This window comes from Haemaphysalis longicornis, unplaced genomic scaffold, assembly GCF_048455015.1.
Source record: "Haemaphysalis longicornis isolate Haplotype H1 unplaced genomic scaffold, Haemaphysalis longicornis Haplotype H1 scaffold_6, whole genome shotgun sequence".
NCBI lineage: Eukaryota > Metazoa > Arthropoda > Arachnida > Ixodida > Ixodidae > Haemaphysalis > Haemaphysalis longicornis.
Window position 1 is genome coordinate 26,063,092 of NW_027526407.1, and position 288,358 is coordinate 26,351,449.

At 48.3% G+C, this 288,358-nt stretch overlaps 1 protein-coding gene and 2 long non-coding RNA genes across 3 annotated transcripts; all 3 read left to right on the forward strand.

The window, feature by feature from the left end:
- The first annotated feature begins 248 nt into the window (after positions 1 to 248).
- On the forward strand, positions 249 to 74,650 carry LOC144141441 (uncharacterized). The gene is made up of 5 exons (XR_013316602.1): positions 249 to 352; positions 17,622 to 17,758; positions 53,282 to 53,343; positions 59,390 to 59,473; positions 74,301 to 74,650. It is a non-coding gene; the product is annotated as an uncharacterized LOC144141441 (long non-coding RNA).
- Positions 74,651 to 87,372: 12,722 nt separating this feature from the next.
- LOC144141443 (uncharacterized) lies at positions 87,373 to 90,961 on the forward strand. The gene is given in 1 exon segment (XM_077673000.1): positions 87,373 to 90,961. A coding segment is annotated over 1 exon segment (3,453 nt). The 5' UTR covers positions 87,373 to 87,409; the 3' UTR covers positions 90,863 to 90,961.
- Positions 90,962 to 126,735: 35,774 nt separating this feature from the next.
- Positions 126,736 to 214,049, forward strand: LOC144141444 (uncharacterized). The gene is made up of 5 exons (XR_013316603.1): positions 126,736 to 126,850; positions 153,097 to 153,230; positions 166,355 to 166,413; positions 173,378 to 173,464; positions 213,692 to 214,049. It is a non-coding gene; the product is annotated as an uncharacterized LOC144141444 (long non-coding RNA).
- The last annotated feature ends 74,309 nt before the right edge of the window (positions 214,050 to 288,358 follow it).

The window sequence follows — 288,358 nt, forward strand, 5'->3', positions numbered from 1 at the left end:
AGGTTTTATAATACCAGTGGGCATTCGCCTCGCATGAGCAGTAAAAAAGATTTCACAAAAGCATGGGACAAAAAAAAGCGTCCCTTACGTCTCCGTCATGCGGACATCTACTAAGACAAGTGACCTGACCTTTCGGGCCATAATCAATCCCAGTTTTTTTTTTTTTTGTTTTGCGCGGCAGAAAGGACAAAAACGATTCCCATATAAAAGACGGAGCACAAGCGGATATTTCATATCTGGTCTTTATAGCGTAAAGAAGATGTGTTACCTTTTCCTCGTTCCTTTTCTCGCTGCTATTGCAAATAGTGCGGTAAACGCTATTCCGACAAGCGGTACATTCAGCATCGCACAGGTACTTCACTTTTTCTTACTCCGGGTTTCTTGCTTTTTCCAGCTAAATGGAAGGAAGGGTGAATGTATAGAATTTATTCTTTTTTATTCTTCTATTCTAAGCATTTCGCACTAAAATATAAAATACAACTTTTTTCAGCTGGTGCAAATGACGTGGAAAACTTGCAGTTTTCACAATATGTATAAAATTTAGGCAGATACGTAGCGTGAGGGGCGAGTAGCCGTGGCAGTGAACTCTTACCACCTTTCAAAAAACATAGGCTCACTCTGCATACAAAATTAGTCAACGCTAGTATTGAAGCAATATGTGAAACTCTGGCTTTTTCGCTCAAGAAGGTACAATTCAGTTACGAAAACATTGAATTCTGGTGTACGGCTTATCAATTTTACATGATTATATACATGCCCCCCCTCTCTAAGTTGTTCAAGCATACTGCTGCCACCCATTCATTTCTTGTAAAACCTTCAATAGTCAATCGTCCATTCGGTCATCCCGCACGTCCACTCACGCTGGACCCGAATTAGTCATGGTCATGCGAAGACGCAATGGAATTTGATGATGGTGTAATCCATTGAATATTTTGTTTGTATACATTTAAAGGCCTGGGTACGCGAACTGCGTATACGACTCCATCCTGCGGTTGGGATTGAGAAAGTGGGGTAATAAAGGTAACGATGCAGTTAAGACACCCAATTCAGGTCGTCATTTTACATCTTGGAAGATTGGTGTCCCTCATCCTTGTAAAAGATTGACCACTGCCACAGAGTTGCAAAGGCACAACGTAAAACTGGATGTTCGGAATGAAAGACATCTTTCTATGATAAGCGCTTATGATCAGCAAAAACGCTATCTATCCGCCATTCCTTCAAGCTTTAGAGATGGAAAGGAGACAATAAGCAACCAAAGGAGGACGATGTTACCAGGAAGCATACAGGTACATTTATTTTTATATTTTTTTCTTCACAGAAAAAAACAGTTTAGAGAAAGAGAGCTAATCTCACGGTAACTTTTTAAGCACGTGAGAATTTTCCGGGCAACCAGTCTATAAATGGGTGGTCATCTCACCTTGCGGTGCTCCTACTGAGACGTGACAGACATTTCTTGCGTGCCTGGTGTCCTCCATTGAGACGCTTTTCTTTGCCTATTATTATTTTTGTATTCTGATCAGGCATTATTGCGATAAATCCTTTTAGGCACCTTGGTCTCCAAGTTGTGGTGATGACCGCAGGGAAGTTGCGCGTCTGCGTTAGTTTTACGCCGTTTCACACAGCGCACCAACACGGGACCTAATATTTCCGTAGCCACGCACTACGGCTCGCATGCCACCGACATTACTGGTTTGCCATGGAAGCGGTTCCGTTCCCAGAATTTCAGGCTTTATAACAGCGTGTCGATGCAGACGTCATCCCCCGCCGCCCGCTGTGAGCACCTCATGTGCGCCTTTCTGGTGGCTTAAATTATGCCCGACGGATATTACGGGTCTAAGCGTCCGATTGCTTTGGAAATATTAATTAGCTTGTTATTTGTGTAGACGGTGGTGCGCACGACGATCCTCTGAGAATTTTAGGGTTTTGCAAAAATGAAAAAAAATGTTCACTTTTGTGAGGTTATAACCATAAAGGTCTTTATCTTCCACCAAGTATGCTATCCACTGTGCTAGGAAAAAATTCGGTACGCAGAGCATAACTTGTGAGTGAGCGCGTGCGAGCTAGACGTTTTCACTTTAGGTAGCGTCTCCCTGCTAAGATCATTTATAAGCGAAACATATCTCAATATACGTAACTACACGTGGGACGGCTCGAACCCACTCCGAAATAGCTGACAATTACTGGCCGTACAACGCCGCGACAACTTTTTACTGCAGTGTGTTTATGACGTATACCCATGGCACATTACAGTTGCTGATAAACGTTTGTTGGAGCAAATCATGGTGTTTTGGGTAGGCTTCCAAGTCCGTAAAGGCGCGGAAAGGCACACGCACTCTTGCGCGAGGCACTAGTTTTACCTGGTTTGAAATGAGCAACGCATATAAATATCACCTCGGTCTCCGCCACATCTCCGTCTCTACCACCCAACTGCCCCAATGCGACGAGCCTAACCCTACTGCTCATCATGTCTAGACGTGTGCCCCGCCAATCCTGTATGACACTGATAGCCTACCCCTGAGCAGTGGGAGAGAGCGTTGCAGAGCTGCCAGCTCGAAGAACAGGAGGGCCTGAACACTGGGGCGAGGATAACAGCCGCAGCACGCTGCCAACCAAAATGGGATGGGCAACTGCAACCCATAGTTTCCCGATATATTTCCTATAGTTTCAGTAAACACCTTTCTCTCTCTCTCTCTCTCTCTCTTGAAAGAACATATATCAATATCGTACAAGCAATAAATCTGTGGAAGCAGGCGCCTCACCGCAATGCTATGAACAAATACTCCGGTGCGATCCTCAATGCCTTGCAAAACTGTGGTGGTGGTGGTGGTGGCAAAACGTTTACTGAGCTTAAAGGGAAGAGGTATAAGGGCGTGGTTAGCCTCCTAAGTCCAGGAGGCCTCTTGTCCGGGCTGCCTCCAGTGCGCGCCGCACCAGGGCGACCTGGCGCTCCGGTGCGGAGCTGGTCAGCTCGGACTCCCACTGCTCAGGGGAAGGGGATGGGTGGGGATGTGGGTGTTGGGGGCAGGAGAAGACGAGGTGGTAGGTGTTGAGAGGGATGTGACAATGTGGGCAGTCTGGTGGAAAGAGAGAAGGGGAAATGTGGTATAGAATGATGTGGTTAAAGTAGGTTTCGGTCTGTAGTCGGCGGAGGATGTAGGCCTGTTGGGCGGTGAGGGAAGGGTGGGGGGGCGGGTATCGCCGTCGGGAGTTAGTGTGGTGGGAGAGGATGGAGTTGTACGTGGGGTCGAGAGGTGTCAGGGCTGCTGGGTCGGGGGGTGGGGGAGTTATTTGGTCGAGGCTAGGCGAGGGAAGTGCCCGGGTAATGAGTGCGCGGGCTGCGGCGTGGGCCGCTTCATTCCCTGCCAGGCCGGAGTGGCCGGGGGTCCAGACAATGGAGAGGTCAATGTCTTCAGGGAGGCGTTGAAGGAGGTGAATGGCTGCTGGCGGGGCGAGGCCGGCTTGGTAGAGGCGGCAGGCTTGCTGCGAGTTGGTTATTATGGTCAGGTAGGGTTGGTGGCAGTGGGTCAGGGCAGCGTGGGTGATGGCGAGGGACTCGGCGGTGAGCGTGGGGATGTGGCGGTAGGAGGCCGCGGTGGGGAGGCGGCCCTCGTTGTTGAGGACTGCGATGGTGGTGCTGTGGCGGGTTGAGGACTGCGCTATGTCGGTATAGCGGGTGTTGGGATCCGAGCCGTAGCGTTTTTCGAGGAATCGGACGCGGGCGTTGCGGCGGCCTTGGTTGTAGATGGGGTGCATATGCTTGGGGACGGGAGGGACGTGGATGCGTTGACGAATGGAGAGGGGAATACGTTGGGGTGCGTGTGGGGTGGCAGGGGCCGTGCGTCCGATGACCTGAAGTACCCGTCGACCAGCCGGTGTGAGGGAGAGTCGGTGCAGGTGGGAAGTGCGTTGGGCTTCCAAGATTTCTGTGAGGGTATTGTGGAGGCCAAGCTGGAGAAGGCGTGTGTTGGAAGTGTAGGTAGGGAGGCCTAAGGCTGATTTGTAGGTCTTGCGGATCAGAGCGTCCAGTTTGTTAGCTTCCTGTGTCTTGAGGTTGACGAAAGGGCAGCAGTATGTAAGGCGACTGATGAGGAGGGCTTGAACGAGTTTACAGGTGTCGGATTCTTTGAGGCCGTAGGCGGAGCCGCGGATGCGCCGAATGAGGTGCGTAAGTTGGGTGATTGTTTTGTGGAGCTGTGGGAGAAGAATTGCGCCGGAGCCGTCGTAGTGGAAAGGAACGCCGAGTACCCGAAGGGTGGTGACTTGGGGAATGGGTGAGCCGTGGATGGTCACTTGTGGGTCCGGGGTGGGCTGTGGGGGGCGGCCGCGGGTGCGGGCTCGGAGAGCGAGGAGGGCAGACTTGCTTGGTTCGACCGTTAGGCCTCTGGGGTGGAGGTAGGCGACAGTGGTGTCGATGGCTTGCTGGAGGGCGTCTTGTTGCGCGCCGCTGGAGCCACTGCTAGTCCATATAGTGAGGTCATCAGCATAAAGCGCATGGTGGATACCGGGGATGGCATTCAGGAGACTGGGGAGGTGGAGGAGGGCTATGTTAAAGAGTAAAGGGGAAATAACGGAGCCTTGCGGTGTACCTTTGGAAGGGGTGTTGAAGGTAGGGGATTGGATAGGGCCGAGCCGGAGGGTGGCAGTGCGGTCCGGCAGGAACGCAAAGACGAATTGATAGGCGCGGTGGCCGCAACCGGTGTGATTGAGGTTGTCGAGGATGGCTAGGTGCGTAACGTTGTAAAAAATATTTTTATGCTTACTTTTGTTTTGATTGTCTGTGCCAATTAGTACCTTGCGGTGTTTGTACGGTTTTCACTAATAAATTGCTGGATCCAGTTAGTCCTGTTACCTCCGCTTATGTGCTTTCACAGTCAGCTGTAAAAATGTGTACCATTTTGCGTTATGTTACGACATGCGCTGCTTGTTTGCTTTCATTTGCGTTGCCCTAATGTAACACCCTTTTTAAGCGCTCTTAAGGGTCAACGAATGAATGGATGAACAGATTGATCTTTTCAGGATGGCGCTACGGCCGAACCATGAAATGGTGATAAAAGGAAGAAAACGTCGTAGCATTTCCATTTTTAGGTCTTTCGCCGGGAGGTGGGCCTTCATTTGTTGAGGCTTCGGACTCGCGAAAGATTGTGTTTGTCTCCGATATGAGAACATTGCAGGCAAGACCAGAGTAGAGTGGTAATATTCAGTGGTCCCCTGTGCTGTTTATGCAGAGGAGCTTGTGAGGCATAATTAGCTTCCTTTCACTTTGCCTGTACTGCGTCGAATGTACTGAAATATTCTCAGCGTAACCAGTGCGTCCTTTGGAAAGAAGCCCGTGAGCCGCCCTCGAAGTCTTGCGCGGAACGAAATTCAGCGGTTGGGAAATCATGGTGTTTAGCTCCTCCTTGCCGCTTTGTTTCCGTGTCACTCATTTTTTCTGGTTATGGCCCGTGTTAAAGAAAAGCTGGCTCAAATGGGTTTAGAAAAGTGTCAAAGCTGTCTGTATAAATTGCTGCCTTTGACGTTCCTGGAGATGTCGACTTCATCTTTGTCTTCTAATCTCAGTTCGATTGTTCAGATCACCTCGGTCTTGCTGAACCATTGAATGCACAGTGTCTTGTAAGTTCCAGCGACGGCAATTCCGGATAATGATCGGTCTTTCCTTGTCGCGCCATCTACGAAGATAGTTCACTCTTAGTGTGCAGCGGCGTACCTATTTGCGCTTCAGTGGCCTTCTCATGAAAGTGCGTACCGCGGTTACATTTGTCGCAGGGAGCCTGTTGGCTCTTACGATCGTGTCTTCCCACAGAGGTCTCCTAAAAGTATTACTGTCACCTCAAATGGCCACTGGTCTCAATGTTCTGCCGCCGTACTCGTGCAAGAGGCGTCTTGCGATGTCGTTTTGAGCTGTCTGTGCTACAATATTGTGAAAGGGAGGAGTGCGGCTGTGTCTGTTACGTTCTTCTGACTTGTTGTGCTATGGGAGTCGTGCAATGACACCAAGGATTAACAGATCTAGGGTTTCGATCTTCTGGGATCGAACGTGTGTTCGGGGAAATTTATACACGCGTAGCATGCTCTAGAAACAGTGCTTTGCACCAAGATTCGCGCGCTAGCTCTTGTATCACCCCTCCAAATTCTTCAAAAATTCTTTTTCTGGGTTGGAGAGTTTTCTTCCAATCGGCGTCAGTTGCTGAAGCCACACATCCGCGACGCTTTCGGAGCTGATCGGAATCCCGAGCACCGAGTATCCTTATCCAACCGGGAAGTGGTTGTATAAGAAGGCGCCCCTGTAACGTCAGGTCTACTTTAGATTGGTCCATTGTGGACCCACGTACTTTTACAAATTGCGTTTTCAATTTCGGATGATACTTGCATGCCCGTATTAACAATAGTTTGCTGAATGATTAGTGGTGCAACTTGCAGCTCCCTGCAATCTTTGTATGTAGCTTTGCGATAATCCGCTTCAGTACAGATTGTGATGTCACCTGCGAAATAGATATGGATATCTCTGGTTGTTCCTCTGTGGCTGCGGATGCTGAATTTATAATATTAAATAGAACGCGTGAAATGAGCGAGCCTTCGCGTACTCCTGCACCGTTAGGGTATATTTATCGTTAATTGTACATCTGATTCTCTGTTCCACGCGTTGTTGTCACACTTGCAATGTTTGGCATTTATTTTTTTCTCTTCGTCGGTGACATTACTTGTGCATTTGACGCACTATTGTGCTGAGTTGTGTCACCCACCCTCGGGTGCTTTTTTTTTCTATGTGTTGAATTGTATTCATGTATTCGCTTATACTCCCTGCTGCAATACCTTCTCAGCGCTGCAGGTAATATGAATACACAAATAAATAAATAAATAAATAAATAAATAAATAAATAAATAAATAAATAAATAAATAAATAAATAAATAAATAAATAAATAAATAAATAAATAAATAAATAAATAAATAAATAAAATGCGATGGTGACGGAAGCTCTTCATGAGGTTGACCATTCTTTTTCCAGGTAGCACTCTTTCATGTTGATGATGATAGCCTCGTGTGATTGCGTGTTAGAATCTTACGACCACCATGAGGTGAAGTGGCGACTTCCTGTCCTCCAAGAATATCTTTCTAACCATGGAGAGGCTGTCCTGCGTGCTCTGTTTCGGCAGCATTCAGTTCGCGATGTATAGAAGAGTGGTGTGCACTTCACAATGTACGTGGCTAGTTGCCCTGACGCACGTGTGTTCCATTATTTGCTGACTGTGGGCGTCAAAGGGACCGGCTGTACGTTGGACACGCCGGTGGCTAGGTTACCTGGCTCAATATGGGGCTACTAGGGAATATTTGAGATGGAGGAATTACGCTCTTTGTCCAAATGCGTTGATAGTCCTAAGAACGTCCTTTAGACTTTGAAAGAGGTTTCGAGGGGCCGATCATGTAATGCCGACTTTACCATGTGCGCCTCTTCATTCGAACTAGGCCAAGGCCCATGATTAGTTATTTTCAATTCATGCTTTAGCCAACGACTCGCTTCGAAACGTTTAAACATTCGTGCGTCAGTGCCCTGGTACTTGGAAATAACAGTGTGTGGCAGATTTCTTGTGTGACCCATTGATATATTTTGTTTAGGGACAGCTTGTTGGAATATGAGAGGTATGTCGACCTTGTCGCTGAGAGCCTTAAGGGTGCGCCACAGCGTGTTCAAACCCCCACCGGCCGATGGGTGGCAGCGTACCGACATATTGCTGTGTGAGGACGGCGCGCTCCTTCAGGTGGTGGTAATTATAATCCCCAAGTTATTCCGCTTCACTTCGCTTGCAGTGGGGTGTGCGACGAACCGCCGTGGCGGCTTAGAGGTACAGCACTCTTGTTATATGCGGGAGGTCCCGAGTTCGAATGCGCGTACCGCGGGGCACCCACCGGCTTATTTGATAGCTATAGGCGTCTGTAATCGGGTGCGCGATCTTGAAAGGGGAGTTCAGGCGTGAAAAGCTGCTTTTATCGTTTCGATGTCCTAGCCTTGTACACCTCGCGGGAGTCCTGCCTTCATGCAGCGTTGCCGGAATTTCGGGGTGAAACAGTTTGGTGCATGTCCTGCCACAGGCGGCTACCGAGTTGGGCGTGCACCATGGCAGTGGAAGTCACCATGTGCCTTTGTGTGCCTTGGTGGCGCCGAGAACGTACCACTAAGGGACTCCCCGGCCTAGCGCTTGGTCATTGTGTGGTATTACAACGCTTGGGAAGTTGTCCAGGCATGCGCGAGAAATCACCTCTATGTAACCAGGCGGTTACAAAAATGCAACTTTTTTTGTCGAGGCGTGGTCGGCTAAGGCATTGTCGCGGATGATTTTATTCTCCACGCCCCGAGCGCGCTACCGCAATCGATTCTCGTAATTTTAAATGAATAGCATTTTAGTAACTCCCATAGTCACGCGGCGTTGGCGTGCCTTGTCGTAGTCCGCAGGCGCGCCTTGTCGTAGTCCGCAGCCAGGCCACTACACTATAAAGGAAATAACTGTTTCCGGCGCCCGGTTTCGAGCCCATGACGCCGCGGGCGGAACGCAAGGTGCCCGGCGCACTACCGACTGAGCCACGAATTTTTTTTTCTTTATTACCAGTCATTAACACACACTTACAACACAAAAATAACCACACTGCATTTGGTACAACAAACACCGACATTAACATACCAGCCGTGCTTCCGGCTAGGCTTTGTTATTTAATCATCACTTTAGATAAATTAATGGCTCTAAAAAATCCAACCAATCTGGTACTGGCTGCTGGACTCTCAGCCCCTCAACGAACTGCGTGGCACTCCCGACTGAGCCACGAAACCGACACAGATTTCGATGCACCGAACGCGCCTTATATCCTTCACTCATTTCTGGTTTGTTTCGCAAGCGCCACAAGTTGTCCCGCGCCTCCGAAAGATGGCGACACGGGTCCCGCGATCGAGAGTTACGACTTGCCAGCGCACCCACTCGGAAATGCTGTGCATTTGATCGTGCCCCTCGCGAGGGGGATGTCTTTCTTTTTTCTAGTGAGCTTAGAGCAAAATTCCAAAAGTTGTAGTAGCGTTTTGTGAAGCCTATATTTTTCTTTGCGTACTCTCATTAAATCAAGCATGTATGTATTGCTGTAGTGGCGTCATACAGACACGGGGGACCTACTATTTGCAACAACGCGTTAGCCGAACACGCCGTCATGCATGACCGCAAGATTGAGTAGGACAACGCTAAAATCGTGGAACACAATGACAGCAGCACGGCTACATCTGGAACCGCTAATCCTACAGCCCACATCTAACCCAGTCCATCGTAACGACGGAGATATTAATCCCGTCTACGCACACTCTGCTGCGATAACTCAAACTCACTTATACGATGCACTTCTGGTTTTGAATACATTCTGAACAAGGATTCCCGCATGGCAGCCGAAACGTCAAGGATTATTTTTTTGGACTGGCCTGCGTCTCTTTTTTTCGAATCTACCCTGCCCGACCGATAGGGTTCCGCAATGCTCTCGGCTTCTAATGCAGAACGGGTCTTTGCAACATAGCGTTTAAAGTCCAAGCAGTGAAGTGCTCGCGAAAACACCATCCTCACCACAGGCAGGGAATAAACGTTTATGCAATGACCATAAGCGGTGTATTCTTGTATATGCCGTGTTACGCAGAGAGTAGCCAGGTTGGTTGTGCCCGTATCTATCGAACTGGTTGGACAGAGCAAATGTTGAAGTGGCAGCACCCTCGCAGCGGATATCCACCTCTACATGGAATTGACCCTTTCTGTAAATTCCGTGTTCCACCCGACCTAAGCAAAGCGTCTGAAGGTGTACTGCATCGTTTGCGTCTCAACGTGGCTTACACCCGAAGCTTTAAGTTCAAAATAGGGTGGGAGGATTCACCACTGTGCCCCACGTGCGCTGTGCGCGAGACTACCGAGCACCTGTTATGTATATGCCCTCGATTTTCCCCTGCGCGAGTTACAGCGGCGAGCTTCCTGTCTTGTGTTCGACGCGGAGCAAGCCTTCAGTTGTGTCACTTTCTTGGACCCTGGGACAACAATGACTCATATTTAGGGACAAAAATTCTTCTGCGTTTTTTGCGAGATTCAGGACTAGACAAAACTTTGTAATTCTTCCATTGTGCGCATGGCTACGTCTGTACGCGTTTGCGTCGTTGTATACGCTTTGACTCCTTTTTCTTGTTAGGCGCTCTGCGCTTCCTGGACTCCATTCGCTCAATTTTTCTTTTCTTTTCCTTAACTTTATTTCGAGTTTTTTCCTTGTACTACATTGCGTGCCATTTTTATTTAACTTTTTAAATCTCTGAATTGCTGCTTTCCCGATCTCTCACATTCACTTCACTGCATTGTAATCATCCCCATCTGGCGTAGCAAGCACTGCCGCTAGCAGAGCTGACCTCTCCAGCCCCCATTAAAGAGTTCTCTCTCTCTCTCTCTCTCTTGTATATGCCCTCATCAAAAGACCCAAACGAGGCTAGCGTTCGACCCACTAATGTGGGTAGGTGGTCGATCGATTTGACTTCTTTGTCAACTCGGAAAGACGCCGCCTTACGTTGGTTCTAAGGCCCTCTGTTTAGGCGGCTCCTTCAGTGGTGAGTCCCTGTAAAGACATGTAAGCTAAATATCGCGGTGAATATTTCATCCTCCCTCTAATAGGGCGCGAGTGACAATCCTTTGCAAAAGCTTTAATATGCGGTACCATCCCCTTCGCTGCACGTGTAACTTTGTTTTCGCCATACGTTTCGTCCTGGTGAGCTGCAACAAACTGTAGCCGTAATTGCCTGTGTAGTTTTATGCGCATAAGAAACGTTATGGTGCACCCCTGGCAGTGTCGCGCGCCCTCGGGGCTGGTGTGCAGTTGTGTACACTCGTGGAGGAGTGAAATTCGAACGCGAAAATACGAATCTGAACACACATAGCGGTATCAGTTTCTATTCAAGTCAAATGTCGCATTGCTGTATAGCTGTATCGAAGTTTGGAAGTGTAACTTTCCAAATCTACGCCAACTCGGTCATTCTGTCGTTAACACGAACCATACATTCAATTTTGTGTGTTTTGGTTCATATTTTTATATTCCCGTTTAATTTGTCCGTGACTGTACACACCTGCATCCGAATGACCGACGTGCCTGCGAAATGCTTTTGCAGCAGACAGCGCTTCATTAGTTGCAGTTTTACCAATTTCTCGAGCGCGACGTGGAAAAGTTACATTTTACAGAGAAAACAAAGAAATAGTATATATGTAATCACGTTGTGCTTTGCAACCAATAGCGGTAATACGGCATGCATGAGCTATCGTATTTATTTCTCCAAAATCGCACTACTTTTACATTTTATGTCACGCCTGCAGAAGGTTGTTTCCCGAATGTTTTTATTATGGGCGCAACGAAGGGGCCGAAAGTTCCAACAAGGAAATTATTCCTGTTTATTCGCCATTCACGTATTAGGATCTGACGAGAGTTGGTCCCCGCCCATCTACGGAATCATTTCATCTCATTTTCAGCGCGTTGGTGCACCACGTTCTAAAAGTGTTCTCGAACAATAAGAAACACCTAAACGTTCCCCGCAACATCATTCTTGTGGTGCCAAGTGGGATACTTACAATGCGGCTAGCCTCACTAAAGCGCAATAGCATCTGCAACAGCGTGAGCTGGGAGAGTTGGTAGGGCGTCATTTTGAATGACAAGATAACATCTCTTCAGAATGAAGCGACGTTCAGGATGACGTAGTAACATCTATTCGGGGATAATTTATATGACGTGCTTTAAAATTATCCCAAAAAGTTATTGTGCATCATTTGGCAGATTACTAGTGAGTCAATTATTTTGCTTGATCAAAACGGATCGGTTACCTCTGGCAGGTTCGTCCAGTGCTTTGAAATAGTGTTTTTGTCATTTCTAGTACGTACACAGTAGTTCTAAAAACACCAACTTCTCTACCTTTCGTTATGAATCCACAAATCAGCCGTCACAATAGAATATAAACAATAATTGAACGTATAAAGGTTTCCTCAAGCCCTGCTGAAAATTGAATTAACACCAAATTTTACGAGATACAAAGTTGTATCGTTCCTTCATTTAACACAGGTATTCTATTAATCTACTTCCATCTGCACTCTTCCTGCGAAGCGGAAGATCGGAAAGATAGTGGGAATTGAGAAGTCAGGTAGTAAAAATTCACATTTCAACATCCGTGCAATCTCTTTAGCTATTAAAATGAAATTTACCGCGCGTCTATAACAGCGAGCTCCTAAACAAGCATTTGTTTACTTTAACTGGTGTTTTTTGTAAAATTCTGGAAAAAGTTCTGTATTGAAACGTTGTAAAATTATTATATCGAACTTATTTTTCACGGTGCTCATCATAGCTCCTATTGAACCTTCTCCAGTGAAACCCAACTTATTTCCTTTACTGAAGTCTTCCTTAGCCCTTCTTCCTTAGCCATTGACAAAGATCCTGCAGTAGGGGGGGCCGATTTACGGCTACGCCTCAACGCGGTTTTTCTATACTTTTCTGAAACTTTTAAAAATGCATCACAGAAGCTATGACTTTTTAAATTAAGCAAACTAAATCTTGGTAGCAGTATTTTACCATGATAGAACACGGTTTCTGAACGGAACGCAATTTGTTAGTGCTTGCGTCTCCTTTTAGTATTGGCAGAGTCCTTCAATGCTTTACTGGTCAGTAAACTTCGCCGCTCGTTTCATATAGGGACCGCGCGCACCACTACAGGCGCCACCGCCGCACGAAGGGCATCCAGAAGCCGCGCGTGCGGCGTATTGGCCAGCTCTTGGCGTGCAAAAGCTCGCTGCTTTTGGTGTCTGCGCGCTGATTAAGTGTGTTTTTTTCGTAGTGGTTAGCGATGAATAGTCCAGTCATTGTGTATATCACCTGCCTTGAATGGGGTTTTATTTTTCGCAGTAAATTACCGTAGACTTCGTCCGCAAATGGCAACGGCTTCTGTGTGCTCTGGCACAAGCGCTGCGCCGTCGTGTTTACGGATTTTTAAATCTCTATTGCCTCTTTTCTTAAAGCAAAGTTGTAAATACCACACATACAGTAGCTGTGTACTCACTGACTGCTGCGGGCCTATCGATAATACAATAAAAGAACTGAAAGAAACCAAGTACGCGTCGTTCAGACTACGCTTAATGAATCCGTTGATTGCTCTGGAATGCACAGAACGCTAAAAGAGATAGCCCAATATTATTGTCGTTTCGATGAGTGGGTACATACTTGAGAACATCTAAAAACGCTGCAGAAATGCGAAGTATGAAAACACGAAGAGATATATGTTGCACCATGTGTCTTTCTGCTTCCACGCTTTGCAATCCTTGCAAAAACAGGAAGCGAAAAAGAACATAAAACTGATTTTATCACACGCAACAAAAATTCAATGTTACGAAGGGAGACAAAAGAGCGTGGTCCAGCGTACAAAAATTTATTTTTTCGCGCTGCGATGTGCAGCACACGGAGGAAACAGAATATTGCCACGTAGCCAAGAACGACTCAAATCTTTTCTGAACGCAGCGAGCTAGCGAGCTCCTGCACTACAAAAGACTAGAATGAAACACAAACGTCGAAGAAGCAGTCCGCAGTGTGACGTGCACAGATGAACGTCGATAAAGTTAATTGCGCGGCGTTTGCTAAGCATGCATTACTCTCGGAACGTTATCAATTTCAGATCTATGGAAATAGGATCGAGAACATTGTCGAAGAAACAAAAAATCAAGTTAGCGACAAGGTGGCACCCCTTCCATATCAAACAATATTGCCCGACGGGACGTACGACAAAAAGAGCAAACGGGCGCTCCGGTTGAAACGCTAGATAAGAAACCGGAATCGGCCACGCGCGGGTACAAAACAAACAAAATGAACCCTAAGGGATAATTCGCGGAAATATGAAAAGGAAAAGCACAAGGACGTCCCAAAGCTTTTTTACACGCGAGCCAGAGCGCAAGGTAATACAAGTTTGCTACAGGTAATGAAGCACCGCTACAACCTGACTGATATGACAAAAAAATCACGCCATATCCACGGAATGAATGATGATAAGTGGGGCGAAGCTCGAGAGGGGGAGATCATCGGTAACCGTAACTCTCCCGTGAAAGTTCGCCCATCACATCATTAAGAAAGACGCAAGACTGTGTGCGTACATTGTACAAATCAACTTTTATTTTCGGAGTCAATGCTCCCAGGCCCAGACCTGGTGAAAGACCCCGTGCCATCGAGGACTACCCCGCACCTCTACCACATTTTGTCACGTAGGATGGGACACAACGGTAAAGAAAACTTTTATTTAGGGCGAACTTGTGCCCGAACAAGACGAGAGGGAACGAGCAAAGGTCCTTGCGTCTCGTTCGATCTCCGAGAACGACTGCCTGCGTTCGTGGCGTGATCTCTTGCATGATCTCCCCCTCGCAGTGCACGTGCGCTCGCGCCTCCGTTGGCGAACACAGACAAGCTCGCGCTCCCGGTGCCGAGTTTGCGCTGCCGGTTGCAGCCGGTTCTTGTGCGTGGAACGCGGCCCACTTTGAGACATCTCCGAAAGCATGCGGCGGTCACGTACCACGAGACACAAGGGATGGACAGACCCATGACTTAAGGAGCTTCGCCCGTAAAATCCAGCTTTAAGTTAGCCTTGTACAATTTTAGGTCCACTATGCTCTCAAAAGGCTACATTGCTTTTTCCATTCTCACAAACAGTGCATTTCCAGACACTGTCACTTTGAACCGAAGCTGAAATCTCCCGTTGCTTGCCTTGGAATGGCGCGCCTCCGTTTCTCACGCAGCGGCCCGTCGCTCGGTCAACAGAACAAGAAAACATTTTCTGTGGTATCGTTGTACAAGGAACGACATCCCGAGGCGCAACTCATGTTCGGCATCGTCGTTGCACTACTTAAGTCGCATCACAAGAGTGCGATATGCACGTTACATTTTTTTCCCGCATAAAACAAATACAATTCGCCTCGGCTCCGCCGTTCGAGCCAGCACAACGCCGCCCGAGGAGTGACCTCATTGAGAGGGTGGCGCCACCGCGCGGCGGCCAAACGCAGCATATGAAGCTCTCCCCTTGAGTTATGGAGCACTTTCGTGACCAGTAAACATTGAAGAACTCTGGTATTGGATATTCCGGCGTCCCTCAGTGTTCAGTTTCTATTCCGCTTTTGTTATCATTACGGAACAAGGACTTTCTCTATTGTGCTTCGTCTAGCATTCACGCATTCGCAGACCACTCTGCCATATTTCTAGAGAAAAATGGTTCAAATGATGTTGACGTCCTGTAGGCTCACCTAGAGGCAATTTAAGATTGGATAACCACTTGGCTATTGCACCTTAAACCCCCAAAATGTATACAATACGCATGCCCCGCTCCGTATCCACGCATTAGCAGCACGGAAAGTTGAGCGAGTTGGTGTTGATTCATCTTGAAAACAGATGCGGAAAGATGTTGACCAAGAAAAGAAATACCCAGGACACAGAAAAACACATGAAAAGAAATACACCTAACTCCTGTGTATTTATTTTCTGGGTCAAAGTCTTTCCGCACCTGTTTTCAAGATGTATCTCCTCCTGCCACGTACTATAGTATTTCTTATCATCCCTACCCGCCGCGGTGGCTCAGTGGCTAAGGCGTTGCGCTGCTGAGCACAAGGTCGTGGGTTCGATTCCCGGCCGCGGTGGCCGCTTTTCTGATGGAGGCGAAAAGCAAAAACACCCGTGTGTACGAGATTTCGGCGCACGATAAAGATCCCCAGGTGGTCAAAATTAATCCGGAGCCCTCCACTACGGCGCGCCTCATCGCCTGCGTTGCGTCGGCGCGTTAAACCCTACAATCAAACAATTTCTTATCATCTCGAGTCAGTCACTTCTTACCGGTATCTTGGTGTTCACATCACTTGATTAGTGACCGGGTAACTTCATACCAATACGAATATCAGCAATGCTAACAGAACAGTATCTTCGTCGGAATCCCTCGTCCGCCCCTGTGTCATAAAACGAACAATTTTAAAAATTATCCGCCTCTAAATTAGAATATCTCTCTTGCATATGGGGTCCTAGCAGTGTTAAAATATTATTTCCTTAGAATTAGTACAAAATTACTCCGGTGGTTTTATCCTACCGAGATCCATTCGTGCCGCTTGCATAACGTGCATGAAAAACATATATTCCTTGCATCCTGCGGACGATTTTCTCCCTTATGCCAATTTCGTAAGACGGTCCATAGCAGTTCGTATTTCGCACCGAACTCATACTTCTACCAATATACAGTTCCTGATGAGGTTATCTCCTACTCAAAGTTGGAATTTCACACGGTTGAACAAGCTCTTGTCTTCAGTCCTTCATCCCACGCACTTCCAACCAACGATGCCGCCTTCTCGAACCAAGAGTCAGCATAATGGGCCACCAACGTTGCCGTTCTGCAGTAGCTAGTATTGTATACTTAGGCCCGTAACAAGACTGTAATCATCTGATAACTTTTGCATTGGCTTTGGCTTTTTTTATCCAATCCCTTCGTTCATGCAGCTGGCTTTCAGGGTAAATTGAAATAAAGACAATTATACAGGGTGTCCCAGCTATCATGCACCAAGATTAAAAAAAAGAGAAATTGCGTAACTCGAAGAAAACCTAGTGCATAATGCTTGCAGTAGTGTGAAGAAGCGGAGAGTAATTTTTTTGATAATGAGACCTAATTAATGATAATTAATTATCTAACTCGAGAAATACTGTCCTAATCACTAAAGTGTCAATGAGGCACTTGTAGGTAACCACGAGGGGCATCTAACTGCGCTATTTTCCGCGATGAACTAATTGCGTTCTCATTTATTTTGACTGATAAAGGAAACCCGCGAAATATGAAAAATACCACGTGACGACGCTTACGCGCGCATTGTAAAGCAGCGCCCCCAAACAAAGCTGATTGAAAGCAACTGCTTCGCGTGTTACCCGCCCAAAGAGACAGCGCATCACCTTGATAATAGCATGCATGGAAGGAGCAGCAGCAGCAAGATTCCCGGGACGCGTGTGCAGATAAGTAACAAACTCGGTCGAGATTTCTTCTTTCTTTCTTTTGTCTATTTCATTCTGGCTAACTCCGAGGCAGCCTGTTTGAGGGCGTTGCTTTACGGTGCGCGCGGAGGCGCCGTCACGTGGTATTTTTCATATTTCGCGGGTTTCCTTTATCAGTCAGAATAAATGTGTACGCAATTAGTTCATCGCTGTAAATACCGCAGTTAGATGCCCCTCGTGGTTACCTTCAAGTGTCTCATTGACACTTTTGTGATTAGGAGAGTATTTCTGGAGTTAGATAATTAATTACAATTAGTTAATTAGGTCTCATAAAGAAAAAAATGGTGTCCGCTTCTTCACAGTTCTGCAAACATTATGCACCTGGTTTCTTTCGAGTTACGCCTTTACTCTTTTTTTAAATATTGGCGCATGATAGCTGGGACATCCTGTATGTGCCCCTTCGCAACGCACTGTATAGAGCATTGCGGTTTGTTACAATGTCAGATAGTTTACTGCAACACAAGATAAAAAGAACTTATTCCTAATTTTACGAGTTAAAGAGCAGAAGCACTAGATAACCATACCATCTTTTTTTTTCAGTTTTTAAACAGTTCATACCTATACTGGGCACCGTTCCGGACTCAGCAAGGCAACTCGGCCGAATGTCGGTTCTACACAATTCACTCAGAGCCCCCTTCCCGCTTTGAAATTACTCGTATTGATAAAGTCTCCAAAAGGTAAGTGGTAAAGTTATAAACGCAAATGTCTTACGTTACGTGATTTGGGGAAAATCGGACTTTCTTGTGTCACACAATAACATTTACAGGAAACGACCACTGACGTAACGAGTAAAAACACATTTGAGTTAGTCGAAGAATCGAGCCACCAGCTACAGACTAGAAGCCGAGTGCGTTAGGACCATTACAAATCTGCACGTTGCCAGCGGCGGGAGAACAGTTAGCCTAGGAAATGCAGCGATGTTATAGCGCGTGATTGGCGAGCTTAAAGCACTTGAGTGGACCAGCTGCTACCCAGCCACGGAACAATCTGGTTCAGGGAAGCTAATGATGTAGAGTGGGAGAGTAGCCAGCTTCCTTGTCGAAGTAATTTGAGTGAGAGGACGAATAAACAAACCGGAGTGACAAAAATAGGATACAGCAACAAATAGGTCTTTCACAAGTATGGCTGAGCAAGCCATAATTCTTCTGGCTTGAGAGCACGTAAGCGGACGTTTGCGCTCGTAGAATTTTTCGCTGTTAAAACAACCACTTTGTTCCTTAAACAACGTGCTCTCACGTGCGCTCGATGTTCAAACACCGAGAACATGGCGCAGAATAGTGTTCAGTGTAAATTAAACTGTCTTGGTGTTTATTTTACCTTTCCGTCATCTCTAAATTGCGTGTTCTCTGTAAAAAAAGCTCATGTTGCACATGGGAAGCAGAAGTGGGCGCTGGATTATAGCTCAAAAGGACCCACGCCACCGACGACAAAGCACTGGGTGGCACAGGCTCAGCTCGAGCTGTCATGGGCGCATTGAAAATAGATTCATTAAATAGAAGTTTTGCTCCTACTACGGCTCCATTTGTAAACAGATCGCTTCACCACTAACAATCGCGCGTCCTATTAGTCCGGTCGGCACGTAAAACATTTGGTATAGGTGTTACGCGGTGGAAGTATGACTCCGCACCTTCCAGAGTAGCGCAGAGCAAATACGTGCACCGGGTGGTGGCATTGTACTTTAATGAGAAACCAAGAGTGCGGTAAAGGGGTCTAGACTAAAAGCGCTCGAGCAGCGAGTTCCAAACACCAGCGCGTGCGATCCAGAGACGATGATTCAGTGTCTTCTGCCTAGCCGTCAATCACCGTTGCGTATCCCCAACAAGAGGGTGTCTTCTTTTATAAGCACGCGACAATATGCGCTCTCTTAGCACATTACAATTACGACTGAAAGCGTGTTGTTCGCACGTGAGGCGCAAATGAAATATTCAGAAATCAATCGAATACGATTAGAGTATGGTTAAGGCTTTCAGCGCAAACTAAATTGCCTTGAACTGATGAGCTTGTTTTGAGTCGACGCCGCATCATTGCAAGTCATTTTGCTGAAGGTAAGCGGTTTAACATTGCTGATATACATCGTCGCGTGGAGGGGTTGTACAGTGCGCGCACAAGCCAACGAAAAAAAACTGACGGGTGCTGTTTACAATACGACCTTCAACTAACACTAGGCCTCACAGAGAAAATATCTCCCCCAGCAATTCGAGATGGAGATGGCGACAGAGCGCAGTGAAAGATAAAATAAAGCTCGTAAAGTGCTGTGAAAAGCTCTGAAACAATTCTTTCTTCGCCTTTTGCGTCAATAAGCCTAGCAGGAACAGCGCATCCTGTTTGAGGGCTTATATCAGGATCTGCTTAATTAGCTTAAATTACGTGACGACATACTCAGTCTTATTTTCCTAAAGAAAACTTTGGAGGGCTGCTTAACTAATATGTCTCATCTGTCGACACCATGGAGAAGAAACTTTTTCTGCTGCTGGCTGACGGCCCTACTGGTCATAAGACAGTTCCGTGGTGCCCACCCTTGTGGTTTCACATTAGTCTTGTTCTTTCAATAGCGTTTATTTGCTCACGAGCCTTTTCAGGCCTAAGCATCTACACAAAGCTGTAAATCCGCAAGTATGTAAGTGTTTTTAAAGACATAACAAGATTATGCGTGTTCAATCTGTAGTCCAAACACCTCTTCCTTATATTTCCGCTAAGCGCTGCAAAGAAAACACAGGACGTGGAAGACAAGGACCAGCGCTAGTTACAACTGAATTTTAATAGCAGTGTTGATTCTTGCGACGCAAAACGCTCCGTTGAATGGATTTGCCTCAACGCCAATTACTATCAGGCTGTGAAGATCCTCACCGACCACAGAACTTTTCGTGGAGGACCACGTAGATAGCCTACTGGCCATCGCACCGATTGAATCGCCGACACAAGTGGCACGCCTCCAAGACCTGTACGAGCAGGTACAATTAAGGACTGGCTGTCTCGAGAGCCTTGACATTCCATCTTCCGAGTACGCGGTCGTCCTGAACCGAGTCATCATACGCTCGTTACCTGAAGACCTGGCAATTCTCTACCGTCAAATCATGAAGGAGACTGCCAACGACAACGTTGAGCCAACGTCTCGAGAAGAGCAAGTCAAGGCCATCATGGCGTTCTTGAAGGTTCCGGTGGAGAGCAGAGATGAAAGTAGAGCTTTTCAGTCGAACTCTGACTCGAAGGTGTCTTAAATCCCACAGAAGCCGAGAATCTCTTCTCCTCCCCTGCCGTCCGCCTAGGCCTTCTCAGCAGGCTCTGCATAGGGTTCAACAAATTTGTCGCTGGGAGGAAAACTGACGTGCTACCTGTGCGGTAGTCAGGGGGCCACAAGGCAAGGGACTGCCGGGCCGTCTTAACAGTGGCGGAAAAGCGACGTCGCCTTTCAAGAAACCGCTGCTGTTTTAGGTGCGGGAGGCAAGGACACATGGCGCGCAACTGCTGCACTAGCGCGAAACTCAAGTGCGAGACTTGTTCGAAATGGCACGTCACCCTCCTTTGCGACCTTTGGAAGCAATTGGGGACCACCCGCCAGACTGATTCTCCCCGTGATAGAGACGCCGATCGTGAACAACTTGCAGAACGAGATCGTAACGTGACGACCGCTCCTGCCAGCAGCGTTTGCTCCTCGTCGGTGCTGCTCCGAACTGCCACATTGGGGCCATACGGAGAATTCGGTTGGCCGATGTTGGTGCGGCTACTCCTGGGCACTGGGAGCCAACGGACCTTCGTGCGCAGTGATGTATGTCGTCAGCTGGCTCTACTTGGTACTGAAATGGAAGGCGTGGCCGTATTTACGTTTGAAAGCTCGCACCGCCCGAGATCGTACCAGTGCCGGAAGGTGGCGATCACCTTACGCAGCTGCTTCGATTCATGTCCCGTCACCCTCGATGCTCTTGAAGTGCCAGAGGTCTGCACGGTAGAAGGTCCACCTTTGAAAACTGAACTCGTAAATCTGCTTCGCGACTGCACTATACTCAATGCCGATGAACCCGGAGAAGGGCACACACAAATGCCGATTATAAGCGTCTTAGTGGGTTCGGACAACTATTGGAAACTCGTGAGCGGGCGCATCGAGCGCTTCTGTGACAGCCTTTGCGCCGTTGACACAGTGTTCGGCTGGGTTCTGCAAGGACAATACTCAGGTACCGATTACACCCTGGTCAGGAGTAGCAGCACTAGGGCATTGTTTTCGGACTGCATTGAAAGACAAGGTGAACGTTGCTCAGGACTGGGACCGAGCGATCCTTCATAAATGTCGGAGTTGGACGCTAGAGGGATAACCGACACTCATGAGAAGAGTGAAGTCGAAGACAACGCTGCGTTAGGGAAGTTTCGGAGTGGACTTCACAAAGAAGACGGCCAGCACGTAGTGCCGCTTATTATTGAAGTGCCAGGCCTTACGTACAGCACTAACCGGGTTGTAGCGAAGGGAAGACTTGGACAGCAGATACAACGCTGTGAACATCACCCGAATCTTCCGGGAGAGTACGACGGTGCAATCGGCGAGAACTTACAGGACGATCATGTAGAGCGATGTTAGCACCCCACGCTCCCCGGGGACACAGTTTATTTCCTCCCTGAACACACAGTCGTCAAACGGGAGACAGAGTGCACCATGCCAACGACCGCTGCACCCGATGTGTGCCGACGTGCTGAGCACAGAGAGGAAACGGTACGTCGACTATGGAGCAGGTGGAAGAAAAAATATCTGCTGTTGCTTCGATCAGCGCATCAAGGCACCTCAACGCTCCCGCCAAAACTTCACGTAGGGGACCTGGTCGTGGCGTTTCAGGATGACAACGTGGCCCCACTGAGCTGGAAGAGCGGCCGTGTGGTCCAGTCATTTCTAGGAAGAAATGGCGTGCAGCACTACTACAAAATTCTTCTACCTGGTGGACAACGAATCCGACGTCTCCTCATTCAGCGGCTCTGTCTTAGGGAATCAACGGCGGCCGCGAGAGTGTGTTCATTCTCGATCGCGGGAAAGGGGGCGTGCGTGGTCACTTGGAAGAAGATGAGAAAGAAGTGCGCGGAAGGGGCTCGCGCTCATGCTTAATCGGAAGAAAAAGAAATTACACCATCTTCCCGTAATTACACCATGAGTAGTATGCAAAGCAGCCATGGGGTCGATTCAACTGCCCATTAGTTTTCAGTTCGTCGTTTGCGTTAGGTTGAGGTACGTAGCTACCGTATATTTACAGTTTGGCTTTTTTGGTAACTACCACACTTTTCACTTACCGGAACTGGGAAATTGGAAAATGGGAAATTGCGTTGAGCCCACGGCTGTTTCTCATAGTACTCAGCGTTCCCCTACTGGAAGATGGTGTAATTTTATTAGATGCGATGGGGCTATGTCCCCCCCTCGTTGTTGTTGCGCAGTCCACACCCCCACTGCGCATGCTCGGCTTTCTGAACACCCGGTGGTGTCTTACCCTTTAATGGCTCCTGGAGCGACAGTGTTACCGGTGTCTTCCTGCACCGGCCCGAGATGAGCCGAGCATGCGCAGTGGGGGTGTGAACGGCGCCTCAACAAGGGAGGGAAATAGCCCCGACCATGAGATGCTGGAGCGACAGTGTTGCCGGTGTCTTCCTGGGCCGACACGAGACGAGCAAGCTTCCCCTTAAGGGTCTCCTGGAGCGGCATTGTTGCCGGTGTCTTCCTGGGCCGGTGGATGGACGACGATGGACGACGAATCCGAGAGCAAGAGATGCTTTGCATCTAAAAAAAGTGGAATGCGTTGCGAACGGTCAATCATGCGCGTATGAGGGGTCCCTTGTGGGCTGCAGCGTGCGTGATAAACTTGGCAGTCATTTTATTGTTTCCCACACAGTACTCCGCGCTATGCAAGTTTTGTCCACAGCTGGGTACCCTCCAGCATATAATTGTGGAATGCGCTCACAACCAAGCCCTACCACCCCTCTCCACCTGTTCCTTTCCTGAGCTGTGGGAGACACTGTTGACCAGCTGTCAACCGGAGGACCAGACTCTGCTGGTGACACGGGACAAGACGGCGAGGGCAACGCATGGATTCCCGGACTAGGGTTCCACTCTCACATTTGAGCTCATTAAAATGTTTTGTCTCTCTCTCTTGTGCGTGTCTAACTTTTCTATTTATATGCCCCATTGTCGTTAGAATTGAGTTGTATGTAAGGCGGGTTTTTCTTTCCCACGCCCAGTGTTTCCTTTGCTGCGCCTAACGGCGTTAAAATGGCGCACCAACTCGCACGTACCCATACGTGGTTAAATTATACCCCTTTCTTAATGCTGCTCTGGAATACTTCCTTTAGGTTTGTATATTATTTTGCGCCTGTAACATCAGCATATCGCTCCTAAATATGAAAGATGGATTGCACCACCCTTCTTCACAGTAATTCGATTCATTTGGCGTTTTTAGAGCTCTTTTACAGTCCACGTACAATTACACAATAAACAACCTGAATGTTAGCGCAATCGCATTGGTTATATATTTGAAGTGGTGTTCCGGCGTACAGCGACAATCACGTAGCCTTGAATTAACAAGAAGAAGAACGTTAATTTGTGATAGCTTGCCGATATATGTAGACCGTGTGGAAGCTGCGTTATCACAGTCGGGTGGCAAAGAAATCTAAATAATAAAATAACCCATGGAAAGCACCCATGCGGAGCTGGTACTACGAATTTCTATGTACACGTCATAGCGATCAACGTACAACACACTTGGGTGAAGTCCTCGTGGGAATAAAGACGGCCCTGTTGTCGTTTTTGTTTTGTAGCCCCGGTAGGGTTTGTGCACTGGGGGTGTCGTTGACTCCGGCACAGACAACAACGTTGTTGTTGCATGGCTCAGGCGCAGTGCGGCTGTTTAATGAAACGTCCTACCTCGTAGTTCAAGTACCTTAGGCTACAAAAGGGTTTGAAGTTGTCTCCCGCAGCTTTCTGACTTGAGCAAAGTTCTAAAACGCATCACATGTGCACAGACAGCAGCTCCAGGCCTACACTTAGATGTCAACGCCGATTCGTACCAGGATTGGTCTGGGGTTTCCCAAAGCACAATACGCTCGTTTTATTGCTTTTATGTGTCCCAACTTGCAATGGAGCGAATACTGATAGGACCAAAACGACCAACCTGGATTCAGGAACGAATTCGAAGGGAGGATATCTTAGAAAAATTAAGAAAAAGAAATTCACTTGGGCTGGCCATGTAGTACGACAAACTGACAACAGGTGGATCACGCGTGAAGCAGAACGGATACAGAGAGACGGGACTAGAAGGAGAAGGCCATTAACGTGATGGAAAGACGAAATCAGTATATTTGGTGGAAAAGAATGGACTCAGGCTGCGCAGAAAAGAAGCGAGTGGAGGTCATTGTGAGAGGCGTTCTTCTAGCAGTGGACCTAATAGGCTGCTGCTGATGATGATGACGATGATGGGTACTTTTCACTATCAGCGCAGCTCTTAACCATATTTTTTACTTCGAAATTTATTCCTGGCCAGAACATCGGTCCATGGGTTCTTGCTATGCCCTGGTTAATGCCTATCATAAATGAGACCCAGTATTTGTGCCCAAATAACCTTAGGGATGTTGACCTTTTTCCTTTCAGGATTATTTCTTGTACTTCGGTAAAATATGAGCAGAATGGATTCAAGCACCTTTCGATTTTATGCTTGTTTCTTAGCGCACCACAGTTAGTAAATTTGGGTCAGCGGCTGTCGCTTTTACCAGACGATCAAAGATTTTCTAGCTTAACATTACTAAACACAGCCCTCAATGCTTGACCGTCCCCGTCAATCATGAGGTAACCCATACTAACTGGTTCTAGTGGGAGCAATCTACAGAGCGTATCCATCAGAAATAGTTCTTCAACTGGGGTAAAGTGAACTACATAATCCAACCTTAGCAAGTAACTAATGAACTGTTGAAACCGTGGTGGCATTTAAAAGATGGTTATCGAAGAAGATGGTATTACTGAAATTTTCTCGATTTCAACAAGAAATTCGCGGCCGCAAAGAAAATGAGATTTATCGAGTCCACTAGTGGTCACCATCGTCCCTCTTTTATTTGTGCGTGTCTTTCCTGTTGCTTTTTCATTGCGGGTAATGTGTTTGGAACTGTCCGCCAAACATCGTTGTAACCCAGCGGAAAATACAAACCGATGTCGTTTTATGAAGCAGCAGCCACTCCCTCTGTTTTTGTGGTAGCATCAGGATTGCTAGCAAAGGTGCAAGCTCAGTAAGGCGCAAACGAATTTCCATTTGTGGGTGTGGTTTTCCGACGACTGATACGATTCAGACGGCACCTTTTATTGATCCTTCGTAGGAGCGTGGTTCTTCGAGCCACATGTGATATGTATTAACCGAAGTAGTTCACCACCTTCTCATTCTCACAACGCCTGCTTTATCAACTGGCCTAGACATTTCGGTTAGCGATGCGGTCAATGTGGGGTTGGGTCTTATTCCTTCTTGTCTTATAAAGTCGCACAACAGTCGATTTCGGTAACCCGCGTTTGCACTTCTTTACATTACGCGTTATAGAAGCATTTTAGGATAGCTGCAATCTTGTGCGGAGGCAGGCGCCGCGCTCTGCCGTCATGCTACCTTGGATCAATATATTGTACTCGCGCTCTCAGAACATAGTCGAGTATTTCGCTCATAGTTTTCAGAAAATCTTCAGGTGACGAAGCAGTTCTACATGGCAGCAGATCCAGTGGGTACACAAAATGTAGATCTAGGTCCAGTTATTTATTGGTTGTGGGATTTAGCGTGCCGACGCTACACAGGCGAAGAGGCGCACCATTGTGGAGGGCTGTGGATTATATTGACAACCCGGGGATCTTTATGTGCACCGAAATCTGAAACACACGGACGTTTAAGCTTTTCGCCTGCGTCATAAAAGCCGCCGCCGCGGCCAGGAATCGAACCCGTGACCTTAGGTTCACCAGTGCAACCCCATAGCCACCGCCGCTGCGGAGGGAACCTAGGTTGAGTTATATGTCTACGCAGTGTGTAATATTTTTATTGTTAATGTTACACTAAAATTGTGTACGTATATTTCTCATTTTTTGTGTATGCATTGAGGCATAAATAGTTGCTTCTTTTTCGGTCGCTTACGCTGTCTGGTGCTAGGTGCCTATTCAGGCCACTATTTTAGTGGCCTTTTGCCTCAGCATAGTAGAAATTTGTAAGTGTCAAAAGTTTAATAAAAAAATTCCCCGCAATTCCCCGAGGGGAAGAATGTGAAAGTGCGAATGCACGAGTTGAATTTGCGCGGTTCGGTAATGCTCGCGAAAGAGAGATCACACACACACCACAACTACAAAGAAAGAAAGATGCATTTATTCACAGACACCTATTTGTATTGTCGTTGTACTTGATTGCTAGAGCGGATCTCAGCTTTGAAATTTCGTGTCAGTACTCCTTTAAGCGGGTGCATTAGCCCTTCTCACGCCCGATTCCTGGCCAATCCCCCACGTGGGTATGTGCCATGTCAGCAGGAACAACAAAAAGAATGAGCCATGGGGACGCGGCCAGGCAGCGCGCGCCCATCTCCCCCCGTTGCTAGGGAAGACGAGGAGCGCACGCACCCGCAGCTGTTGCTATGCGGACTACGGCGGCGGACGATTCAGGCTCGCTTAAGAAGTGCATTCGCACTTAAAACGGTAGCTCCCGAAGGTCCCATCAATCATGCACATTTTTGAAGTTGCCTCATCTTGAGGAATTCAATGAAAACCCAAGTAGGCGTTGAGCAAAGCGAGAAACGTGGCTCCGCCAAGCCAAGCCTCACAGTCCCCCGAAGAATGAACTTTCAGTTATCAAGGTGTAGCAAATTATCATCGCCATACTTCTCCGATGCATGAAGAGGATGAAGAATAAACCTAGATGCGACGGAGATGCTGAGGGATAGCTCGCGCTCAGAGCTCGCTCTCGCGGCACGAGGCTGGCTCCTCGCGGAATCGAACGACGAGGACACCACTGGGTGCCACGAAAATAAACCCTCTGCTTCTGTTTGGAGAGCTTCATTTTTCGACTCCCGCCACGCCTTGGCTCAACATTTTCGTGCCGAGGACCCGGGACCCACAGCGGGACCTGCCGAGAGCATCGAGACAGCGGAGCCACCATGGAGAAGCTCAAATTCAAGAGGACATCGAGGCGGGCGCAGAACACATGGCTCATCGACGAGGCAAGTGCCGTCATGGGCGATCCTTGTGCTACGGCCGACCAGGTAGCGTCGCTTTACGAGAGGCTCAAGGCGAATAACGACGAGCTAAATAAGATCAACGAAGATCTCGAAGCTCACATTCCGGATAAGGGGGTATTTGAGGCCGAATATGCGGGCGTGATCGAGTATCAAGATAACGCGACACGCGTCCTCACTGAGCTAAAAAGCAAGAGCAACCGCCTTTCCCATGCAGCTGCACCTATGACAGGACCCGTAGTGAACGTCACCCCCCCAGTCGCTGCGACGACTTCGGAGAGAACCGGGCCAAGCTTACCGAAACTCACTATCACTCCTTTCTATGGGGACCTGTGCCGATGGAATGAAGCAATTCGACCAAATGATAAACAAGAATAGCGACCTTTCAGTTTGCGAGAAATTCAGTTTGTAGCATCTCCTTTCTGAAAGGAGATGCTGCTTCGGCAATCGGAGGGCTACCTACGACGGAGGCTTGCTACCAGGATGCTATTGCAATGCTGAAGAAGCGTTTCGGTGATCGCACGCGACTCGAGCAAGAGTATTTCGCCAGGGTCCGAATGATCAACCCGATCAGGTCCTCAAGTTTCACAAGTGGCCTTCGCAAGCTCAACGACCAGGTTTTGGTCAACATCCGTGGCCTCGAAACCCTCGGCGTGAAACGGTCCTCTTTTTCGTCGATGCTCTCAGACATCCTGTTGCGAGCCCTTCCGCACGACATCGTGCTCCAGCACCACCGCACGCGCACTGCTGAAACACCTACACCGCAAGCGGATGCACCTGAGGACTTGCAGACAGACCTAGACCGTCTTCTGGAGTTCCTCAGAACCGAGCTGGAGAACCTTGAAAAGAGTGATTTCAGGGGTCAGAGAGAACGAGACACCAGGCCTGAATATGAGGCAGAGAAAAGCATCCGGCCTAGAGACCCTAAGCCCACGTCGTGTGTTCTCTCCAGCACTTCAGCGACGTCCGGTGAGGGGTGTGCATTCTGCAAGTCAGAAGGTCACATTACGGAGTCTTGTCCTGCGGACATACCTTCGGAAAAGAAGCAGCAAATTTTGTCGAAGGAGATGCGATGCTTTCGCTGCAGGCTGAAATGACACCGAGCACGTGACTGTCGCCGGAAGATTACCTGCAATGCGTGCGCCGGTAGACATGCATCAAGCGTCTGTGGCCCAAGAAAGAACAACGCACGGGATTCTCGTTCTGAAGGAAGTCCGAACCCACGCACGACGATCTGCGCATCAGTAGGAAAGAAGTCAGGAGTTGATACAAGTGGATGCGTTCTCCTCCAAACTTTCCGAGCCTGGGCAGTGAGTGACCACGCCTGCCGCTGCGTCCGAGGCATATTCGACGGTGGCAGCCAGCGGACATTCGTGACCGAAGAACTTTGCAAACACCTCAAGTTGAAATGCGTCGGATTCATCAATATTGCTTTGAACACGTTCGCCAACGCCAAAAGTCAACCGGCCGCGAGGCGTCGTATCGTCGAGCTTCGACTGAAAAGCCAATTTTCCGACACCGAAGTTATCCTCAGCGCCATAGAAATACCCCACTTTTGCCAGGACATCGAGGGCTCGACGATGGATTCGTCCTTCGTTCAGGCTTGCAAAACATCGGGAAAGGACATTGCTGATGAGCTGCTTCCCCCTGACGTCATCCCTCGCTGTGGCATAACCATCCTCATTGGATCGGACCAGATGTGGAATATAATGTCTGGCGAATTGTTGAGGTCCCAAGAAAACCAGGCTATGATTGCTATAAACACTAAACTTGCATGGACGTTTCAAGGCAGCAGCACCGAGTTGACAGCGACAGCAAGTACTTTGCGCACGATGGTTTGCGCTCTGAAGGAATGCGACGATATCATTCGATCATTTTGGGAAGTCGAAAGCAATGGGATCTTGGATCCGACGAGCAGTGGTACCTCAAAGAGCTCAGCGTTAGAGCACTTCGAGAACAACGGCTCCTTCAGACATGGACGATACTAAGTGGAGCTACCATGAAAAACTACCGTCGAGGTTTCGAACAAGGGCATGCAATCCGGAAATTTCGTGACAGAAATCAACTATGTCTCGGGGGCAGGGGCTACCGGTGCTTCAAGCATAAACGAGCTGAACCCTTCCTTAGATGCGGGCGGTATCCTTCGGATCGGGGTACGCTTAGCCCATTTGAAAGCAGTGAAAATGCAGAACTCAATCATATTGCCTGCAAATCACCCATTTTCGTCTCTGCTGGCAGCTAGAGCCCACACTCAAGTTCTACACGGCGGCGTGAGATACACGATGACACAACTACGAGAGAAATACTGGATTTGCCGAGCAAGATCCTTGGTGAAGCGAGTGGTCAACGGCTGCCATCTGTGCAAGCGGTTCCGCGCCAGGCCCGGAGATGCTCCGACTGCCCCCCTTTCGAATGACCGCCTATCGTCTACAAACGCGTTTCAGGTTGTAGGAGTTGTCTTCGCTGGGCCTCCCTGCGTACGATCGCCAAGAGGCGATTCCAAGTGCTACATCGCTCTCCGCGTGCGCCACATCAAGAGCGCTCCACTTGGAGTTAGTCTCTTCGATCACAGCAGAGGACTTCTTGCTCGGCTTTCGGAGATTTGTGGCCCGCAGGGGTTTACACAGGGTCGTGTACTCAGACAACGCCAGAACTTTCAAGAAAGCCTCGGTGGACGTAAAATGAGCCTGCCGACTCCTCTCCGATCAAGAAGTCGCTGAGCATTTAAGCAATGCTGGGATCGGGTGGAAGTTCATCGTAGCTAATGCCACGTGGTCGGCCGGTTGGTGGGAGCGGCTGGTTAGGACGGTTAAGCAAGCACTCAGAAAGGTACTGGGGAGAGCCAAGCTTGGGTTTGAAGAACTGGCTACCGTGCTCACCGAAGTAGAAGCCGTTGTGAACTCCAGGCCTCTTACTTTCTTGGAGTCGGAAATAGGGGAGCCATGTGCTCTCACTCCTGCCGATCTCCTCATTGGTCGCCGACTTACGTATGTGCCTACCAAGAGTGACTTGGGAAACGATACAACCACCTTTTCGCGCACTGATGCCGTGGGGCGGTATCGGTATCGAGAACGCTTGACAGAACACTTCTGGGCCAGGTGGATGATGAATACCTGTTGCAGCTTCGGTCTGCACACTTCACAACGAAGAAAGCGGCCACTGAAGTCAAAGTAGGAGACGTGGTGTTAGTGTACCAAGAAAAAACACCGCGCCAAATGTGGAAACTGGCCATAGTTCAGGAGGTCTACAAAAGCACCGATGGTATCATCCGTTCTTGCAAGATCAAGCTGCAAGATGGGCTTGTGACAACCAGACCCGTACAAAGACTTTACCCCGTGAAATTTGCGCCCAGCCATTTTCTCACGGCCCGGAATGTGTGGCAAATTATCATCGCCATGCTTCTCCGATGCATGAAGAGGACGAAGAATAAACCTAGATGCGACGGAGATGCTGAGGGATAGCTCGCGCTCAGAGCTCGCTCTCGCTGCACGAGGCTGGCTCCTCTCGGAATCGAACGACGAGGACACCAATGGGTGCCACGAAAATAAACCCTCTGCTTGTGTTGGGAGAGCTTCATTTTTCGACTCCCGCCACGTCTTGGCTCAACAAAGGTGTACGACGAGTTGTGCCCGCATGGCCTTCAGATGACATGTAACATGTACACGTCGGATGGCACCTTTCAAGCCATTTTCTGCCAATCGTTCTTTTAAAAGGTGGTGCACCAAGGCAACCACTTGAGAGTTTTTTATCTAAAACGAGGGAAGAGTGTTTTTCCACACTTTAACGCTATGAACTCTCAAAGTGAGAACATGCCAATGAGAAGGATATCACAATTTCTTGTGTCCAAGTGCCTGTTGGACCGGATTAGGGCGCAGTACAATGCACAAGAATATCTTTTGGTTCCCTGCTGATTGAATTAAAAGAGATAGAGCAATGCGACGAATTTCTCAAGGTTGACAATATTGGAGATATTCCTGTAACTGCTAGTACTCAATGCTCCATGAACAACGAACGTGGTGTCATCAGTGAGCAAGACATTCTGACATCATAAAATGACATCATAAGACGTTCTGACCTTTCATAAAATTAGCTTCTTGAAGGTTTTCACGAAATAAATGTCACTTAAGGTCACCGCATATTTATCGGTCGTGAAAAAAAAAAAATTCAACCAAGCAGATTGTCCTCACATATGGCACAGCGATTCTCCCGAAGGGTCTAGAAGATAGCTATGTAAAAATTAGAGTCTGAACTTATATCCCGCACATGCGCCGGAGCTCCACAGGTCAGAAATGTGGTTACAGATATCACAGCTGCTGGGGTAAGCGGAAGTGTACAAGATGCATAATACCGACCATGCATCGGAACGCTGTGTTTCCCCGCCCCACTGCATCAACTGCAGCGATGCCAATGCTGCATACTCGGACCCAGCAATAGAAAAAATAAAAAAAATTGCGAAGCTTGCACTAATTCGCGAAGGGTTTGAACCATAGAGGAGATGGAGGGTTTCTTTCTATGTAAGAAGTGAAGGACACACCATCACGCATTGCAATAGGTTTGAAATTGTTTTCACATGTTCGGTCGTCAGTTCTCACTCCTAGTAGTAGTCATCGCTATATCAATCTATATCGTTGTCGTCTTCGTGCATGGCTGGCGGGCCCGGATCATTTTGTCCGCAGGCTTTTACATTTCTGCAGTGTTACGCGTCAGCACTCGCTAGAACCGGTACCAACTGGCTGCGTGAACTGGGTGTCTGCAGCGCGAGCTGTCTTGTACTCCTCCCTTGAGGAGCAGACGCACAAGAAGTGTTTCCACGGTAGTTTTTGCTAGCACCACGCACAAGGCTGGACGACGTCATGCCCTTCTCGTGGGGCGCCTGCTCACGTGCGCGGCCAAACTTGTGGAGTAACTATCAGCCCAAATTTTCTGATGAAGCCACACACCGCATATATTACGGCCATTAACAACAGCTCCGCTGTTAGAAAGAAAGCGGTGCACTGAAGGTAAACAAAAACACACCTTACACAGAAGCCCAGTGGCATCAGGATATCACCCACACGATAGCATACCCGACGCGGCGCATCAGGGGGAGGCGCCATGTGCGGCAATCGCCTAATTAGGGGCCTCGTTGAACGGGCCTAAGGAGGCTTCTTCAGCCCCGATGTGCAAACAGCGCCATTTGCCGCACCTCAAAAGAAACGATGGTCAAAAACCGCCACCGTGTCAGCCGCAGCCTTGTGCAGTGCACAACCGACTGATGTCCCCGACTCGGTTGTCACCTCACAAGAGAACCAGATGTCTCCCGAGTCCTCAGGTCTCCAACCACTAGCAAATAGTGTCTTCTGAGGAGGCTATGGGCACAAGTGAGGCACGTTTGGGGTCAAGCACGTCGAAAGATAGCCATATATTGTTGCAGGCTACCAGCTCACGAGAACGGTTCAAAAAAGAGCTCTTTAACATGCCTCCTTTTGGAAAAGGCTTTGGCGGCTAACATGCTCAGCCTGGTCCTAGCAACAAATGTCACAATCGAATTGCCTTGGCGGTGCACTACAGTGAAACAGCAGGGGGCGCCTAAAAAACCTAGATGACGTCAAGGAACGGCCTTGGAAATAGGTACCCGGCACTGCGTCTCCACGACACCCACTTAAGCAGTAAATACCCCGAGTTTCTATTGCGATGCATCATATAAAGAAAGGACGGGTGAAACACGAAGGAACCATCAGGTAATGTGGATATGCTCGAAGATAAACTCTAAGACGGGACTAATGGCTTCAGCAGTAAGAGTTATATGGTTGCAGAAACCTATAACAATGGGCTCCGTTTACATTCCCCATGACAAACGACTTAAGAAAACCTAGCTTCAAAATTTAATGTACAGCACTAAGGGCCGCTCATAATCGAAAAATCCTCTCTGGGGCTGGAAAAGTGAAAAGGCAAGGGTGTGAAATATATATTACTTACTAGTTTCCAATAGAACTTGCATACTGAACAAACAGGAACGCAAATACTATACACCCACGCACAAAACATCCTCGGCAGTGGACTTGGCTGTCTGCACCAATACTCTCTTTTCGCTATTAGACTCCCATGTCTGTAATACTCCTATGGAAGTTACCACTTTCCAATCATTCTAAAACAGGCAGTGTACCACAATCGAGGTTGCGCTCTGGTGACTCGAACAAAATTCTGGAGCTCCCGTGTCTTCCACGTGACTATCTAGATTCGCTGGCCATCTAGAGTGTACTTTCCTTTATCAAAGAGTGCATAATAGATGCCGCCTGTGACTTAATCCCACAAAAGTATGGTAAACCAAAAAGAAACCCCATTCCTTGGTAAAAAATGTACTGCCGAAATACCAAAAAGAAATAGAACGCAGCATGGCGCCTTTTCCGTAATTGTCCTATGGCTGAAAAGTATTCCGTATTCAAACGCATCGAATCATAATCGAGAAGATGTAGGTGAGTAATAAAACCTGACAGCTTGTAGTTCATAGGGGGCATCAACTCTTAGACTGATAAAAAAGGTGTAAAACAGGACACGCAAACTACAAAGGCAGCATACATCCCCCACCGTACTCGCAATGCCGGTGGCACTCTGAAAATCAGGCAGATGCACTGGGAGCATACTTTGAACCGGTATCAAGTGCTGCATCATACCCAACCAAGTTTTTTGAAATAGAAACTTAGGGATGAAAAACTAAAACTCAATAGAAAATCCTCTCCAAAAGTGGCATCTGTTTCTCAATTTTATATTGCTGAGTTTAAAGCTTGCTTGAACAGTCTTCGTGAAGCAGAACCTGGGCCAAAAAATAATAACTACAATATGATCAATAGCTTGCACCCACAAACACATGTTGCCTTACTGGCCGTCTCTAATAGTATACGGATTACTAGATATAACCCACTCCAGGCCAAAAGAGGCCATTTTGGTTGTAATCGTGAACGAAGAAAATTACCCAGATGTTGCTTCAAGCTATATACCTGATGATGATAATGATGATGGTTGGTTTTTAATGGCGCAAGCCAACGAGGGCAAGTAGCGCCATAGAAGAAGTTATTTAATGAAGAGAAGTGATTACTACAGAGGGTAGGTATAAACGTGTAAACCGGACATAGTAAGATCAATTAAAGATAATGGTGATGGCTGGTGTATAGGGCCAGATGTGATTACGCATGATAGGAAATGAGGTTTAAGAAGTTAACATCAGACAAATATTTAAAAACACGTTGCACAGAAACCATGGCATTGTCACTCAAAAACAAGGAAGGGTGTAGCGGAAAGTGTTGTCTGTATATTTCCTTGAAGTGTCTGTGTCTTGTTGTGTCGAGTGCCTTGCATGTTATTAGGATGTGGACTACGGATAGGCCCTCCCCACACCTGCTAAACACAGGCTTTGGAGAGCTACAGAGCAAGTGTGAGTGTGTTACATGTAGGTGGCCTATCCGAAACCTAGCTAAGGTAACTTCAATGTGTCTGTTGTGCGAGTCAGTTGTGTATCGTCCCAAGTGTGGCTTTATTACGTGTAGTTTGTTATCTGTCTGTTTATTCCACTGTGCTTGCCATTTCCTACGAAGGTGTTGTCGAATTTGTGGCTTAAGGTCACTGTGTGGTAGTATTGTTATATCTACTGTGTTCCTGAGTGCAGCAACTGCGGCCTTCTGATCCGCAACCTCATTGCCAGCAATCCCAGCATGGCCTGGAACCCAGCACAACACCAGAACAAGTTTTTGGGCATATAAAGACATGATAGTGTTGAAAACCATATGGACAATTCTGTTTTTGCATGGCTTGTATGATGCCAATGGACGCAAAACGCTCAAGGAATCTGTATATATGATGGACTTTGAGATTTTGTGTTCAAGAATGTGTTGTGCAATGAGTAAGATGCCTTATGCTTCAGCCGAGTAAATTGTGGTGTATGTGCTCATGGTTCTGTATGCATCAAAGTTTGGTCCATGAGCAGCGCAAGACACTACGGTTGCAGTTTTTAATGCGTCACTATAAGACTTTTCACATTGATACCTATACTGCAGGGACAAGAAGTGCTGCAAAATTGCAGTTTGTGGTACCCTGGTTTTATTAATATTCACGAAAGACAAGTCACAACCCACAGGTTGAAGCTGCCAGGGTGGTAAAACATCAGTAAAAGAAGATGTGTAAATGTGTAAAAAGGAGATGTGAAATCCGAAGCTTCCTGTCTCACTCTAAGTGAGAATGGCAAAGGAACGGACGGGCGATTTACAAACAGTGGTGATGTGGATGCATCATTAAAAACAGTTTTAAAAGGATGGTTATTCATCGATGAAATTTTAGAAGTGTAGAGTAAGTCCATATACGTTCGTTGGTCCTCAAGGCACCACTTATTACGCTCAACATATAGACTCTTTGCCGGGCTAGTTCGGAACGCCCCCGACGCAAGGCGGAGGCCCAAGTGGAGTACTGGGTCAAGAATCTTTAGTGTCGTTTTTGATGCCGACCCATACACGACGCTTCCGTAGTCTAACCGAGACCCGGCTAAGGCGGTAAAGACCTGGAGAAACAGTTCTTTGTCTGCACCATAGGATTGGTGGGAGAGGACCTTGAGAATGTTAAGTGTTTTGAGGCATTTATGTTTAAGTGCTTTGACGTGAGGTATGAACGTGAGCTTGTCATCAAATATGACACCTAAAAACTTGTGCTCCCTTTTAACAGGAATAGATGCACGGTTAAGTGTAATCTCAGGGTCCGCATTAAGCCCGCGCTTGCGGGAGAACAGAACACAAGTACTTTTGCCAAGGTTTAGTTTAAAACCGTTAAGGTCTGCCCATCCAGCAAGTCTCTTAACACCGAGCTTTACTTGACGTTCGCAGATTGGCAGGTTACAGGATTTAAAAGATATTTGCACATCGTCTACATAGATGGAACAGGAAATGGTTGGTGGCAATGCCTTTCGCAGGGAGTTCATCTTAACTATAAACAATGTGCAGGTTAGAACTCCACCTTGCGGCACACCATTTTCCTACACATGTGTCCCGGACAGGGATGACCCAACCTTAAAATGAAATGTCCTGGTGGACATATAGCTAGAAATGGTATTTAACATGTTACCTGACACACCAAAGGACTGAGTTCGCTAAGGATACCATATCGCCAGGCTGGGTCGTAAGCCTTTTCAAGATCAAAGAATACCGGAAGGCAGAACTGCTTATGAACAAATTAATCTTTTGTGAAGGATTCCAACGCAACAAGTTGATCGTTGGTAGATCGCCCCACCCTAAAGCCTGCCTGGCAGCTCTCAAGAAGACCGTTGTACTCAAGGAAGTACACGAGCCTGCGATTTATCATCTTCTCAAGCAGCTTGCACAGGCAACTTGTCAGAGTGATGGGACAATAACTGGCGGGAGAGGAAGGGTCCTTCCCTTCTTTCAGGAACGCCACTACTATGGCCTCCCTCCAAGAGTGTGGAATCTGCCCCGAAAGCCATATTTTATTGTATAGGTGTAGGAGTGTTTCAAGAGTGTTTGGGTGTAGGTGTTGTATCATTGTGTATGTAATCTTATCTGTTCCTGGAGCTGAATGTTTACATGTGCTCAGGGTAACCCTCAACTCATAGAGTGTAAATTGAGAATTGTAACCAGATTTTGACCTGTTATTGTCATGTAGGGACTTTTTTTCACAAGCGGTTTTATGTTTCAGGAAAATGTTTGTTTAGTGTGCAGAGCTGGAAACGTGTTGGAAGTGTTGTGCAAGTGTGTTAGCCTGGTCTTCTAGTGTGTCCCCTGTAGTACTGACCAGGGGCAGGCTATGTGTATGTTGTCCTTTAAGGTTACGTATCTTGTCCATACCTTGTGAGTGTCTGTGTATGAGTTAATGGATGCAAGGAAACCGCGCCAACTCTCCCTTTTCGCCTCACGACGCACACGATTTCCAAAGGCCTTTGCCCGTTTAAAGGAGATAGGGTTATCCGATGTGGGGTAACGGCGAAGGACGCCCCCCGCCTTGTTCTCGGCCTCTCGCGCCCGCCTACAGTCCTAGTTCTACCAGGGCCTCCTTGGGTTGCGGGACGCACTGGAGGCCTGGAGAATGGACTTTTGGCAAGCTTCGAGGATGTGCGCCGTGATGAGTTGGGCGGCCTCGACTACCAGTAGGTGTTTTATGGATGTGTGGTGTAATGTAGATGTTTCTGTGATTGTGCTCCAGTTTGCTTTTGATTCATTAAACCTGTTATGGGAAGATAGACTGCTTGGACCTCTACCTATATACGTTAGTGAAGTGGGGCAGTGGTCACTACCATATGGGTCCGTGCCCACGCCCCACTCAAGACATGGAAAGAGAACTGCAGAGCCAATAGCCAAGTCAAGATGTGAGTATGTATTGTGTCCTAAGTTATGGTATGTTGTTCTGTTTTTTGTTGAAAAGGCATGCTCCAGAGGATGTTAGAAACTCCTCTATCAGGCGACCTCGGGCACCCGTTCGAGAAGAGCCTTAAAGACAGTTGTGAGCATTAAGGTCCCATTTAAGGATGTATGGTTCGGGCAGCTGGTCAACCAGCACCATGACGTCAAAGCTCGTAAGTGCAACATCAGGAGGAATGTATATGGAGCATAACGTTATCAACCTATTAAATATTATTGTGCGGATGGCTACAGCCTCAAAGATGGTGTTCAAGGTGACAAGATGGCATGCTAAAGATTTGCGGGCGATTATGGCCACACCGCCAGAAGAGTGTGTGCAGCCACTACTGTCTTTTCGTATACCAGGTAACTATTCAAGAAATTTGTGCGTCTGGAATTCAGATGTGCTTCCTGGACACATATTAAACTTGGCTGATTGGCATGCAGAATCTCATACACGTCGTCAAGATTATTCAGATCGCCTTTGCAGTTTACATTTACATTTACATTTACATTTACATTTACATTTAAGAATAACTGGAGTGTGTGTGCGTGTGTGTTCATGTGTCGTCTTTCGGGGCTGTTATTCTGGGTTTTTTTGGCCTTTCTGTCGGCCTGGACATCGGAGGCCGCTCCTTGCGCTGCGTTGCAGGCAGAAACGGCGCGACATCCATCTCCTCGTCGGATGTCAGAGGGGTGCCCGACGAGTCGGGCCCCCTGGACTTGGCCCCCCTTCGGGGGCCCTTCGTTTTAGCCGCCACTGCCGCGGGCATCCGGGGTTCCAGAGGTGGCACGGGCGGTGCGGTGGCGGTGGGAGCCGGTGCGGGGCCCACGGTGTCTATCCCCTCGGCACCCTCCAACGCACAGGAGGACGCGGAGGCGGGAACGGGAGCGGCACCGGTCCCGACAGAAGTGGTTTGCACCACAACCGCTGATGCCTCAGCAAGCGACGTGGTGCCGGCTTGAGCTGCGTGAGGCAACCCAGCGGGGGCGAGGGCGGGACCAGGTCAGACTCGCTGAACTGGGTCCCTGTGGACACCAGACGCCGCTCCGCCCCCCCGCGAGCTGCGTCGGCGTACCTCCCTAGGGGGAAAGAGGCGAGCCTTTTTCGCGCCTCTGGGAAAGTAAGGTTCTCAGTGAATTTCACCTTGATGATCTCCTTCTCCTGTTTTAATTTCTCGCATGTTCTACAGTAGACCCTGTGGGGTCCCTGGCAGTTAGCACAGATGAGGGTTTGCGATGGGCAGTTGTCAGATGGATGATCGTGTTGTGCACACTTGGCACATGTTAGTCGACCACAGCAGAGGTTAGTGCCATGCCCAAACCCCTGGCATTTAGAACACCGGCGCGGGTTGGGGATGTATGGCCTGATGGGGCAATGAATGAAACCTGTATTTACTGATTCAGGAACTGTGGAATGGTCGAAAGTCAATATTAGATGTTTAGTTAGGATTTTCTTGTTATCTCGACGAATAGTGATACGCATCACTGCTGTCACACATTGGTTCTTAAGGCATTCCAACAGATCGGTTTCAGCTTTATTCATCAGATCTGACACAGAGATCACACCCTGGGAGCTATTAAGGCTGCGGTGGGGTGTTACCCTGATGTCGAGATCTGCGATGCGAGTTTGAGTCAAGACATTTGTAGCTTGTTGCTTGCCAGTCACTTCTACAAGAACTTCTCCTGTTCTAAGTTTTTTGGCTTTGTAAGATTGACCAACAATGCCCTCAAGAAATTTGGAGATCAGGAAGACTGGCTTTGTGGCAAGGGGGTTCGACGCATCAACAGATTCAATTACCAAAAACCTAGCATAGTTGTCCGGCTTTGGGAAACTCGTCGTTGGCAACGGAAGAAAGGATAATTCGGTGCGGCCCCTTTTATGGGGCCAATCTTTGGATTTAGCAAATTTGGAAACCTTATATTATAGTATAAAAGCAGGGAGACGGGGGTACTTTCTTTGTCAGCCTCACCCTGATAGCTGAAGAGGTCCCGGAGCTCCCTGCCTGGTAAACAGACAGGGAGCCTATACGCCGGAGCTTGACCTAGGCTCCGACGGCCACCGTTTGAGGTGAGGTTTCTGCACTTCACCTTAAAACACATCACCACGGTTGGTTCCAGCTTATGCTTGGTTGGGCTCTCGGGGTTCGCGGTGTCGCCAACACCGTCACCAAGATTGCTCAAGGTGCCCCGTGCCGGGAAGCTATACACCTATAGTACTGAGAAGCTGTCTGTGCTGGTATTTGAAAATATTGTTATTTGCAGGTTATTCCGTAATTTGAAGGCAAACGGGCAACCAGATCGTTTCCAGTGTGGCTTCCGTTAACAAAAATTCGCACTTGGCGAGCTTGTGCGTCCGGAGTCCCAAATAATGTATGTATTGACCCACAAGGAGTACTCCTTGTCAATTCTCTTTGACACGGAAAGGGCATATGATACCCCATGGCGTTTTCTTGTACTAAGAGACCGTTGCGCCTTCGGCATTCAGGAAATATGCTATGGAAATCGGACATTTTGCGTGAGAATAGGTAGCACTCACTCGCAGCTATTTACCCAGGAAAGAGGTGTTCCGCAGGGAGGTGTGCTCAGCTCCAAACATTTTATCGTAATAATGAACTCTTTGCGCACTGTACTTTCACCAAAATTGTTTTTTTTTCTGCGTATGTTGATGACATACAAATTGAGTTCAGATCATCCAGACTCTCTTTTTATGAGCAGCAGATCTGGATATCAGTGAATAAGGTTTCCAAATCGGCAGATGAGAACGGATTTAAGTTCGACTCTTCAAATAGGATCGGCGTTCTGTGCTCGAAGGAAAGAGGTATTGCTACCAAACTATACGGCAAGAATCTGCCTAAATGGGTAACAACTGCCTGTCAATAGATAGCACAATTTCACGCATTGATGTTTGATTGCGAAGCCCACCTTCACTCTCCTGCTAAAGCATCTGCAACTCAAGTGTTTGAAGGCTATAAAAGTGGTAATGATTAGCCCTTCTTAAATAGGGCTCTGACAAGAAGTGCGAATTACATCTGCACAAAATTCTCGTTTAGTTTCGCTTGGATTATTTATGCATGGTGTGCGGATCAGAATCCAATAAATCATTGAAGATGCTTGATTCTACCCACAATCTAGGCATAAGGTTTGTGTCAGGGGCTTTCCGGACTTGTCCAGTTGTGAGCCTTTATGCTGAAACAGAATTTCGGTCTCTGCAATTCAAGCGCACTTTTATTAGTGGTACTTAGGCCCTGAAGGTTACATCACGGCCTGAACACCCGTGTGGCGTCATCATAAAAGATAACTTCATAATGAACCTCCTCGATTATCAGTCCGGAATCGTCCGCAGACTGCCCGAAACGTGATCGGGCGCTCAATTCTCCCGTGTATTACTAAGGGGCTTCCGGTCCGAACACAGTCCTCGGACTACCAGCGGACCGTCCAGGATTGGTAAATCGAGAATGCTGGATGTTTTTCTTTTGAAATCGACCTTGCTTAGCTCAACCGTGTTCACTGATGATCAACTCTCTAGCTGCAAATCGGTCGATCTAGAAATATAGATAGGAAGGGTACCCAATTAGCACTTGAGCAACACTTTTTATTACTCCATAATAAGTATAAGAAAGCGTAATATTTCTTTACTGATGCGTCAGAAGCTAGAACTGCTGTGGCCGGTGCTGCACTCGGAGAGCATTTTTCTGCTGATTAAACGCTTGAAATAGCCGCATATTTAAAGCGGTATCACCCCAATTGTACCTGGCTATACACCACTATATCATACAAAACTCAAAAGTGTATTTTATATAGCTACTCACTCAGTGTTCTCACGGCCCTGTATTCAGGTAGGGTCATCAAGAATCCAACTTTTCGTTCCCTTCTAAATTTAGAAATTATAGTGTGTTAGGTCCGTGGAAACTGTACCGTAGCTGGCAAAGAGGAAGCCGTGAGGCGGCCGTGAGAGCAGCTTAAAAGAGCAGTGTTGACATCACTCCAGTACTTACAGTATATAAAACATACAGTAAAGCGCATCCCCTCTCAGCTCTGGTAGAAAGAGTGGTATGGGGAAGAGAACAACAAACATCACCCTAGCCGACGAACTTCCAGACAAAAACAGGGCCCTCGAGTCCTGGTGGCCAGACTGAGAACAGGGCACACATACTGCCGACGGCACGGCTGCCGCGCCATTGCGCTCTCAAGGGATGTATTTGCGTTCTGTTTTTACCCTTCTAGGCCACCCTGCTTCTGCTAGGTTGGTGCCGGTGGTACTACCTCTCCTCACAGGATGCAGCGTCATCCCTTTCAAGTACGTGGGTTACTGCAGCTGGTTTTCTGAATAATCGAATCCGCTGGAGGATTTTAAATTCGGCATCTGGCAATCTGGTGCGACATCAGTGGTGTCTACCCAGCCAACTATTGAAAAGCACAAGAGATGTATTTCTAATTTAGTTATTACAAGTGGCATGGTTGCCATAGTGACGATGTTTTCTGGTGGCAGTGTCGTGGCCCACTGGTTGCTTTGACTGTTTAAGCGTTGTCGTGATTTTGCCTTGTACCTTTGTGGTAATCTCCTGGTGAGCAGCGACATCGAAGAGAATGTGGGACCTATGACGAATGTCCACGAAGACAAATTATACATAGTGGCTAATGTCGTTATGCGTCTTGAGGCAGACCATACAGTCCTCCTTAAATCCGCTAACAAGGACTCGCGGATTTATATTGCCATGAAGAATGAATAAAAAATATTAAGCAAACGAGTCCTGCGCTCGAGTCCAGAATTGAATAAGATGCGCACCCCCAGCAAACACAAAACTATGACCAAAACATTCTTAATTTTTTTGATGCAGTGTAAAATTGATGACTGGGACAACCAGCCATGACGCTCTAATGTGTTATTCTTCGGCATCGACAACACTGAATAGGGTGAATCTTGGGATGCGTCTAAAAAACTCGCCAAAGATTTTGGTGGCGATAAACTAGAAATCACCGTGACATCGGTCGCTTTCTCCAGACAAAACGCATTCGATTAGAGCTACATTCCAGAGGAGTGACGTCACAGCCGCGGCCGAGGAACTGGCGCCGCCATGTGCCCAACTGCGCGCCTCCGTTGCGCAGCAGCCAAGTCTGAAGGTACAACGGAGCCGCTTGATAGGCGTTTCGTGTGGCTCCTGGAGAGCCGTACTGCGCAGGCGCGAGGGGCAGTGACTGCACTGCAGTGGACTGAACTAGTCCGGACTGGAGTGGACTGGACTGGACCGGACTGGACTGGACTCGACTGGACCGGAATGGACTGGATTGTATTGGATTGGAAATCGTTTTAGCAGCAGTAAGCATGATGATCAGCTAATCCTAGACAATCACGAAACCTAAGAATAACTAGCTGAACGTTAGCTCATGCGACGTATATACTGGCATAGCCGAGCTAAGCCACTGCTATTTTTTTAATGTTTGAGTAACCCTCCAGCGTCCCGTCTTTGTGTAAGTAATTGCAAAATCGTAAACGTCAACTGCCTGAATTTTTCGAGTTCCTATTGGGGAAATAATGTGCACCTCTCACTGGCTGATGCAGCACAATCACGTGTTATGCTAGGCGGCATACCGCTCACTGTCCGTGAGGAGACGGTTGCGGGTAGACTCGGCCAGAACTAGTGCCATACAAGTGCGAAGTGGACTATGTAATACTTTAAGTTGAACTGAAGTAGGTTGCGATGCAGAGAAAAACATTGTGCTGAGGGGTAATGAAGCCCCAAAAAGTAACGTCACTTCTAACCAGGCAGATTTCGGGCATGTTCGTTCGATGACAGTAGTGCAGTTAAATTAAGTGACACCCGTGATTTACAAAAAGACCAAAGCGCCGGCTTTACGACGCAGCTTTTTCGTATGTCAAAAGGAGGGCGAATGTAGGTACTCAGGCGCCGCGATGACGCAGTATTGTCGCGAAGACAAGGACGATGCAGTTGTCTTGAATGAGAAACACGTTTATTGGAGCGAACTTGTGCTCCCCTAACAACTCAAAAGAATACAGAGGCGGCGAAGCAGCGGTCAACAAAGTGACTTGCACAGGCGAGTGTCGTCGAATCGAATGCTCCGGCGTCCGCACTGCAGGCTTTTATCTTTCGGCGCGCGTGGTTCTCGAAACGTCGATTCGCATCGAGAACATAGTAGATCCAAGAAGATTATTCTGGGCTGTTCACGTTAGATCGGAATGCTCTCCCTATCACGACAGATAACACATGCGGCACAGAAAGGAAGAATGGAACACGCGCTTCCCTTGGCGCAGAGATAACACAGACCGGCGCAGCCGGGCGGTAAAAGCAAAACACAAATAAACAAACTCAATGTATGGTTCGCGGCATTACCCCCCCTCTAAGAGTGCATCGACCCGATGCTGACATAAGCGACAGTCCGAAAATGAAAATAAAATTCATTATCGACCGTAGAAAGGTTTTAAGCGAACCACGTGGACGACTTCGGGCCGCGTGCGTCGTCGTGATGTTCCTGAATCACCATCGGGGATCACCTCGTAGGTAAGTTGGTCGACACGTCGTAGAATCTGGTAGGGTCCGAAATACCGTCGCAGGAGCTTCTCACTGAGTCCGCGTCGTCGGATGGGAGTCCAAACCCACATACGATCCCCTGGTTGGTACTCGGCGTCTCGGCGTCGGAGGTTGTAGCGGCCCGCATCCACCAGCTGCTGGTCCGTTATACGAACTCGGGCGAGCTGGCGGGCCTCCTCCGCACGTTGAAGATATCCGTGGACGTCGGCGTTGAGGTCGTCGTCTTCTACATGCGGAAGCATGGCGTCGAGCATCGTAGTCGGCCTTCTACCGTAGACAAGCTCGAACGGCGTCAGCTGCGTCGTCTCCTGGATAGCCGTGTTGTACGCAAACGTGACATACGGGAGCACTTCGTCCCAAGACTTATGTTCAACGTCAACGTACATTGACAGCATATCTGCGATTGTCTTCAGACGTTCAGACGTTCTGTTAGTCTGTTCGTTTTGGGGTGGTACGCCGTCGTTCTTCGGTGATCCGTGTTGCTGTAGCGTAATACTCCTTGCATCAGCTCCGCAGTAAATGCCGTTCCGCGGTCGGTGATTAGGACTTCCGGGGCTCCATGTCGCAGCACAACTTGGCTTATAAAAAACTTTGCCACTTCTTGTGCAGTCCCCCTCGGAAGAGCGGCAGTCTCTGCGTAGCGCGTCATGTAGTCTGTCGCTACGACAATCCACTTGATCTGTGATCGTGACGTAGGGAACGGGCCTAAAAGTTCTATTCCAATCTGTTGAAATGGTCTCGAAGGGACGGCGATCGGTTGCAGAATTCCGGCGGGTCTTGTCGGCAGCGTTTTTCGTCGCTGGCAGTCACGGCAGCTCCGGACGTAGTGGGTGACGTCAGAGGTAAGGCCGGGCCAGTAGTACCTCGCCTTGATTTTTCCAATAGTGCGGGCTGTGCCGAGATGTCCGGAAGACGGGTCGTCGTGGCAGGCTTCCAAAATTTCGTCACGGAGGTCCGCGGGGATGACGAGAAGGTAATTCACTCTTGTTCCGGGGCTGAAATTCTTCTTCACGAGGACGGAGTTTCTGAGGCTGAATGCTGGTAAGCTGCGTTTGAAGGTCCTAGGAATGGCAACGTTGCATCCCTCGAGGTACTCGATTATGACGCGTAAGTCGGGGTCGGCACGCTGCTGGGCGGCTAGGTCGCTCTCTGTCACGATCCCGAAGAACGCGCTGTCTTCATCAGCGTCTTGTGGTGGTGGGTCGACGGGGGCGCGGGACAGGCAGTCGGCGTCGGAGTGTTTCCTGCCGGATTTATAAACGACTGTAACGTCGAACTACTGCAGGCGTAAGCTCCACCGCCCAAGACGGTCCTTCAAATTGGCGAGCCAACACAGCGCATGGTGGTCTGTTACAACCTTGAATGGCTTTCCATACACGTATGGGCGAAATTTTGAAATCGCCCATATAATAGCCATATAATAATACACGTCCTTTTTCGTGATTTTGTTCAGTCGCCGGTAGTCAACACAAAACCTTAATGTGCCGTCTTTTTTCTTTACGAGTACGACGGGCGCAGCCCAGGGGCTTTTCGATGGCTGTATAATGTCGTCGCTGAGCATGTCGTCGACTTGAGTCCGGATGGCTTCCCGTTCGTGTGAAGAGACGCCGTACGGTGACTGTCGGGTAGGTCGGGCTCCATCTTCGGTTATTATTCGGTGCTTCGCTAGAGGGGTCTGACGTAGTTTTGCGCTCGACGAAAAACATTCGCTTTAGCGACGCAGCAAAGCCAATAATTTGTTCCGTTGTTCTTGCGGTAGCGCCGGATTCACGAAGAAGGGCTGCGGGATCTTGAAGGTTTCTACGGGTGTGCGTTCAAAGTCGGCGACCGCGATCACGTCACTTACTTCTTGCGCTTCCTCGAGGAATGCAATTGCCGCGCCCTTGTTTAAATGCTGGTACTCCTCGGTGAAATTAGTAACCAGAATGTGGGATTGGTGTTCCTTGAAGCGCGCAATGCCTCTTGCGACCGACACACCACGGTCGAGAAGCACCCTTTGATGAGTGTCTACGATAGCGTCGACGTCAGGAGCAGCATCTTCACAGTAGACTGCGACCATCAAGCTTGCGCGGGGTGGCAGGGTGACATGATTATCGGCAATCCTTACAGCAGCCCGTCGTTCGGGGTTCGGTTCTGGCGTCATGGAGTGATTGGGGGAAAAAGTTATTGACTTGGTCTGCGGATCGATTATTGCACCGTTGTCCATCAAAAAGTCCATTCCAAGAATTACGTCGCGGGAGCAGTTAGGCAGAATGACGAACGCCGCAGGGTACGTTGTGCCGTCTATGGTGACGCGCGATGTGCACGTTCCACTTGGCGTCACGAGGTGGCCTCCTGCTGTGCGTATGTGTAGACCGTCCCATCTGGTCATAACTTTCTTCAGTTTAGACGCAAATGGTCCGCTCATTACCGAATAGTCCGCTCCCGTGTCTACGAGGGCGACTACGTTAAAGCCGTCGATGGACACCTTGACGTCAGATGCAGTCTTCCTCGAGTTCCGGGTTCGTCGGGGCGTCGTATCTCTGCTTGTACGTGTTGACGGTCGGGCAGTGTGCATCGTTGTTGTCGTCTTCTCAACGGACGTCTCGGTCAGGTCGGGTACGCGTCGCGCCGTGTAGCTGTCGTCGTGTTCAAGAGTCTCGTTAAGGCAAGGTCGGGTCGTCGGGATGAGGGCATGTCGTGAATGATGGTCTTCAGCGAGTCGCTGCGTCGTTGGAGGGTTTTCATTTTTCCGCCGTTGTGCAACTTTACCTCCCGAAGTTGCTGCTTTTAGTTTCCCCCGCTAGGGCTGGGGGACCTTCCACGTGAGAAGTCAGCAGTGCTGCGGCAGTTCGGTGACTGAGACGGGTAGGGCGACGGTGAACGGTTGAAACGGGCTGGTCCTCGGTTGGTGTTGGAGAGGTATTCTTCGATCTCAGCAGGGCGCTGGCCGTATCGGGGGCGTGGGGCGTCGATGGAGAACCCTCGCAAACCGAGCCTCTTGTAGGGACAGCGACGGTAGATGTGGTCCGCCTCTCCGCAGTGGTAGCACAGCGGGCGATTATCGGGCGATCGCCACACGTCGGTCTTCCTTGGCGTCTGGTATTGGTCTACAGGGCGTCGGGCGGGCGGCGTTGGACGGCGGTATGGCTCGGCCTCTTAACGACGGGTTGGAGCAGGGCGGGGTTGACGAACAGCCGAGGAGTAGGTCATGGCTTGTGGTTCGCGGGGTGCTTCTGACGGCGTAGAAGTTCCCAGTGCGTTTTGAACTTCTTCTCGATTACGTCGGTCAGGGAAGCCACTTGAGGTTGCGGCGTCGTTGGAAAAAGCTTCCGAAGCTCCTCCCTGACCACTGCTCGGATGGTCTCTCGCAATGTATCGGAGATTCCATTTGCGGCACCGATGGTCTCCGAGAACAGCGCGTTGACAGGGCGGTCGTACTGCCTCGTTCGAATTTCTAGCGTCTTCTCTATCGCGGCCGCCTCAGACGCGAATTCCGCCACTGTCTTCGGAGGGTTACGGACTAGACAACCAAAAAGCTCTTGCTTCACTCCTCGCATTAGAAACCTGAGCTTCTTTTCCTCGGTCATTTCAGGGTCCGCACGACGAAAAAGTCGCTTCATCTCCTCAACGAAAATCACGACTCCTTCGTTTGGGTGCTGCGTTCGAGTTTCAAGCAAAAGCGCAGCTCGCTCTTTTCTCACCACGGTAGTGAAGGTCTTAAGGAACTCCCTCTTGAATTGAGTCCAGTCGGTCAAAGAGCTCTCATGGTTCTCGAATCAAGTTCGAGCAGCATCTTCTAAGTAAAAGAAGACATGCCGGAAAGTTTCTTCGTCGTCCCACCTGTTGAAGATGCGGACGCGCTCCAGCTTCTCCAACCATTCTTCGGGGTCTTCAGCGGGGGCTCCCCGGAACGATGGCGGTTCTCGGGGCTGCTGCAGGATGATTGGCAACGTTGTTTCTTGCACCATGGTGTTGGTTGCAGCGTTCCTTCTCTTGGGCCCTTCTGGCAGAAGACCGAACTCGGGTAGCAATCCTTGCAGTCGGGGGCTTTCTCTGGTTGGACTGGCTTGGCGGCTTCGAGATGTCGTAGAGAGCATAAAGGCTTAGTACCCCGCACCTCCACCAGATGTCGCGAAGACAAGGACGATGCAGTTGTCTTGAATGAGAAACACGTTTATTGGAGCGAACTTGTGCTCCCCTAACAACTCAAAAGAATACAGAGGCGGCGAAGCAGCGGTCAACAAAGTGACTTGCACAGGCGAGTGTCGTCGAATCGAATGCTCCGGCGTCCGCACTGCAGGCTTTTATCTTTCGGCGCGCGTGGTTCTCGAAACGTCGATTCGCATCGAGAACATAGTAGATCCAAGAAGATTATTCTGGGCTGTTCACGTTAGATCGGAATGCTCTCCCTATCACGACAGATAACACATGCGGCACAGAAAGAAAGAATGGAACACGCGCTTCCCTTGGCGCAGAGATAACACAGACCGGCGCAGCCGGGTGGTAAAAGCAAAACACAAATAAACAAACCCAATGTATGGTTCGCGGCAGTATATACCTCAGAGTAAAGTGTTCGTTTCTCCCCGTAGCAAAAGACAAGGCAAGTCAAACCCGGATGTGTTTGCTCTCAAGTGGCAAAGCAGTACATCGTATCTGTTTGTGCGCGATGGTAGGTGTGTACTACTATAGAAGGCCGTTGCCGCTATATCAAGTTTCCAGTCATGATTCTAGTAAAGTAACGGTTGCTTTGAGTAAGATCGTTTTAAGGGTGTATTGTTTTTGATTGTCAGGAGCGCTTGGACGAGAGGTGGTAGTGTTTTCAGTAGTTTTTATTTTTCTTAGTTCTGTTATTGGGTCATGCGTTCATGATACTGCTGGATGGGTTTTCAGGGTAGAGGTTTTATAGTGCCAGTTAAGTGTGGGATAACTTAAGCAAGCTTACTTAGTAGAAGCAGTTTTTGCTAGTGGTGCAGCATGTGTTTACATTATGGCTTGGTTACGTTTGTGTGTGAGAGACAGAGAGAAGATAAACTTTATTTCGAGCATCATAATTTTTTATAATGTATCATAATCATAATTCATAATCATAATCATAATGTATCATAATCATAATTCGAGCATCATAATGGGAGGGGTGCCCAGTCCAGGATTCTTTTGGAGACCCCTGCTGCAACGGCCTTTTCCACCAGCCGAAGCTATGAGACAGGACCACAGCTGGACAGCTCCTTTTACCACTGGTCACGAGAAGGGTGCGCGATTGTAGTATTTTGGGGTTTCCCGAGCACTTTCGCACAATCTGCTACAGGGTGCGTGAGGCACGCGGGAACTTGCACAACAAACCTCACTGCGCCGGATAAAGCAAGTAACTCTCATCGGGTGAGTAAAATATTTTTTGCGAGGGGCGTGGTTCCTTACAACTCCTAGCTTGTAGTGTTTTGTGATTTTGATGAACAGTTAAGTAGCTGGTGGAGTATGTAGCCAGCCCAGATTCGGTGCAGTGTACAGTGACTCCATCTCTTTTCCTGGGACTCCCCTACCGATCGACGACTATACCTTCTGTCGGTCAACGAAAACCACATTATTCAAAAGGAAGTGGGGAAGATACCTGCAAATAACTTCTCACGAAGTTCCGACATTTAGCAGTCGCCACTGGACCTCGCTAAAAAAGAATGTGAACTCAAGAAGCTTTGATCCCCACTACCGCAACACCTTCAGCATTGCCAAAAAGGACCTCCCACCATTACCAAGAATAGAGGTGCTTTAATGTCTTAACGCATTACATTTCCTCTATAGGCATTATATCCTCTGAAACGGCTGAGGACAAGGTGGACAGAGAAAACACTTACTTATTACTTGAAACTGACTTTACAAATCTTAGGCTGTCAGGATTGCCCTTTGCTATGCGCCGCGATTATCCAGCGCGTTATGGGTAGGCCCTTGTCTAACATGCTCACGGTGGGGAGGAACGTGCCCACATTCTTGTGCCGCCTGGACAATTTCACCGCTCTCTCCCCTGCATTGCTTTTCATCTTCCCGCCTCCCCGCCGGCGTCTTTGTTTTTAAAGCCAGCTCCCAACTCAAGCGTTCCAAGTTTCGTTTCGGAATCCAGCAAATGAACATGTTCGGCCTCTTTCTCGATGCACAGGACGTGTAGACCTATACCAATGAAAACTCTAGGCAGTCTCAAGCTTTTCATTCTCGTGTTTATTTCAAACACTGCCGCAGTTTATTTTCAAAATATACTCATAATAACGTAGTGCCCTTCAACCACCTACCTTAATACCTAGTCGAAACTTTGCTTACGCGTACTGCGCAAAGCAGCTGACCAGCTCCAAGCTCAGAAACGTAGGAGGGCTCGTACAGCAGGCTCACACGGCCAGATACAACGAAGGAACATTGAACTAAGGGCGTTTGCATGACCTAGAAGCCGAAACATCGTCCTAGACAGAAATACAATCACGTGTGTCTCTCTCCTTCAGTGGTTTATCCAACCTCTCCTGGACATAGTGCCCAGATTAGCCAAGCGTGTGAAGGAGAACGTGTGTTTCCGTGACTCGTTTGACAGCGCCAGCCATATTGGCTGACTTTGTTGCTTCTGCTCCTACAACAAAACGCGCTGACGCTCGCGGCCACGGTAGCTGAGTGGTGAAAGGAGTAATGGGGTAGGCCTCCCATCGGCACATGAACTGAATGGCGTTGGTTTGAATCAAATGAGTGTGGCAGGGTCTATATAACCCAAATAGAGTGCCACAAACGTCAGGGTTGGGTTCTTCCATGAAAAAATCCAGATATGCACGATGGTCCGTGAGCACGAAGCAAGGATGACCCAATTTCCATTGTTGTCTACACGTCTTAGTTCTTGCAGTACTCTCAATTCAAGCTGGTAAATTTCCTAGATATAATTTATTTTTCCGTATAAGCGATTCCTAAGGACACAATTACCCTGAATGTATCCTTCCTTCTCGTTGAACTAACCATTTGAAGCCTATCTTTCTACTGGCTGCTCCTCGGTTCCCAGTTGTATATTACCTTTACGGGATTTGCGACAGCAAATGGCAGCTCCTTGGATGGTGGCGAATGTTCATTTACGCTACTAATTATGTCTCCCTTTGTATACAATCTGACGGTTGTATTTTGTTCTGAAGACCAACATTTATTTGGCATTTTATTTTCATTGTATCCTGTATTTTCAATGTTCCAAAGTTGCAGGTATTTTTGTTTTGTTTTTGCGTTCGGTACTATGCTCGTGGATAACTTTCTGTGGTAATGGAGAGAGAGATATGGGGGAGGGGAAAAGGGGGAGCTAACTGATTCGTGTTACTGCGCCTATGTAGTTCTCAATAAACTGGTTTCGGCTTCAATTTCGGTGTGACAGATACGCATTTGTTAGATTTTATTTATTTGAATGAGCTCCGTGGTTCGGTGCGATGAACCACGACCACCGAGAATGTAGGAATTTTGGTGTACCTTTTCCCGGCTGCTGTTGTCAACAAACAGAAGCCAACGCTTTAACTGATGAACTCGGACCGACCGTAGACTATACCGCCTCACTGTTTACTGTTCCGAACTGAAGAGAATTTTGTCAGCGCTGCAGTTATCACGGCAAGCACTGATTTATGAACCCTTCTGGAGCTCTAAAGTACGCAACACCACTGACATGTGTTGCGTACTGACATAGCGCGGGTGCAGTATACCGAAAACGCAACACGCACAAAAGCTCACGCACATGCTGGCTTACGCAGGCGAAGTGGCTAACAAAACGGATTGCGGAAACGACAGAGAGTGCCAGTTGCATCAGCCTCACTTGGCCGTACACTCTGCAAAATACTTGCTTCCTTTGTTTAGAGAGCGTTTTGCTTCCCAAGCTTCTTAAAAATCTTATTCGGAGAATGAAGTGGCGAGCTGTCGAAAGCGATCGACAACCCGCCATGTTTTTTTGCAAGAGAACCATTGCAACGTGAGTGGCAACAGCCGCAAAAAATATATATATTTCTGCTCTCTGTTTCGTATATGCTGTACTAATATTGTAGCATTTTCAATCCAAGGCTAAAACTTAAGAACTATATTTTTTATTGCTTAGGTTACAGCCAGCCATAACGACAACCCCTTCAAACAATGCCACCAACTTCGGCATTCGTACTTTTTGCAAACCCACAGAGCCTGGCATGTATATCACGTAACCGCCCATGGGAAGCAAGGATCGTTTTTAGAAGAGGCAGTATAGAGTGCATTACGTGTAAACAGCTGGAGATAGGAACCTCCTGGGTTGGGGAGAAAATCCGCGATTTTTCTCTCTTGCTGCCCTTTTTCCTGAGAATGTACTCAAAAAGGACCCACTGTTTAAATACGTTTACAATACAAAACGCAAAACATAAACCAAATGAAAGAAAATTACGATCAAGGATATGAGTATGGTGAACTACCGCAGGATACGGATTTGCCTCTTCCGCATTTGCCGTGCCAAGCACACTAACCTTTTTACACCTTACCAATCGCGACCACAAGAAGGCGCACCAACCGGGTGACAAAAACCAAAGTCCCGGTCACCCACTGCCGCTATAGCGCCCTCATGGCCGGAGCCTGGGCGGACGGCCGCAACCACTATGGCATGATGAAGCCTGCCCCGCTAATTAAAGACCACAAACACTTCCTGCCGCCGCTGCTAATCCACGTTCCCAATAGATCTACACTCACACACGATGGGAGGTCCGGGGCGTCATCACGCAAGTGCAATTGATTGTTGCATCAATTGTGCTTGCTTCTTCCGAAATTAATCTCCCCAAAATGGGAGAGATACACAATGTGTCACTGTTGCCAACAGAGTTGGGTCGCAGGACAAAAATTACGGTGACATTTTTACTCAAAGTGCCTCCGCTGGCACGACAGCTGAAAGGAACGAGTTATGCTCCTGGCCATCACATGAGCCGCTATCAAAACACCCGAAAGGGGATACGTAGTCCCAACTTATAAACACAATACAGTAACAACAAGACCCTAATTTTACTGCCTTTTGAAAAAAAATAGCTAATGAAAATTTTGTAAACGCTTTACAAATGAAAAATCTGTACCGCTTCTTTTTATTTCTACTCTTTTACAGACTACAACTATTCGAGGGAGACGTTCAAGGAATCAGCAACAAAATATTTCTGAAGGGAAAACGTGAGTGTCTTCTTATACAGAAATGTTTGTTTTTAATTGCTGTTTTAAAGTGCCAGTGACCAGAAAAATGTTTTTCTGTGCATAATCTCAAAGGGCAATAAATGTGCATATAATAACAGGAATGTGCACAGCTCTCCGGATTGCGTGCTTTAGCGTACTGAATAATCTCTTTCCTTCTCGCGTTGCTCCCTTTGAAATGAAGTACTTGCGGCTGTGCTACCAAAGAGTTCACATTTAACTTAGAAGGTATCTCTTCTCTTAATATTGTCAGCCTTCTCAACGTTGAAACTACGCCGGGTCACCGGCCACTGCCATCTACATGCGAATATTATAAATGCGGTGATTCGTGGAGTGCGGGGTGGGGGCTTGTAGTGAACGCTATAAATGCTCAACGGAAAACCCGCTGGAGGGAGCCGTCTGCCAGCGGTGCCGTCACCCAGCATAGCCCAGCCGCTACCAGCTATTTACTGATCACGACACCAAGCGAACGGCCGTTTGTCCCGCCGTGGTGCACGATGCTGGTCTTTATTTCAATGCCGTTGCGAATGTCTTCGCAGAAGTTCCTTATATTATTATGTTTTGTGTGCCACCTAATCAAACTTGTTGTTTCGAATTGCAACGGCCTGGTGGAGTAGTTTTGACAGGGCTGCTGCACGTACCCCTAGGTAGGCAACAGTACCTGCAGTGGTGCCCAAGGTGGAAGCAATCCAAATAGTCTTGCCTCCTTAGGAGTTTGAGCTCCATATTCGGGATAATTCTACAGGGAGTGTTGGGCATGGCGGGGTGTTATTTTGGTGAGTGTGGCAGTAGCGGATGTCAAGGAAGAAGGCGAAGATCGTATATTAGGTCCTTCCTGGAGGATGTACCACCCGTACCTGAAGGAACAACTATATCTGAATCTAGCGTTCAGAGCATTGGCTGCTTCATTTGCAGAGAGCCAAACATTTCCCGGGATCCCTCTGACAGTATTTTAGGAACGTCGAGATGGCTTCGGCGGCCTATATCACCGAGAGGAGGTGTACCTTTCTGAGTAGTTAAGGCCAGAAAGCAGGCAGGAAACAGTTCATCATGGCTAGGTGAGAAGTGGCTTCGTGAGTGGTGGGCGCGAGGGGAATAGCGGTGGCTTCGGCAGCTCTTGACGAGAGATGAACGCGTTCAGAAGGGTTTCTTCAATACATGGGACTGCTACAGCTGGGCCAGGGGACGTAGGGGCCCGGGATATGCGGTATCCAAGTTATCTATCGTCGACATAATACTTCTATTGAGGGTGTTATACATTATTATACATTGGTTTTCCAAGCGGCTGCGATTTTAGACCGGAAATTTGTGGCGCTCAATGTTTGTCACTTGGCACTAATGGGATTAGGGGACGAAGGTGTGAAGGGCATTACTGGAGTTGTGAGTACCGGGGCCTACTGCTCTGTACACAGTTGTACGGGTAGGAACGCACTACAAGAAGGCGAGTTTTGTAGTGCTGTGGAGACGGATTGTGCCGTGTAATCCCATTAAGAGCAGTTTCTCTCTGGGTTACAATGGAAAGCTGGCAAGCCAAGTCCGACTTTGTACGCCCGACAGTGCCTCTAGTTGGAATTGTCGTGAATGTTTGAGTGGGACCAAATGGGTGCTTTGAAATTATGACCATAAAAGCGTGAACGGAAGAGCAGATTACTTTTTCGTCAGGCCGGGCTTGCGTGGTCTAATATGCTGGATGAAGTGAACTAGTTGTGATATTGTAATGTGCACTTACGGAGCAAGAGAGAGAGAGAGAGCGAAAAAACGACCTTGAATGAAGCCTGGTGGTGTTAGCCGGGCTAAAATGCCTAACTTGCAACGCCAGTTGATGACGTAATGAAGATGATGGCAATGATGTTCAAGAAGTGGATGCGCACAGAAACGGCGAATTATTCACAGCGACTGGTCTACACCTAGCTGTGTGTTGCAGGTACTCTATCAGAGCTTTTGTAGCCCATAAAGCACGTTAGGGACAAGCCAGTGGTCCTTAATCATCTTTTAGCTGCACGTCAACGGGAAGCGGCAGTCCTAAAGAAATTTTGGGGGAGACTTATTGAGCACTGAATCGAGCGCATTCACAGAGCAGCTGTTGGAGGGCTGCTCGCACATCACAGTCTGGGCAGAGTGATGACGTAGCTTGTTTCAACCTCATGCGATGTAGAAGTGCTTCTACCCGCTTGGAAAGTACTGGCGGCATTTTTAATTTGCAGTTAGAATCGATGGAAGATATCGGCGTGTAATGACGTGCTACGTCCCACCAGGCTGCACGCTGCACGTTCCAAGCCACGCTGGATGCAAGGGCAGATGCATCTTTCCTGGAGAATAATATGGATATTGCCGATTCACGATGGTTATGCGCAACGGATGCAGCAATTTTCGCCTTCACATTTCCAGTTATCCCACAATGGGCTGGAATACATGGAACTGCAATGTGATGGTGCGCTTGTAGAGCTTGGAGATGTAGAGCGTGTACGTCAGACACAAGCTGATCTTTTGGACAACTCTCCAGACATTGAAGGGTAGCCCTGAGTCTGTAAAGACGGACCACTCTCGTGCGGGTTGCTTGATTATATGAGCAAAAGCCACACTCAGAGCTGCAAGTTTAGTAGCCGTAGTTGACGTTTTGTGACTGAGCAAGGCACTGATGGTGGTACGTGACGACGGTATCCACAACCCGATAGTGGATGTTGTTTATGACACCCACCCATCAGTGTACACATGAGTGTGATCGCTGTATATCTGCGAAATATAGTACAGAACGACGACCTTTAGGGCGGGAATCGGAATATGCTCCTTCCGCGTGATGCCGGGCACAGTAGTCGTGAGTGGTATGGGCAGGAACCTCCAGGGCGCGTACTCAGGAGGAGTAGGCTCCTGATAGACCTTCGGCAGATATTCACCAGGTCTTTGGCTCAGCTAGTCGCTTGAGGATGGCCTTGCCGCCTTGCCACAATCCGCAGACGCGCACGAAGCAATTCATGCCTGCTTAGAGCGAGTGGCGAGAGCTATCTGCTGTGTTAGCGTTCCGATGGTAGAGGTTGTTTTTGGAGCGCCAATGCAGACCCGCAGTATTTTCGCTTCCATGCTCTCTAGCGCTTCGGCAGTTCCTTTTGATAGAGGGACCAATGCAGGGACGCTGTAACTCATCAGGCCAACGCAAAACGCTATTGTATACGCGTACAAGAGAATTGACTGAACCACCGCCGGTGTTGGTGGAGAGCATGCGGAATATGTGTGCGAATGCAGTAATCTTGTCCTTGGGGTGGCGAACATGAGCCGCCCAGGTGGGATTACTATCAAATATTACTCCCAAGCACTTGTGGGCCCAGACGTATGGAATTGCGGTCCCTAACAGTCAGGCCATAGCGCGTAAGGCTACGTTTTGTAAAGGATGTCGCAGAACATTTGTTGCCTGAAATAACTAATCCTCAAGTTTCCAGAAATTCCGCAATGGAGTCAATTGCTCGCTGCAATCTTGGCCATAGCACTCGCCTATAACGGCCAGAACTCCATATGCAGAGGTCGTCTGCGTACAGAGAGATTTCTACCGACTGTGGCGCGCATTTCTCCAGGCCAATTATGGCAACGTTAAAAAGTGGACTCAGCCCCCCAGCCTGTGCAACACCATGGGTCATCTGGTGTATCGATGAGTCGCCGCTGTCCGTAGACATGTTCCCGCAGCTATAGGAGAGGTAGTCCGATAGCCATGCGTACATGCGGCCCCTGATGCCTAAAGACTTATGCGCCGAGCGGATTTCTTCATGCTCGACGCAGTAATGCGCTGACTTCATGTCGAGCAACACGGCAACAATGGTTCGCTGACACTTTGCTCGTCTTATGCTATTCGCAAGACCGATGCCGTTGTCGAGGCTGCTACGACCCTTGTTGGAGCGAGTGGTATCCTTCGAGGAGTCATCAGGTTTAATCATCACAACGACACCATGACTCAGGGGACTTGCGATTGTGCTGACATCAAGTGGCCTGTTGACACTATTAGAGCCACGGCAGCACTTTGCAGGAGTCAGGGGCTCAAATGGCTTTGACTTCTCAGGTGAAAGAATGGTTTCATTGCCGTAGGTGACTGTTGCAGATGAGTCGAAGGGATCAGGCATATCGTCTACGTCATCTGGCAGAGGTTGTTCGGATGGTATCACCATCAGACTCACTTCACCCGGCGGAAGCGACGACCCGGAGGACCCACGATCAGAACAGGGGTGACCGGTAGCTTTCGGTGGGCCTGGGGAGGTTCCGGCTTCATGACATGGCCTGGTTGTTGATCAGGGGGCTGACCGACGGACGGCGTGGTGGATGGCTAACCCGGGGACGCGGCCGTTGCTGGGAGCATATCTGGCGCTTAAAACACCAGCTAATCATACATCTGCTTCAACTAAAAGCCAAAAAGAACAAAATTAACACAGTAAGATGCGATCGAGGTGAGCCAGGCGAGCACCGTTCTGGACCTGTAGGTGTGGAGGTGTTTCACTGAAGAAAAAAAACCTCGGAAAGCTGGCCATAAAAAATGTCCGCTACAAAAAAGAAATTTCATATCACATCTCAATGCCTCTAGGTAGAAGCTCAAGCAGCGTAAATTGTTTACATGCCTTTGAACCCTCGGATCACGATGCCATTTCAAGAAGGCTCATTGGCCTGTGGCGCCCGTCACCACAAAGATTCATCAAAGCACTGCCGGCGAAACCTCTAGTTTGCATTCAAAGGTACGGCAAGGCACTAGTTTAAAAATAATGGGGTCTCGTTAACATCATGGGATATTGGCAAAGGTTAGAATTCGTGCACCAGTTACGACGTCAAGGCAAAGTTCACCTCCTTCAGACAAGAGTTCATGTCGCAACTGAATGTTACAAAGATTGTTGAGTACGCGCTTTGTTTTATTGAAGCCGCAGATACTCGTGCCAGGGAGAAGTGAGCTTTAGATCCTTATGAAGAGAACGAAGAGAGACTTCTTCAGCGGCATCATGCGTAGACTATGCCGACGGTGGCTATGCCGACGTAGACTATGCCTACAGCGGCATCATGCGTAGACCGACGGTGGCTGCATTTGAGACAGGAAGAAGGGTGGTGGTAGAAAAGAGAGAAGAGTGGCGCCACAGTCTCCTGGCTATTCACTGCTCCGCACTCGACAACTTTCACGTTTAGTCGAACTGGTTTAAATTTTCATGGAACAAAAAGACTGGTACTGCTCGTGTTCCGTTTTTATTATTTCATTTTCGTATGACAAAACTATTTATAGAGGCCTTCGTCGTTTCTTAAAGATTTAGAGTACTTACACATAAAAAGTTTGATCCGTCTGTCTGTCTGTCCCATCATTCAAATATCTTCAAAAACCATGCGGACGAATTTTTGATCATTGATTATATATAGGAAAAAGGGTCCCGTAGAAGCATTTGAAATTAATAAAGCTGGTGCTATGCCTCGCGGATGTCAACATTAATCAGCTGCAAGGGAGCTTCCCATCTACTTGAGGAAAGGTATAACGACATATCCTGGAGTACCAAACTAATTTTACACGTTCGATGGGTTTAACTCTAGCATATAAAAACAACGCCTAAAAGTGTGGATTGAAAAACCAGACAAAACAAACACTAAAACAAAAGATGTCCTCTCAAACTGCTTCAGCAACACTCTGACAAAAAATCATACAGATGCACATAGCCCATGAACATTGTGAACGCATTAAAACGGAATTGAATGGAGCAAAACTACTGCATTTGTTACGAGAGCAACGAGATAACCGTGGGAGAGAGGTGGTGCAACTGCGGTGTGGAAATGGTGTTACGTGACAGATGCAGCTGAGGTATATCGCATTTCTACCGTTGTAGAGGAGGTGGCAATACGTGGCAATTTATGAACAATGTGACAAAAGATAGACACATAGATTTATATCAGGAAGAACCTCTGGCCCCTTGCATAAAAGGTAAAATAAATAGAAATTTTCTTGCTTATTGACATACTCGATTTTACATGTGCACTTCTTTTGCAAGCAACATTATTAACATGTACGTTTTATTTTTATTAGGTCGGAGTCAGAACGAAACTGCCCTCCTTGTATATAATGGAGATGGCAACAACTGCGGAGTCCTTCAGTTTACTCGACTGGCAGGTAACACAAAACTGCTTTTAACATTTTATAAAATTCTGCCCGTATTACTACCTTTACTAAATTTGCCTATTTTGGCGAGTTTCTGCAAGCGGTCGCGCTTCGCTGATGCTGCTGAGTTTTTCGCTTGTGTTCGCGTTTTTTTCTGCGAGACTGGTCCTAATGCAGTGTTTCATGACTTTCGTGAATGTGCGCTGACGCCATTGAACCGCACACTCGGCCCACAGGATCTTCCAGCCACCCGAAACCAAGGCCCGACTTCCCCAGCCGGCGTTTAGGCCTAACCTTCCGCCGCCTCTCACGGCCTCGCCCCACTCGGACTGCAGATTTCAGCGAAGAGGCTGCATGCGCGGCTGTCACGGCAGCTGCGGGCAGCCGCGCATCTGAGTTGGCGCTTTGTTCGACGCAAGTTCAAGACGACGCAGCATCTACAATCAACAGCGCGACGATCTTGCAAGAGGTCCAACTCAACTAGACCCCCATAACCCGACAAGTTTCTGAAACGGACAATTACGAAGAGGACATCACCGAAGACCAAATGCATGAAGTTGAAGAGGACGACGGATATATTGACGAAGACGGTTGGAACGAGTTCCCCTAGCCAAGAAAAGGCAGCCCACACACACTGATTGGGTGAGTCGTTCCCGCCATCTATTACAATTTAAACCTTTAGCCTAGTTTAAAATTAGAAACATCCCCCGACAAGCTATCGCAAGCGCGATCGGACTCACAGCCCCCAGCCCCGAACTAGCTGAAATGGCAGCCGTCACATTTGACGATGCTGCAAACAGCGCGCATATTACGCTGTACAATGAAAGCCATGCAACCAAGCTAGCCAAAATAGATCACCTTTCATTCTGCCCGAACGGGAAGGTGGAAACTATCGAAGTGGCAATAGAACTCATGCCCTCCAACAAGAACACCATGCGAGGTGTCATCTAAGTGGACCCGAATGAAAGTAATGAAGCAATTCACAGCTGGATTCGATGTGAACAGGACAATCTCCTGACTGAGAAAAACGACGCAGGGATTTTTTCGGCTCTGTGCTCGGAACCGTTTTTCAAATTTCCCCGCAATGAGACCGCCAACCAGCACTACGATCCATCGCCGGAATATCTCAAGCATCGTCGGTGACGCACCACTTTTCTTTTGAGGCCATGCAGTTGTTTCGCGTGACTCCGATGTGTGGTTAGGCTTAGAACATGTCCTGGCTCAGTGTACTTCGCCTAGCACGTTTTCTCCTAATAATCTGGACTCTGGATAGGACTTCTTGTCGACCATAATATGGCTTCCAGGCACTCTCTTACGCTCCGCTCTACATCTCAAGGCTCGCTTGTAGCCGGCGACAACGCTATGCTTTTTCGCGAACAAGAATCTTTACCAGTAGACAATCCCCTTGATACTCGTCATCAGCTGAAGGGGGACTATTCCATGCCTCAGCTCGTACCAGTGGCGGTGGAGTTCTCCGGTATCTTCAACCAACCTTTTGGAGAGATTATCCACAGAAAAACAGGAAGATACCTCTCTTCTATGTGACAAAGGGAAGCTAAAGGGAAGCAGCACAAGGGAAACATGTGGTGCAGTGACGCCCATGCGAGAGACAGATCAGCCGTGGGAGTGTTCGCCGCCGGTACCAGAATATCGGGACCCCTTTTTACGAGCGGATTATAAATTCATTTACTATCGGCAACTTGCTGCGTACAGGGAAAATATCCAGCTTGCAAATTACAAGGCTTTGCCACAGGCGTGCTCTAGAGCGTCCGGCAAGAACCTTTTTGGACCACCTTTTAATGTGGCATTTCACCAGCTTAGAGCGCCATCTGTTTTACCCTCACTACATGTAACGGACGACACTTCGACAGCATCCACAATACCGTCGGTGGATCTGCTTATGAGGACTCACTTTCCTGTTGATGAACGTGACGATACCCTGGCCCGCATGGCAATTAGAACCATAGTGGCTTCAACTCCATACCCCGCAGAAGAACAAGATGATACATTCACGCTAAAAGAACTGCAATTGGCCTCTCGAAATCTAAATGCTAATGCATTTAGATTTCATGGTTCGTCTTTTTGTTCATCATACTTTTTTTGCTGTGTCTTTTTAACTCTTGTCTCGCGACTGGCCACTTCCCCCCCACTGGAAACAAGCACGTGTCACCTTTCTGTTAAAACCAGGATGCTCACCCACTGCGCCTTCTTCGTACCGGGCAATATGCATGACATCTATGATTGGCAAGCTTTTGGAAAGAATGTAAAATGGCCGCTTATAATATTTCCTACAACTATCTCGCCTACTTAACCCACAGCAGTATGGTTTCACTACCGGACAAAGCACAACGTCTGCCTCATTTGCTTTAGGCAATCGATTGCAGCCACATAAAGACAGTGGGGGACTTTCAATCGTAATCTCACTCGACTTTATAGGCACATTTGATAGCATCTGGCATCCCCGACTATTATATTTTTTTAATCTCATCATTGTCCCCGCAACATCTACCAGCTCCTGGAATCGTTTCTAAACGGTCGCACCGTCTGCTTTGACACATTTTCAGGAAGTACTACCCATGCCACTTCCAAAGGCTCTCCTCAGGGCTCTCCTATCAGCCCACTTTTGTGGAACGCATATGTGTATGATATGCTTTGCCTGCCCATGCCTCAAAATGCATACATCCAAGCTTGTGCGGATGACACCGTGATCATTATTCATGGTCGTACGCGTCGACAATTGGAGGCGACTGCTGACGTAGCCCTCTCTACGATAACTGCTTGGGCTGGAGCCGCAAAATTAAAGTTCAACCCAGCTAAATGCTCCTGCCCCCTTGCCTCTAAGGGTGACCTCGGGGCTATTAGGAAATCACCCATCAAGCTCAACGGCGCCGTTATCAAGCAGGTGACGGAAGTGAAACTCGTCGGAGTGATTTTCGAGTCACCTCACATTCGGGGCGCACACAAACCACTTGAAATTCATAGTTGAGAAGATGGCAGTTTCGCTCACAAGATTTGCCCGCATGCATACAATAGTCGGTCGATCTCATCTCTGTCATTTAAATCACCTTGTGGTCTCTCCCGCAGTCGCGTGCGCAGCGCCTGCAAGGTGAACATCAACAAACACCATCTACTAAAAGCCCGGGTACGCTCGCTGCTAAGATCTCCATTATTCGCCGTCACCGAAGCGTATACTACCACACGGACCACCGCCCTCGAAGTCCTTGCCGATGCGCTTCCGCTTCACATCCACCTAGACATCACCGTCCGCATGTTCCTTTTGTTTCATCACCAGCAACCAGTGACGTTCAACACGGCATCGTTTGATCCTTCCGACGTGGACCTGCCCAGCAAGGTCGACACACACCCTGTGCGACGACTTCGTGTCCGTTACGACCGTCTCACCAGAACGGAAGCAAACCACAGGCTGCACTTCTCCACTCTGCACGCCTTCACAGACGAATTACACACGTCGACTGCATCAGGAGCAGCCTTTGTTATTTTGAATGGGAAAGACCATGTGTATGCGGTGAGGAGGTTCCGTCTGGCGTGTCCAACCACGTCGTTTGATGCCGAGGTGATTGCCATGCAACTACTCGTACTGTTTCTCTTGGACGAGAGACCTTCCTGCCTCGTCGGTATCTATTCAGACAGTCTTTCATTTTTATTGGCTCTCAATAACCCATTTAATCAGACCGCTACTATTCATTGCGTAAAAGAGAATATTTCCCTACTCTCAAGTTTACTGCCTGTATCTATATACCACGTGCCAGCTCATTCTGGTGTGCGGAGGAATGAGCTTGCGGATACTGTCGCCCGCAGCGCTGCCACAAGAGGAGAGGAGGTTCGTTGAAGGTGGTCAAAGACCAGGGTGCGCTCTTTGCTGATGAAGGTCGGTCGCTTGGTATGGCAGGAGACGTGGAGTACCAACAATTGCGACACTTAATTATATCGATGGACCCCCAGTGTGTTGGACCTTCCTTCATATTTACCGCTTTCCAAGAAGCTAGCTCACCTGATAACCGGACATGGTCGATTTCCCCATTACTTTCACCGTCTACAACTCACGCCAGACGGTCAGTGGTTCTGCGGTGCGCCTGCCACTTCGCTTGGACACTATTTACCAGAATGCCCGAAAACGGCCAGCTATAGTCAGAGACTTCGTCGGCTGTCGAGATCACCGTTACAGCCGCCACAGCTTCGTCACCCTCTGTACAGTTCAACAGCCTTGAAGATTCCCATCGACCTCGCCAATTTCATTTCTGATCTATGCCCGAGGTGTGACGCCTACATGTGTTCAGTGCCTTTTTTCGGTGTTTTCTTTTATCTCAATTGCCGCCTTTTTAGTTGAACTGGATAACACCTAGATACGTGTCACCCATGGACTGCAACTCAGCGATATTGTGTGCCCAAGGTCCTTGTGCTACAGCGTGTGACCTGGTGTCTGTGAGAGTGGATAATGCCTCCTCAGCTCTGACTTGGGCTTTCTTTGAGGGTACTACACACGCTGAAGAGAGGAACTGCTGCCTTGTGCGATCTTTTGAGCCGAACTAACTTGAGAACGTTCTTCCTTATGATTCGTTTTATGTTCTTTCGCGCTTACTTATCTTTTTAAACTTTGCTTGGACGTACTGCTCTTACGTACGCTGGGGAATTTTTTTTAATCATCAAATTGGCTTTGTCTTTAAAATGTTTGGTTGGCTTTTCACCCTATTTGTTTATTTTATATTGGCTTTAATCCTGCCATAGCCTAGCTGAAGCAGGTCTCGTTCCCCGCATTTTTTTTCTTTTTTTCTTCTGATGGGGAAGGGGGGGAACATGAAATTGGAATTGGAAGTGGAATTGAATTCAATGTGAACAAGCTGACGTGCTTAGTGTCCCGAAGATCGGCCAATCCGACAGAGCTATTCTTACATTTAGCACGACTACCTTGCCAGAGTAGTGAAATACTACATGGGACTGGTACGCGTGGCTGAGTACCGCCCCTAAAGGTTGGGGTGCTTCAACTGCCATAGTCTGGGACACATGTCCAAGTACTGTGTACTGTCCATCACCCAGCGTGTGTAAAGAATGTGGTCGCACCCACGCTGCTGAAGGATAGTGCGAGTCCACGACGTTTTGCGTCACGTGTCGAGCAGATGGTCCCCTAGTGGTTAGAAAAGTATTTCCCAGTCGCCTTCCCAAACAGAAAGACAAACTGTCTAAAACGGACCCTGAAAACGATCAAGAAACCAAACCCAGCAGTAAAGCCCTGCATCGCCATGTCACTAGTGGTGTCTCCTGTGCTAATGCCGTCACAGGATTCACCCAGAAAGCAAGCCATAAATCCCCAAGGTGCCGCTACTGAATGATCATCCCATAGTGCTGGAAAATTCGCTGCTAAAACAAAACCTTCAGGAGCTTCGTTCGGAGCTCGACTCATTGCGTAAAGAGCTTGCATTCCTCCGAAGAGTGGCTACACGTCGTGGGTCTGTTTCCCCTTCCCAATATGGACGTAAATCTGCCCGACAGAGCCGTTCTCGCATTTCACGCAAAAAAGCAGATACATCTTCCTAATCGACAGGTTTCGGCTCCACGTCTTTTATTACTCAACCAGTGTTGGCGCAACGGGAAGCACAACTTAAGTTTGAAGCATCCAAGAAATAGCAAAAGGCTTTCAGAAATATTGCGGACCTTCAGGGCCCATTTACCACTCTGAAACAAGACATCCAGAAGATCATGGAGGAAATGCACAGTCACACAAATGGTCACTCCGCATAGTACGATACGCACAAATAGGCCGCCTCACTCGATGCCCCCAATTCGTCTAATAATGCAATGGAATAGTCGTAGTTTCACTCAAAATGAACCGCTACTCACCTCACAGTTATTTTCAATTTGTCCACTCGCGTACTTCTCCAGGAGACTAGAGGCTTATGTAGAATTCCCAACTATGCAACATAAATGGATCCTAAAATCAATTAAACCCAAAAATCCGGCGAAACTTCCAAATGCACATGGAAAGACAGCCGTGTTGGTGCACAAGTCTTGCCAATCTGTTCAGCACCGATGGGATTCAGCAAGTAATCCTAACAGAGAATTCGTCGTCGTCCGCATTGAACCGCCAAGTGGCAAACCTCTGCTCGTAGTATGAGTCTACTACGGGCCGCAATGAAACTCAGGAAGAAGGGACACATACGATGGGATTTCACATTTATTTCCTCTAAATTTAAATTTTAACGGCCCGGTTATTATAGGTGGAGATTTTAATGCTAAAAGGACCCTAGGGGGTTACTCCCATTGTGATGTCAGTGGAAAGCTTTTGTAACAAACGCAGGAATTTAGCCACCTACAACTCTGCAATGAACCTTTGGTTTCTACTCGAGTCGGTATTCACAGCTCACAACAAGATACCACTCCAGATCTTACCATCGCTACACCGGACATTGTAAAAAGATGGCAGACCCTGACGTGTACGTGGGGCAGTGACCACTTCCCGATACTAATCCATTTAAAAATTCTAATCCTTCTAAAAATTACGCATTAGGAATACGTATACTGCCATCAACTAGAATGTATTCCGTTCGCAATTTCATACGGCTCCTCAAGTTGACCTCTCTGAGTTTATCGCCACCCTGATCGAAGCACGCAGCTTGATCCTAAAGTCCGTGACTAGTACCGTCAAAGTCGATCTCCCGGATGCGCACATACACGGACTCCTGCGTACTGCTGAACGCATAACAAAAAAGTATCGAAAACACGGAAAATGCCACAAAGATCTCATGAAGCTTAAACGCCACTACAAGAAGATGAATGAATACCAGGAAATCCTTCAGTCTGAAAAATGGCATAATCTTTGTCAACGCCTTGGACAGGAGAGAGGTGTCTCGCGCCTGTGGGGTCTTTGTTGAAGTCTAAGCAGGCGAGCAAAGGCAAGACTACAGGTAGTACAGGAAATGTGCTTGTACTATGACTACCCTGAAGTTGACAAAATTGCGCCCACCTCCCCGCGAGGGGATCCCTGTGTAGATGCGACGCATCGAGGGGTTCACTTGGTGTTTCCGTTGGATTGATTCTGAAATCGCGTGAAAAGTGTCGGGAACGCGCATGATTATTATGTTTAATGATTATTATTATGTTTTATTGGCCAATCTTGGTCAATCTCTCTAAGTGGTATGCTTGGGGCTTCGCTGTCGCAACGACCTTTACTCCATCATTGTTGCTGTAAGTGGGACCTTCTTTTCTTTTATTGCAAGTGTTAATCATTGCCCCATCATGCGTTGTATCAGTAGCTTCTTGACGTAGTTTGAATGAGTCAAGGATATAAGGCGCGTTCGTAGCATCTGATTCTGTCTCGGTTTTGTGGCGCAGTGGAAAGATCACCATGCACATCGCGTTCCGCCCACAGGGACGTGGGATCAAAACCGGGCGCCGCTAAGTATTATTTTTTTCTATAGTGTAGGGGGAGGGGTGTGGACGGACAACAACGCCGTATGGAGGGACAAGGCGAGTGAATGAGATGCAGTCGCATCTAAAACTCTTTTGACGACCGGTTTTCCTCACGCAACTACTGACAAAGCGGTCCTTTGTCCCCTGCCTGTTATCGAGATTACTACGACCCCTGGAGACCTCGATTCGCCATTCACTTTGAGCGAGCTCCAACTAGCTATGTCACAGGGAAAGCCGAAGTCAGCACCGGATCATGACCGAATTAAATGGCAGGATATCCGTAACCCACGACCTAATCGGCAAGAGGCACTTTTGGCTCTCGTACACCTATTCTGGGACACTGGAGAAGTTTATGAGCACGTCAAAACGTCTATTATTCATCCTATACTCAAGCCGGGCAAAGACTATCGTAAACCCGAAAACCTCAGGCCTATTGCTTCAACCCCTATCCTATGCAAATTAATAGAGCGAATGATCAATAACAAGCTTCAACATTATCTCGAACAGACTGGTTGGTTTCCCCCGGCCCTAACTGGCTTCCGCCCTAATTCGGGAACGCATATCTTTGGCTTCTACGTCGAGTAGTGAACCGAACATCCCGCAAGAGTCCTCTTGACTACATAGTCGCTCTCGATATTCACAAGGCTTCCGACAACGTCAGCCAAGAGGGCATACTCCGAAAATTGGCCGCTGTTTTCGCCAGTAACAAGGCGCAGAAATGGGTTCGTTGCTTTATAGAGCAGCGACCAATTTTTCTCAACCCGCGGAACGCAACGCCCACAACCTACTACCTTGACAGAGGCTTTCCTCAAGGCTTGATTCTCGGACCTATACTATTCAACCTGGCTATGAACCGCGTTGCTCACACACTCAAAACAGACTCTGCTGCGGCAGTGCTGCCCCCTTAGCCATATATGCATATGATATCGTCGTGTGGACAAAAGCTTCCGACTACGACTCCAAAGAAGGCATGCGAATTGAGCTTAAAGCTGCTGTGTTCAGCTTGGAGCGCACCCTCGCTACATTCAATCTGCAATTATCTCCTAACAAGACAGAATTCCTCAGCGTGGACGGCAAGTGCGCGACGAACCCGGAACAAACCATCGAATTGGACGGGCTAACAACGTTATCACCTCTAAAAATGGACTTTTTTAGCTCCTGGGGTTGCAGATACGCAGCTGTAATAGTCGCGCTGCGTGGATTAGCCATTTAGGAAATCTTTGGCGCTTCACATTCTACTTGATAACTCGCATCTCTGGAAAATATGGCGGATCACGTCAGAATGCATGTTTCATGCTTGCTCGTGGCGTTGTGCACGGATGACTGAGTAACGGGTTCCCCGTTTATGAATTGAGTCCCCGCCATTTAAACGATCTGAAAATCCTCAACAGACATCTAATCCGTACCATTTCGGGGCTTCCATTCCATACCAAAACAGACGTACTGTCGGAAGCAGTTTCGCTTCCCCCCGTCGCTAACCGGGTAGACTAGACGGCGCTCCGCTTTCAGAAGCACCTTGAATACTTAAATGGACAACCTATTTTGAAATGGGACACAATAAACACTACGTTTAATGCTGACACTTTTCTACCCGCTATTCCACCCTGGAAGCAACCCGACCTGGGACACCTCAGACGCCGACCCATTTCTCGCCGGGACCGCGCCATACGGAAACAATATGTTTGCACTCTCGCTAACGACAAAGCTCCGAATGAAATAGACATTTTTACCGACGCAGCCATGAACAGAACAACAGCAGCGGAGGCCTGGACCTGCCCTGACATCCGCCAGCTTAATGGCTCTCGCAATACAACAAACTCATACGGTCTCACTGATGAAGTCTAACTTTTCGGAATCCTCGGCCCCATTCAGACCATACGAAGTGCGACCTCATTTATCACCACCAACAAGTTCCGTGTCATCACTGACTCCCATGTCGCTCTACGGGAACTGAGCAGGTCCTTCTCGCCCAATTCTACGGCCACCAACATTCTTTACAAAATTCGCGACCTCACTCACAAAGGGTTCAAGACACGCCTTGTCTCGACTCCTGCTCACACATATGGAGCGGACGGAAACCCTTCAGCGCATAATGCTGCCCGGGAGTGTTTACGCAATCCTCCCATGGTTCCCGCGTCCATCCAGGAAAGAACTGAGCCCCAACTGGCAGAAAAAATACCGTATACTTAAGAACCTCACCCGGCAACTGCTTGCCGACGCCTCACTACCTGGTTTTCTTGCTCCTCTGCAGTCCCTGGAAAGAACAGCAGAAAATTTTGCCATTATGTCTACGCTGACTCGGCCTACACTCCGGATGTCATCTCCAAATGGACAACGCATAGCCACCTTGCTAGTCCTCGGTGCCCCTACTGCGGCAGCAAAAATACACCGAACCTTTTCTACCTCATCTGGGCTTGTCCAGCTTACTCAACTGACCGTGACCAGTTTCTTACAACGCAAGTACGCCCGACGACTTCTCAAGAACATGTCCAACATGTCAGAAACAACCCCTTCATTTTACAGCAAATTACAGAATGCGGTCTCAAAACAGGTCTTAATAAAGTGTTGTGATGGCGGATCGTTCACCCACTCTCTAGGTGGCCCCCAAAAGATCCCCTTTGTGGCTCCTGAACGGCTCCTATTGGATACCCCGATGATGATCGTATTAGAGTGTCCTCGCCACAACTTCAACTGTGCATACCGTGCTAAGTGAACCCTCACGGTGCAGTTAAGACTTTATATAAACCATCTCCTCCTACCCTTTTTCCCATGTCCCCCAACAAGGCATATTGGCCTCCTCCTACAATAAAGTCATACATTCCATTCCATTACTTTATGAGGGGGGGGGACAAGTGGGCTGGAGCTAAAAGCTCTGGTATCGGTTTGACACAGGCTCTAGCCCCGTATACAATGGCACCAGTGTTGGCAGTGCGACAGTCGTCAAGAAGAGATCAACATAACCGAAAAAATTCATTATACATATCGCAAACAGAACTGCATACAATAGATTTTATAATACATAATAAAGTTGCTCACAAATATCAAAAGCATATACCAACACAGGAGTAATAAACACTCTTGGTTTTAGCAAAAAGGCTGGGGGCTCTCTCCGTAACAAAAAGAATCTTATATACATCTTAGCATAGCACGGTACGCCCAATAGCGGTCCTGTATGAGCTCAAACCATTGTGCTCTGGCTCCGGTATGGTCGACGAACCGAATATGTTTTCTATCCGCGTTTGCCGAACCAGACCCTTGCGCTGTTGAACTGGTGCGGTTCGCACCTGTATACGGATCCAAACCGGACCCGTTTAGACCTATATGATCATCAGACCACAAGGTCAAATGTAATGCATAGTCTTTTCAGAATACGAATGATGCCAGTATTTCGTTACCGTACAGGACCTCAATATTGGCCCCTTGAATTTTACTTTCTTGCCCAGCGACTATAACATTGGTCGTACTATGCTCATCTTCAAGTAGTTTCTACTGCGCCACTGATGAAAATATTCTAAAATGTGGTTTCTGTGCGTTTACTATTCCGCAAGCCAACTCCTGCTAGAAGCATTCAGTTCATCGGCGTAAACGTTAGGATAAAATAAAATAGTGATATAAACATGTTATTTATGCAGATTAATTACAAAAAACGACCAAAAATGCTGTCTTGTAGTACTCCAGAAAAATTCATTCCGCGTTCGACAAAAAGCCATTGTGATCTACCACTCCTATCCTGCATGTTAAATAACCCTCTGTTAATGAAACACAGCTTCATCTTTTGTCGCACTGGCAAAGTTTACAGAGTAACAATTTATGCTTTATGAGGTCAAAGGCTTTTGAGGCATCAATATAAACTCCAAGAATAAGTAATTCTTCTATAAAGAGTAAATAGTATTTACCCTTACTGTTGCGTGACTGCCATTTACATAGACTTCTGCTTACTGAAATAAAATGGCAATGGGAAAGAATTGAGTGCCTAATGAGGAAGTTCACCCAGGAGTGAATCATTTTTCATTCATTTTATGGCTCCCTGAGGATTGAGACAGGCCTGTCACTAAAAGATGAAGGGGTGAGTGTAAGAAATTTCGGTATTTCCGGTAGGGTACATGTGAACAAAAAATGAAGCTCACAAGTTCTAAAAACTGTTCTTGGTGGCTCGGATCAGAGTGCGGAAGCCTTTCTCAGGAAGCGTCCTTCATCGGACGTAGTTCTTTGGAATGGGAAATAAATACAGTTACATCAAAACCATTATTCAAACAGATCACATCTAAAACAATTATCTGTAACGACCGAAATCTGAACTCACTCTACGCACGCCGCTACAAGCAAGCCCACATAGTTATACAAATTCTATGATTTGTTCAGTGTAAACACTTCTTCCGTGCAGTAAGGCGGGCGGTAAAAAACAATTTTTAGACTGGTCGGTGTCTCTTGGTTGTTTCAAAGGTACTTCGAAATACAACCGTAAAATAAGTACAACTTCATGCTTCCGGAAAAAAACGATAGTGCATTTTTTCTGAGTCTCTCGCAAAATGAAAAAAAAAACTGCAATAGTTTCTTCAACTGTTACTACATATGTTTAAATAAAAAGCTCCACCGATTCAAGGATCACGCAAAACATTATACTTTACGACTACGGAAAGCAGGTATACACAGGTATAAGCATAGTAGGGAACATAGAATGAAAAAATCGGCCGCCTATCTGCTCCTTTCGTAGCAAATGTCGACAAAAGACGATAGTCTTTGTCGAGATTTTTCAAGTATCTGCCTCCCTTCGCCTTTCCGCTCACCTCTCAGGTTGTTCGTCTTGCGTCGCCCTCCTCCCAAGATAAACACGCTAAAGGTTGGCTTAAGTCAATTTAAATATACCGCGTTCCACTGCTCCAGGCCTGATGCTTCGACGCCAGCGCTGCCGTATGGCGGAGACGCGCGTGAATCGAGGCGGCCTACTTCAACGTCTATAGAACCACGTTTCCCTAGTCCACGTGCGTTCCAAGCAGAACACGGAACCTATCTAGTCGAACCTTTCGTAATTGTTGCCGCTCGATTGCTTAAAATACCGCCAGAAGCTATAGTGGCACGGGCGACAGGAGGCGACAGTGTGATTTCTTTTCTGTGGTAAATCTAGTATTTCCTTTCGCAAAAACCAAGCATCTATGAATTTGGATTGATAAAGGAACACTGCAAATATCCCTGGTGTATTAATTTTCTGTCTTATTTTTGCGTAATGTCCTGTAATGCTAAAAAAGGCGTTCTTATTGTTCCCAATAATGAACTAGATTTGATATTCTACAGGGCAGTTATACAAATGTTAGCTTTGCTCCGAAAACAGTTACACTTTAAGTGCATACGCCTCATCAAAGAACTTCAAGTGAAGGTGATTACTCCTATTACACCAGTTACAATCGCAGGAAACTCCAGGCAGATTCTGCCGCACATTCCAGCGCAGCCATGGTAAAGGAAGCACCTCGTGCGGTTTCGCGGCGCAGATGACTGCACAATCGACTACGCGTCCGTCACTGACCGAACCAATTCTGTTTCCTGACGTAAGCACCTAAGGCGACTCTTCGATCGCGGGCCGAATACGACAACGTCTCATGGCGTTTACAGAGCACGCCTCATTTGTCACCGCAGGAACATACATTGAAACGGTCTATGTGAGGAACCATGTAAGAATGCATTCAACTCAAGCTCCGTTTCACGTAGATTGCAACCAACGCGAAGGATCTGTACATTTTTAAGGACGATTGTCTTACTTGGGCTACTTAAACGCAGAAATTTTGGTCTTTCAGTCGGTGACTCGATTCAGCCACCCTACCAATGTGAAACGAAGTCTGCGCAATAGTCTTATATACTCACTAAGTGCGGTTTATATGTTCATACTTGCCAACACTGTTGAACATATGAAATCGAAGGGTGCGACCTCTTGCTACTAATTGTAGCCGTTTCTTTGCCATTAAAATGTGTGTTTGCTAAAATACAACAAGAAATGCTGGGCTTAGGATTCCAAAATTTGCAATTCCACCAAATTTCTTTTCCTATCTTCGGCATAAAAGCATATCGTAGGCAAATTTATCTTGATTAAAAATGTGAGAGAAACTTAGCATTTCCTCTTGTTTAACAGAGATGTGTACAAACCCGAATGTAAACTCACTAGTAGAAAAATCTATCTTTTTTGCCTTCAAAAATAAGCGTGACTGTTTGACCCAGGGTCTGTGTCATCCGGTCGCGGGTTCGATTCCCGGCCGCGGCGGCCGCTTTTCTGATGGAGGCGAAAAGCAAAAACGGCGCACGTTAAAGATTTCGGCGCACGTTAAAGATCGCCAGGTGGTCAAAATTAATCCGGAGCCCTCCACTACAGCGCGCCTCATCGCCTGCGTTGCGTCGACGCGTTAAACCCCACAATCAATCAATCGGGTCTGTGTCATCCACATCCCGCGCGCTGTCCCCGTGGCTAAGGCTATATGCTGCTGAAGCCAAGGACGCGAGTGCGATCCTAATTGTGGTGGCTTCTTTTCAGGCGAAAGGCGAAAAGTAAAAAAAGGATCGCGTCTCGAGAGTCAGTGCAAGGTGAAGATCTACAGTTGGTCTGAGTTAATACACAGCTCTCCAGAAGGGTGCTCCTCATTTCACAGGTTCTCTTGGCACTAAACCCCAAAAACATGGGCCTTAGTCTCTCGCACACATAAGATACGCAGTAGCGAAGCTTTTACCTGAAACGGACAAATCTTTGTAGTAGACGTACTTCCAACTTTGTAAAGCATTCCTGAGAGAGAGAGAATAAAACTTTTATTGAAGCCCAGTCCGACTCCGTGTGGGGTAGCAGACCAGTGGGGAGACTCCTTAGTCCAGGAGTACCTGGCTCTGACTGGCAGTCCGGGCCCGTCTCACCAGGCTAAGCTGGGAGCCGGGTTCAGAGCTGGACAGCTGCGTCGCCCACTGTGAAGGAGAGTGGTGGGGATTGGGAAGGAGGTCGGGTGTGTGGGGGCATTCACATACTATGTGATAAAGTGTACTCCTTTCGCGGCAAAACTTGCACTCTGGTAGGGTGAGATGTGGGGAAGATCAAATGCCAAAGTGTATTGTGAGGGAAGGTCCGGGTTTAAGTTGATGGAGAGTGATTTCATCAGCTTTTGTTAGAGACGGGTGAGGTGGAGAGAAGGTGCGATGTCAGAGCATGTAGTGTGTGAGAATGTCATTGTATGTGAGCGGGGGGTGGGCATCCAGTGTAGAAGGAGAGGGGTCGGGAGCAATGGCCCGGTGTACCACTTCTCGGGCCGCGTTGTGCGCCGCTTGATTGCCGATTGCCGGCCAACCCACAGGGCAATGTTTTAGACGTGCCACACGCAACATCCTCATTGAATTAGGCTCTTTCGCGTAGATATTTCATTCGTGATCATGCATTGCTGTTTTACAGATATTTCTGCCACGACAAACCCTTGGTGTGAATTATGGCAAAGAAATATTCGAGTAGACCCTGATGAGAAGTGTTGGGCGGCCTTCAAAGAAATGCCTTGCAACTTCAAGCCTGATACCCCAGTGCCCCAGAATCCGTGCAAAAATCTGAATTGAGTGTTGTTGAAGACGTTACAAAAAGCTCAAGAGTTTTATATTCATTGTATCTATAAGTGCAGCCTCGTCAAGGCAAACTGCACATGACTTTTGGAAAATGTAGCCATGCTTTTTGAGCTCAATAATTTCAGAGGTGAACACAAGGCCCGCGATTATCTCCCTAGAAAAAATAAAGTATCCGCTTTTGTGAACGTTCCCGTGATGACTAGTTGTGTGTAGTTTTCACTAAAAATTTCAAGGGAATGTAGTTTTCTGGTGGTGAAACTGCCGTGGTGAACTCTGAAAGAATGTGTGTGTACGTACATGTGATGGCGCATTGGCTTCTTAAAGGAGCCATGAAGAGAAAACAAAAGTTTGTTTTATTCGAAAGATTAGTTGTTTCATAGTACCCCAAGCGCTTTCCCGGAAGCAAATGATGCTTTATTCACTGAGAAATAAGGCAATTTAAGCCAAAATTTTAAATCTCCCGCTAAAATTGCACATTTCGTCACGTGAACAATGGCGTCATACGAGCCGGTCCATGAAACAGATACTTAGTATGTCGACTCCATATAGCACCCACACGCGGGAGTTGACCGAGACGGCGGCCATTTTAAAAATACTAGTAAAACCTAGTGCACCCGCAGCCCTAGTCATGGAATCGCCTGATCCGGAGAACAAAACTCTCGCCGAGGAGCTCGGGCTTGCATTTAACAACCGCACACCACTTGAACGCTCAATGCTTCCAAGTGCACGAGCGGCAAGAGTTGTGGGATACGCGGTGGACGGGAAAGCGAACATTCCGCGATAGCCACAACAGACGAACGCCCAGCCGTCGGCACCGCTGCCTCGTCAGCCCCGTCGCGACGGACGAATACAGACTGGTACGTATGTGCCGTATTTTCAATTTCAGTAGCAGTATCGCCTATGCCAGTTGGCCGGTGTCGTGTATGGAAAGCCGTTCGCTCGAGCTCTCTGCTCCGACCAGAAAGATTCGAGCGTCAATGCGCGGTGTGTACGGCAATTTTTAAATGCGAATGCACTTTATAAGCGACCCCAAACCATCCACCGCCGGCGGCGGCGGCGGCGGCGGCGTCGGCGTCCGCAGTGCTCCTCTATACTTAAAAAATTCCCCCGCATTTCCCCGAGGGGGAGAATGTGAAAGTGCGAATGCACGGTTGTCGGCCCGCTTGCGGCGCTTGCGCTCGGCCCCCGCAGCCCACCGCCTCGCCGCCTTCTCTTCCATCTCTTCCATCGGGTTTGTAGTATCACGTGTACACCACGCAGTTATCAAGCCGCTATAACGCCGCTGAGTCGCCAACGCACGCCGCTGACGACGTAGTTTGAATGCGTTAAAGATATAAGGCGCGTCACTAACGCTGATATCACGTCGCGTCCGTGGCTTGGTCGGTAGAGCGTCGCGCTGCGGCCGCAAAGTCCGCGGATCGAAACCTGGCGCCGGATGCTGTTTCTTTATAGAGGAGCACTGCGGACGCCGACGCCGGCGGTGGATGGTTTGGGGTCGCTTATAAAAAACCTGGCGCCGGATGCTGTTTCTTTATAGAGGAGCACTGCGGACGCCGACGGTGGATGGTTTGGGGTCGCTTATAAAGTGCTTTATAAGCGACCCCAAACCATCCACCGCCGGCGTCGGCGGCGGCGGCGTCGGCGTCCGCAGTGCTCCTCTATAAAGAAACAGCATCCGGCGCCAGGTTTCGATCCGCGGACTTTGCGGCCGCAGCGCGACGCTCTACCGACCAAGCCACGGACGCGACGTGATATCAGCGTAAGTGACGCGCCTTATATCTTTAACGCATTCAAACTACGTCGTCAGCGGCGTGCGTTGGCGACTCAGCGGCGTTATAGCGGCTTGATAACTGCGTGGTGTACACGTGATACTACAAACCCGATGGAAGAGAAGGCGGCGAGGCGGTGGGCTGCGGGGGCCGAGCGCAAGCGCCGCAAGCGGGCCGACAACCGTGCATTCGCACTTTCACATTCTCCCCCTCGGGGAAATGCGGGGGAATTTTTTCCCCCAAGGTCAGAGCGCTTTGATTGCGATTTGACGAAGTCGGCGACGAGCGCCAGCATGTCCGGGTCCCTGCCGTAATCACTTCCTCGGAAATGAAGCGAGCACACTCGTACTTCCTTTAGCTCTCTTTCTCCTCCGTTTGCAAAGTTCACAAAACGTAGCCACTTGCTTCGCCGAGGTTCGTCGTTGGGCAGCACATGAAAGGAGATCTCACCGGCGGGGATGTCGCACTCCCTCGACGATTTGCCCGTACTACATGGGCATTTCAAAACACAGCAAAGAAATATAATTGTAAAGTACTCGAACAAACTGAAGTTTTCAGTGGTTGTAAACTGTAAACGAGCTCGTAACGACAGCTGCAAGCCAACACGACCTCCATACCGAAACCTGTGCGACGAGTGGCACTATCTCGTTGCTGCTCTGTGTTCCTTACTCCCCTTGTTTCTATTTTTACCTTTGCTGGTTGGCGATATGACGGCCAACCTCCTGTGAAGGGATTACGATACCAAGCAAGGTCGCGGCTGTGCGTGCTGGGACGGTTCGTTGGCCCCGAAGAGCCTTGAACCCGAAAATTCGTCTGAGCGACGGTGGCGACGGCGAGATGTCGAGTTCGGTTGGCTGTAGTTTCGCTCGCATTGGCATACACGCTTGCGTGTTCGTTCGGAACTTCAACCGTTTACTCCACCGTTCTTTATCATAAAAAGAATGTGCAGTATGTTTCACGGGCATTTAGCTCGCTACGCAAACTGTAAGCCCTGCCTAACATGCGTTTGCTTTTGCAGGCCTCCGCCAATCGCAGAGCATTCTCGAGTGACATCATAGGTTCTGTTGCGGAAAATGAGCTGGTGGGTCGCATGGTCATTTCCTTTTTTCCTAATTATGTAGCTTATTTGAGCGAAGTTTGCGTTATAAGTGGTGTCGTTATGGTTCTAACGAGGCAATCTTTCGAATGAACCAAACTTGTGTTTTCTCTTCATGGCTCCTTTAAGTAAGAATGTTCCCAGGCAGCACAGGACTGTTCGGCCTAACTCAAGCCGCTGTACTTTGGCCGGTTATTTTCTCTCCGGCCTTTTTCCGGCAGCCATGTTCGGCCCGTGTCCAAATGTGGGCCTTTTGGCCGTATACGGCCGTACTCCCATGGCTGTCCAACGGCCAGTGTCCGTCTGTCAGTCGACCGGCTTACGTTCATACGGCCAGATTCCAACCGTAGGGCTCCGGCCATTTCAGAGCCACCCGTGTGCGGCCGAAGAACGGCCACCGGAGGACAGCCGAGATGCGGTCGTCGGACTCCAGCCGAACTAAAGCTGCCGGAAATTCGGCCGTGCTACGGGAATTGGAGTTCAGCCACAGTACCTTAACTGGGCTGAGGCCGGTGGACGACCACGGCATGCAGCACAAGCAGTTGACTCAGTCGCGCTCTGCAGCAGCACAAACCCAGCATTTTGAGTCAACTGCACCCACATCAAAGTGAGCCCGCCCGCAACCACCAGCCGTCCAGCCTTCAGCGTAGCCTTGCTTAATTATCAGCGTGAGTTGACACCCAAAGTCATTTATTAAACAGGGCTCACAAATAGTCGTTTCTTTATTTGCTGTACCTCTTTTATCGTCTAATACAGAAAATATTATTTTCTTTGCAGAGCTGGAATAGATGTGTTGTCCAGGCCCTGATATCTTTTGTGGGGTGGTTTACCTATGTTAAACTAGGAAAGAGAGGGGGGCGGAAGGCGCATACTTTAGTTAGTTGAATTTAAAAATAAACATGAAAGTGCCGTTTTTAGCCAATTTCTTTTAGGGCAATCTTCCGGGACACTTTCATGCTCTGACTAAATCAACTGTTTTTACTACAGTCGCTTGACACGTTTTGTAGAATATAAAACCGGTGCGAATGCCTTTACGAAGCGTTTTGGTACTTCACAAAGCACTCAGGAGGATTCAATATATTTTCCTTCGCGCAAAAAAGTAGGTCCAGTATTGGCCCATTTTTCTTGCAAAAATATTTTCTACTCGATCAACTTTCTGATGATCTTTCCCAAGGCTGATCCTAGTAGAGATGGAACAAGCACTTTCATTTTCAATGTATTTTTCATGTTATTTTCATGAATTACGTGCACACCACTTAATAGTCCAAAAGAACTTAATTATTGTGTAATGTCGTACTACGTTAAAAAAATTCTAGACGCGTTGTGAATGACGCCCTGCTTCAGATGGCTGCAGTTGTATCCCTCTGTGTTCACGCAAGGAAAGGCGTAAGGCTACAGTTTCATAATTTGTTTAAACCAATAACATAGCAAAGGTAGTATTCATAGAGCAAACCTTGCAAACTGCAACGAATAAAGCAATAAATATTTCGTTGGTCAAGTTTGAATGCGTAAGGTTCTCAACCATTGGGAGGCGAACTCGCGGCTCCGCAAGTTTATTTTTTATTTATTTATTTATTTATTTATTTATTTATTTATTTATTTATTTGATACCTGCTTCCCTTTGCATGCATTACAGCAGGGAGATACATAACAGTAAGCATCAAATACGAGACCAAATACATAATATTTCTAAAAAGCGCCGTGAAAATCGTCATTATAAACAGTAGATACAGTCATATGTGCAAGATAATTACACTCTCGTATTGATCTAAGATAAAAGTAATCGCGCAAGGCGTCACCTTTACAGGAAAGTTAATAATTTTCTTTAAGCTAGCGGTCCCACTTTGGGATATGTAGAATGGTGCTTGGACATACTCCTCCCCTTCTATTCCAGTTTTCGAGTGATAGATATTACGAAAAAATTTCAACCTGAGGTTTCGTCTGTGATCTTTCCCGTCTTACCATTTAGTTTACTTTTACTTTTCCTCATGCAAAGTTGACAGTGCCAATTACCTAATACGAATCGCACTGCCCTAAATTCTGTATTTTTCCGAGTGTATCAACCATCTCTTTGGTGTAGGGATCCCAGAAAACAGATGCGGTCTCCAACATAGTGCGCACATGAGCGAAATACAGTTGTTCTTTTAGGTTAGTTGAGGGTTCGCTAAATTTTATCTCAGAAAGCCAAAAACACGAGCGCCATAACTTTTATGCTATGAACTTGCCTATTTAACCTCTACCCACTCGTTAAATAAACTCCTAGTTATTTGTATTTGCCGACCATTCTTAAAGAAGTGTAATTTACGGTATGCGGATTCAATAGACTCTATGCAAAATGCGCCCTGCCATCTCACGTGGACTCCGGTAACTATTTCCGCCATTTTGTTACGGTCGTTTGAAACCGAAACTAATTAGCAAAACATAGAAGGCGGGCATTGACCGCTCTTGGTGATGGACTTTAATGCCGGAGCATTGCTTCGTTCCGCGGTGCGCGCAATCCGGCAATACCCGTCCAAATGGAGAAAAGGTACGTGAAGTTCCACGCTTTTGAACGAACTTTCTGACGCGAACTATGCCGGCGCGAGCAACCTTTGCGACACGCTGGGCGCGGTGCGCTGGGAGCGAATATTTGTCGTTGGTTCGCTAAGCGTAGGATTCCGTAGTCGCTGTCCGGATGAAAACTACAGCTACGTTGGAGTTCTATGGTCCAGCCTTTGTATTCGAAATGAAGCCTGAGCGTGCGCCACCTATTCATGCGACTGACAGCGGCGGTCGACCGGGAAAACAGTACCACACGTTGCCAAAATTAGGCTGTTTCTTTACTCCTCCCTGTGGCTCTACGCCCGCTTCATTACATTGTTAAATGGTACCGCTTAGCCTCTACACCAGCCTTTATCTTACCTAGGGCTGTAAACAAACTTTTCTTGCCGCATTACGCCGTCGCGGCGCGGTTGAAAATTTCCTCTGTGGTGGGCGCGCACGGTATGGGAGTGTGTTGTTGGTTTCTTTTACGTTGCATTTAGCCGCGTTTCGTTGCAGAAGTGGCGTACACTGTTTTATGATGATCTAACGGTTAAAAATTCGAGCTTTTGCACTTGGTTCCCGATTTGCCAGGCTGAAAGGTTTGTCGTTACGTCAAGTTAACTTTGTGCCCATTGTCATTTCAGCCACAATGTATTTATGTCGAATGTTTTGCGACTAAAATACACACTCACTCCTCTAGTTTGTCACATGCTGCATGCATGCCTCTGACGTAATGATAGCGGCCATTGATGTAGGTAGCTCAGACAATTTTGAAGTTTTATTTAAAAGAAACAAAAAAAAAACGGCCAGAGTTGCATCAGGCCGCCGCGCATCAGCTTGAGTGCTTTTGCATTTTTTGTATCCACAGTGAAAATCCCAGTAAATTAAACTACTTTGCTGATTTATAGCGCGTACAGTATAGCAAACTATGGATATAAATGAAACAAAGGGAAGCATTCGCGCACCCCTGCATGCCGCGGTCTAGTAAACACGACGTTGCCCAGCCTCTGCGTGCTCGCGAGATGACCACGGCGAAATGTGGCATGAATGCTTGCTGGTAGCTCATAGGTGACCCTTCAGGTGCCATGCCACTCCTTGTTTCTGTCACTGTGGGGGGTGAGGCCAACACAACTGGGGAAAAAACCCATTTCCAAGGCTACCAAGTTTTCTCCCAAGCGCCTGCACGGCACTTTGTTGCTGCTCGCATTGCCCCTGTACTCGACGTGCATCAAATAGACGCATTGGCAAGGAAAGGGAGGGGCCATTTTCTCGCGGGCTTCTCCAGTCAATGTCTTGGACACTCGCTGGCTTGATGCCCTGCTGTCTCGGACGTCCCCACTGTTGTGGAAGCTCAGTGCACGCAAGCTGCGGTGGCGCCTATTAAAACCTTCGGCTTGCAAGAGGGCGAGTAGGTGCACATCAGCCAGGATGTGACTCCATGCTCACTGCAACCCGCCGGACAATCGCACGCTGCCTCACAATCGCCCAACTGTCCGTCTCAAACGTGAGGCACACAACATAGGGCCGGCCACTTTTCTTCTGGGAGCAAAAGCAGCTGCTGAGCACATGGATGAGGCCCAACCTGCAAGAACCGAGACAGTATCAGTAAATAACACTCAGGGAAGAACAGGACTAGTCCGCTGCAGTTTATGGTAAAGGGACAGAGCAGAAAGAAGTGGCCGCAAGAAACAGACTCAAAATGACCAGATTTTGTGTCTTGCTTAACACTGTTACAAGGGCAATAATCTACACCTCAAACAGCAATGATGTCAAAATTGTTTGTCAAGTTCGAGCGTGCAAGTATCTCTGCATGCTTTGTTAATGCATTTTCAAGAGAAGGAAGTTTAACATTTAAAAACCTCACCGTGGGTAATGATACCAGTACCCGCATAATCGTGTTCGTCATAACTTAAGCAAGCAATAATATGATTATCTGGAACTCACTTCCAGAACCTTTCGAGATAAACAGGTAAACATTCGGGCTATACCGATGACCCATCGAATTAAAAAAAATCTTCTAGTTCAGTTAGTTCAGTGAGTTCGATCTAACGAGGTTTTACTGTATTATCTATTCGTGCACACCAAAAACATGCGCTTTAGAAACAAACACAACTACCCCACCGCAAAAAAATAGAAGAAAGACACACAAACAGATTTTTGCGGCAGAACATGCGCCATAAATAATGAAAACACACACAAAAAAGAAAATTCAAGGCGTATGTGCGCTTTTGTAGTTGACTTCGCCGCAAAGTGCGATTGCTTTGTGGCAAACGCGCGGGCGGACGACCGTCACGGAAAACGGCCGCAACCTTTCCGTAAACATCTTCGCCAAAAATCATCCCGTAAATTCGATGTACAACATTTGAAAACACTTAATCCACCCACTAGCGGTACGGTCGGGCGATTGTCGCTTTCCTCTTTCAGGGTTACTGCAACAGGGTCGCCGCTACGCATTTGCATGGTAAACAACGGTGAACAAAGTGCTATACAAATGCTCATACCGGTTAACTCGCGTCAAGTAAAAAACAAAGAAGGATTTACTTACTGCTAGTCGCACGTGTTTGCCCGCACCGATGAAGGCGAGCAATGCGCCTCGGTGGCTAGGCGGCATGCCCTGCTCCGCTGCCGCTCGGATGGGTCTTTGGCGCGGCATCCCGAGTGGTATGAGTCTTCAGATACAGCCGGCAGCGCAGACAAGTCCTTCGTCCACAATCCACGGTCGGGAGCCAGAAAACGCCGTCCAGTTTGAGCCATACCGCGTTACCGTCACCTACTCTTCCACAGTAAACAATACGAGACTTCCCGATCGGCGCCCGTACCAATATGGCCGACGGTCTCGTTTACATCAGTGTTGCTAGATCACCAAGCAATTTCGCATAAGGTCTATTGCAATGAAGGTTTTCTTGTAAAGGTGACGTTAACACACCTTTTAACATTCAACTTTTCTGAATCAGCACACCAGAATGTTATTAAATTAGAATCTTGCTTAAGGTATTTGGAATCACGTTCATTCGCTATAGCCCTGTAAACTGCACAGTCATCCGCGAACATTTTGAACAATAATTTGAGGCCAATAGTAATAACATTTATATATAACAGAAACAAAAGATGGCCCACAACTGAGGCTTGAGGAATTCCTGAGGTCTCGGGAACATATCCGGACGAGCAACCATTGAGAGCGACCGACTGCTGTCGTAGAGAGATATACTCGACTATCCATGCAATAACCGATTCATTCAGTTTATAGCCCGCAATGTACTAACAAGAAGGTGATATGAAACACCATCAAATGCTTTTTTGCTGTATAAGAAAATACAGTCAACTACTCTAAGCTTATCTATTGCTAGAGCCAAATCGTGCGTGAACTCAACAAGCTGCGTTGAGAAAGAAAAACCTGACGAAATCCGTGCTTGCTAAGATGCTGGCGTTTATGTTAAACCAAATCAGTCATATCCCAAGTGTAGCTAAGGTCACCTTCAAACAACGCAACTAAATTAAAATACAGTCTATGTCATTCACAAGGCTCTGTTGTTATGGGAAATTTAATATAAAACTTGTTTCTAAATAGGCAGTCATAAAATCCCATGAAGTAACAGTGCAGGGCACGAAGTTCAGCCTACCAAAGCACGAGCTTAGCCTCTTCTACGTTTATCACCAACAAAATAGTACAACGTTGTTTATCGCAGTATTATTGTAAGAAGAATAGCCGCAAACTTGCGTTTTTGCGCACCCTTGCCTTTATTTGGTGGGGAGTCCTAGCTCGACATGGCGCCGGTTGAGCTCCTGCGTGGCGGCCGCTTGCTCGGCGCCCTATAAAGCCGCTTATTTTGGTGAACCACCACCCTGTCGGGTCAGACATCTCTGCCGGGTCGGTCTCCAATGGTCTCCATTTCTTGAGGGGGCGAATAGCCTCGAGCTGATGCGTCGACGTAGCCGGCGGGCGAGGCGTGGGAGCGGCTATGACTAGCGAGGCTTAGCTCACCCGTCGGTGTGGCACAGTCTTCTTGTGGCAATAAATGGCATTCCGATTGCCAAAAAGTTCGCTGGTTATGTCCAGTGAGTCCTTGCACCTTGCTCGTTCACCTAGAACACTCATTACTGCTTGACAAACGAAGAGGGTTCATTTAAAACGCAAAAACACCGAGCGAATTCTAAACGCGTCTGCGTCGTTCAGCTCACTAACGGCTTTTTCTTCACCCAGATAAAAACCGGTCCTACACCAGCCGGTCTCCTTCCAAACACGTCTGTGCATAAATTCTCGGCGCCCAGACGCGTGCCCTTGTTTGGCTGTACATCGCATTCCGAAAAAATCACGTAAAACCTAAGACCTTACGTAGGCTGGTCTCCTCTTATACACCAGTTGCCAAAAATTCTGCGGCCGTTAGCTTGCCGTAATTCCGCTGAGGACCGCTGACCGAATTACAAACGTACATTCTGTGGCTGTACGTCGGCCAGTCTCCTTTATAACACCGGTTGCCCGAAGAAAACGAATATTCTGCCGCCAGACGCGCGGTTCACCGTTAAAAGAACGAATGCGCGGCAGCCGCGCTCCGGCCGGTCTCCTTTCGAACACCAAATGCCGCAAGAACACGGATATTCTGTGGCCGGTCGCTTGCCGTGCTTCGGCTGAACACCGCTTTCCGAAAGAAAAACGGATGTCCTAAAGCCGTACTTCGGCCGTTCTCTTTCTCAACATCGGCAGCCGAAAGTGAACTGAATGTCTGGCAGCCGGTTACCTGCCGTTGTGCGTCTGGACACGGGCGGCCGGAGAAATACCGAAGCGCTGGTTTCCGAATGTTGGCCGTTCATCGTATGACCAGTGGTTGCCAGAAAATGGATGTTGGCCGGACATGCCAGTAAGCAGCCATAGACGGGCCGGTCTTGGGACACACTTTCTGTGCTGCCTGGGTGGACATTCGTAAATGTTTGTGACTGCATGCGGCGGTCCTCTCTCACACCTCGAAGAGACTTACGAAAGGGGCAGCGCTAACAGGGGGCCATAATTTGAAACAAAAAAAAGTTGAGCAGAAATCGACAATGCTTTTGTTTTGTAGGAAAGGGGCTATGAACACGGCGAGTGTTGGCTTCCTATATTTATTGAGTGTGCGTAAGCCCAGCCGGAACTGGAGAGCGGCGAAGAAGAGCTACCGCCCAGCTGCACATTCGGGTTCAATCTTCTCTCGCGTGGGGGAAGAAGAAGAAGAACAAGAAGAGCGCTGGAGTCTGTTCCGTCTCCGTCTTTTCTGTCAATTTTCGCAGTTACCACGCTATAAGTGGTACCGATGTGCGCGTGAAAGTACGATGGCGTCAACCGGTACCAGTTTCGAGCAAACCGTACGATTTATGGTGATTTACGCGGACTTCGTATTCGTGGTGGTGGCGGCCTGCCGCTAAGCCTACCCGACCTGCTGAGGACAACGGCCGAGGACTTCGGCCCGCTAGGCCGTTTGGGCCTAACCCTGGCGTGGTGAAAAAGTACGGCATCATGGCTTCCGACATGGAGACGACCACGTCTCCGGAGGAGTTAACGACCCCAGGCCCCAGCAACAGCGGCGGACCGATGTGCATTGAGGTTCCAGGTGAGGAAATTTCCTCGGAAGATTTTAATGAGAGTTCCGGTTGGTCGCACGTGGGCCGGCGTATCAGAGCCCCGGCCGGAGGTGAGGGCGCCTCCGTCATTACCCACCAGTCTAGGCCTAAAACAAGGTACCACTTCGCCAGAAAAGTGATCGCATCGACAACGAGGGCAGCGAGAATGCCAGACGTGCTGCCGAGAGAGGACATCAAAGTGATCGTGAGGCCGCGGGGAGGCCTAAACATTGCAAGAACGCAGACTGCGATCGTTGCATCGGCCATCATGGCGGCGGCGAGGGTTTCGAGAGAAGACGGTGCGGCGGATACCTTCTGCTCTAACCTACACCAGAACATCATGGTTGTGAGTACCCCTGATGAGGGGCGGGCTTTGTCCTATGCCAAGATCCAGGCAATCCGTATCGGGGACAAGATACACGAGGTGGGCGCATACCAAACCACACCATATGGTACGGTAAAGGGGATCATTCGAGGCATTCCTCCCGAAGATACTCCGGCGGAGATTGACCGCAATGTCGTTAACTCAAGAAATCCGTTAGCAAGAGGAGCGCAACGAATTGGCAACACGACTACCGTAATTGTGGTCTTTGAGGGCGAAAAGGTTCCAAATTATGTATGTTACGGCCCTGTATTAACAAGGTGTAGTCTGTATCGCAAACATTTCGATGTCTGCAAACAGTGCGGCAAAGTAGGCCACAGAAAAGACGTTTGCCCTAACCCTGATGTGAAAGTGTGTTTCGACTGTGGGGCCAACAACCCTGCTAAGGGCCACGAGCACGAGTGTAACCCGAAATGCAAGCTTTGCGGGGAACAACACCCAACGGGCAGCAGAGAATGCAAAAATAGATACAAGGCTCCCTACGTAGTTACCAGAAGGCAGTGGGAGCGCAAGATTGCGGAGCAGTGCGTAAAGCAACAACTGGCGCCCGGAGAGTTTCCACCGTTGCTGACGTCAGCAGGAGAGAGCAGCACAGCTGGTCGTCGTGAGTCACGATCGGTCAGGGACAAAAGCGAAAGCAGACACCGAAACCGAAGCACGAGCCGCCGTCGCCAATCGCAATCCAAAGACAGAGTCGGCTGGGCAGACGCGGCAAAGTCCGGGATAGCCAAGAGGGAGCAGCAGCAACGACAGCAGCAGCAGGCATTGCCATTGCAAAGTGGTAGAACGAAATTTGAAGGTGAAAGTGGGGCGATGAAAGCGCTTAGAGACGCAAACGAGGCGTTGCGGAAGAAGAACACTGAACTAGAGACTACAGTCAATAAGATAAATAAGGAAATGGCCGAGCTCAAGAGAATGATGGCGGCACAGTTACAGCGACTGCAGGCACAGCAGCAGCAGCAGTTATCGCCACCACCACAGCAAATGGCAATGACCGAGGATGAACCAGAAGTAGAGGTGAACCCGAGGGAAGCGAGCGGGGCAGAGGCGGCTCCGGCACCCAAGAGAAGGGCAATTGAAAATCTTAAAGAGCGTAGACTCAGCGATAGGGTCGACAACCTTGAAGATAGGCTCGACCGCATTGAAGAGTACATTCGCACGACATTCACCAGAACAATCACCGACCGTTTCATAGCAATTGAACAGACATGCCAGCAATTGGCTACGACAGTGCAGAATTTGGCGACGCAAATGGCTAACTTTCAGCAAACACGGATAGGACATCAACCACCGCAACCACAACAGCAGTGAAAGGCCTCCTCGTCTGGCATTGGAACTGCAACGGTTTTGCTGGGAAGAAGCCTGTACTCCAACAACACTTACAACAAGTATCAAGAAAGCCAGATATCATCATGTTGCAAGAGACCCGTATTGAAGAGGTCAGGCTCTCCGGTTACCGCTCCCACGCTAGCCCGCCAAGCCTCCGGGCGGTGGCTGGCAGTAGTGGCAGAGGAGTTTGTACCTTGGTGAGGAAAAACCTCACGTACGTCGAGCACGAGTTGTTGGGCAAGAGCACAATTGAGCACACCATGGTAGAAGTGCTTACGGGGAAAAAGAAGAAGGAAAGCACTTTTCTGGTAAACTTGTACAGTAGCCCGTCACACGGAAAGCAGAAATTCAAAGCACTGTTACACAAGGCATGCAACGTCGCGGGGCCCGACAGCAGGCTGGTAATCTGCGGGGACTTCAACGCGCGCAATCAAGCCTGGGGTTACCACAAAACTTTGGCAAAGGGCAGGGACTTAATGCAAGATGCTACTGACTTGGGTCTAAATCTAATAACCGACCCAGAATACCCTACCAGAATCGGCAACTCGATCACCCGAGACACAACACCCGATCTCACTTTCGTCAGGGGTAACGGCAGCGGTACGGGGGACTTTGGATGGCGAAACACGGGGCACGAGTTGGGCAGTGACCACTACATTGTGGAGGTCACTGTCCCGCTCGGTGGCGACGAAGAAGTCGGCAGAAGCTTTCGGAAACATCGACTTACGGATTGGGAAGCCTTTCGGAGGTTGTTACCCGAGGAGAAGACCGAAATTACAGACATTGAGGAGTGGTCCACCCAGATTGTAAAGAAGGCAGAAGAGGCCACCAAGGAAGTCGAGACGGACGAGCGTATCGAAAGGGTCGACAGCCGCCTGGCTCACCTCATCGCAGCCAAGCAGTCCATCCTGACGAGATGGAAGACGCAGCGGACAAACAGAAAGCTACGCAAGAAGGTCGCCGAACTCAACGGAGAGATCGAGTCCCACAGCAGAGTGCTTTGCACTCAGCAGTGGAATGAGGCTTGTAACGCGGCGGACGGCCAGATGCACTGCGGCAAGACGTGGAGTATGCTGAGACATCTTTTGGATGAGACCTCGACCAAGACGCACCAGCACAACAACGTCGCCAAGATCGTCCACAGGGCACTGACCGAGCACGGGGAAGATGGGGTGAAGAAACGCCTTGACGATAAGTACCTGCCGGTCACTCCCACAGAGACGCACCCGGACTACCAAGGCGAAGCAAACGAGTGGCTAGATCGAGACATTGAAGTATGGGAAGTGAGGGTTGCTCTGCACGATCTCAACAGCAAATCCGCCGCTGGTCCCGACCGGGTTACAAATAGAGCGCTGAAAAATCTTAATGAAGCGGTCATCGAGAACCTCACGGCATACTTCAACAAATGCTGGCGAGCCGGGTCACTGCCCCGGCAATGGAAAGCTGCCAAGACCATCTTGATTCCCAAACCGGGCAAGCCACCTAACATTGAGAACCTCCGGCCGATCTCGCTTACATCCTGTGTGGGCAAAGCGTTGGAGCATGTTCTCATGAACAGGTGGCAGAGGTACCTGGAAGATTCGGGGCTCTATCCAAACACCGTCATCGGTTTCCGAAACAAGCTCGGAACTCAGGACGCCATGATACAACTAAAAAATGAAATCCTAGATGACACTACCAACACGCAAGACAACAGAGCCATCTTGGGTTTAGACCTGCAGAGTGCTTTCGACAAAGTGAGGCACTCTGCAATCCTGGCCCAGGTGTCGCGGCTAAACATGGGCAACAGAACCTATGCGTACATCAAGGATTTCTTGACGGGGCGGACCACGGAGATCAACGCCGGGGACCTGCGGCTCAAAGAGAAGAAGCTCGGCAGTGTCGGGACCCCCCAGGGCTCGGTCATCTCGCCATTACTTTTCAACCTTGTAATGATTGGGGTGGCCGAGCGGCTCTCGCGAGTCGCGGGGGTCCGACACACCATCTATGCCGATGACATAACGCTATGGGTCCCAGGTGGAAGCGACGGACACATCGAGGGTGCATTGCAAGAGGCGGTTGATGCTATCGAGGAGCAGCTGGGAGGGTCCGGGCTCGTCTGCTCTCCAAGCAAGTCCGATCTGCTGGTGATTCCACCGAAAGGGGCAGCTAGGAAGGCGAAAGGCAACGATCCTGCGACAGAGCAAGAGAAAATCAAGATCAGGACGAGCGGCGGTCACACGATCCCGGAGGTAGCGAAGATCCGAGTGCTGGGTATGCTGATTGAGCGCAAACGAGTGAACGGCGAGACGGTGAACCGTCTCGCGGCCAAAGTCACCATGGCAATTCGCCTCATAAAGAGGGTGTCAAACAGAAAAGCAGGCATGAAGGAAGAAAGCCTCACCCGGCTAGTGCAATCCTTCGCTATAAGCCACATTACGTACGTTGCTGCTTTCCACAACTGGAGGCAATGCGAGCGTACGAAGATCAACGCGCTCATACGTAAAGCGTACAAGGCAGCACTCGGACTTCTAGACTGCACAAGCACCGCAAAGTTTCTGGCCCTGGGAGTGCATAACACGTTGGAAGAAATCGCCGAGGCGCAGAGGACCGCCCAGCTCGTGCGGCTATCGGAAACAAGAACGGGTAGACAAGTGCTGCGTGACCTAGGCCTGGAGCCAAAGGAAGGGGGACCCGAGAATACAGACGTGCATGTACCAGAAGCAGTTAGCAGACGGTTGCGGGTATGTCCTGTGCCAAGAAATATGAACCCCGAGTTCAACAAGGAGCGGCGGGCGGCGAGGGCCAAGGCGCTCATCGATCTCCATGCCAAAGACAGGGGTTCTGTGTTTGTAGATGCGGCAGAGTATCCAGACGGCAGAAGAGCATTCGCCGCAGCAGTTGTAGGGGCAGCGACCGGTGCTACACGGACGGCGGCGAGTGTGCGGACTCGAGCAGCGCATCGAGCAGAGGAAGTGGCCATTGCCCTAGCCATCGCCGACCCCGCGTGCACGACTGTGCTCTGTGATTCTAGGACGGCAGTGAAAAACTACGCCAGAGGAAGTGTGTGTGGTGAAGCCGCACGTGTGTTGTGTGCGGTCGATCTCGCGAGTGAAAGTAGGTGTGTTGTGATTAAGTGGTTTCCGGCGCACATGGGCAGTGATGTCTCGGATCGCGGCAACGCAAACCACAACGAGACGGCGAACGCGGCGGCGCGAGGACTAACCAACCGTGCCGCTGCTACTGCGGTCGACCCGACGTGGTGGTGGGAAACCAAGGACAGGATGACATTTTACAATGAAATCGTGAAGTGGTAGAGACTAGATAGAAGGACTATGCCACCACCTCATCCGGGCTTGACCCGTGAGGAAGCAGTAATATATCGACAACTACAGACAGGGTCGTTACTCACCCCGGTTCTGCTGAAGCACATATGTCCGAGTGTTTATGTAAGTGACCTTTGTTGTGTGTGCCTAAAGGAGAGAGCCACTGCGGCTCACATCCTTTGGGACTGTGCCAAGAACCCGCAGCAAGCTACAACGATGACAACGATCCCGCCGCGGCTCGAGGCCGCAATGCGTTGCTACGATCAAGAAGTCCAAGCCCAGGCCGTCCAGCAGATCTCGGCGGCCCTCGAAAGGCAACGACCGAGCGAAACCGGAGGGAGGCTGCCACCCCAAAACAGGGGCAGGCGCAGTCGACCAAAGGGAGTAGTGAGGCCGCGGCCGGAGTAGAGGCGCCAACAGCCGGGAAGACGTCATGGCCGCGTCACGGTGACGCCTTCCTTACACAGGAGGGCTAATCGTTCTGCAGGCATTTTTAATAAAGTTGCTTCGCTCGCTCGCTCTCGCGTGGCACTACTGACTCGCCAGTACCAGGACCGCTGATGATGATGGTAGACAACCGTTCATGATGAGGATAGTGGTGCCGCAAGCAGATGATGATGATGCGCCACTACAGAGCTCCCCCTCTAGCGTGAAGCGCGACGAAGTAAAAAATATCCAGAACAATGCATGAAAACAAACTATGTACAACATGTGCAGAAGGAGCCATTAGCGAGATATTTCGAAGTTCGAGGTACTTAGGCTGTCGTGGTCGGTTCCGTGAGAGCGTCCGGTTTCTTGCAGCTCTGTGGAGGCAGAGGCTGGGTGCTTGGCAAGAGCTTAGGTGTGGTGAAAATGGGGCTTCGTTTGGTCCAAGGTAAGATGAACCAAGGCTGTTGGGTCCGCCGTGCAAGTTGGGAGTTGTACGGGGGTATGCGTCTCAGCTTTTTAATGCCGCAGAAGCAGCGACAGCCCAGCCGTCGAGCACGCGCAGATTGTCGCTGGGACTGCGTTCGGGCGCATGTCGATGGCACCAGTCTCGCGCGAGTCGCTTGTGAGCCCGACGGTGGCTAAGAAACGAAAGGGTAGTCTAGCGTGTGCGCTGTGCAGAGTGACGACAGTGGTGCTTACGGATCGTTGTTGAATGGCTTCAGAGTTCCCACGTGGCAAGACGCCCGGCCGAGGAGGGCTTCTGGTGTTGCCTACGAAGTCGCCTGTGATGTCGGCTCTGGAGAGCAAAGATATCCATCCAGTGCAAGCCCGAGTCGTCGGACATGACGTCTTGTTCCCACGGGTTTAGATATTCAGACGGCTCGGTGTGGCAACCACTGGCACTTGCATCACTCCATGCTACAATCGATTCAGTCGAGATTACCGTGTCCACGATGCCTCCGGGTTAGCTGAGGACGGGCGCTGACGTTGGGACAAGATGGGTACCAATGACGTCGTTGATGGAGCGACAGGGTCACAGTAACTGGCATGTGATGCCTTCAGCAGCGTGTAAGCAACACGACTTTCGCAGCGTTGAGTACGCGATATCGCATAGGACGTATCTTGCTTGGCAGGCCCTTGCTGTGGAGTCCGGACTTCTGTAGGTGGCGCTGTTCAGACTGCCTCTGTCTCGACGTCGCACGAGGAGAAGCAAGACTCACTGGTACTGTCGCGTGCCGTAGAATAAGTGGGAAGGGCGGACTGTTGTGGCCGGTAAGCGTCTGCCATGACGTCGAGTGCGATTCTCGTCGGTAGAGCTGCGCCTTCTCGGAATAGGGTAGTAGCGTACGAGGCAGACTGTTGTTGGTGAGCGGCCGCGATAAGGTGCACGTTTTGTCGCTGAAGGGGCGCTGTAGGTGAGGACCACGGTGTCGGTGTCGGTACGATAGGACGTCACCGTGCTGGGTGACACAGATGATACCATGAGTGGCAGCGTAGTGTGTGCAAGCCATGTGGGTACCTCATGTACTGCAGGGGGCGGCGGGTGGTCTCCGTAACCGTAGTGCACAAGCACGGCTGCGCGAAGGTCATCGTAGGCCATTTCGCTGGGCGGTGGTGCAGCGAGGGCACAACGGAGCTCAGCAGGAAGCGTCTCCCATAGTATGGAGTGCTTGAGCGGCTGAATGGTGACGTAGTTCAGCGAGAAGGTGGCCTCAAGCTTGAAAAACTAGCCTGTGAGGTTGCGTGCCTCAAACACCAAGATTGGCGGTTCCCCCCACGTCGCCATCTCTGTGTGCCGCTGGCCGGTTGACAGAAGCGGAACGCCGGGTCACTATTTACAGTAAAGGGGCCGTGTACTCGGTGAGCGGTGGCTTCCTACATTTATTAAGTGTGCGTAAGCCCGGCCAAAACTGGAGAGCGTCGAAGAAGAGCTACCGTCTAGCTGCACAGTCGTGCTCGATCTTCTCTCGCCTGGCACTGCTGACGCGCCAGTACCAGAACCACTGATGATGATGGTAGGCAACCGTTCATGTTGAGGATAGTGACGCCGCAAGCAGATGATGATGCGCCACCACCGTTTCTCCTATATTACAACCTTTGAAACATTTTTCAGGGAGTATTGTGAAGCAAACACAGCTTCAGCTAGCCATGGAACCACAACCGTTTAATACTTTACGAAAAGAAGCAAAACCGGAGTGCGAAAAGGAAGCTTTCGAAACAATAAACAGCTCCATTGAAATTGTGGCACTCAATTTTGCAAAAGCTGCCAGCGCAAACGTAATAGCTGACCAATCATCTCGGCATGCTTGTATGGAAGAATTACCCTTTACTATCACTGAGCAAAGCAGTATCGTCATGCTCAGCTACACACAGGAAAAGTCGATTCTTGTTTATCGTTGCCTCATACTATCGGGTTAATCACTGAATGTTTGGTATATAAAACTTTATATCTTTTGAAACTTTATGACAGCGAGGACAAAGAAGTGAGCTGCGAATTGAGTAGAAGATGACGATGGGGAACAATGGCCGATATGGGACACGTTGCGCGTGTTATGGGACGTAAATACCGTTCTTTTTCCAAACCAAGACGTTTCACTTTCGGAAAAATTATTAATGCACTAATCGCGCAAGTGGTTATCTTTTGAAAGAACACACTATTCCAGATTGCTGGTCTATGTCTCCTCGCTGTGAATTTGGGTAACAACCTGGCGGAACACGCCATAAAAGAAACATTGACGCGTTTAGTCGTGTCAATGTCGTGTCATTGACGCGTTTAGTCGTGTCGTCAACTACGTCGTCGAAGACGCCGCCTAATGAACGGAGACAATGCTGGCGAGGGAAGTGATCTCTGAACCCTTTACACGGAACACAACACGGATCCAACATGTCCACGTCACCGTAATACCTAGATCGCTGGTAAGGGCACACAGTACCACGTTGACCCACACATCGCCACAGATATTTAACGCCATATCATATCGCCTTAGAAAGGAAGGATATGTACACATCTAAGAAAGAGCATCACATTAAAATGACGAGGGTCAATTACACAATGTTATACTTGGAACATGAATGCAGTTTTGGCTTACGAAATTATGGAAATTTTATATGACGTGAGTAACTAGCTTGTACAATACTTATCACACTCACGAATCACAAATTATAGTAAAACGAACAGAAAAGAACAAGAATATTGACACGGGCTCTTGCACCGTGGCAAAGGTAAGAACTTGAATGAAGGAGCGAAGATTATCCAGGTGTTCAGTAATGACCAACCTCTCCTCCAGGGATATGCGCCACTGCCAAGCTGGTACATTGCTTGAAAAAAGAGACGACGAGGCTGAGAGCCTTGCGGACGTGCGCGCTGTTCCTTGGACATTGGACCTGCCTTAGCTACCGGGTTGTATTTGCCTGTCAATACATTTTATAACGAACAGTGCTTTCATTGCCACGTCACATCTTGTGGTGGAGGTGCAAGTTCCGTACCCCGCGCACGCCAGTCTTGGCACAACACGGAGCTTCGGCGAGGACGTCACACCCAACGCCGAAAGATGCCACCAACCCGTGAGCCTCCATCCACCAACCCGATAGGCATTGTCTCCCCACCTCGCTACCCCGGCTTTTTGTCTGCCCCTGCCGATGTGGACATTGACCAATGGCTCAGCATGTACGAGCGTCAGTACCCACAACCGGTAGGATGACACTATCATGTTGGCCAATTTATCCTTACATCTGAAAAAAACCCGCTCTGGTGTGGTTCCAAACCAACGACGCCAGGCCGACCAGCTGGGATCAATGCAAAGAAGAACTGCGCGATTTGTTCGGTAACTCCGTGGCACGACAGCTTGCCGCAAAGAAAGAGCTCTATTCTCGCGTCCACTCATTCATCGAGTCGTACGCGGCTTACATTCTAGATGTTTGGCGCTCTGCTCAAAAGTAGACCCTAGCATGCCGGAATCCGACAAGGTTGGGCACATCCTTCAGGGCATTGCGGACGGTTCGTTTAATTTGCTGATTTGCAAATAGTGCACGACGGTTGAGTGCGTCTTGAAGGAATGCCGCCGGTTTGAAGAAGTGAAGTGCCGTCGCAAAGCGCACTTGTTCATCCGCCTCGCTCACACCGCGGCAACATCGTCGTGTGCGGATGCGGCAACGTCATCCAGCCCACCGCCGACAGATGACCTGCCGTCTCATAGCGACCCTTTGACCACGATAGTCCGCCGTGAAATAGAGGCCATGGCTCTGGCTATCGCGCCTCAATACGGCTATGCCCGAAATGCCCCGACTGTAGCACTCATCCATGCAGTCGTGCGTGAAGTAGTTGCCAACCTGGGCATTCATCCTGTGTGTGCACTGACGTTCTCGCACACGCCCGCAAGCTCCTCCACTCCCTTTTCACGAAGCGGAGTGCCCAACCGTTACGATGCCACACCCCGTTACCGCCGCCGCAGCCCTGCGGAATGGCGCACCGGTGACAACCGGCCAATTTACATTAATTGTTCGCGCGTTGGGCATGTGTCTCGCTACTGCCCTTACCGCTGGTCGTCGCAACCGCAGACAAGGTTGCCTGATGCGAGTTATTCCAGCAACAGAACCCACCAATTCATGCCTGGTTACCAGCAACCTGACGTTTCCGGCAGTCCTCTAAGCCCCCGTTTTGGCCGCTCCCCATCCCAACAATGTCGCCAGTCTCGTGCGCCCCAACCCCGCCGCCCTTCCCGGCCTGCTTCTTACGCCGCTACCTCCGCGGGAAACTAGCTCATGCAGCTCCCGGAGGTGATGCTGCATTTCCGACCTGCCCAGAAAATCCTCACTTCACTAATACGCCGAAACACCATCTCTTGGAAATTGATGTTGACGGTATTCATCGGATGCCCTAATAGACACAGGTGCGAACATTTCAGTCATGAGCTCGCACCTTCGCCGCCGCCTGCACAATGTTATGACGCCTGCTCCCTCTAACGTTGTACGAGTCGCCCACGGCCGGACACCCACCGTAGCAGGTCTCTGCACAGCTCAAGTTGGCATCGCAGGACACAAAATTTCAGTCCAATTCACCGTCCTGGACGCATGCCCTCTTGGCATTATTCTTGGACTTGACTTCCTTACTGATAACGCCGCCCTCATCGACTGCGCTTCCGGTATCCTTCGCCTTGACCTGCCCATTGGTCATTTTGCCGACACTGAACCTTGTCACCGTCTATGCTCTGCCGAACACCTCCGATTAGCTACAAAAGCCCTAACCTACGTCCTTTTGTCCTCGTGCCCACCTGTCCCGGAAGGCGAGTACATTGTTTCCTCTGTGACTGATGTTCTTTTTCGACATAATGTGGCGCTTCCTCATACAGTCGTCACGGTCACCCAAAATTAAATAAGCTTGCCGTTCTTGAATATTGGTTCTTCCTACCAAGGCCTTCTACAGAGAATGTCACTGGCCACTGCTTGTCCCCTCGATGGATTCCAGCTCTCTTCTGTGTCCACTGATGTCTCTCCAAGTGCTCCCGACGATCCGAAAGATCATCCGCCGGCCTCCGATGACTTAACAAAGATGATGTCGTAGGACCTTTCCGCTTCACAAGCTCGCCAACTGCACGAGCTACTGGCATCCTACCGGGTCATCTTTGATTTGGACGACCGTCCATTAGCTCAGACTTCGGAGGTAACGCATTGCATCAACACCGGCGATGCGGGCCCTATACACCAGCGACCATATCAGGTGTCTCATATGGAACGAGCAATCATCCAAAACGAGGTAGAGAATATGCTGAACAAGGACGTCATTGAACCTTCTTCAAGTCCGTGGGCCTCACAAGTCGTCTTGGTTCAAAAGAAAGATGGTTCGGGGCGCTTCTGCATTGACTACCGGCATTTGAATAAAATCACTAAGAAGGACGTTTACCCGCTCCCTCGTATAGATTATGCCCTCGATTGCGTTAAGGGTGCGTCCTATTTCTCCTCAATCGACCTGTTATCTGGCTATTGGCAGATTGCTGTTGACGCCATGGACCGCGAAAAGACCACTTTTGTGAGGCCGGACGGCTTGTACCAATTTAAGGTCATGCCGTTTTGTCTTTGTAATGCGCCTGCGACATTCTAAAGGATGATCGACTCGCTTTTGCTCGGTTTCAAGTGGTCGACGTGTATCTGCTACTTGGATGACGTCATGCTATTTGCCCCAACATTCGAGACACACGTCCAACGTCTTTCCGACGACCTTGCGGTGTTCCGCCGTGCCAGCCTCCAGCTCAACGCGTCCAAATGCCATTTCAGCGGCTAACAACTTAAGAACCTGGGACATGTAGTTGACGCTGATGGTGTGCGACCTGACCGTGACAAGGTGCGCGCCGTCAAAGAGTTTCCTGTCCCTCGATCTGTGAAGGACGTTCGCAGCTTTGTTGGCCTATGGTCTTACTTCCGCTGCTTCCTCGAGAACTTCGCTGACATTGCCCGCCCGCTCACGGATCTTCTCAAGACCGATACCTCGTTTTTGTGGGGCTCCGCGCAAACTACGGCTTTTTCCTCCCTCATTGACAGTCTGACCCATTGTCCGATTTTGGCCCATTTCGATGATACGGCTCCGACAGAAGTTCATACTGATGCAAGTGGGCATGGCATAGGAGCTGCATTGGTCCAGCAACAGGCCGGTCGCACCAGAGTAATAGCATATGCCAGTCGCCTTTTGAGCCCTGCCGAACATGAGTATTTTACCACTGAGCGTGAATGCCTCGCACTTGTATGGGCTGTAAGCAAGTTCCGTCCGTACTTGTACGGCAAAACACTCCCTGTAGTTACAGATCACCGTGCGTTATGCTGGCTTTCCACTCTGAAGGACCAAACCGGACTAATTGGTCGTTGGGAATTACGGCTACAGCAATACGACTATTCGGTCATCTACAAGTCTGGTCGCATGCACAGGGACGCGGACTGCCTGTCTCGTTACCCTGTTGACCCCCCTGACCCCCGAGACAGTGACGACGACCCCGGTGTATTCGCTCTGTCGGACTTGCTCAACATTGCTGACCATCAGCCTCGTGATCCGGCGCTTTGCAACATCATTGAACGTTTTAGCTCCGAGCCGGCCGACCCTTCTACTCGTGGATTTATGCTTCGTGATGGCGTCTTGTTCCGCCGAAATTTTCGCGAGGACGGGCCTGACGAGCTACTTGCTCCGCCTCTGCATCTCCCCTCTGACGTCCTCCATGAACTTCACGACGCACCTACAGCTGGTCACCTTGGTGGGGCTCGGACTTACGACCGCATGCGTCAGCGCTTTTACTGGCCGGGCCTCTACCGGTCCGCGAGACGATACGTCACGACTTGTAACCTCTGCCAGCGCCGAAAAACGCCTCGTTTGCTACCAGCCGCCCCCTTTCAAGCAATCGATGTCCCGGCAGAACCATTCTTCCGTGTGGGTTTGGACCTTCTTGGCCTTTTCCCCTTGTCCCGGTCGGGAAACATGTGGATTGCTGTCGCCACCGATTATGCAATGCGTTACGCTATCACACGTGCCCTCCCCACCAGCTGTGCCACAGACGTAGTCGACTTCCTCCTACATGATGTAATCTTGCACCACGTGGCTCCTCATCAACTGCTTACGGACCGTGGGCGCTACTTCTTGTCTCAAGTTATTGATGACCTCCTTTGTTCCTGCCGTCCCAAGCACAACCTCACCACCGCCTATCACCCACAGACAAACGGACTTACCGAACGCTTCAACAAGACGCTCAAGGATATGCTGGCCCTGTACGTGTCCCCCTACAACCGTGACTGGGACGTACCACTACCCTACTTTACTTTTGCTAGTAATTCTTCTCGCCTCGACACTGCTGGCTACTCTCCTTTCTTTCTCATTTTTGGGTGCGACCCTGCCTTGCCATTGGACACCATGTTGCCTAACTCCGGGACGTTGATAACCGAATATACACGAGACGCGGTAGCGCACGCTGATTTGGCCCGACAGGTTGCCCGCGCCAGGATATCGACAGCACAAGATGATGATGATGTTTAGAGTTTAATGGCGCAAGGCCGACTAAGGGCAAAGAGCGCCAAACAAAAGTGATTACATGAAAGTGACATGGAAGTAAAAGAACACTTTAGTAAAAATAAACAAAGTAAAACACAACGTAATGAAGATGACTGGTGTAAAGGGCCAGGTTGCCAACAAGCATGATAAGAAATGAGATGTAAAAATTTTACGTCGGTGAGAAACTCGAAAACGCGTTTGATTGAGAACAGGGCTTCGTCTCCTAAGAAGAGTGACGGGTGTGGTGGAATATGTCGTGTGTGTAGTTGAGGGAAGTGTTTGCGTCGTGTAGTGTCGAGTGCCTTACATTGTATGAGGATGTGCATCACGGATAGGGCCTCTCCGCACCTACTGCACAGAGGTCTTGGAGACCCAGTGAGAAGGTGCGAGTGTGTTGCATGAGTATGCCCTATCCGTAATCTGGCCAAGGCGACTTCAGTGTATCTATTGCGTGTGTCGGTGGTGTATGGTCCCAAGTGTGGTTTTATTACGTGTAACTTGTTGTCTGTTTGTTCACTCCAGTGTGTTTGCCATGTTTTGCGAAGTTGTTGTCTGATGTGTGGTTTCACGTCGGTGTAGGGTAATGTGGTTATGTCTACTGTATTCGAGAGTGTAGCAGCAGCAGCCATTCGGTCCGCTGCTTCGTTCCCAGCTATACCACTGTGGCCAGGGACCCAGCAAAGAACCAGTTCAAATTTGCGTACATACACCGACATAATACCCTTGACTATTAGATTTACCACGTGATTTTTTGAAGACGTTGATGACGACAACGCCCGCATGACACTGAGGGAGTCTGTATATATAATGGATTGTGGGATGTGACTTTGAAGGATATGATTAACAACAAGAAGTACACCATTAGCCTCTGCCGTAAAGATACTGGTATTACTGTTAAGAGTTCTAGTGACATTAAGGCCGGGCCCATGCGCCGCGCAGGACACAGAGGTGGCAGTTTTAGAGGCGTCCGTATAAAATTCAGAAAATTGATACTTCTGCTGCAAATACAAGAAGTGCTGCAGAATTGCACATGTGGGAGCTCGGTTTTTATCTACATGTGTGAAGGATGTGTCGCATGATACAGGGCGGAGATGCCATGGTGCTATAAAATCTGTTTGAGAACTTTGTATGGTGTCTAAAAAGGAGACAGAAAGCTCTGACGCTTCCTCTCTAACTCTGTAAGAGAAGGGCGCAGAGAACGATGGTCGGTTTAGGAGTAGTGCAGTCTGAGACGTATCATAAAAAGCCGATTTAAAAGGATGGTGTGGCATAGATGAAATTTTACATAGATGAAATTTTAAAAGCAAAAAGAAGATCTGTGTATGCTCGTTGACGTTGTAGGTTCCACTTATTACACTCCACATAGAGGCTTTCGACCGGGCTAGTCCGGAAGGCGCCACATGCCAACCGGAGCCCCAGATGAAGCACTGGGTCCAGCATTTTGAGGGATGTCTTACTTGCTGACCCATAAACAACGCTTCCATAGTCTAATCGTGAACCTATCAGGCTGGTAAAAACACGTAAAAGAAGTTGTTTGTCAGCCCCATATGAAGAGTGGGAGAGAACCTTGAGTATATTCATGGCCTTTAAGCATTTATGTTTAAGTTGTTTTATGTGTTGAATGAACGAGAGCTTTTCGTCAAGGACTACACCTAAAAACTTGTGTTCATTTCTGACTGGAATTGAGACACCATTGAGTTTGATGTCTGGATCCGGCCGAATGCCGCGCCTTTTCGAAAACAAAACACAAGTACACTTCACTGGATTAAATTTAAAACCGTTGCTATCTGCCCAGCCAGCTAGCTTGTTAACACCAAGCTGGACTTGGCGCTCGCAGATAGACAGGTTACAAGACTTAAAGGATAATTGCACGTCGTCTACATAGATTGAGCAGGAAATGGTTGGTGGCAGAGCCTTCCGAAGAGAGTTCATTTTTACAATAAACAACGTGCAACTCAAAACTCCACCTTGCGGAACACCGTTTTCCTGCACATGAACTCGAGAGAGTGCAGTTCCAACTCGCACGCGAAACGTTCTTTCAGAGAGGTAACTGGCAAGCGTGTTCCACATGTTACCCGACATACCAAAGGACTTCAAATCGCTGAGGATGCCGTACCGCCAAGCAGTGTCGTACGCCTTTTCAAGATCAAAGAATACTGTCATACAGTACTGCTTATGCAGGAAAGCATCTTTAATATACGACTCTAACGCAACAAGTTGATCATTCGTAGATTGCCCCGCCCTAAAGCCCGCCTGGCAGCTCTCGAGAAGACCGTTGTACTCTAAGAAGTACACGAGTCTCCTGTTTATCATCTTCTCGAGGAGCTTGCACAGGCAGCTTGTCAGGGCAATGGGGCGATAACTGGCGGGAGAGGAAGGGTCCTTTCCTTCCTTCAGGAAAGCCACTACTATAGCCTCCCTCCAAGAGCGAGGAATGTGCCCCGAAAGCCATATGTTGTTGTATAGATGTAGGAGTGTTTCAAGAGTGTCTGGGTGTGGGTGTTGTATCATGGTGTATGTGATTTTGTCTGCACCTGGAGCTGAAGGCTTACATGTGCTCAGAGCAACCTTCAGCTCATGAATTGAAAAAGGAGAATTGTAAGAAGTGTGCCACTTGTTGTTATCACGCAGGGACTTCTTTTCTACAGATGTTTTGTGTTTCATGAAAGTGTTTGTGTAGTGTGCTGAACTGGACACGTGTTCGAAGTGTTGTGCAAGTGTGTTAGCCTGGTCTTCCAGTGTGTCCCCTGTTGTACTAACCAGGGGCAGGCTGTGTGTCTGTTGTCCTTTTAGTTTTCGTATTCGTGTCCAGACTTTATGTGTGTCAGTGTACGAGTTGATGGAAGTGAGGAAGGTGCGCCAACTCTCCCTTTTCGCCTCACGACGCACTCGCTTTCCAAAAGCCTTTGCCCGTTTAAAACAAATGATGTTATCTGACGTGGGGTACCGGCGAAGGACACCCCACGCCTTGTTCTGGGCCTCTCGCGCCCGCCTGCAGTCCTCGTTCCACCAGGGCCTCCTTGGGCTGCGGGACCCACTGGAGGCCTGGGGAATGGACTTTTCGGCGGCGTCGAGGATGTGCGCCGTGACGAGTTGGGCGGCTTCCTCCACGTGTAGGTGTTTTATGGTTGTGTGGTGTAGTTTAGATGTTTCTGTGAATGTACTCCAGTTTGCTTTGGATTCATTAAACCTGTTATGGGAAGATGGACTGCTCGGGCCTATACCTATATACGTTAATGAAGTGGGGAAATGGTCACTACCATATGGGTCCGTGCCCACACCCCACTCAAGACATGGAAAGAGAACTGCGGAACCAATAGCCAAGTCAAGATGAGAGTATGTATTGTGTCCTAAGTTATGATATGTAGGCTGTTTTTTGTTGAAAAGGCATGCTCCGGAGGATGTAAGAAACTTCTCTAACAGGCGACCTCGGGCATCCGTTCTGGAGGAGCCCCAAAGAGAGTTGTGTGCATTAAGGTCGCCTGTTAGGATGTACGGTTCGGGCAGCTGGTCGACCAGCGCCTCGAAGTCAGAGCTCAAAAGTGTGACATCAGGAAGAATGTATATGGAGCATACCGTTATCAACCTATTAAAAATTATTGTGCGTATTGCTACAGCCTCAAGGACGGTGTTGAGAGCGACAGGATGGCATGCTAGGGATTTCCGGGCTATTATGGCTACACCGCCCGAAGAGTGTGTGCAGCCATCCCTGTCCTTTCTGAAGACCATGTACCTATTTAAGAAATTTGTGTGCTTGGAATTCAAATGCGTCTCCTGAAGACACATCACACTTGGCTGATTAGCATGCAGTATTTCGTTTACATCGTCAAGATTTTTAAGAAGGCCTCTACAGTTCCATTGAATTATGTTTTCTCTTCCCATTATTTAGTGTGAGAGCTACTGGAGTGTGTGTGTTTGTTTATGTGTCGTCTTTCGGGGCTGTGACTCTCGCCTTTTTTGGCTTGTCAGGAGGCTTTGGCGTCGGGACGCGTTCCTTGCGCTGCGTTGCAGGCAGGAACGGCCCGACATCCATCTCGTCGTCGGATGTCCGAGGGGTGCCCGACGGACCGGGCCCCCTGGACTTGGCCCCCCCTCGGGAGCCAAGTCAGGCGGTGCGGTGGCGGTGGGAACCGGTGCGGGGCCCGTGGTGTCCATCACCTCTGTACCCTCCAACGCACTGGAGGGCGGGGAGACAGAGGCGGGAGCGGCACCGGTCCCGACGGAAGAGGTTGCTACCACAACCGCTGCTGCCTCAGCAAGCGGCGTGGTGGCGGGTTGGGCTGCCAGAGGCAACCCAGGGGGGGGCGGGCGAGGGACCAGGTCAGACTCGCTGAACTGGGTCCCTGTGGAAACGAGACGCCGCTCCGCCCCCCGGCGAGCCGCGTCGGCGTACCTCCCCAGGGGGAAAGAGGCGAACCTCTTTCGCGCCTCTGGGAAGGTGATGTTTTCAGTTACTTTGATGTTGATGATTTTCTTTTCTAGTTGAAATTTTTCGCACTTGCGGGAGTATGCCGCATGCGGCCCCCCGCAGTTTACACAAGTGAGAGTTTCGGCTGAGCAGTTCTCGCTCTGATGATCGTGCGCCGCGCACTTTGCACACGTCGTTCGGCCACGGCAAGAGTTCGTACCGTGCCCGAACCGCTGGCACTTAAAACAGCGCCGCGGGTTCGGGATGTACGGACGGATGGAGCAACGGATAAAACCTGCATTTATGTATTGTGGAAGAATTGCGCGGTCGAAAGTCAAGATAATGTGTTTGGTGGGAATCTCCTTGTCGTCTCTGCGGATGGTGATGCGTCTCACGGCAGTGACGCCCTGATCCTTCAAGCCGGCAAGGAGATCCGCATCGGTTTCGTTCAGGAGGTCTGTCTCGGATATCACACCCTGCGAGCTGTTGAGGCTCCGATGGGGTGTGACCCGGATGTCAAGATCAGCCAGTCTAGTCTGAGCTAGAAGCTTTGCAGACTGCTGCTTGTCATTTATTTCAATTAAGAGTTCACCAGACCTTTGTTTTTTGCATTTATACGATTTTCCTACTATGGCTTCAAGATACTTGGCGATCAAGAAGACTGACTGAGATGCAAGAGGGTGGGTTGGATTGAGGGATTCCATCACAAGAAATCGAGAAAAATGGTCCGGTTCAGGAAAGGTTAACGACGGCAACGGAGGAAAGGATACTTCGGTGCGGCCCCTTTTCAGGGACCGATCACGGTTGGGGGGGTTTTAGACAATACCATAAAGCATAGTATAAAAGCAGGGAGACGGGGGTACTTTCTTCCACAACCTTACCCTGATAGCTGAGGAGGTCCCGGAGCTCCCTGCCTGGTAAACAGACAGGGAGCCCATCCGCCGGAGCTTGACCTGGGCTCCGACGGCCACCGTTAGAGGTTTCTACCCTTCACCTTAAAAACACATCACCATGGTTGGATCCAGCTTATGTTTGGGGGCTCGGGGTCCGCGGTATCGCCAGTACCGTCACCAAGATTGCTCAAGGTGCCCCGTGCGGGGGACAGCACAAGCAGCCCAGAAAGGGCGCTATGACCAGCACCATCGCGATGTGTACTTCGCCCCTGGCACTTTAGTACACTCCTGTGGGCCATCGCGCCACGTCGGCCTGTCTGAAAAACTGCTTTGTTGTTTCACGGGCCTTTGCCGCATCCTACGCATGGTAACTGCCGTGACCTACGAAATTGGACCCCTCGCGCCTTCGCCATCATCTCATTCAACGCCGCAACTAGTGCACGTCTCCCGTCTGAAGCCGTACCATTCCCGCGATAAAACTTCCCGCGATACGGACTCTTGCACCTTCGCAAAGGAAACAACTTTAATGAAGGATCGACCATTATTCAGGTGTTCAGTTATGGCCAACCTCTCCTCCAGGGATATGCGCCACGGTCAAGCTAGTACATGGCCAAGAAAAGAAAGACTATGATGCTGAGAGCCCTGCGGACGTGCGCGGTGTTCCTTGGACATTGGAGCTGCCTTAGCTACCGGATTGTATTTGCCTGTCAATACATTTTATTACGAACAGTGCTTTCATTGCCACGTCACAGTATTGAACATTATGGTTGGTTGCGCCGGACGTTTAGAGGGAGAATCAAGCGATCTGCTCGCAATTGACTTTGTATTAGTTGAGCACGAAGGCTCATATACGTGCCCAGCACGCGAGATGGGCATTGCTGTACTAAGGCTAGGCACTTCAGCTGTTCAGAATGTGCCGGTACGGTTGTTGTTGAGCACTTGACTGATATTTCCCCCTTTTTATGAAGATTTCAAGGCCTTTGTTCGGAGACATGCTAACCGAAGTACTGTATCGAAAAAAGTTTCGGAGACGTATTTCACCGCATTGAAGGAGCATTGAGGAAGGAGCCATGTGGATTCGGCTTGCTATTGTTATCATTCTGTTCTCCATTTACAACAAACTTTAAGCTGACTTTCACGCTGAAGACAAGGTATTGGCAGGTTATCCTACATGCTTTTAGTGCACATACTGTTTGCCTCCAAGTAGCTTATGGTACACCCTAGCTCTCACAGGATACAAAACTTGGGAAGGTGAGGAAATCTCACTGTGTGAACCTGTAATGGCCATTCCAGAACGAGGTTGGCGGTTGTACAGTATCTGTGCAGGCGACATACCTGTTAAGCTTCAGGCGTAAATCTGAACGTGCCCAAGCACTCAGCGGCAGCCTGTTTTAGCGGACGACGTTCTAGTTTTGCAAGCTGAATTGGTTGTTTTAGAACGCGGGTAAATATTTTTTGGCCATTGAATTGCGGGTAGTAGATGGGGCAGCACAAACGCTAAGTGCCTCTTCCTGAAAAAAAAAGTTTAAAACAAATGTGCCCACTGCCTGCAAGCAGTCGGTGCTTATGGCAACAGCATGCCAACGAGAACTCGCTAGCGCGCCAGTGCCAGCCTGCACGCGTTTTGTGAACTAGTTCGTGTAGCCATGAACGTTGCGGCCCTTTTCCCACCAAAAAAAAGGTGAACTCAATATAGAAAACATCGGCGGAAAACAAAAAAGTTAACTTACAAAAAAAAAGCACGTACCCGCGGGGATTTGAACTCGTGACTTGCAAAACACTTGCGGTGATATAACTACCGCCTCAGACAACTGAGCCACGGAGCGGAATGCGAAGGCATGGCTAATATAGGGTATATATTGTACAACCGGTTTACACTTTTATTTAGTTTTGGCATTTCAAGCAGCTTAGGTGACTATTTGTTGTACTGCGCTCGTGCAGTAAGCGTCGCCCGAGTTTCCACAGTAGCTCACGTCTAGCAATTGCATTTCGTAGACGGAAAAGCGTTCGCAGATGCGTAGTCGTGCTGCTGACCGCTGTGCTTGTTCGCCCAGCAACGGTAAAAATATCAGTTGATTTTATTTCCTTAGTACCTATATTGACTTCGCTGACTCTTCTCCCGCCTTCAAGAGGCCTTATATTTTCCTACTGGCGTACCAGTCAGCGAAGCGTCGCATGTGCGCTTGTGCAGCACTTGTGTGAAGCGAACTTGACTTGGAGCTAGATACAGTGTACAAACAAACCAAGTAAAGAAAGGCACATTCTTCCATTCACAAACGTGTCCTGGCTTCGTTTCAACTAAGCGAACGAATTGCGACCAAGCAATTTTTTTAACCTCCTGGACTGCGGCGACCCGCCGGCGGCCGGCGGACGAAACGCTGGGCCGACTGACTCTGTTGGCCGGGGAGCCGTGCAGTAGCGCTAGCGCCGCAGCCAATTGCCAGCTCATCCCCTCCTGACGTCACACGAAAACGCCACAGAAAATGGGCGAGCGTAAAGAGAGGAGGACAGCATTTTCGAATTAGTTTTTCTACTAAATAAAATCGCGTAAACGCGTCTACAGTGGTCGAAGCATGGCCTGGGGACTCCGGACTACAATTTGCGCTAGTAATCCCGCAATGTTTATATATCACTTCAGTGTCCCTTTAAATATTTCGAAAAAAGCCGAATAGCACTGGCAATGACGACTGAAACCTTGATATACTTGATATATATATATATATATATATTGTGAGCAGTTAGTCGTGCGCCAGCCCTTTGGGACATTGACCGCTACCACAGTTACCTAGGGGCCACTATCCCATACCTCATCTTCCTCTGATAGTCATCCTCATCGTCATCTTCCACCTCGGGGCTCCGGTCCGCCTCTTCGCCGCCAGCTGTGTGTGTGTTCCGCGAGAGCTGCTACGCTTAATAAACATCCTGTACCGGCCGTCCTTCAAGGCCCTTACAATATATATATATATATATATATATATATATATATATATATATATATATATATATATATATATATATATATATATATATATATATATATATATATATATATATATATATATATATATATATATATATGTACTGTTACGTGGCGGCAAGACACAGATGAGACGAACGATGCGATGGGGTGAAGCGATCTATTTACAGAATGTGCACAGCGCCCATGACACAGACCTCGTGCAAGATGCGCGCCAGGAACGTCGTCGTCGTCGTCGTTATCGTTCTTCGGTCAAGGGGCGGTGAGGCATTGCCCACCTTAGTCCCGTAACATCACCCCCCGGGTGGAGGGCGACAGTCCCGGTCGATGCTGAGGCAACGTGAGGATTGCGATGCGGTGAGTGATTCCATGAAAACATACAGTAGAGATTAGCCTGCCGCCACAGATGAAGATGACGTCCCTGTTGATACCTGGCCCCACAGAAGCATTGTCTTCAACCAGGAACAAACCGTAGGCGGAATTCGAACCACGTCGGACGAAAGGGCTGGGGACACGGCGTCTTCTTTGGTCGGTTCTCGGCTTGTATCGGCTGGCCTTCAGTGGCTTCACATGGTCTGGGGAGACGGGGTGGGGGATGTGATCGAATGCACGTCGCAGTGGGCTGGGGCTGCCCGACATGGTCGGTGGTCCCTCGACGGTTTCGCCCAGGCCAAGGCGATGCGATGCGGAGGCCAGGATGGGTATGATCCCGCACCTTCACCAAAATGTTACGTGGTGGCAGGACACAGATGAGACGAACGATAAGATGAGGTGAAGCGATCTATTTACAGAATGTGCATAGTAGCCATGACACACACCTCGCCCAAGATGTTCGCCAGGAACGTCGTCGTCGTCGTCGTTATCGTTATTCGGGCAAGGGGCTCTCAGGCATTGCCCACCTTAATTCCGTAACAATATATATATATATATATATAACAGGGTGTCGAACCGGAACCGAACCGAACTGAAAACCGCAACTGAACCGGTATTTTTGCCGGACTGAACCAGAAACCGAACCGTTATTTTTTAGCACGCTCAACCCGAACCGGAACTGAACCGAAAAAAGAAATAACGGTTACGGGTTCATGCCGAAACGGTTCAACCCTCCGGTGTTGATATTCCTCCTAGGATATATTTCTCGTATGCATATGAAAAGGAGAAGTCTTGGAAATGAGATAGATGAACTGGATATGTTATTACACTCAATTACACGTAAATTAGACATCTTATTTCTTATTGAAACTTGGTAGACTGGGAGTAACCCGATACCACGGCTAGACGGGTACCGCTCAATGCACCTGAGAAGGGAAAAGAAAAGAGGCGGAGGCGTCAGTGTATACATAAAGGACACCATTAGTTTCATGGGTATTGAAGAATTTTCGGAAATTACCGATGATTTCGAATGCTTGGCTTTTTACGTATGGAAAATGACTATGTGTGTAATCTATAGACCTCCTGCGGGTGACAAAAGAACATTTTACACCTTCTTGGAGCGGTAATTGACATATGCTTGTTCGCGCAATTAATCGTGCACTATAATGGGTGATTTGAACATCGATATGACCTTGGAAGAAGGAGCATCTCTTGAACTGAAAACCTTGTTATCTTGTCATGGTTGTTTTAATCATATAATGCTGCCAACTAGAATTGACACTAGCTGTGCCACACTTCTGGATGTCTGTATATCGAATTTTTGAGATTGTGATATATCGACAGGAGTTCTGACTGTGGATATCAGTGATCATTTCCAGTTGTCTTCTTTATCGAGGCTCATTCTGTTATAGATGATGTATATCCCCTCAACCCCGCTTTTTCGGTAAGATCAACAATTGCACAATCAAACATTTCCGAGAACTAGTGGAATCGTTAGATTGGGATATTGTCTATCGGGTGAGCGATGCGAATATCGCTTGTACTGTTTTTCTGGAGTCCATAGGAGAATGCTATGATGCAGCCTTTAGTTTACAACCTGCAACTAAAAGAACCAAAAAGGTTCGAAAACCCTGGGTGGATCCAGGTCTGTATACTCGCATAAAAAAGAAAAATGCTATGTTACACAATTTTATAAAAACGAAGGATCCCGAAATACGCAAGGCATACAAAATGTTTAGAAACAAGCTACAGAGCGATTTAAAGAGAGCGTAAAGCTAATATTACGAACGGCTATTTTTCCTCATACGAGGCAAGCCTAAGAAAGTCTGGGATACTGTTAACAAAATAACAAGTCGAAAATCAATAACACAGCCGCAATTCACGCATTTAAATGGAGAGCCGGTAGAGAGCCTTCAGCTAGCCAACTGTATGAATACTCATTTTATTGATGCTGGTGCGCACCCAACACAGACTGGTAACGGCGGCCGCGGCGCGACTGGCATTCCACAATTATCCAGCTCTATCTTTTTTGAACCTACGAACGATACCGAAGTACGGGACCTTTTCGGAAAAATAAATAATTATGCAGCGGCAGGAGTGGACGGGTTTTTATCGAGTGTGATTAAGCGCGTGGCACTAGAACTAAGTGACGTGTTAGCGTATATTAATAATCTATGTCTGTCCACCGGTGCTTTTCCTGAGGAACTTGAAGTTGCTAGAGCGACGCCGATTCATTAAAGGGGAGCACACGACAATGTATGAAATTACAGACCAATATCTGTCGTGACAGTTTTTTTCAAGGTATTTGAGGGAGTAATGTATAATAGACTACCGACTTTCTTTCTTAAACACAATGTAATTTTCAAGTGTCAATATGGTTTCCAAAAATCTAAATCAACAGAGCAAGCATTACTGTACATTAAAGATAAAATAATTGCAAACATCGAAAACAGGCAGATCACAATTGGACTATTTTTAGACCTTAAAAAAGCATTTGATTCGATAGATCATAATATTTTGCTAAATAAATTGGAGAGGTATGAAATACGTGGCGTGCCAGGTAACCTTTTAAAAACTATTTGACTCAAAAAAGCAGTTTGTTCTACTAAACTCCATTGCATCAGACATATTAGAGCTAAAACAAGGTGTCCCGCAAGGCTCCAAGTTAGGCCCGTTACTGTTTATAATTTAGGTAAATGACATCATAAATATAAAAGGTACGCAAGAACTTGTAATATATGCGGATGACACTAACGTTTTTTTCACATCTAATAATATAATTAAACTTCACTCAACAGTAAATGTTTACTTGGAACAATTATCAAATTGGTTATTAGATAATAAATTGCAACTTAACGCTACAACGACAACTTACATGATATTTAGGTCGTACAATAAAAATGTTGAGAAAGAAATCCCCATTATATTCAACGGAACCAAGTTAAACCGAGTGACAGAACAGAAGCTCTGAGGTGTTTGGTTTCAAGAACAACTTTCGTGGAATACGTGTTGCGGAATTGTGGAAGACGAGGACGGCGACCACCTACTATCATGGCCATCAGGGGATAGAGTAGGAGGAAGCGAATAAACCTCGGTCTGGCTCAGCCATGGCCTCGCGTCCGCGTCCCGTTCCATAACATTTCTGGTGCCGTGAAACCCGGGAACGACGGACCAGCGGACTTCACAGCGCAGCGCCTTCAAGGTAGTGCGTGGCCTCAAGTACGTCGGATAATCTCATTTCAAAGGCCTCACCCTTCAACGGTGCCTGCCATGGCTGCGTTCTGGACACAGACCCCCCCCCCCCCCCCCCCTAGAACCCGGAGATGATCCCCACCCATCGGACAGTCCCGACCCTTGCTTCGCTGCGCTCTCTGGTTTACATGACAGGCAGGTCGTGGACCAACTTATCAGTTCGCGGGTCATCCTCCGGGCGGACATAACTGAACTAGCCAACACCACTATTCGGGTCTTGGAATCGTCACCATCGAATACAAGTACGCTCATTGATTTGCACCGTATGGCAGAACAAAAACAAGACGAACTTCGAAGGCTGGACGGTCATATCCAGAGCCTTCTCGACTTTGACAGTTTTGTGGCAGACGTAGAAGAAGGCGAAGAGTTTTCAACGTGATAAGTCGCACGAAGGTTTCGTTGAAAGAACGAATCTCTCAGGCAACGTTGAGGACGTCGTTCACCGCGACGAAGACTTTGTCGCCACCTCAACCGACGCAGGATCCTTTCAGAGGGGGCACCTCCCTGAAAAGGGACGCGGCCATTGTAGCACTCCCATTCGCTACAAGGGATGCTTGAGAAACCGCGAGTTCGTCGTGTTCAGCGGAAGATAACACGGAGCAGCACAGCGCCCCTACATTTGCAAAGTCATCGGTGAACCAGGCCGCGGGACGCAGAAGCAATACCGAGTTCGACGAAGTAGCCGGCGCCGTGCCATTCCGCCCAAATGAGGAAAATACCATCCCAGACTCGCATGCTCTCGGTGCCAAACCCAAAAGGGCATCGCGCACGCGCAAAACTCAGGTGAATTCAACGGATGACAGGTGTCCCGCGTGCAACGAGAAGACATTCACCCGCGTGCCAGCATTACGAAACGAGAGGCTCGGCAGTAAGTCTCTGAAGAAGCGAATTCAAGCACGTGAAAGACAAGTGTCCGCTCGACCACTAGAAAACAGAAAACGTAGATCCATTACGACGATACAGATGCACGTGGTTAAAACTCGGCCAGTACGCAGAAAGGAACGTCGAAGGCGAACAGAAAAAGAAAAGGGCACCACTGACCAGAAGTTTCAGGCTGCATTCCGAACACGATTTGTACATGCTCACTCGAGGACTATTTTTATTACCTCATTTATAAGACAGCCCGACCCAATCAAATCTCGGGCGCACGTCCTACCCAAGAACGTATCCAGAAGAAGGCATCGAGCTTCGAAGCATCGATGGAGGGTAAAACAGGCGGAAACTGCCACCTTTCGTCTTCAAACGAATGACACTGGACCACCCATCTACGGCAGAACTTATACTAACCTGTTCTGAACTTACCCACTAGTGTCACCGTCGGGGGTGGGAGTATGTTGCGGAATTATGGAAGACGAGGAGGGCGACCACCTACTATCATGGCCATCAGGGGATAGAGTAGGAGGAAGCGAACAAACCTCGGTCTGGTTCAGCCATGGCCTCGCGTCCGCGTCCCGTTCCATAACAATACGCATATTGCTCACCTGTCCTCCGAACTCTCTAAAAGTATAGGTCTCATATATAGAATCGGCCATTTGATACCACTATGGTTGAAACAAAACCTATACAATGCTCTCATTTATTCGAAACTATGCTACGCGATTTTGGTGTGGAGACCACAACTAAAACTAATTATAACAGGCTCATTGTATTGCAAAAAAGAATTTCGCGCATACATTTATATTATCGTGGCTGTTGCGCAGATTTTAGGACAAGTCCTTTATTTACAGAATATTCAATGCTTCGAGCTGACCAAATCTATTACAGGAAGGTTCTGCACACCATTTATAAGCAAAAGTCCCACAATCAAGTTAACAACAAATCTTCTGGCTACCATCTCAGGCATACAATACGGCACACTCTAAAAGTAAGAACGAACTATGGTGAGCAATCTTTCATCTTTCCTGTAGCATTCAACTGAAATATTAAATAAATTAGGAGAAAAAGTCAAATTCGACGCCAGTGAACTTAGTTTAAAAAACAGGTCAAATAAGTGTTACTTAAGCAAAACGCTCGCACTACTGATATATAATTAACGGTTCGAAGTATAAGTCTACATGTTCCCCTAAAGGTAGAAATTAAAAACAATTACAAACAAAAATATATTAATACGTAATTGTGACATTGTAGTGTAACTGATGAAAGTTCATGCGCACGAATTACTGCGTTTAAGTGTGCTTTGTGATCTCTTTGTGAATTTGAGACCTATGCTTTGTATAATACATAAGAAATGTAGTAATGACTTTGCTTTGTGCTATTTCTCTATTACGATTGTGCTATCATGCTTAAATTTGTGAACAGACGTGTTGTTATGTACGCTGTCAATCGGGTGGCTGAGGCTTCTGTCATGCCACGTTCGCCTTTAGTCTCAGCCTCCTCCCCTTGGTTTTTGCCATGAAATAAAAATCAAATCAAATCAAATTCAATTCAGGCCTTTTTTTCTTTCACGTACCATGAACTTCGTACCCGCTCGCGCACTTTCACCTCCAGGCAATTGAGCACCATCACGCTCTATGTAACAACAGGGGAAATGAATGAGCACCAATGTAGCAATGGGATGTTGCTGCTGGAAGCGCGAGCGTAGTGCAAGCTGACCAAACATAATGTCATTCTCGGCAGCTTGCAGGGGATATAAAACGATTTTGCCCTTCCGTGGCTGCGAGTTTATTTGAGCAATCAGGCTGCAGCAGTGCTCCACTGCACAACAGCGGAAGCCCACACCCGATGTGGGCAAGGTTTTTGCATTTCGTAATTTGTTCAAAAGGTCTCATACCTGCAAATTGTTAATTTTTGACAAGTGTTACCGCATGCAGGAGCTGCAAAGTAGGTAAGCCGTTTGCTGCTGACCACAAGTGGCCTCGATCTTCCTTCCCCACGACAGTTTTTCTGAAGTAGATGGAAATTGAGAACGTTCGTGTATCGAGATTTTGATCCACGTTTAATATCACCAGCGGGTTAAAATAAGTCTACCGGCCTGAAACATAAGCTGCGCCTCGGAGCAGAGGTATAGCACGGGGCATTAAAATCGCCAGTTTTATGAAGAGGCGAATCACGTAGGCGAATATATATATATATATCAGGGTGTCGAACCGGAACCGAACCGAACCGAAAACCGGAACTGAACCGGTATTTTTGCCGGAACTGAACCCGAACCCGAACCGTTATTTTTTGATCACGCTGAACCCGAACCGGAACTGAACCGAAAAAAGAAATAACGGTTACCGGTTCATGCCGAAACGGTTCGACCCTCTGTTGTTGACATTGCACAGTCAATGCAATTCAGGCTTTTTTTTTCTTTCACGTACCATCAACTTCGTACCTGCTCGCTCACTTCCCCCTCCAGACAATTGAACACTATCACGCTCTATGTAACAACAAGGGAAATGAATGAGCACCAATGTAGCAATGGTCTGTTGCTGCTGGAAGCGCGAGCGTAGTGGAAGCTGACCAAAGGAAATGTCATTCTCCGCAGCTTGCAGGGGATATAAAACGATTTTGCCCTTCCCTAGCTGCAACTTTAATGGCTGCAGGAGTGCTCCAGTGTGCAGCAGCGAAAGCCCGATGTGTGCAAACCTTTTCCATTTCATAATTTCTTTAAAAGGTCCGACACCTGCAAATTGTAATATTTGACAAATTTGACCGCAGGAGCTGCTCAGTGGCTAAACCGCTTGATGCTGACCAAAAGTGGCTTCGATGTCCCTTACCCACGACCATTTTTGAGGACAGTACCGTGGACAAGCTCCGTTTTTTACAAGTACAAATAACAACAGATATGTCAGGGAAAACTGTTAAGGTGCGCACTTAATCTCTTGGCAAGAAACTGCAGTCCTCGACCTTGTCTTGGAAGCAGCAACAGTAATAAAGCAGATGACACGTGCAGAAAGGACGGCCGGTACCTCACACTGTCCCATTCGCCGAGCGATCATCTTTTCTGCTTGTTCTGCAGTTTTTTCTCTTTCAGATCTGTTTTTTTTTCGAAGGTGCACTTGTACTGACTGCCCAACTCGCTACATTACTTCTACTGCTACTCGATCCGGAGGGGAGTACTGATTTGATTTGATTGTGGGGTTTAACGCGCCGACCCAGCACAGGCGATGAGGCGCGCCGTAGTGGAGGGCTTCGAATTAATTTTGACCACCTGGGGATCTTTAACATACGCCGAAATTTTGTACACACGGGCGTTTTTGCTTTTCGCCTCCATCAGAAAAGCGGCCGCTTCGGCCGGGAATCGAACCCGCGACCTCGCGCTCAGCAGTGCCTTAGCCACTGAGCCACCGAGGCAGGTCAGAGGGGAGTACTGCTGTGGACGAATTAAAGAGCGCCTACCCAAAAAAGTTCTTCTCATGCTCCGCGCGTAAAATTTCCCTTTCATTTTGTAACAGCATAATCTGTTATAAGATTACGCAATGTAGCACACGGAATGATGGCCGGGGGTCAGGCGGTACGATGACATACTGATTGTAATGCACACATCCAGTATAGCTTTCGCAAAAGGAATTGCAGTGGTCAGAGCAATAATGCAGTGACTGAGCGTTAACTAAAGCTTACTTTTAACAAAAGTGTGGCTAACACATTCGATAGGGTGACAGCTAAGAAATTATTCAGGGTGACCAAATGATCTAATTCATTGGTAGTATTTATGTGCCTGTAGTAGGGTTTTTCTGTTTTGTTACAAATATAAAAAAAATGTGCGCCATTGGTATTAAGCGCTGATATTTCAACACGCCAGTACGCAGACCTAAATTTAAGGCTTCAAGGTAAGCGTGATAGGCGATTCCATAGCGACGATTGCGATTTTACCAAAAAATGAAAGGGCAAAATATATATCCCACCGTCATATCTCTTGGCGGTGGCTTTATGAATAGTCGCTAGGACAACATAAAGTCTGGACGAGAAAGTAGGTAGTAAATCGTCACCACTCCATCTGTTTTTCTAATATCTCGTGATTTTTTAAAGTTTGCTTTGCAATTGCGCCACTGCCCTTGGGGAACAGCAGCATTTTGAATTTTTGTTTGTGTTTTGACTTTACTGTCGCTTTAAACTACTAAATGTTTTTTTTCTAATTTCAGTGACAATTCAAATCATCGAACCGGTTCGCGAACCGGTTCAAGCTCCCGAACCGGTTCGCGAACCGGTTCGGCACGTGATTTTGTCGAACCGGAACTGAACCGGAACGAAATTATTTCACCCGAACCCGAACCGTAACCGAACCGGTATTTTTTTCGGTTCGACACCCTGATATATATATATATATATATATATATATATATATATAGAGAGAGAGAGAGAGAGAGAGAGAGAGCGAGAGAGAGAGGGATACAGGGAGCCACAGTAGGGTCTCATAATGGCATAGGTTTCCAGCACTCATTGTTTGTGAGAACAAACCATCCACACAGGAGTTCAGCGTAGCATGCTGGGCTCAAGTCACAATGCTTTTCCCAAGTAAGAATTCTTCACAGGAGCTTTTCATTGGGATAGACCACACAGCTTTGTGCACCCTGACTATGCATTCGACGGGAAAACTGCTGAGTCAAAAATTCGTTCTCGCAAACTACAGCAGACTAAAATAGACACCTCTTATTGTCAGAGCAATGCCTCATGCCCTGAATATTATTTCTACACTTATTGTTTATCGGAACAAAAGATCACCGGAGCGGTTACCCCTGGATACCTTGGCGATGAGCACAAAGCCTTTCAACCGTAAAACAACCTAGAAGGCTTTTTGGGATATTCTGCGCGTGAAAAACCGTCTACACGAGCTTCCAATATTCCGCGCTGGAACTTGTGCGTCGAGAGTTTCTTGTCACAAACAATGAGTGCAGGAAACATATGGTGGCTGGAGACCCCAATGACAATAGCGGAAACCTATGTTACATGTACTTATTGTTTGTGAGAACAAAAATAACATTCGAATCACCATTTCCAGTACTGAATACGGGCCCAAGGTGCACCATGCTTTTCACACGTAAGATATCCTAATAAGAGACTGCTTTACCACTTCAGCGTTACCAATGCTGAAATGGTGGCACTGATGTATTCACATTTATGCAAAACTAAAAAATGGCCAAATGAGCGAGAATGAGAAGCCGCGTCGCCATCCACCACTGTGGCGGCTCCTAAACCACTACAGACTGCAATACATTCTACAGCACGTTTGTCAGGAACAAAAACAAAGGTTTGCAATCTTGAATAGTGCGTGCGACATCACACGCACTATTCGTCGCGAACAAACATCGCGCAACATGCGGAGAACCACGTGTAAAACGAACAGTGTCTCTAGTTAAACCGGTTTGATTGCTCAACGCGGCATGCTTAGCTTTGCGCGCACCAGAGACGTGCGGCCTGCATTGTGACTCAATTTCAACACAGCGTCATCAGGTTTCTGTTGAGTTGTATCACGCCAGCCCTGTACAAAAATATTTAGGCATAGGCAAGGCAAGAGCCTTGCTTACAGAGCACTCCGCTTCAACCGGAAGACGTTCCTCGAAGTGAGCGAAATACTGGGCAAGTTGTTTCATACTGTGCACAAAAATAACCAGCGAAAAAAGACGCAGGGCACGAGAAGAAGGACCACAAACATGAATCTGGGCTAAGGAATTTATTTTACAAAAGAGGGACATTTATGCGATTCACGCACTCACGCACACTTTGGCCGACGTAAAAAAATAGATTACTCATATAAAAGCAGTTATCCTTTATCCGTTAAGGCCACCGAAGGATCGGTAACACAAGCCTCCTTGTTTTATCTTATTAAAAAGGCCTCGAGCACCCGCGCTCACGTCTTGAATTTCCTCGACCTGCACTGCTTGCTAAATCGATCTTGGGAAAATATTCCTGGCCCTTTTTACATGCAAAGCTACATTGCCTCCGTCGTACGATCCCAACGTTATGCGGTGCTACCTCATCCAATCACTAAGGCACCCACCCATTTGTCCGATATAGTTTTTTTTGCAGTAGAATGGGAATAAATAGACTACACCCACAGCACACGTGGAGAACCTAGTTTGGCGAATAGTCTTGCAAGGGTCTGCGTTTCGCTGCGCAACAGAGATTTGGAAACAGAAACGATAAAGCTTACGGGGTGTAGGAGCCGAAAACGCCCTGCTGAACGCAAATCGTTGGGCTAAGAAGGGGTCACTTCCATCTTTTTCTTCCATCTTCCTATGGGCTCCTAGACTTTCCATAAGGCTTTTACTGCGATGCACTATACGTCTCACCAGCCAATGAACGTTCCGTTCTTATGTCAGCAGAAAACTCCCGCGCTACTACTGGCTACACAAAGAAACTACTGACATCGCCAGGGGTCGAGCCTGGGCCCGAATGGAGAAGTGGTACGAAAGCCCGTCGTCTTACTGACGAAGCTATGCCCACACGTGGAGACGGGGAGGCATGCGGTCGTTTTTATTAAGCGTCTGGGGAGGGGGTGAGCGCTTTTGTAGGTGACACATGAATCAAGAGTGAAGGGCAGGCAGCGAGATAGATCGCGCAATAGCCGCGCGTGTCGCCCTCCTCTTCATCCTTCAAAAGACGCTCTCCTCTGCGTTTTCTTTCTGCCGTCGCTGCTGCGTTCGGGTGGCGCCCAGGCGAATCCCAGTTAACGGCTTACAGTGTCTCTGGTTTGGCTGTTTGTAGAGTCAAGTGTGTAAATTCATGAGCCGCCTCATAAATAATCGTTGTAGGTGTTGCTTACAGCTTCGCAGTCCAACCCCCTTCACAGTTTGGATTGGGGCCAATTTTTTCAGTTTGCTGCTAAACGATCTACTTACCGCCAGCAAAACATGAGCGGGAAATCGAGACGCCTCCAAAGGTTTGACTGGTTCTGCAAGACTTAGTTCCATCACATGCGGGAAACTTTTGTTTAGAACGTTCACAAAGCAGAGCTTTGCTATACTTGCCTGTAACAACTTGTAGTGCACCCAACTGTACGGCAAAAGAGCCTTGTTGTACCTGGTAGAAAATTTCCTACAGGCGTGCCGTCCGCCATTGCTGGTAAGTTGTAAATCTAGAAACCTGATGGTCTTGCCATGTGGAACGTCTTTAGTAGAAACCAAGTTCTTCGAACAGGTGCTAAACAGATTTAAAATCTGATTCGTCACACAAATGAGCTCATTCGTTTCAGTTACTGCAAGATTATTGAAAAATTATCATATCCTAAAATCTTAACTACACATCAGTGCAACACAGATTTTAGGAAGGCCAGTTGGTACATAACTGAGTTAGAAACAGCGCTAGACAAGACGATAGGAGGATCCCGCAAACACGGCGCTGACTAACAACTGATGTTTATTGTTGCGAACAGGCAAAAAATATGAAAAGACGGAAAACACGTGACGTACTAACCTAGTAATGGCAAATACAAAAACAGTAATAAAAATAAATAGTAAAACCTTTTTAAAAATTAGAAAACAAAATCTTCTATGGTACAGTAATGTGCACTACTGTTATATCAGAAGCAACCAGCACAATTTATATCAGATCGTCCTCACAATCTCTCCTATAATTGATGGCAGGGTAAGAGTGCAGCACGAGCTCGGAGCACAAGTGTTGTGTGGCCGTTCCCTGACTCCCCGTGGTTAGAAAAAAATAGTTCATCATATTGCAGCTGTTTCTACCCATCATTACTTTAATGAGCGACAGACAGCATAACGATCTATTATAAAGTCATTTAAATATGTTTTATTCTCAAGAATGAATGATTTTCACCCGAAAAAGAAAAAGTCATCCTTATTGAAAACTGGCTCAGGAGAAAAAACTTACTCAAACAAAGGTTATTCTTGGTACAAACTATTCCCGGTGTATTTTATATATAAATCAAGGCTACCTCTGATTGTTTTACTGTTAGAGAACAGAAATAAACAAATAAACAACCCGCATAGGATTTTTGGGGTCTGAATAGTTGGAATTTCGAACGCTGCACGTCGCTTAGCCGTCGTCTGCTTGCAGAAACAATCAACACAATGGTCCTCTTTCTATTTGGTCGGGCTCGTCACAGAGCGACTATTTCTTCACTTTGCGTGTGCACCCATTGTCAAGAAATGTAGTAGGTACAACATCTTCCACAACCACCATCACCTTTAAATCAAGCGTCGTAAACGCAGCGTGGAAGAGAGGGGCGATTTATCGCCAAAATGGCTGGATGCAGTGCTCGGACTGTGTAGCCCCAGGGTGAAAAGGAAACCAACGGCGGATATGCATCGGTGCCTTTCAGAATCGGCCGCGATATCAACAGGCCACGTATTGTTCTATGCAACCGTTTCGAACATAGTGACGCCCTGCAAACACCTATCGCGGCGATGCACGCTAACGGTGGTGGTCGCGATGCCGCATAATGTGTCCTGCCTTGCTAAATCAGCTGTAGGTGCGAAGAAGCAAGCGGTATTTTGTTCTGCTTAAACGAGACGACAACATCGTAGGGCGCAAGCAGAGAATTGCAGGGATGTGAAATGTTACAAGTCTAATTACAGCTACTTCACGAAAGACGCAAATGGCAAGACGCTCTACGTCAGTTGACGTTGGATTGACGTCATACGGTGTCATGCGTTCAATCCAGGCGACGATTTCCGAGGCGTTTACCGGTGATGTAATAAAACAGCTGCCGCCGTATTTTTAGTGTAATATCACCGCCCCCCCCCCCCCCCCCTCGCAGTTTACAGTGGAATAAGGCAGCGAACCCTGACTGGCGGCGGAACTTGATAGAAAAACACACTTAAGCACTACCAGCCGCCTCAAAAATTACTGTTGCGAGCTTTTATTCCAAAAATGTATAGTGACCTCCAAATGCATACTTCCGAAGTACTCCTATTCAACTTGTGCTGCATTAAACTTTCATTGGCTTTACACTAATATGCAGTAGCCTACCGTGAAGATATTCTTATTGCTGATGAGGGTTTTAAGTATCATACATAATAAAATATTCGGTTCAACATGTAGTTTCTTTGCAGCCATGTCAATCTTTTGTGGAAGCATTTTCATGTCTGATAATCTTCCCGAACCCAATAATCTTCCCCTAAGTACATCACACAGTGACGCCGAACACTGACTGCCCCATAGGAAACTCGAACGATCGGCTATAGAAGTGCATGGGATTCTTACTGCACATATTTTGACAACTACACTCAACAGGCCCAATAATAGGAGTATGAAAAGGAGATCTAAGTGACTTATTTAAAAATGTGCCGACATCTCCATGCAAGCATTTCCATTTTGTTCACTTCTGCAACCGATGAGAGCACCGAAATGGAACGGGGGGAAGAAATATTTAATTCTCACTGCCTCTTGTCAAGGTGTCATGGGCCGCTGCACAAGCATTTTCTATTCCTACCACACTTTCCAGCCAGCAGCAACAAAGTGGCACCCTGAAACCCCGACATCGAATCCATTTTGATTTGCTGCACCAGTGTTTTTAATGCCTAATGCACCCTTAAAGCCAAAGGCAACAGTGGGCGCGTGAGAAGCAGTGACTTCACAGCGTGAAGGTGTGGCATGAATTCATTTTAACGTACTACATAAGCATCTTCAACTCTCACCACAACTTCATGGCCAGAAACTACAATGTGCGCGTGTGAGAGGTTTCTGTCAGGCCTGGATAACTAGAACAAGTGGCAACAACAAGCTTCCTCATCATTTGCAGCTGTGAGTTGAACCTCATCGAGTTTTGAGCTCCCAAATGGCGACCGCCCACCGAACATTGCATCTTTGTCGGCGGTCGGCGGGGTTCTTGCGGATGGGTGCAACGATGGGGCCGTATTTTTTGTACAATCGTAATTGCACGATTCTAACACGCCCCAGTTGTAACGCGCAGGTATGTTTATGTAAGGATATACGAAAAACAAATATATAATTACAGTAATAGAAATATATACAAAAAAGAAATATACGAAAAAAAGACATGACACCCCGTACCTGGTATAGAAGACACTTTATTTGACGCACGCAGCAGTACCATCAATATTCCTTGTGCTTCATAACCTTGCTTATCCAGCTCCTGCTGGAATTAAAACTGAAGCCATGAGTATTCATAGTACGTTCAATTTCATAACCTTGCTTATCCAGCTCCTGCTGGCATCAAAACTGGAGCCATAAACGTTCACAGAACGTTCAATTTCAAGCACCTTGACCCTAATCTTAGACGTGACGGGCCGTTGTTCATTTGTTGCAAATTTATGAATTCTACCTTGAAGTCTTCAAGCTCTCAAAAACGTCTGAGCTATGGGCCGGTGAAGCATTTATACGAAAATTTGGCCCTAAGTAGGAACGACAGAGAATGCGCCGACACGAAATGAGGTTCCCTTTCTAGACAATTCATGTGCGTGAGTATATGTGTGGGATAACGGTTGAGGGCCGTCTGTTTTTTTTTTTTTTGTTTTTTTTTATCCTCATTTTTGCTTAACTGACGTGTTTTCCTAATAAATCTCCAGCTATAGACAGCGCTTGTGCCTTTCCTACACTTCATATCCTGTTTCCCTTTGCGCTGAAAATCATTAGCGTGGAGCTTGTTTGCTTTCTTCGCAAGACATTTGAAATAAATGTTTCCAGTGGGCCATGTTGGCCGACTTACTGCGTACACGAGCCGCTTGGCGCACGAGCGAGTGTGTGGCAGTGAGCCAGAAGATGAAAGCGCTTTTTATTTTCGATAGACGGCTAGAAAAGAGGGAAGAGGCGCTCGCAGAGAAAGCAGAGCGGGAAGCTTCCCTACAGCCGCCAACATGCGAACTTCCAGTACACTCTAACATGCGCCAGCGAAGCGGCGTCGCCATCCCGACCTTTCCACCCCCACTGGCGCCAGGCGTCTCGCTTCGGAGCTCGGGGAGGCGGCGCCCCTACAGTTACGCTTACGTGGGCTCTCCTGTTTCGGCTGCTTCCCGAACTAATGCCGCCAATGCCTCCTGAAGTTTATTCTCTCTCCCCGTGTATGGAAGGAGGGGGTGCACAGTTTATCGTGTACGACTGCGTGCTGCGTGACCTGCAGACCCCAGTCGACCGTCGACAGAGCCCCGGGCATAGGCGTCCGTGTGTCTAGACAGAGGGACAGTATTGCAAATGAATGTGTGTGTGTGTGTGTGTGTGCGGGGGGGGGGGGGGGGGGTACGGCGCGCCAACGCTGTTTAGAATGTGCGTCCGTGTCGCCGATGGCGAGAACAGGAAAACAAAAAAAGCAAAAGGTGGAGAGAAAGCAGGCGCCGGCGTGTGGGCCCCGCCGAGGTAAAAAAAAAAATCAGTGTGAGAGAAGTTGGGATTCAGCACGACGGACACCAATGGCATAGAGACACGGTTACGCGAAGAATGGAGCGAAACTTCGGACATAATTGCAGTCGCTCATAATTATACCGTCCTTGTAATCAGTTGATACAAGTTAAAAATGCTGATTTATTGCTAAATTCGAGGCTGTGACTTACCAATGTCTGAACTTGTGCTTGTTTGTACTATTGCATATTTTTTGCATATTTTGTCTGTGCTTATTTTGTTTGTCGCTAGGAACACTAGTAACTTACTGCCCATGTGGCAGTGAGTTACTAACCCGGCCTGCGAAAAAGCTTGTAACCAACGGGCCATATCCTGAATGGAACATATTTTAGGGTAAATAGTATGCAGAAAGGCGGTTAACGAACCACAAGTTTATAATTGCAGTGTACTACTGCAATTTTCTCGAGCCTATAAAAGATTGCATACTAGGGTTTTGAATGCCAAATCTACATTTGGGGAGCAATGGAATAATTTTATGTAGCGCGAAAACGCCCAGCGGGAAAGCCAACTTTCTATGATGATGATGATGATGATGAGTTATTATGGTGAAGTGAAAGAACAAAACGCTTCCCGTAGCCGGAATCGAACCTGAGTCCCTCGCGTTATGAAGCCGGCGTCTATCCGATTGCTCGATTTCGACGTGGTCGAAGCGGTTTGGAAAAATCGGACGGCTACATATAGCTTCGCGACCTAGCTTCGCGTTCAACTATCGTCGTCGTTAGACGGAGGGCTGCATGACTTCTTTTTTCGCTCTCGGGCGTCCCTACTGTGCACTAAAATATCGACTTTGCGCCTGCATCTGTAAAGCGGCACACGCGGCCGCAAATCGATCGCGAGTGCTTTGTCTCGGCAGCCTAGGCACTGAGACACCCCGGCGGGTTCAGCAATACTAAGTAAAGACTTCTTGAGAAAATCACCAAAGCACAATATTTTTTTCCAGTGTTGCTGTGCACGCCTTCACATGTATACGCTCATCAGCTCGGTACGCGTGTCTGTAGAAGTCAGACCGCAATTTGTTCACTGGCGTGCTGTCACCGTTTGTTTTTTATGAAAAACAGACGAAGAGTATATTCTTTGGTAAGAACACTAGGGCTAAAAGATACAAGAAATTGTCTTTTATGGAACGCTCAAGGAGGCACTGTCATCCATATTGTTGTGTGCACTAGAGGCTGGTTAGATTTTGGCTACACGGAAACGGCAAGAGATAACAGCACGCAGGCTCTCAAGGAACAGTTAATCAGAAGCCTATTCATGCAGGCCTGGCTGTAAGTTGAAGTCCCTATATCGGGGCATCTTCGTGTAAACGCGCCCATTCCTTTCACCCGCATCACAGCGACGGCACAGGCTCTCTAACGTAGCGTTTATGCTGCCACTTTCGTCATGTTAGCAACACCGTAGAAAAAATTGTCTCTTTCCCATCATTAGCACGAGTGATGCCTTTGCGAGAACAACCGATAGCCGAAATTGATGCCATAAGTAAGCAATTTCTCATGCGACTTCTATAGCCAAGCAGATCGCTACCAATAGTACTGGTAATATCACGGCGCATTGTAGGGTGAATAACAGGTGCACACGGCGAAGAGAACGGGATGCCACACTCGCACCTGACAGCGTGCCCGCTCGGGAACAGGTCTTCACCGTGGAACTTTTACAGGCTAGGATCTCATCATAAGTGCGTGCATCAACAAAAGACACGCATACAATTTGAAGGCGACGGCAACTTTCTGGTAAATGCGCTGTATGTAGTTCTCAATCCAGTATGCGCCTCGTGAAAACGAAACGTACGCGAAAACAAAACGTGCGGAAATATTTCTATGTCAAAGCGCGCTATGCGCGTCACTAAAACTGCGCAGTCAATTCGTTCTCGACAACCCTCCAAACGGTTTATTGCAAGAGTAATGCAATTTCAACTTGGGCAGGCAAATTCACAAGCGTAATGGTAAATGACCGACGATGACAACAGAGCAGCGCGAACAGCGCGTATCTTACCTTTCGCGATCTGAAGGTATAAAAACAAATTTGAGGAATAAAACAAAATCATAGCAGCAGCACGGAGCGCATCTTTTCGTCTTTTAATATTAACCTGCCCTGAGTACAACACAAACAAGCTCCAATGTAATTATGGCGCTGAACATGAACTGTCCCAACGGAGTCAGAATCGGGCTGAGCTGCGCGAAACTTCATCGGACACTTACAGCGTCACTTACAGCTTTGAGCTTTGATATTTCGGATTTATTTGAATGCCAAGATCGTTTAATCAGGTGCCACTGGCTATATAACAATGTTGTTTTGTTAGAAATGGTTAATGGAATATGTCAATCTGTATTTAGAGAAACTGCCGCGCGGGACTAGAAATAATCTCTAATGAATTTGCAAGGTAAGTTGTAGTTAACTCGCAATTTTCTTTGGCAATTTCAGAGACGCACCTAGGTAAGCGTCCTTGTAAAGGGTTGACCAACCGGAAAATTTAGGACCATCGGCAATATGTGTCGAACTACAGCGCATGCATAAAAAACGGACGCAAGGAAAAATATGTGTCCTATTGTTTTTGTCGTTATGGTTCAACCAGTAAACAGTTCATTATTTTTCCAGGTGTCTTGCGCACGTTTAACGCAGTATTGTCACTTACGAGCGCGCAGTTCCTTTCAAACAAGATTTCTAAGCTCTTTCAATTTTCCTAACGCATGCTACGTCGTCTGAGTAGTTGTGCGATGTACTTGGTTGAACTGCAAAATGTATTTGCAAGAACTGGCAAAACTTAATTTCATGTCGTAAGAGGTACAATTACTGGTCAGTAGGTTTGTAATACAAATTATGAAGAAAGGAAAACTAAAGCTTTTACTCGTTGCTAATGGGCCTCGTCAGCACATGTCTCTTGCCATATAATAGATCCATCCTATAGACCAGTGCAGGCAAGATCTTTGTCATCTTTCCTGTTGTGAGTCCGAGAAATACTGAAGCGCGCACGGTTAATACCTTTATATTTGCCGGACGCACACGCGGGTGCGCTCGTATTATTCCCCGGTATGATGTCACACTAACCGCCCTTTCGAAACAGTGCATCTGTACACCTTTCCCAATAACCATCACAGCTCTCTCCCTCAGCACGGCATACTTCGTCAGATCGGCACCATGACGCACATCTATAATCCAGCCACACGAAGACTTCTGACAGCTGTACAAGCCTGGTAATGGAATAGCTTTCTTTTACACGTGTACCGCTGCATCACCTCAGGAATTGTCGCTGTAATAGGCCAACTGCAATATCTCTTTTGCTTTTATTCTAACAAGTCCTATATCAATCAAAATACTTTATTGCTGCTTTTATAGCGCTTCAGACTCGGGACTCAGGAAAATATATACAGTTTAAAAATGGCCCTCCTAAATTCTCAACAAAATTAGCATGTAACTTCCTTAACTATTATGGGTGTTGGAATCGCCTTGGCATCAAAAATGAAGCTCATTGTTTGCGTGGAGCAGGAATTAAAAACAGCGCCACCGTATGTTTTGTAAAGTAAATTGAAAAGAAGAAAAGACGAACTCTACAGTTGCACATTTATCCGACTATTTGTCCACGGAACTGAAATTGACAATCAGCAGGTGCCAATGTCAATTTCACCATTGTTCACCGCTTCATATGCAAGTCTCATTGTCCCTTGTAATTTCTGCCCGCATATATAACGGAACGTTTCTATTGCCATCATAATAAAGTATGGCGTTCTTGCAACGGCACTGTTCACTTGCTGTTGCCTGCGTGCTTCTGGCTTCACAAGTGTATTCAAAAGAGGACGATATCCGTAAAGTAAGCCTGTCTGCCTTGACAATTTGGGATCAGAAAAATAAGTGCACATAATTTTTTTTCAAATTGTGTTGTCTGAAGAATAAATTACCTTGAGCTCAATAAATTAGGTCAAGCAGCATTTTAAGAACGGTTCTATATTATTGACGTCATGCAGGGTTGACTGCTGCCATCTTTAACACGATGAGCGGTTTTTGCTAGTTCTTGCCATTGGAATTTTTCTGCTTTGAAATAGTATAAAATTGCCGCTTTCGGGCAAGGAGCTCCACGCCGATGCCATTATTTCAATACAGGATAACAACACACTGCGCCAACTTCAATTAGGGCAATGAAGCCGGAATCTTTGTTAATGTGTCGATGCGAGCTAGTTGGTACATCATTGGAACAGTACTTCCGGGCAGTACTTCCGGGTAGTACTAAGCTGCGCGGGTCCCATAGGGTCGCATGTTGACAGAAGCAAAATGAGCTCGATGCTCCCGATTGTTTTGCGACATGGTCACTAGCCCATCCCGGACGAGTCCGGGGTCTTCTGGCGATCCACTTGGCATTAGGGGAAAAAGCTTTGCAGCGCTAAATACTTTTACAGCGCCGACGAAAGTGCCGGGATGATGAGGGCGCTATGTCACTCGCTGGTTCACCGATCGATGGTCGTATGAAGTGAAATTTGAAGTGAAACTTCTAGTTTAAACTACTCACTACTCTAGGTGACAAGGACTTTTCAACAACAGCCGATCAAAAAAGAAGGGTGACGCAATCGGCGGTGATGGCGCTTTAAAAGCCACTGAGTCCGGCGGGCCGCTGGCTCCCCTGCTGCGGTGCGCCGCTCTTTTGCGTACCTGCGCACTATGCGTGCGCCTTCATTAAATAGTGCTCGTTTGCGTCGCCGTCACGAATACATGGTGCAGCGTTAGCTTGCAGTTTTGATGCGTGTCTCAGTGACAAAATTCAGCGAGCGTAAGAAGCGTGAAATCTGTTTTACGATTCCGACATTAGTGCCCGTAAAACAAAGTGGTCGAGCGAAGCGAGAGGCCGCTCGCTTTCCTTGTTTGCGCTCACTTTACTTAATTACGCTCTTGCATCATATATTCCCAGTTCGCACTTAATAGGCTAGAATGAGGGTCAGCAACGTTTTGAAGTGTAGGGCCGAGTTGCATGCAGCCGAAACGGCGGAGGGCTGGACGGCAAATCGGGTAAAAGGGGGAGGGGGGCTTTGAATGCAAAGCGAAAAAATTCAGCGAATCGCCAATATTATTTGACAATAATGTGGCCAAGTGTGAAGATGGGGGACAACTCAACTGGAAGCGACCAATTTTCTGTTCTTGTCTCGCTAACTCCACTTGAGGGCAAAACTGGCGTATCGGCGTTCAGATTGTTAGCGACGAAGATAACCAACAGAGTCAGTGATGATCGCAAGTAAATATTCTGGGCCGCGCGCCGTGTATGCAGCTGTGTTATTTTATGTTATGCAAATATACACATTTCTCCAGGCAGCGGGCGTGCTTATTTGGTGATTGTTTTGCGTCCTTTAGTAGCGCTTAATTTGTTTATTTGACGCAATGCCTCACCTACTCGCTAGTATACACGTATCCTGCCGTTTGTAAATCGTGCGGCTTAAAACGTTACGCAAGGATCATTTAGTTTGCGAAAATACGAAACAATATTTCCACTCATTTTCATGGCGGTGCCAGGCCAGCAGTGTCAGCTGAGTCGGCTGCGCAATTCTTGGGTTCGCTTGCATGCTCCCACTGAAGCAACCTTTTGCAGTTACCTCAGGCTATGGGATGAGCAGAATTCCGTTTTTATGCTACTCGTGAACTTTCCTTTGTGTACCGCACGCGAAAAGAAAGAACGGTAATCGTCGTCAGGAAGTTACACCACCCGACCTGGCAATATCTTCCCACGCCGCGACGACCGCGACAGCCCGCTGAAAAGAAATCAGGTAAATCGGCTTGATTGAGCCGATATTAATTTGTTTAGCCTCTAAAACTACTTTAAGGGCTGTCTCATACAGTATGCAGTCATTCAAACGCGCCACAAAGAGATTAAACTAAGTACAACCAAGTCTCTCTGCATAGTAATTGAAAACGCATGGAGGGCGGCGAGGGTCGTCTGCTTTTGTAGTACCCACAGGCGTCGGCCACTAGGGGCGCTGCATGTCGCCAAAACTCCAGCGCAGGAAGCCTATGAAGTCATGCATCGTTAGCTTCTAACTGCTATCCGTTCATTAATCCATTCCAACCAACTCGGCTTCATGCCCGATAGCTCAGTATATGAAATGTCGCATGTTCTCTAAACGCATTCGGCCCTCTAGACAACAGGTGGATATAGTATATTACGACTGTAGCAAGGCCTTCGACGCTGTTAATAATGCTTTACTGCTTCGCAAATTGTCCCCATAAGGTATATCACTGCTTCGCAAATTGTCCACATAAGCTCTATTCATTCAGTTTTGCCAGTGGTTCTGCAGTTATTTAAAAGACAGGTCTAATTGCGTGTTTTATGAATTCATCTCCTCCCGGCCATTAGCGATGATATCCGGGGTACCTCAAAGACAGACACTAGGCCCTCTTCTCTCTAACATTTTTTTGTTAATGACATCCAATCCGTTATCAGCCACTGTTCGCTTTCTCAGTATGCCGATGATATGAAGCTCTATCGCGCGTTGTCTTCTCCGGACAATCGCGCCCTGTTGGAAAATGACATCAACGCAGTATCTGAGTGGTGCGACAGCAACTATTTAAAGCCTAATCTCTCTAAAGCTATCGTGATATAATACACTCAGAAGGCTGATCCGCTCTGCTCAGTTAATAATACACGCTACTGTAGGGGGTGATGTGGGTGTAATGATGGGTGTAAAACTACTTTTCAACTTGCGTGTGAACTACCTGACCAACTCCTGTCTCCGTACGCTTGGTGTGATTTATGGCCAACAGTAAATTCAGCGACCGATTATGCTTCGGCTCACTCTACCACGCCACCACTTTAACAAAGCTCGACTTTGGTAGTGCAATTTGGAACTGCTTAAGCCCTTCGTCACCCCTTCGACTAGAGAAGATTCAGAAGCGCTTCACTAGAAATATTTTGCTACTCACCAGTGAGGCATTATGGGCACGGGGACTGTTCAAACTTGTGAATCTCGATGAGCTATTTATAAGGCGCACCAGCCGCAACCTAATTTCGCTGTTGAATTGCAATTATTCCATGTTTGGCTGCCCTTTCCTTGTAAGCTCGGTTCCCTGCGAGTGACAAGCAGACCACTGCGGCCGCATGGATGTTTCCATGTTGACCGATCACTGAGCCTGACACCAGCTAACCGATGCCAACATGCCTTTAAGAGTCTATTTTTTGTTTTCTATTGATAGTTTTTGCAATGCCACGGTTCTTTGCAAACGCACCTTGAAAAATTTCATATTTTGAATCCGCCTGTTCTGGAGAGGTCGCACCTGCATTTATCCGTTTGTTCTCGTGTTTCTGACCCAAAAGCACTACCTTGTTTAAGCTGGTATGCATTTATTAGTGCATCCTCTGTCGACAAACTGTGAGCTCTTTTTGTTCAGGTGCTGTTTCACCTCCATTGTTCATTCTCATCTTTCGTGTCTATCTACACTATTGCTTGAGCCTATTTTTTATTTATTGCCCTTCCTATCTGTTGCCTTTTTATATGCGTTACATTCATGTATCAAGTGCAACACTCGCGAAGGTCCAGCGCTGTTAGTGAGCACTTCAAATAAATAATAAAAACACAAAAACGCGTTTTGGGTCCTTCGCTGGCACCTCGTCACGGCGGCGGGAATGTGTGGGACGTGAGTGCGTGCGCGCGAACACCCCCCCCCAAGGGGGGGGGGGGGTGTCGTGTCTTCTTTTAACTCGCATTTCCCCCAGGGTCAGTACCGCACAGGACACAAGACGTCAGCAGCCCTGTACTAATTTTTCCCTATCAATATTGATTTTTACTCGCTGTCGGAAAACTCGGATGTATGTGCACATGATTCATGTCTCTACTGTTGAAAATCTCAGCGCATCCAGTGTACGTGTCATTCTTGTTAAGGTACAACTTTGATGTGTTACATGAGACACAAAAAACCGGCTTGCGATTAGCGTATGGACCCTGAATTACATCCGCGTGCGTACAACACGGTTTTCGAATGAAATACGACATGAGAAAAAATAGCCGCCATCCCTACCTACGAAAGTGGATGCCCAGCGAAGCACTTAATATTCATGGAGGAGGGTATTAAATGTTTCTCCGCGTCTCGGCGGGCTTATAGCGTGCGCTCGTCTTCTCTGGCGGAAAAAACTCAGGCATGCGCTCGCCCTTTAATGAAGTCATCCCAGATTTTATTGAGCAGCTGCATACCTAATCTTTACCAAGAAAACATGGAGAGGGCATCCCATTGTTCACAGTTGCTTTATCATCTATCAAGTGGTTTTAATGCTGTTTTGTGTTTATGTTTAACGAAGACTGACCTCTACGCAGTATGCCCGATTGCAAAGAAACATTGCGCTGAGGCTTCCTGACAGAAAATGCTAGGTCCTCCTTAGCCTGACGCCTGCGCACGGTGTCTTGGTGGAGAACTGTGGGGTCCTGCCTACGGCTTCTGCTTACGCCGACACCAAATTTTCCGACCAACCGGAGGCTAACAGCTTCGATGTAAAATTTCTTGCGCTTGCACTCTGCGAGGCGCACTCAAATTAGTGTGCGAAACAAAGAACATTTGACTGTAATCTGCGAACAGGCACATTTCTCAGAGGGCTATTACTGGCCTCCCCCGTCACACTCGCGTCGAAGAGCTGTACCGCTGTGCTGGGTTGCCTATGCTTGCGGATCCATCTCTGCACGCATAGCCGACGTCAACGACCATCGCACTTGACACTGCACGGACGCTGCCTGCTACGTCACGAGTCCCACAATAGGCGGTACTATAGCAAACGACCAGGGGCAGATGCTCAAGGGAGAGGAAGCATTGGCATACATACACAACATCATCAGGGAGACGTTCGGCAAGGTGGATGAAGAGGCCCCGCAGCGACACACAGATGTCGCGGCGGGTAGGCCGGAATGTCTTGAGATAGATGGGGACAAGCTGAAATGAAAAAGAGTACAGGAAAAGGTCCGCAAAAATACCGCGGTAGGCACGGATGGGATACCGATGGAGTTGATTAACCAGTTAGGACCAAATAGCAAGGGCAATACTGGCAATACTGACCGCGTGACAAATGAGCAGGATGACCTTAGTGTACAAGGGCAAAGGAGCCAGGACAAACCCGAGCTCGTATAGGCCAGTAAGCGTCACGTCAGTGCTGTACAGGTTATCAATGCAGACAGTGAAGCTCGGACTATAGCAGTGGGTGGAAGAAAATACGATATTAGGGGAACTTCAAAATGTGTTTCGAAAGGACAGAAGGCTAGACGACAACTTATTTGTGGGAAGCCAATGCATAGAGGTGGCGAAGATGCAAAATCGACCTTTGTGGTTAGCTTTTCTGGACATTAAAGCGGCGTATGATAATGTAGACAGGGAGCGGCTATTGAGTACCCTGGAGGACGAGAGGGTGGGGGCAGAATTCATTAGCTTACTCAGGGAGCTATACCGGGAGATCCAAGCACAAATAGTGTGGGAGGGGATAACATACAATAGGCCTGTATGTGCCTACAAGGGGTAGAAACAAGGATGTCCTCTCTCTCCGCTGCTGTTCATGATCTACATGGCGGGGTTATAAAGGAAGCTAGAAGTCAGCACGCTGGGGCTCGACTTATCCTACATGAAAAGCGGGCAGGTGGTGGAACAACGGGTTCCGGGACTGATGTATGCAGACGACATATTGTTGATGACGGACAACCGGATAAGTATGCAGGGCTTGATGGATATATGCGGTGAAGAAGCGACGTACTTAGGGCTATCCTTTAGCAGGGAAAAATCGGAGATCATGGTCTTTAACGACGGCGTTGAGCACAAAACAGTATCAGTGCAGCAAGTAGAAATATCATTGGTGAAAGAATATAAATATTTAGGAGTACCGCTGAACCGCAGCGAATATTACACGCATGTGCATGAGGCTCACCTTATGAAGAAAGGAAGATGGAACGCGGCTGTAATGAAGCATAGAGCTCTCTGGGGATACAGCAAATACCAGGTGGTAAGGGGTCTGGAAAGGGGTCATGGTACCAGGATTAACTTTCGCCAATTCTGTTCTGTGCATGAAACCAGAGACCCAAGCGAGCGGGCCTGGAGGTAAATCAGAGGGCGGTAGTCAGATTGGACCTAGGGGCCCACAGCAAAACTACAAATGAAGCGGTACAGGGGGATATGGGCTGGTCGTCTTTCGAAGCGAGGGAGGCATAGAGCAAGATAAATTTCAGGAGCGACTTCGGGACATGGAGGACGAAAAATGGACCGCGAGGGTGTTTACGTGCCCGTATATGAGGAGCATGGACCCGCGGTAGAGACGGTGGACCATTCAGCTGACCAAGCGGTACGGAACTGATAGGGGAAAGTGGGGTTTACACAAGAGTTAAAAAGCAGGTAAAGGCAGCAGAGACGACGAAGTGAGCAAAGAGAATGGAAGCGAAAAAACCCTGGAGACTTATAGGGCAGATAAACGGGAAATTAAGAAGGAGGGATTCTATGGCAATACGAGAGGCAGTGCGTTGCTCTATGAGGCACGGGCGGGGTGCCTGAGAACCCGGGCATACACGGGTAGCTACAGGCAGCAGGATGAAACATGTGCATGCTGCGGCAGTGATCGGGAAGCTATATACCATATTGTCAGGGGCTGCACAGAGATACGACCACCGAGGGGTGAGGGGGAAACGACGCTGGTGGAGGCTTTCGGATTTGCGTCGAGGGGAAACCTCAACTTCAAGGCCATAAAGGTGACGAAGAGGCGACTGGAGTGGTGGTGGAGGAAAAGTAGGAAAGGGATGGGTACGCAGGCGGAGTAATAATACGGATGACAATTTATAACAGCGAGGAGAGAAAAAATGGGGGTGGGAGCGATGAGTTTAAAACAATGAAGAGGGGGAGGGGAGAGGGAGAAAGCCAATCTGTTAAGTTAGCTGGGCAAGTAAGCGTAATAAAACAGGCAAGTCGGTTGCTGACAACCGACGCCCCGATTCAAAGGGAGAGCCACTAATCATCACATTGGAGTGGTGGTACCGCTCTTTGAGGAGGCTTGCCTCGAACCAACAGTCCAGCGGTTGGCTCGACGCCAGCATTCGCAGGGCCTCAAAAGGACGATATCTTTTTCTTCAACAAAGCATCAATACTGATCACAGGACTCAAGAAGGAATATTTGGCCTAATGTTTCATAGCTGCAAAGTACGTGGAGCTCGAAAAAGCACGACTGATTTGAACTAAACCGGTCAAAGCGCTCGGTACGTAGTACAGGTGTATTCAGTTGCTTCTACACCGCTATGCATCACCGCTGCCTCGCGTGCGTGTGGTTTATCGTGACGCAAATCGCGGCGGCAGTCAGTGTTTGCATCGCGGAATCAGCGTATTAATAGCAATTTATCAGCTAAAAAGCATCTTTGAGGACCAATTCAACGCTAGAATGGCTATGGGATGCCAGACGTTTGTCTGAAACAAAGTGGCTGGTTGCCTTCAGTGTCCCTTTCAACAATTCCGTGTTTCAGCTACTTAACCCAGAGCAAGGCGTGCGCATCCAATTGAGCATGAAGTATGTGTTAGAGAGAGATGAGATGCACGCGGATTCTTATGGGTCCACCAATAGATCTCTGAATATTTCAAGTATGTTTGCCTTCCCTAGAACGTGTCTGCTTTTCCTTAGACAACCAACTTGACCGAAGTGTGACACGGTGTCTTGGTACCCAACTCTGCAGTTAAGCATGCTTGTTACTGCCGTCTGCCGCGCCATAGTAAAGCATTTTTCAGTTCACTCTGAATTCGTAAATATCAAGCCCAGCGGCACGTCGCCTTTGCAAGCTTGCTAGCTAACAAGCAGCACGTCCGCGAGATTGTTGCAGTGTAGTCCCACCTGGCCAGCGATGTCATTGTGTTCAATTTGGGCATTGAGTAGACGCACTCGCCTTCATTACCGATGCTGTTTTTGCTAAAATCAGAGAAGACATCAGTCGCTTTGTACTGGCTACTTTGCCGGACTGTTGGTCGATTAGCAAAGTAACATCTTACAATGTCTACTTTTAAATGGGTCACTGATAACCTTACGCCTGGGCTTACATTTTCTTCAATGTAGATCCCGAGTTATGCTGCAAGCTATTCCTTGAGCACATGCAGCCTTTGTTCCAGTTCATCCTCAAGAAATGTTTGTGTAGGCCAAGTTATTATGAATAAGTAACCACAGCAGGGTTTATTTTGGGTCAGCAATGGCATTTTAGTCCCTATGGTCCCGTTTGCATTGTCAGCTAGTGGACTATATGCTCCCAGCCAAAGGGCAGTATTACAATAGCGGAAATGCCATGAAGATTCATTTATTTTCTGAAAAAGTTTTAATTTTTAGGCACTGTACAAAGCACAATATCCTTGTAAAAAATCAGAAAAGCACGACAGCAGCAGAGCAGTTGCATGGAGTTTTATAACACCAACATTTTAGTATGATCGCTCAATACAACCTCTAACGTAAGAAAGAATGGACTCACACAATTTTGCGTGTCTGTTCACTCTCGCGTTTGTGTTTTCAATTTTGCATAATCGTACTCAAGTTATTGATTACCAACGCACCGACAATGACACGCCTAAAATAAACCTGTTGTGTTTCGAAATCGAGTTGCATAGACAGGGCTTTCTCACCAATATCGATTTGTCGGTTTAACATCCCAGCAATGCAGCTATGCAGACCTTGCTCCGTTTGCATTCGTTGCTATGGAATGTGAAGCATGAACGAAATTATTTCGTAGCGATAGTTGTACATGGTCATTGCTTTACGCGAATTTTCGCTTAAAATGGGAGATAAAAATTTCAGGTTGCTCTCCCTGTTAAAGTAGTCGCGCACGCGAAACATTCTTCCGGATATGTAAGCCAGGAGTAATAAAGCGTATACGATGGCGAAAAATTTCTCGAGGCTTTTATGTCTGCCAACCTGGCGTCAGTGCGCAACCATTAATTTTTCTGCTAACATTCTACACCGCCTGCACTCCGGCGTTGTGGGCATGCTCCTGGAACCACCACCACCTTCACAAGTTGCGCAATCGGTTGGTAGCGGCACGTTATCAGCAGTTTTGCGTTTAACTCGCTATAGGTAGAACACATGTCGCAAGCCCCGAGGAATAAGAGCAGTAATTAAAAAAGCATCGGCGTCCACAGCAGCCGTATAGGCGCGAAAACAATGCAAAGCAGCTGCCGCAGAAAGTGCCGCCGCCGCTGTTGCCACTCAAATTGCACTTCGTGTAGTAGCAGCGAATCTCTCCTTAATATACATCGACTTGCCCGCTTCGAACGCCGATGTGAGCCAATAATTCTTGTTCAGCTTGGAGGGCTTCCGGAGCGGTATTTTCGCCAGTCCCGTTCACATCAAAGCATCGCACATTACCGGATGCCGGTTTATGCGTCTGCCAGGGACCACATCGAGCCCTTCAAAGTTTTGATCGCTCTGCACAGGAGGATGACTGGTCGTGATGTCCGCGCTTTGCGCCTTGCTAGGACTCGCAGCAAGCCTCTAGATGAGCGCATTATTTCAAATCGTTGAGAATAAAGGGGGTACCACTGATGTAGACACCATCGTGCGTTCCCCAATGCCTGCACACGGTTCCAAAGCCTTTTCGACGCGTCTCTACCCCTCCCTCGTATTTGCGCTAGCCATCGCTCGCTGTTCCTCTTTATTTTCACTGCACTAATTGCTGCAGTGTCTCTTTCATTTGCTTATATTGCTCCCATTTTAGGTCCACCTCCTCGTGATGTTTCCCCATCCTCTTGGCCTGCCTGTGCTCTCTTGACGCCTGTTTACGCCTCTCTTTCGCCTCCTTGATTTTATTCCACCAGCTTTTGGGTGTTTTCTTTCCTCTCCATCGATTGGCCCCCTCTGCCTTGACTATTTTTTCCTGCATGGTCTTGATGAGCCTGTCATATTCCCACTCTTCTCCAGGATTTCTTTCTACGTCGGCCTCAATGCTTTTGACTATAACCGCTATTTGTTTGCTGTTTAACTTTGTGCACTGCCCAGGTCGACCCGTTTTTTCGTCCCCCCCCCCCCCCCCCAGTTTCTCAAAACTCAGGTTTATACACCATTTTCCTTGCTAGAGGTGGGCGCCGCCATTTGCTTTTTCAGACCAGACGCTAGCGCCGTCTATGAAGCGACCGCCGAAACCTCCGCGCTGGGCTGTTAAGTGCGCCGTTCTTTGCGTGCGTCTGCTCTGGGGCCCTGGAAAGAGGACTCCACCCAAGTTTCTCCCTTTAATCCCTTCCCCCACCTCAATAAAGTTTTACTGAACTGAACTGAACTGATCCGTGCATTACCGAGTGACCCGTAGTGGTTTGGCGTTAAGTTAGCGGTTGCAGTGCTTGCGTGTGTGTGTTCTGTCTTGTTTTCATCATCTGCGGACGGATTTTAGGTCCTAATTTGCTGCCAGAGCGGAAAATTTTGACCCCGGCTGTTGCGAGCAGCAGTAGCAGTGTGGTGGTGGTGCCGGTGGTGCTCCACAGTTCCGCGATGCAAACGTACCGGTATGGCAGCGACTGACATAGAAATCGATATCGGGGAGTAAATACGTGTTTTCAATGCCACCGCGCTTGTTATGCTCACCGATTAGTCATGTTTACGGAAGCGCGGACATCGAATGCGGAGCGCGCACAACATATCTGGGTCACGGTGATCCGTGCTCGCGATAGACTTTCGACGAGGCGATTTCTACGCTGTTGACATTGCAATGCAATATAATCTTTCTTAACTAGACTTATGACGGTTACTGACGAAACGAAATTACCCGGGCGGAAAAATAACACGACCGCAAAACCAGTCAAATTACTATTCGAAGGTTAAGCAAAAGGGTTGATGTTCGGGCGAGTTGATATTGGTTGATCATGATTGTGATCATAATTGACCTAACTCTGCGCAGCGCATGTGGCCTGTCGCTCGGAGCCCACATTTGTGAAACCGCTGCTTGCACCACAAATGCTTTACGCGACCAGCAGTAACTGTTTTGTAATTGTAATACTTTAGATTCCGTGGCAACGCAAAAGGATTAGAAGTTTTTCCTTTGACCGCGTTGTGAACAGCTTGAGCTATTTTCCAAATGCAGCGTTCACGCGTATCTCGAGCTGCGTTTCCACATTTGGCTGTCTGCTTATCCTGCTATCGACCAGCAGTGTGCGCTGGAGCAAGGTATCCTTTCATGTCGTTTGGCAGTGTAATGCGTTGGCCTGAAAAAAAGTAAACAAAACGCCGTGATTTTAAAGGTTAGATTAGATGAAAAGGCATTGTTTAATGCCAATCGGCTGTAATGACCAAACAATATATGGTATTTTAAATTGACTACAAGGAACCAGAAGTTATTGTAGTGTTGTATTGTATCGGCGCTCGTGAAAGATCCCCAAGTGGTCAAAATTAACCCGCAGCTCTCCACTACGGCGCGCCTCATCACCCATGAAGCGTCGGGGTGTTAAATACCATAATTAATGAATCAATCAATCAACCAGCCAATCAATGCTGTATTGTAAAGGATAAAGTTGCTTCTAACATTCCAGAGGGCTCCGTTCCCTGTCGCTGCTTTGCGTGTGATAAATGGATTTTGCTCCGTCTGCTTGCCGTCCAAGTGCACCCAACAAACCCTGGAGTTGGTCGTTGGTACAAAGTCGTTGCGATTTATCAACGGAATCCACCGATATCTCAACTCGGTGTGCGTTGGGAAGCGATGCCGCAAAAACACGCCGCAACCGCACTGCATTTTCTCCAGGCAGTGTCGTGCACATGTATGCGTGCCGTCAGCGACTGTTTCTCGCTTTCTCTGGTTGTTCAATAACCCACCACCACGCAGTACTGACCAAGCGACGTTTGCGCCTTGAACGGCATCGCAGCATTGGCTAAAACAGTTGAAAGTTCCGCAAAAACTAAGAACTCGGTGCGAAATTCTCCTGAACTACGCAGCGGAGCACACCGCGCCGAGCGATGTTAGCAGCCCAGCGCGCTCAGGCAACGCTGGTCGGCCGCCGAGAGAACTGGTTTGAGAGTATTTTCCTCCTTTCCCGGCTGCTTATGGAAAATGGTGTATACGGCTGTAGTCACTTCCCAGACTGTGGCACCCTTCCTCATCTATGCTCATTCCATCCAACCATTAATAAAGTCCCTCTGAAATGAGGCAGTAGTCAATACTCGACTATTCCTATCACACTCCCACGTGATATGACCCTCGCATTTTTGTTCCCTATTTTCTATAATCAGCTTTTGGTACTCACACATATCTACCAGCAGATTTACGTTGAATTCTGTGTACCCGTCTAGATCTTCAATGTGGGCGTTCATGTCCCCTACCAATAATACCTCCACGGAACGTTTCAAATCCTCCATGTCTTTTTTTAGACACGCCACCAGTTTTTCGTTTTGTTCTTTGCTATCCTTACCCGTCCACAGGTACGACAACCCTAAAGCCATCTCCTTACCCTCCACTAGCCCTTTCATCCACGTATGTTCTTTACAGTCTTCTTTCACTCTCTTTCAATTAGCCTCCTGCCGTATAAGCATACCTACTCCTCCGCCTTCTCTCAATCCAGACGTCCTGTTACAACGTTCCCATACATACTTTCCGTTTGCCGGAGGTTCTTCCAATTTCCGTTGGTGCGTCTCGGTCACAGCGTATACCTGGATATCTTCCTCTTCTAGCTGCTTACTAATCTCCATGCACTTCTCTCTTTTCCTGCCACCCTGCATGTTTATGTATGCGATCTTTAGTTTCCCCCCTCTCTTCTTAACACGCCGTCGTCGTCCCTTTCGTTTGCCTGCACCAATCTGCACCGACCCCGCTATCTGCCTTTTCTCCTTGCATTTGTCTACGCCATCTTCGCAAAGGCCTGTGGCCCCTTAAAAAGCCACAGTTCGCGCCGCGTGTCGTCTTCCGATGGCTGCTCCCACCTGCCCGCTGAAATGAACTCCGTCCCGCTGGAACGTGCTTTTCCGGCCAACCCATCGGGACATCCCTGTTGATGTCTACGACAGCAAAACTCAGCTCCTTGCTCAGCTCCCGTATGTCTCGGTTCACCACTACGACTTCCCTTTCCACATGCACCCCTCTCCCAATTATCTCGGGTACTGTGCTCACGACGACCTGCACATGTGGGCACAGCGCCCGAAGATCCTTCGCCCCCTTTTCTAGTCGCTTGCGCACTTCTGCGCCCCTTCTCTGCAGAACGTCATTGGTTCCACCTGCGATAATCGCTACGTTCTGCCCCTGCATGTTTTCTTGCAGATTTTATCCTTTGCCTCTTCGAACACTACCCTGACCGTCTGCCCCGGAAACACGCCAACATGCACTCTCTCGTCCTCTCTCACCCGTCCTCTTATCTCCATCTCTGAGTACCGCATGTTGGAGTCCCCCCCACGATCACCATGCGCCTTTCTTACTTTTCCTGGCTGCCCCCCGGCGTGGTCACCTGCTCTCACACAGGTTGAGTCAGCGCCAGTCCTGGATCGTTTTCCGGCGTGGCGTATTTGTCTTCCTGCGTTCCCTTCTCGGGGTCAAGCACTGTCGACACACCTGCTTCGTGACCTACGTCATTCTTTCTTGGGATGTCAACCTTCTTCGCCAGTTTGACCTCCATTTGCGCCAACCTCGCTTCGAGTGCCTTCTGGTTTTGTTCATCTTTCAGCTCCTCCTGTAGCTCGCCTACCTGAACCCTGAGCTGCTCCTTTTCTTTCTCGAGCCGGTCGAGGCGCAACGCTAGCACACACCCTGCAACTGAAGTCCTGCCCTTTCGCGTCCTCGATCAACTCGAACCTTGTCTCTTCGAGCGGGTATTCGTGTTCGCATCCCGTGCACACTACACCCGGCTTCTTCTTCGGAGGCATGGTACTGCCCGTCCAAGGCGCGCTCAACTCTGACTTACTTCACTGCCACGTTCTCGCGCGCTCCCCTCCAAACTAAAAGTAAAACGCAAAGTGCGAGTCTTTCCTACAGCATCAATTCTTTTTTCACGAATTACTAACTATTATCACTAACTATCACGCTTTCAAACCGCCACGAGCAACAACCGCGCGACAGATCTGATTTGGTCACTTCCCTACGCTAACAGCTACCGCTCCTTTCCACTAACCCTATTGACTAAAAAGACATCTCTCTCTAAAACATGGTCATTCTAAAAATGGAATATTAAATTTCAAACACATCTGTTTTCGTCGTCGATTCCTCCGCCGCGCTCTGTACGTCCACACACCTCTACAGCCCGACAACTCCATTACTATAATAGCGCCATCCAGCGGCAGCCAGAAAAGACGTCGCGCACGCTAGATCTTTTAACCACTTTCGGTGCCATTTCCGCGGTATAACCAGTGGCCGCGGAACCATCTGCACGTTCTCGCTATTTTCTCACCTAAATTGGTGGTATATTATGTGGTATATTCCTGTTCTAGGTATAAAAGTGGTATATTCATGTTCTAGGTGAGCCAATCTGTTGATCTAGGGAAACTTGTATTTTGATTTCAGTGTCCATTTAATGCCCGTCGCACCCTATGCTTACCTCGCTTTTAGTTCCAGCGAGACCGTTCCTCTGGTCACGTTTGATAACGAGCATTGATTGGTATTGGCTGTCTGTCCACCATTTGTTTATATACCTGTATCGGCATTTTCTTACCATCACTTACATTCCATATTCTTTCGAACCTACACTGCCATGCACGCCGTTCACATTCCACTTTAGGCTGGAACACCTAGTGACGGGTTTGTGGAATGCCTGAGCCAAAGAGCAGCCGGGCAGCCCAGAGTCACCTAATTATGATTAGAGGCCTAAGGAACATACAAGTCTATCGTCCCAGTAGTGTCAGGCGAATTCCTTCGTTCTAGCTCAAGAAGCCGATCAGTAGAATGAGGCATGGAGGGCTCACTTTATGTTTCCAAAAATGTAGGCGAGGACAAGAAGTCGTTTTCTACAACGCCAATAGTCCGTTCGCTGGGCGATCAGTAAATGATAAATCTACGCCTAACTTCCTTGGTTATAAATTCCTCCATGGGTCGCAGATTCAAAAATAAACACTGGTAACAGCCGGTAGTGGCCGGTTTACAATGATGATAGCGGATATTCTTGCATTTCATGCTTTTGATAAGGTGTCGAAGAGCTTCACAAAGGAGATAACAAATCATGTTCACCCCAGGTGGTCGGGTGGCCTTGATAGTTGAAATCCTCCAGCGGCACCACGATTGACGTTATGCCGAAATGGCTTCAGCGAACAAAAGACGCGCGGACCAAATACAGCACGCACGACCCTTTTATTACATGCGTAAATATTTTGCTACAACACCAGCAGACACAATACACCGCCAGCATTAGCCTGGTTAACATTCTGGTCTTTTTTGACCTTGTGTGTCTTTCACTGCTTCTCTTGACGATGAATCAACCACTGGTTTGTCTTGCTTGGCTTGGACGTTTCGTGTATCAGTGCACCACCTATGTCTATGCCTAACAGTGACATATGCCGTCAGTGAGTCATAGAAAGCCTCGCCTTGAAGAATTAAACCGTTCCGCTCAATTAGAGGGCTGTAGGAAGTGCAGAGCAGTTATTCGCCATAATTTGGCTGTGGCGCCGTGATTCGCCCAGTGCTACAACCCCTCACGCTGTGTCATCCGCACCTCAATCCTCTTTTGGAGAATTGAACGGAAGTTTGTCCAATGCAATTCAAATTTCCTTCGCAGTGCTTGCACGCCCCCTTCTTGCACCAGCGTGAGCTGGCGTTCTGTTCTTTTTGAGCCTGATTTCATCTCGTTCGTACCGGAGCATACTGCGCAGTTTGGAACGAGTCATTTTTGGCGACCACATTTTTCGCTTGCTATCGTAAAAACCAACCCAACGGGCGTTCTTAACTAAATGGACGCTAGGGCTGTCGGTTATTTACACAGGTTCTGCCAAACAACGGGGAGATGTAAGACAAGCGCCAGCGGTTCAGGAGATTCAAATGGTAACGTCTGTATAAATCACTTTTTTTCGAAGCCTGCGTAGGTGGCTGTTAAGCCGCCACGCCATGATGTGCTGTTTGGGTCCATTACATCTTACGCTGTGTGATTGCGGCGGTGGCTAGACAGAGTGACAGTGAACGAGCTACGACAATAATGTGGCACCCTAAAGTGCTCTGCACTTAAGATGTCCCACCCCGCTTTTGCTGTCGTAGTACTGAAGAATGGAAGACACCGGATGAGAGGTCGATCTGCTTTAAATTCCGTCGTTCCGCTCACGTTGCTCGCTAGTTTCAGAGCCGTGGATATCCGTAACGGCAGAATGAATCTACAGTCACACTAACGAATTTCCACAACGCTTTGCTCCTCGACATACACCGCAGAGTAATGACCCGACCGATTCTTCGGACAGTTCTGGTAGCTCGTCCTCGCCAGAGCCTCGCGAGGCCCTCTCGCCCCGCTGCTTTTCGCAGTCTGCGCGTGTCGTACCAGGAAAACTAAACCACACAGCTCCCGGAGGGGACTCTACATTTGCAAGGTGAAAGCCATACTGGCCTGTTCCATAGAGTTTACAGTGAGTTGTGCAGCGCCTGCCAATTTGACCTTGAAGTAATATGACGTGATTCACCACGATGCACCCACCGCCGCCTTTCACGTGTGGCCCCGTGGCTAACCGCGTTATTAATAGACCACTTGGAAGCAAGACAACGCCGTTCTCTCTTCGGCCTCGCAGCTTCTTGGCAGACATTTTGTCATGGACGGAGAGAGTGAGGGCGCTGGTGCATCTCTGCCGACTTGAGGTTGCACACTTTTTCTTGCACAACCGGACCCATCCGTGTTTAGCCGCAATCATTTTTATTTGACCTAAAAATCCTGTACGAACGCTGCTCGCCGAAAAGAATTTTTTGCATGTACTAGCCGATGGTGGCGTTTTCAAACGCTGACAGTGAGCGGAGCCCAGGAATGCATGATGAGCGGGAACTTTGCGTTTGCCTCCGAAAGGTTTTGACCCTGCCACAATATGTGTGTGTGTGTGGGGGGTGGCGGGGGGGGGGGGGGGGTTGCAGGTTGGAAAATCTCTGCCGTTCCTGGTATGCGTACGCCCGGGCCACTGTCGCCGGCCACCATACAAAAGTTTTGTTAACCGTTCTGGACCACTGCGCTGACGATTTCATTCTTTGAAAAGCAGCACCAAGTACATTTCCTCCATAAATCATCTCTCTGGGTAATGAGAGATCGCCGTGGATGACATGGATAGCGGAAAAACCGCATTTATTCTACCCGGTGGATTGTGCCAGTTCACGCGAACTTTCTTCGGTCTGTGCATTGCTCCAGCTGCTTCCAAGCGCATGTTGAACTGACTGATGTGCGGTTTAACGCGTAGACGCAACGCAGACGATGAGGCGCGCCGTAGTGGAGGGGATTTTGACCACCTGGCGGTGTTTATTGTGCTCCGAAATCTCGTACACACGTGCGTTTTTGCTTTTCACCTCCATCAAAAAAGCGGCCGTCGCGGCCGTCGCGGCCAGCACAAAGCCTTGGCCACTGAGCCACCGTAGCGGGTGCATGATAGACTCGGTGCTTCATGGGTTCAAGGGGTCGACATACCAATGATATTTCGGATACTTGAATATGCCTTCATCGTATGAAACCCAAACAAACAATGCCATGCTAAGTGTATTGAAGCCATTCAAAAGAAAGCTGCCAAATTCATCTGCCACCGACACTACTACAACTTTTCCCCACGCTCCCTAATTTTATCTGTGGAAGTAACGATAACTTTCGGAGTTCCCCCACAACGAAAACAATAATTTTTCACAGCGTAATTCACTCAACGTACCTCCTGCCCTGTAACATATCATCTCTCATCATCTAATAACATTTGCTAAGCCGTCATCAACTCGGAGAAAACATTACCTGAACGCTTTCCTTTATCACCCATGCACTAACAACTTTACATTTAAGTTTTTTCGCAGCACAATAGGGCTGCGGAATTCTCGGAAGGGCAAGTGCGTTCCCTCCCATTGGATAAAGTGGCAGCACTCAAAAAGAACTGACCAATTCCTGTTTTCTTAGTTCGATGTAAAATTTCTAGGCCATTATTGACATACATATTAACTGAATAGTATTTATTGTGCTTACATATGCAACAAAAGTAACTCTTAAAGCGAGGTTTCAAGGGGTGATTTCAAGAGGTGAAAGTACATTTACACATAAGGTGGAGGGCAAAAGGCTACAGCCTGACGAGGCCCTTCCTCCCAAAGTAGCTTGCACCGAAGTCGGGAGCAGCACGCATCACAACATCAAATGAAAAGAAAAAAATAGATACAATATATCTAAACTCGGGCGTGACGCCCGTCAGTCCACGCGTCTCGTAGACACGAAGTAACTCGTCCAGTTTCGCGCGGATGCCCCGTAGGTATCAACATAATGTGCGTACCTTGCAACAACTAATACCAAAACTGGCCGCTATTCCGACTTTTGCATTGGGCCTAGTTTTATTCTCGTGTCCTAATTAGTCATTTCAGAGTGTTCTTGTAAACGTTACAGAATTCTGGCCTGCTACCAGTACCCCAAGGTTCAGTCGTGGGCCACCTCTTATATTTAATTTAGATCAATGACCTCTCTGAATGCGTGTAATTAAACATACACCTCTTTGCTGATGATTGTATGATATCTCAAGAAATTAACGACTCAAGTGGAGTTAGTATTTTACAGAACGACCTTAAAGCTATTTCAAACTGGTGTAGTCTTTGGCTAACGAAACTTGCTATTAATAAGTGTCAAGTATTATGCGTCTGCCGAACGTTGCCCACTTCCGTCTCGTACCATATTGTTACGGGGCATTAATTAGATTCCCCACAAATAGGACGGTATTCATGTACTGTGCTAGCGGGCATCATCATCAAGAAGAGAGATGAAGAGGACGCTGACGGTGAAGCGCGTTCGCTCCCTGGCTTGGGCGGTGCTCTCGTCCATCGTGGTTTCTTATAACTAGCCTCTTAATGTGCATCGTAAATACACCACTGTAAACACAGCTTTACCCTGTATCATTTGGTGGAGAGTGCTGCATCGGCCCCGTCCTGCTCTACCTCACCCCTTCCTTGGCACGAGTGAGCCGTGGACACGGCTGACTCGGAGGTGCTGATCACGGAACTCCGAAGCGGGTGTCATCTCCGAGGCCCCACAATGGCACCGCCTACTGAAGCAACGAGCGCCGCTACGCCACTGGTCATCGTGAGCCAGCCTCGAGATCCTGGTTTCTTCTACGGTACCGGTGATGTCGACGTGGAGGACTGGATCAGCCGCTACGAGCGTGCGAGTGCCCACAACCGCTGGAATCCCACTATTATGCTGGCGAACCTCGGGTTCCACCTGAGAGGTTCGGCGGAGACATGGCATGACACCAACGCAGCCAGACTTACTAGCTGGGATAGCTGCAAGGCGGAGATGATTGCAATTTTCGGCAAGCCTGCTGGGCGCCAGCTCGAGGCGAAAAAGGAGCTTGCGTCGCGAGCGCAGACGTCGACTGAGCCGTACGTCAGCTACATCCTAGACGTACTGGCCCTTTGCCACAAAGTTGATGCTGAGAAGCCCGAGCAAGATAAAATCGACCACATTTTGAAAGGCATAGCTGACGATGCCTTTAATCTGCTCATGTGCAAGGACTGCTCTACCGTAAACTCAATTCTGAGTGAGTGCAAGCGTTTCGAGCAGGCCAAAAGCCGTCGAGTTACACAACAATTCAATCGCCTTCCAAATACTGCCGCCACTTCTTCGTGTCAGGGACCGTTTGCTCCTTCCGGTCAACCAACCTCGCAGACAACTGCGGACGCAGTGACACGCATTGTCCGCCGCGAGATCGAGGCGATGACACCGGTCACCGGCCACCACTCGGCGTCTGATGGCAATCTTCCGGCGATCTCGGTGATACAAGCGGTTGTGCGCGACAAAATTGCGAGCATGGGCCTGCACCCAGTATGCCACGTGAGCTACTCAGCCCATCATCAAATTCCCTTTAAGTCGCGTTCATGCAGTCACAATGATCACGTCCCCTGCCCTCCGAATTTCCGTGCGCAACGTCGGCCCTCGTCTTACAGAAACCCGGCGGAGTGGAGGACGCCCGATGACAGGCCTATATGTTTCAATTGCAGGCGTGTCGGCCACGTTGCACGGTATTGCCGCAGTCGCTGGTTCCCTTCCGCTCAAACCTCCTGGAACGACGATACCATTGACCATGCGCCGCGTCGTTTTGCACCTTCCTACCAGCAGCGCACTACCGACAACCCCGCCGCATCCACTCTGCGATTTGGCCGCTCCGCTTCTCCCCAGCGCCGACAGTCTCGCTCCCCGCAGCCCCGCCGCTCTACTTCGCCGAACGACTACGTACGTCTCACATCGGAAAACTAGTGGATGCAGCTCCCGGAGGTGATGCTGCATTCCCGACGTCGACCGAAAATCCTCTTTTGACGCTACCTACCAGAGACAATTTACTTGACGTGAATGTTGACGGCGTGCCTGTCCGTGCTCTAATTGATACCGGGGCGCATATATCGGTAATGAGTGCAAATCTCCGTCGCCGCCTACGTAAAGTTATGACGCCTGCTCTGTCGTATGTTCAAGTTGCTGACGGTGGTACGCCGGCCATCGCTGGCATGTGCACCTCTCGTGTTAGTATCGCCGGCCACAACACCACTGCAGTTTTCTTTGTTTTGGACAAATGCCCTCACGACATTATCCTTGGCCGCGATTTCCTGTGTGAACATGCCGCGCTCATCGATTGTTCAGCGGGACTTCTACATCTGGAGTTACCGGCTTTTGATAGCGACGCACCCCCGCTGCGCTTATGCTCCTGCGAATACTTTCGCCTGCCGAGTCAAGCAGCGACCTATGTTCCTTTCGCTACTTCCACGCCGGTTCCTGATGGAGACTACCTTGCCGCTCCCATCGTAGACGTTCCCCTGGCGCGTGGTGTTGCCCTTCCACACACTGTTGTTGCCATCAAGCACAACAGCGTTAACTTGCCTCTAATCAACTTTGGATTGCCCACTCAAGTCCTTCCCGAAGGACTCACCATCGCCACCATTGCTCCTTTCTGTGCACCGGACGTTTCTGCTTTTGCTTTGAACCATCCGTCAATTCCCCACGAAGTCTCCGATCCGCTCCTTACCACTCCAGATAAATTTGCACCAATGATCAGCCCAAAGCTATCACGCGCATAAACCAACTGCGCCGTCTTCTGACATCCTTTGCCGACGTCTTTGACTTAAGTGACAAAGTTTTAGGGCAAAGTTCTACGGTCAGCCATCGGATCGATACAGGTGATGCGCTACCCATTCATCGGCGTCCGTACCGTGTGTCCCATAGTAAACGAGGCATCATCCAGAAAGAGGTTGACAAAATGCTCGCCAAGGACATTATCGAACCTTCCTGCAGTCCCTGGCCTTCCCCGGTAGTTTTGGTAAAGAAGAAAGATGGCACTTGGCGATTCTGTGTAGACTACCGCCACCTGAACAAAGTAACCAAGAAGGACGTCTACCCTCTTCCCAGAATCGACGACGCCTTAGATTGTCTACACGGTGCCAAATACTTTTCGTCCATTGACCTACGCTCAGGTTACTGGCAGATTGCAGTCGACGAGATGGACCGAGAAAAGACCGCCTTTGTCACCCCAGACGGGTTATATCAGTTCAAGGTTATGCCTTTCGGTCTCTGCAACGCGCCAGCTACCTTCGAACGCATGATGGACTCTCTCCTGCGGGGATTCAAATGGTCCACATGCCTGTGCTACCTCGATGACGTCATTATTTTTTCTCCATCGTTCGAGGCTCATCTCCATCACCTGTCCGAAATACTTGCTATTTTGCGTCAAGCGAACCTACAACTCAACCCCGCGAAATGCCGATTCGCCAGGCGCGAACTAACTATCTTGGGCCACCTTATCGACGCAAATGGAGTGCAGCCTGACCCCGACAAAATAAAGGCGGTTAGAGATTTTCCGGTGCCCCGGTCATCGAAAGACGTTCGAAGTTTTGTAGGCCTGTGCTCCTATTTCCGTCGCTTCATCCGAGGCTTCGCTGATATCGCCCGCCCTCTCACCGACCTTCTCAAAAAGGATTCCGTCTTTTCGTGGGGAAGTGAGCAAGCTCAGGCTTTCAAGACCCTGATCTCACTCTTAACAACTTCGCCCATTTTAGCTCACTTCGATGTTGCCGCTCCCACGGAAGTACGGACTCACGCTAGTGGTCACGGCATTGGAGCCGTCTTAGCTCAACGCCAAACGGGCCACGACTGCGTTATTGCCTACGCCAGCCGCCTGCTGACACCAGCTGAACGAAATTATTCTATTACTGAACGGGAATGCCTTGCCCTAGTGTGGGCTGTCGCCAAATTTCGCCCATACCTCTACGGTCGACAATTTTCCGTCGTGACAGATCACCACGCGCTATGCTGGCTTGCGTCCCTCAAAGACCCGACCGGACGCGTCGGGCGCTGGGCTCTGCGGCTGCAGGAGTACTCGTATTCTGTAGTCTATAAATCCGGCCGCCTCCATCAAGACGCTGACTGTCTATCGCGGTACCCAGTCGAGCCTCCCGATCCTACAAGTTGCGACTCACTCGCCACCTCGGTCTTGTCTATTTCCTCCTTTCAACAGCTTGCTGCTGAGCAGCGCCGTGACGTCTCCTTGAGCAGGATCATAAACCGCTTAACCGCTGCCCCCTCCGACCCTTCACTGCGGTTGTTCCGAATGAAGGATGGCGTCCTCTATCGCCGCAATGTCCGCCCGGAGGGTCCTGATCTGCTTTCTGTAGTACCTGAGCACCTTCGTACAGATGTACTACGGCAGCTCCACGACCTTCCAACAGCTGGCCATCAAGGGGTTTCCCGGACCTATGACCGCGTGCGACGCCGTTTCTTCTGGCCGGGGCTCTACCGCTCGGTTCGCCGTTACGTCGGCGCCTGTGACATGTGCCAACGCAGAAAAGTGCCTACCACGCTACCCGCCGGTCTTCTTCAGCCGCTCGATATACCTATTGAGCCATTCTTCCGAGTTGGTTTCGATCTCCTCGGTCCGTTTCCCCGGTCTGCGAACGGCAACAAGTGGATTGCCATGGCCACCGATTATGCGACACGATACGCAATCACGCGGGCTCTTCCGACCAGCTGCGCAACTGATGTAGCCGATTTCCTCCTGCACGACCTCATCTTATACCACGGTGCTCCTCGGCAGCTCCTGACAGACCGCGGACGATACTTCCTTTCCCGAGTAGTAGACGACATCATCCGCTCGTGCGCAACCGTTCACAAGGTTACTACCGCCTACCACCCTCAAACCAACGGCCTCACAGAGCGCCTTAACCGGACTTTAACAGATATGCTGTCAATGTACGTTTCTGACGACCATGGTGATTGGGACATTGCCTTGCCTTACATAACGTTTGCCTACAATTCGTCGCGCTTTGATACTGGCGGATTCTCTCCCTTCTACCTACTATTCGGCCGAGAGCCGACGTTACCACGGGACACTCTATTTCAACACCCTCTGCCACCTTCCGCATATGCACAAGACGCCATCGCCCGCGCTGACTTTGCCCGCAACATTGCTCGCGTCAGGCTCGCTTCGTCCCAGCGCTCTCAAAAGGATCGCTATGACTGCCGCCACAGCACCCGCCACTTTGCACCTGGATCCCTGGTGCTGCTCTGGTGTCCTGCACGCCGTGTAGGGCGTTCGGAAAAGCTTCTAGCCAGGTACTACGGCCCCCACCGTGTCGTACGCCAAGTGACGGAGGTCAATTACGAAATCACCCCGCTGGTTCCGTCAGACTCATCCCGCTCTCCACAAACAGACGTCGTCCACGTCACGCGTCTTAAGCCATACCGCTCGCAACCTACAGCTTTACCCTTACAAGCACCGAGACGGCGCTCCTACCACCGGGGGGGGGGGTTGTGTTACGGGGCATTAATTAGATTCCCCACAAATAGGACGGTATTCTTGTACTGTGCTAGCAGGCATCATCATCAAGAAGAGAGATGAAGAGGACGCTGACGGTGAAGCGCGTTCGCTCCCTGGCTTGCGCGGTGCTCTCGTCCATCGTGGTTTCTTATAACTAGCCTCTGAATGTGCATCGTAAATACACCACTGTAAACACAGCTTTACCCTGTATCAATATCATTAATGTTTTGCCCGACTGTGTTTCATGCTGCCGCTACTTAGGTGGGCACGTTACTTCTTGCCTGATTTGGTCCGCTCACATAAGCAACATTATTAACAATGCAAACCCTATGTTAGGCTATCTTCGACGCATTTTGTTCGGCTTTACCAAACTCCCTAAAACTACTGTCGTATAAGAAATTGGTTCGAAGTAAATCAGAATATGCTACCTCAGTTTGGGACCCCAGCACAATTTAGCTAATTAAATTCCTCGAGTTTGTCCAAAAGTAACTCTGCCCGGTTTATCCTACACAAGCACCATCGAGCAGCAAGCGTTACAGCTATTAAAAACTCTTTGTGACTGACTTACCTTTCTTCTCGCCGTAAGTTTTTTCGCCTGTACCTTTTTCATCAAATCTTCCATAACAGCCCACAACTCCGAGCTAATGTTTTTCTTTCACCGTCCTGCGTGTCATCTCGTATCGATTATGCGCAAAAAGTTGGAATATCGGCATGCCAAACTAGAACCTGTTTTGAGACTTTAGTCCATCGCACCAGCAAGGAATGGAACCAGCTTCCTGTCGCGACTGCTACAATTACTGATTATCAGCTCTTTCGCGCTGCACCAGCGAATATTGCAAACTGAGATTAATATATATTTACACCATAGCCTTTTTATTCTGCTTTTGTGTCCTAACTTTGCTATCAGCTAAAATTGCCTATTCAGAAAACGTTGAATCCTGTACTCCCCTTTACTGACTTTCCCAATCCTTGTTAGTAAAAACCACTCCCCTCTTCAATGTCTCTGGTCCTGAGGGCACAATAAATAAATAAATAAATAAATAAATAAATAAATAAATAAATAAATAAATACAAATAAAAAGTCAATACATAGCGGTGTACAGAAGATGTAGTATAGAAAAAAGGCAGCAATCTTGGTTTAATTAAAACGATACTGAAATCAATTGTATTCTAATTAGCCTCTGAGAGGAATTTTACATATCAATGAGTTTTATATACTTCTTTATGATCACATAGTTCACAGTGAAGTTGTAAATACTGAGGGTAAATATTGTGAATACTGTAGTTGTAAATACTGTAACACAAGGATATCAACGGGAAAGTTACGGGCCATACTATGCTTGTTTGGTTGCTCGAAATAAACATGGTGCTTGCATGATTTAATAGTATAATTATGTACAAATTATGCTCCATGGCAAACTACAAACAAAGGACGTTTGTTTTGTGCGTCCACGGCACTATATACCCCGATGCCTCGATGGCGCTAAAACACTCCACAGCTTCCCGGCCGTCCTGTTTCAGAAAGTGGAAAGGCTGGTGAAATGTTTTGGATCCGTACGTATGCAGAGTTAGAATCCTGCCTACTTTGCATGCACATATAAATCCACATGCCCAAATAAAAAGCAGTCTTCATGAGGGCTACTGGTTGTAGAAAAAGCACACATTTTCAAACGGTAATCTTTACACAACACGATTTTATAAGGTATCGTTTCAAGTTGTCACGGCTACTTGACGAAATAGGAAAACCATTGATTGATTGATTGATTGTAGGGCTTAACGCGCCGACGCAACGCAGCCGATGAGGCGCACCGTAGTGGAGGGCTCCGGATTAATTTTGACCACCTGGGGATCTTTATCGTGCGCCGAAATCTCGTACACACGGGCGTTTTTGCTTTTCGCCTCCATCAGAAAAGCGGCCGCCGCGGCCGGGAATCGAACCCGCGACCTAAAACCATTGAGCTATCCACACTGCTAACATATCACTGTGAGCATAATTTGGTAGCTCGTTCCGTAAATTTCAATGCGTATGAGAAGGAATCAAAGACGTACAACGTTGAACGAGAGGGTAATGCAATTGCGCTGTTCTGCTCTTATGCAGATACAGCTGAGTTATCGTAGACTTCCTGGTCGTTTTCGGAACACTAGCAATGCCGAGGAGCTTTTTCTACACCGTTGTTTGTACAACAAAAAAGTAGTATTGTGAAACTTCGCAATTAATTTTTCAGTTTGTATCCGTTCCTGCATGGTTTCGAGTACTACTCACAACTGAGGTGCCCTTTCCCGGAATATGCCTGCGCTGGAGAACTCACCACTACACGCCACAATGGTTTCTCATTGATCGAATATTAGGAAATGGCACGTAAGTGACACACATTGTTCGTGCTTAAAAAATAACCTTCTTTCCTAAATTGTACCCTTCTATACTGTTCTGATTGATTCAACCCTGCATAGGTGCAGCACAACATTGAGTTAGGAAGAAAAATTCTTTTCATAAAAATCGATACATAACGAGTTGTTCATCACACCGGATATGTGATATTAAACGCAAGCGAATACCAGGCAGAAGATAATGCACACTGTGAGCCTTTTATTGTTATAGGTGAAAGGATATATGCACGTTAGGGCGTTTGGCTTAAAGGGATTTTTTTTATCATTTATCCGGTCGATATTGCAGTATTTATTTTTTAAATCCGGAAAGAAGAAATTATGCGTGACATTTATGGCAGCCGCAACAATTACACCAGTGAGGCGAAATGCCGCGTATTCATTTTGCGACGTTAATGGACGATGTGTTCTAAGTTTAGGCAAACGCACTTGCGGGACCGTGAATATTTTTTTCTAGAAAAAAGTTTAGTACTATTGGCAACAAGCATAGGCGTCGGAATTTCGTTGTGGTTTATTTCTGGAAAGTTGTTGAAGCCAGTTTCGGTTTTTATCACAGCACGTCCATGGCTTATGACGTTATCCGCCATGTCTTGGTATTTTAATGTTGTGATTCAGAAATGGGCTGGACAAACGCCCTAGCAAATATTTTAGCTAGCACATATCGTTCTAAGCAGTAATGAAGGACGATCCGAGGCATACGCACTGTTAAACGCCCGCTGCGCCACGGGGGGTGCTCAACAGGAAGGCGTTTCTCTCGCTCCTTCAGAGTTCACCTGTCTCCTGTCTGTAGTACCCATTAGGAAATAAGAGGCCCGAGGACGCAAGGCAGACATTTCGCGAAAAAACAAAACGATCCGCACCCAGGACTTGATCCCGCACTGTGTGGCAAGACTCACGTAGTGCTCCATACCACTGCGCTACGCCCAATTTTTTTTATTGGCTGACTTTGACAACCTACAAGGGCTTAGGTTCGGGCTAAATGGTATTCTATAACTCATAGCTTCAGTGCAAGACAGAAAACACAATTGCAAAGAAAACAAGGGCAAGCGGAACTTACAACTGAATTTTGTTGAACAAGGGTCAAATATATTTGACTGAAAAGGAAGCTAACAGGAGACGCGTAAAATATTAGAATTACTCAAAGGCCAGGAACGGACCAACTTAGTGCTGTCCCACAGGTGTCCTTCACCACCACGATCAGTTCTTTTTTAAGAGCACCGCTTCCGTTTCCGATAATGCCATCCAATTCGTGTAGCACTGACACATTCGAAATCGCTAGTTGCTTTTTAGACGCCTCCACTATATCACGCGTGCGTTGATTAGAATTGTGAAACATAAAGAGTGAATATTCAAAGTTTGGCTCACACCCGCAGAATTCGTCGTAAAGTGTTGAAGGGTTCCCGATTTACCTTCTCTGTACGTTGTTCTGATGTTCACGTTTTCTCGAGTTGACACAGTCTGCAATCTTTCCTACATATACACTTCCCCATGCCAGCGCAACACCGTTTACAACGCCACTATTGCATTAACGTACATGTTTTGATGCCCAGTGCTAGATCCGGACTTTAGTTTTTCGACTGGAATTGTGTCTTTGCAGAGCAGAGCAAGCTTTAGTGGGGCAGCTATGGCAACTGGAACGCTACCTTTTTGTCCTATTTTCTTTCGTCTATGTGCAACCCATTGCACATATGGTATAACGGCCGTCTTACGGCGCTCATTGCTTTCACGTGCACTTGTTTCAGCTCCTTTGAGTGCTAGCTTCCCTCGCCCACGGACATCACAAACTGCCACAATGACGTGCTCAGGATACCCTGAGAGTCTGAGCCGAGAAAGCTGCGCCTCCCGAGTGCTCGGCACGCTGAGAACAAACGACTTCAGGGCGCTGCGAAAGCACATAGTCGCTACCGACGGTTTCACTAGTTTGGTGTAAGCAGAGTTATACGGCAACAGGGATATCTGGCTGCGAAGGGCTTAACCCCAACAAACTCGGTTGTGTGAAAAATTAGGAATGTCCGAGAACTTCAATGCGTTACTTTCAGGCATTCTGGGCGTTATTTGAAGCAGATTCAGGTACTCTTCTAACACTGCTTGGTTTGAAACTGCTTCGTCGCTAAAGCTAGATGCGGAACTCTGATGCACAACTAAGAAATCATGAGCGAACGCATACAGTTCTATCCCATTTGTAGACCTTAATCTAACAACCAGAAACCGGTCGAGTTGGCCCACAAAAGATCACAGAGCACGGGGGCAACACATGACCCTATACCCACACCCTATTTTTGTATTATAATCATGTCGTTCCAGCACACATACGTGGACTGCAGACACATATTCAACGGGTGAATAAACCCTTGCAGTGGTATACAACATTCATGTTGAAAAGCATCGACACCAAACTCAAAAATTTGCTTCGCAACACACCCTATGACCAGGTCATGTGGCTGAGTTAAAAAGGTTTTGATATCCAAAGAAATCGCAGACCTCCTCGGAGTTTCTGGTACGAAAGCGATCCCCATCGTCTAGTAGCCGAAAGAAGGTGTCGCTGCAGAAACAGACCTACGACTTTATGCCAGGTGTACCATTCAGATACTCTCACACGAAAAGGCATGCCTTTCAATGCAAAAAAATCTCTAGCCCCCGATTGGGTCATTTTTATATTCTTTAAGACCACACACAAGTTCAGTCCTTTCTACAGCTCGTAGCTTTGGTTTTAACAGCTTCTAGCGATTCATCAGTTAGTGTAATCATTACATCACCAAAATCTTGCATTGCATTTCAAAACAAGAAGGCACACGAAAAGACCCCGAAACCACCTTCTCCCGAACCCCATTCCGAACCCACCTTCTAGCGATACCCAGAAACTGATGTATCGCTGACATAAGGCGAGGTGTAGTGTTGGGCATCAAAAAAAAGTATTTTGACGGGGGCAACGGCGATGTTCACTGTGTTGCGTTGGCTGGTGGATGGGCATATGTAAGACAGATGGAACGGTGGGTCAACACGAGGCTTCGCGAGCGCCTGAATAACGTACAGAAAGAAAAAAAAAACTGGGCACCTTTCAACGCACTGCGGCAAATGCCGCGGGTGCGAGTAATACTTCGAAAATTCAGTCATGCTGTTTCACGATTCTCCTCAACGCACGCGTGATACAGCAGAGGTGGCTGAAACGCAACTAGGAGATTTAAAATGTGCCAGCGCGACATCGATAGCTTCGTCGGGAAAGGAAGCACCGTTCTTAAAAGAAGAATTGGTCGTCGTAGAGACTGACACATGTGGGACAGCACCGTGTTCGTCCTTTCTTCTAATACTTGTCTCTAATTGTAGTCTTTTGTGTATCACGTGTCATCTGTTTGTTCAGTCAAATATATTTCATCATCGTTCAATAAAACTCAGTAGAAAGTGGTAGGTGTCCTTGTCTTCTTTTGTCGTGTTTTGCGTTTATGTGCTGAAACTGCAAGTTGTGAGAATATAGAAGACATAACAATTTGGTGAGTAACGCTGCACACATAATAAAGGTGAGGCTACCAGAAACAAAAGAACTAGCGTTGAGAATAAAAACGGGCTGAACTACGCCAACGTACAGCGTTTGCCGGATAATATGCTGACGCCTACCCCGTCATGTACGCGGTCGCTCATTAAGATTAGCACAATTCCGAGCAGCGCTACAGAAAGAGGGTGCTAAGAATCTTTGGGTCCGGACAGGCCACTTTTAAAACTTGACACTGGCGACGTTCAATGAACGCACCGTGTGTAGTGAGGGAAGCTTATGTGTACTACTACAGGAGCTCTGGGACATTAAGTGGGATTTCAGAGTTCAACAAAGTTAGAAGGACACGAGAAGTTTAGAAGGATTTGTTGCTGGGCGAGTTCGTGCACCTTTACGGTGAAGTCAAAAACTTCGCAATTTGAAATGGCCACAGAACGGAGTGTACACAGGACAGGCGCAGACTTTCAAGTGGCGACACAAAAGAAGGCTTCATGGAGCTCATTAGCTGGCATATTTTGTGCTACACTGGCCCCAAGAGAAGAACGAACACGGGGTGGCATTTGTATTCCACAGAGAAATAGCAGGAAACGTAGAGGAGTTCTTTAGCACTGGTAAGAGATTTGCGGCTCTTGTGATCAAGCTTAACAAGCGATACAGGTTAGAGATAGTACAGGCCTATGCGCCAAAAACCAGTCATGATGACGAAGCCGTAGAGAGCTTCTACGAGGACATCGAATCAGCAGTGAAGAATAGAATAACGCAATTTACGATTGAGATGGGATACTTTATTGCGAAGGTTGGTAAAAAGCAGATAAGAGAAATGTCACTGGGAAACATGAGAATAGGCACTTGCAACGCTTCAGGAGATACACTGGTAGAATGTGCATAGAGAAATAACCTGAGATTGACAAACACATTCTTATACTAACGAAAAATAGGAAATCGGCATGGAATAGTCTCGATGGTACAACAAAAACGGAATTGACTTCATTGTAAATGACAACACAGGTATCGTGCAAGTCGTAGAAGTTCCAAGTAAGATTCGCAGCAGCGATCATAGCATGATTACATTAAAGCTGAGGCTGAATCTCAGGAAAGAAAGAAGGAAACGACGGAAAACTTAGGAGCCCCGCATAAAGTAAGTCAGAGCCAGGTTGCACGAGTTAAGAATAAGTCTTCAAAACAAATTCTCGTTTCTGAATGAGCAGAACGAGGTCAGAGTAGACAGGCTTAATGACACCCTAACATCGGCCCTCAGTAAATCAGCAGCAGCTGTGGGGGAAGCAACATGCCCGAAAAAAACTGGAAAACCAAGAAAACGAACGAACTAATTGCCAGAAGTAAGAAAATGAAAGTGTCGAGTACGGCGAATCGTATTCAATTAGCCTGGCTTTCGAAACTGGTTACCAGAAGTAAAGCAAAGGACGTTCGTACACATAACGTGGCAGTGATTGACCACGGCCGCTCGATGGAAACTAGGTCTAGTTTCCATCGAGCGGCCGTGGATTGACGAAGCGCTGCAAACAGGGGTAAGATTGACTGCAACTAAGACAGAGCTAGCCATCGGCAAAAACAGAATGTACGCCCTCAGATACGAGCAGGTTAACATTACGCACAACTTGGAAGCGATAATACACGGAGTAGAACGATTCTACACCAGGCTGTGTGCCAGTGACGTTACCCTAGGGCAAAATATTGAGACAGCGAGCTCAAGTTGCGGCGTTCTATTTTGGCAACTGCAGAGGAATTTGGAAAGGCTCTTATCGGCAGGAAAACGGGAAAAGCTGCAGGTGATGACGGCATAAACGTGGATCTTTCGCTGAAGGGAGGAGATATGTACTGGAAAAGCTTGCCGTACTATTTTAAGAAATCTTGAAGACTCAAAAAAGTAATGCCCTTCCACTCTGCGAAGAAGGATGACCTGCAAAGCAGGACGCAGTCTACAGAGTGCACGAAACAAAACACGTTTATCGTAATTTGCGATTGAGCATATTTCCAAGCCAATTAGCTGAATGAATGTCTGACGGAATCCAAGCTTTGTTCTTGAAGATAAATATGGAACTACCTGTGTCCCTCCCGTGTCCTAAGCATCTTACTGTTTGTGTAAAGCCGGGTTGAGGATGTTACCGCAACTTTCGTAATAGCTTTAAACAATGACGTCATTTCACGTCTCAGCCAACCGAACTTTGTGAGATGGAATTTTTTACGTCCATAGATCACGATACGGGTTTTGCGTCGGTCCAAACGAACGGCACGTATTCGTCCTATAACGATTTAAAACCTGGAACCTTAACCTTTGATCTCTATTCTGGCGTACAAACATGTGGCTGTCCGTTTTCCTTTCCCCTTGTATTCATCTTACTGTGTGTGTAAGATGTCTGTGTAACACATCAACCGACACCCGAACCACTCGATTGAGGACAGCCGACTAACCGCACTGAGCCATGTAATTTCGACATCTAAATACCAGCACAACCGGCATTTCATCGGTAGCGGCATGGAGCCTATCTGTGCGTGCATGCCCGCCTGTTTTACCCGCCAACTGTGCACGCTTAAAACCAGCAACCGGCGATGCCGTATACTTAGGCGGGAAAGTAACGTTTCCGCAGGAAGTTCAAACACGATATGCAACAACATGCTCGCTGCTCCCTTGTGCGGGGCTAATCCGAACCACGTGACATCTGCTCGAGAGGTTCAAACCCGATTTGCAACATGCTGGTTGGCGGCAGCGGCGCATGCGAGGTAGCAGCAGAGTAGCGCACGCTGCCGTACGTTCGCTGATCACGCGAACACTTCCTGAGACGCACTAGAAATGCGCCGTGACCGAGAAGACTGCAGCTCGCTCTGCGCATAAATTTCATATTAGGGAGTGTAGTAAACGTCAGTGCATTTTTACGCCCATCCGTGCTTCGTTTATTTTTCGCAACCGCATACCGCCGTTAGCTGCCGACCGCACAACTTGTCAAAGGGGCATCGTTGGAGACGAGGTGGAAAATAGTTGGGAATGAGGTGTCAGCAGTGGTGAGGAGGAGACCCGGAGCGGTGCCGCGTATATCGATGACACCGGAATAAAAACTGGGGGGGGGGGGGGGGGGGGGGGGGGGGGGTAGGGGAGGAAGGGGTAAGGAAGGAAGGAAGAAAGGAAGGAAGGAAGGAAGGAAGAGGTGGGTTAGACATATACTGCTTTGCAGTAAGAACTGGCGGAACCCCCGAGGATGGAGAAAACGGCGAGCGCTCTTGAGCGCTTGCCTGGTGGCGACCAGCGAGCGTCCCCGGCTCGCGGAGTGACAGTGTCAAATAAAAACTCCAGCGCTGTCGTCAAGCGCTGCCACGCATGTAAAAAGAAACTCCAGCGCTAATGCTTAAGATGAAAAGACATCCTGCTTGGAAGAGGTCACCGTGCCGCCGCAGTCTCTAGGACACATCTTCTTGAACAGCGCTGTTTTAAAACTTAGGCAAGAGAAGAGCACACAAGGACGGGACGAAGCGCGAACTAACGACTGATTTATTTTCCAGATGTATAACCAACTAGCCCCTGCTTTGATTGTAGATTTTAACGCGACGACGCAACGCAGGCGATGAGCCGCGCCGTAGTGGGGGGCTCCGGATTAATTTTGACCACCTGGGGATCTTTATCGTGCGCCGAAATCTCGTACACAAGGGTGTTTTTGCTTTGCGCCTCCATCAGAAAAGCGACCGCCGCGGCCGGGAATCGAACCCGCGACCTCGTGCTCAGCAGCGCATCGCCTTAGCCACTGAGCCACCGCGGTGGGTGAACTAGCCCCATTTTAGCCTTGCTCTAGGACACATTATGGCGCATTCAAGGGAGTGCGGCAATCCTTCCCCAGACGACTTGCGGGCCCCGCCACCACCGCCTCGAGTCAAATGCGAAGAGCTGGTGGAAGTCTACAATGCTGCGTATGAATTTGCATCCACCACTCACCGCGGAGATGACGACTTCGATGCATATGGAAGAAACAATGGTCATCATCATCATCATCATCACCAGCCTATCTACGCCCACTTTCAGGGTAAAGGCCTCTCCCATTATTCTCCAATTACCTCGGTCCTGTGCCAACTGGAAACAATGGTACTGAAACATAACTATGTGTCCCAGCTAGGAGGAGGGCGTGGATAAGAGCGACGAAAGACGCTCGAACGCCGGGGCCTCCGGGGAAGCGTTGGTGCAATGGGAGGAAACCATGGTCGCGGACATGGCTGTGACTGCGGCGGGCTCAGCCAAGCGTCCGCACGTTGAAGAAAAAGACGCAGGAGACCCGCACATCGGAGAGCCACCAGTGAAAGCGACTCAAGGGCGACGGCTTTCGTTGAGGCCCAGGCCCACTATCCCACCGGATAGGAACCCTGCGGAAACACCGCCCGGGCAACGCAGCCCGAGTGACAGTGCAGCAGCGGGAGGGAACGCGTAGTGAGTCCCGCGACGCGAAAGGTAGGCGCCATGCTCTCGGCCTCAAATTGAACTGAAATGGCGCAGGACCCCGCCCTGAACATAGCTACGCTTAACGTCAGGGGATCGGCAAGCAAAAGAAAGCAAAGACAAGTGCACCGACTGTTCACTGAGCATGACGTTGATGTGTTAGCCGTTCAGGAATCCAAAGTTCAGGGGGAGGCAGAGACTGAGAGCATGGGGCGACGTTTCACGGCGAGATACTATGTGTGCGTTAGTCATGCAGTCGGAACCTAGGCGGGTTGTGTGCTTTTTGTGCGAAAGCTGCCGGGTTTAGTGGTTCAATCTGTTATCACTTGTGTGTCTGGACGGTTTGTTGTGTGCGACCTGTCTTTCTGTAAGGTTGAGCGGGGTATTGTGTGTATTTCTGCGCCTAATTTAGTCGACGAGCGGGTAGATTTTTTTGCGAATAAAGACAGGCATTTATCTAATGATAGGGTGAATATTATTAGGGGACTTTACCTGTGTTTTAACCGCACGTGATAAGACAAGCAGCCGGCCGTTTAAGGATGCGAGCACTGAGCTGTTACGTCAGCAGATTGTAGAATACGGGATTGAGGATGTAGCTGAATGTATGGAGGGAGCCCGAAGCGTAAAAATCAAAGCTATCGAAAGGGGAAGTTGCATAAAGTACGAACAAAATAAGAAGGAAACATCGCTACGAGCTTTGCTGCAAACATTAACAGAACAAGAAAGCAAACAGCCGGGGGCTTACAGAGACGACATAAGACAAACAAAACAAAAACTAGAAATAATAGATGAGGAACGCTATCAAGGAGCGCTAGTGCGAGCAAGAGCAGAACAGGTGATAGCGGGTAAAAGGCCTACGAAGATGGCTTTGGGGTTGCAGAAGGCGCACGCTAGTCGGAACCATATAAGCGAGCTTGATTGGAATGGCGTTACATCAGACGTTAACAACCACATTGAGCGAGCGTTCTTCGAGTACTACAAATCGCTTTTCGCTTTCCGGGAAGTTGATATGGAATACTTCAAGAAAGAATTCCTTGGCAACATGCCGAGAATGGATGATGAAACGAAGGTGCTGTTACAGCAGCCAATAACAGTGAGAGAAGTTGAAGAGGTTATTGACAATTTAAACCCGGGGAAGCCTCCAGGGCCGGGCGGTTTAAGAGCGGCATTCTATAAAGAATTTAAAAGTGAAATAGCTACGGTTCTAACGGCCGTTTTCAATGAAGCGTTTAATTTGAATGTCCTGCCACCTTCTTATGGATCCGCTCACATGATATTATTCCTAAAAACAGAGAATGGGCAAAAACTTAAACAAGTGACTTCATACAGGACCATTTCACTCACAAATGTTGATTATAAAATTTTTATGAAAATATTAGCAAGTAGACTCCAAGAAGTGATCCATAAAATAGTAGGCTCTTATCAAACCTGCGGTATACGAGGAAGATCTATATGTACTAACATTCACAAGGCCAGGTGCGTGCTTGAGTGTAGCGATGCCGCAAAAGTAGGTGTCGCGGTTCTTCAGCTGGATCTCGAGAAGGCTTTTCATTGTGTGTCCAATGAAGTGTTGCTTTGTATACTGTGTGATATCAATGTAGGTTCTGCTATTAAAGATGGGGTGGCTCTGGCGTACCGAAATTGCACTACGCGGTTAGTGGTGAATAAGACATTGGGAGCGCCCATTGACGTGCAACGCTCGGTGCGCCAGGGATGCCCACTTAGGCCACTATTGTTTTGTATTTACATTGAAACTTTGTGTTTCCGTATCCAAAATGACGTAGGGATTCGTGGATTCCGCCTCCTGGACACCGAAGTGAAACTGCTGGCTTATGCGGATCACATTGCTGTGTTCTGTGAAAACAAAGAGAGCTTTTAAAGAGTAGTCCAGGTCACAAAACGGTTCAGTACCACAACCGGAAGCCTAGAAAATTGGGGAAAATGTCTTGGTTTCTGGCGTGGCGAATGGCAATCCACCCCCAGCGTTTTTGCCAACGTAGCCTGGACAACAACCCCAGTTAGATATCTGAGCCCCCTACGGTTTTATAGGGATAGCGAACCATATTGGCGAGAACAGACAAAAGAAACTCGCCAGAAAGCGGACAAATGGAAAGGGGCTTATTTGTCCACGTTTGGTAGGGCGACCGTGTGTGATTTGTTCTTAGTATGCAAATAGTGGTATGTGATGCAGGTGTTGCACTGCTCACGCATGAAAGTGCAAAAGTTGCATCGAGTGTTCGCTGTTTTTGTCTGTGCCTCGAATTGGGAGAGGTGCAGTCGTAACAACCTTTTTAGGCGTGTGAAAGATGGAAGAGTGGGGCTAGCGCATTTATTTGTGCGACAACTAGTAAATAGATTTCTTTTTTTAGAGAAGTAAGAGATCCTTTTCTTCGTACAGTTTGTCAATTAAGGCTAGGCAGGGTTCTCCCCGATTTTGTGATTACGACTGAATACATGACGGGAGGTATCTTTGTATATTTTAAGGAGGTCGTGGCCAGCGTGAAGGTTTTAAACGCAAGATTTTCAAAAGAGTATTTAAGTACGGTTTCGCGTAAGAAATTGTACCATGATATTGTCGATGTTGTATTCCCTGTTCCCATGTACAGGGCTATGTACTGAGGAAGGCCCAGTAGCGATGTGCTTAAGAGGGTTAAAAGAATGCAGATTCAACCAGGGGTCAAATCTTTTATGTTTAGGTTACCTACAGGAACATTATTAATACGAACGTTTATGAAAGAAAGGGGGTTATTCGTACCATCGGGGACAGATTGCTTTAGTTGTAAATCTCCCGAGACAATAGATCATCTATTTTTGCATTGTTGGGAGGGAGTATATTTTTGGGATCTGCTACAGAAGACACTACACAAAGATTTTCCTTTATATCCTCACGGTATACGTTTCCTTGCAATACACAATGATGATGGAGTGCTTTACGATTTAGTCATCGCACTGGGTCTCCATAGTATATGGCGCTCTCGTACAGCAAGGTTGTACAATGATGTTGATGCGCGATGTACAAGGGAGTATTTCAAAGGGAGCATTGGGCAATTTGTTGAAGTTATTAGGTTCCACCAGGAACTACCTGATTGGCTACCGCAAATAGAGCAACTATTCAATATGAGGGCATTTTAAATGGACAAAGTCAGCCCTGTAGTGGCTGGCAACTCCACCTCTTGTATGTTGCATATTTGCAATGTTGAGGTGTAATCTGTTGTGAATTGTCAAAGACAGCCAATAAATACAAAAATACTCGGTGGAGTCTGTTCCCAGTGCCGGTTTATCGCCAGCCTTACATTGGCCACCATAAGGACAGTGTTTTGAAGCGGGTCACACGTATGTGTCTTCCTCCAAATGCAAAAACGTTTTTCTTTATTAAGCTGCATACAGCAACACTCCCAGTGAAAACATGGTTGCGCGAGAAAGGAATGTCTATTCCTTGGTCTGACAATTGCCGTTTATGCAATCAACCTGAAACCATTGATCATTGTTTTGTTTTGTGCCGGGATGCGGTGTTTTTCTGATATGTCTTGCAACGAACTCTTAAAAAGGACATGGACATTACCCCTTATACAATTCGGTTCTTGCCTTTTAGAGATGTTACTTGAGTGCCCTGTGATATATTTGTTGTGATGGGATTGTATAGCTTGTGGAAGTGCCGCATGACGGACAGGCACGCGGAACCCCCACGCCCAACGAAGTCCATTTTTCGGGAGCAAACTGCGTTGGTGCGGAGCATTTATGCGGCGCAAAGTGACCCACCAGAATGGCTGCATCTGTTGGACGCGTGCGCCTGCTTGCCAGAGTTTTAACGGACGGCTTATTTTAGCTGCAGTAATGTGCATCTTCTTGTATGACTCATAACTTTGGTAGGCTGTATTAAGGGCAGTTTTCCATGCAGTAAAGAAGAAAAAACGCTCGTGGCCGAGTGGTCTGGAGCGCTAGGTGTGTTACTGCAACTGTTTTGCAAGTCACCAGTTCGAATCCCCGGGGGTACATTCTTTTTTTTATAAGTTGACTTTTTTGTTTTCGGCTGATGCTTTCTATACTGAGTTCACCTTTTTGGGCCGTAACATTCACTGCTACACGAACTAGTTCACAGAACGCGCGCAGGCTGACACTGGCGCACTAGCGAGTTCTCGTTGGCGTGCTGTTTTCATAAGCACAGTCTGCTTGCGGGCAGTGGGCTCAGGCCAGAATCCACACACCCTTGGCCTGATGCGAACACGCTTTTTACGATACAGGCATGAGTGAGTCAAGATCCAAATATGGGGGGGGAAACGCATGGCATTTCGGCGTCTGCGGGGAAGCGGAGGGCGTTCATCCACTGCGTAGGCCTCGGCTAGTGATTGTTATGATTCCAAGCCGTCCTGCGAGGCTTATCTTATACATTTTATAGCCGACAACATGGCAGAAGCGCGGTACGACGATTACTGAGATGTCAAGAATGCCCTTCCAATGATGCCGTCGGATGTCAAGCACGTTGTTTTACAGAACCGAAACCGAAACTTGTTTGAATGCTAACTAATCACGGTGCGTCTCCTCCCGTCGTCACAGCCTTTAGTTGGTGCGGCCGCCGCAAACCGCGCAAGGTAGTTTTTCTTCTTTCGCGCTTTGTAAAATAATTACCCACTGCTCAACCAGATAAACGATGAAAAGTGTGCTAATTTGAGCTAATTTGAGTGGTTCCCAACTAAACTCTTGCGTATTTCCTTTCGCTCCTAAGTGGTTTATTCTAACATCAATTTCTTTTATTAGGATGGTCATTGCGGCATTTGTTCTATTTTTACACATTCCAACCGATAAATCCGGTATGAAAGCTGAGCATCTGTATTATTTTGCCGCTTTGCTGTGTAGTTTATGGACGATTTAATGCATGGGTGTGCGCGTAACAAGTTCTTGAAGCGCCGAAGTTGTGAAAAGTGAAATAAACTGTGTCGGCGTTTCGTGTGCGCCAATTGAGCCGGCCATGTGTGTCCGCGAAGTCAATTTTATTGCACCGTCTGTTTGAAACATGATTTATTACGGATATTTATATCTAGCCTGAGTGCAGACCTTAGACGCACTTGAAAGCCGCTGCACTGCGGATTAGTAGGACTAACAAAGATGATTTGAGCGGAAATTCTAGTGTGCTAACCACTTAAAATTTTTATGTTCATGTCTTATTTCCTCACAGGGTTATGAGATTTGAGGGAAACTATGTGGGTGGCAACGCGATGTTTCTCAAGAAAAAAAGTAAGTACCATTATACTGAGTAATAATTTGTCTAAAGCTCCGGGTACAAAGCTCAAAAAATAGTGAGAAATGGGGGTTGTTCGATCGCAAAGCGGTGTGATATGAAGTACAATGAACGGGTTGTGGGCAATGCATTATTTTGCAATTCCGCCAGTTTTATTACTCTAGGACGCACAAAAGAATTGTTTACATACTGGGGATAAGATATGACAAGAAATACGCAGCAATAGAGTACATCAACCGTTGAACGCTTAAATAACAACACTTAAAACTAATATTTGGTTTTGTTATCGTGTCAATGAGGTGAATTACTAGAACCCAAATCCCTGTATACTTCGTGTTACCTTATTTAGAAGTGCTGACTACTTTGCCCACACAGAAATGCATTGAGCTCCACCTTCTTTTTATTGATCACCGCAAAACACACCAATATCTCCCAAAACAATTGTATCTCTTTCCTGCCCTTGTAAAAAGCTGGTTTGGGCTGGTTGGTCTCGGCGATTCACAGCTTCGCTTAGGGCAAAAAGCAAATACCCAGGAGAGACACAAACCCAGGACAGTATAAACAGGCGCATGTTTACAAACTCAAGCTGGACATTACCCTGCATAACATTCCTGGAACACTAAAATTAAACCCACAAGATGGTGTATAAGTGGCCGTTCCAAAAAGAAGACCGGGACACGACGCATTCAATAAAGTGAAAGCCACTCTAACATATTTTTTTCGGAAAGCTGTACCATCGCAGTGCCCACGCATCACCCCCAGACTATTTCCGCCGCTTCGGTGGTTTCCCTGGCCCTTTGTGCAATTCCGAGCCATTACTGCACAGTCCTCAACGCGGAGAAGGCATCCGCAGTACCGGCAAATATGTCTGTGCCCTTTCACTACACCATGCACGTTGTAGTGGAATGTTACACCCCATCTTTCGAACAGCGACTTGTTTCCTCACACTTGTAATATGTCAGGGATTCACATACACGACTTTCGCGACGCATGCCACAATTTATGTTATCAGTTTTTTGTTTTACACTGGCTGCGGAGAAGCTGTGCAGTCGTGTGATATGCTCAAGCTGGCTTATTTAGGGGAAGCACAGAAATCCACTTTAATTTCGAGCCTCTCTCATATCTCGATCCTGTGCGACAGGTCCTGAAAGGACTTGCTGATTGCCACTTTTTTTCGCACCCTCTTTTTTATGGCAATTGCATGCCTGATGCGCCACATCATGAACGGAAAGCTAGTCGCTCCTGAGAAAGCTTGCCGCAGAGAGTGGTTAGAAGGTTCTCAGGTAATACGGCCTTTCATAGGAGAGACACTTTCCAAGGAAAGCTGAGTTCAATGTTATGGTGACAGGATCTTGACAGCGCATTCATCAAACACAGCTTTTCCACCCCGCTGTGTACTTGCGCCGAGTCACCCGAAGAGAAAGGACCCAAAGGGTTTCTGTCAGGGGCCTAGTTACACTAAGCACACGCCGTCCGAATAAAAAGAGCTCCATGTCTAAGAATATAAGCAGGTGTTCTTCGGACAGCTAATGCGTGAATCGAAAGACCAGAGACAGATGTTAAAAGTGATTAGCTCATAAATAATATGAAGAGAATTCGCGACATCACATGTGACAAACACAAGAAAAAAATGACAGATTGAAACATTGAAACTAGGAGAAACAGTTTTTAATGCTGAAGTTGTTATACTCCAAAATAATGCAAAACGCTAAAGTACGCCCCCAAAACCATGAACCACAATCCGCTCACACGCTAGCACTGAAGCGACCCCCAAACCAGACAACGGCCCCGCACATTGTTGCACCTTTAAAGAACCAAGACAGTAGTCCAATTCTCCCCTCTTCGTTCTCGTTCGCCTTGCTGGTGGAGCAGCTGTTGTGTGCTGCTAACGTGGGGAATGAAGACGAGTTCCTTGATCCGCTCCCACCATTAAGACAGTACAACTGCGACAGCTGAGATTAAAGAACGTTTAGTGTCTTTCCTCCCCTATTTACTACCTATTTACACGAGGTTTTTCATACGTTTTCAAGACACAGGATTCTTGGCGTCCAAATGAGAGGACACCAATTTCCCTCCCCTGAACTTCCGATTGGCTGCAGTCGAAATGTCCCCCCTGTATTTCCGAAAAACGCGCCTGTCTCAAGGCGATCATTCGTCGCCTGCGCTCCTTACGCGGTTATTGCCTTTTCTCTTCGTAATCCCAAGGTACACGCTTGCTTTCATGAGCCCCCGGCCAAACGGCAGCACTTTGCAAATAGGGCGGAATGATGATGCGGCCGGTGGATGCGTCCTGTTTCCACATCATACAGTGGCATTGTCGACGACGCTGGATCGGTTGTACGTGTCCCACGCAACACTGAAGCAATCCGCCGATGTGGTGCAATAAGCGTGGTTTGCCGATGAGTCAACTCTCCATCGCCCGATCGCCGCCCTGTATTCGAAGCAGGTGCAATGCGGGGGCAATGATTAGGCAACCAAGTGGCTGCGTGTGTTTTTTTTTTTTTTTAACCCAACAGCTGTCATGAAAAATTCGGCGTCGACCAAGAATGAACAGTCGACGCACGCCAGTCATTATACAACGCCCCAAAGCACCCCAAGCTCGTAGACAGAAACCTCCCAAAATATAGCTATCAATGGACATGACCAGCTGGCACTCGTTGTCACGGGAGGATAACACAGACTGTTTACTCATAGCAGATAATTGGTATTAAAAATAATAAAGGTGCGAAACGTTGGGTTGTCCTTCCCTCCGTACTGCCATAGAAAACATTTGCACACAAAGTGGACCTTGTCCATTTTTCTTAACCATCAATGGATCATAGGGCCCTTCTATATTCGCTGTAACGCTGAACCGATTTTGTGGCGTAATTGTTTGAAGAAAAGTTGAGCGACAATTGTACCAATAGTTATTTTCGAAGACCAAGCAATTAAGTTTCAATACAGATAACTCAACTACTACGAATGAAGTTCTGCCGCAATGTACTGCTCTAAGAAACGCCGATGACCGCGTAACACTGCCTTCTCGCGCAAGCCTAATGATCCCTATCTACTGTGGCAATGCTGCCTGCCCCTGACGCCGACACCATCGTGGAAAGTGTGGCAGTTTGCTCCTCCATGGCGTTGGCATCATTACAAACGGAATTGTGATCTTCAAAAAAAGAAAATCACAAGTTTTCACGCCAAACTTCCCCCAAGAGTCTAAGCATATAAGCGAGGGCGCATTCATTACTTCTCAAAACACAATTCAAATAGCAGGAACGCTGTCATAGATTTTAAATACGCGTTTAACGACCCCTTAGAGGCTGCGCACTTCTTGTACCTTATCCTGGCACCCTCACGGAAAAAACAAAAAAAAAACTGGTCACACTTCGCAATTTAGATGCGAAGACTGACAAAACAGCGGAGCTGGTTGGTCTTGGCTTGCTTTGGGGTGGCGTTTCTTCGGTCTTCCCCTTTTTAAGCGAAAGATGGTTAAACAGGGAAGCGCTCACCTCGCCCACTCAGTAAATCAATGACAACATCCTGCACCCCTAAGATGCAAAATCGAGACTTTCAATGACTAAAGTCAAAGCGCACTTCAACTCAGCCAACGACGAACGCCAACGCCCACGCCACGAACCCAACTCTGAGTGACACGAATGCAATGATGCGCAATCGGATAGACGCTGGTTTTATAACGTGAGAGACAAAGGTTCTATTCTGACCAGGGGAAGCGTTTTAAAAACGACAGTCTTTCTTTAACTGCTTGAACGTAGAAATTTTGGTCTGTGTCTGTCTGTCTGTCTGTCTGTTCCTCGATTCAGCCAGCTGGCGAAAGTGAAACAGTAGCTGGACAATACGTTCATATACCCACAGCCCAATCTCAACGTGTAAGTCCGGTAAGAATGTTCATACTTGTCAACATTTTTGAACAAGAACAAAACACTACGCAAATATGCTGCAAAAGATCAATACATAAGGGATATTTGAAATGTTCTTTTATTAAAAATCTACAGATGCTTGATTTTTGCGATAGCTAACAAAATATTGCGTGCACTGCAGAAAAAAATTCCCTCCGTCGCCTGCTGTCGCCCGCGCCGCTATAGCTCCTGGGGGCATTTTAAGAAACCAAACGGCAACAGTAACGAAAGGTGTCACTATATAGGTTCCACGTCCAGCTTGGAACGCACGTGGAGTAGGGCAACGCTGTTCTATCGACATTAGAGAAGGGTGCCCTGATTCACGCGCGTTTCGCCTTAGGGTAGCCCTGGCATTGAGGCACCCGCTCTGGAGCAGTGGAATGAGTTACATTTATATTAACTTAAACAAACCTCTATCGTGTTTATCTTTGGAAGAGCGGGACGGGAGAGGAACAGCGTGAGAGGTGACCGGGAACGAGACGGGAGACATTCACTTGGCAGCAGGATCGCCAGACAACGATCGTCTTTCGTCGACATTTGCAACGAAAGGAGTCGATACGCGGCCGTTTTTTTTTTTTCTCGAGGCGCTCACTTCTAACACCTGCTCATGGGCCCCTTGACTCCTCGCTCCTTTTCTTCACACTTCTTGGCCTAGCATTATCATCCTCTCCCCTTCTCCGAGCGGAGCTTTGTGTTAAAGTTTGGCATGGCTAAAGCTAAAGACTGATCAGCTCCGCTGTTGATCAGGAAATTGCCATCACAACCAGCATTTTCGTATTCTGCTCAGCTACGCAGGACACCCTGCAAAGCATCTATTTATCACCAAAGACGGAGCGTGAAATTCCCAACGTTCAGCTTACTGCTTGTCGCAGACGAGCGCTAAGCGTGATTGTAATCGAATTCGAAGATATGATCACCGATGGCATCACGCAAGCAGAAAAAATGTTCAACGGCTTCCCTACTCCCGTATGTGAAGAAAAAGACCGCACATAGAAGTTCTGCCTTCACTACGTACCAGTGAAGCAGAGTGCAAATACGACGTGTATACGCTACTATGCATCAAATATGCCTCGACTGCATTTGGCGTGAAAAGTTCTTTGTAAGTGCTTCTGAAAACCGGAAACTAGCAAATAGAAATCGACGAGAGGGACCGTGAGAAGACTTCTTTTATCATGCCGGGTAGACTATAATGCTTTATGTAAATGTCCCTTGGAGTTTGCACGGAACTAGCAACGCTCTAAAGAGTTATCAAAAATGTGGTTCCGCATACAGTAGCCACCTGTATTCGCTCATTTTCACGTACTTTCACGTTGGGGCAGACGTGGAAGTATACATACAAGAGCACCTTAAGTTGGTCTTAGTGCTGCTTTCGTACAAAAAAAAGAGCCGTGAGAAAGTTATAGCAAATGCCAGCTGCGGTCTTTGAACTACGGAGAAAAACTAGTCACCTCTGACAAATTAGGGGGCTAATATTTGAGCTCTAACTAAACTTCCCACCTTCGCCTGCGGACAGCAATTTGAGGACGCTCTGTTGGGTCTGAAATCTGAATAAACCTCTGACCGACTTGCCAGAAGGTGACACCGCCTGCAGGAACTAGACGTTAACCTCATTTACACGTCCGGTGGAAAATATTTAGACGCCGATGTGCCTGTGGCTCGCACCCGTACACACATGGCCACCAGACTTACGGCGTGCTTTTGGGGTATCGTGAAGGACACTGAGTTAGTCGCCCCTCAGCAAGTGTGCCCTGAGTTGCGCGGCATCATCAACCACCTCTGAGGACATAACATCGCCGTGCCAAGTGCTTTCAAGCACCGCTTACATGCCTTCTGTATCAAACGTACTGTCATTTGAAGACAAACTCGGCACCAAAAACGAAGTGCCTTCGTATCATCAGCCTCCTACCTATCCGACGAAATTCCGGAAGCGTGGTGCGACCTCTCGAAAACTAGGCACCTTGGCGCAGCCCGTAAAAAATCAAGATCGACTACTAATATTCTCGCCTTATATTCCATGTAATTCACTACTTGGAGGGGGGGGGTGCTGCGAATAGAAACTGGACACGGGGTAAGAACTCGCATTCTATTCCAACCTTGTAATGAGAATCCCTAGCAGGGCTGTCGAGTCACTGCCAGTTACGACGATCACAAAGCTTTGTTGTTTCTACAATATACACTGAACGGCGTGCTCGCCTTTGAAGACGCATTCTTTAATAATGTAAAATAGATGCACTTACGCCGCCAGGCTGTAGCTTGGGGCTGATTGATATGTCATCGTAATACAATTAATGTCCCCAAGACAGAATGCCGAAGTAGCTACCTTGTTAGTCGCGACACAACGTTTAAATCCCGAACTGCGACGATGGGTGCAGTGTCATTGCAAGTAACCCATGCTCTGAAGCTCTTCCTAATGGTTGTGAATGCAAAAGCAGCAATACCGAATAGAACGCCTCGGACGCTTCGGTTTCGCCACGCCATTTTGAAAGGCTTTGTCGTTTTGCCGCTTGACTATTTTCTTTCCATCCGCTTGCGTCTTATGCTTTGGAATGGCCTCAAAATGTCTGCTACGTTTCGTTCCGTGCTTCTGCGGATTTCTTTTTTTTCTGTTGTATCTTTATTGTGGCACGGATAAAGAAGTCATTTGAAGGGTAAACATAGCCTAAATTTGAATTTGAACTCACCGGTAGGCACATATCTGCATCTACACCAGAACACTTAGGTGAAGGGAGCAGAAACTCCAAGTCAAACGAGCGCGAAAACATGCAGCGATATTTTGTTTTGTCGTCAACCTTTCTATTAAACGACGACAAGAACGAGCAGTGGCATGATAGGGGCCCAAGGCGTTCATCTGGACGTTCATGCTTTCGCACCTACAACTGAAGCGAAGTGGTTAAGTGTCCTTGGGCGTTTTTATAGTAATTAGAAAGCGTAAGTTAGATTAATTTAGAATATTCACTACAATAGCCTTAACTCTTCAGGGCCACGCGACAGTATAAAGCGATCGTTTTTCGTGCCTCTTTTGTGACAACCAATTAACCCACCAAATTTTATTTCTTTACAGAAAAACCGAGCATGTTTCTGATCGCCCAATTGAAATACGTAGATAAAAATTACAAGTGCGGGCTCCTTCAATTTACTCCTCAGGGAGGCAAGTAAAGCTTTTCCTATTTTGTTCAATACACCTTGCGACGAACCACCACTATAATTATGTAGCCTGTGTATACAGTTAAGGGAAAAGCTATGAAATGAGCCATTTTCTAGTATACACGGAAATGCTATTCGCCGTCGTGACAATTCATCGCGCCTGCGGCACATTTTATTTCATTTTAGTTTCGTCGTTTTTACGGCTGGTATTACATGCTATTGTCAGCGGTTAGGCACGCAAAAGCAATAAGTGCCGCATTATGCGAAAATACGGCACCTGGCATAGGCAGTACCTCTTGATTGTCAGAAAAAGGAGCGATGGGGCAAACGGAAGAAAAGGAAATAAAACAACGTTAGCTGCCCGAAGGATACAAAACCGGGTCCGAAAGATTTCGGAGTGATCATACAAGCCGGCACCCTCAGCGAGCCTTCGCATTGGCCAGAAAAAAAAACATGGTTTACCAACTGAGTGCATTGTGGTAATTGTAATCCTTTTACAACACCACACGTAATCTGACTGAAGTTTCTCGCAAAAGCGGAAGCTTGGGCGAGTTTGGGCGGCTGCTCTCGTCTGTGCTTTTGTTTTCTTGTCTTGTCCCCCTGTTACTTTGCGTTTCCCGCCAATGCACTGAAGTTTCTCTCTGAATGTTACTCCTATTTACGCTTAGTCTTCGTCTATTTAGTGTCCTCGTCAATCATCACCTCACCTTTATCTGTCGTAACTAACAATAATCATCGCTTCTGGGCATGCCTGCTGTTCTTTTTCAGTAAGGCTTGACGTTCACGAATAAAGTGGTCAATTATCCGAGTCTATAAAGTGATAGAAGGGGCACCAGCTCTATACCACCCGCCTCGACCCACGGCCTCTCTTTCAAAATTGACTCAAGTCGACGTATCTGACACCATCCTTACTGAACCTCAAGGGAACCCCAACCGCATAAACGCTGATCCTCCTGCGCCTACTAGTCCAGCTGGTCTAACATAAAAAATCACAATATAAAAGGGCAGCAGGGCTCCCCAGGACTAAACAGTACTAAAATGGGCGCAGTAGTTCGTGGCGAACACATGAACGCATTTTGTGTAACTACAACTGGGTTAGTGTTCAACTACCAGCACGACATTCGCTGTTTGTAGGGTTTAAGATGAGGCGCGCCGTAGTGGAGGGCTCCGGATTAATTTTGACCACCTGGGGATCTTTAACGCGCACCGAAATCTCGTACACACTGGCGTTTTTGCTTTTCGCCTCCATCAGAAAAGCGGCCGCCGCGGCCGGGAATTGAACCCGCGACCTTGCGCTCTGCAGCGCAACGCCTTAGCGACTGAGCAATGACATCTCACAGGCCTGGTTTGTGTAGCATGACGAGGGCCTTAGTGACTCCAATAGTTAGACCAAGCTGCTATATCAAAATTTTACCACGTCATCCCCACGCATGGAGATATCCCAATAGCAAATGAGCGAGCGTCAGTAAAACACAGCGAGCCGTCCCCCCTTACATTAAAGACAGTCTGGCGCTATGTCGAGTTGTAAATAATAACGGCTTCAAAGTAATCATCTGGAGGCTATAATAATGCGGAAAACGTGGAGGGTGCCAATACGAAAAATGGAAATACTGTGTACCGCTTATCGGTGGTGCACAAACGTCAGCAGATATACTACTGCATTCAAATTTCGCATGCGATACGTACTCCAGCGAGTGAAAGAAATATTTGAAGAGACGACTGCGTATTGAAGAGCTGCCGTTGCATATTGGCCACAAATCCACTGGTAGTATCAAGAACCAATACATGGACACATGCGAAAGCTGATACACTTGGTAATTCTATTCAAATTTGCATTGTAAAGATATCACCTAGCTTCTCACCTGGCTGACCTGACGCGGTGTTCAAACCCTCTCTGAGCTTACGAGGAATAACCTGGCTCAGTTGCATCGTCCCCTAACGCTGAAATTTGCCTCGGGCTTGCATACTCGGAAGTTCCTGCGCCACCACACGCGGCTCGTGCCCAACCTCACTGGCAATTTCAATTTCTTAGCCCAACCTTAACCTGTGCCTGACCGTGCAGGCTCTCCTCGGATTACATACTGCTAATTCCCAGAGCGTGCACATGGCGAATTTTTCCCTACATCCACAGCTTGTGCACTGCATTCTTCTTTCTCGTGTTAACACCCTCCATGTTTAACGTACTAATAATATGTCATCCGGGGTCACATTGTACGCTTCTGACGAGGTAGCAATGATAGGAGAGGCTGGCATATTTTACATCTCCACAAGGAAGCGTTTGTACAGGACATGGATGCTAACTGTAGTTATGCCGTTTTCTACTTGCGCTCGCCAGTTCTACCAGACTCCTTGGACCAACATCGCAGCTCGCACATCCCTCGATGACTCCTAACACAGCCCTTTAGTGTACAGCCTACACACCGTCACCCAGCATTTTATGTGGGTGACTATGGTAAAGCCCTTTTTTAGAAGGAAGATAGATAAAACCCGAAGATTTTTCCCATGCAATGCAAGTTAAGCAGTAAGTTCGAAATGCAAACTGCTTCGACCGTGACGGCATAGCGCTGTCGGATATACGTCGGCATCATAAGGCTAGGGACACAAGTTACTACTACTACTATGTATATTTTATTGGCGCAAGGGCGTCTGAGGCCAAAGAGCGCCAAGACAATGTTTGTTTTGTCACATTTATTAAAATGCCATGGCGATGATTGTGATGTACTTGATAAAAATAGTGTATATATGGGTGTAAAGGGCCCTTACTCTAAGAAGCGAAGATGAATAGGATGAGGGGTAACAGTGACGATGTTTATGTGTGTGCTGGGAGCGCCATAACATAGCAGGGATGGCGGTGACGTCACTGGCACGTTATGAAAACGCTCAGAACCGCCCTCACTATTTGCATTGGGTGGCCCTGATGTCACACATGGTATGAGATGAGTGTTAAAAATCCAATGTCAGCGAGATAGGCTATAAGGCGTTCACTTCTAATCGGGGGTTGATCAGATAAAAACAAGGATGGGTGTAAGGGTATCATGTAGGTGTATAGTTCTGGGAAGTGTCGTTTCCTTGCGTCATCGTATGCCAAGCATTCAATCAATACAAGGAGGACTGTAAGTCTTCGTCCGCATTTCTCACAAGATGGTGGTGGGGTTCCGTTTAAAAGGTATGAGTGTGTAGCGTGTGTGTGACCTATTCTTAATCTGCATATTGATATTTCTGTGAACCCGTTCTGTTTCTCTGTGTTGTATTTCCCTATGTGTGGTTTTATAATGTGCAGTTTGTTTTCGATTCGTGTGTCCCACTGTACCTGCCAGCGCCTCCGAAGCACACTCCGAACTAGTGGTTTCATGTCTAGGTAGGGCACATGTGGGATATCTATATCACTGCGGAGAGCCGCCACAGCAGCATTCTGGTCAGCAATTTCATTGCCTGAAATTCCACTGTGCCCAGGTACCCAGCACACTACTACAGTCAATTTTAGAGCGTAAGCAGACATTATGGATTTGATAAGACGGTTTAAAATAATGTTTCTAGTTGGTTTTCCTGAATGGAGAGCTAATACTACACTCAGGGAGTCTGTAAAAATAATGAAACTGTGTATTCTGGTTTCTGTAATGTGTTCCACAGTGGTTAAAATGCCGTGTGCCTCAGCTGTAAAAATACTGGTATTTTTGTTCATTGTCTTCGTGGTAGCAAAGTTTGGGCCATGTGCAGCGCATGACACAGAATTGGCGGACTTGGAGGCATCTGTGTAAAACGTTGTGTAGGGGTATTTGTGTCGTAGATGTAGGAAGTGCTGCAAGATGAGTTCTCTTGGTGCAGTTCTTTTGTTAATGGCTCTGAAAGATAAATCACAAGAAATGGGGGACATTTCCCAGGGAGCAACAAGGTCTGTGATCGAAGTTTTGTAAGTCTCGCTAAAAGAAACCCCAAGCTCTTCAGCATGCACTCTCACTCTCAACGAAAAAGGCATAGATATAGAGGGCCGACTGAGAAACGAGTGCATGGCAGAGGTGTCATTGACAATAAAAGAAGAAGGGTGATTTTTTATGGATGTTGCCTTCATGGCATACAATAGATCTGTGTATAAGCGCTGGTCTTCCAGGCACCACTGGTCACATTCCACATATAGGCTTTGTGCAGGACTCGTTCGGAAGGCTCCTGACGAAAGGCGAAGCCCAAGGTGCAGAACAGGGTCAAGCATTTTTAAAGCGGTTTTCGAAGCTGACCCGTATACTACGCTCCCATAGTCCAGCCGCGACTTCACTAAACTGTTGTAGAGACGCACAGGCACATCTTATCTGCACCGTAGGAGTGGTGGGATAGGACTTTTAGGATATTCATTGCCTTTATACATTTTATTTTGAGTAGCTTTATATGTGGAATAAATGACAGCTTTTCATCTAGCACAATCCCTAAAAACTTGTGTTCCTTCTTCACAGGCACAGCCACTCCACTAAGGTGGACGGTGGGCTCAGGGTGAATACCACGCCTCTTGGAAAATAAGACACATGTGCTCTTTTGAGGATTTATCTTAAAGCCATTTCCGTCGGCCCATTTTACAAGCCTGTTTGTGGCAAGTTGTAACTGCCGTTCACAGATAGACAGGTTACAGGACCGGAAACTGATATGAACATCATCCACGTAAATGGAGTAAAAAATGGTACGGGGCAGAGCTTTTCCAAGTGCGTTCATCTTAGCTATAAAAAGTGTGCGACTAAGTACTCCACCCTGAGGAACGCCATTTTCTTGCATATACAGCGCGGATAATGCAGCCCCGACCCTCACTCTGAATGTTCGTTCAGACAAATAGCTTTCAAGGGCATTAAGCATATTCCCACAAATTCCAAAAGATTTCAGGTCTCGCAGGATGCCGTAGCGCCAGGCAGTGTCATATGCTTTCTCTAGATCAAAAAATATGGACATACAAAACTGTTTGTTAACAAAGGCATTTTTCACATAGGATTCAAAAGCGACAAGTTGGTCTGTTGTTGATCTGCCCGACCGAAAACCTGCCTGGCAGCTGTCCAGAATACCATTGTATTCCAGGAAATATAGTAACCTTCTATTGATCATTTTTTCGAACAGCTTGCACAAGCAGCTGGTCAGGGCAATTGGACGATAACTTGAAACACAGGATGCATCCTTTCCCTCTTTCAGCAGTGGCACAACAATAGCCTGTTTCCATGCCTTAGGAAAGTGCCCAGAATGCCATATTCTGTTAAATAAAAACAGGAGAGTATTGATTGTGTCTGTATGAAGGTGTTTGATCATGCCGTACGTAATGTTATCTGCACCTGGTGCCGAAGGCTTGCAACCAGCCAACGCAGTCATGAGCTCGTGAAGGGAGAATGGAGAGTTATAGGAGTCGTTTGAATGCTTGTGGTCACGTATGGACTTCCGCTCAGCTGACTTTTTGTAGTGTATAAATGTGCTTGTGTAATGTGAAGAGCTTGAGACGTGTTCGAAGTGTTGTGCCAACGCGTTTGCCTGGTCCTCCAGGGTGCCACCAGTGGTGTCAACAAGGGGTAAGCCATGTGTGCTTTGTCCATTTAGTTTTCTTATCCTGTTCCAAACCTTTCTTGTATCGGTGAAAGAATTTATTGAAGTTAAGAAGGACCTCCAGGTATTGTTTTTGGCCTGACGGCGAATGCGCCTTCCCATGGCTTTGGTGCGCTTGAACGCTACAAGGTTGTCCGCAGTGGGGTACCTGCGAAGAATGCCCCACGCCTTGTTCTGTGCCTGGCGTGCTTGTCGACACTCTTCATTCCACCAGGGCCGCCTTAGGTTACTTGTGTCACCAGAAGTCTGGGGAATGAAGTTCTCTGCAGCGTCAAGGATATGTGCCGTGACAAGGCTACAAGCTTCATCAATACCCAAGTGTTCTATGGAACTGTATGCGAGTTGAGATTTCTGCTTAAATTTCTCCCAGTCTGCAGCGGTTTCTTTAAACCTTTTAGTTGAGGTGGGAGTGTAAGGGTCTCTGTCTAGGCATCTCAGGAATACTGGGAAATGGTCACTTCCAAGCGGGTTTTTCTCCACCTGCCACTCAACGAGTGGAAAAAGAACAGCAGAACCGATTGCCAAGTCTATGTGCGAGTACGTGTTGTGTGTAATGTTATAATATGTGGGCTGTTTTTTGTTGAACAAACACGCACCAGATGATACTAGGAAATGTTCAATCAAGCGGCCGCGAGCGTCAGTTCGCCCAAAACCCCAGAGTTTGTTGTGTGCATTTAGGTCTCCAACTAAGATAAATGGTTCAGGAAGCTCATTTACCAACGACTCAAATTCTGAGGTAGACAATTGATGATCCGGGGGAATGTATAAGGAACATATTGTAATCAGCCGACCAAAAATGATCACGCGGACAGCAACTGCCTCAAGGCTGGTGAGTAGTCTAATGGACTGGGATGGAATGGATTTTCGCGTCACAATGGCAACCCCACCAGATGAATGAGCACAGGCATCTCTATCTTTCCTGAAGACAGTGTATTGTTTAAGAAAGTTACTTTGCTTGGGATTCAGGTGTGTCTCCTGGAGGCAAACAATACTGGATTGATGTTTATAAAGGAGTTCATATACATCATCCAAGTTTTTTATGAGACCCCTACAGTTCCATTGAACTATGTTTTCAACAGCTATTATGGATTAAAGATAATAAAGATGTAGTTGAGAAGTTGCCTATTCTGGTTCATGTCAGTGAGTCTTGTTTAGGGCCTGTTGTACGTTGAGGTGGTTTTTTCCCAGGGCCAAAAGTGCCGCGGCGCTCATTTTGCGCCTGCTGGGCAGGTTGAGATGCCGAGGTGTCCATGTCCTCGTCTGACAAATCAGGCGGCACCGACATTGTGTTCATCCGACATCCACCTCGCGGATTGGTTCCTGAGGTGGCCGCAGGCTTCTTGGTTGGAACCTGCGGTGCGGGAAGGGAAGGAGTACGTGTGGGGCCACCTGAGTTCATGCTCTCAATGCCCTTGGGTGTCGTGCGGGCCAATGGAGCTGGACTAGAAGAGGCCGGACCAGTCCCAACAGCGCCCGTCGGGCTCCGCAGACGTAGTGGCGGGGTGCTCGGCTGTGGACGGCAGCCCAGCAGGAGGAGGAACCACCAGGGCCTCTGCTGTAGAGGCAGGAGCTGGTGGTTGCTCGGAGGGGGTTAACGACAGCGACACATCAGCTAAGCTGCATTGTGTCGCAGTACTAACCAAACGACGCCCCAACCCCCGGCGGGCGGCGTCTGCATAGGATGCAGCCGAAAACATCTTGTGCTTTTGGCGTGCTTCGGGGAAACTGATATTTTCGGTTACTTTGATTTGAATGATCTCTTTTTCTTTCTTGAAAGATGGGCAAGATCGTGAGTATGCAGCGTGTGAACCACTGCAGTTCGGACATTTCATGATTGTGTTTTTGCAGTCATCAGAAGAGTGATCATTCTCGCCACATTTCGCACAGGTGAGCTTGCCACGGCAAGCTAGAGTTCCATGACCGTAGTGTTGACATTTAAAGCATCGCCTCGGGTTTGGAATGTAGGCGCGTACACGACAGCTAAGGAAAGCTGCCTTCACTGTCTCTGGCAGGGTAGAGCTAGCAAATGTTAGGATGATGTGTCGGGTCTTGATCTCTGCTCCATCTCTTCTCATAATAATTCTAAGGACGCCAACAACACCTTGGTCATGCAGTCCCTCAAGGAGATCATCATCTGTCTAATGGAGGAGCTCTTTGTCAGAGATAACACCTTGGACAGTGTTTAGCGTGCGGTGTGGCGTAACGGTGACGGTCAAGTTGGCAATTTTTCTTGCTTCAGGAGGTTCTCGCTTTGGTTTTTTCGCATAACTTCAACAAGGAGGTCTCCAGAGGGCATCTTTTTGGCGTTGTAGTCTTTGCCGACAATGTTTTCAATACATTTGGCAATTAAGAAGACTGACAGGTCGGTGATAGGTTTTTCATCGGTCGAGTGTACAACTAGATACTTGCTGAAAGCTGCCTGAGGTGGTTGGGTGCGGAGTACTTCGGTGCGACCCCTTTTAGGAGGTCGATCAGGGTGTTTTGCGAAAGTTGAGAAAATAGCCATAGAACATGGAATCAATTCGGTGGCGAGGCCAGTCGCCCACCACCGAGCCCAACAAGGGAACGTGGCTTTGAAGCACACGTTAACTGTACCTCGCCACTGTAACCCTATGGTCGGAATCTAGGGTGATGTCCTCGCACAGGGTTAACCCTCGTCGCCTAGAGAAAAAACGGAAAAATGAGGAAGAGAAAAGATGACAGGACAGGGTTAGGAAAGAACATAGGAAAGGGAAAGAATGGAGAAGAGGACAGGAAGAGGCGACTGGCTGATTCCCCCCAGGTCGGGTCAGACTGGGGGCACCGTCTACGGGAAGCGGGGGCCGAAGTGGTGTGTTGCCTCTGCCAGGGGGCCACGAAGGTCCAAAACAACCCTGGCTTTGGCTCAACCACCAGGATGTCCTTTTCCCCGGACACGGCAAAGCCACGCACAGCCAAGGGCGTGGGTGGGTCCAACCCACATGTGCTCGGGTCCGTGGTGTTGCAAGACACCAAGTGCCTACAGCAGTAGGCACCCCTGCGGAGCTCGGGACCGTGGTGGCGCTACTCACCAAAACACCTTGAGTACACAAGGTGCCCCCTGCGGGGGGGACACAAGTTTGATTGCGACCTCGGGAAGCGTTCTTTTAAAGCGATGGTGTTATTGCCCTCAATTCTTTGTTTTCGCATGCCTGCTAGCCGTCTGCTATCGGCCGTGTTGCCAACCGTCCACAGAAATACCACCTCACTGCCCCAGGAAGCTACGACTGAGGCAGACAGATGAGACAGCTCGCCTCAATGAAATATGGCTCAGCGCCAAATGAAGTGTGGAAATGAAGACATTGATATACCGCGGAAACAAATAGACGGATGTGCCGCAACTACGCCCTGCCGGTGGTAGCAATCTCCGTAGACGCTTTCACCAGACGTCCCCACAACTGACGCCATCACCCCAAAACGCCTCTCCACCATATGCTTAAAAATTATGCACCCCTCCGTGTAACGATGACGATAGTTGAACGCGATTGGATTGGATTGGAAAAAAAACTTTTATTGGGCCGGTGGGTAAAGCCTTACGCTAAGACTTCAGACTTGGCCGGAGTCGCCCTCGCCATTGCCGCCAGGCCCGAGCCTCGCTTCCCGTCATATGGTCACTCGGGCTCCTGCCTGGTCAGCGCTACGAGGACCAGCTTCTTCTGGTTTGTCGCTTTTCATACTGGCCGCCGCCCTGACGTTGCCTTCGGCGTCGACCACGGTTACGCCGAAACCGCTTCCGTTCTCGTACTCGCCTGCGTCTACGTAGCGGGCTCCCGCGTCTCCGGCGTGTAGTTCCGCCAGTGCCTTGGCCCTCGCTTTTCGTCCGCCTTTGTTATACTCGAGGTGCGTGTTCTGCGGGATCGCGTCCACCCGAATCATGCCCCTGTCTTCGTCCGGGATCGCCATATTGACTCCCTGTTTCTCGTGGTATCGAAGCCCCAGCATTTCCAGTACTATTCTCTTTACAGTCTTAGTTATTGCCAGTCTCTCCAGCTGCGCCGTTCTCTGAGCTTCAATGACTTCTTCTAGGGTGTTGTGGATGCCTAGGCTGAGCAGTCTCCCGGTGCTTGTAGACTCGGTTACCCCGATGGCCGCCTTGTATGCCTTTGGTTCCCCGCACACATTGGGGGAGTCTCCAGGAACCATCATAATGGCAACGAGACGGCACACGCCAGGGCGCGCGAGCTAACAAACCGCGCCGGCGACGAGCGTTCGTGGTACAGCACCAAAGATCGAATGACGAGCTACAACGAAATCACCAAGGCCTTCCGCTTGGCCCGACGGACCTTCCCTCCGCCCAGCGACAAGCTGAACAGGTCACAGGCGGTCGCACTCAGGCAACTGCAGACGCGCACGCACCCTAGCCCGGCACACTATTACAGAACGTATCCGGAAAGTTACACAAGCAACACATTTAAAGTCGGCCGCAAAGAGGTAGCCACCTTAACCCACACGCTCTGGGATTGTACCAAAGATCCGCACGGTGCTAACTCCGGAACCCTCCCGCCACGGCTGTCTGCTGCCTCGTGCAGCCCCAGCCCCGACGACCAACTCTGGGCCGTCCAGCAGGCCTGTGAGGCGGTGAAGCGGCAGGACTTCGACGCCCCCAACCGGGTGACTTAGGCGCGGTCAGTGAAAGCTCTGCAGGCATTCAATACATTTTTCACCAAGCAACCACTCCATCGGCCGAACTTTTCGGTTTGGGGTTGCTGCACGAATGGGTACCTGTTGCTTGGCGTTCGCCTCGATCATGATGAAATGAAGAAATCAGATAGGCAGCACCTTGATTACGCGAGCGACCCAAGTTCGATTCCGGTCACAGGAAGCGTTTCTTTCTTTCCCGTCACCCACGATTATTCATCACCATCGTCAGAGAAATTTGGCTTTCCTGCAGGGCGTATTCTCATACAACTGCCTGTGTGAGGACACAAAGGTTCTCTGTAAAAGAACTTTTTTGGTAATTTACGTGCGGAAGCCACACCTCGATTATGTGGCACGCCGTAGTAAACGGCTCCGGATTTTGTTTTGACCACCTGGGTATCTTTAACCTGTGCCGAAGTCTTAAAACACGGGCGTTCTCGTTCTCTGCTTCGATCAGTCCAACAGCCGCCGCCTCGATCCCGGAATCGAATCTGCGTCCCCGAGCTCAACAGTGTAAGGACTTATGAACTTAGCCACCGCGGCATTTTTTCCACCGAAACTGATGTCGGTACAACGATTCGGTCAGGCTGGTTTGGTCAGCTAAGTAAAACAGGGGGCAAAAAAACTACTGAACGTATCTCAAAAAACAAGGATGGCATACATTATGAGCGGAGACCAGCTGAAATAATACCCAGCATATAGCCTCAAAATACGGAAATTTTTATAACACTTTTCGATATTCCCGTGGTTTTGGCTCCCACGCAAGCTGCGTATGGCCAACAAAAGATGGCGTCATGCAGCCAATGCTAGGTACGGATGCCCCACAAGGAAACAGTCGAGTAGGAATGCTTATCAGGGCTACAGAGTCACACGACAGAGGATCTCACAATCCAACAACAAAAAAAAATTAACCAATTGCCCCCCTCATGAATTGCCTAAGAGAAAAGGAGAGATACGAGAAGAATAACCGATGACTCATGCGGCCACTAATGATGACCTGGACCGTTACGCAGCGTACGGTACCACAAGACGTACCCGCACCGACGGATACCAAACACCATAGAGTTTCATACTAACATTTACTAGAGGGAAATCGTGCGCCACTCTCTAGGGGAGCCGCGCTTCAGCGAGCGTGCCGTCATGTATTCGGCAGGCACGTTCCACTTGTCCTTGACATGGCTCACGAACAGGCTAAAAATTTGGCTTTGGCTGCAAAAATGCAACAATATTACTGCAGAAAATTATTCAAATTTGTTCTGTTATTATAAAATTAAAGCTCCCGAAAGATTTATTTGTCAGGGAGTATTTAGAAGCTTCATGGAAGATGAACAAAAAAAAACAATGTTACCCCTTTTGGCTTCAAGACGAAAAAGAAGCCATGTGGCTAACCAAGCCAAGGAGACAAGGAACGTCGCTAGCTGCGATGACGCCGCCCACGGCGGCCCGCGAATGCAGCGCCAGATTTCCCTCTAGTATATGTTAGTATCAAACTCTATGCCAAACACAAGGGCAGGATATAAGGCAGCCATTAACCGTGCAATTTTACCGTGAGACAAACTGACAACCGGTAGACCACCAGGGTAACAGAAAAATGGTGCAAAATAGTATTATGCGACTCCAGACACGTGATCAGGAACTTAGCCAAAAGGACGGATATCGCCGAGTGCGGCCCGAATCCTAAGCGCAGAGACGTTCCTAGGAGGAGGGAAAGGCCATTACCTCGATTGAGTGATGAAATAACAACATTCACGGCCAAAGAATAGACTCGGGAAGCGCAGGACGCAGTAGATGAATGTAAATGGCAGAGGCCTTCGTCCTGAAGTGAACCTAAATTGGCTCTTGCTGGTGGTGATAAAAAAAACATCCGCAAGTTCTGTCTTTTTAAAGCCCTGTACGAAATCTGAAAAACTGCTCTCTTAGCACCCAGGGAGCAGCTGGAAAAACGAAATGGGGAAGGACCTTTTGTAGAGAAGACAGGCAATCCCCCCATAGAAAAAAAAACGGCTGGACACCATCCGTCCCCTACCAAACTCTCCCTTACTAAAAACATCTGTGTGCATGTGTGTGCTTGTTCACGGCACAAGGGCATCGAGGCCAAAGAGCGCCATGTCAGAGTGAGTAGACCCAATCCTAGGCAAGCACAGGCGATATGGCAGTAAGAAATTTATTCGGGGAAAATTGCAAAAACACTAGAACACACTATACGCCGGATCTGGTATAGAGGTAATAGAGGTATAGAGGTAATATTGTCACAAAGCAAAGACGACGCAGTTGTATTCAAAGAAAATAAGTTTATTGGAGCGAAATTGTGCTCCCCTAACAACTCAAAGAATGCACAGGCGGCGAGACAGCAGTCAAGAAAGTTACGTGCGTAGTCTAGTGTCGAGAGTCGAATGCCGCGGCGTCTGCTCTGCAGGCTTTTATCTTTCGGCGCAACTGTTTCTGGAACTGTCGGTTCACATCCAGAACATTGTAGATCACAGAAGATTATTCTGGGCTAGTGACGTTAGGGCGAAACAGTCTGCTTATCAGAATGTGATAGCCCATGCGGCATAAAAGTAAAGAATGCAAGACGCGCTTCGCTTGAGACACAGATAACAGAGCCGAGGATGGCCGGGCAGTGAACAAACAATAAATAAACAAACCCGTACATGGTTCGCGGCATTACCCCTCCTCTAATAGTGCATTGAACCGATGCTAAAATAAAACGACAGTCCGAACAAACAGCAACAACAAAACAACAAAAAAGTCCGTCATCTTGCGAAGTACGGTTAGAAGCGAACCACGTGGACGACTTCGGGTCGCGTGTGTCGACGTGATGTGCCGGAATCACCATTGGGGATCACTTCATAGGTTAATTGGCCAACACGTCGTAGAATCTGGTAGAGTCCGAAATACCGTCACAGAAGCTTCTCACTGAGTCCGCGTCATCGGATGGTAGTCCATACCCACACACGATCCCCTGGTTGGTACCCGGCGTCTCGGCGTCGGAGGTTGTAGCGGCCGGCATCCACCAGCTGCTGGTCCGTTATATGACCCGCCACGGTGGCTCAGTGGCTAAGGCGTTGCGCTGCTGAGCACGAGGTCGCGGGTTCGATTCCCGGCCGTGGCGGCTGCTTTTCGGATGGAGGCGAAAAGCAAAAACGCCCGTGTGTACGAGATTTCGGCGCACGTTAAAGATCCCCAGGTGGTCAAAATTAATCCGGAGCCCTCCACTACGGCGCGCCTCATCGCCTGCGTTGCGTCGGCGCGTTAAACCCTACAATCAATCAATCTGGTCCGTTATACGAACTCGAGCGAGCTGGCGGGCCTCCTCCGCACGTTGAAGGTAATCTTGGACGTCAGCGTTGAGGTCGTCATCTTCTACATGCGGAAACATGGCGTCGAGCATCGTAGTCGGCCGTCTTCCGTAGACGAGCTCGAACGGTGTCATCTGCGTAGTCTCCTGGGTCGCTGTGTTGTACGCAAACGTGACATACGGGAGGTCTTCGTCCGAAGTCTTATGTTCAACGTCGACGTACATAGACAGCATATCCGCGATCGTCTTGTTCAGACGTTCCGTAAGTCCGTTCGTTGGGGGGTGGTACGCCGTCGTTCTTCGGTGACCCGTGTTGCTGTAGCGTAAGATTCCTTGCATCAGCTCCGCAGTAAAGACCGTTCCGCCGTCCGTGATTAGGACTTCTGGGGCTCCATGTCACAGCACAACTTGGCTTATGAAGAACTTTGCGACTTCTTGTGCAGTCCCCTTCGGAAGAGCGGCGGTCTCTGCGTAGCGCGTCATGTAGTCTGTCGCTAAAATTCACTTGTTCTCGGATCGGGATGTAGGAAGCGGGCCCAGAAGGTCCATTCCAATCTGTTGGAAGGGCCTCGATGGGACGGCAATCGGCTGCAGAAGTCCGGCGGGTCTGGTCGGTGGCGTCTTTCGGCGCTGGCAGTCACGGCAGATCCGGACGTAGTGGTTGACGTCGGATGTAAGTCGGGGCCAGTAGTATTTCGCCTTGATTTTGGCATTGTGCCGGCTGTTCCGAGATGTCTGGAAGCCGGGTCGTCATGGCACGCTTCCAATATTTCGTCGCGAAGGTCTGCTGGGATGACAAGAAGATAATTTGTTTTTGTTCCGGGGCTGAAATTCTTCACGAGAACAGAGTTTTGCAGGCTGAATGCTGGTAGGTTGCGTTTGAAGGTCCTAGGCACGGAGACGTTGCGTCCTTCGAGGTAGTCAATTGTGGCGCGTAAGTCGGGGTCGGCACGCTGCTGGGCGGCTAGGTCGCTCTCCGTCACGACTCCGAAGAACGCGCTGTCCCCTAACAACTCAAAGAATACACAGGCGGCGAAACAGCAGTCAAGAAAGTTACGTGCGTAGTCGAGCGTCGAGAGTCGAATGCCACGGCGACTGCTCTGCAGGCTTTTATCTTTTAGCGCAAGGGTTTCTGGAACCGTCTCTTCACATCCAGAACATTGTAATCACAGAAGATTATTCTGGGCTAGTGGCGTTAGGGCGAAACAGTCTGTTTATCAGAATGTGATAGCCCATGCGGCTTAAAAGTAAAGAATGGAAGACGCGCTTCGTTAGGAACGCAGATAACACCGCCGGGCATGGCTCGGCAGTAAAAACAAACAATAAATAAACAAACCCGTACATGGTTCGCGGAAATATAGAGAACGAGGTAATGATTGTCGTAGTCGAGTACTCCGGCAATCTTCAAAACTGCATCACCCTCCTTCATACAGCAACGAATAAGCAAAAGTTGGAGCCATCTTCATGCTATTCCGACTGATGGAAGCATTCACAAGAAAAACAAAATTCGTTACAGGCTCCTCAGTAGCATTACACTATTTGTTGCAGGCAGAATGTCTAAATGTTTCGGAAAAATACTTCCATTCACGAAGAAAAAAAGTTGAAAACGGCACCTCGACAACCGGACTCAGGGGTCCGGAATAGAACTAGGCACCAATCAAGCGACACATGAACTCACATACCATGCTTCTTGCGAACACGATACCTCACTCCCCTCAAAACAGTGTGCAACAGAGTGCATGGTTGCTTGTACCAAGCTAAAGGATCTGCCATAGACGTAAATGGCCCATATTAAGGCGAGGCACTCTTCTTCAGAGGCCGACTAGTTCCTTTCTTCTTCTAATAGACTGCGGTAGGCGTAAAGGATTACCTTTTCTCAGCCGTCCTGGTTTTGTTGGAGGATAGCACCCTGGCCTGCGCAACTGGCCAGTGCGTGTATTTCTGATGTGGCGTACTCCTCCAAATGGACAAGAACAGGTGAGGTCTGCAGATGATTTTTAAGCTTGCTAGAAGCATTTTGCTACTCTTGCTCCAAGCACGAAGGAACGCTGTCTTTCGTAAGGCCCGTGAGGGGTTCGGCAACTTTTTCGGAGCTTTCGTCGAATCGCTGGCAGTATGCGCACAGGCCGATGAACCTTCGCAAGCCTTTCTATTTCTGCAGACAGGGTAGTTGGTGATGGCTAATGTTCAATGTGGGTGAGACCGGACTCCCTCGGCGTTGAAGACGCGGCCAAAGAGACGTGCCCTTCCACTCGGTGCAGAAGGATGGCATGCAAAGCTGTTCGCAGTCCACGGAGTGCATGAAACAAAACACGTTCGTTTGTAATTTTATATTGAGCTTACTTCGCAGCCAGTTACCTGAATGCCACTTGAAAGGACCAGCTTTGTTTTAGAGGACAAACATAGACCTGTCTGAGCGTATCCCTTCTATTAGGTATGTGTAATGTGTTACGTTTGTGTAACACACCAACCCAGTCCGCTCGACCATTGAGAATATGGTACAGGCCGCATCAGGCCGTTTGTCGGCCTCGTATGAACATCCCGCCCGCACAGCAGACATTTCATCAGTAAGGGCATGAAACTTGTACCTGCGTGTGCGTGCCCTCTCCCTTCTCTTTTCACTCCCAACCCATGTACATCGAACCTGACCCCTCCAGATTTATAGGTCGCCTTGTCTATGACTGGGCGCTTGGTGAGAATTTTCACCACTCTGTCGTCTGAGATGTGTTGAGGGAGTGACTGCAGGGTTCCTTACACATTGATGAGAACGTTCATTATCTGTCATGGGATGCTGTACTAACCGCGGCCGTGAGAGAGACGCCCAATGCACATAAACGGCAAACGGCATGCGATCAGGCACTGCTCGACTGCGTTCAGGCGAGGGCGATGAGATGGACGCGGCGGGTATACGTAGCCGAAGTTGGTAGCGTACTTGGGCATGACACGTTTTGGTAGAAACTCCTTGCACGTTCCGCGCACAATGAACTCCTTAGCACTGGAAGCCATCTGCGGGACGTTTTCGGCCCGCACCCGAAGTGCGGCCCCCTTTCCATCCCAATCTTTAACGTTTCCGATTTTGCGGACGCCATTTTCGAACCAGAGTCTATCCGCACACTTCGCAACTGACGCCTAAATTGCAATCGAGAAAATTATGTTTGAATTTTGAATGGGCACCTTTGAATGCGTTGCCCTGCCTGGCGGCGTGGTAACGCCGAATTCTCGCGGCGTCGTCGGTGTTGAATCGCTGGGCGTCGCCATGACCATTTAACATTCGGCGCTTTGCTTCAGCTTTCCGTTGCGGGTCAGTTTGTGATTCTCTGCGACGACGCTGATTCTCCCTTCGGCTTTCGCTGCCTTGTTCATCGAATGATCTCTATTCCTCCCCGCAGCGAACGAGTTATGGCCGTCCCATGGCTCGCAGGTTCCGCACACTAGGCATTATTCACCGGTGGAAGACCTTTGCGGGAATCCTTTGACCAGAACCCGAAGCGCAGCCTCCTTTTCATCCGACTCTTTAACGCCTCCAATTTCGAATACGTCGTTCTTGGACCGGAGTGTATTGCTCACTGCGAAACTGGCGCCGAAATGGCGGTTGATAAAATCACTTCGAAATCACGTAATTCGCGCTGCATGTTCTGGGATAGCAGCTTTGTGTTGTTTTTGCATCAATTCACGTTACTGTGCCTGCCCAAGCTCCTTGAATCACCACTATTATTCCTCCGAGCCAACGACACGCATCCGTCCCAATGCGAGCTAAACGTGCAGTTGCTGATAACGGCAACAGCGAAATTTCCAGCCGATTGGGAAACTTGTGAAATATTCGCAGGTGGTGGAGAGGAGAATAACAGTTCCGAAATACCGGTCAGTGGTGGCGACGAGGGGCACCGGAGAGGCGCCGAGTAAACCCGCTTCACCGGAATGAAAACTGGAGGGGTTAGACATATACTGCTTCGCAGTAAAGCCTCATTTCCTCGTAAGCAGACGGCACCTTGCAGGTGTCAGCCTTAACCCTAAAGCTCTAATTGCCTCAAGTACCGAATCCACTCTTGGGACGTGCTCGTCGAAGCTCTGGGCTAATACAACTACGTCGCGGTAAGTGAGGGAAGTGTGTCATTTGAGGCCTGCCAGAAAGTGTAAATTACTCTTTGGAACGTTGCTGGCGCCGTGCAAAGTCGAAACACCAAGACTTTGAACTCGTACAGTCCATGCAGCGTTAAAAAAATTGTGTTCTTGCTTTTCTTCTTCTCCACTTCCATTTGTTAGCACCTGGTTTACAGGTCCATCGAAGAGAAGCATTCCCCGTGGCCGACGTGTTCAAGGCGTCGTGTATCCGTGGGAGGTGGCGTTAATCTTTTTCATGATTATTTTCAACGGTTGGTAGTTAAAGCAGAACGCCAGAGTCGTTCATCTTCACGAGCACAACTGGGGCGTTCGAGGGGCTTTTCGAGGGTTGTATGACGTCGCCTTCGAGCATGTCTTTGACTTGCTTGCCAATAGCTTCACACTCTTGTGAAGACGCCCGGTACGGTGACTGTCGCGCAGATTGGGCTCCATCTTCGGTGATAATTTGGTGCTTAGTCAGGTGCGAATGTCGTAGATAGGAGATTAGGGATGGGCGTCATCTTGACTCCGTGAGGTGGCCCGGAGATTTTGCTTCATGGCGACTTCCAAATACCAGTCCACAGCATGAAGTTGGGTCTCAGGCTCGGGACTGGTCACCGCAGTCTCCCATTCTATCTCATTAGAGAGATGCCATTCGGCTTTAGGTTGGAGCTGTGTGCATTCATATAGGATATGGGCTAGGTCGGCTTTTAGGGGCGAAGCCCCATAGAAGCTGGGGCTCTTGGCGCCTCCTATCGTGGTCGTCGTAACCGTCGTAATCGCTTTTGTCGTCACATGCAGTCGGTAGTTAAACATCGAGAAACTCATTTGCACCTCGCGCTAGAACGTAACGCGTTCTAAAAAACACCAGGACACTTGTTTACGCCTCGCGCTGGAGCGCTTCCTAACGCGTATTAGAAACACCGGGCACTCGTTTACGCCTCGCGCTGGAGAGTTTTGTGCTTCAAAGACAAGAGACGTTTACAGCACAGCTGTATACTTCGACCCCCAAACGGCTTCATCTCCGTTGGCGAAAACGCCAAGGCGCCAGGAATACTTATACACTGCAGGCTTCGCCCCTTCCCAGGTTTCACGCTAGTGGAGATGGCCCGGGATCTTTCAGCATCACAAATTCTACATTTTGGGTAGAAATGTTAATGCCTGCTAACTTTTTAAGTGATCCTGGCATGCCAGTCGTGGAGAACTTTCAGTGGTAAGTTCAGAAATTATTGTGAGGTACAAGAGCCGGGTATCTGCGAAGTGAGAGGGACCGTGAGCTCGGCTGTTTGTCCAGCCCTAAACCACTGCTACAAGCTGTGCCGAATTTTTATTAACGCCGAAAAAAAGGCGAGGGTCTGAGTCGTTCTCAGGCTGGCGCTCAATGTAGAAAACCGCGATCAAGTCACTTCTTCATGCAGGGACACAATTTCAGCGCCCGTATTGACGTGTTGATACTTCTCGGTAAAATGTGTCACCAGAACGTGCGATTTATTTTGCTTCAAGCACACAGTGCCTCTTGCGACTAAGACACCACGCTCAAAAAGCAAGCTTTGTTCGCTCTCCGCAATGGCGTCGGTGTCGGGATAATCGTCTCCGCAGTAGACTGAGATAATCAGGTTTCCACGGGTAGGCAGGGTGACGTGTCATCGAGAATCCTTACAGCAGCACGCTGTTAACGACTCGGCCGCGGGTCCATGGTGTGACCTGCTCAGAAACGTATTGACGTAGCCTGCAGATGAATAATAGCTCCATTGTCTGTTCCGAGAATTGCGTCGCCAGAGCAGTTTAGTAGTATGACTTTTAAGACACGTGTTAAGCAGGTGGGCTTGCGACTCGCAGAAGATGATCAACAAAAAGTGACGCTGTGTCTTGGGAACAATTTGAAAAAAACATATTCTCATGCGGACACACACACATTTCCATATGCAGACGTTGGCTTGGCATTTGACTGTAGCAACTCCACCGCCGCGGAGCGAAATTAATTTGACGCTGATCTACAAAGTAACGCGCACGTCTGGAGGCGTGCAGAATTTTACACTGTCCACAAACCAGGAAGACAGAAATAATTCAGACAAAGATAACAGGGCTTTGCATTTTATAGTATCCATAAGCAACGTCAGTGGGTGCAAAAAAACAAATTCAGGCCCATTCTCACTTGAGGTGCCACACTGAACAGACAGCGGAGTCTGGCGGCCTCACCTCGCGTTAACTTGGCTTTTTTTCAGTTCATTTCCACTGAGCCAAAGTCGGAAGACAAAACCCGGGCTATGAACAAAAAAGCAAGCTGAACCCCCTGAATACAATTTGTTTGGGACAAGTACATCTAGGCACAGAATGTGCGCACGAGTGCAACGATTTGTATGACACTCAAGCACGTTCTGCACTTCCAGAGTCCATGACAGTCACTAAGAAATCTTCACAAATAGTTGAATCGTCACAAAAGGGCTCTACAAGGAGTAACCGTAAACCAATCCAAAACTGCACGTCTACTTTTGTGAGTTACCGCGAAAGAATTACACCCCATGTTTTCGCGAACCATCGCGCACTCTACAACATCTACATCATGAGTGTGGTGGGGGGGCTCCCACGAAGTATGGGGCTCCTAATGTACCTCATGTAGACGACGTCATGATCGAAAGTCTTTTAAGCCACTGTATAGAATAAACTGTCTTCTTAAAAAGTGCTACAAAGCTGTCCTATTTCGTGCCTACTCTCTCAATGGTTAAGAACCGTAGGGGTAAAAAAAATTACACCATCTTCCCGTGGGGAACCCTGATGAGGATGCGAAGCATCATGGGGGTTCCGTGTGGTTCCATTGTGTTGCCGTTATGTTGAGTGATCTGGTGTTTAACAGCGCCAGAGGGAATTCCGCGTCCATGTGCACACCGGTGGCAAAGACACGCAAGTACTGTTGTGTGACAGTGAGTAGGCGATGGTTCTCGAGGCGCCGAAACTCGTCAGTCATGTTCTTGTCGATGTTGTCGTCTCTGTGGTAGAATCGGTAGTCTCCGTCACCGTTGGTGAGGTAAAGGTTGTTGACGTTGGTGCACCGGCTGAGAGCAACGTACACGCCCTCCTCTTCGCAGCTTTGTCTTCTTCTCCTTCTTCTTCTTCAGCGGTTCCCCTACGGGAAGATGACAACGGTGGTTGAACGCGAAGCCTCTCTCGTGATGGATTAGCAACGTGCACGCCCTCCTCTTCGCAGCTTTGTCTTCTTCTCCTTCTTTTTCAGCGGTTCCCCTACGGGAAGATGACGACGGTGGTTGAACGTGAAGCTATCTCGTGATGGATTCTTTGGTTGGCCAATTCCTAGGGCCATCCTGCCACAATCATCATCATAGGCGCTGCAGACGGGCCACGGAGAAGTGACATGCCCCCGAGCAAGAGATGCTTCGCATCTACCTAAGCATTGGTGAGGTAAAGGTTGTTGACGTTGGTGCACCCGCTGAGAGCAACGTGCACGCCCTCCTCTTCGCAGCTTTGTCTTCTTCTCGTTCTTATTCTTCAGCGATTCACCTACGGGAAGATGACGACGGTGGCTGAACGCGAACCTATCTCGTGATGGATTTTTTGGTTGGCCCATCCCTAGGGGCATTCGGCCACAATCGTCATCAGAGGCGCTGCGGACGGGGCACGGACAAGTGACATCCCCCCGAGCAAGAGATGCTCAGCATCTAATAGGCACAAACTGTCGGTAATAGTCCCCGAGTTCGAGGAAGGATGACACCCGCAATATTATCGATTGGTGCGTATGGCATCGTATACTTGGATTGTTTTCTGTCCCCGCCGCTTGGGGAGAGGTGTGTGACCAGATCGATGGCAACACGCCGCAATGCCTCGATCTCCGCCATAATCTCTCGTGGCTCCTCGGTATTTAGGCAAAGCCTGCTGACATATTTCAAAAACCTATACGAATCGTGCAACGTCAGACTGCATACCAAGCCAGTAGAACTATTCGCCTACTCAAATACATAGTTCGCTTGACACCCTTGTGACCACCGAATGTTCCTTGATCGGTTTTTCCCAAGACGATCCCTCGTAGTTTCACTAGGACAACGAGTTGTTCTCTTCATTTTCTTTAGGGGAACCGATACCGGCGGTAAAAAAAAGTCGTTTGTCTTCACGAACTCAATCACAGCTGCGATAACTGTCACCTTTCTACCGATCTCAGCAAAACACATTGGCAGCAAAGGATTCATCGGCAAACCTAATCAGCGAACCTAATTCATCAATTCCGAGTACAAGGGGGCCGACAGCTATGGTTCCCGCGGCGTTTTTATTAGAGGCTTGCGTATTGCTGCTTAGCGCGCGTGTCGGTCTTCGACCCTGCTACAGTTGGCGAAGAAACCAGAAGGTTCTGGTCACTCTGGTTTTCTGTGACTCTGACTGCTCTATGTACCGTGCTTGTAATGATCGGTTCCTTTCATGACATACCTTGCGTCTGTTTCCGTAGTTATACTCTGGCGTGGTGTGGAAGCATCACGAGCGCCCTAGTCCTTTCCTATAACATTTTACAGGGGTTTATTTATGCAGGACGCTAAGACGCGGCCAGAGAAAGACGGGGAATCGATTTCCACTTCTGCTTCTGGTAGTATTAGATGAGTTCGGTCCAGTGTTCGGATTGTGTTCGTGTCGCCCGTAAGCTTGGAATTGGGAACGAGCGAGGGTATCACGAGGACTGTGCTGCAGCCAGTGTCCCGAAGGAGGATCACAGGCTGCTCGTCGAGAAATCCTCCTGTGACTGGCATTATTCCCTCAAGATGGGTTGTTGGCTTATTGCCTTCAGCAAACTCTGGCACGGCTTGGCGTCGTCGACACTTGCTGAACGCATCTACAGGAGTTCTAATGCCCAGTCACTGAGCATGATGCTTGACCCTCATTCTCTGACTGGTTGGATTAAGGTTCAACCTGGTGTTCGGGCTTCAGGCCCTGTACGCAGTAAGCATTCTTGTTGCTGGGCTGGCTGGAACACGGAGACTTCACCCAACAGTCAGCGGGAGGATGGCCGTGCTTATTGCACAGAAAGCAGTAAGTCACGGTCTTGGGATCCTATTGACCAGGAGCGCGAGGCCGTCCAGGAGGCTTCCTGCCCTCTTTCGTTTCGTCTAGGCCTTTACCCGGGTTTCTTAGGCTCTGAGCTTCAAGGTAGTGGATAATTGTTTCGGCAAGCTGGTTCAGGGTTTTGCAGCTTTTTCCTTTGAAACAAATACTTGCTTCTCATGGCACTGAACCATGAATTATCCCGAAACCACTTTGGCGCAGAGCACGTTGTACGACTGCTCTATTTTGCCCATATCATGCCAGTTGTCGAAGTAGCCGAGAAGAAGACCCGCTAACTGACCGCCTGTCTCCAAGTTCTGTAGCTTGGATATCCTCACTTTTCACGGGTAGCCCTCCACGGTGTATCCAAACCACTGCAGAAGGGTCTGCTTAAGCATAGTCTAGTTCATTGCATCTTCGGATGATATGCGGCCCACAGCACTGAGAGCTTCTCCTGTCAGGGAGGTGTAGCGAAAGCGGAAACTTGTCTGAAGGCCCACCTCCCCTCACTGCCACTCTCTAGAACCGCGGCATTTAGGCGTCAACCTCATCTCTTTCCTTTTCGAAGGCAGAGATGAGCTTGTGAGGGCAGTGCACGCCTTGAGCCGCATTAAGCGCAGTGTCATCTGCATGATTCGAAATGGGGATGGGACGCTGCAAGACCTCCTGCTCTCGCAGCCTAAGTTCTAGCAGCATCCGTTCCGGTTGATTCGAGCTCTAGTCTCGGACTGCGTTTTCTGAGCTAGCATTGAGGTTTCTTTAGGCGCCTCGCGTTCGGTCGCACACTGATCCCTTTCTTGAGTGCGTTCCGCATTCTTTCTTTTAGAGTTGGACCTGACAAGCCTACCTCTTTGCCGATGAACGTCAGCTTTTAGATGCAAAGCATCTCTTAGTCGAACCTCTGTCGTCCCTCGGCGTCCGGCGTCTGCACCTCTCCTTCTTGTCCCCCTCTTCACGCCAGCTGTGATAACGCCGCTCACCTCCTCGCCACTCGGCTCGGCTCGTGTCGTGTCGGCTCAGGAAGACACCGGCAACACTGTCGCTCCAGGAGCCCTTAAAGGGGAAGCGGCTCGTCTCGTGCCGGCCCAGGAAGACACCGGCGGCACTGTCGCTCCAGGAGCCATCTCATGGTCGAGGCTATGTCCCTCCCTAGTTGCGCCGCCCACACCCCCACTGCGCATGTGCGCTTCTCCTCCATGCTCCTCTCCTCCAGCTGTATAAAAGCAGGTGCGCGCGCAGCGCGGTGTTCAGTCTGCTCCGAGACACCGCCTGCGCCGGTTCTGCTCCGGTGTGAAAGTTTGTATGTTAATCTTTTCTCTACAACCAACTTGAAGTTGTTTATATGTAAGTGTCTGTTACTTGCAGCCTTCGCGCTCTATTAGTTTTGTAGCAACCGGCGCTGCACTGGTTTAATTGTTTCTGGTTGTTATGTTGTACCATTGATACCAGGATTTTTTTCTAATAAATTTATCCTTTCAACCTACATTGAACCCCATGCTTTGCATCACCACATAGTTCCCCACGGGGAGATGGTGTAATTTTTTTGAGATCCATCCTCGTTTGTAAATCACACCCACGTGCGTCACCAACGTGCGTTTCGTCATCATAACGACGAAAGCCGCGTGGTGAGTTGTGCCATTTATGGTGACGCGATATGAGCACGTTGACTTATCGCGGTGATGTGGGCTGCTACTGTGCGGTTATGCGGACCATGCCAGCTACTCGTAACATTCTTCAGCTTCTTCACGAGGGATCCGCTCATCACTGAGTAGTCGGCTTCCGTGTCTATCAGAGCAACGACGTCAAGCCCATCGATGCATAGCCGTACGACGGACGCTGCTAACCTCCAGTTCCGCGTGTGTCGGGGCATCATATCTCGGCTTGTGCCGCATGATGGGAGTTCGCTACGCGTCTTCGATGCTTATCGGTAGATTAGTCGGACTACTCCGCAGTGATAGCAGAGAGGACGATGGTCAGGGTTTCAACATACGTCGGCCTTGCGTTGTACTGCATTGCTGGTCGTCAGGTCGACGACGTTTGACGACAGTGCGGTGGAATTTTCTGGCGAGGAATGGCAGAAGGTACACGTTAGCGAATGGTTGCGGAGTAGGTCATGGCTCCGGATGCTCGATGTGTTTCTGGTGGCGTATCTGATCCTACTGCTTCCCGCACTTCTTCCCGGGTGACGTCGAAAAGGGAAGCAATATCGAGCGGCGCTGTCGCTGGGAACAGCTTGCATAGTTCTTCGCGGACGACGGCGCAATTTATTTTCCACAAAGCGTCCGTTGTCACTCCAGAAGTGTTAAAATTGTTCTTGGAACACGCGTTGATTTGCCGGTCGCGTAACCACAAGCACATATCGAGGGTCTTTTTCAATATGGTGGCCTCCGGCACAAACTCGCCAGCGGTTTTGGGAGATTTTCGAATGAGTACAACGAGCTGCTCTTGCATGACGCCACGCATTCAAAACCATATTGGCTGTTCTTCCGTCATTTTTGTCCTTTCGTCAGAACACCATATTCATTTCTGCTACTGCTACAAATACAACCCCTACCTTAAACTGTTGACTGAGGGTCTGCAGCAGTAGTTTACTTTGCTGCATAAAAACCACTGTGGTAAATGCTTGTAAAACTTCTTTTTTGAAGACAAACAATCACGTCAGCAAATGTTTGTGGTTTTCACACCACACTCAAGCGGAGTCCCCGAGGTAAAAAACACTTGCCTCTGGTTTTCATCATCGTTCCATCGGTTGAAGATCCGCGCCCGCTGAAGTTTTTGGAGCCAATCTTCTGGATATTCAGAAGGTAATCAGTGGAACGAAGGTGGCTCGCGTGGTTTCTGCAAGATGACACGTTACGTACTCCAAGCGCCGGTCCTAGTCGCGGCCCCATCTTTTATGCGATTATCTTGAATAAGACCTGACTCCGGGGGAGACCTTGACGTCAACGGCTGGCGCGGCTTGTACATGCGCTCATCGGAATGGTCCCATGTTCGCATCGCTCCGTGGAAAGATCACCGTTTTCGCAGACGTTTCGCCCACTAGGACCCAAAAGTGCTTTGCATCAACGCCGCTACGGACGCTTGTGCCACGTGACAAGTTTCAAGCAAGTGGGACGCCTATTTATCATTTTGTGGGACAGTGAAGTTCAGCACATTTTGGTGAGAGAGCTAGGCCTGTTAGGCCTACCTCGACGTCGCCTGGTCACCGAACCTACGGGAGGGCGTGGTGCGCTCGCGCCCGTGATCCACATATATTATGCCGACAAAGTACGTTCAAGGCAAGGAAGCTTGGTTCCGCAAGCTTGTCCGCACCCCGGTGAGTCCGATACACACCACCAAACTCATATTACGACCGACCGCGAGACTCAGTCTAGCGAAGCGTAACCCTAGCGACTTTCATGCCGCACTAAGCCTAGCAGCACAGCTGAAGCCTGCAGAGGCCCGCCAAGTCACTGTAAAGATAGCGGCGACGAGAACCTTGCAATAATCACCAGCGAGGATGGGCATACGACGGAAAAGCTCAAAGAGCTCACATTTCTAAAACGAAGGATGAAGCACCCACACCATCTCGATTTATGAATCCAGCCCAGAAAACACATGTAAATAAGTCATACACAACATTCGCAAGGCACAAGCTCAGAAGACTTAGAAAGGCACCTCACCACTCCTGGATACCACATCCTAGCAGCAACTGCTATTATCACCTTTGAAGGGAGCTACATACCAACAGAACTTGTGTTCGCGGGAGGAGTCTACAGATGCTTTGCTCACAGACCAAGGGCACAATTCTGCATGAATGGCTTCGCCTTCAGACACAGAGCAGGCGTTTGCAAAAGAGCGGGTCGGCCAAGATGCCCCAGATGCGGTCAAGACATCACTGACATCGCCGACCACCAAGAATGCGTGGCACGCTGCACCAACTGTGGAGGGAACCATGGCGCCGACGACATTACGTGTGAGGTAAGAAGAAAAGCAGACAAGGAAGTAAGACAAATGGCCTACCAAAAATGTGTTCATCAAGACAAGACGCTACAGAAGACTCAAGAAGAAAAGCAAAAACTGCCGAAAATGGACTACCGACCAAGATCACGGAGCCGCGTCCATGGCAGGAACCAGTGCAGTCACCTCAACGCTTCAGGTAGGTCAGCCATCCGTAACGCCACTACGCACGACCCCCACACCAAAGGAAGCAGCTAGGGCATACAGGAACATACTTATGCACACCAAGCCCAAGGCAGACACAGTTTACAGGACACTTACTCAGGCAAGACCGCCAGTAACGCCACCCCAACTCCAGGAAATGGAAACACATGGCCACTGCAGCCAAAACACCGCTAGCATCAACCGAAAACCAGGAAATGTAAATGCACACAGCCCCTAGCAACGCCGAAATGTCGCCGAAGCCAAACGATGCAGATCACTAGCATCAGACTCCACAACAGAAATGCCCGACCTCAAAATATCGTTACAGGTCATAGCACAAAAGCAAACTGAATTAAAGCAGGCTATAGAAAACGCAATACAAAGAAAAATCGAAGCTTTCATCCCAGTGATTGTAGAAAAGGTTATCGCAATCATGACTCCCCTCACAATAACACAAATCTAGACGCATCTACAAGGCCTCACAGTGAACAAGGAAGCCCGCCGTACTTAAAGAAATTGTAATATGGCAATGGAACTGCCGAAGTTTCCGGAACAAGAAAGGAGCGCTACACCAGTACATACAAGCCCAAAACGACAAACCAGACATCATTTTACTTCAAGAGCCAGGCAAGCAACCACAACTTACTGTGTATATAACCTATCAAAACAATGACACATTTGCCACCCTTGCCACAAAAGACTTGCATCTCGATGTAATACAAGAAACAGAGCAGGGACACACATTGCTCCTACGCAACAAGCAGTGAGATATAAGCGATATCAACATATATAGTCCACCAAAGGGGAAAGTGCATCATGTAAAACATGCAATCAAAGTAGCAGGTGGGAAAAAATGTTGAACCTTATAGCTCGTGACTTCAATGCTGTACACTCAGCCTGGGGATACAAAAGACACTCGCCAAAAGGTCGACAGATGTACAACTTCATGCAAGAAGCGGGATTTACACTCTTAAATGACATCGCGGAGCCCACAAAAACAGGCCGCTCGGTTTAAATGGATACCAACCCAGACCTTACTTTCTGCAAGGGACCCCTGCAAGCCAAGTGGACGAACACGCATAACACTTTAACAAGGTACCACGCAATCATAGAAATAAAAGTAAAAGTGGGCATACGAGTGGTAAAAAGCTACCCAAACATGGTATCACAGACTGGCATCAAATACGCATGGAACGGCAAACTATTCAGGCAATACGTGTATCAGAATGGGCACAACAACTAGAAACAGTCAAGGAAGAGCACGCTAAATACCTGCACCTTTTACACCTTTGGGAGGCAAGACTAGGACTCACAAGGCGATAGAAAAAGCACACAAAAAACCGTAGGTTGAAGACGCGCATCGACCGAATAAACAAAGAGATACAAGAATACTCAGACAAATTCAGCCGATAACAATGGCATTAGACGTGCGAGAAACTGAATGATACCCTCAATCTCACCCGCACCCAGAACCTTGTCAGAGCACTCATAGAGCCCAGCAAAAGCCAGACCATGAACAACCACAAGATCTTGCAGCTCCGGCGCCCGTACAAGGACAACCACGCACAACTCCTGCAAGATTTACAAAACATATACATCCCAGCATGAGAACAACCTGCCTACAAAGAGTATGAAGGACCCACCAAGAATGACATCGGTGAACCATTTAGTTGTTTGAACTTCGAATGGACATTCACACAATGAGAGGAAATAAAGCACCAGGGTCTGATAGACTAACAAGCGCCCAAATTAGGAACCCTTCTGAAGGAGATCAGGAACTCCTCCTAGAAACCATCAATGAGGCATGGGTACTAGGCACAGTGCCAACTGAATGGAAGAGTGCGACCGTCGCCTTCACCCCAAAACCTGGAAAAGACATCGCCATACAGCAACTTAGGCCCATCTCATTGACCTCGAATGCTGGGAAAGATGGAACGGATGGTACTGGACAGGCTACAAAAGCACAATTCCATTGGATACAGAGCTCACCTATCCACGCAGGATGCCTTTTTGTATTATACGATTAAATATATAAGCAGGTTAGCATACCTCAGCTCAAAGCAATTCTGGCCATAGACCCGAAGAAGGCGTTTGATAATGTTGCACATGATGCAATGCTAGAAGAATTAGCCAAGACTGGTTGTGGGCAACGCAGGTACAATTACATCAAAAGTTTCCTGGAGGGTCGAATGTACACATTGCACCAGGGAGAAATCAAATAACAGCAATTGCAACAATCTCAACAGAGAATCACACAAGGCTCCCTAATTTCACCAACACTCTTCAACTTTGCTATGCTAAGGATACACCGAGCCTTACAGATAATTAGAAATATGAGACACATGATATACGCTGATGACATTACATTGTGGGTTAAAATAGGCTCACCAGGCGACATACAGGCTACGTTACAACAGGCAGTCGATAACATCAGTAAGGCAGCAGAAGAAATTGGGCTACAGTGCTCACGGGAAAAGTCGAAGCTTCTTCTCACACATAACCCAAGATGGAAGCCTCCACCCATCGTCATTAAAGAACGGAAACGTCTCAATTTCTTTCAAAAAGTTACTTAGGGTGCATGTACACTAAATTCAAAGCGACCGGGGAGGCCATACCCCAACTCAGCACATACGTCGGCAAGGAGAACAAGTCCTGAACATGATGCGCAGAATCACGAACAGACAAAATGAACTCAGGGAACAAGACCTCCTACGACTACGGGATGCACTTCTTATTTCACGAATAAGGTACAATGTAGCATACACCAACTTCACTAAAACCCAGGAAGAAAGAATCAACGCTCTGGTTAGGAAGGCGACGAAGTTTGCGCTAGGCATTCCGATCAATGCCAGCACCAAGCGTCTTCTTGAGACAGGAACGCACAATACGATGGAGGATATCGTAGCTGTCCACAGGTACAACCAACACCTGAGACTCCAAGCAACAGTTCCAGGGCAACAGATACTTCAGTGTCTAGGATACACACCCCAGCAGCCTATTTTACGACTGGAATGTCTCAGCCCAGGTACGGCCAACCTACGCAAAGTTGCACCCATACCAAGACACATGCATTGCTAACGCAACAAGGTCAGAAGGAGCATTCAAGACAAATACCTGGATAAACGAGCAGCTGCGGACCAATTCAACAACCACGTATACACGGATGCACCAGTAACAGACACAGCAGCAAGTATAGCGTATGCTGGCCTCAAAGAAAAATTGGAGTACCAGCAGTGCATCCCCCCTCCGAAACCCATCTGGGCTGAACTCACAGCAATCGCCACTGCCATTGCCCACACATCCAGCCCCACGAAGCACAAATACACATACACGGACTCAAAAAGCGCTTGTCACCAACTGCTAAGCAAGTAACTGCCACAACCCATAGCTATGGCCATCAACAACAGCATAAAGGGAGCTGTAACAGTGTACTCGATACCTGCGCACGAAGGAATGGCAGGCAACAAAGAAGCTGATCAGCTGGCCCGAGAAGCAGCAGCCTGGGCTCCTGCCAACTTCAAACCAAATCAAACGCTCACGGTCCCAACAGCACCTAAATTGAAGGACTACTCCACGGGAAGGAGGGAACTGCCACAGCTCTCTGACACGCTCCCAAAACACCAAGCAACCCTAATAAGACAAGCTCAAACAGACACCTCGGACATTCCAGCTTGACTATACTAGATATGGGGTACTAGATATGGGGAGATCCTGACACACCACCCCCTACTTGTTCCACCTGTAACGTCATACTCAACCATCATCACATCCTCTGGAACTCCACAACCATACACAACACTACAAACACACCCAACGAAGGATGGATCACCGCAACGAGCATCACCGAAGAGCAAAGGCAACTTGCGGCGTACATCAGGCAGCGGCTTGATGACGTCACCAAAGGTCCTCTGGAATGTGAGGACTAAGCACGCCTGCGTACATATATTTAATAAAAGCTTTTCTCTCTCTCTCTTGGACTTGATTGAGGACTTGCCGGGGGTTTTCTGATACATGCACCCAGCACCCTACCAGATATTACGTAGCCAAGAATGGCCCCGGTTTTTACAAGCAGCAAACCTCGGTTCGAATAGACTTGTTTTTCGCTGGGAACTCAAAAGAATGCACAAGCGGCGAAGGAGCAGTCAAAGAAATCGCGTCCGCCGGGGGGTGTGGGAGAATCGAATGCCGCGTTGTTTGCCTTGCAAGCATTTATTTTTCGGCGTCAATTCATCAAGAACACATAAAATCAGATATGAAACATTGGCGACCACAGACGAACGTTCTATTGCACGTATGGCAGGGTTATACGCTCTTGCTATCAAACTGGATAGCCTGCGCGCCATACAAACGGAAATACGGACACGCACGTCGCTTGTAACTTTGATAAGGCAGCTGGTGGCGGCCAGAAGCTCGCAACAAAACACCAAAGTAAACAAAACATAAGGTGTAGTCTGCGGCAATATCATCATTTTTTCTTTCTAGCTCAGTTTGATTTTTCTTGCTTCGGGACGTTTCCTATTTTTTTCGGGCGATACGGCTGCTTGCGAATAACGCCATCTTGCCAATGTTTTATACTGCTAATCAGATTCGAATTTTTGGGAGAGCACACTTTCGTTTTAAGATAAGAGAAATGCTAGGTTTCTTTGTGCCTTTTCACGTGCCAACTGAAGCCTGAGGCGCTGGAGCTACATTGGAGGCATGCAGTCTTTGGTAATAGGACGTTGCAGCTTCGATGTGCCTCATACGAAAAATGTTTCTTTTCAAACGTACACAGCCTTTGTTTTAGTTGGTTGCTGAGTAATCACCGAACTGCCGTTATGGGGGACTATCTACGAAAATATTGTACTACATGAGGAGCCACTTCAAAATCCCCCCTAAGTTATCTAAAGGCTTTCTTTCCTAAAGGGGCATTTTTGTATCCTGCCAAGCAACCGTACCTCTTACACAGCTTTGGTAATGCCAAGCATGAAATTAGGAGTGCACTTTGAATACATTTCCACACTTTCAAGACCGGCTGGCTAATTCTTATAAGATGAAATTCATTTACACATCATCTCACAATTTCCATTTGCTGATGAGCATGCATTATACGCAAAAATATTCAAAGAATGATGACTGTAGATTGGCCGTGCCAGCTAAAACGATGCGATAGAGAAGCTAACTTAAATAGAGAAGAGGCAGTCACTCCGCTACCATCGTCCTCCTGTCGCACTTCCTCAACAATCCACTCAACAGAAACAGAATCACCACTAAGAGGTGTCGTTGGAAATGGTAGAAAAGTAAGCATTTGAGATTGTCGTAGCTGCCACTGCTGTAAACGCTGCTGTTTATTAGTAGAACAATTTCCTCAACCACTGACCTCTACAAAAGTAATCACAGTGAAACACTAAAATAAATTACGCCTCGACACAAAATACCAGCGAATAAATAAAAGCACACTTCTATAGAGAAATATTGTTAAAACACGAAGCTTCCTCCCATGCAACCTCAATGAGAGGGCTCAACTCCAAAATAGGATGAGAATATTTGTGTTCATTGCCTTGTATTAAAGATACAGCGCAGACCCTTAAGTGGTACAATCGATTTTTGGAAAAATTCGTTATGCACATTGCAATACGCAAGATATCACTTCTACACTTCCCCGCAGGGGGCACCTTGTGTACTCAATGTGTTTTGGTGAGTAGCGCCACCACGGCCCCGAGCTCCGCAGGGGTGCCTACTGCCGTAGGCACTTGGTGTCTTGCAACACCACGGACCCGAGCACATGTGGGTTGGACCCACCCACGCCCCGGCTGTGCGTGGCTGCGCCGTGTCCGGGGAAGAGGGAATCCTGGTGGCTGAGCCAAAGCCGGGGTTGTTTTGGACCTTCACGGCCCCCCGGTAGAGGCAACACGCCACTTGGGCCCCTGCTTCTCGCAGACGGTGCCCCCGGTCTGACCCGCCCGGGGGGAACCAGCCAGTCGCCTTTTCCTGCCTCCCTCTTAGCTTTTTCACCTTCCTGTCTTCTTTGCTACCCCTGTCCTGTCATCTCTTCTTTTTCTCATTTCCACACATTTCCAGGCGGCGAGGGTTAACCATGGGTAAGGAATCAACCTTGAGGACTTAAACAGGCTTATAGCAGCTATGTATGGCTGACGCGCATGTTGCGCGTTCCCAGGTTGGGCTCGGTGGTGGGCGGCCAGCATAGCTGCTGAATTGATTTCACTTGTTATGGCAACAAGATTTTCTGCACCCCATGATTGTCCTACAAAACGGGGATGCAACGAAGCAGTCCAGCAGTTTCTCACTCCTAAAAAGTCAGAAAATTTTCTAAAGTTCCACGTCATGCGCTGTGAAAAAGAAGGCATGTCAATGAGACGTCTGTCACCATTATTGGTAGCCAGAGTTCTAACAAATGAACTTGGCGGCGGCTATAAAGTAAGCAGGTTGGGAAGCGGTGACCTTCTCTTAGAAGTACAAAACGCAGCTCAGTCTGCCAAGTTGACGAAAATAACCACTGTTGGTGACAATCCTGTGAGCATCAGTCCCCACCGATCCATGAACACTACCAGAGGTGTTATCTCTGATGAAGACCTTCTGAACTTGTCTGAGCAAGAACTCCTGGAAGGATTCGAGGGAGAGAATGTCGTGAATGTTCAACGAATCAAAATACGTAGAGATGGGAAGGAAATTTCGACCAAGCATGTAATCCTCACATTCTCGACCAGTGTACTGCCCGAGTCTGTAGAGGCAGGTTACGTTAAAATCCCTGTCCGCTTGTATATTCCAAACCCCCGACGCTGCTATAAATGCCAAAGATTTGGCCATGATTCATTGAGCTGCCGAGGCAAGGCAGCATGTCCAAAGTGTAGCCTCCCCGACCACTCGTCTGACACCTGTGAAACTCCACTCCACTGTGTAAACTGCAAGGGAGAGCACGCCGCGTACTCGCGGTTGTGCCCGCAATGGAAGAAAGAAAAAGAAATAATTGCTCTTAAGTATAAGGAAAACATTACCTTTAGGGAAGCACGACAGAGACTGTTCCTGACACACACTAGCTTTGCCGATGTAGCGCGACGGGGGGGGCGGCGCTACACTCGGTTCGATTCCCCTTGGAACCCCAAGGGACACCCCAAGCCCCTTCAGTGCCGGTGGCTAAGGCCACTGCACATGCCACAAAAGAAGCGTCAAGGGCTGCCCCAGCACCCCTTGATGCCAACGCTAGGCCCCTTGCTGGCACTCCAGTGCCGGTCCCTGCTGAGAGGAAGGCTGCCGCAACCAGCCAGCCTAGCCCTGCTGAGGAGGCTTCGCAAGATGCCATGGACACGACGCCAAGCCCTCCGTTGCGCGGTACGCCGATAGGACGCGGCACGTCGCTTGACCGTTCAAAGCAAAAGCCACCTAGGGCCACGGCTCCTGGGAAGGTGTCTTGAGCCTGGGAGGGTGACAGCATGGCACTTCCTTAATCCTTGTTCAGCATAAGCTGATGGTAACTGATAATGTAGTCCAATGGAACTGCAGAGGCCTCCTGAAAAACTTGGACGATATCTATAAATTGCTGTCACAACAGCAAATAAGTATTATGTGTCTCCAGGAGACACACTTGAGGACGAACTAAACAAACTTCTTAAAGAACTACTCACTATTTAGGAAAGACAGAGATGGCTCCATGCACCCCTCTGGAGGAGTTGCGCTTATCGTGCAAAAATTAGTGCCATGCCAGTTCTTACCGCTACAGACCACTTTAGAGGCTGTAGCCATACGAGCCATTATCTTTAATAAACTGGTAACAGTATGCTCACTGTACATACCTCCAGACCACGAGCTCTCCAGTATAGAGTTTGAAACAATAGTTGATCAGCTGCCAGAGCCGTATCTGCTAGTTTGGGATTGTAATGCTCACCGCCCACTCTGGGGTTCTGCACGCACGGATGTTAGAGGACGCCTCTTTGAAAAGTTTCTGCTATCATCTTGAGCGTGCATACTTAACAAGAAAGACCCAACATATTCTAACACAACACATACCACATACTCCTGCATAGATCTCGCCATAGCCTCTCCAGTTCTTTTTCCAGCACTCCAGTGGAAGGTCATTAATAACCTGTACGAAAGTGACCACTTTCCAGTAAGCCTCAAGCTTTTAGACAATAAACAAGACAACACTCCATGCCCACAAAAGTTCAAGGAGGAGGCCGCAGACTGGAAAAATTTCAAAGAGCTCTCTGAGTGTCCTTATACACTTATAGACAACCTCGGTATTGACGAAGCTGCTGAGACTCTGACCACCCATATAATTGAAGCTGCGCTGAATTCCATCCCCCCGACTTCTTCTAGTAGGGTTACTAAGCCAAAACCTTGGTGGAATGATGATTGCAGTCAGGCCCGTAAGGAACAGAATAAGGTATGGGGTGTCTTGCGCAGGTGCCCAACGACTGAAAACTTGGTACTTTTCAAGCGGGCAAAGGCCAGTGGCAGAAGGATACGGCGTATTGCGAAAAGAGAAAGCTGGAATCGTTTTGTGTCATCAATCACATCATATACTGACACGCGGAAAGTATGGAGGAGAATCAAAGCACTCCGAGGAAGTAACACCCTTACGCACCCTTTGGTCAGCACAAGTGGAAACACTTTACAAGACCAAGCGAATGCCCTCGGCAAGCATTTTAAGTATGTATCAAGCTCAGCTCACTATTCAAATAACTTCCTGAGACACAAGAATGCAGAGGAACGGAAGATCGTACGTGACAAACGGCAGTCTGAGGTAGGGTATAATTGCCCCTTCACTATGCAGGAGCTTAAAGTTGCGCTCACTACTTGTGGTAAATCATCACCAGGTCGAGACCGAATAACATATACCATGATTAAGCACCTGCACCACGACACGCTAGAAGCGCTCTTACTGTTGTTTAACAAGATCTGGCGTGCAGAGCAGTTTCCAAAAGTGTGGAAAGAAGCTATTTTGGTGCCGATTCTAAAGGAGGGGAAAGATCCATCACTTGCAACTAGTTTTAGACCGGTCGCTTTGACCAGTTGCTTATGCAAGGTCTTCGAAAAAATGATTAACCGTCGCCTTATCGACTTTCTTGAGTACCATGGTATTATAGACAATCGCCAGGCGGGTTTTCCCTCTGGTAGATCTACAGCAGACCACCTAGTGGTTATTGAATCCTACATCAGGGACGCATTTGTTCATAAGCAGCATTGTTTATCAGTTTTCTTTGACCTCCAGAAAGCTTCCGACACAGCCTGGCGTTATGGTATTCTTTGTGATCTGCGTCACCTTGGAGTTTGTGGAAACATGCTGAACAGTTTGAAAGATTACCTTTCGGAGCGCACCTTTCAGGTTAGGGTTGGAAACGTCCTCTCGAAGATGTTCGTTCAAGAAAATGGAGTGCCGCAGGGTGGTGTGCTTAGCTGCACCCTTTTTATTGTTAAAATGAATTCCTTAGGAACTGCACTGGCTCGCTCCATATCCTACTCACTATGTGTTGATGATGTGCACATTGCCTTTGTAGCGCCACCATCATCATCTTCTTAAGCGCCACCATCATCATCAGCAGATTGGCCAGTGGGCACAGCGGAACACACTCGGCACCCGGCACACCTCGGGAACGGCACTCTCGTTCTACGCGCATCGTCGTGTCCATGGCGCAGCCAACGCAACCGCAATAAACGTGGGCTCGGCCGCTCCGCCTCATCGGCCGCCTACAATTTGGTGACCCGACAAGCGGCTTCGAAACGCTGCTTCCCCAGCCACAACGCGGACAACGGCACGCGAAGAACGTTCCCCGCTCTCCCAGACCTTCCCTTGCTGATCCCGTTTGACTCCATCTCAAACCACGCTGCATGGTTCGTCATCCTGGAGAGCCATTTATATGTAAATGACATCTGCTCCCCGGAAATCACGTACCTCGTGACACTACAGAAGCTACCTGCTGCCCTCATTGAGCAGATCCAGCTGCCGACCCCAGGACCCTGTGCGTATGACGACTTGAAGGCCACTGTCCTAAACCACTACGGTATAGGAACGCCTTTGTCCACACCACCACGCCTTCCAACGGCATCCGTGGATTACACGTCACCGGCAGGTCCACCCCCACCTGACCAACAAGCGCGAGCCCCTACTACGACTTGCGGCACTTCCGAATTGGCGTTTCACTTAGCCAACTCGACGCCACACCATGGCGCGGTCCCACACGTTGTTGCGTCTCCTGCACAAACCCACCCGTGTGTTGACTGCTTTGCCGCTAACAACTGGGAAACTTCACCACCTTCGCTGCACGGCACGGGTGAGAAGGATCTTTCAGACCCTTTGATTCCCCGCACACGCGAGACCTCTTCCCCGTCACCGGTGGAACAGCTTCCAGCAGTAAGCAGCTCGAGATCCTCGGATGTGCAACTGACACTCCAAGCTGTTCAGACTTCCCCGACAGTCCTGACACACTGGCTATGATGAAGACACCGGAGAAACAATTGCGGGACAAACGTGCCAACAAACGTCGCCGAAAGAATGTCTTGTTCCTATGCAGTCAGACGCGCCACCTCGACCGATTTCCTGCTACAGGAGCGTATTCGGTTTACGGTGTCACAGGTGCTCTGCTCTCCGACCCCGGATGAAACCAGCGCGAGTGCACTGCACGTCAGGAACCCGTCACACCGGTGGTTTGAGAGACGCTTGTCGTTGGCGCCCTCCGCTGCTCCGTCTCTCACGGCGCGTGCGCAAGTTGCCCAGAAAGCGACATATCCCCAGAGCTCACACCACAGCACAGTCAAGCCACTCCGGTCGTCATTCTGCCGCACCACGCTTCACCTTGTCGCTGTCCTTCCAGTTACGCCTGCCGTTCGCGCCACCATCAATTGCAGCAGCCGCTGCGCACCCGGCAATGCGTCCGCGGCCGCACTCCCAGCCTCGCCCACCAGAGGTTTCCCCACATCCCGGGCGCTACATCGCCGACGACCAGGACCGTGCCGTTAGTCAACCTACTGCCACTTGACCACTGACTGCCCAAGGACTCTTCCTGACTACGGACTAATTGTACATACCTGTACATAGTGCATAGTGGATTTTCCTGCATTGTTATTTACATTTCTCACTTTACCGCGCTTCACGCTAGGGGGGGAGCCCTGTAGCGCCACCGTTATCATCTTCTTAAGCGCCACCATCATCATCAGCAGATTGGCCAGTGGGCACAGCGGAACACACTCGGCACCCGGCACACCTCGGGAACGGCACTCTCGTTCTACGCGCCTCGTCGTGTCCATGGCGCAGCCAACGCAACCGCAATAAACGTGGGCTCGGCCGCTCCGCCTCATCGGCCGCCTACACCTTTAAATCATGTAATATGTCCGTTTGTGAGAGGCAAATCCAACTAGCTGCAAGCAAACTTACAAAATGGGCAAATGAGAATGGCTTCTGTTTTAACCCAGAAAAAAGCACGTGTGTGGTCTTCTCTAGGCAGCGTGGTATCCGCCCCGATCCCGTTATTACACTCAATGAAACACCCATAGCGGTAAAAAAGGAGCACAAGTTTCTTGGGGTTGTGCTTGATGACAAACTTTCATTCATTGCACACCTCAAACGCCTTAGAGTTAAATGTTTGGATACAGTCAGGATCCTGAAAGTACTCTCACACCAGTCTTGGGGTACTGACAGAAAGTGCCCATTGGCCTTATTCAATAGCCTTGTGAGGTCCCGCATCGACTTCGGGTGTCTTGTTTATCAATCTGCCACGAGAACAGCACTAAAGATGCTAGACCCTGTCTACCATCTTGGCCTTCGGCTGGCTACAGGCGCTTTCCGAACAAGCCCTGTTTTAAGCCTGTATGTGGAAGCCAATCAGTGGTCTCTTGAGACATAGCAGAAGTACACTGGGTTGAATTATGCTCTAAAAGTGACATCCTTGACCGGACACCCTAACAGCACTCTAGGTAACCAGGCAATCAAGCTTTTTGAAAAGCGACCTGCCATGGCTGAGCCATTTCTTCTGTCGGTGAGGGCACTGGCCACAGGCCTGGGAATATCCTTCACTGACGCTCAGAAAACCAGCTTTGCTGACCTTGTCCCTCCATGGGATCTGTGCCCTATCTCTTGTGATCTCTCTTTTATGAAGATTGACAAAAGAACCGCTCCAAAGGAATTAATTATGCAGCATTTTTTGCTTTTGCATGACAAGTACAGAGCATCTGAGTTCTACACAGATGCTCCCAAGTCAGCTGGTGCAGTATCATGTGCTGCACATGGTCCAAACTTTTCCACGTCAAAGACTATGCCTAAAGCCACATCTATATTCACTGATGAAACACATGGCCATGTATTGGCTCTAGAATATTTTATTCAGAACAATGTCCAAAAGTCAGTGATATTCACTGATTCTCAAAGTGCTGTGCAGGCTTTAGCGTCAGGAAAGTTACGAAAAAATCCAGTCTTTAATCAATTGCTAAAGCTACTGTGCTCAGCCCACAAACAAAAACTTGAAGTCACAGTCTGTTGGGGCCCAGGTCACTGCGGCATAGCCGGAAATAAGCAAGCAGACAGGAATGCTGTAACTGCAGCTCTTCGGAGTGACCTAGATATTCAAAGCATCCCGTACGAGGATCTTAAAGTGTACGTACGTAAGAGGCTGCGCGACCAATGGCAGGAAGATTGGAATATTCAAACAGCAAACACATTGCTTATGGTAAAACCCAAGTTAGGTAGATCGATACCTGAGAAACGGGACAGGATCACAGAGGTTACTCACTGTAGACTGCGCATAGGCCATACCCATGCTACACATGCATACCTATTGAAATGAATAGAACAGCCACGCTGCTTGAGGTGTGGAGGGTCGCTATCAGTCATTCACGTACTGGTAGAATGCAAACTACTTGAACCGCAAAGAAAGCTTCATTTTCCAGAATTGTACACACGCATGATCCCTCAACACCCGTTGCTGTTTTTATCAGACGAGCCATTTTCCTCTGTTAACCGTGTTTTTAAGTACCTCTCAGACGTAGATTTTTTAAGGTATGTGTCACATCACCCGTGAGCCGAGCCACCATCGCACGCTAGAACCCGGTAGGGCCTCTCACTGCTACCGCAAAGACGGTGGCAAGGGGTTTACGTAGAAAATTCCTGACATAGTGACAATTGTTTTTACTTGGCCCTCTACACCAATTCTTTTTTAAGAGAAACTTGAGATACCTTTTATTATATATTCTGTACTTTATATTCCCACTTGAATAATCCTCACCATAGTACTGGCGCTCAAGAAAACCTAACATAATCATCAACTTCTCCTACACTTCTATTTTCTCTCGCAAACAGTCAAGGTACTCTACCTTAAAAACATATTTGCAACTATGTTTGTACGACAATAAAAATTTTAGAACGTGCCATACAGGGCACAGAGAATGTACTCTGCCGTTTTTAGGGGATTTGTTTGATGGCCTGGTCTGTTTATTTTGCAGGTATATTTCCGGGAAAAGAATCTTGGTGGGAGCTATGGAAGAAAGCTGGAAAGCTCAAAGAATACCCTTACGGAAACTGCGTGAAGGTATTCATGCAGCTGACCGGGGCCAGTACTGACGAACCTCTCGACCATCCGAAATGCAGAAACTCAAGTGTGAACTTTCAGACATAGGTTGGAGGAACAACCAAATCATATTTTGCGAAGAACGAAAGTCGATTGGATATTTCTCAGTGTGCTGTATATGTTAATCTTTCCATAACCTTGTATGATCTGCGGGTGTAAAGGCACAGTGCTATAGCGGGTAGAACTAGTGCAAGATCTCGGTCTTTCATAAACGAATAAACAATTTTTTATCATGTGGAACTTTTACATTATGATAACTTTTCCGTTGGTTATCACCATGGCCCTCTTTATGTCCACCGCAAGCACAGCCCTGTCCCATATCCATCCCACCGTTTCCAAATGGTCCTGCCCTGTTTTACTGTTTTCCATAAAATTTTATCATTATTTCCGTCTTGCGAAGTACATTATTCTCTTGATTCTTTTGCTGCTTCTTGAAGTCACATTAAGCTACCCCAGTACTCTGACGGTTGGGAGTTCGGCGCGCTACATGCCCAGACGACATGCAGTTCGCGTAATTACTTGCTAAGTGTTTCACCCAAGAGGGTCCCCTGGTCGAAGCCGCTGGTGTCATACCACTAAGTATTGCTCATATCGTCGTTTTCATTGCACGGGGGTTTCACCTATTTTTCCTTCAAGCTGTTTAGTACGGCGCCATCTTCGTGCCACCAACTCATCATCGGCAGTACCCATTGCTTGTATACCATCCTTTGAAAGGACAGTGGTATCCCAACAGCCACTATTTTTGAGAGCTTGCCAATTACACCCCGCCTGCACTAATCCTACGCCGGATTCCTTTCGAATACCAAGAAGGCTCACAGAGAACTATTCCAAGTATCTATTAACCTCCACAAGTATTTATGTACCTACAATAAGCACAAGGCGTTGTGTCCGTCTGCTAAACATGAATTTCAGTTTCTTTATATTCTCCTAATGCCGACAGCCGACTTTTCTAATCTAGCTCCTTCTTTATTCCTGTAGAAGTTGTGACTCACCGAACATGAAAAGGTGGCCCACCAATGTCTGTTCTCCAAAATATGTTTCATTTATTCTCATCGCTTTTCCCTTCCGTTGAGCATTACTAAAAGCTCCCATAAGCACCTTTGCGGACCTTTTATGTCCCTTCGATTCTAAATTCTCTTCCCTCCGAACTGTTCTTGCTCAGCAACCGACCTCAAATTCAATCCTCCCTTTTTTATTTACGTGGTTTCCGTTACTGCTTAGTGTATTTTGTGATGTTTTTTCCAATTTTATTTGTGTTCATTGTTCCCCGCACGAGGCACCTTGAGAAATATCTGTGAGGGTATTGCCGACACCGCGGACCCCGAGCCCCCAAACATATGGTAGTTAACCGTGCCGATGTGTTTATAGGTAGAGGGTGAGAAACCACGAACGGTGGCCGTCGGAGTCGTGGTCAAGCTCCGGCGGATGGGCTCCCCCCTGCCTACTAGGCAGGGAGCTCCGGGACATCTCTCGATGTCAGGGTAACCCGAGCGAAGAAAGTACCCCCGTCGCCTGCTTTTTGCAATAGCGTATGGTATTTTCTAAACTGCCACCCCCCCCCCCCCCCCCAAAAAAAAAAAAACGTGATCCGTCCCTGAAAAGGGGCCGCGCCGAAGTATCTTTTCCTCCTTTGCCTTCTATTTCGCTCCCAAAGCCCGATAATTTCTTGCGATTTTTGATCATATAAGACAAAGCCCATTACTTCCCAGTCTGTATTTCTGATCTCCAAGTACCTTGAAAGCCTCCTCGGCAAGTCGTACAAGGCTAAGAAACTGAAAACGGGACAAGTCCTGATTGAGGTAGATAACAAACAGTAGTCCACTAACCTCCTCGCACAAACGCGCATGGTGGATCTTGACATCAAGATCACACCCCATCGCAGTCTTAATAACTGCCAGGGTGTAATACCTGAACTGGATCTAATAAATGAGACCGAACCAGATCTGCTGGAGGGCCGTTATTACCAGGGTGAGGCGGCAGTGAGGCGGATCACCATAGGTCGAAACGACCAATACCGACCAAACATATAAACTTGACATTTGACCGCTCAACAATTCCCGAGCCGGTCAATGCAGGCTTCATGAGATGTACACTCCGAACCTACATAGGCCTCCTGCGCTGGAGTTTTCGCGACATGCAGCGCCCCTAGAGGCCGACGCAGTACAAAAGCAGACGACCCTCGCCGCCCTCCATGCCTTTTCAATTACTAGGCAGAGTGAAACTTGGCTGTACTTAGTTTAATCGCTTTCTGGTGCGTTTAAATGACTGCATACTGTATAAAAATAGCCCTTAAAGTAGTTGTAGAGGCTAAACAAAATAATATCCGCTCAAACAACCCGATTTATCGGCTTTCTTTTCAGCGAGCTGTCGCGGTCGTCGCGGCTTGGGACAGTATCGCCAGGTCGGGTGGTCTAACTTCCTGACGACGAGTACCGTTCTTTCTTCTTACGTGCGGTCGACAAAGGAAAGTTCACGAGTAGCATAAACACGGAACGCTGCTCGTCCTATAGCCTGAGGTAACTGCAAAAGGTTGCTTCAGCTGGAGCATGCAAGCGAACCCAAGAATTGCGAAGCTGACTCAGCTGACACTGCTGGCCTGGCACCGCCATAAAAACTAGTGGAAATTTCGTTTCGCATTTTCGCAAAATAAATGATCCTTGCGTAACGTTTTACGCCGCACGGTTTACAAAAGGCAGGGTACATATATACTAGCGAGTAGGTGAGGCATTGCGTCAAATAAACAAATTAAGCGCTATTAAAGGACGCAAAACAACCACCAAATAGCACGCCCGCTGCCTGCAGAAATGTGTATATTCCCATAACATAAAATAACACAGCCGCATACACGGCGTGCGGCCCAGAATATTTACATGCGATCATCACTGATTCTGCTGGTTATCTTCGTGGCTAACAATCTGAACGCCGATACCCCAGTTTTGTCCTCAAATGGAGTTAGACACCGAGACAAGAACAGAAAATTGGTCGCTTCCAGTTGAATTTTCCCCCATCTTCACACTTGGCCAGATTATTAACAAATAACATTGGCGATTCGCTGATTTTTTTCGCTTTGCATCCAAAGCGCCCCTCCCCCTCCCACCCGATTTGCCATCCAGCCCTGCATCGTGTCGGCTGCATGCAACTCGGTGTTACACTTCAAAACGTTGCTGACTCTCATTCCAGCCTATTAAGTGCGAACTGGGAATATATGAAGCAAGAGCGTAATTAAGTAAAGTGAGCGCAAACAAGGAAAGCGAGCGGCCTCTCGGTTCGCACGACCACTTTGTTTTGCGGCCCATAATTTCGGAATCGCAAAACAGGTTTCACGCTTCTTACGCTTGCTGAATTTTGTCACTGAGACACGCAACAAAACGGCAAACTATTACTGCACCATGTATTCGTAATGGCGACGCAAACGAGCACTGTTTAATGAAAGTGCACGCATAGTGCGCAGGTACGCAAAAGAGCGGCGCACCGCAGCAGGGGAGCCAGCGGTCTGCCGGACTCGGTGGCTTTTTAAAGCGCGACCATCGTCGATTGCGTCAGTCTTGTTTTCTGATCGGCTGTTGCTGAAAAGTCCATCACCTAGAGTATTAGTTTAAAATAGAAGTCTCACTTCAAATTTCACTTCATACGCCCATCGATCGGTGAACCTGCGAGTGGCAGAGCGGCGTCACCGTCCCGGCAGTTTCGTCGGCGCTGTAAACATATTTAGCGCTGCAAAGCTGTTTCCCCTAATGCCAAGTTGATCGCCAGAAGAGATCGGACTCGTCGGGGATGGCCTGGTGACCATGTCGCAAAACAATTGGGAGCATAGAGCTTATTTTGCTTCTGTCAACACGGAATCCTATGGGACCCCCGCAGCTTTGTACTACCCGGAAGTACTGCCCGGAAGCCGCTTGCGCAGCGCCCCCTGGGCAGCGCAGGAGGCCTATACCGAACCCGCGCGGCTGCTTGAAGTGTCAGCGGTTCGGGTACGGCACAAACTCCTGCCGCTGTAAACTGACATGCACTAAATGTGTAGCACAAGACCACCGGACATTAAACTGCAACTCCACAACCTTCACTTGTGTAAACTGCCAGGGGTCTCATGCAGCCTTTTCCAGTGCTTGCGAAAAGTTCAAACAGGAAAAACACATAATCAACTTGAAAGTCACAGGAGGAGCAGGAGGAGGAAAAACTTTATTATGTACCAGACAGAGTTAAAGGGAGGGAGGCGCGGTTAAGCCTCTCTAGCGTGGGTGGTGTTCCTCAGTCCGGGAGTCCATTGGTCGAGGCCGCCGCGATGCGATGCGATGAGGCTTTGAGGGGGGGGGGGGGGGGAGGTAGGAGGAAAAGGCCCGAAACTGTCTGGCGAAGGGTGCCGACACCTTATCCCGTGCCCGCTGGACGAGAGCCCGCTGAGACTCCCGGTCCAAACAGCCGGACAGGGCCGACTCCCAGCCCTCCCTCATTGGCTTCACTTTGTCTTTTAACCCCAAATTATATAGGCAGGCCCATACCATATGATACGTATCTGCCCACTGGCCGCCAAAGTTACGCGAACCCGAGAAGGACGGGTTGATGTGTTTGAGCATTGAGGGGCTGTAGAATGAGCCCGTCTGCAGCCGGCGAAGATGGCACTCCTCAGTTCTATCCGGGCCCTTGGCGGGCACCGGGAACGCCTGCCTACCGATGCGCAGGTATGTTGCGACCTCAGAGAATGTGGTTAGCGGGTAAGGTACGAGCGTACGGTCAGAGCCTGGGAAGTCAGAGGAACTCCGGGGGAGATACGCTCGGCGTCTGTGTGCGCAGCCTCGTTCCCCTCCACTCCCTGGTGGCCAGGTACCCATACAAGTTGTTTTATGGTGTTGGATATTTCTGGATTAACATTTCTGAGAATTTTTCTAGCTAGGAGTGCTACCCGACCCCTGATGAAATTTCGGCAAGCTTGTTGTGAGTCAGACATTATGTGCGTTGCGTCAGAGTGAGTGGCGGCCAGTGCTATAGCCGTCTCTTCAGCAAACTCAATTTTACTCGTTTTCACCGATAGTCCATCCACCTGTGTTCCCTCGTGCAGGACCGCAACCGTACAGATGCCCTCCGGTGTGGGTCCCGCTGCGTCTACATAATACTCGCATTTACGGGTGCCATATTGTTTTGCTATGGCTGTGGCCCGGGCTTGCCTTCTTCCTAAGTTTTGGTCAGGATGCATAATACGGGGCAGAGGTTTAACGATTAGCTTGCGGCGCCAAGCGGGAGGGATGTCCGCTCTGTCTTCAGTGGTAGGGGGTAGAGCGATGCGGAGGTCCTCAAGGACCTGCCTGTCAGTAGTTGTCATCGACAGTCGCATGATTAGGCTCGTGTACTGAGCCTCTGAGCTCAGTGATGGTATTGTGCATCCCGAGCTGTGTTAAACGTTCGGTGGACGTTTTAGAAGGTAGTCCAAGGGCTCTCTTAACAACTGTCCTGATCATAATGTCAAGTTTCTTAAGATCGCATGGTCGTACCTTGAGATAGGGCACTGCATATGCTATGCTGCTGATGACGAAGGCATGTACTAGGCGGAGCGTCTCGCATTCCTGGAGACCGCCGTGTATGCCTGATGCTCGACCGATGGTGCGGCTGATTTGCTCACACGTGGATTTAAGTTTGTTAAGGGCAACTGAGTTATTGCCTTTGTTATTAATTCGCAGGCCCAGCACGCGGATGGTCTCCACTTCGGATATCTGAGTGCCACCCAAAGTAATGTGAATTTTACGTACTTCTACTTTGTCCAGGGTGATGTGGAGCAGCTCGGATTTCGCCGGCGCACACTTGAGGCCGCATTCCTCTGCGTACTTGTGCACTAAAGTAGCCGCTAACTGGAGGGTTTCCTCAATTTCTCCGACGCTTCCGCTTGCCGTCCACAAAGTAATATCGTCCGCGTATATAGCGTGGCTGACCTCGTCCACCATGTTGAGTCTCTCAGGAAGTTTCACCATGGCCACGTTGAACAGAAGGGCGGAACGCGCCACCCCTTGAGGTGTTCCACGAGTTCCAATCTGTACGCGTTCATAAATTGTGTCATTTATTTTATTTACGCCTTCCTTCCCTGAAGAAAATCCTGAATATAACGAAAGGTTTGTGCCCGAAATTCGTGGAATTTAGGTTGGTAAGAACTTTGCCGTGCTTTACGTTGTCGAATGCACCTTTCAAGTCTAGTGTTAGGATGGCCCTCTCCCCATGTTCTCCGTGAGGGGGGTCGATCACTTCCCGTTTAAGCTGGAGGAGAACGTCTTGGGTTGACAGGTGTTCACGAAAACCAAACATGGTTGGGGAAAAAAGACCCTGTTCTTCGATGTAAGCTGAGAGACGCGTGCAGACCATCTTTTCCGTGAGTTTTCGAACAGACGAAGTTGGAGAAATAGGCCGTAAGTTATCCGTGTTTATCTCTTTACCAGGTTTGGGAATGAAGTGTACGATTGATGTTTTCTACTCGTCCGGAATTGGGGCGCCATCCCAGATTGCGTTGATGAAGTCTGTAAGCTCCTGAATAGATTTTTTGGTGAGGTTTGCTAGCAGAGCGACCGTGATGCGGTCTCCGCCCGGGGCCGAACCCTCCTCAAGTTCGCAAGCGCTGCCTTTGTTTTCTCAAAAGTGTAAGAAGCATCGAGAACCTCATTAACCGTGCCTTCGTAAATTATAGAGGCCTAGTCTTGATCGATGCAGTGCAAAAATACTTTTTTCTAGCGTCTGTGCTAGTTCTTGGTTAGTACCTTAAAAGGAACGAAAGGCGCGCTTGAGGTTTCATGCACTTTCACACCGTGTGCGGCTCGGCTCCATAAGACATCGTAATATGCACCAGGTTTTCCTCAAGCTGGGAGCTCTACTGAGTGAGTTGCACTTAGCGATCCAATTATTTCGAGCAAGCAACATGGCGTGTTCTTCGGCTTGCTGTGTGAGTCGTGCTATCCTTAGCTTAAGTTTCCTGTTAAGCTTTTGGCGGCTCCAGCGTTTTGTGAGGGACCGACGGGCTTCCCAAATATGCATGAGATGTGTGTCGATGGCCGGTGTTTCCTCAGTCGTCTGTAAAGCGGTGGTATGTTGATCTCTACTTTCTATAAGAGCAGCAGCCCACGCATGGTAGCCCGTTGCCTGATCAAGCACCGGAACATCTGAGTCCCTAAATTTGGTCCAGTCCGTAAGTTTCTCCTGCCTTTTCGTGTGCCTCAATTTTTGCGTCTCTACCGTTACCATGAGGATGCGGTGATCGTAACCTAAGGTTCCTTCCGTGTTGATCCATGCATAATGTTTTGCATTGCGAGCTAGGGAGAGATCAGGACACGTGCCCCTAGCCACACTGTTGCCTGTGCGGGTCGGATAAAAAGGGTCTGTAAGGAGGGCAAAGCCCGTGCCTGCGATGTTTGCCGCTAATTTTCGCCCCTTGATGTCTTTATGATACCCCCATTGATATCTGTAAGCATTGAAATCTTCTACAACAACAAGTGGTCACCTTCCTGCAATTCGGATGGCTTTGTGGAAGATTTCTGCAAAAGTATCTTTCCGGTTTCTTGGGCGGCTATAAATGTTTAGCGCGTAGACGCCGCTTTGGAGCCGGCTGGTGGGTAAGATTTGAACGAACGTGTGTTCAACATCCCGGTCTAAGGCGAGGTCAATAGTGGATGCCGTGAATTGTTTGTGCACAAGGATGCAGGTGGATAGATCTAACTGGTGTGTACTGTACGACCTGAATTTTACTGATATTCCAACGTCTTGCATCGCAATAACGTCTGGCATCGTCTCAAGCATTTCCAAATATTGATACAGAGCATTCTGCTTTTTTGTTAAAACCCCTACAATTCCATTGTAAAATTTGGATGCATCCCGCGTTTTTTGAGTTTCGCCATAAGCTTAATTATTTGTCTTCGGGTTTCGATGTCCGCTGACGAACTGTGTCTGGGCCCGGGCGTTCGCCACTCTCCCCGAGTCGCCGATTAATTTTGACCTTCCAAGCATTGAGCCACGTGTCTATGGGTTCCATTAAAATTCCCTGATATTTTGGAAGGTGGCAAGAAGGACGTTCTGAATGATGATCTGAATGTGTGATTCAAGGTCGGTTTTAATGTCTTCTGCTTTTTGAAGCAGGGCAAGTTCAAACTGTGTGTTTTCTTCTCGAATAGAGCCCCTGACACCCTGGTTCTCCAGAGGTGTGTTCTCTACCTGCTGCCTGTCTTCTAGATCTTGTGTAGGGATCATAGGTTCCTCACTGCCAGCATCCCCGTCCTATGTAGGGGATGGTGTAGCTAGGCTACGCTCAGCTTTGATGGTGCGAATTTCTGGGCGAAACTTTTCCAGCTCACGCTAATGAATATTTTCGTTCTTAAGTGTCTGTATTGCTAACGAAGCAGGGGGTGGCGGAACTAGCGACCCGTGCCCAACCGCTCATTTTTGTGTGATCCGCTGCTGGCCGGTTCGTTGCTGTTTTGGCGTGGCTTCGGCCCTGGCTCTCTGGATCTTCTTCATCTCCCATTTTCGTCGATGCTGTAGCTGTCGTTCCGCGCCTGAGGGCCGGTGATTCCCAACACCTCTCGGGTAGGTACTTTTGCTGGTGCCGCTGTTGCGCACTGTCCCTGGTCTGCGATGTCTGGTCTTTCCCTTTGGGGAAGTACACCGACGCAGCTAGCGGGGGGCGGAGCGGCGTCTGGTTTCGGCAGAGACTCTCTACCTTGAGCCGGACTTTGTCCAGCCGCCCCCCCCCCTTTGGGTCACCTCAGTCAGACCGACCCGTCACCACACCGCTTGCTGAGACATCAGCGGCTGTGGTGCCAACCGTCTCCGTCGGGACCGATGCCGCTCCCGCCCCTGTCTTCCCGTCCTCCAGCACGTTGGAGGGTGCCGAGAGGATGGACACCGGGGCCCCGCATCGGCTCCCACCGCCACCGCACCACCCGTGCCACCTCTGGTGCCCCCGACGCCCTCCCCCGATGCCCTCGGCGGTAACGGCTCGAACGAAAGGCCCCCCGAAAGGGGGCCAAGTCCTGGGGGCCCGGTCCATCGGGCACCCCTCTGACATCTGACGAGGAGATGGATGTCCGGCCCTTCCTTCCTGCAACGCAGCGCAAGGAGCGAGGAGCGGCCTCCGACATCCAAGCCAACAGAAAGGCCCAAAATCCCCTCCCGAGAGTACAAACCCCGAAAGACAACATATGAACACACACACACACACACACACACTGTGTGAATTGTGACCTTTCGCTTTCTCGTCCCCCTTCCCATCCTCACTTCCCCGCAGGGCCTTATGGCCTCTCGTCCTTAATAAAGTGTTTCACTCACTCACACACACACACACACCAGTCATTCTTAAATGTAAATAATGGAAACAGAAAACATGATCCAATGGAACTGCAGAGGCCTCTTTAAAAATCTTGACGATGTGTATCAAATTCCGCATGCCAGTCAGCCAAGTATGATGTGTCTCCAAGAAACTCACCGCAATTGCAAGCAAACAAATTTCTTAAACGGGTACATAGTATTCAGAAAGGACCGGGTTGGCTGCACACACTCTTCGGGCGGTGTGGCCATTGTCTCCCGAAAATAATTAGCATATGCTACCTCTCTCTTTAAAGGAGCACTGACACCAATTTTCGGCGTTAATATTATTGCACAATTCGCTTCCTTCACTCAACAGAATACCCTGGCTGAAATGTGAGCAGCCTGCGACGCAAAGAACATAGTTCAATTGGATCCCATTTTTCGCGCCGACGGAGCAGCGCGCGGAGCGGCACTCAGCACATGGACATCAGCGTGACATCACCCCGTGAAGCCAAAAGAAGTGACGCAACAGCGCTCATCAAAAACTCGGGACGTAACTTCACGCGCGCGGCCCCACGAGCGGCGAGCGGGCGCAACACCGTCTCCAGCGGGCGCCAGTGACGTCCGCACAAAGCGGTGAGGTCAGGCCGGGATTCTGTCATATGCGCCGTTCCGGATGAAAGCGCGGGAATTTGAAAAAAACGATTTGCAGGCCATTCAATGTAATTAACTATCGCGGGTATAAAAGCAATAAAAGTGTAACATAAAATTTTCGTGGCAGTGCTCCTTAAAACACTGTCCTTAAGGCTGTAGCAATCCGTACGATAATATTTAATAGGTTGATAAGGGTATGCTCCATTTACATCTCTCCTGATTTTGCACTTCTGAGTTCTGATTTCGAGGCACTGGTTGACCAGCTACCCGAACCATACATCCTCACAGGCGACCTTAATGCGCACAACTCTCTTTGGGGCTCCTCCAGAACGGATGCCCGAGGTCGCCTGATAGAAAAGTTTCTTACATTCTCTGCAGCATGCCTTTTTAACAAAAAACGGCCTACATACCATAACTTAGGACACAATACATACTCACATCTCGACCAATACGGTAGTGAACACTTCCCCACCTCACTAACGTGTCTATAGGTAATCGCCCAGGCAGTCCATCTTCCCACAACAGGTTTCATAAATGAAAAGCAAACTGGAGTACATTCACAGAAACGTCTAAACTACGCCACACATCCAGAAACCGCCTACACGTGGAGGAAGCATCCCAACTCATTACGGCGCACATCCTCGACGCCGCCGAAAAGTACAATCCCCACTCCTGCGGTGCCCCGCACAAGCAGAGTACGCCGTGGTAGAATGAGGACTGAAGGCGGGCGCGAGAGTCCTAGAGGAAGGCGTGGGGTATCCTCCGTCGGTTCCCCACATCCAATAACCTTGTATCATTTAAAAGGGCGGAAGTACTTGGTAAGCGTGTGCAGCGTGAGGCAAAACGAGAGAGTTGGCGTACCTTCCTTACATCCATGAACTCAAACACAGGCACACACAATGTATGGACAAGAATGCCATGCGCGAACTGCGATAGGGTGTACATAGGAGAATCTGGAAATTTTGAAAGACGGTTAAAGGAGCATTGCAATGACGTAAAAAAAGAAAAGCGTCCCCTAATGCCCTCGCGGAACATGCACAATCGTCTAACCATGAGATAGACTGGGGCAAGGCACGTGTTGTCGCAACCGAGAAGGACTTCGCCTCTAGGCTATATCTTCAATCTTTAATGATACAGACAAACAAAAACACTCTGAACCGCGCTGACGGCAATCTTCCCCCCGCCTACTCAAGGTGTTTAGGTCATGTGCTTCAGCCTACTTAAACTCTTAGCTTTCTTTCTCTGCTTTTAGTGTGAACAAGGCTTCCCGTTCTGGGGGCCGAAACGTCATTGTTTTATTTTCTCTTGTGGTCGGCGTCTTGTTTATTATGTATTTTAATGTCATTCCCGACCAGACGGGCGTCCGTCGAAGCCTCGATTTCAGCTTCAGGTACAGGTGTACTAATGGAGACGAAATACATGCTTCTCAACTGAGCCCGTATGCAGCCTTTGCCTCAAAGGGCGTCTCCTAACCATTCCGACAGCGTCAAAAGACGCAAGAAAGGCGCCAAGAGGCACTATTTGCGTCGCCGTTATCAGGAAAATCTTTTGCTGATCAGGGGGGTATTCTCAAGCATTCTTTAGCACAACTTTTCACTTGAAGGTGTAACATTAGCCTCGAAAGGGTGTAAACCTTGACTTCCTGAAGGGTGTACGTGCTGATTCTCCTTTGCAGGCCTATATTATCTACCCCCTTTGAGTAAAAAGTTTCGTTAAAGAACTCTTGAAAAAAAACCATTATCAGCAAAACTTTTTCCCGATAATGGCGACGCAAGTCGTTCCTCTTACCGCCTTTTGGTGCCTTCAGAATAATTAGACAACGCCTGTTCGGCCAAGGATTTTCGGAACGCTTAGAATGTGCGCCCCTTCACATCCATAAAGCTGTTTTTAGCCACGCATTACTGAGTTTCGCGTACTTAATAAATGGAGACAGTATGTCATTTGGAAATCCGCGGACCTTTAAGCAAATGGCCTTTTTTTCATCATGGTGCTGAATACTTCGGCTCGAAGGATGAGGTAACTTTGATGTTATTGGGGAAATCTTTGGCTGATAAAGGCGGTCTTTTCAAGCATTCTTCAGTAAAACTTTTCTCTGGAAGTAGGGGTGTCCCCCGTCTAGGGTTTTCCCGGGAAAAGGGTGTCAGTCCCTACACACCTGGGAGGAAGGAACTGAGAAACAATTTGTTTATGGGAGAGGTTGGCCTTGTGGAGTCAGAATTTACTCCCTTGCGTGCCGCGTAGCGTTAGAACTTTTGATGGAACCGTTCACACGTGTGCAAGTTTTCTCTCCGACGTTATTTTTCGCATGATCTTGTTCGTTCGTATCCACAGATCTTTGTGAGTTAGGGTATGTTCTAATACATAGTTTTTCATCTAAATTCCCTTTTATATTCATATTTTGAAATTTTTCTACTGTGCATGCACGGCACTGTGCTCAAGCTGGGGTAGCCAGCAAGCCCAGGCGCCTTGTTAGAGGCAGCAAATGTTGTTTAGGAAACTCTTATTTTCACAATTGAAGAAAGGAGTATGAGCGACACGGAGAGTTGCTCCAATGTCATGTTTTGGTGACGTGAAGGATTGCAAGCTTGTACAGAACACGGGCAGGCTTGGACGCACTTTGGGTTTGGAACTTCAAAGAGATGTCCTGACTAGTTGGGCAAGGTCCCGTGCGCTGAACCTAAGCAAATGTAACACGTAAAAAAAGAGAAGGAAACGCCAAAGTTACACAGGCAGCAGTCAGGAACAGAAGCAGTTGCGGATTAGAGACCTGGTCTATCACAGTTCCACAGTAGGGAGGGAGGAGGCCGATAGGCATCCTTAGGTCCAGCTAACATCAAATTAGTTTTACAGACTTTCAGTCCTCCTTCCACGATTAAGACTTAAATATGAACAAGGACCCTGGGACACGTTTTTTTTTTTTTTTTTGAAGTTACGCTCTGTTACCTCTTCTTGCGCTGCTGTCTCCTTTTCCGGTGATCTCGCGTTTCCTCTCTCAAAGCCCTCACCCAACCCTCCTACTGCACTGCTGTTTCCCTTTTACGGCGTGCAAGCCCCGGCTCGCGCCCACTTATCCCTTGGAGGAGAAGGATAAACTTTATTGGCAGCACCGTAATGTGGTGTCCTCAGTCCAGGACTGCATTGGAGACCCCTGCCACCACGGCCCTTCCCACCAGATTAAGCTGGAAATCGATCACCGGCCGCGGCCGAAAAAGAGACAGTACAGCTTGTTACAGCTATCTTCACTTCATGCCTCGCGTACTCCCTTCCTTACTTATAGCTTACAGAAGCGGAATTCGACACATCGGAAGCTTTACAGCGCAGGGTATACAGAGCAGCACTTCACCTTCCAGACAACACCTCTACAATCCGCCTCTCCTTAACTGTCGGAGGCGTTGAGAGCTCCTCGAAGCCCACCGTCTTTGCAAACTTGCTCGTATATCCACAACCCCCACAGGTTTGTTCCTCCTGCACCAACTGAGCCTCACTGCTCCATCACCCCACCCCCCCAACCCACTTTTTACTCTACCCACCACGAAAATATCGAAATCCCGCCCACCTCCCCTGTCGCATGCATCCTGCGGCCTGACGAAGCGACCGTGCTTTGGCACACACCTATTCCTCTATTTCCTGATTCCATTTACGTAGTAGCCGCAGAATATAGACGCCGACCAGCTTTCGCTGCCACTATTATTAGAGGAGAGAGACCGACCCACCACCGGCAGCAACCACCCGCACAGCCGACCCCCACAGGGCTGGGGAAGCGGCAAAAGCGCTGGCCATAACACACCAACCGCTCCCATCTCACATATACTCCCATTCTAAAACGGCCGTACGAAATTTCGCGCCGGGACACATATACTTCCCTGCTCGCCGAATTCTCCTATACCGCCCTGCTCGCAACAAAGTCATAATCCTGCGCTGGACCCCCCAACACGTGGCTTTGGTGGTGCAAAAACGGCTGACCTGGCTGATCGAGCTGACTCATTTACCGAGCCCCGGAAGTAGACGTCTCGCAGCACGGCGCGCGAAACGCCCGCGATCCCGTGCTTCCTAAACCAGTGCCTGCATACAAAGCCGCGTCCGAGTTTATAGAATGGCATTTTATACTCTTAAAGCTGAAATTATGGACACCGGTTACGGTTTTACAGCCAAAGCTGTCTCCAAGTTCATCAGCTTGTCACAAAAACTGGGCGGCATGGAGCTGTAGTGAACATCATTGTACTCCCTGATGATAATGATAATTAAAGCTGAAATTATGGACACCGGTTGCAGTTTTACAGCCAAAGCTGTCTCCACGTTCATCAGCTTGTCACAAAAACTGGGCGGCATGGAGCTGTAGTGAACATCATTGTACTCCCTGATGATAATGATAATTATTGTATGACGGAACCTTGAAGCGCTAAGACACAGGGACAAGCGAGTGGGACACACAAGGCGCTGCTTCCAACAGTTTTATTAGCAGACGAAAAGACATATATACACACAAGACCACTGGCCCACGTCATAATACAATCTTACACGTCACACTCCATTCAAAAAATCACGCTCTTTCTTCGATGACGCGACAGACGCAGTACTAACACAGTCGTGGTCCGCTTTCGCTATCATGTCAGCTTCTATTATCTCTCACGTAAGCTGATTCTTATGCTTGGCAACAACTGCGCACTTGTCGAACAGGGGCGTGTAAGCAGCATGGTTGCACGCCCCTGTTCGACAAGTGCGCAGTTGTGGGAGACTCTGGGACCCGTGGGAGACTCTGGGACGATGCGGACGTGATTGAACTCTCTGGCTCATGATATCATGACTGCTTGTGTCATCACTCGTTTATTATAACTTCGTTTGCGTATATTGCATGGCGAAGACGTACCCAGTCGACGTTAACTACACAGGACCCGGATATCCAGCTTAAGTTGGTGGCGCGAGCACGGACGGCCAGCAGAAGTCAAGGCATCCCGGACTACGCCTTCCACGGGACGAGGCCCACAGATCAGCCTCTGCTAGAGAAATAAAAATATTTTATTCTCTCTCTCTTCTCTGGCATACCTGCCAGCTTTCCAGCCCCTACAGGTGGCGCTGCGGAAAACAGCAATGGCGGACGAGACGGTGATCGGGCCCCCGTAGCAACGTGCGTGCCAGCATCAGTGGCGGCCTGAATCCCATAGTTCTGCTTGCAACAACTACTTTCTTGAAATATAAACGCAAGTGTACGTTGCGGACTGCGAGACAACATTCGATTCATTTGAGGGTGTAAAAAGCGCTGCGTGCCAGGCAATCGCTGTGCATGGCTTAGGCCTCACTGCAGTGGTTTGAAAACAACCTCGCCTCATAGGGCAACACCCTGCTACAGAATGTGCAGCGCTAAGTTTTGGGACATTATTGCAGTGTACGTCAACTCAGTGTACGCCTTACATTAGGCGTGTTCATTTTTTCCCCGTCTGCATAGTGTGCATACTAAGCGAAAGCTCATGCACACCATCCGCGGGCGATATTTGCGTATTGCGGTGTTTTGCTTGGGTACAGGAAAACCTAGGTATGATTTTGGGCAGTAAAACCGCAAAGACGAGGCTCTCATTACGTCGTATCAAGTGGTATACAAACGAACGTGTTAGCATTAGATGAAAAAAAATTACAAGCCTACGTATTTACGCGTGCATGTAGCATACACTGGCGTATGATATTGAAGTGTACATGAAAATATAGGTAGTACTTTACAGGTGCACTTTTGGCTTGTGACAATTGATTTAGGAGAAATCTCCTGGCTGAAATTACGTTATGTTGATTTGAATGCGGGTAAGATTTTTAAGTGCGTGAATGCATATTACCAAAACAAAAACGGGGGCTACCAAATGCATGCAAGAGCTCGCATTTAAACTGCCAGACCCAAAATTATTGCTAAAACATCTCTCTTGAACATAACTGCTTATTTATTCTCTCATTAATCAATAAACACATCCCACATCTGCTTCTCGCCTTCGCGTGCAGAAAGTCTTGATTTGTTTCTTTATTGAAAATAAAAGCAAGCGGACTGGACAGCCTCTGATGCTTATATGTTTCACATATGTTATATGTCTGCTGCTTATATGTTTGCTTATATGTTTGAAAGCAGTGGAATTGAGCCAATTAACAACACATAAGTGAAGACAGGGTGACATTATGCGGCAGCGAATGTAACCAAGAAAGACGGTCACAAGGTTATACAAAAAGCCTACAAGATCGGCGCCCTCACAGCAAAGAACTATTAAATGCAGCAGCCGTAATTTAGTAAAGGATAATTTAAGCACCACATACACACGGGCGGGTCCAAAGACTCGTTTTTCTCCTCAGCAGACACCGATGAGGCCCAAAACTCTTTCATTTACCCGCAGCTTCTATAGCTTCAAAAAAGTTGAGACAATATGAACGCTCGTTCAGCCCATATTTTCCAATTATTTATGCTGTAATTTTGATTAATATCCTTGCGATTACTGTTTTCAGGCCGCACAGATGCCGCCGGCCGCCTCCGCCGGCGCGACAGGTCCGCCGATCACCGTCTCCCGGCTTCGGACAAATTCCGCGCGGCGTCACTAGTGTCGCCGGAAAGAGCGAATCGGGCTGTCCCTATCCGCACGCCTCGCGCGGATTATTTTTAAAACTGTCCGCACGCCTCGCGCGGATAACTTTTAAAACTGTCCGCACGCCTCGCGCGGATAACTTTTAAAATTGTCCGCACGCCTCGAGCCCGAATGGGCGAATGCAGCCAATGCAGTGCCGTGTGCCGAGTTTCTTTTTCCGGTTGTTATTATGGACGCCCCAGTTTCTTCCGCACTCAACTTGGATGCTATCCGCGTGTTACGTTGTCGTGGCTGGTTACTTTAATGTTCGCTAGTACGATGATTTTCTTACTTAAACCAAGTGCAGCGTCGGTCTGCTAACGCTTGGCTTCGCGTTGTGTGCTGTCCTAAGCCAGCCAGCTCACGGGTGAAGCCGGCGTGCTAAGCCCTCGTCGGAGAAACGGCGACCACGACGACACCGACCCATCTCCTGAAGAATCGAGGACGAAGTTTGCCATCGCTAGTTCTGCACTTCCTATCCTACAAGCCACGTTGCAACAATGTGCCAGAGGTCACCACACGAACAAATGCCGTGCTGTGATATGGCGAATACTGTGAGGTGAAGATGATTGTGTGCATCGGGGTGTAGTGCTCGATGTACTGCCACATTCGTCTTGTGATTGCGGTGACGGCGTAAACTTTGTAAATGAGAGCAAAAAAGAGCGAAGTTCCTCCAGTTGCTAGTGGCCTTGGTGCTCTAGCCTCATTTTCACAGCGAGCCTTCTCTGACCGTAACACCTTCCCTCGTGGTGGTGTACAGCCATTGCTACTATTTCTCAGGCCCACTTTGTGTTGCACACAGAAGTAGCCATTCCGCTGAGAGGAGGGGGAATCACCCCCGCAACCTCACCCACCCAGACGTCGTCACCTGTACTCTTAGACGTATGTTGTGCTGTCAATGCTGTAAGCATTGTACGACCCAAGATAACGTGTATGCTAGTTCAATCAACACAGTGAAGCACCTGAAGTAGCTTGGTGATGCTTTGAGTTTGTCAGCGTATCCATGGTCGCTGTTCAAGATCTCTATACCATAGAGTTTCATAAGTTATTCGTAAGAAACCCTATGCTCTATACAGGTATTAGCAAGAGCACAGCCTGAATGTTTGTAACCACTTTGCCGACCACATTTTCCCTTCGCCTTATGTGATGCTTGCCAAGTTACCGCCGTCAGGTGCTGTTGTTTTCTTCAGCTCAAAAATCTCTGCCCTCTAATGTCCTGCTGCCTGCCTTGCGCTGTTTCCAGGAGGAGGAAGCTCCTCTCACACAAATGCAGTCTTGACCGGCCGACCTATTGCTGAGGATGGTGCTGATCATCCACTGTGGGACCAAGGTCATTCTTGGCAGTGTGTGCAATGAAGGTAGTCTATTGGTTGTTGACCTGTGTGAGAGACTGCTGATAGCACTGCATCGTTCCCGCTATTACTCTTCACTGTCCTTTCCTTTACTGCCTTTCCCAGCCTTTCGCTCACTTTCTTCTCAATCCCATTTAGGTCTCCCGTTTTTACTCTAAAAGGCAACCTGTAAAGGAAGAAAAAAATGTGTAGGGGGAGTAGAAAAAACTTGCAAGCCAAAAAGTGCTCAACAGAAGTCGTTATGCAACAACGGTAGGGGTTTTCAATTATCAGTCCTGGACTCTCTACGAACTCCCCGAGAGGGAATCTGGCATTTCTTGCTCACATGTATTCCTGTGGTGTGGAGAATCTTGTGACTACCCGTGGACAATGGGTGAAATGTCACTGTAAAGACCCAGTATATGGTTCAGGAATTAAGTCAACTTAATGCATATAGATGAGACTAAATCTTTGTCACTTGAAAAATCTTGCATATTTTTCACATTTGGCCTCATGTTAGCTCCTTCTGCACAGGCAGGCTTAGTGAAACTATGTATGAACTTGCTGCACATTGGCTCCAGGGTACCATTTTCGGTCGAATAGCCTGCTGAAAAATACCGAACACTTTCAAATATCAACTTCAGGTTAGTTGTAGTGCAGTGGGAAAGTTTGTCGTGCACTCAGAAGCCATAATGTTTTTCATGGCTAAAGCTATGGCTACGTGATAAATCCAACATGTGTAACATGAGTTGTTAGACCAGCGACCGTCCTTATGTTTCTTCCCCTCTCTTCGTTTCTGTTGCACCGATTCCATCCAAAAAACACCCTCTAAATGTCTGCACAGTTTCACCTAAAAACTAGACCATAAGCTACAGTTGAGGCTAACATCAACCACCCGGAGTTATTGTCTGTGGGTGAAAAGGTGAGGAGCATGATCCAGAAAAAAAATGAAAACAATATGATAGTGTTTGGGCAAAGGCTTTATTGTGCTCAATTTCTTTCGGAAAAAAGTTACTAGCGAGTGAAAGTGGATTTCAGATTAGTGTATCTTCAGCATTTCTTTCAGTAAAGTGTTACTAAGGCTGCTCTCATTTCACAAGCTGACATCACAAGCACGGTGAGTTAGGCAACAGCACTGCCTCGACATTAAAATTGTATCATGTAAGGTGTTTCAACTGTGGTATTTCCGGCACTCAATAAAATGCAACAATAATGTGTTTAACAATCACGCATATGGCTCCACATTACTACCCCTCCCTTTGCATAATACCACGAGAAGCTATTGCATTCTACCCGCCCTTGACATGAATGAAAACAATTTCCGGGCACCTTTCTCTGGCACTGATGTCACCTATTTCCCTTTTCATTACAAAATTATGAACAAGGTAATGGTCCTTTTATAGCAACCTGAAACGAAATTTTGTGTTTACTTTTTCCTTTGTGCTGAGTGAAGAGTGGTGTTACTAAGGCACATATGTCGAAAGCAGCCCTGTTCTGATCTTCCTTGCCCCTGTGAAGAATAAAGGTGATTTAAAGGACTACTGACATGAAATTTCCAATTTGAGCAACTATGCAAATAGCTTCTTGTGTATGTAATCTTTCAGAAGTTGGAACTTTACTGTTTCATAAAACAATTACAAGCTTCGCACGAATTCAAAAGGCAAAACGGTGCAAAAAAAAGGCAGAACACCAACCCAAGAAAAGGAAATTGATAAACACCACAACACGAGCGAGTACATATCTTGAAACACTTTTACTGCCTATGGTCTAACAAGACTGGCCCAGTTCAGTTTCGTAGGAAGAACTGAACATTATGTGTAACTACTCTTTTAATATGTGTGCCGTCTCATGCACTCATAATACAAAAGATTAACGGATACATCCTCTCTGGAAAGAACTTTCAAAGGCACACACTGTGATGACTGTGATATAATTCCCCTTCTCAAGAGTGAATGTATACGCTGGTGGCACAGGTTGGAATTATCCGCTTTTGAAGTGTTTGCTTTTGGCTCTAGCTCCTCTATTACCATATAGAGTATATTGAACAGAAAAATTTGGACCGACACATGATGCACGCACACAGAATGTTTGGCTAGGGGTCAACACATGTCGCATCATGTGATAAAATATACAACAGTGGCAGTGTGTTGGTTCTGCAAAACAGGAAAAAACAGCATGGCTGGAACAATGACAAAGGAAAGACGTAACACACCAAGAACTCGTGTGATGAAATGCTTGTCAGTGCCCTCTTTGGCATCATAGCAGATCCTGAGTTGTGTACAGTTTTGCTGAGAAGCTTTGTATATCCAAGCCCACATATTGCAGATGTGCATTAGGCAGTCTTTCCGGGTCCCCCACCTCACCCTGTCTCGTGAAGCTGCATCTATGGTCCGAAATGCACAAACCCCTTCCCTTCTTGCCCAGCCTCGTGTCCACTATATAAATGCAATCCTCCTGCCCCACTTGACCGACAACCAACTGCTCTTCACACCCCACCAGTACTACCCCTCTTCTGGGGGTGCCATCCACTATACCTGCCACCACACGCTTTCTGGGAAGACTGGCTGAGCGCGGATCATGGTGTGGACGTGAAGTCGATGCAAGAACTTCTGGTGGTCATGGCATTCGGGTTAGTGAGGAACTCTGTGAGATTTGCAGACTGGCCGTCCTCTAATGAAGATTAGGAGACGGCCAGGCAACCTGGACTATGGCTGCCTATATAGTACAGATTTCTCTCTCTCTCTCTCTCTCTCTCTCTCTCTCTCTCTCTCTCTCTCTCTCTCTCTTTCTCTCGGCATGAATACCACCTTTATAATGCTTTAACGCACTCATAATAGCAGTGCATACAATGTGCCCTACCTAGCAAGAATGTGGCAATGATGTGTGTTGTTTAAATGCATCAGACTCGCTTCTCACAACAGCAGTTTCCACAAAAGCGAGTGCTTTAAAATGGAGCGCTTGTAATTTAGAACTAAATTTTTATAGGCAAGAAGTCGACTGATTTTTCATACGCAGTGTTTTCGAAGGGTCTTTGACGCCTCATTACATCTAGCACAGCTAGGACATGAGGGGGCCAGCTAGCGGGTAAACCATAATGCACACAATAAAAAAAAAACGGGCACATTAAAGGACAGCAAACAGCCCTAGTTTTTTTTTTTCCATTAGTTTTTATTTTGTGCTGTGAGCGTTATTCTACGTACCCTCGTGTTGTTTTCAAAACCAATGCATGAACACTTGATTCAGTATCGCTTTGGCACTGTGCCTGTTCCTCTAGCCTGAAAACTAATACGCGCAGTAGCAAGCAGGCACCAGCAGAACAATACTAAGCACTCAAGGTCTGCACAGAATATACCACACACGCATGCTCAGGTTATCAGTTCCGTGCGATAATCACGTTTTTTTTTTCCTTCAATGTTACGCAGGTAGCAGCTACGTTGAAAGAAAGAACCTCGGGCGATAAACAAACGCCAAGGCGACCGTAGCTGACTAGTGCAACCGCGCATTGCTTGCAACGGCTGCCTGCAGCAATCGCTGCCCATGCAAGCATCGAACTCAGCCGCCGAATGCGCCGACATGAAGGGCTATAGCGCAGAGAACGCACCCTGCACTCGGTTCCACCTCATTCGCGCATTTACCATGTGCTACGCCGTCACCGCAATCACAAGCCGAATGTGGTAGTACGTCGAGCTCTACGCCCCGATGCACACAATCATCTTCACCTCACAGTATTCGCCATATCGCAGCACGGCATTTGCTCGTGTGGTGATCTCTGGCACATTGCTGCAACGTGGCTTGTAGGATAGGAAGTGCAGAACTAGCGATGGCAAACTTCGTCCTCGATTCTTCAGGAGATGGGTCGGTGTCGTCGTGGTCGCTGTTTCTCCGACGAGGGCTTAGCACGCCGGCTTCACCCGTGAGCTGGCTGGCTCAGGACAGCACATAACGCGAAGCCGAGCGTTAGCAGACCGACGCTGCACTTGGTAAGGAAATCATCGTACTAGCGAACACTAAAGTAACCAGCCACGACAACGTAACACGCGGATAGCATCCAAGTTGAGTGCGGAAGAAACTGGGGCGTCCATAATAACACCCGGAAAAAGAAATTCGGCACACGGCACTGCATTGGCTGCATTCGCCCATTCGGGCTCGAGGCGTGCGGACAATTTTAAAAGTTATCCGCGCGAGGCGTGCGGTCAGTTTTAAAAATTATCCGCGCGAGGCGTGCGGACAGTTTTAAAAGTTATCCGCGCGAGGCGTGCGGACAGTTTTAAAAATAATCCGCGCGAGGCGTGCGGATAGGGACAGCCAGCGAATCGGCTCAAGCCGGCCGACTTCTCTGGTCAACGTCTTCGTCTACACTCCCATTTTCCCACCCCATCAAGTTTCTCCCCTCCAAAAGAACAAAAAATGATGAACCACGCCAATGCAATGACGACCGTCAGTGGCCCGCGGGGCGCCCGAACTCCTTCCTTAGAATTTAGGTTCGTCGACCTTTCCCCCTCGAGCCGAGGCCCGCACGTGAAGTTGGTGAGTCTAAAGTGTCCTGTACAATAGCCTCTCAATTATTTCCCTCAGGCTCTTCGGCCGCCACCTACTCTCCCCCCCCATCCACCCCCCTTTCACCTTCGGCGTTCCTGTCAAGAGAAACCTACGGAGACTTTCGCAGGTACTACGCAGTGTTGTACGGAACGGCGTTCCAAGGAACGCCGTTCCTGTAACTAGTTCCTTTTGGGAGGAAGGAAGGAACGCCACCGTTCCATTAAAATTGTGTGGAACTGTAACGGTAACTCGTTAGGTTTACGGAAGAACGGCAGAGGCAACGTCGTTCCTTCTGTAAGCGTTACATTACTAGGGTTTTACGTTTTTGATGCCCAGGCTTTAGCGCTGAAGCTAGTACAAAAAGCCACAGGCCACTACTGTGTTTCTCTTCCTACATAATGCCCAATTTTTTCCGCCCTTCTGCAGAACATCTTCCTCAAAATTCGAAGGCAGAATAATAACCACGCGGCGGGCCGCAGACTGTGGGGCAGGCTGCGCCGGACGCGCACGGCCATGTCTCTACGCCGTCTTCATATGTGAATGAGACAGGTGCTTCGGTACCCCTTTGATTAGTCCTCGGCCGCGGCTTCTTGTTTTTACATGAGAGTGGAACGCTAAAGCTGAGCAGGAGAAGACGTGTCTGCACCGTGGCTATCGCACGCGTGTTCGCTACAGTACAGGCAGCTGAGCCAGCCGAAGAAGCCATACGAGGCTTGTCTGCTGGGTCGCCAGCGTTGCGCTTACCGCGTGTAAAACAAGGCGTCAAGTTCCCAGCCTCGGATTCTTGAAATATTGCCACTGCCGCCTAAAGCAAGGCGAGAGCTACATCTCATGCGCGACAGCAACCATTCTTAAGAGCTGCAAGCCGAATCTGACAACGGACCTTCCATCGCCCCACGGCACGGACATGGCGCTCGAACGCGCCGCCAGGAACTTTCTCGCGCACTGAGCGGACTTACGGTTTCGTGATGTGCCAAGTATACTCTGACGATTTGTTTCTGAATTTTGGTGGGAGTTATTGCGCCACCTTTCCTGAGCATCATAGAAGTGCGACGGCTGTGGTGTATAGTTACGGACCGGTTGCGACCAAGGCTTCAGCCGGGCACCGATGGCGAGCCGAGTCGTGCTAGCGTAGCTGGTGGCTGCTGCCATGCGCATTCCTCGATTCTGACGGCGAGAAGCCGGAGGCCAAACTTAAAAACTGTAGCATAAATTTACAGCAGACAAGGCTGCGACAAAAAGGCGATCACAAATTATTAATTCGGCAGAGTAACACTCCGAAGCTCTGTTTTGAGGCACCGACGCTCGCCCCTGGGAAAATTTAAGGAGCAAATTTCACAACGGTCAAAGTTACGCGAACGGCACCACAAGTGTTTCAACAGCCATCAAAAAAAAATATGCACAAAACAACCACTGCCCGCGGAGAGGCGGGTTGCATGCAGCAACCCACCAGGCGGGTTGCATGCTAGGCGGGTTGCATGCTAACTTAATAAGGGACTACACACCCTTGCACGGTGTTACTGACGACCTTGATGAAACGAGTCGGCCAACGCTGGGAGAAAGCTTCTTCCCCCAGCGCCACCAGCTCATGCTGCGGGTGCTCTACGACCATTATACTAACGCGCCAAAACAGGGGGTACATCTCACGCTGCGGTCGTGCCTGCAAGTCGGCTACACCTCGCTGCGGCCAAGCAACAAAGGCACCCACACACAGCAGAAAGCTGACAAATGGGTCTTCCGATTTCGTGTGGGCTCCCAGCCTAAGCTCAAACATTCTGCTGAGTAAAACCCAGAATGTGGCGGCCACACGACACTCAAAAAGAGCATGCTCTAGCGTCTCGGTGCGTCCGCGTTGCGAGCACCGGGCAGAGCGAACCACACCAAATGCTGCAAGGCGGTCACACGTCGGCAGGTCTCTCCAGCCACGCAGCCACCCGAAATCACGAACGTTTGCAGGAAGCACCGCTGACGTTAACTGTTGCCAGCAGGTCCCGCGAGACTTCTCTTTTTGCCGATCATTCAGTTGCCCAATAGCCAATTTCTCGCATATATCAGTCGCAGATGAGGCTCTAATATCCAAATCTGGGTTGGCCGACTGAAAGCCTCTAAGTGTTTTAGCAACGTACCTATAGAAAGCCGGCGGCTGCACGGCTGTAGGTCTGGCAATAAGCCCGTCATAAAACAACAAGCGAGCAGTACCCACGAAGTAGCGAAGCAGTGCCTGCCCCGGGTACTCATCATCATCTACCAGTTACCACACACCGCGTAACGCTAGAACACTTGACATCATTTTCAGGCATGGCAGGCTAAAGCCCCCCATGCTGCGGGGCAGACGCAGCAAAGCGCGCGCAACTGACTCGGTCTTGCTAGCCCAGAAAAATTATAAGAATTTTGTGGCGAGCCGACGGGTTATGCCACGAGGTGGCCGGGCTACCCTCGCCACGTAAAAGAACGCCGCTGACACGCACGACTTAATGATATAGCTCCTCTCAGAGAGAGACAGCTTGAAAGTCGACGCTATGCTTATACGTTTGTCAGCCGTGTCCAACAAACCCTTCCACGTCTCACGAGCAACTTCTCCAGCGCCATGGAAAACTACACCTAGCACCCGGACTTTCCTCGCCCACTGTACGTCTCCAGCAAGGTCACTGGTGTGACCCAAATCGTAGCGCTCTGCTTTTGCCCTTATTTAGCCGGGATCCAGGCAGCTCACCATACTCCAAAAAAAGCCGTATAAACGCTCGGTAGCTGTCCTCATCCCGGAGAAAAAGGGACACATCGTCCGCATATGCAGAGACCTTAATCTGACCTTGACCGGGCAGTAGGAAGCCGCGGATGGAAGGGCACGCTGCCACGCGACGCAGAAGGGGGTCCAGGCATAGGGCAAAGAGCGAGGGGGACCAGGGACAACCCTGCCTGGTCCCGCGCGTAACTGTGAAGCGCTCACTGAGGAGGCCATTAAAAAGCAGCCGGGTGGTCACGTTCGAGTAAGCTAGCCGAAGTAGAGACCTAAGACACCGAGCATGTACCGGTGCTCCACTCTGTCGAAAGCTTTCGCCTGGTCGACCGATATGAAACAACCGAAATGCCGGTTCTCGGTGCGAAGTCAAATAGGTCGCGGGTCAGGGCTAAGGATGAAAGAACTTACCGGCCTGGTACGCTGCATGTTTGCGCGCAGCTTAGGATGCACGGGAGTACATGGCTCATTCGGCAGGCTAAAATGGACGCGACAATCTTATAATCAGTGTTGAGAAGGGTGATTGGCCTGTAGGAACCAGGGTACGAAGGGCTCCCTCCCGGCTTCGCTATCAGTACGACACGACCCTCGCGAAAAGATTCCGGCCGCTCTCCATGAAGAAGAAATCCGTCCACCATGGCGAGAAGCGCGCCCCCAACAACGGAAAAAGAGGTCTTGTAGAACCTTGCAGAGATGCCGTCAGGACCCGCCGCTGATGCGCCGTTTAGGCGTCTGACGCAATCATGCAGCTCCTCTGCCAAAACCGGCGCACAAAGCCTGCTCGCCATGTCATGTGGTACCTGGGGCAGCGCTACACAAAAAGTCGCTAGGCGTTCCTCAAAGAATTCATCCCGCAACGTATTCTCTGAGGTAAACAGGCGAGAAAAATGTGCCGTGAACACCTCAAAAATTTCGTCGCTATTAGTGCTTTTTGAGCCGTCCGGCAACATAACCTCTGTCACTTGAGCCAATCTACGTCCGTCAAGCGAACCTGATTTGACGTACCGTAACACGGATGGGTCTGAAACCGGCCGGCCTAAAAACTGGGCACGACTAGCAGTGCTAGAGGACTGCCGTAACAGATGTTCATATCGCGCCCTAAAAACATTGACGTAGTCACGCATGGTGAAGGTTAAAGCGCTACCCCTTTTGACGATCCGAAGCCTCCACAGTTTATCGTCGAGCGTGGCCGTGACGCGGCCTTTACGCGCTCTCCCCTCTTGGACCAACACCTCGCGCCAGCCGGACTTTAACCAATCCCACGGTAGTGGGTTCGTCGAGTCGCGGCGCAGTGGTCGAAAAGCATCCTTTAACGCGGCTACACTGACCTCATCTGTCAGCAAACTCTCGTCCATCCGCCACATCTGGTGACGTGGCATACAGTCGCCTAGGTTTAGAATTGCTGAGACTGGCTTGTGATCGGAGATACGCGTAGTGCCCGCAGGAAAAGAGAGAACGTCACAGCGCTCAAGATAATGGCTGACCTCCGGCGGGAAGTAGAACTTATGCAACCGGCTGCCCGATCGTCCCCTTTCCCACGTGGCAGCAAACCTTTCACCATGCAGCTGCACTCACGCGTCGCGGAGTTGGAACTGGCTTACAAGATCCTTTAGTGCGCGCGCGCCGACATAAGGTTTACCCTGTCCAGGACCGCACACATCTCGCTGGGGATCGAGAACACAGTTAAAGTCCCCCACTAAAAAGGTGGGGTAGGGATCCAACATGAACGCATCTAGAGATGCGAAAAACGCCGATGAATCGGAGTGTCGCTCCGGTGCATAAACAACCACGGCGCGCACACGATGATCTAGGAGCAGAAAATCTACTGCAAGCACGCGCCCGTCAAAGCCAAACGTGCAGTGAGCCTTGCGACGAAGGCTCTCGCGCAACAAAACAACCCCTACCCCGAAGCTACCCGATCAGTCAATGCGAAAAATGCGTCTACTAAAAACCGCTCGCGAAAAGCCAACACATCGCGTGGCGAGCGGAAATTACATTCCTGCAGGAAGAGAACGTCAACGTTTTGCGCACGTGTATAATGAATTATCTCTCTCTGTTTGTCAAAGCTTCCGAAACCTTAGGCGTTAGGGAAAAAATGTACCAGCATGATGGTATTAATGCGCTAGTTAATGTTGTCGCTCCCTCCTACATTTCGCTGTCCTCAGAGGACACTTCAACACACAATTTCTTAATGTCATCCGCGTCACCTGAGTACGCGGAGGAAGGCAGACTCCGCTTGGACGCGTCGGGCCAATCCAGGAGGGATGGGAGAGAGAGAGAGAGAGAGAGAGAGAGAGAGAGAGAGAGAGAGAGAGAGAGAGAGAGAACAACTTTATTTAGCCGCACAAAATTGCTGCGACTACGTGCCGGATGGGGCGGTTCCCTCTTCAAGGGAACCATATGCTTCCGCGGCTGCTTGGCCCCTAGAGATCAGGAAGAGCTGGTCTTCCAAGGCGGGGCTGGTTAGCAAGGTCTCCCATCGCTCGTTAACGGGTGTGGGAAGGGTGGTGGAGGGTTGGGTAAGGGGTGGGGGGATTGTCTCGGTGAAATCGCACTCTCCGATGACGTGCCGGAGCGTGCCCAAAGAAGCTACACTCTTTCTTGTATATCTCGGGGTACATTCTGCTTTGGAGATAGGGGTGCGGAAAAGATCCTGCTTGTGTGTGCCTATAGATCGTTTGGCGCGCTCTGATGAGCAATTTATGCGGGTCAGGGTACCGCCGTCTGCCTTCCCTGTAGTGGCTGGTGATGTCCTTGTAAGTCGTTATGGCCTGCGGCTCGTGCTCGTCTGCCCGGTGTTGAAGTTCTCGGGCAATCTGGTGGGCGAGTTCGTTGCCTTCCAGCCCTGAGTGAGCCGGTGTCCATATCAGTTCGACTTTCTGCTCGGGTATGCAGCGCATTCCTCCCTCTAGTATTCTGAGTGCCGTCAGAGACACCTGCCCTTTTCTATAGTTGGCATACGCTTTTTGCGAGACCGTGATTATTTTGCTCGCGTTAGGCAGCGTGAGCGCCAAGGCCATTGCCGCCTCTTCCGCTTCTTCCGGGAACGCCGTTTTGACAGATGCGCACGTCACCAGCGCGTCTTGCGTTGTGACCGATATCGCGGCTCATGTCGAAAACTTGGGTAGAGAGGCGTCCGTGTAGAGGGTGATCCCCGTTTCATCTTGTTCTTCCCCTCGTCTCAGGGTTTCGATGAGGGCCTTGACCCTGGCCTCTCTGCGCCCGTCGTTGCGACCCGGTCTCATGTTTCTGGCCAGGGGTTTGCTCTCGATTTTCTGAGCCCAAAGCTTGGATAAAGGTCCCATTTTCTTGGTCGGCCTCTTGCTAGCCCAGCTTGGCCAGTTCCGTTCGGCCCTCCGAGGTTTGGCTGAGCCGCACTCTCTGGGTAGACAGGTGAGCTTCTACCAACTCTTCCACCGTGTTGTGTTTGGCCATGCCTAGCAGCTTCTCGGTGGACGAGTGGCACGGGATACCTACTGCCACCTTTGTTGCTCTGCGCAGGATCGCGTTCAGTTGATCTCTGTCTCTCTTGAGTAGCTGTAGGTACGGCGCCACATACACGATGCGCGACGTCACAAAGGCCTGGACCAGCGTGAGCGCGTCGTCTTCCTTCAGTCCTCTTCGCCTGTTTGCGACCCTTCGTATCATGTTCGTGACCTGTTCCGTGGTGGTCTTGATCTTGCTTAGCGCCGCTGCCGCCTTGCCGTTGTTCTGGAAGATCACTCCCAGAATTCGGGCTTGCGTGGTCGGCGTTATGTTCGTCCCGTCTATGGTAATACGCACCTTCTCTTGCTCTTCTTTCTTTCTTCGGGGCTTTATGACTAGGAGCTCTGATTTTTGTGCTGAGCAGTCGAGACCGCATGTCTTTGCATAGTCGTGTACGGTGCCAGCTGCTTTTTGAAGGGTCTCTTCCATCCAACTCTCCGACCCCGCTCTAGACGCCCACACGGTGATGTCGTCTGCGTAGAGAGCGTGGTCAATGCCCCCTATGCCTTGGAGCAGGGCTGGGAGCGGGAGTAGCGCCAGGTTGAAGAGCAGGGGTGATAGGACCGACCCTTGCGGGGTGCCCCTGTCCCCCAGCGCTATCGGCCGCGACGTCTCGTCCCCGATCTTAATCTTTGCCGTTCTATTACTGACAAAGTCCCGGACGTACTTGAACGTTCGCTCTCCGCACACTCTGTCTCACAGGTTACGGAGGATGCTGTCGTGGGTTACGTGGTCAAACGCTCCCTTGAGGTCGAGCGCCAGGATCGCCCTCGGGGTGTGGTTCTTGGCTTTTTTGATCAACAGTTCGTGCAGCAGCACTAGGACGTCTTGCGTGCTAAGGTGCCCTCGAAAACCGTACATGGTCGGTGGCATCTGGTGGGTGGTGTCTAGGTGCTTCTGCAGTCTCTTAAATACCATGCGTTCGACCACCTTCCCCACGATGTGAGAGAGATGGGTAGCAGGTTGTCGAGCGCAGTAGGTCAGCGACCTGGCTGACAGGATTGACTAGGCGGGGGTCTTTGATCTTGGGCGGAAGCAGAACACTGGTGCTGGGCGTAAGGCCTGCGGCAGAGGGCTTTGACGCGAGTGCTGTCTTGGCACTGGTTCCGGGCTTGTTTTTCTCCTTTCGTTCCAGAAATAACGGTGGAGGTTCCAGAAAGAACGGTGTTTTTGAGCGGCGCATGCCCTTGCTCGCGCTGAGGCTGCTCTGCGGTGTCGCTGCTCTCGGTAGAGCTGAGACTCGTGAAGAGGGACGTGTCCGTTGAAGATGATGACGTGGCCTCCCCAGCAGGTGCAATCGCCTTCTCCGAAGGCTAAGTGTAGCCCTCGAGGTCCATTTCTTGGCTGTCGCTAGGAGATTCCTCGATCGCCGTGGTGTCCCCCAGAGCAGTGCTCCCGCTTGACGCCTCTTCCGGCTGGCCTGAGGAGACCTGGGGTAGTTCGGAAAATTCACTTGCGCTTCCGAGAGCCTCAATATTCCCGCTTGACGTCTCTTCTGGCTGGCTGGAGAGGGCGCGGGGTAGTTCAGGAAATTCACTTGCGCTCTCGAGAGCCTGCTGACTGGGGGGCGCACAAGGCGTCTCGGAGAAATTGCTTGCAGCGTTCGCGTAGGACCGGGGCCGCAGGCAGTCGGTGGTTGCATGGTTGCCCTTGCAGCGACGACACTTCACGTTGCAGTCGGCTTCGTCGTGGCCGTACTCCAAGTAGCGGCAGCACCACACGGTCTTGCAGTTGCTAACTTGGTGGCCGCTCTGACCGCAACGGGGCATACCCGTCGCACACCTTTGTACTCAAACTGGGCCTTGAACCCTCGTATCTTCATGAAGTTAGGCATGGCCTTGGCCATCTCCATCTTCAAGAGTCGCATGCCGGTCTTGATGTGCTGAAGACTCCTCCACGCCGGCTGGCTGACGTTGAGGACCTTTCCATACGGCCTCAGTGCTGCCGCGAGATCCGCGTGGCTAACGACGGGGTTCAAGCGGTACACCGCCACGCAAACGACCCGTGGGCCCATGCAGGCCACAGGATACGAAACGCCGTTCACGAGGATGGCTCCTTTTTCGGCGATCTTGCGAGCAGCAACAGCCGAAGCAGCCACTGCGCAGAACTTGAATCCATCCAGGTGCATCAGGGTGTCCAGGCCATAACGGCCTACGATTTCCTCGAGGCCGTTCACCAGGTAATCTACGGTGACGTCCTTCGGGGCCGTGAAGTAGAAGACATGGGCCTTGGGCGGTGGCTGAACCGCCTCCCAAGATGTCATGATGATGTGTCCTTAAATGTCCAAGAGGCGGTCCAGTCGGCGGCACGGTAGATGACGTCCAGAAGGAGGGGCCACCCCAACGACAAACGTAGGGCCGCCCCACAGGAAAATGAAGTTCTTGGCTCAATCAGCGTCGAAGTCGAACTCGACGTCGATCACGGCGACTAACCGGCCGTACACTTTTCAAGTGTCCGCAAAGTGTACGGCACACGGGTGGCACGAAGCCTGATGACAGACCCCTCATTGATTAACCTTTCTTATAAACGATTTTTCAACACGCACTCACCTCAATTACGCAGGCCGTGGCGCTATATCACTCAACTGTTGTCGCAGGTTGCTCAAACCATTCATCAAAAAATTACGGCAATAAGTCGTTACAAGAAACCAGTGAAAAAAAACACGATGGGATGTCATTGATTCGTTCTATAAATTAGATCCCTAGAAAACAGAAGTAAAACCAATCAAATTGAATGAAAGGTTCAAATATTTCGGCTTATATTCCACAAATAAATAAACATTTTTGGAAAGGCCGCATAACCATCCGCTGGCCTAAAATAACGCTGAATTGCGAGCAAGAACATCTCTTGAGAATTGCGAATTCTGATATTTGAGTTGAGAATTGCGTGCTCGCTCCATCTGATTATACTCCGAGCCGCTCTAACACCTAAATAAATCAAATTCAAAGAAATGAATCGCAAGTGCCCACTTTCTTCATTTCAACAAGAAAAAGCTTCGTGTTTCAGCCATCTTTCTCGTTAAATGACAGGGGTTATGATTGTTTTTATTTCCTGGAGCCGTCTTTGCATAGAGCATTTCCAAGGCAGGAATTTAAACAAGGCAAACATTTTTGCCCCGCTAAGAAAAGGCATGCAACTATCCCGCAGAAGCCCAAAGAGCTAAGCCCTTCATACGAGTAAATTTGTTTTGAAAGAAATAAATGAGCGTCAACGGCAGCTCCAATCTACAACAAAAGAACACAAGATTGCTGTCGAAATACCAACTTTAAAAGCAGTAAGCCTGAAGATAATACAACAACCTCGCTTATCTTTTGTCCATCCACGCAAAAGACACTTCTCTAAACGTGAACGATTTAATTTAACGAAACGTCTTGACATAATCCTCTTTCTACCAAACACCGTCCGCTAAAAAGGCATTTATGTGGTGGCGGTTTATTTCCGCGCGTTACTTGATTGTAGGCTTACTTGTTTGAAGCCACCGCTATAATTTTATGTACACGGTTGAAGGGTTTCGCCTTGAATATCAGCTGTGCAAGAATATTTCGCGTTGAATTTAATAGCTATTGTTTCTCGCAGCGTCCTCATATATACTGTTTAGTTTGCAACCTGCTACACTGAATGTCATTTATGGTAGGTTGGAGCCAATGATCTGATTCTGTTTTATTCGCAATCGCTCTCCTGTATGTTAAGCCGATCTTCAGTCATTACTTCATTGTACTAGGTCATGTGTATTTGCTTGATGTTTTTTTTTTTTTATGAGGGAAGCCCATTATGGACTCGAGCTTTCGGAGTGTCCTTGTCATTGTCGTCGTTGTAGTCATGGTGCTACAACACCGGAACACTCGTTTTCTAACGCCTCCCGCTAGAAATATTCATCCCTGTGGGTAAAACGCGTTAAAAGAGCCTACGGGGCACTCGCTTTCCAACGCCTCACGCTACAGTCAAACTTCGGTACAACGAACACCACATTAACGAACTTTTCAGATTAACGAGCGTTTAAGAAATCCCACGCCGACTGCTTATAGTTTTAATGCAAAATTATTTCACTACAACGTACTTCAGAATAGCGAACGTTTCAAAATAACGATCGTTTTATTTAGTTCCGTGCCATGTTAACAACACCTCAGTACTACGAACTCATATTTTCAAGGCCGGAGACTCTTAGAAGTCCGTTAAACAATCGCGGCAACCGGGGCAGTGTGCTAGTAAACGACATGGCAAAGCGCAGCGAAGAAGAGGACGTCTTGCAACTTGCTCCGCGGAATGCGGCAGCCGATGCAAGAGGGAGAAAAAAGGTGAGGAGAAGAGAAAAAATGAAGCATGGGTAGCCTTCTCCGTCCCGAAAGCCGCGGCCGCGCTATTCGCGCTCACCCCAACTTTTTCTACGTTCCGCCGCTGCTCACGTGGCTTGCTGGATCTTCACGGACATCAGCGGGGCTGACAACAGAGGACATTGCCCAGACCGTGAGCGTTCAGGATGAAGAAGTGAAGATGGCAGCGAGGACGGCATGAACAACGATGCCTCTGAGGGTGCCGCAGCAGCACTCGAAGACTACGACGAGCACGCGACGACTGCGGATGTGGTGGACAGCATACAAAAACTCCGCACATGTCCGGGGAAAAACCGCACGGCCACTGATTCACTCCCCAGGAATGTGTAAGAGTTTGCGTCCTTCGTGCTAGGAAGCTTGTGCTACTCGCGCTAGATGAAAATCAATAACCACTTTAAATAAACGGGCATTGTTTTATGATCACTAGTGCATTTTTTCGTGAAAAATGACTCCAAGGATGCACTGATTTACAGGTAGGTCGTTTTAGGCATTGAAAAACTATTTGTTTTCTTAAATTGTGCGATTTTCACTATAACAACCTTTCAGAATAACGAGCAATTTTCCACGGTCCCCTGAAGTTCGTTATATCGAGATTTCACAGTAGAACGCTTCGTGCTTCAAGGACACGAGACATTTTTAGCAAAGCTGTACACCTCTACCCACCAACGGATTTATCTCCGTGGGAAAAACGCCAAGGCACCAAGAATACTGTTATATACTACATGTTTTGCCCCTCCCCAGGTTTCACGTGAGCGGAGATGGTCCGGGATTTTTTTCTCTTTTCGCAAACACTGTTCGCTATCACGTTCAAACTTTGTGTGTTGGTTGCTATAACTTCTGTATCCTCCTATCTAGCGAATTTTCATTTTCCAATTCTTTACAAGGTACACATTCGAGGAAACATCATATCGTTTATATTTTCAATATTTCGACACTATAGGTTTATGCAGTCTACGCCATGCAATGTATTGAATCCTGGGCCTCAGTAAAGCTATGTTGAACGTTTTTTGCATAGAAATCCATCTAGGTCTTTTAGAAAATAGGTAGGTAGCTGGGCTAACTGGTTTATTCAGAGGGAGGGTTGGAAGCCAGCAAACCCCGGCTACTTCATTTCAGTGAACGAAGGGCCATAGACCCGAATAAAGAAATCACACGTACACGACAAAGTCGAAAAGGTTCCCAAGGTCTAGTTGGTCCTTCTGGGTTCGTATGCAGGAATTCGCGGCGAAAGCCTTACACTATCCGTTATTATTTTGAAAGGATACCTGCTGGGTTAAGGAATGCATTGAAGGCACAGACAGCCTTATTTTGACAGCCAGCGCCAGGCCATATACCTACTAGTTTCTGGACCCGCCATAATATCGTTAGCTACTGTATTGTTTGTGGTACAGTTCACGTTTTAGCCGAGAGTATATCAGGCAATTTATAATAACACGCTTGAAACATCTTCCTTGGGCTCTCCGCATGCGTGGGATGGAAAATTTTCAGTCATTTTTACAGCAGAGCTGTTCAGGCCGAGCTTTGTCCGTCAGTCTCTCCAAAAAGCATCGAAGCCTGATAAATAACTGTGGTTAGGGAGGTCAGGGACTCGAACACCGGCACTGAACGCCATGAAACGGGAAAGCTAACACTGTGCCACCCCAAAGGCCCGAGGGAAACGGTGGTAGCAGCGGCAGTGAACAACATAATAACAATAATTGTAATGAAAAAAATCCTGGGCCATCTACACTGACGTGAAACCTAAGGAGGGGCGATGCATGCAGTGTAAAAGTGTATTCTTGGCGGCCTGGTGTTTTTGCCAACGGAGATGAAGCCATTGGGAGGTAGAGGTATACAGCTTTGCTGTAAAAGTGTTGCCTTTGAAGCACGAATCTATCTAGCGCGAGGCGTAAACTAGTGTCCTGGTGTTTTTTCGTACGCGTTACGAAGCGCTTCAGCGCAAGGGGTAAACGAGTGTCCCGGTGTTTTTTATTACACGTTACGTTCTAGCCCTAGGCGTAAGCGACTTTCCCGGTGTTTTAGCGCCGTGACTACGTGAGACGACGCTTTTAGCGACGATTACGACGACAACGACGACGACAGGAGACGTCAACAGCCCCAGCATCTAAGGGGCCCCTGGCCGCGATCGGTATCGAACCTGGGTTCCTCGCGTTGTGGGTACTGAGTGAGCTCTCGTCGTATTCTGGGTGTACCGCATTTCCTTTGTATTCGTAGCGCGGGCGCTGACTTTAGACTCGGCCGCCAGTTCTAGCGCGGGCTAACGTGGCCCACTTTGGGAGAGATGTGAAAGCCTGAAAACGGAATGATCTAGGCCTGCCACTCTTGGAGATCTTTCATGGGCAAGTTCGGAAATAAATGTAAGATGCACGAGCCAGAGCTCAGACGAAGGGAAGGGGCCGCCAACTCAGCTTTTTCGCAGGCACTGCAAGCTGCGCTATTTTTTAAACAAGATAAAATGTGTGTGCAACGCCGAGTCACATATGGTGGAAGAAAGCTTGCACATATTGTGGCACCTCTACATTCAATCGGAACTGCAATAAATATAATCGAAAGAACTGCAATGAGCAGATACTTCAAAAAGTTTTGTAAGGGATTCTCAAGTCAATAGCTTGTTATTATATTATTATTATTATTGATGTGTCTGGTACTTTCCATCTTCTGTTGCTGTAATTTCATAAATCAGTTCCTTTATTTTGTTCCATACATTCATGTTTAATTGAAACTTTGTGTTTTCGCCTATATCTGCGAATATGTTTTTATGTCTGCTTGCTTCACCCAAATGCTGTGACCATTGTTCCACATACTTTTCCCGTTGGTCCACCATTAGAGTTTCTTAATCGTCTAATTTTGGTTGGTATACCTTTTTATTATCCTTAGGGTTTTATTGCTCTTTCTTCTCTTCGCTAGTTCTTCTCGTTGACTGTTTATATTGTGAGTTTCTGCTGTATATTAGTGCCGCATTTTGTCTTCCTCAGTGCGCCAGAACCAAGGCCTCGGCTGTTCCTGGGCACTCTAATAAACATTGATTGATTGATTGATTGATTACCATTATTATTATTAATATTATTATTATTATTATTATTATTATTATGCGCAGACCTGCTTAACTGTTTAGAGTTTAGTGTACCACAAAAGCCCACCAGGTCGCATCACCCGTTCTTGACCGCTGCGCGCAACTCCAATCATTCTCCTGTGCGCAGAATACAGAATTGTTACAATCGCTTCTTTGAACGCCTTGACATCTTTCAGAAATCCTTTACAATTTACCGCACAGCGCTGTTGAATACAGTATGTTAAACACCTATGATATGTCTGTCGCTCTTTTTTTTCTGGAATTTGGTTTCTCTGCGGTTGTGTCTATCCAACTGATAGTTGCCTATTTTTGAAACTGTTTGGTGTCATTTGTTCGTATTATCATTTGTCTCTACACTCCGTTGTTTTTGTTGTATTACTGTCAAACTTTGTTGCTCTGCCTGTCGTGTGGCCTTTACGACAGGCAGAGCAACATAGCCATCTTCTTTTTTTATTTTTTACCTGTACCTAGGCTCCGCCTGTGCTGTATTTGTCACTTTCACTACTTCAATTTGTGTGTCTTGTCGCTTGTTTGTTTCTTGCTATATGTTTCTTGTATTTTGTTTTCATGTAACTACCCATGCGCCAGCACTCAGGCCTCTGGCTGTTCCTGGGCACGTAAATAAACATGATTGATTGATTGATTGATTGATTGATTGATTGATTGATTGATTGATTGATTGATTGATTATTATTACCTGTAATAATTTCTTCGCCCCAGCCGATCCTGCCGGGCCTAGTCCCACAAGCCGTCTAATAGGCTTTGACAGGCCCGCTTATTTTGTATGCTTGTCTGTGTTGGCAATAAAGATTATTTTTATTATTATTATTATTATTATTATTATTATTATTATTATTATTATTATTATTATTATTATTATTATTATTATTATTATTAGTTTTTCCGCTGCCTTTCCTGTAAGAAACGCGTGCGCGCGATGCGTGTTGTGTGGCCGGACGCTGAGCTTCAACTCCTGAGATCTGGTGCTCGGCCGTTCAAGTGCAACATCTGTGAAACGGCTGAGGTGGCGGCTAGGCCTAGCGGAGCTGGCGACGACATCGGCACGTCCGCAAGCAGGGCTCCTTCCCCCTGCTTCCTTCGACGAGACTCGCCGCCCGTCGTCGAGAAGGCCCCGGCCCCGCCGTCCCAGCCGGTTGACCTTGACGCCGAAGCTGCCGGTCTTCGCGCACTCCTCATCGACGCGCTGGACACAATTTCTTTCCTCAGCGACCAAGTGGCCCGATGATGATGATGATCGTTGTGGCCAGAAACCCTTTGTATCGGGCGGACACCGAAATGTCCAAGCCAGGTGAAAAAGTTAACAAAATACACATAAAAAGAAAAAAAAACAAAAAAAAAACCGGCTGAATGCCTAAAGTCATTGCACCGTCCCCACCAGCGAGAAAGCTAAAGGTAGCAGTTTTCCTGCAGTCTTGTGCATATGGTACACTGCATGCGTATGTACGTCCACTGCACTATCACCATTCACTGCAGTTCACTCGTGTGTTCACTGCACCGTCACCACAGCCGCACCCAGCCGAACCGATCGCTGCCAGAGTTGCAGTCGCTCTTTCGTCGTGTGTACGTCCATGGCATTGTCGACGCCGTCCTCGAACCCTAGCGCCTGTTGTATAGTGGCGTTGACTCTGGCGGGTGGGCGCAGCTTGTGGCAGTGCAGCACCAGGTGCTCCATGCTTTCCTCGTGGTCGCCGCATGCCCTGCACTTTGCTGCTTGAACCTCTGGTGTGCTGTCGTAGTGCCGGCAGTACAGCAGCGTGCGCAGTGCCCCCGCACGGGCCTCGAAGAGGAGTGTGCTGCCGCTGCTGTTGTCGTAGACACGCATCCGGCCTATATCTTGCCTGTGGTTGCGGTACAGTTCCAGGGTAGACTTTTGGTGCATTGTGGTCTGCCAGTGAGCGCGTTCCTCTTCTTTCACCCTGGAGCGCACCTTCTCAGTGATCTTGTGCGGCGGGCCCACATCGATCGGGCTTGTAGTGAAGCCAAATTTTCGACGGAGGTGGTAGAGGCGGCTGCGGGAGGACAACGACCTCATGCGCCGGGAAAACGCGCGCTCTTTCGACCGTCTCCGTCAAGAGAGGGAGGGAGACCGCGCCCATTATGCGAAGGTGGTTGCTTCGTTCGCTGCATGCGGAGGTGTGCTCCTTGCGTGCCGAATTGCTTCGCCGCCCCCCTGCCTTGCAGGATGGAGTGCGCCGCAGCTCGGAAAAGCCTTCTTTCACGCAAGTTGTGTACAAGGAAGTGTCGCCGTCGGCTACGTCGGCTCCGCTGCAGTCGGTGTCTTCGGCTTTTCCGACACTGCCTCCCACTCCGTCCCCACTTTCCGCGGTGCAATCTGTGTCTGTGCTTGACCGTAACCCTCCTACTATTGAGAAGAAGCGCCGAAGCCGGGCATGTGTAGGTGCATCGGACACATGTAGACTCGTCGTCGTTCCGCAGCCGAAGCGCCCCAAAGCTATGTTCGTCTCAAAGCTTTCCCCATCCACCACCTCTGCTAGCCTTAATGCCCATCTGTCAACCTTAGGTGTCTCGTCCTTGAGCTGCCGACGACTGAAGACTAAATTTGACACGTACGCATCCTTTTATATTTCCGTCAGTGAAGATTTTTTCGAGCGCTTGAATGACCCCGCTGTTTGGCCAAAAGACTGCCTCTTTAAGGAGTTTCGCGGCATGTTTCGCGAAGGCATGCTTCACAGCTCTGAGCGCATCACATAAGAAAAGCAATGATGACTAGTACTTTGGATGTGTTTTATCAGAATGTGCGCGGTCTTCGTACCAAGGCAACTGACTTCTTTGGTACTGTTCTGGCTTCTTTTTTTCCGTTAATAGCTATCTCTGAAACTTGGTTGTGCTCTGATATCCTGTCCAGTGATTATTTCCCTCAAAATTACCATGTATATCGTAGTGATCGTGCCTTGACGGGAAGCAAATAAAAAGAGGGTGGGGTCCTGCTTGCCGTCGACAAATCTCTCCCGAGTGTGCTTTGTAGTGATATTCAGAACGCAGATGACTCTGTGTGGGTTGAAATTCTTATCTCTAAAACTGAAAAAGTTCTTGTTGGTGTTTTTTACATTCCCCCTGATGTAGCTCCTGACGCATTCAATCAGTTAGTCTCCTCCATTGAACAGGAGCTTATTACTCATTGCAACCGCAAGGTCCTCCTTCTTGGAGACTTTAAAGCTCCTGGCGTTCAGTGGAGCCATCTATCCTGTTCCCACCATAACCACCACATTGAACAGATGGGTAATAGATTACTAGATTTTTCGTCTTTCACTTCCGTGGCACAGCATAATCACATAGAAAACTGCAGTGGAAACATTTTGGACCTGTGTTTTTCGAATTTTGATGATGTTAGTGTGTCACACTCCGATTGTCCTATAGTTAGACCTGACAGATTTCATCCTCCTCTTTCTATTTCCTGTTCACTTCCCACAATGCTCCACCATTCTGTAAGTTCCTGCAACACGCAACCTCACTACGCTTTCGCCCGGGGAGATAACGTTGGGCTGTATGATTACTTTTCTGCTGCCCCTTGGTCGACCGTCATTGACCAAACTGATGTCAATGAACAAGTTGACCGTTTTACTGCGATTGTACATTTGCGTATGAAGAAATACATCTCGCAATATTTACCAAAGAAGTTCAAATTTCCACACTGGTTTTCTTCTGAATTGCGGGATGCCCTTAAACTCACAGAACGTGCGCAAAGAAAGATGAAGCGCTCTGGTGCGAACCAGTCCACTCAGGAGTTTCGGCGCCTACGTGCCTTATGCAAAATATTGCACAAGCGTGATCATGCTTCGTAGCTGACGTCAGTAGAAGCTAAAGAACCCCTCAACCGGGAGCCTTCTGGAAGTACATTCATTCCAGATCTAGTAAAACTAAAGAATCTATTCGTTCACTAGACTCCAACGGCAATGAGGTTGCGGAGGTGGCCGACTGCTTTGCTCGTCAGTTTTCTTCTTTTTTTGGAATTAGCGGTGGCAGTGATAACAGTAGCGCCCCTTGTCCCCAGGGCGGTAACTCTGGTTGTTTCCAACTGGATGAGAACATCGTGCGGACCAGTATCAAGCGGCTAAAGCCCTCGCTTTCTTGTGGACCTGATGGTATTCCTGCCGCCATTCTAAAAACGAATGCAGACATATTCGTTCCTGAGTTCACTTCAATGTTTAATAACTCTCTCCGGTCTGGCACGTTCCCTCGCTCAAGGAAAATCTCTCGCGTATTCCCTACATTCAATTCAGGCCCAAAAACTGACGCCATAAACTATAGGCCAGTCTTGCTCCTTTGTTCTGCCTCTAAAATATTCGAGTTATCTCTTCATATGGTCTTGTCTTTCTCACTTAAACACGTCCTCATTCCTAATCAACATGGCTTTATGCATGGTCGTTCAACTTCCACAAACCTCGCGTGCTTGATGGAGCAGGCTGTCCCCAGCAATCGTTTGTAGAAGCCAGCTTGATGTGGTCTACTGTGACATGAGCAAGGCCTTTGATGTAGTCAACCCCTCGTTATTGCTTGCCAAGCTCATTCTGTTAGATATCCACGCTTCTTTGGTGGGTCTTATACGTTGCTATCTCCAGCAGCGATATTGCTCTGTAAGTGTTAACGGTCAAACTTCATTTAGGTACAAAGCAACCAGTGGTGTACCCCAGGGGTCTGTTCTGGGTCCCCTTCTTTTTTTCCATTTTCATTAACGATGTTGCTTCTGTAATTCAAAATTCTTTTTTTTGTTGTATGCTGATGATATGAAAATCTTTAGAGAAGTGCGTAATATTCATGACTGTAATTATCTTCAGGCTGATATCGCGCCATTCCATCGTTGGTGCACCAAAAACGACTTAATTTTGAACCCCTCAAAAACGAAAGTTGTTTCCTATAGTAGGAAAACTCAACATCTGCAATACTCCTATAAAATAGCAAGCACTGCACTGCCGAGGGTGACCGAAATTCGGTACTTGGGAGTACTATTTGATTCTTCTCTGAATTTCTCTTCCCACGTTACACAAATTACCGGACGCTCTCTTCGATGTCTGGGTGCTGTTTGCAGGTATTCTAGAGAGTTTAAAAGTCCTCTTCCTTTCTTAAAGTTGTATTCGGCTCTCTGCTTACCTCTTCTCGAATACGGTTCTGTTGTTTGGAATGGAACTTTCAAGTGCAATAGTCACCGCATCGAAACGGTTCAAAATAAGTTCCTTTCTATCTTTAAGCACCGTTTCCGTCATGTACCAGAAGAATCCAACGGCAGCATATCTTGTCTCAAAAGTATTCCTTCCCTTTGGTGTCGACGAATGAGAGCTGATATTATCTTTCTTTATAAACTTCTTCATGGTGATATTTTGTGTGATGACTTGGTTGCACTTATCAATGTCAACTTGCCGAACAAACTTTTCCGAAGATTTCGAACTTTCAGAACAGATGCTTTAGGTATACGACGCTTGTCTATCTGCAGAATACAATGTGCATATAATGAATACTCCGATCGTCTTGATACATTCCAGAGCTCTTTGTCTTTGTTCTCTAATAAATTGAAAACTGTTGTAGCTTAAGTGCCTTGATGTCATTTATGTGTTGTATTTATGTGCAGTATTTATTTTATGCAAATCATCTTCTTGCTTGCTTGTTTTTCACTTTTCCTGGTTTTGTGTTGCTTGAATATCTGTAGTTTTGAGTGCCAGTGCTGGTAACGCTGAACTTCGTTTTTCCATTTTGAAACTTCCCAGCATTTTGTTACAAAACCTTCGTTTTGTCTGTATAATCTATCTCCGTCATGTTCATTGAGTATTTGCTTGTGTAGTTTCAATTTTTCACGTGCCCTCAACGTTTTGCTGGCCGGGTGTCATGGCTTCTAACACTAGGCTTTCTTTTTTTTGCTGTTTTACTTCCTGGGATCTCTGTAACTATTTTTAATTTATTGTTTCTTTCATACATATTGTTTGCTGTGTTGTGTTGTCTTGATTTTAGCTTGTGTTTATGAATGTTTTTACATGGTGTACCAGTACCAAGACCCTAGGGTTGTTTCTGGGCACCGAAAATAAAGGTTGATTGATTGATCAATTGATTATTATGATTATTATACTCTGGAATTATGCACAAAAATTAAGGGCTACTTTAAAACCGATAAGTGTAAGTGATCGTTTCTATAAATCTTGATGTTGACAAGGAAACAAAAGCCATTTGGAGTTTTATACCAGCCAAACTTCCGCCTTTTCTTTTTGAATTTTTCGCTTCTATACAAGTGCGTTTTCTGTCCGTGTCTGATTAGTTTTACCGAATGACGGCCCTGGATTTTGCCACTTTCATTTCAAACATCCTGCATAGTGCAATAATTAAAGGCGGAACACGTTTTCCGAGAGAGAGCAACGGAACGTGAAGAAAACCTAATAGAGAGCATTTACGCCCTCTATAATGTTTATTTACGTGTTAAAATCTGAAGAATTTCTTGTTTAGACATTCTAAAAAAGGCGTGCCCTTTTGTCGCTGTGCTGTTTTGACGCTGTGCTGTTTTTCTGCTGTGCTCTTTTACCGTTTGCGCTTTTGAAGCAATGCTCTTCTGTCGCGTGCTGTCTTGCCACGTGCCCTTTTGACGCCGTGATGTTATCCGGGTGCTCTTCTGTCGCGTGCCCTTTGGTCGTGTGCTTTTTTTAGGCCGCCCCACCTGGTATACAGAAAGGACAGGGATGGCTGGACACACTCTTCTGGCGGTGTGGCCATAATCAACCGGAAATCCTTAGCATGCCACCTGTCACCTTGAACACTGTCCTTGAGGCGGTAGCAATCCGCACAATAATATTTAACGGGTGATAACGGTATGCTCCATATACATTCCTCCCGATCTTGCACTTTCAAGCTCCGACTTCGAGGCGCTGGTTGACCAGCTACCCGAACCATACATCCTCACAGGCGACCTTTATGCACACAATTTCTTTGGAATCTTCTCCCACGGATGCCCGAGGTCGCCTGACGGAGACGTTTTTGACATCCTCGGGAGCATGCCGCTTACACAAGAAACAGCCTACATACAATAACAAAGGACACAACATGCACTTATTTCTCGATTTGGCTTTTGGCTCCGCAGTTCTCTTTCCTTGTCTAGAGTGGGGTGTGGACACTGACCCATAAGGCAGTGACCACTTCCCCACCTCACCAACACATATAGGTAAAGGCCCACGCAGTCCATCTTTCCATAACAGGTTCACAGAAGCAAGAGCTAACTGGAATACATTTACAGAGACATCCAAACTACACCACACATCCATAGGACACCTACACGTTGAAGAAGCTACCCAACTCCTCACGGCGCACATCCTCGACGCCGCCAAAAAGTCCATTCGCTACGCCTCTGGTGCCCCGCGCAACCAGCGGAGGCCGTGGTGGAATGAGAACTGCAGGCGGGCGCGAGCGGCCCAGAACAAGGCGTGGGGTATCCTTCATCGATACCCCACGTCGGGTACCTCCTTTTGTTCAAACGGGCCAAGGCGTTAGGAAAACGTGTGCGCCATGAGGCAAAACGAGAGATTCGGGACACCTTCTTGGCATACATAAACTCATGCACCGACACTAACAAAGTCTGGACACGAATGCGCAAACTAAAAGTACAACAGACACACAGCCTGCCCCTGGTTAGCCCAACAGGGGACACACTGGAAGACCATGCTAACACGCTCGCACAACCCTTCGAACATGTGTCCAGTTCAGCACACTACACAAAAACTTTCATTAAACACAAAACATCAACGGAAAAGAAGTCCCTGCGTGATAGCAACAAGTCACAAATTTCCTACAATTCTCCTTTTTCAATTCATGAGCTGAAGGCAGCCCTGACCACATGTAAGCCTTCAGCTCCAGGTGCAGACAAAATCTCATACACCATGATACAACGCCTACACTCCGACACCATTGAAACACTTTGTACATTTATACAATGAAATATGGCTTTCAGGGCACATTCCACGCTCTTGAAGGGAGGCCATAGTAGCGGCTTTCCTGAAAGGAGAGGACACTTTCTCTCCTACCAGTTACCAACCCATTGCTTTGACAGGCTGCCTGTGCAAGCTCCTCGAGAAGATGATAAACAGGAGGCCTGTGCAAGCTCCTCGAGAAGATGATAAACAGGAGGCTCGTGTACTTTCTTGAGTACAATGGTTTTCTCGGGAGCTGCCAAGCAGGCTTCAGGGCACTGCGATCAACAAACAATCAACTCGTCGCGTCGAGTTTTATAAAAAGGGTGCGTTTATTTATAAACAGTTTTCCTCAACGGTGTTTTTTGACCGCCTATGACACCACCTGGCGCTACGGGATCCTCAGTGACGTGAAGGCATTTGGTGTCTCCGGCAACATGATGAACACTCTTGCTAGTTATTTGTCCAAAAGAACATTTCGTGTGAGAGTTGGTAGCGCACTCTCAAGGGTTCATGTGCAAGAAAACGGCGTTTCGCAAGGTGGAGTTCTAAGCTCCTCTCTGTTCATAGTTAAGATTTACTCCCTTGGGAAGGCATTGCCACCTACAGTTTGTTACTCAATGTATGTAGACAACGTTCTGGTATCCTTGAAATTATGCAATATGTCCATCTGTGAGCGTCAAGTCTAGCTAGGTGTCAAACTACCTGCCAACTAGGCAGACAAGGACGGTTTTAAACCAACGCTATACTAGACGCCCTCAATACTTTAGCCGACTTCTTGCAGACTACGGGAATGGAAGTGTCTCCGGAAAAAACAAAATATATTCTCCTGGGCGGCTCCACGGTTGAAAACGAGAAGGTCAAGCTCTGCCTCGCCGGCCAGACACTCGAGAGAGCTCCAGACCGGCACATCAAGATTCTTGGCATCCCGATACATGAAAACAGAGGTGCGGCAACGTTGCTACGGCAGCTAGAGCCTAAGTGGAAACAGCTTCTGCATCTTCTAAGACGCATAGCCCACAAATCCGGAGGAGCCAGCTCGTACCCTCACAATGGCAATACTAATGTCCAAAGCTTGCTACGGAGCTGTGTGTTTTGACCTGACAAAATCGCAATACGACAAGCTGGAAAGACTACACCGAGAGTGTCTTCGGGTGATAACGGGCCTGCCCCGCCATGCCCGGGTCGAGGAGCTGCACCGCTACTCTCGCATCCCGCCGCTCAGAGACATCATCGCAGAACGCAAGGCAGGACACGATCGCCGCCGTCTCTACACGCCAGCGGGCCAGTCGCTCCTAGAGCTGGACGGGGAACAGCTGGGTGAACAGACAGAAGTGCTCCGCGCGATCGCTCCCTGGGACGATGCCAAGGTTCGTGTCACGAAGCCAGTCACGCGCCGACGCACGAAAGGGGATCACACGGCCCAACGAAGCGCCCTTGCTGAGAGGGCTGACTTACAGGACAACGCCATCTTCACGGACGCCGCCTGGGACCCAGACACCTTCCGGGGAGGGGTCGCTGCCGTCCGAGGACAGCAGCGGGATGCGCAGGCGTTTCAATACTGCCAAGAGCAACCTGTGAGGTCACTTGAACTGCAGGCCATCCTTTATGCACTGGAGAAGTTGACTGAATGTGCAAGGACCAGCCCACTTTCTGTGCGAGGACAAACCTTCACCGTTTTTACCGGCTCTTTGGACGCCCTCAAAAATCTGACGAAGACACCTATAGCCGGCACTTTGGCGCACAACGTGAAAGTCGCTGGCGCAACCCTTCACGAGCTCTGCGGCGTGATGGTGCGGGTGGACTGGGTCCCGGGGCATGCGGGCAGCATCGGAAACGGCGCCGCCCATGACGCGGCGAGCGAGCTGTTACGTTTCCGCTCGTCCCCCTTGACACAGTCCCTCAGGCTCCGCTGCTCTTTGACCCGGACGAGGAACGCGAGCGGATGAAGGTGCAAGCGAAACGAGAACTGAGGGCGAAGGTGCCGCACAATCCCCACCCACTTCCCAAAGGGCTTCCGCGCGGTGTGGAAGTGCTAATATACAAGGCTAGGACAGGTGCTGCCCTTACGGAAGATGTTCTGGCAAAGTGGCGAGCACACGCTGCATCCAAAAGAGCTCGTGGCGGTGACCCGCAAGCGGACATCACCGATCAGAACGAGGAGGGCGACCAAGCAGCCACTGCGACGTGCTGCACGAGCAATACCGGTGCCTCTTCAACGTTAAGGCACCTACTGTGGGACTGCCCCGGCCTTTCACCGCTTAGGAACAGGCACAATGGCGCCGGCGTTGCATCATAGGAAGAATGGACAACCCCGCCCCCTCACTTGGACGCCGCGAGCACGATCATTTCCTTGTGGGAGTTCGTGCGAGCGGCAGACCTGACCGGACGACTCTGACGGCCGCCCCACTCCCTTTCCCTTCTCCCCTCTTCCCCAACTAGGCTACCAAGCCCCCCGTATCATTAATAAAGTTTCATTCATTCATTCATTCAAACTTAACCCAGAAAAATCACTTGTGTTGTCTTCTCTAGGAAGCGTGGGATCCATCCGGACCCAGACATTACCCTTAATGGTGTTTCGATTCCTGTGAGGAAGGAACACAAGTTTTTAGGTGTGGTGTTGGGGGGAAAATTTACGTTCATCCATCATATTAAACAACTGAAACATAAGTGCCTAGAGGCTGCCAACATTCTTAAAATCTTGTCACACCAGTCCTATGAAACGGACAAGCAACTCCTCTTACGTATTTTGAACAGCCTAGTTGGTCTCGATTGGAAAATGGAAGTGTCGTTTAAGGGTCTCCAACAAAAGCGGCCCTAAAAATGTTCGACCAGTGCTGCATCTGGGGCTTCGCCTTGAATGGGGCGCTTTTCACACTAGCCCAGTCCAGAGCCTCTGCGTCGAGTGCAATAAGTGGTCCCTGCACCACCAGAGGACATACATGGACTTGCTCTAAGCCTCAAAAGTCATGGCTCTGACTAACCATCCTTTTTATTCCACTCTTATCTTAAAGGGCTGGTGAAGAGATTTTCAAAAAAAAGTTTGTTGGGGGCATTACATTATGGTTTTCCTGACGCTGAATTCGAAAAACATGTTTATTTTATGTGTAAATACACCCAAACCATCTTTTTTCGTCAAAACAAACGACCCCTGCCCGCGGGCACGGTGAGAGCCATGGCTGTCTTTCGCGATTGGCTGGCGGCAGATGACGTCATATTCGGAAGTTTCGGCGCTGCGGGGACCGCACGGCCTGAAGATATCATTCTGTTCCCGTTCAGATACGGGCTAGAAGGTCCTCTGGTGAATGGAGGGCTCACACAATCTTTCCTTAGAATAGGAGAGCCTGAGGGAAGTATAAACAAAACAGGTTCGCTCGCGGCGAGCTTTAGAAGGGGGTTCTCCCCCGACGACTCATGGCCGACTTGTTTCTCGGGTGCAGGGAAGTTGCGCAGATATTGGTTCGCCGCTTTCACTACCAGCGCTAGCCACAATTCCTAGCGCAATTTTTCAACCCACCATGATTCCCATCCTCGAATGTGGAACTGTTTTTACATTTGGACAGGCGGCAACAAGCTCTGTGCAGCGGCCTGCGATGCACACAGGCAGCGCGGCCGCCGGTGGTCCCGGCGTCGCGCAGAGGTGCTGGTGCCGGGTCGCTGCTCGGCCGGTCAGCGGAACGTGGCATTGCTGCACATACGCATGTTCTAGAATAGGGGAGTTGAACGTTGGTCGACCCCCGAAAGGTAGAGGAACCCAAGCGCAGTACGCTGGTCCCCGACGAGCTTTAGAACGCCTTCCTAACAGCTCCAGCCGGCTCAGGTTGCACGGATCGCCGGTGATTTTTGGGAACTTTAGGTTTAGCACCAAGGGATATAGTTGGTCGCCGCTATCTCTACAATTGCGAATGGAGGGAATTTATTTTGTTTGTTTGTTCAGACTATCCTTTTATTTTAGCAGCGGCGTGATGCCCTCCTAGAGGAGGGTGTTAAGGCCGCGAACTATGCATTAGATTTGTTTATGTTTTTGCTTTTACGGCATCGCTGCGCCAGGCTGTTATCTGTGTGCCAAGTGAAGCGCATCTTCATTGATTATTTTGTATGGCGGACTTATCTTTCTTGATAGGGAGAGTAGTAACGTGACCAGGCTAGAATAATCTTGTTTGATCTGCATTGTTGTCGATGTAATTCGACGGTTCAAGGAACACCCACGCCGAAAGATAAATATTCACACAGCAGACGACATGGCATTCGGTTCGCCGACACTCGCCTGCGCACGTCACTTTGTTGACTGATGCTTCGCCGCCTATGCATCTTTGAGTTGTTCGAGGAGCACAAGCTCGCAACAATAAACGTGTTTTTCCTCTAAGATAACTGCGTCATCTTCGGCTTCGTGACCATATGTTCCAGCAATAAAGGTCAGTGCGAAATTATGTAAACCGGGAAGCGCTTTTTGCTTCCAACTAATATAATTAACTAACAAAAAAGTATGTCGCAGCCAATGCCCTTGGACAACGTTTGCCAAATTATCAACTATTCGTTAACATAGCTACGCTCGTTAGACTGCACTATCCGGTCTTCTTGCAACATCTGTGGCGGTTTAAATAATGTAAATAATGGTGTGGACATGATTTTGAGAGTTTGAGTATTGATAAAAATGTTGCAGTAACGTTTGCTGCATCAAATGGAGGTTTACGTTGGAACGCTCCGTATTAAATTTTTACCTAACAGCAACGTTCAAGAAAACGTACGCCGAAAAAAATTTATACAGAAACAGCTGTAATTTTGCAAGGTAAAAGCCGGACACATAACCTATGCAGAAGAAAGTCTATATTTCCAATGAGCGTTGTTGATGTGTAGTTTATTTATTTTATTTATTTCTATGCTGTACTCATTCAGAATGCACCGCCTGTTTTGCCATCTGCTCATTGAATATTATCAGAATATAAATATTAACCTGACACTTCACGATACTCAGATGAGCCCCTCCAAATTATGAGTGAATGTACTGCGCTATGTTATGCTATAAAGGTGTTTATATTGCGCCACTACCTATTTCCGCTGAAAAACGTCATCCCGCTGTTCAGCTTCAATGTCCATAGTTTCACTTTTATATCGCTTCATTCTGTTATATTCTACGAAACCAGCACAATGGAGGGACTTGTTGCGCTTTTTATTGTCATTAGGTCAACGAACACCGTAGAAATAGAGTACGTAGCTCATTTTGGTACTTTATTGGATTTCGGTTTGTCTTGTTAACATTCAAATCATTAGGTCGCATGTAGAAAGTTTGTTAACCCAGTGGGCTGTGTAAACCCCAATTTCCTGAGAAACTCTCTGAGACACATTATCGGTCATGCCACCACATTCTGAACAGGTTGATACAACTGCTTTTTTGTGACGTTTCTTTGAGTTCTACGGTTGGCCAGGTTGACGAGATGAATGAAGAGCACATTCTAGGGTCGATCATAATGCTGGTAATGGGTGTAGCCGTCTGACTTAGTACGTGCGCCTCCTCTGGTGGCCAGACCAATTATGGCCCTTCACGGTAAAAAATACAAAAACACAGACGCACGTCCTAATTGAAGAGCTCAAGGAGATTCAATAATGTCTTCCTTACTACGGCTTTACGTCCTCAAGACGGAGGTATCGGAAAATTATTAGCTCTTGGTCCTCCGTTAGGTCAGACAGTTGCACTCCCATATTTTCCTGACATTGCATCGTCTCTCGTACGACTCCCGCAACTGTGAAGAAATTCTTTCGGATAAAAGTGGCGGCAGACCTCACAGCCTCTTCGGCCTCCTGTAGAGGTATTCCTTGTTCCTTGATGCCTTGTGTCAGGACGCGTTCACTCTTGATGGATTCGAATACTTCGCCTGATGCCTTCGTACAATCTTCTGTGAGCACGAATCGTAGAGCTCTAAACTTTCTTGTCCTGTTTCTGTCCAACAGCTCCTCTACTGCTGGAATATGAATCAAAGAATTCTCAGAATCACTGAAGTGCAACGTCATCATGCACACATTCTCCTCAATGGCTGGAATGAGTTCACAAAAATCCACATACATAGGGGAATGGCACCATATTCTCACGTAGTTTATGCACCTATTCGTCACTAGAAGATCGGCTATGTCTGTGAGGTTGCTTTGAGTCACACGGTTTGCCAGTATGGCAAGCTTCTCGACACTCTCGTTTTCCTGTAATGCCCTGACGATTCTAAAAGATGCTCCTTCGGAAGCATCCGACTCTTCTAGTGTCACTCGGCGAACACTTTGGTTGCTTCGTAACGCCTCCATAATCAGTTCTTTTTGAGTGGAGCTCAGACTCTCCAATGTGAAGTGTAAACTCTCTAACTCCTTAGAACGTGACAGTGCATCACAAAAACATCCCAGGGCTCCATCTGAAAAGGCTTCCATGCTTAGATGGAGATATGTTGGACAGGACTTTTCCGAGAGCAAAGCTTTGCTCGCACCGCACATGTCCCAATGAGTGAGTTGCAGGTGCACAATTCCGTAGAGGTCTTTCTTGTACATTATATCGGCAAGGCAAGATCTGAAAAAAACAGCACGCACACAGTTATATTCTCAGCAGCAGCCGACTAAAATCTGTGAATTGCGGCACAGGACAAAGCACTGGAAAATTCTGGGGATGCTCATTCACAGGTAATAAAGGGAGTAGGCAATGTAAAAATCTTGGAGCGCTGTTTTGTTGGACAAAATCGGACTTCCAAGCTCTGCAGCCATCTCCGGGGATAGGCTCACCCGTGTCCCCTCTGCAAAGCCAAGGCCGTCTTTTCCTTTTTTGTAGGCCCACGTCTGTCACTTTTTGTCTTGGTTAGAACAACAAATGCTCAAAATAGCCTCATGTCGTGCACACTTTTGTGGTGCCTAGACCGTGCAAGGTACATAAAACCAGGAAACGCAACGATAGTTGTAGTTAGTGTTGTCAGTTGCATTAAAATGCTTCTTTTTTGTTTTAACACATTTAATTCTGCCGTGAAATCAAAAGAACCTGGTTTTGCTAACACGCCACCTATCCGCGCTGCTTGGAGATCATGATCTCCGAAACGTAGGCAGGTTTCGAGAAAAAACATAATTGAGCTTGAACTACACGTTAACAAACCGGCCGCTCCAGCTCCCATAGTAGATATTGCCAGATCGCTTCACGACGTAATGGCATCGAGTAACGTATCAAAGTTTGTTCGAGTGCCCTGTGTCTGACTACTTGCCTGTCCTTCTTCAGGACGTTACTGATGCGACTCTTTATGGGGTGAAATAAATTTTATTGTAAGATAAATGAGTATGCAGAAAATTAGAGTTGCTGCTACTCTACCCTAAAAAAATTGCTTTAATGGTATTGTTTCTACTATTCTGCCCTAAGAACTCTAGAACATAAATTGCTCCACCTCAATATAATACCACAGTGTTAGTGAAAATACCAAAAAAAATTCAAACCACCATTCTTTTAAAAGAAACGTCCCCAAAAGAAAAAACGAAATGCTGTTGCACACCTGTGATGACACTGTAACTAAGACACCGGCCCAGGGTAAAATTCTTGTATAACTGGGCAAAAGATACGACTACAACGAAGCTGAGTGTAAACATTAATGTTTATGGAACCCCGAATTTTTGTAAGTACAGTCGTCATCGGCTGTAGGAGTCTAAATTTGTATTCCTATTTATAATGATTTCAAAGCACGATATTTCATTTTTTTCTGGTATGTCAAAACAATTAAAATGGGAAAAATTGTTATTTTAGAGTTTCACGTTAAAAACCGTGTATAGTGTCAACCTCCATCGGAAGTAAATTGCATTCTTCTACAAATTCTTCAATTGTGCTTTGTTGATATAACGGACTGGTCTTCGCTGACGAATGCTGTCCCTTCGAACGGAAAAAATAGATGAGACGTTTTTCCCCTGACCCTTTGAACTACCTCTCGAAATATTGTGCAGTCATATGAGTACTGTTATCAACAAGAAATAACTGTTCTAATTAATGCCAAGCCAAACGTCTTTACTGAGAGTCTGGAAGTTCTCAAACACGCTGCTATTGCTCTATACAATATTATTATGGCCGTATCTTCTATGCAACGGTTGTGAGAATAAAAAAGCTTAACCACCTCACACTATCTTCAGAAGTAAAACTAGCGAAGTTGTGGACCGTAATCTTAGAATCGCGTTAGCAGCTAACGGACATATAATTGTATTTCGCGTAGCACCGGTTAAATGACAGTTACAACTCTCTTCTGGAACCCTACTCTCGCCGCAGATGGTCATGTATTGAGAGCAGAAAATTATTTTGCAACGCTTACAACTGCACTCTGAAATAGTTGTCCCAGCTATATAGGACCCGCCATGTAGTAGGGTCGGCGTTGCAGCTAATTATCAAATAACGTGCTCGGGATTGCTTAACAAAAAACCTGGAATAATTTTTTTTATAATCGTACTACCTGCATCGATAGCCATGCTATATTATAAAACACACCACACGGATAAGTCAGCTCACAAAGACGAAGCGTCCATCGATTGTAATAAAGTAGGCTTCATGTATAAGCAGGTCTACAATGACGGTGAGTGATTTTTGAAGGGCAATATGAGCCGCTACTTTTAGAAGTATGGAGACCAAAGGATCGTTTTATGAATTTTTTTTCATTCTCAGAACCGTTGTTTTCAGACTGGAGAAGGCTAAGCCCACGGCAAAGGTTGGTCAAAGACAGCGCAATAACTGCTCCCTATTTAAAGGAAAAACTTTAAAAAAGATGTTGCGGAGGGTCACTTTGTGGATTGCATATTTACGGTTTCGTTTCCCACGTGGGAAGTCTCAATACTGCACAACATAAAAAACGGAAAAAAAAATATTTTCTGGAGCTTTTTTGTAGATTCAAGGCTTCTGGTTTTCCAGTTTGGATTATTGCAACGAGCCTCCCGAGCCTACTGGGGAGCCTCCCCAGCTGGACTGCACTGGATGTATACGGCGCTGGATGTATACGGCAGCTGGATGTATACGGCAGCTGGATGTATACGGCGCGCACTGCGCCGTATACATCGCCGCGGTTCAAACAGCGGATTGAGGGGGGTATCCAGCAGTGGGCACGGCACAGTCCCAGGATTCGGTTCACGAACTCATTTGTGTTCTTTATCTAGTGGAGCAAATGATACGCGATATGCTTTGAAAGCAAAGATTTTCGCTTGCTCTAGAAGCCATGCCCCCTGCCTCTTTATGACATGTTTTATAAACATTCGGTATTATTTCCCTTTCCGTTGCTCCTCAGAGGCGACATTCAGGAACACCCAGGCTTTGATGAATTGCCCATTTCATCTCCGCTTAAGGCTGTCAGCAGACATCAGAGAAATGAAGAAGTCAAAGGATTTTTGTAATGAGAATCTCAAAGCTATTAATAACAAGCTCGATGAGATCACTTACTTAGAAAAGCAAGTGCCTGACTGCATGTCGAAAATTATCCAGTTAGATAATTACCTTGCCGCGATAACAAAAAGTAAATGACTAGCATATATAGCCATAGCGCAAATTTGATTATGATCAACAAGAACATACCGCAGTAACGCTGCAGGAAATGGAAAAGAAAGAAATATTTAACGGTATTCTAGAAATAGGAATGTCAGGATTCGAAAGAATTCACCGTTTGGGCAGCTCTAAACTAGGCGAGAGCGCTAAGACCGGGCCGAAAATACCAAAACAAGTGAATTTCCTGGATAAAGTCTTGATTTTTCAAAGACTGCAGAAAACAAAAAATCTAAATTTCTCATTTCGCAGATTTCTCGCGCTCAGTGCTTGATACACGAAATAAACTAAACAAAACCGTGATCGCATTAAAAATTGTCCCCTATTTGAGACACAGTTCGCATAAATAGCCATCCATTAGCTTGGAATGACGAGAGAAGCTACCACTGCCACTAAAACGAACATCAACCCAATGTCCTCGTGCTACGGCGCAACAAGCGACAACGCCGGTAACGCTTCTCAATTTCAATGCCCGCAGCATGGTTAACAAAGTTACTAGAAGCAATGCTTTTGGTATTCAAGCTTGTTAAAGTGACAATTAGCGAAACTGGGCTTCATCCGACAATATGTGACCAAGAATTCGTGCCACCCAACTACAGGCCTTCGCGCAAAGATAGGTGCTCAAGGGAAGGGATGGTGGCAATCCTCATCAAGCAAGGTATCAATTACTCTGTTATAGGCGACGTGCACATGTACATTTCGTATAGTGTAAGGTACTTAAAGACTTCTGGTCTCTTTGACGGTTAATTTGCAGAATTCCGAACGCTGATCCTGATTATATGGCTCCCTTATTGGACTACACGCGCATGCCGAGGAGCAAAATAGTGATGTCAGAGGACTTACGTTTTACCCAAATAAACTGCAACTCTGTGACGGATCGGATGCCGCAGAAAATGTGTTATTTTACACAATTTTCACATTTAATTTCGGCAAGCGTTGACGGAGACACTCCGATTCAAAGAGCGTCCACTTCAATTCTGGACCTTGTTATTGTTAACTACTATTTCCTCCCCAACAAAATGGACGTGGAAATTCTTGATTCCATATCGCACCATACGGCTGTTATTTGCATTTCCGCTATCAAATGTTCCTTCGCGGGACCATAAATTCCTGTACTCGCATTTAGAAACGCAGGTGACAATGCTATATTCACTTATCTTATTCGTGAATTTCACGCACACTACAAACCTTGTCAGGATGAGCGGTTCAGCCTCGATGACGTGCGGCTATAACTTAAGAATGCCGTCTTTCCCTGCTATAAAATTGTTGTCCCGACCGTAGTAAAGAAACACAAGAAAACAGAGACAGTGCATTATTTGACATTGAATGAATGAATGAAATATTTTTTTTCATAAAGGAGAGCTCGAAGTCAGGTTGGGGAAGAGGAAGGGAGGGTGGCAAAAGATAAAAAACAATGTTCGCACATTTCATGACATTATTTCATACATCCACCCCGCAGCCACACCACTTAGTGCGAGTCATTTGGGGGAACGTAACTTTTTAAAGGATTGAGAGGCGTCTTGGTTGTGTCATGGCCGCACCGTAGACGAACGATCTCAAGGCTACTGGGGAAGGTTCGCATTTTTTTGCGAAAGACCAGAGGTACATGTACGTTTCTTTTTAGCTTTGCTGCGGCTTAATCCAGTTTTCTTGTGGGCGAACATAATGTAGTTAGTGCCTCCTCCTTCCTTTTACCAGTTTGCCGCATTCTCACATAATGTGCTGAATGTGCTTCTGTTGTAGCGGCATAGGGTGCATGGACTGAAAGGTAGCGGTGTGGGTATGGTGCCGTCCGATCTTTTTTTGCCAAATTCACGTAGTCCATTCCGACCTCTCTCATGTCTGCGTCATGGTGTATCCAGTTCGCACATTGCCGATCAAGGGTTGGAGACCCCACAGAAGGTTCGAAAGATTGAGTTGGTCGGGTCGTCGTGTCCTGTGCCTCGCAATGGCGTCTTCCTTGGCACCCATAAGAGGCAACAGGTCATTCAAATGACATGTGCTCTGGAGGGAGGGATTGGCTGCACATGCCATGTCATGAGCGACCTTATTACCTGGATTGCCCTTATGTGTACCGGTTCATGTCATCAAGATGGGGATGCTCTGAAGAGCGATCAGTCTTGATACTGCATTGTGAATGGTCCGGGTCAGTCGGCCTGATGGGGTATTGTAGGTGTTATTGCGGAAGGGTTATATGTCTATATAATAATTCGTTTAGGTACTGTTTAGCTTGAATGTTACCAATGTTTATACATATTCAAGTGAGAGCCAGGAAGATAGCGTGTAGTTCTGCTGTAGCGTAGTCCAGTTAGCTGCAGTGGAGACAGTTACTACTTCTGAGAATGATGGGTCAGACTCATCATAGACGCTTGCTATTATGGCTGTTTCTAGAATAGATGCGTCTGTGTAAATGGCATACATTATCTCTTATCTCTTATGCCACATGTGTTATCTCTTCTGATAGGGAGAGCGTTCCGAACTAGCGTGAACAGCCTAGAATAATCTTCTATAATCAAGAGTGTTCTGGATGCGATTCTACTGTTCGAGAAGCCCTCGCGCCGAGAGATAAATGACCGCTAAGCAGACGCCGCGGCATTCGACTCACCGCCGCTCGCCTGCGCAAGTCACCTTGTTGACTGCTGCTTCACCGCCTGTGTATTCTTTTAGTTGTTAGGGGAGCACAAGTTCGCTCCAATAAACTTGTTTTCCTTGAAGACGACTGCGTCGTCTTTGACTACGTGACACTATTAGCAAATCATCTTAATTGTCATCATCATCAGCCGATCCAGGTACACTGCAGAACAAACGCCTCTACCATCGACATCCAACCGCTCCTCTCCTGCGCTGCTCGAGTTCATTCTTTACCGCGAATTTCTCCATTTTATCACTCCATTGGGCTAATGACTTCCCTTCGTCTAGACCCATCTATTCGCATCCACTCTGTTACCCTCATTGTCCACCGGTTGTCGGTTTGTCTCATGAAAAGGCCAGCCCAAGTGCATTCTTTTTTTTACCTGAACTATGATATCTACTCCAGTTTGTTCCCTGATCCAGGACGCTTGTTTCCTGTCCCTCAGTGTTACTGCTAACATTATTCGTTCCATGGCACGTTGAGCGTACCTAAGTTTGCTTTCTAATTGTTTAGGAAGCCGATACGTTTCCGCTCCATGTCATCCCCAGCAGTGTGCACTGGCTGCAGATTTTTCTTTTGAGTGGTAAAGGTAGCTTAATTTTCATTATTTGCGGGTGCTTGATGAGTGCTCCGCAGCCCATACGTACTCTGCGCCGAAATTCTCTCTCGGAGTTTCGATTTCCTAAGCTGAAGGGGACGCTTTTCGCATGCTTATTTTTCATTGCTTGAGATTTATGGATATTTGTTTTTATCCCCACGGCCATGCTTTCTGAATGTAGTTTTTTTTGTAGATGTTCTGCAGTCACAATCAGCAAGAAAGTCTTCCGCAAACCTCAAAAGGCTCAAGTATTCCCCGTTTATTCTTGATCCTGTGTTTTCCCAGTCAATCCTTTTAAATACAGTAAACAACTCTTACAACGAGCTTGGTTGAGATTAATTATCGTTTATGCCGAAAAACGTGAGAACATTTCGTTGGGTTTCCATATATCCAATGCAAAAAAGTGCGCTTAAGACGAACTGCCTTGACGAACTGCCTTGCACGTATTCTTTGGTCAAGACGAACAACTTTCTGGGTGACCCCGACTGCTCGTGATTCTTCGTCGCCAACGTGGCAGCCTTGGCGGGGTGAGGCGGGGCATTCACGCGACCAGAGGAAAAGAAAAGCAAAAAAACTACATCGCGTAATGAATTGCCTCCACGGAGAAAGAGAGAGCGAGAAAAAAACACCCGGATAAAGCCAACACTTCTGCCATCCTTCAAACCGCAGATCCAGACAAGCCAAAGAAAAAAAAGGTGCGAGAGCAAGTTTTGTGTCCGCTCTGCTCTGGAGGAGAGATGCAAACAAGGAGGATAAAAAAATTAAAAAAACGACGATGGCGACTTCCTGTTCACTAACGTGGCACCTCTCCTGATAAAATGCCGTTTCTCGGCGGGAGCATGTGAGTTCGCGCCGGTCCGCGTCACGAGTCCCACCGCATCACCGCCGAGAAAGCGAATAGTTTCCGCTTGGTATCTGCTGCAATGTCGCTTTATGTAGGAAGTGTAGGCTCTTCGCACCCGTTAGGACTGAATAAAACCAGGGAAGAGCACTTGAAGGCATTTTTATAAAGTTGCGCACTCAAATAAAATTTTTTTGTCTTTTTTCTCCATTATAAGTCTACTTCATTCGCCATCTTGAAGCAAGATATTTGCACGCACCTGGCCTTTGTTGGTAGGGCTTCTGATAAGACCAACCTCTGATAATGGGAACAAATTATCATGGTCACTTCCAGTTCTTCGTGGGAGTTCACTGTATATAGTTAAAGTAAACGCAAGCGGACGCCGGCGCGTAGCTAAATGGTAGACATCACCATCGTCGGTGATTCGTACCCTAGAGCTACGCGCCAGCGTTCCCTTGCGCTTCCCGTAACGATATATATTCAGGTACAAGACGTTTTCTTGACCCTTACCTGTGGCCAAACATCGCTTGTTACAACCAAGTATTCCTGTGAGTACATCTAATGGCATATAAGTGTTCACATGCAGCTCTCCCGAAAGCGCGAAAGGTTGAATTCTGGTACATAGCCTGGTCTGCACTTTAAAAATCTGGATATGGTAGTACTGTATTTTTCTCGCGCGCAATTTTCAGAATACAATTGAAGTCATCAAATCTAGAACGTTATTTTCAAGCTTGGTGTTCGTTGAGCTCTCTTTTTCGACAAGTGTATAGGTTTTCGCGGGATGCGTCATCGCCGTATAGGTCTTCTTGCGCAATCGTATCAACTATCAAAGTTGACGGAAATGTGAATAAATCTAACTGAATGCGTACAGGCCACTTCCCGAATTTCGTTTTTTAGGCGTAACATGCAATAGACAGCACAATGCATTTTCAGCAAGTCAACCATCAGCAAGTCAACAATTGGGAAGCGACATTTAATATAATTTACACGTTATCGCTACAAGCAAACAGTTTGCCAAATGCACTCGAAATGTGAAGCGCATTACGGCATGAATGAAAACAGCCAGTCTACGTAAACCACGTGGTACAAAAGAAACCCTATTGTCTGAGAAGTCTCACGGGATAAATACCTAGCTGTGAGTAAATTACACTGGCTTTACACATGCTAAAACCGATGCACGCCTCACGCCTGTGTTATTTATGTAATAATGTGTGTTGTATATTGTGATGTAATACGTAATATTGTGAACCTGGAAGAAATGATAGTACAACTAAGGAAAAAGAAATGGACTTGGGCTCGCCACGTAGTTCGGCGAAATGATAATGGGTGGACTATCACGGTGACAGGGGACACCTAGGGACAGGTCCAGAAAAATAGAGCCAATTACTCAATAGAAACGGTGCTTTCAGGTGAAAGAAATGGACTTGTGCGGAGCGGGACAGCTCCGGTTGCAGGTCGATGGGAGAGGCCTTTCTCCTGCAGTGGACTTAGTAGACTGTTCATAATGATTATCATTGTAAAATCTGCTTAGGCCGTAGGATTTGAATCTTGGATGTATAAAACGAAAGCGGGTATTTCGAGAGACAGATTTATCGGGGTACTACATTGTGATCAGCACAAATCTAAGTAGCTGTACAGAATTCGACACGTTATACCCTGACTCCCTACCTCCCTATATAAAGGATAGGAATCTATATATTTTCAGGGCTGTCTATATATCAAATACTTTATTCCGAACATATGAAATACAGCTGGGCCACCGAATTATATATAAACATTTCATCTTTTCCCCTGAATACCAACTTCGTTCAAATCATGGCTGAGGCACTGCACTCCTGATAGGCCCTATAGAGTTAAATCCAAATAAAGGCAGTATTGGTGAATGAACACGGGCCTTGCGCGAAAAAGACACCACACACAGACACCACACACAGGACGGACGGGACGAGCGCTCGTCCCGTCCGTCCTGTGTGTGGTGTCTTTTTCGCGCAAGGCCCGTGTTCATTCACAAAGATACACCAACTCACCCAACAGCAAGTTCTTCTAAAGGCAATATTGTTCAGGAATTAAATAAAAATAAAAACTGCAGTATCCGTAATTGTGGCGGTAGTCAAAAATTATCTTTTGGTGTGATTAGTACATAGCTGTATGCTACACTCCGCATTAGAGTATATGTGTACAAGCTGTGCGTAAGTTGTGCATGGATATGTTAATTCTGTAAAACCTAGAACCTCGAAAATCCTCACTCACCGAAGGCATGCGAGCAGGCAGCAACCTTCTGAATCGATATTGGGAATATCCCTCAACTCTGACGCACATTGGACCATTGTATTGTAGAAATTGTGCTTTTTTCCACCATGCTGCGTTCCCTTCCCATGCCCATTAGCCCAGTTTGCAAACTGGTATCTTGAATTCAGATGTGGCCTGTGTAAGTTTCATGCGACGTTACTATAACCACTCTATTGAAGTGACAACTCTGTACGGATCTTTGCTTAATGAGACGTCGGAGCCCACTTCACTGTGCACGATAATGTGTACCACGCCAACAAGCAAACGCGCCCTAATTTATTAACCTAGCCTAAGGTAACTTTACCTACCGTATTTTAATTGACCTAAGCCACTCTAACCGAATGTTTTGTGAGCTAACAAAACCAATAACCGTGTTGAGCTCTTACCAATAAAACAATTCTAAATTAGTAGCACGTCTACCTTAAAAGACTAAGAAAAACAAAAACCATAAAAGTGTAGACCACGAACTAAAACTTCAATAGTTAGAAAGCTTTGACTTACACAAACAACGCCACAATGCATAACATTTCATACTGTCCATGCTTAAAACATTTTGTTCACTTGGCGTTCTACCTTCGACCCAACCTGCCATGCCAAGACTGACTTTTTAATTCCCTCGCGGGTGTTATGGTTCAACGGTGCTCGCACTGACCGATAGTATGTATACTTGAGCACCACTAGATGGTGGTCTAGACAAAATGTTTAATACAACGTTCGAAGACTTCAGGGCAACAATAAAGTGTTTTATAGTGCTAAATCTTTCGCAGCACGACAGCGGCTGCCTTAATTGTAGAAACCTTTTGTTCTAATGCAAATAATTAAAACTTCCCAAAAGGAGGAATGGGGTAATAGTATTTCTCGTTAGCAGAAAATACGCAAGGATAGCTGTCTAGTCATTTTTCCCCGTTTCTGATATATACGAATTAAGCGTACCGTTCTACTGCCAAAAAAGAAATTTTTGAAAACCACAGAACTCCGGTTCTGAAGTTTCGCCTTACCTCTCAGAAGTCGTAGCATGGAACCAACCTATCCAAACCGTCTTCAAAGCCGCTGTAGGCACAAAATGTTCAGCAAACACCTTCACGGCTTCAAAGTTCGTTGGTATAACTGTGAGTGTCTTCAGGTTCGAATTCTTTTTGAGCCCGTCGTAGTTTCGCGTCTTGGGAATTCATCCGATATCCAACAAAAATTATTGAATCTATTGTCCGATTCTTTTTGAATATTTCGCGAAGCAGTTCTGGTTGAGGCAGAGTTATCACTTCCCCGTTCGGAACTTTGGATCTCTTAAGTGTGACCCGCTTTAGGGAAACACTTCTCTCCATACACTGAAACAGCTTTACCAAGTCCTGCTCATCACTGTATATGGACAGTTCGATGATAGTGTTGTTGCTTATCCCTCTCGATATTGAATCCAGTACAGAATTCACCGAAGACGTTGGAATCACTGTGAATTTCTTTGGAAACTTGCGAACTCTGATTGACACCTGTTTCACGGTGTTCGACACGATGACGGTCTTAAGGGTTTCCGTTGCCTCTTCCTGAATGGAAGCATTTAGAGTGAAGTCCTCCAGACTTGAGCAGTGGCTTAGTCCTCTTAGTGTTGAATGTACGTTACTCGTTGTTACTTGTTGAGGCTCGCCCAACGAGAATGATTTCAAGCCTCTGTTGTTTACGAGCAACTCATATATTGTTCGGTCAAGCATTTCGTTGATTACAACATTCTGGATGCTGAACTTCTTGAGCGTTGTTATAGGTCCAATTATCTTCAGCATGTAGTTAGCGTCAGAGCGTTGTACTCCATTTATAAATAATTCCGAAAGGTTAGTCGGATACGGTGACATCGAAGTACCAACTAGAACGCAAAACTTGTGTTCATGGTGGTCAGGGAGAAACGATCAATGCACCGATGATTACCAAGAAGCCAAACCATGGAGGCGAAAAACCACTGCTTCTCTGACGGGTTCCGTTCCGGGAGAGAGTATCTGTCGTCGCCAAAGACAAGTTTTTCAGGTTTCTGTGCCCAAGACTGAGGCCCACTCTCCGTAGGGTACGATTCAACTTATCGAGCTCGTTAAAAATCCGACAATGTTGCGGCGAGGCACAGTCGGCGAATTCCAATAAGTCCGGGGGAATAAAGGCACTTTCCATGATTCCTTTCACAGTTATTGCAACGGTGATCTGCAAAAAAAACATAATTACGGTAACGCCAATGTCATAGTCATTATGAAACTCTGAAAAGTGAATAATTAACGCACCGAGGTGATGTTATTGAAACTTGTTTTCAGTTTCATATAAAAAAGGCGGTTTTAACATGGTTTCAGTGACCTCGCTACACCTAAATGTCAAAAGTTGCAGCCAAATACCCATGTGGCAACACATCACTAGCAGATTGCTTATTGTTTAAAGGTTGATGTGCCCGGTCGTTATTGTAGTAACGAGGTGTATACGCTACGGTTTTAAAAACGCCCGGACGCCAAATACTCAAGAAATATTCTACAAGGTTAACAAGGCAAGGGAAACGTTTTAGTCACCTAGCCGCATACATAATCCCACCAGTAGGAACAAAGAAACATGACAGAAGAAAACAACCAATTGTGCATTAGTTTCATGATTCGTGGTTGCAGGAAGCATGGAACAGAGTCGAAGCGGGTGCGTCGTTCTGCTTAATGGTACGGGGCTCTAACCTACTGCTCCTGGCGGAGCGGTAGGTTCTGTAGGCCATTGGAGCTTCGTGTTCATCTCCTGGACTAAGGTTGACTGATAGTCCATTGCTGCCAACTGGCTTGTGCTTTGCAAAGTACCAACGATATTTGAGTACGCGCCCCTCGCTCTTATCAAACCAGGTGATAGGCGCGTAGACGATGTTTGACTTTGCTTTATGTTATCGCAATTCATTATCTGAAGAAGATAGTGTATGACAGCTGCATCTTACCGGTACTCACCTATGGGGCAGAAACTTGGAGGCTCACTGAGAGGGTTCAACTTAAATTAAGGACGACTCAGAGATCAACTTAGGCCAAGTTGAAGAATGTATCTCTCGGAAATTACAAAATGTCTTCGTGGCCGACCAACATTCATGCATCAGTTGAAACATACTGAACGAGAGTGCGAAGCTGAGCGAGTCGGTAGGAATCCATTAATAAAAACAGCTCGTCCCGTCCCGTCCTTTGTTCAGTTGAAAATTCAACATATTTTACTTTCCTCAAATTATTCCAGTCAAATGGCTGCTGTAAAACTATTATTACCCCAACTAGGATAACAGAAAACGTTGAATCTAATCTTGACCTATGCATTACACGTTTTCCCAGCAGTAGATTGCGACCAGGCACTTTGCCATGTGATCTCAGCGATCACTTGCCTATGTACTGTGTTCTGCCTACTAGGTGTCCCTCCACTTCAAAAACGACGATGCTTTACCTAGGGAATTACCGGGAAAAAATATCGAGCATTTCAAGGATAGCCTTCTGTACCAAGACTGAAACCAGAGATTCTGACAGCCATTACCTCAAATTCGCGGGGGCGGCGTCCCGAACGCAGCAGCGCCAGCCACGCCGGGCTAGAGCGGCGGACGCCACCGCGGTAGCCCGGCCGTGCGTCGCCGCAATAAAACGGAGCGAAGCTTGTTTCGAAGGGTGAGACAGCAGAGCCTAGCCAGCTTGATGTGCTAGCTCGGGGCTACAGCATCGCGCAACAAGAGCGCAGACACCGAAACAATTCCGCATGTGAGCTTAGTGATTCCCATTTATGCCAATTAAAACTAGTTAGTTTAGTAAGTTTGAGAATTGCGAGAGAGCTGAGGGAACTTTAATAATGGCCATTTATCAGAACTCGTTGCTCCGTTCGCCTTTTGCAATACCTCTTAAAACACAACCCAATCGGAATTCAGCAATTTAGAAAACGGAGTCTCATTCGTGGCAAGCAGTGCGAAAAAGGTAGCGTTTCTCTAGCGGAAATATATCTGCATGCGGTCCCTACAGTTTGTTTTCCCGCCCTGTAAACCAATCCTTTACGTATCTTTGCCGTGCGACCACTTCATTCCGTCGCGTCAGGGTTACCCAGGAAGTGCTGTCGAACAAGTCAATCAAGCCGTGCGAAGGAAGCGCGCAATGGACGCGGATCTCCGCCAAAATAGGTCCAAAACAACCGTCGGTAAAACAGACGACAAAGCCGTACCGCCGACGCGCCTGCCGGCGACCAGGCACCTCGGCACGGGGAACATTGGGTGAGTGAAACCCTCCGTGACTAAAACCCTCCGCCGCTCTCCCCCCGCCACCCCCCCCCCCCCCGCCCCCCGCGGCCGCCTCGACCACGTCACAGGTCATTGTCCCTCACGCCGCTAAAGAACCGTCGGCTGGTACATGAAGAAAGCTTTGCCTTAAAAATCTATACCCGTATGTCGTGTTAGCTACAGAAGTGCGAAAAGTGTAGTAGTCATTAAAACCCATAAGGAAGAAGCAGCCAGAACAAAGAGAATAAAGCCAGAGGATCCCGCAAATAAGCGATGCCACCAACGCAGTGGCAGACGCTTTAGCGAAGGCTAGAAGGAAGTGCTTGAAGGCGTGCCCGAGAAGCGGGGAATCATGGGCAATATCTGACGGGTATGATCTCACGGTTCACGTACTATAAGCCTAGAAGTTTACGCGCAGCGGGAAATAATATGCTGTTTATATTTGCAACAACTCTGGCAATACTCGTATTTTATAAAACTCAGTGGACAGGTGACTAACAGAACATTGCATTACTTGAAAAATTGAAGACACATCTATCGCGGCGTGAGGATGTTTCAGAACACCCTGAAGCATTGACACGAGCGAACAGCTCGAGAATTAACACTGGTGCGACACAGGTGCAGCTTGCACAAAAGAGAAAACAATTTCTATACACCCAATACGTTTCCTGTTGTAAAGAAGAAACTCACCAAATGTCGAAGAATTTATGAATCCGAACGATCTCGAAGAGGCTTCGACGGAATCTCGGCCAGGGTTGTCTTGAAGCTGCCCTCCGCCTGGTTCAGTCTTTCTGCAACCTGTACGAAGTCTCTGTCACGTTGGCGTTATTCATGTCGACGCGGCGTTCCCTGTAAATATGAATGAATTCAGAAAATCGCACTTACATGCCCACCGAAAAATTCACTTACGGCCGCCTTGCACGCCACGGCGGCGCTGCGATATTCACCTCTTCTTTCTCCTTCTCACTAGATTATTTAAAACTTATGGCCCATCTTTCAACCGATATAATCTTTCTAGACCAAAAGGAATTCGTTTATATTTATTGGCATACGAAAACTAAACTCTCAAAACAAAAATAACATCACGCAAATATTATACGTGCCCACTAATTTCATATGGCTTTGGTCACTACTCGAGAGATTGCCCAAAAGGACAGTGGCAGTCCCGCTTTGTACAACGCATTGTTTTTAAAAGAATTTTGGTTGTTAATTAGGAAGGGTCACAAAACAAATGGTGTCATATGTTGAAATATTCTCACACAAAGTGCATTTGACAAGGAACTTTTAAGTGTCCGATTGAGATGACAGAAAATACTTCGGAAAATAACCAAAACAACAACTTTCAATTAATTCGTCGAGATAAGCCATACCTCGGGAAAACAGAAGAAAATTTACACGAGCTTGTCAAAAATAGTTCGCGTCGGGCGCTGAACCGCTCTATTATCTCACGCTGCACCAGTCGCGACAGAGCCGCACCAGCGAAGTTCGGTGGGGCTACCAGCAACCCTCAAGGCGTTCGCTCTGGGTGCCTGTGGACGGTGTGCTGAGACCGCTCCTATTGACCTTAGTGCTGGCTCGGCTCCCCGAGAGTATCCTTGCGGGGCTTGGACACCCCGTGGAGGTAACCCCACATGTTCATGACATGTTGCTTTGGACCCACACCCCAACGTGGTTTGCCACACAGTCAAGACGCTTCTCCAAGAGGTGCTGGAAGTTGCCGCAGTCTTCGAAAGCAGTGGCCTACAGCTCTCGGAGGAGACCACGCAGGCCCTGATGATGCACCAGGCGGTTACAGGACTCTGCAGGCCCACCCCCACACTCCTAAGGCAGCCTAGTCCCTTGCGGCTGATGGTTAAGTACCAGAGATTGCTCATTGACTGCCGGCTGACGTGGCATCTGGCCGTCAAGGCCCGCCAGTTGGTCAGGGCACGGGTGCTCAGAGGGTTTCTTGCAGCTTCTAGCCTAAAGTGACGGCAGCTCACATTAGGTGGCGCAGCGGGTGATCCACGTGCTGCCACTCACCCACCTGTAGCCTCGACGCTGTTGGAGCTGGAAGTGGGCTGGCGCTGCGCCATCCGCCTATATAGGCCTCCCAGCACGTCCCCACGATCGGGCAACTCAAAAAACGCGGGCACCTCCTCAATCGCGATGCGGGCTTCCCAGACGGGGCCACCGCACATCCAGTGCCTCCTCACTGCACGCGGTGAGGCGGTCCCTTGCACGGGGTCCGTGGCCAGCCTAACTGGTGCGTCAGGACGCTGCTGACAAACTTCTATAAGAGCATCAGAGTGCAGCACTGACTCCGCCGGGAGACTCCATCACCACACACTGGGGAAGCCCTCTAGAACAAGCCGACCCTAGCCCCAGGCCATCAACCACGAGGTGGCCACCCTTCTGCAGGACGAGCTGTAAGGTTTCACAGGGGACACAGTCAGGCTCAGCAAGGGTGAGAAGCCAACTTCGGGCTTTTTGCGTGAGCTGGGAGCCAGCAAGGGTTGCAGAACTCATCCCCGTCTCTTACCCGGAAGAGGAGCTGGAAGGAATCCTCCTGGCGGCTAACTTCCTCTGCGTTAGGGCCACCAAAAGCCAACCACGGGCAGTTCTCCTATGGGACTCCAAGTCAGCCTTGCTGAAGCTGCACTCACCCTACTAACACGAAACGCTCTCTTGTGGCCAGGCTGCACCATCAGTGCTGAATATTCGGCACCACTGGCTGCTACGAGATTTCGGCATATGCCGCAATTGGAGGCAACAGATGTGTAGCATCCAGGGTTTCGGTTTCGATCTCGCTGGTTCTACCACCACTGGGCTTACCCGAATGCATACATGCGACGTCATTCTGAATAAATGACTCTTTGACTTGATTCGTCAACCCGAGAGCACGTCCATATGCTCGCCCCTCGCAGCAGTCCCCGACGCGACACAATAGCGCAGCCCACTCCAGAACCGTCTGAAATGTAAGAGCTCCCCATCCCTTCAATAAAGTGTAAGCCGCCGAACAGGCCGCATGCTTTCATTCACGTAGTGAGTGCCGAGGCGTTCAGCAGAGAGCGATACAGAGTTAGGCCTACACGGACGAAGGCACCGCATACAAGACGGCGGCCAGCATCATAGTCACGAAATCGGCGTGCATCGAGCTTCAAGCTGAAAATGCGTCAAGAAAAATGTCAAGGTGAAGTCATATTGCAAAACGTGACAACAGGTTGCAACAGGTATTTCCAGAGAGGAAGCAAAGGTCGCGCCACGCCGTTAAGTCGCCAAAGAGTATGAGCGACATAGAGAGATGCTACAACGTCATGTTTTGGCGACGTGAAGGATTGCAAGCTTGTACAAAACACGGGCAGGCTTGGACGCGCTTCGGGTTTGGAACTTCAAAGAGGTGTCCTGGCTCAAGGCCCCGTGCGCTGAACCTAAGCGAATGCAACACCTGAAGAAAAAGCCAAAGTTACACAGGCAGCAGTCAGGACACAGAAGCAGCTGCGGACTGGAGACCCGATCTATCACACTTCCACAGTAGTAGGGAGGGGGGAGGTGATAAGCTTGCTTAGGCAGCACAGCTAACATGAATTTAGTTTTATAGACTTTCAATCATCCTCCTACGATTAAGATTTGAAATATGAACAAGGACCCTGGGGCACTTGTATTTTTTTTTTCTAAAGTTACTCTCTGTTACCACTTTTTGCGCTGCTGTCTCCTTTTCCGGAGATCTCGCGTCGCCTTCCTCAACGCCCTCGCCCAACCCTCCTACCACACTGTTGTTTCCCTTTCACGGCGTGCAAACCCCGGCTCGCGCCCATTTATCCTCTGGATCACCGCCCGCGGCCACAGCCCCTCCGAAAAAGAGATTACAACTTGTTACAGCTCTCTTCACCTCACGCCTCACGTACTCCCTTCTTTACTTATCGCTTACAAAAGCGGAATTCGACACATTGGAAGCTTTACAGCGCATGCTTTACAGAGCAGCACTTCACCTTCCAGACAACACCTCTACAATCCGCCTCCTCTTAACTGACGGATTGTAGAGGCGTTGAGAGCTCCTCGAAGCCCACCACCTTAGCAAACTCGCTCGTATATCCACAACCACCACAGGTTCGCTCCTCCTGCACCAACTGAGCCTCACTGCTCCAGCCCCCCCCCCCCCCCCCCCAAACACTTTTTACTCTACCCACCACTAAAATCTCGAAATCCCCCCCCCCCCCCCTCCCCGGTCGCATGCATCCTACCCACCACGCGGCCCGACGAAGGGACCGTGCTTTGGAGCACGCCTATTCCCCCATTTCCTGATACCATTTACGTAGTCGCCGCAGAATATAGACGCCGACCAGCTTTCGCTGCCACTATTATTACAGGAGAGAGACCGACCCACCACCGGCAGCAACCACCCGCACAGCCGACCCCCACAGGGCCGAGGAAGCGGCAAAAGCGCTGGCCGTAACACACCAACCTCCCCCATCTCACATATGCTGTATACCATTATTAATCGGCCATATGAAATTTCGCGCGGGGACACATATTGTCACGACGTCAAAGACGACGCAGTTGTCTTCAAGGAAAACAAGTTTATTGGAGCGAACTTGTGCTCCCCTAACAACTCAAAGAATACACAGGAGGCGACGCAGCAGTCAACAAAGTGACGTGTGCAAGCAGCTCCGGCGATTCGAATGCCGCGGCGTCTGCTCTGCGCTTTTTTTTTTTTTAATCTTTCGGCGCGAGTGTTTCTGTAACCGTCGATTTACATCCAGAACATTGTAGATCAAAGATTATTCTGGGCTAGTGATGTTATGGCGAAACAGTCTGCTTATCTGAATGAGATAGTCCGTGCGGCATAAAAATAAAGAATGGAAGACGCGCTTCGCTTGGGACACAGATAACAGAGCCGAGCGTGGCCGGGCAGCAAAAACAAACAATAAATAAACAAACCCATTCATGGTTCGCGGCAACATCCTTCCCTGCTCACCAAATTCTCCTGTCCCGTCCTCCTCCCAACAAAAACATAATCCGGCCCTGAACCCCCGGCCACGTGGGCTTTGGCGGTGCGGAAACGGCTCACCGGGCTGATCGAGGACTCATTTACCGAACCCCAGAAGTAAACGTCTCGCAGCACGGCGCACGAAACGCCCGCGATCCCTCGCTTCCTATACCAGTGCCTGCATACAAAGCCGTCTCCCAGTTCATAAAATGGCACTTCAAACTGTTAAAACTGAAATTATGGACACCCGTGACGGTTTTACAGTCAAGGCTGTCTCCAAGTTCAGCAGCTTGTCACAAAAACTTGACAGCAGCTGTAGTGAACATCACTGTCCCTTCTGATGATAATGATTCTATGTTGTGTAAACGTACAGTGACATACGGCGATATTTGTTTGCCGAATGGTATACGCAACCTGCACTTTTTGCACATTATAGAGCGTCAATCAATACCGCAATACGCAGCGTTTTGTCCCTAAAGAGGGCTAAAAAGCACCCGACCAAAATATCTGAGCTGAAGGCTCACTGCTTTGCGGTGTCAAAAAAACTGCTTATGGAATAACTGGCAAAATACCCGCTGTCTTTCCACACGATTGACCAAGAATTAAAGTCAAGACTCTCAAGACGGCTCCCTCGCAACCTGGAACCGTTATAACATCGCCTACGGCGGAACTGTGCATACACAAACAGTTACCTATCTCGCCTTAGAGCGACGCCAAATCGGCACTGCGATAATTGTTCGCATTGAAACAGTTGAACACATTTTTTTTTTTTATTATGTGCGCCGTACATGGAACCGACATCACGCTTCCTTGAATACATCTCACATACAGAACGAGGACCAATAACTCCCAAGATTTAGGACCATGACCTTGACCCACAAAGCAGCGAAAACTCTACGAGTAAGGTATCTCATTTGAATGACATTGGCTTCATTTCTAAATTGTAAAGGATGAGGCCCAAGCTCAGAACACAAATTAAATGCGTGTAAGACTGTTATCGCGCCAAGTCCACGAGAGTGTTTCTTTTTCTCCCTTTTTCATCCCTCCCAATCCCCACCCCTCCCCTTCACAGTGGGCGGCGCAGCTGTCCAGCTCTGAACCCGGCTCCCAGCTTAACCTGGTGAGGCGGGCCCGGACTGCCAGCCAGAGCCAGGGACTCCCGGACTAAGGAGTCTCCCCACTGGTCTGCCTCCACACACGGAGTCGGATTGGGCCTCAATAAAAGTTTTATACTCCTCCTCCCTTTTTCTTTCCTTCGCAGCGCTTTCAGTTTCAGTTTCAGTTTATTATTCATTCCAAAAAAGTAGTACAGTAATAGTATTATACAGACGAGGGTCCCAAAGTTAAAAACTGTAACGGGATCCTCGATGAATTACAACAAACAATAAATCGGATCAAGTAAACGAGCAACATGTAATACGAGTGAATGGAAATCAATTATACAATATCGTGGGGTGAGTAATCATTGTAAGTTTAGTGACACATCAGGCAACGAAAAGCAACGCAAAGAAAGGAAGAAAAAAAGAAAAAAATCACATCTAGTTTAATAGGGACATTGTCATACAATTATCTAAATGGCATAACCAAAAACCCAAAGCCCCCCAAAAAAGCCCATAAACAGGCAGCTAATAATTTAAGAGAAAACTTTTAAGCGACTTTTTTTAATAATGACAAAGTAGACATCGATTTAACAGAAAGAGGCATGACATTACATAAAGAAATGGCCGCAGAGGCAGAGATAATTTTTCCATAATTTGTGTGCGAGGCGGGTAGCAAAAAGTTAAGGTTGGTTGCAAATCTGGTGACATTGTTATTTCGTAAAAAAAAAACTGGATCTATAAACTCAAACGGTAGCTGTGCATTTCACGATTGAAACGAAAGAACGGCTGTGCTCTAAAAAATAACTTACGAACAGGTAGGATTTTATTGTCTTGGAGTAGATCGCCTGCACTGGAGTAAGGTGAGCTATTAGTGACAATGCGGATCGCTTCATTTTGTATGCTCTGAATGGGTGGCAGTCATACGCGTTTCCCCAAGCAGCAATACCGTACATAATATTTGGGAATGAATGAAGGCGAAATACAGAGACATAAATATATTTATATGAAAAACTTGACGAGCTTTTATTATAGCCCTAATTCCGAAGGCAGCTTTGTTTCTGATGTGATCAGTGCGGGGATTAAACTTCAAATGGCAGTGCAGATGAACACCAAGAAAAATAACAGTCCTCCATCCCCAATCCTCAGCAGAGAAGCATCTAGGTGACCGTTAACAGCGGCAAACCTTTATGCTTCTTCAATAAAGCGCCCTCTCTCTCTCTCTCTGCGGCTTTCTGACCTGATTTCGCAAATTTGTGTTAGCCTTCACGTAGCCAGCCTCGCAACGTTGGGACGAGCGCACCAAAGCGTCTTACCTATGGGCCTCCCGGAAAACCTCGAGGCAGGGAGGGGCCTCTGCGGCTTCCCACTGTCCCCAGGAGGCTGTTGATGCGGTGACCAAGCGCCTAGCCCCGCGTGCAGGGCCTTCGCACATCCCAGTCCAAGTGTGACGCCCACGATGCAGTGCTTGCGTGTGAATGGTATAAGCACAAAAAGATGGTTTATATAAACTTTGCCATTGCCGCCACAGTGCCGCAAATGGCTGTGAACCAGCCACCCTGGTCCACATTGCATGCATCTGACAGGGAGTGAACTTGGCCCTCTGCATTACCAGGCATGTACGGGCTACCAGCACTATCTTCTGGGCCGAGCAGTGAAAAGCCCTTGCTGCTAGCGCAAGCCCGCCGTCAGACACTTCCGCGCGAGGCAGCCGCAGAACCTTTGTCCGAAACCGGCAGCAGGCACGGCCAGCTCCAAGCTTCCCAGGTGGCCATTGACATGTAGGGCGAGTTGAGCTGAACCAAGGGGTACACCCGATTGTGGCCTGCCAACGTCCCCGGGATCATCGTCATACCTCGACTCCGAGGTCAATTCCATAGTCCTGCCACTCCCTATCGAAAAATTTTGGTTTACGGGTCCTATTATGCAGGATTACAAAACAGGATGCTGTTCAGACGGCGACTTGTCCAGACGGGGGCCCGTTCAAACGGGGACCTGTACAGATGAGACCCCGTGACCCCGTTTCAGCCTGGGCCAACGCCATGCTGTGCACAACTATAGTGTATGTGAACTAGCTAGTGTATGACTAGGATAGCGTATAAACTAGCCCAACAACATGGTGTACCATTAAACAATGAGAAAGAACCTTAACACTGGGCACCTGCTTAGGCACTATTACGAAAGAAGGCCTTGCATCTGGAGCGACAAAAGTGACGCGATTTCCGTCAATCTAGTCACCCCGCATCGCTCTTATCGCATCGCTCCCTCTTTTTTATTGGTATTGACCAATTTTTAACGCAGCAACAATAGGAATCAGCGCCACTTTTGTTACTTCTGTCGCGAGTGAGGGAGCCTGTGTAGGAAGGTAACTTCGCGCAACGAGAACCTGAATGGCCAGGCTAAATCCCCCATATTTCAGTATTTTTAAACACTAAGTAGCCCATTTCAAAGCTTGGCAGAGCAGTGGCGTACATGTCGGTGCGATGATGCATACAACCCTTGTTAATGTGAACTGCAGAACGAAGCCTTAGCCTGAAGTTAAAAAAAAACTGCATACCCTGGTTGCATCCAGCCTGACTGTTCTATTCCCGCCGAATGTCCTACAATATAAAGATAAGTTTTTACCAACGCGATATCACGGCGTCTATCAATTGATTATGAGGCTTAACGCGCCGACGCTACACAGGCGATGAGGCGCGCCATAGTGGAGGTCTCCGCATTGATTTTGATCGCCTGTGGGTCTTTAACGCGCGAGATTTACACAGGCGTTTTCGCGTTCCATCAGAAAAGCGGCCGCCGCGGCCGCTATATTATATATATTAGTATACTATATTAGTACACTTCATGTTCACGTCGACAAAATGCACTTCCCGCGTTCACCGACATGAGCCACAGTGTAGGGTACGGCGTAAACACTACGGCCTCGCTGACGTCATGAAATCACCCTCTTACCTAACACGCACCGTGCGGCTTCTTAGCCATGATTCACACAGCCGTTTTTCACCCCGTCACGTCACCGTCTTCTGGCCGTCATGGGCGACGGTTTCTCGGGCGATTTCTCGCCGAAAACGGTGCTACGGGGACGGGAAGCAGAGCTCTACGTTTCCGTTCCGTCAACGCGACGGGACCACGCCGTAGTAAACCAGTCATACCGGGTACCGTCCGCTAACCCTACAGCGGCGGGTAGCGGGGCCCGATAGGGAAAATGAAAATTCGTTCCGGTGGAGGGATTAGTTCCGCCGGCCGTCCTTCGCCATGCCCGCGCCTTCTCTCCACTAAAGCGGGATTCACACGACGGAGAAACCCCCCCTTTCTGGCCCGCGGGCCCCGCTCACGTGACCGGTTTTAGGCCCCGCCCCTCGGTGGGGATAGCCCGCGGCGGCTCCGGGAAAGAATGCCTCCGCATGTTTTCGCTCGACGGCAGTGGCCCTCGCCGGGGAATGGAACCTGTTCTTCGGCGCTGTCATCTGCTAGTCACTCCGCGTAGCTCCGCACGTGTGGATGCTCCGCCAAGCCGGATAATCTGGTCACGTGCTGTTGACGGCACATATCCGTCCGCCTCCGCGCGCCTCCTCTTCCGTCGTGTGAATCCCGCTTGAGGGGCAACCTCCTCGCCCTCCCCGCGCGCGCATGCGCGGTCGGGTCCCGGTAACCTGCCACCGTAGCGTGAGCCTCCGCTAGCCGCTATGCTAAAACTCTCTAATAAGAAAACAAATTTTTACGGGTAAATTCGGAAAAAGTGAGTTCAAATCTAAGCAATTTTTTTTCTTTTCAGATTAAGGACGCTCAATTCTAGGCTAAACTGATCACTATAGGCAGACGACCCTGTACTCTGACGGAGCTCCAGTATACGAACGCCACTCCGTTTACATCTTCGTCGTGGTTTCTTGACGTGACGGTGCCGTGACGGAGAAGGTGACGGCTGTGTGAATGGGGGCTTACGCGTTTCGTGACACCGTGCCTACATTTCATGTCAGGCACGTTCGCAACGAGCACAGTAAAAACTGTTGCAACCGCTTCTCTAACCTTAGGATAACGTAGAAGTAGCCACTATCCACCTGTATCACCTGCTTCAGTTTTAGCACTCCGTATATGTTCCTTCCTTCACGCGCATTCGTCGTGGTAGGGGGCATTAGTTCCGCGGGCCGGCCCTCGCCATGCCCGTTCATTCGCCACGGTGAGGTGCGCCTAGCCTACTCACCCTTCCGCGCGCGCAGGCGCAGTCGGGTCCCGGTCAGCAAGGTGGCACACCGGCCACCGCAAGGACGTCTGTCCTACTACCCAGCCACCGTCTCGCTGCGTACAATGCGGACTCGTCAACCCACCGGACCCACACAAGTGTACTCCCAAGTGCATTGTGTGCGGGGGCGCTCGGGCTCTGCCGAATGCCCGAGGCGCTTTCAATCACGACGACAAGCCCCCACATACGCTCAAGTCACCG